General features: G+C 41.4%; 2 protein-coding genes across 2 annotated transcripts; both read left to right on the forward strand.

Moving 5' to 3' along the window:
* Positions 1–54,820: 54,820 nt before the first annotated feature.
* Positions 54,821–203,371, forward strand: RAPGEF5 (Rap guanine nucleotide exchange factor 5; the record flags this gene model as incomplete). Its single annotated transcript, XM_079538593.1, has 26 exons — positions 54,821–55,009; positions 87,683–87,733; positions 88,782–88,888; positions 89,881–90,002; positions 91,509–91,677; positions 97,492–97,558; positions 104,008–104,056; positions 118,037–118,113; positions 123,152–123,277; positions 146,814–146,920; positions 147,249–147,337; positions 171,827–171,917; positions 172,900–173,044; positions 174,260–174,357; positions 175,036–175,066; positions 175,988–176,066; positions 178,988–179,137; positions 181,742–181,839; positions 183,540–183,662; positions 184,827–185,005; positions 188,173–188,263; positions 190,450–190,500; positions 191,614–191,701; positions 194,799–194,863; positions 200,685–200,743; positions 203,257–203,371. The coding sequence occupies 26 exons, from the start codon at positions 54,821–54,823 to the stop codon at positions 203,369–203,371; spliced, it is 2,616 nt and encodes an 871-aa protein (XP_079394719.1).
* A 61,942-nt stretch (positions 203,372–265,313) lies between these two features.
* CDCA7L (cell division cycle associated 7 like) lies at positions 265,314–274,082 on the forward strand (the record flags this gene model as incomplete). The annotated part of the gene is made up of 8 exons (XM_079538343.1): positions 265,314–265,427; positions 265,866–266,225; positions 267,060–267,134; positions 268,571–268,756; positions 270,049–270,180; positions 271,023–271,172; positions 273,282–273,418; positions 274,052–274,082. Exons 2-8 carry the CDS (start codon positions 265,869–265,871, stop codon positions 274,080–274,082), a joined length of 1,068 nt encoding a protein of 355 aa, XP_079394469.1. The 5' UTR covers positions 265,314–265,427; positions 265,866–265,868.
* Between the last annotated feature and the right edge of the window lie 14,276 nt (positions 274,083–288,358).

The raw sequence follows: 288,358 nt of genomic DNA on the forward strand, positions 1-288,358 counted from the left end.
ATCTTACTATCCATGTCCTGGCTGAATTAAGAATATGATTTAAGAGGCATCTGACTGCTGCTTCCTAATTTTAATTTAAGCAAATATTACTGCAAGCCAACTGGCTGTGCTCAGTGCCTTGAGGATAATTTATTTTATTATTTAGAGGTCAAAAAGGGGTTAGATGTGAGAAGAAGAGAAAATTCCTTTATTCATTATTTGAGCCAGTGTAGTAGATGGTTAGTCTGGGAATTTAGGAATTGGTCAGTTTAAGATAGACATGACGATGGTGAATTGGGTGCTTCTTACCTACGTTCTTACTCTAGGGTATGTGTTATTCATCTTGTTCATCAGCTTGGAAAATTAATAGCTTGCACAATCCGTGCAATTTGTTCTTCAAATTCCTTCCCTTTAAGTCTTGGTGATAATGTGTTCCGGTAAATTAACAGCAAAGATTTTTTTTTTTTTTTTCCTTTCTGGCATTCGTCTGAAGCTTCAAATAATGTTGTTTTAGCCCTTACGAACTGAGATCAACCAATAGTGGTTGGACACATCTCTCATTTCAAAGTTGGCAGACAACCCCGAGCAATCCCACATGCAGACCTCAGCCAAGAGGAGAGGGAATGCAACATGAGGGAAGGAGATCCAGTGCCGCACTGGACAGTGAGTTGCAGGGAGGCGTGTCAGTGCAATGACTATGGCTTGACGTAGTCAAATAGGAGGCTGTGGGGGGTGCATACTAATAATTAAGGTTATTTCTCCTCAGGGCTTTATTCAGTGATGGAAATGAAACGTAAAACGGATGAAGAAGATTAGGAATGAGGTCTGAGGGGAGGTTGTTTAACAGTGTAGTTTGTACCATAACCACCTTCACTGTAAGAGAGTTCCCTAGTGGTTGATTTGCTTTTGTGGTCTTTGTCCTTTCAAAGACAGTGATACAATGTTGGAAACTTTTTTTTTCTTGGTACTTCTTGTTTCTGGTTTAAAACTTCACCTTCCCTGAAGTGTTTTATAATCATTTATACAAAATATGACTCTATATCTAGGTGGAGGCTAGTCATGAGTGGTGTCCCCCAGGGGTCTGTCTTGAGACCAGTGCTCTTCAACATCTTTATCAATGACATAGACAGTGGGATTCAACAAGTTTGTTGATGATACTAATCTGAGTGGTTTGATTGATATAATAAGCAAGGGATGGCATCCAGAGGGACCAGGACAGGCTTGAAAAGTGAGCCCACAAGACTCCAGTGTGGTTCAACAAGGCTGAATGCAAGCTTTTGAGCTTGAGTTAGGGCAACCTGTGTACAGATTGGCAGAAGAACTCACTGAGAGCAGCCCTGCAGAGAAGGACTTGGGGGTTCTCTGGTGGAGAAACTTGACCAGAGCAAGCAGCGTGCAGAAGGACAGCAATATCCTGGCCTGTATCAAAAGAGGGATAGCCAGCAGGGCTAGGGTGGTGATTGTAGGGTGGTGATTGGGTGGTGATTGGGGGGTTGGACTCGATGATCTCTGGAGGTCCCTTCCAACCCCTACAATTCTGTGATTCTGTGATTGTCCTCCTCTGTTCTGCCCTCATGGAACCTCACCTACAGTATCACATCTAGGCCTGGAGCTCCCAGCACAAGAAAGACGTGGAGCTGTTGGAGAGAGTCTAGAGGAGGGCCACAAAGATAATCAGACGACTGGAGCAAGTTCATGTCTTTGAAATGTTAGATGTCTTTGGAGAAATCCTGTTGAGGTTAACACCTCTCTACCACTGCTAGGGCAGAAAAAGAAAGACTTGCATTGAAGTAGGTGGAAGAGTGATCATCTGTTGAACAAATATTGAAAGTGCTGAGTAGGTGTCTCCTCCCCTGAGCAACACAGCCTGCGCACCCCAAGAGGTGAGAATCCCTCAGAGAAAACAGGTCATGTTCCTGAAGTCTTACTGTCTTGCAGTCTGTACCCTGGAGCAATCAGTGTGACCTTCGTTTACTAATTTGCCTCTAAGTATGCAATTTCCTCCTTGCCCACTTTTCTCTAAGCAGTATGTAATATTCATCAGGGAGAGTGGCCATGGACTTAGAGTGGATGGATTTTATAGCATCTCTGTAAAGCACTTTCTAAAGGGCATATATGATGTAATTTCACTTGAAGAATTGAAGTCCCTTTTCAAGCAGAGGAAGTGATTTAAAAACAGCTGGAAGCGTCCTCCTTCCTTCCTCCTTTCCTTCCTTCCTTTTTTCTTTCCTTCCATCTGCCCACCCTTCCCTCCCTCCTCCTTTCTTTCCGTATTGGTTTCCATCTCTTTTATTTTATGTATATGTAAAAAATGATAGATCTACAAATACTTCCACTTTTATCTACTTTCTTACTTTGACTATACAGAGTAGGTAAGGTACAGTTTTCCCCATTTTGTGTGGGATCGTTTGGATGTCTCTGAAATCTGCCTTTGCAAACTCTCATGCCTCAGCTGAAGGGACAGAGATGTGGACTCACTAGCCAAGATCTTTCTGTTTTATTCCAGGCTGGCAATCTTGTGAAGTTGAAAAGCTGGTAAAATGAAAATTATAAAAAGAGGAACAAAACAGCTTAAAAAGCCTTAGTTGCTCAACTTTCACTTTTCAGCTTCAGAATTTAGTTCTCTATTTTTGTTCTTATCACAGTGGATTTTTCTAGAGAAACGGACTTCTAAAATTCTACTCTGAGCACTCCCTTCCTTCCAAAATAAAACTAAAATATTGGATAGAAGATTGTTAAGAAACTATTTTACTAATTTTGTCATTGTAAGCCTGAAACATCTCTGAACAAACAATAGCTTATTTTTCAGACTCTCTCCATGTTTTTTTTACCCATTTTTGTTACCAATGCAAACCCATCATAAACATTTATCTGTGAGCATTTTCTTTAGAAAATAAAATCACTGTATATCACTAATAGAGTAAAGGCAGCTTTCATACCCTTTGCATGGATGATACTGGGGTAATCTGCCCCATGGCATGAGAGTAGGAGCACTCATAGCACATTTACAAGCTTGTTAAATTGGCTGTCATTAAAGCTGAGTGTCATGGCAATGAATAGTGAAATAGTCATTATTTCTGCTGCCCTTCATTTAAACTTGTACGTATGACATCAAAGTAAGGGGAAACAGGAAATGTCCCACATTAGTCAATCCTGTAGCTCAAGAAAACCTTTATCCTCTTGTAATATGAAAGCTGCAAACTTCCTTTGACCACAATGTAATTTGCTAAATGCTTATGATTTTACAGCATACAAATGAATGGTATTGCAAAAGGTAGGACAGAAATTCTGAAAGACAGATATTCTGTTTTACTTGGGGCAAGAAAAAGCTTGCTCATATAATAAAATGAAAGCAAGCTATGTGGCAATTAATCCAACAATTAGTTCAAGAAAGCAATAAGAAATTAAAACCATGTCCACCTAAAGAAATTCTCTGCATGGTGGTTGTAAGATGCCCTTTTCTAAAAGATTGTTTATTTGTTTGTTTGTTTTATGCACAGTATCTTGTCATAAACTTGATGGCTGCTCAGTACTTACACTTACCTGACAGAACGCGTAGACTGCTTCTAAGACACTTCTAAACAAAGCTGGGTTTTTTTCCAGAATTTTTGTTGTACCACTCCTTATGCTGTTTGAAACTTTCACTGTGAAACTTTGCTTTAAAGTGTTCTCCTCTTTTTTGGACAAAGGCGTGATCCCTTGAAATAAAATTTCTAATCCTGTGAAAATACTTTTTCAATTGCCCTTCTGAGACATAATTCTGGTGGATCAGCCTTTGTTACTGCTGCAGATACTTTCTGCTTCAGTATAAAAACAGTACAAAATATGAGTATGTGGACTTATGTGCAGGTACTGGAGGTGGATTTCTTTCTATGGCAGCCACCATGCTGTGCCTCACAGCCCTCTGCTGCACTGTCTCTGATGTCAGAGCTACATCACAAGCCTACGCTTATGCACAGAGTTTAGCAGAATCTGTTTCTGGTGCCTTCAAGCTTTGCTGTTACAGGACCACAGCACCAGGAGAGCTGCAGTGGTTACCAAATGCAAACCAAAGGGGAGTACAGCCCTGCAACAAGGTACAGACCACACGGTCACTGCAGTCTTCCCTTGGTGTGCTCTGAGCAGCAATGCTGATGCGCATGAGGTTCTGCAGAAAACCTTTAGCATCCAACAGGTCTCACATGTCTTAGTGGGTTTGCTCTAAATCCTTCTGGCATGACCAGAATGAAAGGTGCTTAAATGGCATTTAAGAACAGATCAAACGTACAACCACAATTCTCTGATACAGTCTCTCAGATTCCAATGATCTTTGGCTCAGGGTCGTAGGGAACCTCCATTTTTATCACTGTAACAGACAGCCCTTGACGATCAAATTAATGAAAACAGATATTCAATTACTTTTTGCGTCCATCTAAGCTTTTATCTGCCACAGCATCCTGTGGAAAGAAGAATCATAGCCTCAGTATTTATTGTTTATTTTGAACTTTCTTCTTGCTATTTTCCTTTTAAAACCTCCTTCCTTCTGAATTTGTACTCAGTGTTTCACTTTTTCTGCACTATTACATGGATTTATAGACCTTTGAAATATCCCTTCTCAACCATTCCTTTCCCAGAATGAAGTGTCCTAGCCGTTTGGGACATATCTTATTTAAAAGCTATTCCATATTTTGATTGCCCCAGTAATCTTTGCAGTATTCTTTTTTGGTTTCATGTCCTTTTAAAGATGGAGGGTTAGAGAAGTACTGAGAATGCAGATACTCTAAATTTAAATGAAAATTCCTTTACTTTTATCCCATCAAAGGTTTATTCCTTTAAAAGACCATGTTAAGTGTCCTTTGGAAATCTAAGTAGACAGTACCACCTGGATATGCCTCATTAATCTACATGATCATAGACTTCTCCAAAGAACTCCAGTAGATTTGTGAAGCATAACTTTCCATTTGGAAAACCTTTGCTGTGTCTCTTTTTTTGGCACAGCATACACATCTGCATTTGTTTTCACACATTTATTTGACTGCTTTTTTTTTTTTTTTTCCCCTGCCGGTTTCCCCAGAATGTGAATGCTATGCCTTCATTTGATATCACTCCAAGAATTTTGGCTTCAAAGGTGCAGTGATAAACTGTACCATATATAAATACACACACAAGAATATACACATGTGCATGCTAAATTGTATACATTTTCATATAATTATATATACAAAATGTATAACAAAATATATGCTGCATTATTATATTAGTATAGTAAAATAGATGATGTAATAATTCCATATTTGTATAAATATATATATTTAACAGGGCATTTCCCCTTTCCTACTGTAACCACATATCAAGCAATTGCAATAATGATTTTAGAGAATGGCATGAATGGCTATTTTATGAATCTTTTCATGGAATTGGTAGTGGAATAATTTTCACTGGGGGATTTCCCTAGGAAACATCAGCTCCTAGTGAAACACAATGAATAATTTGCATACAGTTGTAGAGGAAGGAATAGTACCATGCAACGAGCATGACTCCAATGGCATTTCCCTCATCACAATTTCCTTCTTTCCGCGACTCATAAAAAACCCCACAAAAACAACAACAACAACCCCCCCCCCCCCAAAAAAAAGAAAGAAAGAAAGAAAAAAAAAAAAAAAAACAAAGACCAACAAAGGGCCCCTTTAAAATGAAACTGTTTTAATACATCCATGATGTTGAAGCAGACGGTCACTCACAGACAATGGCAAGAAATGGGCTTGCATGCAATGCGTGGTGAGGGGCACAGGTGGACTATTCCTCCCCAGCTCATGCTACAAGAAGTGTGGCCAGAGTCCGTCAGACCACAGAGACCTCTGTTTTTTGCTGAACATAATGCTAGCCCAGAACCTGTCCCATATCACAGCAGGAACGGTGGCAGTCACTATATGCAGTCGTTCCCTAATACTAAGTATGTGCACAACTCTCAGCAGGATCTAAGGTCACAACCTTTGAGACAGAACTTTGGTTGCTAACACTGCTTATCACTCAATCTTACCTGAACGTGCTGGCACTTCAAAGGGGATGATAAGCATATCTTCAGTTTTGGATAGAGTCTGGTTACATTTTTTCTATAAACCACAGTATGCAGGAAACATTTTTCTTTGATAAATTTCTCATTTACAAAATTAATCACAACTGTTCCCAATCCATTGCATTTTCCCTTTTTTGTCATGTAAATTATTTGCCATTTTGATGTATTTTGTCTCTCACGTTTATTACCTGAATGCAAAAGAAAAGTCATGTTTTGAAATACTAATCACAGGAACTAATCTTTTCTCTGTTTTAGAGGATGTTGAAGCCTTTACAGCAGAAGCTGTAGCCTTTATATTTTGAAAAGCATTGTGGTTTGTGAAAGAAAAGATTTAGTCGCATTGAAGGAGTTGAGAAAGGTCAGTATGAGAATAAGAAAAGAAGTGCTTAGGTATTACTTCTTTTTTCAGTGTAGTTATTCCATTACCATAGTTAAGTTGTATTTTATTTAATGAATGCATGACAACGGAGAGCTCTGGTCTTGGGGTTCCAGTTGGGCTCACATCCATGAGGCAGTGAACCTCCTTTGCTCAGCAGTCGACCTGGACAAACTGATGGGAACATATTTAGTACAACTGTCTGGAATAGTGCATGAAAACTTAAAACATGTCATTGTCATGCAAATGAAACGTGTCCCTTGAAAAAAGTTCTTGAGACCTAGATCTTGGGAGCTTGCCCCTCCCTTACGCACCAGATCCACACAATCTCATCAGAGGAGGCTATCAGGTTAGTCAGCTATGACCAGCCTTTAACCAATCTATAAGGACCTTGTTGTCACCTTGTTGACATAAATGTAGCTGAAATGACTTCCAGGAGGATTTGCTCCATTACTTCCCTGAACCTGAAATGCAGCTTGCTGGTCTTCATTTCCCTAGGTTGTCCTTATTATCGTTCCTGAGGGATGGCTGTGATGTTTGTGTTTTCCCAAACATTACACATCTCCTCCCGTCATCATGACCCTTTCAGTGATGCCACAGAGCAACCTTTCAGTAACTCCCCCAGGACTTCCAGGCACATCTATGGATAGTCCTATGGACTCATATATATGCAATTGACTTTAGCATGCCTTAGCTGTGCCCTTGTCTACTGCAGGTAACAAGCCACTCTGCCAGGGCCCTGAGGGCACCAATAGGCAGGAATTGCCTTGATCACTCTCAGCTGGAACCTCCGCCCATGCACCCACTTCCCATCGTCTTAGGAGCACTATTTAAGCTCATGCCCAGGTTATCAATTCCACTCTTGAGTTATGTTGTAATTTTAGGCTATGTTTTTAATTCTGTTTTGTTCTGATTATGAAGAAATATTTGAATTCATTGGTTTGACTTCAGATGTGACTTGTTTGCTTTGCCTGATGGTCACTGATGGGACTTCAGGTAAGTTCCCTGCCTATTCTGTCCTTACCCTTGGCTCCTAGTCTCTGGTGGAGTGCTCTTTTTGTTGCTCCCTGACATGCTCCCACAGATTACCCTAGCGGGCTAAAGGAAATGAGAAACCAGATGGCAGACCGTATTGGTGAAAGAAAAGAAAGAATTTAAAAAAAAAAACACCAAAAACATAGATTACTTACTTCAAACCGCTTCATGTCTCCTGTGGCTATCTTTCCCATCTCACTATACAGCAGAGCTGTTTTCCCTAGATTTTATCTTGTAACAATGGGGAAAAGAAGTTCTTACCGATTTGTATACCACCTGCAAGTTTCAACCAGAAGAACTTCGGCCTTTCTATCTTTGCTCCTGTGAATTCAAGTGGTGTCTCCATACATCTTCTGGGTAGCCTATTTTTGCTTTGCCCTTCTGTGTGCTTTCATTTTGTTTGAGCTCAGCCAGGAAATGAATGACCCTACCATAGGGCCCTTCTCACACACTTACTTCCTGCATGTCAGAATGGGCTGTGCTTGTGCTTCGAGGAGGTTTATTATCAAAGACCATCCATTTGTACTATGAAACTGGGCTTGGGTTCATGGCTCTGCATGCTCACGTAACTCTCTTAAGATGCTACTGATCTCCTGCTGATCCATCCTGATGCTGCGTGGGCTATTTACCTCTTTCATCTGGCAACCTATCGCCTCATTCAGGGTGACCAGTCTATGGGTCTCTGGTCCCTCCCAAGCCCTCCCTGCCACCAAGAATAGCATCTTTCTGCAGCAGTTCTTCCTGAGCTGAGCTCTCTGCTGGGTGCCATGTGCTGCTCTGCAGATGTCAGATGTTGTCCCCAGTGGTACATTAGCACCATTGCTGCACTGTCCTGACTGGGGGTCTGAGCCCTTTCACAACTCTGCTGTGACAGCTCTCAGTGCCAAGGTGACCAGAAGTCCACAAATAGTTGTGGGTTGCTTCCTGTCTGGGAAGCCCCCAGGAAGCCTGGCTGCTGGAGCTGGTCTGCAAGCAGAGCTATGGTTTGGTTTTGTATGCAGGAAATATTACAGGTTTTCTTAGTTTTGGTCCACTCATCTTCTCTAATGCAAAACCAAATGGCCCTTAGCTACTGTCCTTCTTGGACACAGAAGCATCTTTGCCCTAGAGCTCAATCCACTTTCTGTTGTGCTTCTGCGAGCCGTGGTTTGCTGGGTCACATCTCAGATGTCAATTATGTTGGGCTGGGAATGCAAAGAAGCTGTACTGAGTAAAACTTGCACACAGAACATAGATGATGAAGCAGATGGGAATAAGGACAAAATAGCCCTAATTCCAGAAGTTGTAGCAAAAAGATGCTGCAGCTTGCTTGTGGTGAATTCCATGCAAAAATGCATTGTCTTTCATTGGGTATTATCCTGATCTGTGTGAATAACAGCTAATTGAAGAAAAAAAAAAAGATTAAAGAAGCCCCCTTAAACTCTATTTTAAAATCCATACAACTCTCAGGGGATTTGAAGTGCTAATATGTACTTAAAGAGAGGCTAAAAATGTAGCCGCGCGTAATTACGGCAGGGAAAAAAAAAAAGTCCCCAAGCAGAGCTGCAGAGCTTCCCTGAAGTGTGGCAGTCAGCGCGGTGCGGTGCGGAGGAAGGAGGAGAGCAGGCTTTGAGCCGCGCAGCCCCAGCCGTGCAGGTTCAGCGGGCAGCCTCCGAGCCGAGCAGCTGGCGGGGCGGAGCCGGGCCTGCTCGGGCTGCGGCGGGCGCTAGGTGGTGCCAGCGGCCCGCGATGCTGCGGGGCCCCTAGGGCAAGGGCTCGTCTCTTCTTTGCCTTTTCCCTTCTTTATTTGTCCTTATCTGTTCCAGTGAATAGGGTATAAGCAATGGAGAAAATATGAAAATTGTCTTGCCGAAAATGCAAAGTAGACTGTACGAGTGGAGACCAGTAGAAAAACGTTGAAAGTAAATTAAATAAAGCAGAGAGAAAGGTGAAGTTTCGCTTTCAGTCACGCCCTTTGGTCAAATGCAGAATCGTTTCTGACTGGAACTTGTGTCCTACTATGTGGAGCACCCTGCGATGCTGGGCTCCTCACTTCACCCTCAGGAGAAGTTGTTGGAATTGCTAAAGGAGAAGAAGGATGTGGAGCTCTTGGAGCGAGTCTGAAGGAGGGTCTCTAAGATGATCAGTGGGCTGGAGCACCTCTCCTGTGAAGAAAGGTTGAGGGAACTGGGCTTATTTAGCCTGGAGAAGAGAAGGCTCCAGGAATACCTCATTGTGGCCCTCCAGTACTTGAAAGGAGCATATAAGGGGGAATGGCTGTTTACAAGGGTGTATAGTGATAGGACAAGGGCGAATGGTCTTAAACTGAGACAGGGGAGATTTAGGTTAGATATTAAGAGGAAGTTTTTGACACGGAGGGTGGTGACGCACTGGAACAGGTTGCCCAAGGAGGCTGTGGATGCCCCATCCCTGGAGGCATTCAAGGCCAGGCTGGATGTGGGCAGCCTGGTCTGGTGGTTGGTGACCCTGCACACAGCAAGGGTTTGAAACTAGATGAGCATTGTGGTCCTTTTCAACTCAGGCCATCCTATGATTCTGTGAAGAAAAGGCTTTTGGATAGAAGACCATTGAAAATCTGTATGAAACACTATTTCTTGTTAAAATGGAAATGCATCTGGCTTGTTCTTTGCGTGGCTGTGGATGGTATCTGGTAATTCTGTGATTCTGTATCACCCATCTTGTCTGGCTCAGGCGCACACTGGCTGTGCCTGACAGCAAGAGCAGTCTTGTGGCAACTTCTAACTCAGAAGTCTTTCAGCCATCCAAACTACAAGTGCTACTTGATATTGCAGGAAAGATTAAACAATTTATGTTTATCTCTGGGATTTGCTTACTTGGCCAGGAGTGTGCAGTGCAGACAGTAAGGCTGAAACGAAGGCTGTGGATCCATGGACAACCCAGGGCAAGAGTGCATCGCCATCACAGCTCATAGAGTGATAATGTGACTGTTACAGACTGTAGCTGATCCATTGGTTCCAGATACACTCAACAATTAGTAACTAGACATGCTGATTTGCGATAAATCACTTAAACTAAAGGATGTTTCTATATTTCACTCATAGTTCCAAGAGAGTATTATTTTCTAGTTAGCTTCTCCACTACTATTTAGCTTTTCTTCTTTTTCTTTTCCTCCCTTTATTTTTCTGTAGTTCTGTGATTGTTCTACAACAATTCTGCATTAACTTGAAATGGTTTAAAATCTGTCAGGCCAAGGTCTGAGTAACCACATGTGCCAAGGAAAAATTATTGTGGTGGAGCCCAAGCCAGTGATGAAGGCTGTGCAAGATGTGAAGAAATGAAATTAAAGTAGGTTGGCAATCTGAAGTGAGCTGTGGGTAGGAATTTAAGTAAATGCTCTAACTGGTAACTTGAAGTTGAAGCATGGGAAATGCCAGAATACATTATAACATGGTATTGCATATAATACACAAACTAATTTGTATACTATTCGTATGATAATTATGCAACATTGATTCCAATTTTATGTAGTGTAATATGTGATATGGCTGTAATTCTATAATTGTGGCAAATTGTAATATTCCATATGTTAATATACAAGTCATTCAGATTCTAAAGCACATGGAGCAACAAATCTAGTTTTCCTTTCCAACGTCCTTCTTGGAATATTTGGATGATCCCCATTTATTAGGACCAAAATCCAAAAAATAAATGCTTGTCTCTTCACCATCTCAGAATTCTCATTTGTTTTCCATCAGCTTCTATCTGTGGCACCATTCAGCAGTAGTTAATACATCACAGTATGACCTGCTGCTGTGGCTGCCATCTAATGCTGCTTGTAAGATGTTCACACATCTCACACATCATTTACAGTCCTGAGCTCCAGCTACAAGGCTGGCTGTAGACAGGCTGAAATGGCAGAGGAACCAGAAGTGTTTTGTTTCTATGTCTCTGTTCTTACTCAGAGCTGGTAAACTCTTGGCTGTGTGCTCCCAGTAAGGGAGGTACGCTTTGCTCCAGGCACTTCAGTTGCATGACTCATTTCTGCTGTATGCCTTACATGTAAAAATATCTTTAAATTTAAGATGGCTTATTAGTATAATTGTTCAATAAACAATGCTGCATAATTCACTGCATACACAGGGAGCTTTAAAGTCTAATGTGCAACATAATGTACTGTGTGCCTTCAGTGGAATACAAATGCAGGCATATGTTCTTGACTTCATTAGCATTGGCCAAGTCTTTAAAACATCAGTTACTGCTGTCCCAAGTTCTCTGCTCTCTGTCAGTGGTAGTTACCCATTTGCAGTCCCCTGCTGGTCTCTCAAAACAGTGGATAATATTTAGGTGAAAGCTGTAGCCACCAGAAATGCTTCCTCTGTGATTGATGATGAGCATGAAGTCTTTAGCTGGATCCTGCTCATGTGTTTATTGTAAGGGTGTTTGTCATTGACATCATCACTGACATCCGTAAGTGTTCCTAGGGTTGTATGTTGAGCTGTTTCAGGAAAGTGTTCAATTTCTATTCCTTATACAAGTTGGGAGCTCCCCAACCCCAGTAAATAAATTGGAAATTGTTTATGTTGGGAAAGCAGATGTTTCTGCTTTACCTACAATTTGCTTTGTCTTTCAGATCAGTCTTAAAAGTCAGAAGTTCCAATGAGAGACGATTGTGCTAGAGCTTATTTTGATGTTGAGATAAAAATACTGAGTAAGTAAGGATTAATATCAGCAGTGTTACTGATGGTCACAGAAACATAACAGAAAGTTGCCATGTATGATCTTTTTAAATATGTTTTAGAGATGGAGAAAATACATATAATGTATATACGTGTGTGTGTGTGTGTGTGTGTGTGTATGTATATATTTCCAATGTCCAAACTGGCATATCTTGACCTTCCCAGATTGGATTACTCATCATTTGCTTTTTGTGGCTGCCCATCTTTGTGCAAGATCCAGGAAGAAGACTGACTTGATACTCACTAGTCTGTAGAAATGAGGAGTTCAATTACCAGTAGCACTGATTAATAACGCTCCTGCAGAGTTCCTTGATTCTTTGCCTTGCTAAGCATCTGCATAGCCTGTACCTTAGAGCTTCACAGCTTAATCATACATTGCTTTATACCCATTATCTGTTCTTTGGGAGGTCCCTTGTTCTTGAATTGGAAGAGGCTGTGAATGCTCATTCACTTTCTTTACGCTACTTACAATCCTGTAGGGTTTATCTCATTGCTTATGAGTCTGCTCCTTTCCAGGCTGAGGAGTTTTAATTTACTCAGATCTCAGACATGTTTTTCTAATCTACGCGCCCGTAACTTTCAGCTGTGTGAGGCAAGCAATGAAGAGAACTGACTGTTTCAAGACAGCTCAAAAAAGCCAAACTATAAACAGCGTTGGAAAAAAACATCTTTAGATTATTAAGGTTTTGCAGTTAAGTTTATAAATCTGATCTTGGATAACCAAGATTTAACTTTGTTCAGAATTAAACAAGCAATTTCATGCTGATGGGATACGCAATGATTATAATGATTATTAACTATCCATTTGATCCATTTCAGAGTGCTTTGATACTTGCAGCAGCAAAGCAGTTTAGGTGCTGCATATTTATGATGTTCTGTGCTGTTGAATAGTTATGTTGGACTGCTTAATACTGATTTCTTAGGTGCATTGCCACTAGAGAGCTAGATTGCAGTTTTTTGTTTTTGTTTCAATTTCCTTGATTTTCTCTCTTCACCTTTGGAAGAGTAATGCTTTGGCTGAATGATTTGTATTTGAAATCTGTCTTTATTATTTTGTTGCTAATGAACCTGAGCTGCTGCTGTGCAGAAACCTGTCAGTCTTACATTAGGCAGCAGCAAAAGCCAGAGCGCAATCCAGCGGTTCCTACAGCCTCATCCAAAATGTGTGGTTTAACACATATGAAAGCAGACTGGTGTAGGACTGCACATTCATCACAGCTGTGGTGGAGCGGGGTTAAAACAAACAAACAAACAAAGCACCTCCTGATAAATGAAAAAGGTTTCTTAGAATCCAAGTAACTCAAAAGAAGCTGAAATCGGATCAAGGCAATGCTCCAGTGAAGACTGGAGGCATTGTTGAGATTTTTTATCATCTTTATTTTTTTAAGTTATATCCCTCTATTTCAGGGAAGAAATCAAGATGACTGACAGGAACATTAGTAATTTATACAAAGGAACTATTATCTGTACAGGAATCATCAATGTCCTTCAGAGGAAGGAGAGATGAGGGTGGCAACAGACAGTAAAATTGAAGCCTACAGTGGAAAGAGCCACTGCCCTCTTCAATGATTGGAATGGGATGAGATGCACCAAAAGCAAAAAGTCTGATTCGAGTGATGTACAACTGCTGTCATATTTTATGGCATTAGGAGCAGCTTATGGATGCCTCTTGCTCTGCTTCCAGCTGGTCTCTGCCTGGCTCACTCATCATTGGCAACTCTTATAGTTCTGCTGGGGAACCTGGATGCACAGCTGGTTCCCAACTGGAGCCAGGGTAGCAAATCTGGCCATGCCCTTTCAGAGCTGCTCCAGTGAAACATCCAGCTGTGTCTAGCTGTATTCTCCCACTGTCATAATATGAAAACCTGACATCATTTCTGCAATCTCTGCCTGATGTGAGCAAAAGGCACTTGTGTGGTCATGCTGGAAGGGGGAACTGGTTTCTGAGCTGACTGCTATAGCTGGCTTTCAGCCGGGTCAGTTTTCCAGCCTGACCCTCCACAAAGAGCAGAGAAGTGATGGTGTGGGCAAAGAATCGTGCCCTGGTGCAGGAGAGTCTGACTTTCATTTTATAGAGAAGAAAGTTATGTTGGCATATAGAGTTGTGTGCCTGCAACGGTGTACCCCTCTGGTCATAAACAAGTTAACCATGCATTGCAAACATTGCATACACCATGCCGACTTATTGTAGCATCTGACAGTATATATTGACCCTGTATCTAATTACAGCAGCAAAACTATAAGTTTGGAAATTGAAATAGGCCATGGCAAGCATTTTTAACCACTTTATGAATTTCTTATTCGAATGTTGGCACTCTGTATTTTCATAATCAATTCAGGCTGATCAACAACAGTCTGTTTTATTTCTTTTTTTTTGTTGTTAGAGTTTTTTTTAAACCCAATTTTGATATAATTCATTATTCAGGTGAGATTACATTAGAATAAATTAATATTAAAATATTTAAATGTAGAATAAAGAGTTTGAAAAGTTACAAAGATTGATCACCTGAGATGCAACATTGATGCTTCATTAGTCATAGATCTCCATGTTGCTAGGCTGAGGTGCCTCTGTTTTGCCTCATTAGCATTCTTTTTCTTTAATGCTGACTGGACTGTATTTAGGCTGCACTGTATACAATTTAATAATGGCTCCTGTCAACAGCTTCAGTTGCACGTGCAAACTGGAATATCCTTCACTTCCTACCATAGCAATGTAGGCTTCCTAGCAAGATGATTGATGCCCTGAAACTGTCAACGTTTAAAAGCTTTTTAGATAATGCTTTTACTAATATGCTTTACCTTTTGCTTAGCCCTGAAGTGTTCAGTTGGTTGGACTTTATTTTTCTTGGTTCTTTCCAATTGGATCTATTTTATTCTGGAACTTTATAAAAATAGCCATAAGATCTTTGTATGGCTTGATTTTTCTCCTTGCTAAAGTAAATTATAAAGTGTGTTGCTGATGTTGTTCGTTCCAAAACAAATTCCAAGTCTGATTTCGTAATCAGATTAAGATTTGGGAACAGGGACTCTAATGGAGTGAGAGAGGAATAGTTTTTTGTGCAAAGTGTGACCCGAGCGATAGCATTTGTACTAAAAAGGCCAGATTTTTTAGCATTCTCTGGTGTTGACTTTGGCCCACGTGCAGAGAGAGGAGGCTTCTAAACCCCCTTAAGATCCTGTCCAATCCTGAACAAATAAATGGCTGCACTGCTAGTTCACCTTGCTCGCAGCCCTGAGGGATGAGGTGGAAAAATCTGTTTGCAACCAGGGATGTGCCCTGCTCCAGCCTACAGTGACTGGGCTGGGGTAGGTAGGGACAGGAAGGGAACAGGTGCAGATAGCCCAGCAGATGGCTGGAAGTCCTTAATCTGAGCAATAATGCTAACGTAGCCATATGGTAAAGAGCTGTAGGAGAAGCCATTTTTCTAATAGCAGGCAATACCCAGAGTTTAGCTGAGGAGAGAAAAAGGCAAGCTGTCCAGCGATTAAGCCCTTTGACATCTGCAGTGTAGAAGAAGAGTGGGGGAGCTACTCTGGACCATTCACAGGTTGACAGTTCACCGGCTCCATTACAGGCAGTAGCACTTTGTGTGCAGGAGCCTTCCCTCCAACTGAAGGAGGCAGTGTTTGTCCTGTAGATGGTTGTCAAAATAGGATCTTGTTCTGTGTGGATCAGGCAGGGAAGTGTTCAGCCCCTAGGTTGTGCAAACTGGACAGGTATCTCAGTATTGTTGTGAGAGAGTTCTTGAGGGGATGATGGTCCTGATGCTTCAGGAGTGGTGTCTCCTGAATCTGCCAGACGTCAGCAGAAAGTGATAAAAGAGAACCAAAACCCTTTGGTGGGCTGAGAACTGCAGAGGGCAGGGGCTGTTGGAGGGGATGAAGTGTGAAGTGATGCGTGTTGGCTCAGCTAACTCAGCCAATGTCACTCTTAAACTGCCTGGAGTTTCCCTTTGTTTTTAAGACAATAGATACAAATCTGAGCCTGTCTTCCTTCCTCAAAAGCTGTTTCCAATGGCTTTGCTCTGGAAAAATCTTATGTTTCCCCTGGCTAATCATCCCTGGCCTGGGGCCTGGAGATGTGATGCAGCTTGTCCCTCTGGAGAGCTTAGCCCAACCTGCCAGGCCTGCAGGTGTGCTTTGAGTGCAAACCCAAAGGCAGGCACATGAAGCACCAGCAAACGGAGGAGGACAGTGCCTGGCCCTGCCTCTGGTTACTGTCTGGGCCTGACTGTTTGTACTTGCCTGTCTCTGGCCCAAGGGCAAATGCAGAGGCAGCAGTGGTACCTTTGCCCTGGGGCAGATATCAGGCAAAGCCAGCATGCAGAGGCACAACTTTCCATTCCTCTGACTTGGATTTGATGGTTTTTGTTTTTGTACTTGTGTGTGGTGCCAACCTGATCTTTGTTCCTTAACTGTTCTTAAAAAATGAGTCTCAAGAATACGCTTACGGTTATATATGTTATATTTGTTTTCTGTTTTTTTGCCCTCCTTAAATCCTCAGCAGAGAAGCTTATGGTTTTGCATTTGCAGCTGTGTCATGTTAATGAAAAGACAGCTTTAAAATGGATTAAAAGCAGGCAGAAGATTGAACGACCTCTGCACAGACACCAATGGGATGTAAATTTCAGTCAGAGGGCCTGATTTTGCTGATGTGTGCCCTGTGGGATTTGTATTATGGCAGTGTGCTGTGCATGCTACAAGCCCATTGCAGCTCCTGCCTGTGTTGGAGGCGTTCAAATCCATCAGTAGAGCAGCACAATATGTGCCCTTCTGATTTACAGAATACTCCCACGGCCTCTTCAGCATTCTGGAAAGTGCAGCTGGGACAAACACACTGGGCTGGCAGGTTGATGATCTGCATCGTTCTGAGGGACAAGGTGGACAAAGGCACCTTTCTGGGCTTCTGCACATATGGTCTCAGATCTTGGGCAGTAAGGAAATAAACCTTCCCAGGAAGTGGGGTCTCATGGGAAAAGTTCCACAGAGCTCCCTGCTCTAAGGAGAATAGAGCCGAGGCTTTGGTACTAGCTACTGCACAAGAAACAGTTTGATGCTGTCCCAGTGGATTCCATCACTCAGACATTAAAAGCACATCTTAAAATAAACTCTAACATTTTTTCTCTCTCTTTTTTTTTTTTTTTTCCTTCTTTTTTTCTTTTCTTGCCCTTGTCCCTCCTGGGGAAAGCTTCCGATTCCCAGCTATCAGTTCAGCCAGTGCAGAACTATCTGGGGGATTAATGAATGCAGAGGGAGCAGCAGGATTTAGAGAAGATGCAGGTGGGTGGAAGAGGACTGCTGAGATGAATGTTTCCAGGGGAAAACTATGTAAAACTTTCTGCTTGCACAAGGGAAAACTCCTACTAGTTGCACAGTCACCGCGGTAGAGATCACAGGAGAAGTGGGAGTAACCCAGGCTCAAACTGTGAAGCCAAAAGAAAGCTTGCTTGTGGTGGGGAGGGGGTCTTCAGATCCTCCCAGCACCACAATGTCTTCACACGTGTTCTCTATCAGCTCCATGCATGAGCAGTAGGTGGTCAGTATGCTCTGCATGCTTGCACTTGTTTTTCTTAGGTACCCAGCAGGCTAATCTGATTCAGATACTCTGCTTTTCCACACTCCTGAGAACAGAGCAAAGGCATTTTATGCTTCATGTGTGACAATAAACTTCAGAGTTCTCCTGTAGACCCTCCCTTGTGACTGTTTTGTGCCACGGTCTTATCAGAGGCTCATGGGTAATAGTTGTTTGGGAGGCACAATAAGAAAAACTTGGCGGCATGTTACTGACTAATTGCTTAATTTAAACCAGTGAAAGAAAAGTTCAAATTCAAAGCTGTTGGTTTCTCAAAGAGCTGCAGGTGTTTTCCTCTAACAGACTGGTTTGTTTTTCCTTAGAATTTATGCTTCTTGGCAGATATAATATATATAGACTTAAAATCTAGTTGGTCCCTATCTCTTTTGCCCCCTGTTCGCTGCACTCTATTATTTCACGATTTCACTGTACTGCACTTTGTTTCCTGAGGTGGTAACCAATGTCCTGAAGGGCAGAACATCTTGCTAGAGTCAAAGAAGACCGGCAGAAGCTGCACCTGCATATGCTTTAGCCTCTTTTTGAGAAGTGGGTCTAAAGCATGTTTATATTCCCCTCCTATCTTTAACTTAAAAACACTGAAAATGTTTGGGATTTTTTCTTGCAATGTCAATTTAAAAGGAAAGATAACTTGTTCCACAGCTTTTGTTGGCAGCTGTGAGAGGGTTTTCCTATTCCTCAAAAGGGGGGGTTGTATCCTGCCAGCATCTCTAAGGAGTGTGGCAGGAGAGCCAAGTGTGCTGTTGAACATGGAGAAGCTACAAAATTTGGGTTGTTGCACAAAGTTTACAACTAGGCTGCAGGGGGGCTGAAAAACAGCAGGCTTCATGTGCTGTAGCCCTAGCTGGGCTATGAAGTAGAGAAGGAGAAAGTCATTACAGTCATCTTTTCGCGTTGCTGGATAAAGGCCAAGATGGTATTTGCTGGGGGTAGCAGCTGGAGGAGAGATGTGGAGAAGGGGGCTGGGAGGGTGCAGCTTGAAATCAAATTGCTGTGCTGCTCCCCCTCACCCAGAGCACTGAGCATAATCAGGTGCTTTTTAGTGGGATTATCTTCTCTGAGGTGTCAGAGCAGTTGAAACAGCTTATTGGTTGGAGGTAAGGATATAGCTGCTCTGAGTATAGTGTGTCCTTCTGCCTGCAGAGAGCACCTGCTCCATCACTATCTTGCCTGTTCAGAGAAGTTTGCTTTCTACCATAAAGATTATATAATGTTGGGCTAAATGGTAATATTAAATACTTGCTTTCTGAGTTACAAAACCAAGAGTTTGGCATAACGGAATGTTAACTCCTTAAGCAACAAGAAAGCATCAGAATGTTTTGTTTGTCTTACACTGATGATGTGGATTTAATGCTTTCTTCCTGCCAGGGGTGGGTCCTTCTGCTTAGGGATAGAGTAAACATAATGGTGTCCTCAAAGAAGCTGCTGTTTGGCAGATGGGTGTTTATCTGGGACAAAACTGGTGCTTTATAGCTGGGGAAGGCTTGAGCCAAATGGAAGCAAGCGCTTCTGTGGAGACATAGGCATAAGGGTGCAAGAGGACAGTGATGGAAAAGCCTAAGGCTGGGGCTGAGAAGCATTCTACACAGCAGCTTGTCCAAAATACATGATTTGCTTTGCCAAATTTGAGATGAAAGTCTTGGTAAAACTATTTTTTCTTAATCAAATGAATCTTTCTTTAAAAAAGCAAAGCTCACAAAATTAAAACACAGCAACAGAAAACAACAAAGCCAATACAACAACAAACATTAGTGAAAAGAAATAAACCATGCTTTTCTTTCCCCATCTTTTCTAGTTCTGGGCAATTTTTATTGTTTCTAAGACTAATCTTATCCAAACAACTTGAGCACAGATGGTGAGGCTGTTTTTTTTTTTCTCTCTAAATTTCTCACGAGTTTTCTGTGTGCTTTATTGTTGCTTGTTTCATTATAGATCTACTTCTTAAAACCCTACTGAAGGAAAATAATTGCTTTGATCGCTTGGTGAATATCTGACATTGTGAGATCTTCATCTAGCTGGAGTAAGTCCTGAAGGATCCTGTTTGTACACTGTAAGCACTTTGGATCAAACAGTAGTTCACAGGGTTTATGCTTTTTGTTGTAAGTTTAAGATTTTGCTTTTTTTTCTTAATTGCAGACCTGACCTGGTTTTTAGAGATCTCCAACTTTGAGGGCTGCTTCCACCTGAATCTCTGCTCCAGGAAATGCCTCTGTAACCATTGTTCTATCACAGACACGGATCCACCTGTCAGCCTCATGTTTACAGGGATTACTTCATCGTTGCACTGGCACTGCTGGAGAGCTATCTGCTCCTCATCAGGACATCTGGCTGTGGGAAAGATCGTGCTCTGTTCCTCCACTGTAAGCAGATTAATGTGCTTAGTTTAACAACCTGTTTGAGATTCAACTATTAATAATTTTTGTTTCCTACTGCTACTTTCTCAGTTTGGATACACTTTTACAAGCAAAGCCTGGGTGTTGCTCAGAAGCATTCAGGAGGTGTATAAACAAGGTCATAAGGTCTTTGCATGTGGCTTTAGAGGAATTAAAACTGAATTGAGTCGCACAAGTGGAAAGCAAAACTGAAAATGTGTATACTTCAGTGTGCTTTTCTAAGAACAGGATCTTCTTAACAGCAGACAACAAAAGCTACAGAAGTAGCAATGTTGCTCTGCAGAGAGGATGTGACACTGCTATTTTCTCATTGTGCAAACCAAACAATGCCTGCTTCATATCAGGCCCTCTGGTGCAGCCCCATTATTTGCTGCTATTCCTGGTGTCCCTCGGTCACCTCTGCCTTGTACAGATTCTTCCTCTGTCTGGGACTTAGCACAGAGAAAGCCCTGCAGCTGACAAGGGCAGCTCTGCCCCTGGCTCTTGCCATAGGGTAGGTCAGTGTGCGAGAAGATGGTTGGCTTTTTCACTGCGGAGGTGCTCATGGGCTGGGATTTTGGTGGCCAGTCCAGCCATCTTCATACAAGATGTATATTAGTAACTACAGCTAGCTCTTCTCATCTGATGCCATGGAAACATTACAATGTTTTGATGGTTTTCTTTATTACCTTATTGAAGAGAAGTGTCCCAAATGTATGTGGTGACATCCACAGTAATTTCTTTCTTCTTGTCCTTGATTATTTTTTAGCAATGTCTGAGTGGGAAGAAAAAACTGCAGGAGATCAAGCTGTACAGTAATTAAACCCATGCTAAATATTAAATGAAGCTTTTTAACCCCATTTTAATGCAGTATGCTGAATTTTATGTGACTACTCATTTGGGATGCAAACTCACTGAGTTTTGTTGAAGCTAATGATAATCTTTTTCTAGACTTCTTGACTGCATAAGAATAGCAGTGACATGGTTCCAGGATCAGATAGAGCAAATAAATCTAGGAAAACATTTTCACTGTCACTAGGCTTATTTTGTTAAACCGTATTTTAAAAATGCATTTATCATGGCTTGCTTATCAAGATGCATTTCACATGCTTCATCATGGTGATTAGCCTGAAATGGAGGAGTTTCTCAGCTGATAATCTGCTGTGCCACAGGAATGGCAGGTTAGAAGTCAGGACTCTGGGGACTAAATCATGGTCCCTTTGAAACCGATAGGCATCTTGCCAGTCATGTTGGATTCTGTGCTGTTTTGCTGTTTCACATGGATTTTGTTCTTGATTCTTATCAGCAACTTGCTCTGAGACCTCAGAAAGTTATTTAACTGTTCTGGCCTTCTACTTTCTGCAGCAGTATTTTACAACCCTTTGTATTATTTATAATATAGTGAGATATAAATCTCTAATTTTTCTCTAATGTATAATACTTAAACACAGAGATGATAAAACATCCCTCTGTGATTGCTCTTTCAAGACCAAGAGTAGGAAAACTTGAAGATATTTCCTGTATTGAGAAATAAAATTTGTGTAAAGAATGTTTTTCCTTCCATGGGTAACTTTCTGATCTCCTCCCTCTGTATGTCCTTTGAGCAAAACTCCTTTTGAGGTCAGTGGCAGTGGCTGTGTGAGCAGAGCTGAAGGGTTTAATGTGATACTCACTGCACGTGTAGGCAAGATGCTGATGGAGAAAGTCTGCAGATGAAGCTCTATAGTGGCAAGTTTTCTCCAACACTGTAGGACACAGCAAGCAACACTGGTGCAGAGGAAGAGAAGTAGCCATGTGCTTCCTTGCTAATCTCACTTATTTCTCCAGTTTAAATTCTTACATCTAAAAGCCGCTACCTGCTGCAGGAAAAGAGCATCCCATTTCTGGATGCATGCCACATTTCTTCCCTTGCTGGGTCCCTGGTGATTGTGCTTTTGCTTGGTAAGTTGATTGTCATGATAGAAAAACCAAGCCACTGAACAAATGGAGGGTGGGATGCGGTGCAGAGCAGGACCAATATGGCCTGGGTTGAAAAGGACCACAACAATCATCCAGTTTCAACCCCCCTGCTATGTGCAGGGTTGCCAACAACGAGAACAGGCTGCCCAGGGCTACATCCAGCCTGGCCTTGAATGCCTCCAGGGATGGGGCCTCCACAGCCTCCTTGGGCAACCTGCTCCAATGCGTCACCGCCCTCTGAGTGAAAAACTTCCTCCTCAGTTTGCTCTAAGCTGTGTGGGGTGACCCTGATGAGCAAGTCAAATGGTCAGGTCCTGGCTATCCCAAGGGGATGCTGCACAGCTGATGTCTATGGATAAGCTCTCTTTCTCTCTAGAGCAAGATAGTCTTGGCCACGTTCTCTGGTAAGAACAATTGCTAGCTCATGGTGTTCCCTGAATTGCCTCATTGCCTAAGAGGTGAAATCAGGTCAGGCAGCCTGTTGGAAATTCAGCAGTAGGGGCAGCACTCAAATTGGTGTCCTGGCTTCAATTAGCATGCTAGTAGATGTGTTTTCTTCATTAACCAAGATACCAGTATTTTGCATAACCTTTGCAGTTGTCTGAGTGAACACTGGGTCACATCCTGCCAGATTGTGCACCTGGAGCAAGGCAACCCTTGATGTGTGTACAGACTGGAGGGGCTAAAGGTTGGAGAGTAGCACCAGGGAAAGAGATCTGGGAGTTCTGGCTGACAGCAAGTTAAACATTAGCCAGAAGTGTGCCCTGGCAGCCCAAAGGGCCAGCTGTACCCTGGAGTACCCCTGGCCCAGCACTGCCACCCAGCGATGGAGGGTTGTCCCACTCTGCTCTGTGCTGTGTGGCTTTAGCTTAAGCACTGTGTGTGGTCTGGGTGTCACATTATAGGAAGGACATAAAACTATTAGAATGTCCAAAAGAGGGCTATGAAGGTGATGGGAGTCTGGAGGGCAAGGTGTATGAGGAGCAGCTGGTGTGCCTTGGATTGCTCAGCCCAGAGCAGAAGAGCTGAGGGGAGGCTTCATGGCAGCTGCAACTCTCACAGGGAATGGAGGGGAAGTGCTGAGCTGTGCTCTCTGTGACAGCAACAGGGCCAGAGACAATGGCATGGAGCTGTGTCAGGGGAGGGTCAGGTTGGGGTTTAGGAAAAGCTTCTTCACCAGAGGGCGATTGGGTGCTGAAATCGACTGCTCAGAGCAATGGTCACAGCCCCAAGCCAGAGTTCAAGAGGCATTTGGACAGTGCTGTCAGAAATGCGGTTTAAATTTTGGGTGATCCTGTTTGGAGCCAGGAGTTGGACTTGATGATCCTTGTGGGTCCCTTCCAACTCTGGATACTCTATGATTTTGGATATTTTTCTAGTACAACACTAGGCTACATTACAAGGCTTCAGCTGGGTGTCTTCAGATTGCAAAATCTGCTAAGGTAGTTTTGAAAGATTGAAATAGTTGGAAAGAGACGTAGTAGTGATGGTCTCTTATCCTTTCAGTAGGGAGCAGATTATGGGCTGATTGTCAGCTGGACTGAGGCAGATTTTGATGCATTTATGTGGTGATCAGGGAGATTGAGGGAGCAAGCCAGAAAATCACATTACTTGTAGCACAGGTGCTGTGGGCCTTGGGTGCTTTGGGGGTCTCAAGTGAGTGGAGAGAGCTCTGTAAGGGCAAGGCACTGTGGGGCAAGGAAACAGGATCACTTGGAAAGTGGGAGCGCCTGCACAGCCGTAAGGTCATGGGGCTGCCTGTGGCCATCTGCTCACTTGCCTGACCTATTTGGCTCCCTTTGTTCAAAGTGAGCGCGAGTAGCAGCCATGCCCTGCTCTCTGCCAGGCCATGCAGGTGCTGCTCCTCTATAACCTTGACTGGAGAAAGAATTATGCATTTACGGAAAGTCTTCTTCCCTCCCTTTCCTTTCCCTTTTAAGGCTCTCGGCCAAGCTATGTGATTCTTATCTGGACTCTGCAGGGCCTTTGAATGAGGTCATTCAGGAAGTTTAATTAATCCTGTGCAATTGTCGCTACATCCTTGGCTGTTCATTGTACTAGGGCACAGCCCACTACTACAATACATTTTGCGACAGCTGAACATCTGCTTAAAAATACTGCCAAGAAGTGCATGCTAAGACTGGTTTTCCCTCTGGCTGCATGTGTGCATCTCAACACAATATTGTGTAACAGTATTAAGAGAACAAACAGAATTTCCCTCTGCTCTTGGGATCAACTGGTGAAGCAAACTAAAATTATCTGGGAAATGATGATTCTGAAATACCTGTGACAAAAAGACAGGCTGGCTTACGTGTCCCATTCAGCTCATTTCTAAGGCTGATACCACTTGGGGCTTTGGCACATGACTGGGCACAGCGTGATGTGTTTTTTTGGGGGGGAAATTGGAGCAGATTTGCTGGGGGGTAGATTTGCTGCTGTCCCCACACAGAGTCCCTCTTTGTTTACTACTATCCTTCTCTGAGTTTGCTCCAAATGTCAAGAATAGAAGTTTAGGAGAAAATCCTGCAAGGAGTTGCTATTTGTAGTGGTGGACAAGTACTGGGTCTGTGTGATTGAGACATTGCTGATCTGGGATAACTGCTGGTTTGAAAAAGATGCAGCCCCTTGTCTCCAGCAAAAATCAGAGCTGTGCTAGCCATGCTGTCCCCTGGCTGCTGCATCTTTCCTGGGAGTGGTCTGCTGCCAAAATTGGCTAGTTTGGTATTTGTGATGAGTAATGGATGGGAAGAGCTAGTATAGTAAAAGAGACTCTTTGAGTGTTTCAAGGTAATAACCTGTGCTTCCAGTTTCCTGAATGGTGCTGCGTTTTGGTTCAGTAATGAAATCCATTTTTCATACTTTGGCCTTTTCTGAATTGTCTGATTGGTTTAACTCTTTGCATTTAAAAGCAAGAAAGTGGCTTTTGCTTTCTTTGAGGTTTTTGCAGAGCGATTACACAGTTGGATGAACAGCAAGGTGTATTTCTGTTCATGCAGCACTCCCAGGATTATGAATCCAGGCATACTCAGATCTAGTTCTATATGGGGCCAGTCATTTATTCACAAGTCAGCATAACGGTTTATTTTAATGTCCTCATTGTCCAATATTAGGCTGTCCTTTCTTGGTGTTACTGAATAACAGAATTTAAAATTTGCGACTTTTCCTCATTAATTTTCTTATGTACATGTACTGTAAATATAGGCAAGTTGTAAGTGATAAATGGTTGAAGTAACCTGCAGTATATAAACCTATTGCTCATAATTACGGTACTTCTGCTACCTCAGAAGAAATGAGATCTGTACTGAGTTCACTCACAGTGGCATACAGTGCAAAAAGGTCAGGGAGCTGAGCTTTCAGAACACTGTCTGTCTGCATGTGCTAAGTGGATGCCTGAGGATGTGTTCTCAGATGAATTGCACAGCTGGTCTCTGCAGTGTAGAGGCACAATTGTAGGAGCAGGGTCTGCTGATGGGGACACCGTGTTTACAGGCAGGAGGAATCTGTTTGTACTCTCACAGCACCTCTCTGGGGGACAAAAGCAAGTGCATCATCCCTCTTAGGATGCTTTACTTATTTTGGGCTTCAGACATCCTACTGTATGGACAGTTCCACGCAATTTCTTGGCTAAGAAACATGTGAAAGCAAACTTGAATGAGAACATAATTACTAAGAAGGACTAGAGGTGATATGCAACATTGTCTTTCAAGGAGGATTTATTGATAGCTTTCTAGCCAGTATTGTTCTGCCTTGGTAAAATCCTCTCAAGTACACTTATGAGACTGTATGGGTTACATTTCAGGGTTTTCCTCTGTCTTATTTTTGACATTGGCACACATGTGACTAACTCTGATTTTTGTGAAGAACTAGAGCTGATGCAGTTGGTTATGCTTTTTTCATAGAGTAATAGCTCCCCTGTTGTCCATACCTCAGCTATGTAGCACTTCTGCCATTTTCATGTTCTGTGCTTCTTGGAGCTGCTAAGCTTTCCTCTTTCCGAGTATATTGTATTGTTTTATGGCCTGTGAGAAAATAGTAAACAAGGGAGGACTGCTTTTTGTGGATGTGATACACCTCTTATTTGTATCAGAAAATTTTATTTTGTCTGGCAAGGGATAGAATTTGATGTCTGAGGCAGATGGTAAAAGCAGTGTTTTTAAAGTTTAGGAATCAAATTCTGTTCTGATCTTGCACCTCTCCTTTATTCAGATCTCATGATTCAAGCCAAAGCAGATTGTAATGGCACAGTCAAATGCAGAATATACCCCACTACCTCTGAAATAAATAACAGCTGGCACTGATACACACAGTACCATATTACTTCAGAGAGCTTAGCAGACATTAACTAATTAATCCAGTAGTGCTTTTACTTAATGAGGTCTAAGTACCAGCATGCTCACAGAAGATGTCTGTTCTCAAAGCTGTTCTCAAAAGAATACTGCATTTTGTTTTGAGCACCTCATATAGTAGCGCTTTATTGATTACTGTTTTTTCTCCTACAGTGCCGTAGGGTTTGCTTGTAACAACATGCTAGAGAACCAGCTTTGTGCTGTACAGTGTTAAATGGCAAAATACAGTATGCCAGCAGCGGAAATTTACATTTAAATGGAGTTGAAAATTCTGTGAATCCTTACAGAAATGAGGAGGAGAAAAAAAAAAAAAAAAAAAAAAAAAAAAAAAAAAGGATAGGATGCTACTGAGAAAAACATTGGTCCTGTGAAAAGTTATGGTGCTTCTGGTCAGATCAGTTAGTTGCAGTATGTCAGGTATGTCAGCTTGGCATCTTGGCTGCTTGAAATTTGGCTTGATTTAGCCTAGCTTTTGTTCCAGGCTGGGTTTTTGTCCCTGTTTGGTGCTGCCCAGGCTTGAAGTGTTTGCTCTTTCCTGCACACAGTTCTGCTCAGCTCTGAAAATCCCCATCCGTGCCTTCCTGCTTTGGAGAGAGCTTTTTTCTGTCTGTAGCTGCAGTTATCAGCAGTCTCCTTCAAGCTACTTGAGAGCAAGATGGATGGGAAGTTTTCACCAGACAAGTTAAATGGCACATCAGATCAGCTGGGATCCTGTTCATTTAGCAGTTGAGTGTTGGTTTTTAAGGTTGAAGTGCCACTGACACACCTCATGATTTATAGTTATAAAGGAAAATTTTTTTTCATCGTGGAACTGCTAAGCCTTTTAGAGGCTTAATAAATGTGTAATATGAGGGAGATTGATTAGAAGTGTTTCTGGATGCAAGCAGTGTCACATCTTCTAAAAGCTTATTAGCTGATCACTGTTTATGCTTATTTCCCCTGGCCTCTCACGTAATGAAATCTCTAGAACAATTCTCTGATACACAAAACGTATTGTCAGGTCTTGTTTTGACTTGAACAGTTGTGCTTTTATTTCATGGTTTTAGCGTTTGCCCTCAGTGACTTAGCGCCCAGGTTTACAGGATGCAGCAGGTCTTAATTTCTCTCCCTAATCCCTACTCCTTTTTGCTTGTTTAACAATGAATTTTTGCTGACTAAATGTCAGCTAACAGTCATGTGCACCAGAATGTTTTGCTTACTGTATCATACATTTGGCTTTTAACTGCTCCACTGCCAAGTTCCCCAAGATGGTCTGTTATATGCTTTCAAGGCAGTAAAAAAGTAGAGGCAAAGAGGGAAAGATGTGTCCAGTTTAGGGTGTGTGTGAGGTAGGAGTGAATCCACAGATCAAATACATTCATACTAGGGCCCCTATACCTCTGCTGTATGCAATTCCCCATTTTACTTCAAAACAGAGTTAGTATAGCTCTTCTGTGTGCTGGTTTTGTGTCTGGGGCTGGGCTGCTTGGTGGGAAAGAGCCACTGCCACATTGGTGCAGGGCAGGCAGCATTACTGGCTGTGCCAGGCTGCATGCAGCCTGCGAGGTGTAGGTTGGACATGCCTAAAGCCACCTACCCATTTCTGCTGGCCTAACCTCCATACCTGCTAGTCCAACTAGCTGCCATTTATTCTGCCATAAATGCTTCTTGCTTAAGGTGTGTTAGGAATGAGATTTCTACATGAATATTTGAAAGACACTGCTTCGTTTCCGTGTACTGGAGAGCTGTGCCTCCTGCTCCTTCAAACCACAGCCACAGACCAGAGGGCAGTGTTTCCCTGATGAGCACACCCTTCTCTTTTTTGCAGGGTTGCATTGTGGGCATGAAAATTGCCTAAACTGCTTAGCAGAAACATAAGTAGCTACTCCACTGTGAGAGCTGCGGGTCCTTCCTCATCTCTATGCCAAAGGCCTTGAAAAGTCTTAAGGCAGCCCCCAGTCTTGCACTCCGTGACAGGGAGCTGACCTGCCTTGGGAAGGAAGTGAACTCCTGCCTGCTCTGCCCTCATCCGGTTTGGAGCCAAAGATGTCACTTCATCACAAAAGGAGAAAGGAAGGAGGAAGGGGGAATGACCTCACTGGGCTGCAGCATAGAGCACAAAGGATGCGAGAGCAGTTGGGAGCGAGCTCATGCTCTGGGAACTTCCCCAGCATTTCTGAAGGCGTCATCGCTATCTGCAAATGCCCAGGCAACCTCCTGCCTGACACTTGTCTGCATCCACTTACCCGCCTGTCACATCTGGTCTGACCTGAACAATACTTCTCCCAGGCTTCCTCCCACGGCTCCTCTTCCATGGACTAGTACCAGCTGCCTTTTCTGCCTCCTCTACATACAGCAGCCTTTGCTGTTCCTGCTGATGCTCTGCCCAGGTGCCACTCAGGGTCTTTGGGTGCAGTTTGGGATGTGACTAAGTCCTGGGATAGTCCCAGGTCCGTCCACCTTGACTACTAAGAAATGAATGAAAGCTAGACTTAAAACATTTAATTTTTTAGAACTTTCAATCTACTTTTAATGTAGAAAAAAGAAAAGAAAGGCTTGGTTTGGAAAGAACAATAGATTCTACATCCAAAGTAATTGGAATCAAACAGCTAATCGGTGAGCTACAGGCATGTGTATGTGCTTTAGATGTAAAGGAGAATCATCCCTTTGGATGCTTGCTGCCTATTTCACACCTATGGATCTCCCCATTTCCGTGATTCTGTTAAACTTCCCTGGGGGTGTGAATGTTGGCAGGCTACAGGGTGTGCAAACACCAAGAGATGATCTTAGTTTGAACTGGGGGAACAAGGAGATGGGAACAAAATTACCTTTTTTTCTTTTTCGCTACAGCAGTGAACAGGTTTGGGTTGTATTTTACCGGAACTAATTAACTAGGCTAATTGGAGGCTGATTTGAGGTTGTCCTGCTTGTTCATTAGTCAGCTGATGGGAATAAGAGCAGAGAGCCCAGGGAGCAGAAAGTCTTATCAAATTCATTTGTAACATCTCAATTGGCCTGTCTCTAGCAGCGTGCCACAAAGTACAATGACAGTAAGTATGAAGAAATATAGTTGGTGATTTAAGACTCATCTGTAGTCATTTGCAAATTGCAGTTACTAAACTTTTGAGAGTAGAAGGTCTGGCTTCTGTAAATACTTAGATAAATTCAAGCACAGATTCCAAGCAATTTTTATACTGTGAGATTGGATACCTTAACTTGCGACACTACAGCTATCTTTTTTCTTCCTCTATACCAATCCTTCCTTACTGCAGAGGAAAATTCTTTTTGAAGTCTCAGGACATTGGGCTTCAAAGAAAAATTATAACCTTAAACATAAGTTCCTGTATCTTGAATAGTCCTGTGTCTTCTCAAGGTGATGAATTCTAATGCTATTATCGCTAAAAGGATGATAAAAAATAATAATGAGCTGTCACTCTCATCAGCCCTTTTAGGGGAATGATGAAATAAATTGCAGAGTGAAGCAGTTAAAAAGTGAAGTAAGAATACATTTATTAGCTTTTTAAAATCAAGGCATGCTCCAAAAACGAGCAGCAATAGGTAACGTACTTTGAACAGAGAGCTCTTCTGACAGATTTCTGACCCTACTGAATTGGAATTTAAATGTGAACATGTCTGTGTCAAGCTCCAATAGGTGCTGGCTGCAACTGGAGAGGAGTTGTTAATGCTCATCTTCAGACATCAGAAAAAATATTTGGTATTTTCCTAAACACTGATGCAGATTCTCTGTGGTTTGATCCGATGTCTATTGAGGCTTCTCTGAAGTAGTGATGGAGAAAGTCAAAACAAATGCTTGAAGGCATTCATTCATCAGCAAAAATATTTGGAGCATAAGAACCTTTTTCTAAGCTACATCTATTGTTATCAATAAGTGCTTTGAGGTTGCTCTTTTGCTATTTCAATCTCTGTACCAGATTTTCCATTTAGATTACGTTAAAAGATGAACCTCTATATGGCCTTTCTCCTACTCATGTTACTCTCTCCTTCATCTTGTCTGACTCAAATGTAAGGTTGTATACACTGGGAACCAGAAAGCTTGTATTTTGCTTCCAATTTTGTTTAAACCTCTGTTTAGTCATGTTGAAAATTCACAGAACCTCTAGAGAACTCTTGTGTTCCGGACTCTGTGTTTACATTTGAATGAAGGTAAAATTGCATGGGAAATACTCAGGAAAATATGGCATTTTCTATGGCAGAGAAAATGCCTCTGTCTGCTAGCTGCAGAATCCCTGATTATTCTGTACTTCCTATCTTTTTTTTAGAGATACTATCTCTGCTTATGTAGCATATCTATAGCAAGCTCCAGTCGGTGATTTATTCCCCACCAGCTATCAAAGAGAAAAGATTATAACAAGGTGCTGATTGCTGAACTGTCCTGATTACTTCATAACTGTGGTTTTGTAGAGAGCTGGAAGAGAAAGCCGGGGTGTGGGTGGCCTTGGGATTGGTGCTCTAAAAACATCCTGAAATGGATAAAGGAGAGAGAAGGACTTTCTCCCAGCACAATGGGAATTGGGCACATCCCCTGGCAGTAAGCTGTTGGTGCAGATGGGTTTGCTGGGCTGTAGCACCTGCAGGACATGCTTTCTTCAGCCTGAGAGGCCAGCATGTGCTCCCAGCTCTCTCCTTGGAGCAAGCCACGTGATGCTAGCAAAAGGCTTGGAGGGGGTGCAAAGGAGAAAGCTCTTCTACAAGTTCTGCTATCTGGCTGACTGCATGTATGCCTGTTTTATCCAACCAGGTGACTGCTTAGGAGCAGGCATAAAGCTATAACTTGAGACCACAGTTGAAAGCTCAACTGCAGTAGTCTGTGTGGTGTTTCACACTGAAGATGCTTAATATTACTGAGAAACATTTGTAGAAGTTGTAGGGTCTTGATTACCTAGGAAAAGGAGAGTGCTGGTGTCTTTCATCAGATGACAAAGTGTGAGGAAATGGTTTCAAGTTGTGCCAGATGAGGTTTAGGTTGGACATTAGGAAGAATATCTTCACAAAGAGGGCTGTCAAGCACTTGACTGGTCTGCCCAGGAAGTGGTAGAATCCTCTTCTCTGGAGATATTTAAGACATGGATGTGGAAATAAAGGATGTGGTTTAGTGAAGGGATTTGGTAGGTTAGGTGATGGCTGGACTTGATAATTCTGAAGGTCTTTTCTGGCCTAGATGACTCTGATTCTATGTACATGGGACATGGTTTAAACCCTGCTGAGCTACTGAAAGTGGAGAGAGGGAGTACGTTTGTGGAGGACTATGTCAACACAAACTGTGTCCACTGAAGGATGAGGAGAGCCTCTGTTTATTGCCAGACTGGGTGAATGCAGGAGCTTTTCAGCTGCCATCTGCTGAAGGTGGAAATCTCAATTCTATTACATCCTTGCTCACACACCAGTGGTTCAAAAACTGCTTCCCTATGTAGACCTGAGTTTCTCCTCAGCGTGCAATGGCCTGGAAATAAAAAAGCAGCCAATGTTATTTCTTATTTCTATGCAAATTAACTACCTGATTTTGCAGATGCTCTCCAAGGCTAAATTCTGATGTTAAACTAGGGAATGTGGGAGCAGAAGGCAAGGTCTCCTCTCTGGGTCTGGGGAGGTGGGAGAAGTGCTGTGTAATGAGCTGATGGAACAGTTCCCACAGTGTGGGTAGCCATGGAGGGAAGAGGAGCCTGCTGAGTTTTTGACATCTATTTTGGGAACTGGCTGTAATTTTAGCTGCCTTTAGCACAGCCTAGCCTCTTGTCTTGAACGATCTGTTCCTTCACAACAGAAGGAGGAAGGGATTGCACTGCCTGATATGAAAAATATATTTGATACTAAGCTTTTTGGAAGTTATATTTTGAATAGGGAAAACTACAGTGTATAAATCGGTTTAAAATTAAAACTGTGGTTTTAGGCGTAATTAATTCTCCCTTTTCTTTGACATGAAGATAATTAAATGTACGTGTCATCCAACTAGAACTGACCTGGAGTTGATCAGAGAAGAGTTATGACTGTTGTGCTGGCTAGCTGATGCCTAGCAATGCCTATAGCAACACAACCATGTCTCAGCATCAACATTCCCTCTCTAAACATGCCTGTTTTCAGACATTTATGTAACTGCTGCTGGAATTTCCTCCAGACTGGTTGTCACTTGTCAGGTCTATTGAAACCATGTCAGTAAATCAGGAGAAAAATGTTTTGTGCTGCCTAAAACGTGAAAGATTTTCTTTGAGTAATTCTTTTTTTCTTAAGAGGAAAACTGAAGACATTTATAGCTGAAGATGTGAATTGCAGTTGAATCTGTGCCTTTGAAAGTTTTCAGGATCTGATGGGGCAAAAGTACGAGAAACCTCAGCAGGATGTTGTCTAGGGGCCTCCTGAAGTTCAGTCCAACCTCCACAGTTCTGTGTGTCTATGAACTGTGAACATTGACAGTGTGATGGCAATGGAATTTTGAAAAAATGTTTTAAAAATACAGCACTGGGGATAACATAACTCTTCAAGAGTGGCAGTATGTCAAATGCTGCAAGTGAGATGGGTTATTTATTTTCAGCGACCACAGCATGTTGGAAGGAGATTTTCTTTTGATGCTACTGCAGTTCTTCTGTCAAAGAAATCTAACCATGTTCTTTATTAAATGTGCATCGCAATACACCTGTAAAATATATTTTTATCATCTTAATAATGTTCTGTTAAGCTGTGGCTTTACCTCTACCCACTCCCTCCTTGCAGAGCCTGCAAGGTGCAATATAGATGTCAAAGGAAATATTTTCAATGGATAAAGTTCTACGTTTCAGAAGAATTACATCTGTGTTTGCCAGGATTTCATTAGCCAAAAGCTGTAGTACGTACTGAAAAATGTGCACAGAGTGAGATAGTAAAGCAGTGCATACACAATGATAGGGCTGTTTTCTGAGTCAATACATGGCAACAAATGTCAGTTCTTGTCAGCGAACTATGTGGGTTGGTTCTGTGGGCTGTCAGATTTCAGCTACCTCACCTCTTTCTCAAACACCTTCTTTCTGGAATGGAGTTCGTCCTGAGTTGAGTGGAAGAAATATCCAAGTTCCTCTGTGCCCATATTCTCGTTGTGAGATATGTTGTTGGGTTCTTGGCTCCTGCATCTTTGGAAAGGTATTGTCTTTCCAATAACGGTGTCTCTTGTTAGTGATTGCTGCTGGAACAGTTGCACTCCAATCTCTGCAATGAAGATTTTAATTTTTGTGCGTGCTCCTGACTTGTCTGCCTGTAATTAAAACTGAGCTAGCAGAACATCAGCGTAAGTCTATGAATGCCAGCGCTGCACTATTCATTTCCCTCTGTGAGGTAAAACAATAGTTTTGAATATGTGAATCTTCTCCTGTGATTTACTTGACACAGTATCAGCTCAGCTTTTCTGTTCTCTTCCAACATGATTCTGTTGCATGTGAAGCTATGGGTTCTGATTTGAAGAGTATGGTCCCAGCAGCAGGAATTTGCAAGACCAGGTAAGGAATAGACCCCCCAAATTCTCTTCCTTCTCTTCCTCTTTCATGAGGCCTTCCCACTATCTCTTGCCTGCCCTCACTAAGATGAACAACATGCTATTCCATATTGTGCTGTTCTAATTCTTCTTTAGCTCTTACATCACCCACATCACTATGGTGTCTATCAGATGCCATTTTGTGGGGAGAAGGTTAAAAAAATGTAAAATAGAAAAACAGCCCTTCTACTTGATACTCCTCTAGTGATGGGAGATAAGTTGTTCTGTTAGCGTTTAATTTTTAAGAAGCAGTCAGTGTAAGGATTTTGGGAAAAATTTTCTAAATACTTTACTTAATAAAGCAGCAATTATGTGAAGATGAGAACAGACCATGATTGCAGAGACAACAGAATGTGATTTCTGACTAAGAAAGCCCACTTAGCAAGCTTGAGTCTTCTAACATTAAAAAGAGAATGGAATCAAAGAAGGATCAAAAAACATCACTTGGAAGGGTAGGTACTTGGTATTGCCCATCTGCCAGATTAGAAGATACATTTTGTTGTCTTGGAATTAGAACAGAAAAGTGTTTTACTGAACAAGGGGATAGGAAAAGACATTCCAGATAGTGAGCCCTTAATCTGATAGATAAGGAAATCCAAAGATATGTGGGAGAGCTACTCATCTGTCGGTTTGTATATACAGCAGTCACTACTCGGCTGTGCAGACAGAGTTTGGGGTAAATCAGCATGAGAAAATAAGAATGGTTGTGGCGTGAAGCCTCCAAAATTGGTGTGGAGGTTCTTTGTTATTTTTCAGAGAAGGAAGTGAGATTTCAGCAATTTGGCAGTGACTAGGTAACAAGATTAAAACAGATGTAATTCAAGATACTCAGTGCCATTCCCAAGGGCTTTTCTTGTTATAGTATTCCAAACAATATAGACTGAGAAAGAAAACATCTTTTCTGGCATTACAAAACTCCTGATACTATCAGTAGCAAAACTAATACTTCATTTCAGGAGCACCTAGAAAGCATGAATGAACTTTGTTCTTAGCTGTGTACTTATGTGCAAGTCTTCACAAGAACATCTAGTCCTGATATAATGCACCAATTGCTTCTGGACTCAGAGAAGCAGGCTGAAATAAAATAGGATACAGAATGTACCAACGCAGCACAGGAAGAAATGTAGCAAACTGTAACATGATATTGAAAATGCTTTTATCATTGTTCGTACATCTAGTTCTCTTTTCCTAAACTTGTAGTTAAAAAACTGATTAAATACAATGACTTCTGATTTAGACTGAAGGCACTGCAAGGGGAAAGCAACATACATGAAAAGAAAGGTGGTATTAATTTTTCAAGTTTTAATAAACTTACTGGCAGATAGATGCAAAAAGCAATGATGAAGAATTACTATAAGCTCAATTTATATCTCATATCTGATGCCAAATAAAAACAAAGCAATAGCCAAAACACTAAACTATCATGGGTTAGAGTGTAAGGAAATTAGGGTTTTTCTCTACCCCGCCCACAATTTGTAATTGGAGTTTGTACCTGAACAGCAAGTAGAAGGCAGTATTTGAGGTAGTATACGTATTTATAAAACTGAAAAACCTGTAAGGAAAGATTTCACACTGGAAGTGTACAGGAAAGCAAGAGCTGACTGTTGAACAGTGTCAGATTTGCCTGCACATGGATAAAAACAAATATTTGGATGATGGTACTGCAGCTTCTATGTTATTAAACATGCCTACTATTAAGAAAAAAAATCTCTTTTCCATGGTAAAAGAAACTGCTCTTCCTAGGGAATCCAGCTGAGTTTACTTCAAGGTCTTCCTTGAATCTTGTTAGGGCAGATTTTTCTCTTACCATTGTTTATAGTGAGCATGGGACATTATGTTGTGGAGGGGGTAGACAGCTCCTTTGAAGCCTTCTTTTTAGTTGTTTTTGGGCTTGAGGGGGTTGCTTTGAAGACTGGTGCTGAGTACGTTTGAGAGCACGTACCCTTGTGAGCTGCATTGATCTGAGTTAGTCTTGCCTGGTCTGTATGAATGTCAACAACTTAAGAAAAGAATGAATCAATTATTTCAGCCCTCAGTTGTTTGCACAAGGGCAAGGAACTGCAGGGGTGTCTCCTATGGGATAGAGGATACTGTGCAAGAGGGAGGATTTGGGGAAAAAACGTAGTGCTTGTATGTCCTCTGCCTTGTGGTTAGTGGGGAGCTTTTGTGCAGATGGCAAATGGCAAGAGGGCTGAGTAACAGGAAAGAACATAGCTGATGTCCATCTGCTTGTCCATGGCTGGGGAAATTTATACGTGTCCATAGGGTACCTCGTGTCAAATTCCCCGCATGTCCTTGAGCCATGAGAGCACACCAGTGGATTGAGGGCACTCTAGGAGATACTCATCCAAGGATGATGGTCATGCCTTCCCAGGGGCACTTGTGCTCACTCTCTGGGGGAGTTTTGGCACACAGCTGGGCCCCTGAGCAGCCTGACAATGCTGACCTTGGCCACACTTGCTGGGTCACTTCCCACCATGACTAGAGACCTCCAGGTCTCATAGTCCATAAGAATATAGCAGAAAGGGCACTAAAACCATTTCTTTTAACCTTCCATAACTTCTATAATTCATCTGTCCCACATTCAGCCCAAATACCAGGTGTGGCAGGAAGAACAGAACTGTAATTGTAGAATTATTTCCTTCTGCCATTAAAAGAAATTTTAATGCACAGCAAGCTCCATTGAAGTGCAAGTGAAGGGCCCATTTCATAAAAGATTTAGGAACCATCTCAGTGCGTACTTTTGATTTGTACAGCAGGGAGCTTGCACTTGGGAGGAAAAAGGAGAGGGGGAGAGAAGGAATTCGCTTTAAATTACAGCTTTTTTTCTTACTCATTTTGCATTCAAAAGCCCAAATATATTTTCCCTCTCTCTAGCCTTGATTTATGACCTTATAAAAATGAGATAAAATCAAACTAGAAAAAAAACAAAGGTTAGGTCTTCCCTGAGCCTGAAGCCTTTGTATAAGTCCCTGAAGAACAGCTGTGCAAATTACATTTGCTGCTATCAGACAAAGTGGAGACAGAGAGCAGTTTCTTTCGCAGGAGCTGGACAAGATTCCATTTTATTCTGTCATTTTGAATGCAGGTTTGATTTTGTTTGCTGGTAATCACAGCCTTTAATGTTACCTTGCTAAAAATGGCTATTGCAGGAGAACTCACATCAATGTGATATCAGTACAGGCAGAAAGAGAAACATCCTGTTTATGTGAATGTCCCTAACAAAAGGAGTCAAGATCTAAGCAGATAGAAGAGAATGCCAGTAACCATGAAACAAACTACACGCCAGATGTTATGCTGCTCAGAGCAGCACTACGAGGATCTGATCAGATACCATGTTGATAAGCGTAGCTTATGAACTGTATAGAAGGAAAGCACAGTTGACATTTGCATGATTAAAGACTTGTGTAATACTTCTACATTAAATCATAAATGATTTCATTTAACTTGATTGTATGAATTAAAAGGTTACATCTTAAGACTTTCATTTTCCTTTCTTTATACATTCATGTGAAGCATGTCAGAGTAGAATTTAGTTTTACTTTATAAATGAAGAGTCACAGAGATGTTGAAAGGGACTTCTGAAAGTTTCCTGGTCTGATCTCCTGCTCAGAACAGGGCTAGCTTCAAAGTTACATCAGGTTGTTTACAGCATTCTCTAATTCTGAATGTCTCCATGGAGATAGCTTTTTATTTTTTCCTGTACAACCTTATCCATTGCTTAACCATCTTTACAGTGAAGTTGTTTTTCTTTCATTGAGTCAAAATTTCCCTCACCAAAGCTCATGCCTGTTGCTCTTGTCCCTTCACTGTGCACCTCTGAAAAGAAGTTACCTCATTTTCTATATAATCCCCCAGAGACCCTGGCAGATTGCTGTTAGATCTACATGAAGCCAGATTACCTCTGGGCCGAATGAGCCCAGCTCCCTTTCCTTGTTGAGCAAGTACTCCAATCCCCAACATCCTCAGTGTCTTTCCTTTGAATTCCCTTCAGTTTTTGAGCTCATTCCTGTACTGGGGGATGTTAAAGCGTGTATAGCGGCATCACAAGCACCAAGAAGAAAAAATGTTTCCTTCAATGTGTTAACAATATTGTTTTGATCTGTGTGCTTCTTGGGTGTGTTTCATCCCACCATCCAGACTGCTGATGAAGATGCTTAATGATGCCAGCATTCATATTGCTATTCATAACCAGATGCCAGTTAGATTGGCTGTTGACTGCTGTCTTTTGAACCCAACGGTCCAGCTTCACATCCATCATTTGTATTCTACCTTGCCAGCTTGTAACTTCTCAGTTTGGATACAAGGATACTGTGGGAATCCATGTCAAAACTCAATCTGAACAACTTCCACATATGCACAGAGTGTTCAAACATCTGTCGTACTTGTTTGGTTTTTTTTTCAGTCAGCACGGTCTGATGTTTTCATCATTGTCAGAGGTGAGATTTCCCTTTCGTTTCTGCAAATTCAGAACTATGAGTAAATTCTACTACTGCTCTTTTCCTCTGTGATGGAGATAACTTGGAGCGGAATATTCAGGACTTGCAGGTGGTAACCAGCTCTCTGAGTAATGATCAAATTCTGATTATTCAGAATTTTGAGTCTCCTTGGAAAATAGCTGTTTTTTAAAGAGTAATGGAAGTTTATTTTTTTTGTTTAAATCTCCTTTGGGTTGCAGAACAACGCTGAGGAAGTGGAGTGTGAGAAAGAATAAGACCTAAAGAGAAGGAACTGAAGCCAAGACCAGTAAAAGTACACCACTGGGGATTCCTACAGGGATAAGACCTGTATTGTTATATGTGTGTTTGTAGCTATTAACTGCTATAAACACTGTTACTGCTCACTATATATAGCTTCACTGTTTGGCTAAGGAAGGAGACATTTCCCCTGCTGCAGTACATCCTTTTTTCAAATCAGATTTTTTCATAGGATCCTTTTGATTTTGCTGCTTTTGACTAGGTTGAAAACCATCACCTGACTGCTTGTTTCATCAAAATTGGATAGCTTTTCTCATTAGTGTAAAATAAATCTGTTCGCTAAATGAATAAATAAATATTGTTTAGGTTTATAATAATGAAGGCTAGGAAAAACAATAGTAGCAGCATTACTGTAATATAAAATCACAACCTGTCTGTTTGATAAACAGTATCTGTAGCCAACATGAAATAACTTTACACTGTAAAAGCAAAAAGTGAAAAACAGTGTTTCATTGAGATCTTCTGAAATGTTAATTTCCTGTTTCAGGCTGCATTAAAATTCTAGGAATGTGCTGAGATCTGAGGTGGACTACATGCTCCTAAGACTCACGATCCATGACAGGGTGAAATTTCACCATTTGGACCAGCCCAGGGTGGTGGCGGAGATATGTCACACCCTGCTGCTTGAAGTAACACTGAGAAGCAGTTCTTGATTCCTGCTCTTTCTCTTTTGCTTAATTTCAGTTTTGAACAGTGTCTCGTTATGGCCTGGCATGTACTGGTGGAAGATTCCAAGTTACACCTATGGAACAGGTAAGGCTGCCCTGAGATGTGGTGAGTACTGCAATAGCCACATTGCAGCCTATTGACTATTGGAGAGTGCGGGCACCTTCATGGTGGTTTAAACTAACACACTTTACCCTGCAATTGGGGCATGCTAAGAACATGCTCGTGGTCAATTATTGTGATTCAGCTGATGGGCTGCCTGTGCCATGGGAGTTCAGCTCTTTTTAACTTAGTACCTCTCTTCTTACTATTTTGTATAAAGTTTTGAAATGGAGAGTCTGTTAAAAAAAGTTGCTTATGATGGAAGGTTAATTGGACACAGTAACATAATCCAGCTTAATGCATGTATAAAAGGCAGTGTCTTTAAATATTCTGTAGACACTTCAAAGGGGCAGTAATGGATAGTCTGCTGAACGATTTAGAGACATCGCTGAGAAAGATCTGTGATGGCACTGCAAACACATATAGAGTTACACAGAGTAAGCTCACATAAACAAACATGCCAAGAAGAGCCAAGTGAGAGTGAATAAAATTTAACACACTTCCATGTACATTAAGTTCTGTGAGTGCATCTGTGCATTGTGAACGTGTACATTACCCATTTTTCGCAGAAGCTTCAGCCTTACAAGCAAAGGAAAGGTGATACTGTAGTATGGCATGCTTTTCTAAATGCCTGTCAATGAGGCTTAAGTTTTAACTCTTTTCCTCGTCAAGACTTGGATACAAAATATTTTCTGGCTCAGCTGCTTAAAAGATTCATAAGGGAAATCAGATTTTTGTTGGCAATTCACTTATAAAGCTTCAGGTGAGGGGGAAAAAACAACAGCATGTGAAGTGTATGTGAATGGGTTAGAAAACTTTCCAGTGTTGACCAAAGACTTTTGCATGGATGAGTGTGAAAACTGCAGCAGGCACACTGTGCTGATTGGTCTGGTGTTTTCCTGCTGATCCTATAATCAGTGGAGCAGGTAAGAGGAGAAGAATATGAATTTCTTTTTGGAAAATGAGAATGTAGAATTAAATTTTTCAGAAAGAAAACATCATCATCAAAAGGTGATGATTGTGTTTCACACCACCTGGGAGCTGAGTGCATGCTCAGACACTCAGAAAAGCAAAGCAGCTCCACACTGTTCTGCTCCTAATTTTGTCAGTGGGATGTAAAACTGAAAGAGTTGTGCTATCTTTGGTACAAAGTAAAACCAGGCCTCTGATATCAGTCTGTCCAGTCTGTAGCTTATTATGCTGAAGCTTGTGCTGGAATAAAACAGGGTAATTACAAAAGTAGGGGAAGGGAGGACAGAGCCATTGCAGCAGGAATAAAGTAGGAATCTCAGCAGCTTTCGGATGCCTCCTGGTCTGCCTGTTCACACCATCATGATCCAGTGCTGTGCTACAAAGAGAAAACAACAGCTTTCTGCCTCTGGAGAGCAGCCTTTAGGGCTGCCCTGAAGTTGGGCAGCATTGGATATGATGGAAAACAGCTGGAAGAGTAGCTGAAAGAGTAGACACTGAAGTCAGTAAAGGGTGAACATGAAGCAGATATTTTCTAGCACTAACTTTTGTCATTGGGCAGCAGACAGAAAATAAATGATAGAGGTTTTTTTTGGTTGGTTGATTGGTTGGCTGGTTTTAAATCCCATATGTCTGACTGAGAGAAATGCTGGAAAAAGTGAATCAAACAGAGCCACCTGAACTCTTTGCCCTGTAAGACAGGTTGGCAGAGAAATGGAAAATATTTTGTGACCCTTCCAAATGTTCCAGGAAATGAGGAATATTCTGAGGAAATCTGAGAAGCTGGAATTCCTCACATGGATGTGTGCCAGAGTCAAAACCATTGTTAAAACAGCTGAGATCTGTTCCTACAGGCCCTGTTGAGCAGGACGTAAGTGCGTACTTAAGCCTATCTCAAGCTAGTAAAGTGCAGAAGCGTGGGCTGAACTTCCAGCCGTGCTACTGATTGCACGTTGCAGCCTTAGGATCCTCAATACATTCACAAGCAGGTTTGCTCTGCCTTAATGTTTCTCTGCTATATCAAAAGTAAGTATGTGAAGGCGATAAACCTGAACTAGAGCATGGCTTTAGGTTATCTTAACCTAATAAAGGCCAAGACAGACATTCACACTGTCTGTCTGATTCTATGTGTCTATTCAGGTTTTCCGAGCCATGTGCTTGTATTTGTATCTTTCCCTTTGGACATGCGGGGAACTTGGGCTCCCAAGCTTGTGTATTCTGAATCACAGTTTAATTGGGTGACTAAAACACTTGTCATAAATATCATTCTAAAGAGCAAAGTTTTAACTGCGAGTATAATTAACTGAATCAATTTTAAAAGTAATTTCTATTTGTTATTGCTTGCAGTCTTTCAGCTGAGTGTGGATGTTCACAAATACATATGGCTCGCTACCTACACGGGGCTCTGATGGGGCAACTGCACTGCACTTGTAAAATGCTGAGGAAAAACAGGTCTGTGTTGTGCTTTCAGTGTGTGTTCTTCCAGAGGGGAGAGCTGTGTACAGAAGAGCAGCTTGTGGTAGGAAGGTTTGGCACGTCTGTGTTTCTGAGAAGATAACCAGCAGTATGCTACAGTAATTGCAGTTTCCTGCCAAGACATGCTGCACACTATAATCAGACAACAAATGATCAAGGCATGACTTACTAAAATCAATTATCATCTACCGGGGACGAGTTCCCTAGCCAGCAGGATGACTGTTAGATGATATTATGTGAGACCTTGGTTTCAGCAAGGTAACACAAGAGACATTCCAAGTAGCAGGTTTGCACTGACCATGTGTACGTGCACCTCCAGCTACAACCACTGAGTTGTTGCTGCAGTCTCTCTAAATGCATTCCCCTGTCATCTCTGCCTCACTGCAGGTAGTTTTCACGAGTCATTCGTTTGTGAACTGATCTTGTACAAGTATTGGTGGCTTCGTTTGTGATAAAGGTGCAAATTTCTGTCATTAATCGTGAAAGTACTGCTCCTGAGGGAGATCAGAGTATTTCAGACTGTCACCCTGGGCCAGGCCTTTCTCTCTCAGGGAAAGAGGCTGAGTATCTGAGACATCAATTGCAGTCCCAGGAGTGTGAGAAAGTACTGTCTATCTACTGACTAGTGGACATTTTACATCTACAAAAATGGTTTCACGTCCATGTTATGGCACTAAATACAGCCAGAAAGCTTCAGTTATAAAAAGCTACATTTGATCTTTCATTATTTTCTCTTTGAGCTCAGAAACAGAGTGGAGATCAGTTGGCCACAGCCAATAGCAGGCCATTACCCACACACCTGGGACATTTTGCATGCCAAATCAGGCCTTTGAAGAAGAGTTTTTTCATATGGTTTCCAGCTCGGCTATTTTGGTCAAGTGACACCTGCTTGTCATGGCAGGGGAAAAGCAGCTGTCGTATTCACTGTTTTTGGCTCATGCCCTCTCCTGAGCACGTAAAACTTGATGCTGGTTGAAAGTACCAGGCCCTTGGAGTCTTACTGGGTTGCTGGGAATGCTTGGTACCCTTTGTAACAGTGCCTTGCATTTCAAATGCTCATTCAATCTCACGATCTAACTGTTCAGAACTGATTAAACCATCTGTGAATCACGGGGAGGCTTGAGGAGAGATTTGGCAGCATCAGTGGTGAGAGGTGGGCAGAAAGGTTTCATGGGAGGATAGGACAGCTTCAGCTTTTATTTTCAGCCATTTGGCACTCACATTGCATGCCTCTGACAGGGAAACACGCGCAGTGCCAGAAGGCTATGGAGGCGTATGTAGCTGGTAGGAAGACAGAGTCTTATGATAGTCAGTGTGCTGGCTGTCAGTGGTGTTCCTGGTAATGTCCCATAGAGACTGAGAAAGAGGGTGTGCATTTTAGCAAACCTTGGTGCCTGTTGAAGCCTTAGTGGTAAAGACAGAGGCTCTGGACTTAGGCTGAATGTCCTAATGAAATGATGGTCTGTAGGTATTGTGGTTGTGATGCTGTGATGTTGATTACATTGGCAAGTGGGATCTAACAAGTTACACTGGCCACAGATGATCTGTAACTGTCCTAAAGAAGAAAGAGGGAAGCACTTGGTGGCTTTACTTCAGCAGTCTCACCACAGTATTATCTAAACTGGATGAAATGTCAGAATTAGTTCACTGTGAATTTGCTTGCCGACTTCTTTCATATACTCTGGAGTCTGCAGCAGCATGCAAATGCGTGACTTATCCCCCCCTTCCTCTGCTCCCTGCTGTGTGGCCAATGCAGCAAGTCAGGGCAGCATCCTCAGACTGCAGGCTGTTTGCTCATCCACAGAAATACAGCCACCAGGGAATGGGTTAAACATCACATGACCCACTTATATATGGCTTTCCTGAAACTTACTGTTTTCCTGTAACTTAGGTAGGACAGGGGTATTCAGGTCTGAGCCTGTCATGTGGATCCTACGAAATAGTTTTACAGGTAGACATGTATCATTTTCTTGTGATGTAATAAAAGATAAAGCCTGTTTATTTAATTAAGGCATGCAATTGTTATTCAAGATGATGAACAAGTAGGTTGTGCATAACTTATATTAACCTGAGAGGTTTGCTTGCTTTGGCTTTTCCAATGCTTTATTTTGCATAGACAGTTGATATGCTGATAACTACCAATCGCAGTTCATGTGCAATTTATATGAAATCAATATGGTCCTTATTAGAAATAATAAATGTATTTGCCTATGGATTTGTATCGTGGAACACTCAGTGGTGGGGAATTTGGGACTTGGTAAAGAAAAGAAACAATAAAATGAAAGAGCAATACAATTGGGTTATGCTCTTTACACATTTGTGCAGTTTCAGGGAGGAACAGAATGACTGTGGAACAGCCTGTAATGCCCATTTCTTGATTTCTGTGCACTGCACATGGTCAATCTGTATTGCCAGGGGTAAAGTGTTCCTGCCTACCTTAGTTACTTTTTATGCCCGTTTGCAGAAGTGCGAATGAAAACCTGGAGTGTCTGCAGCACAGCTGTCTAGGTTTAAGTTGCTTGCCCTGGTTTGCTCTATAATGAGTGGAGAAAGATTATTTGTAAGATGTACTTCATCCAAACTACAAACACCTGTCTCTCTTCGTTGACAGTCAAGGGAGCCTGGCTAATCACTTCGCATGCAGATTCGCTGTAGATAAACTAAATCTTAAGATGGAAAATCAATATGAGGAAAGTGGGAGATCTCTGAAAATCAGATATTGGACTGCAGGTGCTCACTGTGGATCAGAGGAGCTCTCTGTGGTTATGTGACCTCGTTGTGTCGTGAAGATACCATACTCCCCTTTAAAAACCTTCCTTCTTCCTTCTCCCAGTAGTGTTGATAGGAAGATTTCTCCTGAGACCCTCACCTGTAATGTTTATCTCCGGAGTTGAATTAATGATTTCCTGCTCAAGATGTAAGCCTCTGGTGCTTACATCTCTGGATGCTTTGGATGGTGAAGAAGCTCTGAATGATTGCCTCGTGCTGAATGGTGCTTAGTGCTACTCTTTTGCCATAATTAACTGAACCGATCCAGGATAGACATAATCCACAATTAAAAAAAAATAAAAATAAAAAATGGTGAGGGAGGCTGTTCCTGACTGTATGACACACTGAGCTGTGTCATATAGAATTGGGAATAAATGGATGGATACATAACCTCTTACACTGACTTAGGAAGTGAAGACATATCCAGTACAATCACAAAAGCCTCACAGAAGAAAAAGGATGATACCAGCCACCACCAGACCCTTTAGCCTCTACAGTCATTGCATCTGCACCGTGCTGCTCTGGCTGTAGCACTGACAGCAAGCACTGAGTTCACTTTAGCCTCCAGATCTTTTAGAAAGAGTACTTTTGTAAAATGTTTAGAGTCAGCATAAAGTCAGCATCGAGTCACCTAGTAAGATGAGCAAAAGAAAGAACCAAATACTTGTATAGTAAGAAGCTGTAGAAGTGTTCCACCAGGAAACTAAGCTCTGAAAGATTTTGTCCATTAGTTGTAAATAGGAGCAATGTGAATGACAAACAGTTCTGTTTCATTTTCTGTCACTTTTGAAATGATTTTTTTTTTTCTTTATGAGATCTGATGTGCTTAGGAGCTCTGCTAAAGTGAGAAGTTCTCAGACATTCTCAAAGCTGGCTCAGCTTTGTCTGAGCTCACAGGCCAAGTTTTATGATTTTGCACGATCCACTTATTTGTAGTAATTTTACATTCAGACAGCATTCTAGCTTGCCAAAATAGCATTTTCCATGAATTACTTAATGAGTAATCAGTACTTACTGGAAGCACGAATAAAAGCTAATAGGAAGATTTTCTTGGTTTGCAATAGAGACCTAATATAATCTTAGAAGGAGTCACTGTATTTCAACCTATTTTTATCAACTTGCACTAACCACTTACATTCTTCTTTTTTTCACTTTTAAAAATGTTGCTGCAGAAGGTGCCTTGTACCAGCTTTTGAAATAGCATGGGGAGACACACAAACCACTTATTTACTCTCTTCATTTCTAGGAGGCTGGAAGAACAAAACAATGCAAGAAACAGAACTACTGCAAGCCAGTAAGAGTAATTTACTGCTGTCATTACCAGAAAGCTACTTACATATATTAACAATACAGCAAGTCAGTCTTTCTGAAACAAAAAACAGTTTTGCAAGAATTGGGAAGCAGAAACTCAAATATCTGATCAAATATTTTTTTTTTCTTTTTTTTTTTCTTTTTTTTTTTTTCCATGTCTGTTAGGGTTTTTTTAGGAGTGCTGCTGAGGACAATGTATAGAGATAAGTGTTTGGTTGTAAACATCTGACTGTGTTGATGAGGTCACATATATGTTTGGGAAATAATTTATTTCTCTTAATAATTATCTTAAAGGTTTGAGTGCTATTTGTGATGTGCCTTGCTGGGCTAGCTTTCAAGTCATATTCTTCACAAACAGTGTTGCAAATGAGTAAAAATACTAGAAGAAAAGGGAAGAATTACTATTGTCTAACCACAACAGTCTAGGCAGACTGCCATAAGATTATTGAAGCTCTAATTCAAAAATTAGTCTCAGCTACAAATGTATTGGTTTAGCCAAGTCCTCTTGCTGGCAGAATGTCTGTCTTAAATTTGCTTTGATACACGCTGTTGTTTGTGTGGTTAGCTAAATACACCATTAGATAGCCCAGGAATTGCTTGTCCATAAGTTAATAAGTTTAGCATCAACTTAGTCAATTAGACTAATTTGGTTTAGTGCACTGTTAGAAATAGCTTAACCTTTATATGACTTCATAATTTTATTTCATTACAGTTACAGATACAACACTGTTTACAATTGCAGTGTATCCAAGGCTCAGAAAACACCGCAAATGTTTCACAGTCAGAGCACAAAAAAGGTCTTTTTCCAGGGCTTCAGTTAGAAACAGTTTTTTCTCATGGGCAAAGAAAATTCACCTTATGTCTTTCTTGTGCATAGGTCCAGAAGAAGGTTATGTGTTTACTGCTCTCGCTGGTTTTGTATGACTGCAGATGTGGTTTGTCAGGGACCTGGCCTGTAGGTGTCCTGTCATATGGTTCTGGGTGCTCCCTGTTGACCTTTGCACATTCCAGGCAGCTAAATACATGCATGCCCCAGAGCTAGTACTGTTCTGGCATAGAAGCACACCTGGCAAGATCAAAAAGCATAAACATCTTCAGCCTCTGCAGCTGATGCTCTCAGAGACACCCACTCCTCTGTACAAGTAAACATCCATAACCTTCGTGGACGGTCCCTCTCCACTGGGTCAAGCAGTTCATGTCCTAGAGCTGGTTTGCCTTTCTTTAACTCTGACTCATACTGCCTTTCAGATACATCCAGGGTGTCTGTAAACTGAAGAGGCTGAAAAGCAGGAGATTGAGGTAGGGAGGACAATTTCTTTTTTTCTCTGGATACTCTGGATATCTCAGCAATGAGAGAGCTGTTCTGATCACTCACCCATCTTTCTCCACCCCTACTGTCTACTACTTCCTTGATCGGGTCATTGCAAAAATAACGGAAGGTCTCCTTTGAACGTGTTTTCTAATAAGGAAATGTTATCCCTTAGGGGTAGATGAACAGTTTATGGGGGAATCCTAGGAGGACTATTGGTTTGAGATTTGAGTGCTCATCAGAGCAGAACTCTGGATGCAAAGTTCAAAGTGCCCTTGTGTGGGTCCATGCAAAAGCCACTCAGCAGACCACAGGCACTTACCTTGTGAGTGCTTGGTCTCCTGGAGGTCGTGTTGCCCCTGGATGATTGCTACTAGCTCCTGTGCAGCAGCACTGCCAGATGTGGGGATGCACAGTCTGTTCCTGACCTTTTGCTGCAGACAGATGCAAAACCAGGACTGTTCCTACCTTGGCTCTGACTCCTGGTTGTCACACATGTGACCTCAAAGTTACTGCACACCATCATGGACCTGCAGATTCACTGGAGCAAAGCCTCCAAATGGTAAATGGAAAAGTCATTTGGACTTGTCCATGGCCCTGTTAACTCTGATGGTGCTACCCTGGCTGTACTTAACTCTACCTCCACTGGGAGGATATGTTATCTTTAACAAAGCCACAGAAGCTTATTAAGTCACTGAGCAAACCTACAGCATCCCTTGTACAGGCAGAGATTCTTCTGAAGCCCCATCAGAATTTCTGGTCCAGTCATCTGCCTCACTCTCTCTGTTCAACAGCTGTGGTGCTCTTATTCAGCAGGAAAAAGCAAAGATGTTTAAAAGAAAACAAGAAACAGAACACGATGCAAACAAACCAAATTAAAGAAAATGTTTTAAAGGATTTCATTACTCACAAGATGTGAGGTGGTCATGTGTTTGAAACTACAATATTATTTCTGGCAACCGGTCTCGTGATGTCCTTTTGTTGATTTTTCCAACCTCTCAAAAAACTGGAGTGAAAATATTTTAGTGATGTTACCATCCCTGGGAACAGTTTGTCAACACTGACCCAGGTTAATGCTGCAAACTCAAAATATTTGGCATGTGCTTTTGTATTTTTCCTTCATCAAAGAGATTATATGGAGTGAAGATCTGTTCACATGAAGGCAGTGAGAGATACTGACAGTGTGCTTAAAACAAGAGGGGCCCCTTTATAAATATACGTGCACATATGCAAATATCCTTTTGCAGATGATAATATAATCATGAAAAAGACATTACTGTCACATTAAGGTAGCTGGTTGATGGGAAAGCTGCATGGATATTGTGGGAAAATATATACTGTAGAAACAAGGACATATGCATCACAGTTCTGTAGCAGTTCTGTGACGGGGGGAATCAATGGAGCTTGATTTTCTATGGATTTGTGCCCTGCTTTTATGACCTTATCCAGATTTTCCAATGTCTCATATGAGATGCTGCACTTTTTACCTCATAACCACTGCTCTTAGCTGACTGCCTAGTTTCAAAATGCTTTTAAGGATGTAAGAGGGTTGTTTTTTTTTGGATTTTCATACCTTTGTCAAATGTGCTTGATATAGGCCTCAGCGTTTGAAGATTGATAGAGAGGTCTCAGGTGTACAAAGAGACAGCACGGTGTCCTAACCCCAATTTCTGTAAAATCCAGTTAAGCATCCTCACACTTATAGCTATGGAGAAGAAAAACAAATGTGAATTAGAACAGAAAACATGATTTTAAATATAAATATGGAATGTAATGGCTAAGGAAAAGAAGATAAATACGCAGATTAAGAATCAGTCAGTCGGGGGAGGTCTTCCACTGACTTGCAATGAGAATTTCACACCTAATTGCAATCTGTGTCTTTTAAAATCACACAATCTCTGCTGTAAAAGTACACAAAACTTCTCACATATGACATTATTTAAAAAAACTCATGCATATGCTCTGGTTCCTGGGAATAAACAAACCTGACTGTTGGTTGCAGATTGCAGAAAAAAGTCCAGATTTCATGGGTTCATCTGTTACCTTCTATTTTTTTTTTTAAATTTTAATTAACAGATACTGATTTGTTTTGAGATTTGTGTTTAGGTAAACAAACAAAAGAAAAGAAATACTGAATAATTCCACTGAGAATCTTACTGGCTTTGGAGTTTAATTTTGGCCGGTAAGAGCAATAGCTCAATGACATTGCTTTGACAGAAAAGGCCAACACGAGAGCTTTAAGGGTTTTAATTTCCCGGAGGGGTCATAAGGTCCCCTGCTTCCAAGTATGTTAAAAAGACAAATCAAACTGAAGAGCCAAGTCAGGTTCATTAGCTCGGGCAATCACAATTACCAAAGCAAACACGCTGCTCCTTTTCTTTGTATGGAGCCACAAGTTTTGCTAGGTACCAAACAATGCTTTGGGCTGTGTTTATATTAGCGTACCCCCTGTCACCAGGGCCCAATGATCCTTGAAAAGGATCAAACAATAAAAGGAAATGCAAGAAGATATCTCTTTAGGATGACAAACACCCCCGCTGCAGCTGCCCCCACCCCATGTCCACTGACTCTGGGTTCAGCTGCAGCAGTGACAGGCCCTGAGGCTCAGGGTGCTCAGGAGCTCTTTCATTTCTGACCATCAAAGGGCCACAAGTAGGGAGCGAGGCCTGATTCTCTGCATGAGAGACTGGCACGGCATGGACTAAGCTGTCCTCTGAAGATGCATCAGGCTCTGAAGCCTGAAGTGGACACAGGGATATAGACCTATGGGGTGCTGCAGAGCGGGCTGGACACTGTGCTGAGGGAATTCATGGGCTGTCAGGAGAAAGCTGGAGGTTGTGTAAATACCAGCAGCCTCAGCCCTTCCAGCTGTGAGTCACACGAATCATTAAACTACTCATATATCTCCTTATCTTTCACCTCTTCCCTCTTTTTATTGGAGTTATTCTCCAGTTCTGTTGTCTTTCAAGTCACACCCTGTTTTCTCCAGTTTAGGATCTTTCCATAGCTGAGCTTATGTTATGATTTGCAGGCCTTTCACATCTTTGAAATGCTGTAAGCAGGGGTTCTGAACTGAATTCACCACATATTTGATCTAGGCAATGACATGGTGCTAAGCCAACTGGAAATGTTGCTTAAAAAAGCCCACAAACAAATAAGCCAAAATTTGAGAAACAAAATCAAAGACTTACACACAAATGTATAGATGACTGGAATCACAGAATCTTTTGAGTTGGAAGGGACCCTTAAAGGTCACCTAGTCCAACTCCCCTGAAATGAACAGAGACATTTACAGCTCAACCTGCTCCTTGAAGTTTATGGCATATCCACAGTAAGTTAGTAATAACTAAGATTAAAAACATAATTGGGATCCCACCGACCAGGTGAAAGGGAACTGAAAACTCAGAAGTCTGCAGTAAGCTGTTCAGCCAAAGCGGTACTCCTAGCAACTCTCAGAGAGATTAGCAGCTTGGTTTTGAAGTTGGAAGAAGACTTTCCAAAACAGAGCATGTTGCAGGGAGAGGTGCCAGCATCCTGCTGTGTGTGCCTGCAGCCATGGTGCTTGGCTGTCACCTGCCCTTGTGTGAGGGGTGAGGGAGTGTTATGGGGAACAGCCTGCTCGCTTGCTTTCTGAAGAGATGGGAAGAACGCAGCTGACTCTTTCTCTGAACGGGTAGGAAAGCATTGCCTCTTTCTCCAGTCCAGCAGGACCGATCATCCGGGGAAGAGGAAGCAATGTATGGCTCGTTGTACGATGGGTGGTGTTGTATGATGATTGTTGTTGCTTTGGAAAAGTTTGCTTTCTTTTCACTTTCTCCTGCCAGGTCAGAACAGGTATATCAAAAAGGCCTGCTGCAAGCAGCTGGCTCAGGATCACAGTCTGTCATCTGGCCCCTGCACTCCTATACGTCACAGTTCTTCTCCTGCATCATCTATCTGCACTTAGTGCAAGTGAAAACCAAAGCGATATCTAGTGTTAGTTGTGACCGAGCCAGGAACTCATGATATTTACAGTCCAAAATAAATGTTTATTATGTTTTGCAACAAATTCTCTGATTCTGTGTAATTCTTTTTGTAATCATCTATGAAGAACTGATATTAAGCACACACAGGCATGAAATGGCTTGTATTGTTTTCACAGGATTTCTTTTGATTGTGTTATCTGAAAGAAAAACAAACATTAAGAAAAAATCAGACACTGTCAGGCCCCACATCTGTTAAGCTTCAGTAGATTTGCTTAGGTCTCCAGAGTCCATCCTGTATTGATTTAAACATACGTGTTCCTATATTTATATGAAGTCTTTCGAAAGTGAGAGAACAAAAAACTCTGGGCCCTACTCTAGGAGGTACACCCAAGCCTAGACTTCCAATAGAAGCACTGTAGGGCTTAAGTCCTTGATTTCAGTATATGTTCCACCAAATTAAGTGTTTAAAATTTCTGGAGAACTGGAATTTCCAGTGTGCCTGCAGATGGAACTGAAATTCCTTTTGTGCTACTGCTGATGTTTGCGAGGGGCTGGAAATCTGTAGTTATCTGGGACCAAGCCTGCTGAGGATGGAGGCCAGCTCCCCCAATGACCTGCTCCATATTCAGCAAAAGTTCACCGAAATCAAGGTACTTTGAGAACAACATTTTGGGTACAACATACTGGTTTTGTTTTTCTTATTTTTTTTTCAAATGAAACTCTATTTTGTCAAATACTTCCTGACCAGACCTAGTTTTGATCTCCTCTCCCCTTTTCCTGTAAGGAAAAAGGACAGGGATTCATTTTCACTTACCACGCTAGATCTTTTATGACTTAACAGCAACAGCAACAACAACAACAAACCAATATCAGATTTAATTCTAGACAATTCCTATCACGATCTTCCAAAGAATTGAGATAATCCGAACTAGAAATAGAAGGACTAACTGCTACCTACTCAATCTTTGTGATCACTATTTGTCCAAATTATAATATCAAGCACCCGATTATTTTCAAATATTCTGAAGAGCATATTTACTTCTCTTTAGATACTGCTCTCAAGGTACACTTACCTTGCTTGGACCTTGCTTAGCTTAAAAAAAAACAAAACAAAAAAGCATTGGTACAATTTTATCCTTTGTTAACATAATCAAATTACTTCTGCTAGTACCTCAGTCTGTCACATTAAGACATGCTTTACTGAGTTATGTTATCGTTATTTGCAATGCAGCAGTGTGTGAAGACTCAGCCAAAGACCATGGGCCTTTCGTAAACCCTACACACGAAGGATCCATTATTCTTTTGGGTGCAGATACATCTCTCTTCGTAATTACATCCTGAGCTGTGACAAAGTGGCTGCCAGGCAACACAGCTGTCAAAAACACACTGCAGGGCAGTTGGAGAGCACAAGTCGAAGGAAATAATAGAAATGTTTGGGACACGAGGCATTGCACAGAACAGCTCTTCGTGTTCCTCATATCTGATTGTGCAGCACAGCCTCAGCTAAAACAGCATAATCCCACGAGGCTTGCGGTGTCCATGGAAAACCTCATCCAAGTTAGGCCTGACACTGAGGAGTACATTCCTACCCTGTTCCTGTCTGTTAAATCAGCAATAGGTCTCATGTGATGGGCCATAGCAGGCAGGTAAAATGGCTGAAAATGTTTTACAGTTACCTTTCAGATGGATTAGTTCCCTGCTTCAGCTCATGCTATGGCCAGTGCCTGTTGGCACTAGCAGGAAAGAGGTGGCAGCAGCATGTGGCTGCACAGACCCTGCCCTTTCAGCAGGACCTGGCTCAGCGCTTTGCGCTGCTTGCGAAGTCGCACGCACAGGATGCAACAGAGCTCTTTAATGACAGATGGCTGCTGAAAGGAGTACTTCTGCTTTCCCTCACTTGCAGGTTGCTGCTTGCCTCGATCCTGCAGCTGTGTGGTCACAAGGTGGATCAATTCAGCTCTGGACGATGGAAAACTCATTATTTTTTCTGAAGTGTAATTTTTCCAGCAGATTGACCAGCTGGCTGGAGTCAGATGGGTACCAGGTTCAGCACAAGCTGACGGGCTGCAGGCAGGATCATATTTTTGCAGTGGTCTGCTGTCAGGTCCGTGAAGGTGAAAAGGAGGGATGCCATTGATTGACTGATTGATTAGATGAGAGTTAATGGCCTCAGATTGCACCAGAGGAGATTCAGGTTGGATATTAGTAATTGTTTTTTTCCCCTGAAAGAGTGGCGATGACTGCCCCAGCAAAGTGATGGGCTCATCGTCCGCAGATGTGTTCAAGAACTCTGTAGATGTGGCACTGAGGGATGCTGTTTAGTGAGCATGGTGGGGACGGGTTGCATGGTTGGACTGGATAATCTTAGAGGTCTTTTTGAACCTTAATATTTCTATCATTCTATAATTCCAAGAAAGTCCAGACTACTGCTGCTGTATCCATGCAACGCACAACTCCGTGTCACACTGCTTTTAAAAGGGGCCATTCTGTGCCTCTGCCCAGACATATCTGCCACTCCCCTTCCAGTATGGATACCTCCTGAGATCCCAGCTGAGTTGGCTTAGGAAGAACAAGTGACAAAAAATATTCTATATTCTAAAACACAGAAAAATATTCTATTCTATTCTATTCTGTTCTATTCCATCCCATCCCATCCCATCTTTTCATCTTTTTTTTTTTTTTTTTTTGGTGGCCAGCTCCCTGTGGGGTTGGTTGGCTGGTGGTGCTGGTCCCTGAGACTCTGTCCTCATGGTTGGGTCAGGAAGACAGCTTTCCACAATTTTTCTGTGAGATTGCCTTGACTATAATTTCACTTACTGAGACATTTAGAAACTGGTGAATCTAACCTGGAGGAACAGGTCAGCCTTATTTGTGGCTGCGTGGCAGATGATGTACGTAAGGAGAATCCCATCTCACATTAGTGTCTCTGAACTGCGAGGTAAGACTGGAGCCCAGCAGAAAGGAAGGAAACACCTGTGCCACTGAGATGGTCGATGCAGACTCCGAAGGTGAAATAAAGCCCCCGGAATGCAAGGTACCATGTTCCAGATAAATGCCTTAGGCAGAAGAACGCTTCTTTTCGCTCTACTCAAGCAGTAAATCAATCAGTTTCTGGCAGCGAGGGCTCCCTGCTCAGCTCCTCTAGGAAGCACCAGGATGCCTGGGAGCCGGCCGCCCACCTGAGACGAGCCGCCCGGCTCCTCCGGCAGCGCGCTGAGCCCGGGACACGGCGGGGCAGAGCCTCACCTCTCGCAGCCCTCCCTCCGACCCCCGGCAGCCTCCAGCCGCGGCCGGCCCCGAGCGCAAAGGAGTTAACCGGACTTTCTGCCGCTTCCCGCCCGCGCCTCCTCCGCCCTGCCATTACCTGCGCACCGCCGCTGCCGGAGCGGCGGCGCGGGGCGGGGGCAGCTCGGCGGCGGGCGGGCAAGGTGGCGGGCGGCGGGGCTTCCTGCGCCTGCCGGGGCCGCCCGCCCGGCGGGGCCTCGGTGCGCGGGGGCCGTGGGTGGGCGCGGGGCCGGGGCGCCGCGGGGGGAAGGCGGGCGGAGCGGGCGGGCGGGCGTGCGCGCGCGGCGGAGCGCGGCCGGGATGCGGCATGGCTGTGGGCTCCGCGAAGATGCCGCCGCCGTGTGAGGGCGCGGAGCCGGCCCGCAGCTGGAGCCCCGGCGGCGGAGCCCACGAACCGCCGCCGGTGCAGCTGCGGCAGAAGCTGCGAGAGCTGCCGGCGCTGCTGCGGAGCGGGCTGACGCTGCGGAGGAAGAGCGCGGCCGCCGCCGGGCAGCGGGTGAGTGCGCTGGCAGCCCGCGGGCAGCGGCCGCCGCGGCGGGGATCGGGCGGGCGGGCGGGCGGGGCGGTGCCCGGAGCGGGGCAGCGGGGAGGCGGGCGGCCCCCGGGAGGAGGTGCCCGCGGGGCGACCCTCGGCGAGCATCGAGCAGCGCCGTGGGTGGGCGCCGGCCGTGCCCTGGGCTCCGTGCTCGGCCCTCCTCGTCCTCTCTGCGGGCACGCTTGGGGACCGGAGCCGTGAAGTTCAGCGCGGCCTCGAGCTCTTGAAGCCGGAGCGAGCGGCTTCGTGGCGCCGTCCGCGTCTCCGACGGAGAGTGAGGCTGTGGGGCGGGGAAGCCTGCAGAGATCCCTGCCGTGACACTCTGGGCTCGGGGATGGCTCATAGCACGGCCTCAGTAGACCGGCTTGGCGCGTTCAGCGCCCTGGCAGTGCACGGCGTGGCCTCCACGTCTGGGAGCCGCCACGAGAAGCTCTCACTCCTTCTTGGAGCTGTGTGTGGGGGGCACTGCTGCCAAGTCACAGAAAATTCACTGACAGGCCAAACCTGGCCTCAGCCCCGTCATCCCACAGCCAAAATGAGGGGGCTGGCTTCGTCCGTGCAGGAAATGGGGTGAGCTGCTGTGTGGCTGCGATGCGTTGACCCACAGCTCTGTGCTCAGTGTGTGTCTGTACCCAGGTCAGTGTTGTGGTGCTCTACCCATGTGAGTACACACACGAGGATATTGTGAGATATAGCAGAGTGAATTTCAAGGGAAACTTCCTGCTTTGTTGTTAGAAGATACACACGTGAGGAAGATAAGTAGGGTTAAGATAGCACACAGTTTATGGCAAAATGGCTATTTGTGAGTGGTGTTTTGATTCAGAGCCCTGTTTGAGAGTAAGGTTTTTTCTGAAGTGAGTCTGACATGCAGAATAAAGACCAGTCTGTGTGGAGGTTACCGATGATTTTTATTGCTGAGGTTAAATTGTAATCCACCTAGCAACTGCCCATCCAAGGCAGGGCTAAGGGGATTTAGTCCGTTGTCAATGGCCAAGCCTCCTTTGCCTTAGCAGAGTGTTCATGACAGGTATCCATCTTCTAGTGAAGATAAGACATTTTCTGGATTCTGAAATGAATTTGATTTATTCCACCTCTAAAGCACACTGGAGGAAGAGCGGGCTGAGCCTCCTGTGAGGAGGCAAAGAGCATCTCAGGACAGCTGTCTGGCTCATTTGGAGTATGTCTAAATGCAGTTTTGGTATAGGTGATTCACGGCACTTCAGCGACGTGCTGTGCAAAGCAGGCTCAGGTCCATCATTGTGGTTGTTCTTCATTGGTATTGAAAGCATTTAATAAACATAATAAGGGCAGATGTGGCTCAATGTGCTCGATGGTGATCAGCTGACGGCTGGACAAGGTGACCTTAGAGGTCTTTTCCAACCCTAATGATTGTATGATTCTACTGTGAGTACTTACTATGTAAATATTTGGAGTTGGCGAGTTCACGCCCTGGTGAGAACGCAGGGTGGCTTCTAGGTCACACAGTTCCTTGATAGTCTTTGCTGAAGTCTTGGTCCTATCTTGCTTCCTGACAGCTGAGGCTCTGCCCATACGAGCAGATGTGCCGTGTTTTGCACAGAGAGAGAAAAAGATTCAGTGCTGTTTTCATCTGTGGTCTTGCATCATGGTGGTATACTCTGTGCTTTGTCTTGCAGAGTTATTCTTGACCTGTCCACCTAGGCAGGGAGATGGCTGGAGAGAGGCTATGAGCTGGTCAGGAGCCAACCCAGCAGCTCTAGGGCCAGTGGCAATGCTATGTGGAGATGCCGTGCCAGTGACTTAGCGCTGTGTGAGGAGGGGACTGCCTGCTCTGCCACCTCCTGGTCTGCAGGGTTCTGCCTTTCCCCACGATCCAGCTGGAATTCCTGCAGCTGTCTGCTGAGGTGTCCTAGTGTATACTTTTAAACATGGCTATCACATTGAAAAAGCCTTAAAATATGATTATGGAAAGGTTGGTTAAAACAAATATGAAACAAAGATCTCTCAATTCCAGCTTAACAATGTATTTCAGGTGAATCCAAATTCAGTGTTTGGTGCCATTTGCTTATGAAATCACCATTTCCCCCTCCTTCAAAATTTCAGTCTGAACTTAGTCTCCAGTGACTTTTTCTTTGTGCTTTTTTGTTTGTTCAAACACCAAGCTGGGAGCTTTATTTGTCCAGCTGGTTTCACCAGGAATGTTGCTCACAGAGGTGCACTGTTTTCAAGTAAGTGCTGACCAGCTGAAATTCCAGTTTGTTTAATTTCCTATAAAAATATGATGACCCCCTGAGCAGGAGGTTCTGCCTCTCATGCTGACTTGCTGAGGGACAGCCTGTGGTGCAGTTTGCTTCCTCATCTATAAAACAAGGATAATCTATGTGCGCATGCTTAGAGGGTATGGATAATAAAATATAATGGAAATATTAAGGGATGCTATAATTATTGTAAGGATGCACGTCACTGCATGCTGTTAGAATACTTCCTGTGGTGTAGGAAAGCATTGAGTAGTATACAAAAAATGGAATAAATTTTGCAAACCAATGTGGGGTGGAATGCGTTTTTTTAAATCAGTTTGGGCCATGACCCTTGACATCAGACTGTTTGACAGTTTGTGTCCAGAGATGGAGATAATTGGAAAACGTAATAAAAAACGGAGATGAAATAAGTTGAGCATACTGCTTTCTGTCCAGTGAACCCAAAGACCAGGATACCAGTGGGAATTTTGGCTTTCTGTATAAGGGCACAGCTGATTTTTAATACATGTGAAGAACACAGAGATGCAAAAGCACCTTGTCAGAAGGTTGCAGCAATCACCCTGCTTGCACTTTCCTGTTTGGTGGGTCCAGGTAAATAGCAATACACTGCACTACTCCCATCATTTAGATAAGGCTCTAATCCCTCTGCTGGGAGGCCCAATGCTTTTTTAGAGCTCCTGAACTTTGAACTGGATGTTGGCGTTGTCGCTGACGGTGGATTTCCTTCTGTTTGGTCTAAGGGCAGGTCTAGCACAGATGTCTGCGGTGGCTGTGGAGGTTTGGCTGCAGAGTTGAGGGATGGATGGGCTTTATTCCTCTTCCTCTGCTTGGTGCTTTGTTCCTGCCAGATAAAACAGTGGAAAATGATCCAGCCTTTTGCGGTGCTGGTTTTATTTTATTTACTTACTTATTTATTTATTGTCTTTAGGAGGGTGGGTGGATTTAGCTTGGTTCCTTGATGGGGGCAGTATGCATGTCGCAGCCCAGTAGGGCTCATGCAGGAGCAGAGGAGGGATGCATTTCATTGGCTCAGTGTGCCTTGTGCAGCTGTTCCCCTTGTGCGTGCTTTCTCACAACCTTTGCAGAGTAGGAGCCTTCTGTTTTTCCAGTTTGCCTCCTTGAAGCTTGTGTTAGGTATACAGTCAATAGGCATGAGTATTTAAGCTATTAACTAGTTTTGCTGTCCTCTCTGGCTATAGTGTTAACTATTTGTGAGGATAGTCGTTGCTCCTGGTCGCAATAGTGTTGTTGGAAAATATTTTGAGGGTCAACAGAGCTACTTGGATACTCTGTTGCTCTGATGTTGTAGATACGTAGAAATCTTCACCATGGTTCAGGCCTTCAACCTTGCTTGGTTGATGAGATACCATGACTGTCTTCTCTTCTGAGATTCTGTAATGACTTCTGTGAGGTTCCCAATGGTCTTCAGCCAGTCAGATGTTTTCAGATGCTCTTACACCAAGAGAACCTGTCTCTGTTTGGGTGATAACTGCTGTGCGTAAATCAGAACGTCAACTGATGGTAAGGTTACAGGTTGAAAATAGGAGTTAGGTTATGAAGGCTGGGAGTTTATATGAGTTCAGAGGAGACTGGGGAAATTCATGGAAGGGAAATTTATTGAACACAGATAATAGATAATCCTCATCAGGCTGGAAAGTTCCTGAGCTGAAAATAATTGGAGGGTTGGAGGGTATTAGAGAGATCTGTCATATATTCTGGCACTGGCAGCTGTTGTGCTATTGCAGAGAACTCGTCTTTGGCAGGGAGAAAAGTCAAATAATATGCAATCTGTTTTAATTAAATGAAGCATCCTAACCCCTCTTAGCCTACATTTTGGTAAACTTTTATCCATCTCTCATAAGAAGCTTTCAGTTGCTTACCTCATTCAAGTTACTTTCCTCGAATCAGTTCGTGCCAGGACTGGAGGAGCCATTAGTGTTGTAAATGAGGTTTCTCCAGGACACTAGAAATTTCCTGTTGGAAATACTCAGAATTTCCCATACTTCTTTTCATGGCTAAAGTACGTTGGTGGTTCATAGATACCTTTTGATTGAGCCAGGCATATAGGTCTGCCTCATACCCAGTCTGACAACTGACATTTACAGCAGTCTATATTCTTCTTCATCTTGCTGCTGCTGGAGTGACCTTGTATCTCAGGCTGCTGCTTTACATCCTTCTCCTTATATTCCAGTCCTCAGAGTCACCACATCTTCCAGTATGCCATTCTGTTTACATTTGTTTCAACATCTCCTGTTTTGCATCGTCAACACATTTCACTAGCACATTTATTCTTGTTTGATGGATGTTAATGAGAGGAGTAGAAAAAAAAAATTAGGAGAACAATTACTCTGATACCTATATTTGTATGTGCTACAGAGGATTTACCTTTGGAGTTTTTCCTGCGTTAAACAGATGTGGTGTTGTTGCGCATGTACACTATACTGATTGAAATCAGGGCACAGGAAGACTGGATTGTGTCAGTGAATCGAAAGTTTTACTGTCACAGCTATTATTGAAGTGGGCTGATTGATATTGGTGACATTTTACTTTAAAGCCTGCCACTGGGGCTCTACTTAGAACTTAATACCTTGATCATTTTGGCAATTATTATGGGACTAAAAATAGGTTTGGTAAGTAGTCTTGAATTTTTCCTATTGTAATCAGGCTTATTATTCCTGCTAAATGTATTTGATTAAGATAATTGTCTTTAACAGTATCTTTAGCTTGTCAGGGCTGTGAGTGGTGACACATGAAATGTTGAGTAATGAGTAAAATAACTTAGCGACAGTGACCATGGTAGCTGACAGGGAATTGCAGTGTCTCTTGTGTTTTTTTTTGCATAATGATTTGTTTCATAGTCAGTGTTCAGTGAATTACTAAGTTGAGAATACTTCTTAATTAGCCCATGTGTTACTACATCTGAGGAATTATGCCTGCGTTTGATTAATTACAGCTGAAGGGGGCCTAAGGCAAACCCACCCCTCTGCCCCTCCAAGTGACTCGGGAAGCTCTGCAGAACCCCCAGTCATTGTTGTGCCCAAGGCTGGAGTTAGTCTGCTTGCCAAATGGTGCCCACAGCCTGTGGCTACTCTAGTACTGTAGGAGCAGCTGGCAGTGCCTGGGCTGGCATCTCTGCTGCTTTCTGGTGCTCCTGGGTAGGTGCAAGTGCTGCAGTCTGTGCACAGGGAAGAGGTGCCATCGTGTGGCTTCCATTCATGGGAGAACACACAACATGTCTTCTTGTTGCAGAAAATGCATGAGCTTGCTCCAGGCTATAAGGTAGGTTCTGAGTTTCCTTTTTTTTTTTTTTTTTTTTTTTTTTTTTTTGGCTGGAGCATATCCTGATAAGTCCCTCTCTCATCCATAATCAACTGCTAGAAGTCATCTTTAACCCCTGTGCTTTGCTGCAAATTGAGCTCGGATTTGAACTCATGAGCTTGAGATTTTACCCATTTTTTAAAGTGCTTTAAGTGCTGCTTTTTGTGTATTTTTGCATTAAGAATAGAATTATCAGTTAGAGACTGATTAAAATATGAGTCAGTCCTGCATGTTTTTTTATTTCTGGCTTAACAAAGGTATCCCTACTTTCACTTTTGGTTCTGCTCCTGTTTCTGTAGGACACGGCCTTCAGAACCTTGGGTGGGGTGCTGTGGTGTGTGGCTTGGAAATCCATCAAGGAAATCTATGTATCAAATAAGATCAGCTCCACCGAAGTTAAAAGGAAATACTTGCAACCTAAATACTTGTATCTAAATACTCGCAAATGCACCTTGAGGAGAAGGCTTGATTTACTTGTGAGCTGATGGTGTTTCCTTAGTCAGAACTAAACCACTTTGAAGAGTGGTATTCTTTAATTTCCTTGGTTGCAAACCTGCATCATTGGTTAATTCACACTAGATTTCCCAGATGCTGAGGTGAATGAACAAGCACTGCGCTGTACAATTATGACAAACTGTGTTAAGGTTTGTATTCAACTGCTGCTACTCATACAGCCCTAGTGGTTTGAATGCCTTTCTGTACTGAGAGGAAATAACAAAACAAGCTGTGCATTTTTATGCTAATGAAAATGCTGAAAATAAGAGGTGATAGCTTTTTAAAAGGAAAAAAATAGGAAAGCAGAATATGGTATCTTTTTAACATAACTCACGGAAAGCCATTGCAATAGGACAGACGTTTTATCCTTAATATATAATTAAAGTAATATTTCACATACTGGAAAGGAAGTTGCTTGTTATTTATGAAATCTGTGAGCCTTAGACTAAAGATTCTGTGTCTTTAAGATGGTTTATGTTTTCCTTTTGTGTTCATTACAGGTTTCTCTGTGAGAACTAGGTTTAAACCTGGCCACTAAAAAGTGGAATATTTACTTCTGCAGAGAGGAGAGCAGCCCCACAGAAAGAGATCTGGGCAGAGATTCTGCCTGATGGCAAGTTGAACATGAGCCAGCAGTGTGCCCTGGCAGTCCGAAGGGCAAACTGTAACCTGGGGTGCCCCAGGCCCAGCACTGCCACCTGACGAGGGGAGGGATTGTCCTGCTCTGCTCTGTGCTGTGTGGCCTTACATCCAGCACTGGGTGCAATCTAGGAAGGACACAAAACTATTAGAGCGGGTCTAAAGGGGGATATGGGGATGGTGAAGGTTCTTGAGGGCCAGATGTATGAAGAGGGGCTCATACGTCGTAGGGGCTTGCATTCATGTTTGGATAATGACCCCTAGCACTGGTCAAGGCTCAGTTTGGAGCTGCAGTACAGCACAGAAAACAGTATGCCTTCTAACCTTGGGCAGTGTGAGAGTGCCCTGCTCTGTAGCCCCCATGCTGTCTTAGGTCACTCACAGCATTGCTCTGATGAAGGTGGCAGGCTGCAATTCTTTGTGCACAAATTCAGAAACCTCACTTTCCCTGAGTCTTGCATGTCACTTAGGGATCATATGTATGGATCAATTTCAGTGGAGTATTTCGTGTTTTTAGTATTGGCTGCATAAATATTATATATGTGACACCTTTTGATTTAAACTTTTCCATTGCAGCTGTGGTTTTGCCAAGAGTTTAAGGATACAAATGAAGTCACTGAAGCTCTCAAGTTAAAAGCCATGGGGGCAGGTTCTGAATATTTTCTTCCTTAAGTTCCCAATGTAAAGGGCAGTGTTTATTCATAATTGTCACTGTATCTTTTATCTCAGTTAACTTACGATTTGACTTGGGTTAGGCTGACCTTCAAGATGATCTATTTCCGGCTATTGTATTAAGCTGGGGTCAATTATTAATATTAAAATTCTACAGTATAATTTCTGTTTTAATGAATTCCTCTTCACAAGATGTTGTCCTGGAGAGAAGATGGCTTGCTAGCATACTAAAAGTCAGTATAGTTTCTGTAGTGTGAAAATAGTTTGCTAACTTAGGAGAAAACTCTTCAGTCTATATAAATATGTCCCAGTAGAGCTGTATTCAGAGCTCTTGAGGAGAGGCTGTCCTGTTTTGAGAGTGCTCTTTGTCTTCCTTTCATCAAAGGGAGCTGCCTTTCTATTCTTGCTTCCTGAACCTCATACCAAAGCCCATGCTTCATTGAGAGATGTGGACTGGAGAAGTAAGAAAACAAAAATTTCAGAGGCCAGTGGTCTTGTTGCTTCATTATAGAATCAGTTCTGATCTGACTATGTGTGCTCTTCATCTGCTGGGAGCTCTTCCTGCTGCTGGTCCTTTTCAGCATCTTTGCAGATTGCTTGTTAAAGTCATTACTAAGACCATGGAACAAGCAGCACCAAAGAGAAAGGTGGTTGTCTGCAAAGATGACACTGCCCAAGATGTACATGGCAAACCAGGCCCTTCCACTGGATGGATTATAGTGTGCAGATCAGTCCTGAGGAGCAGTCAACAAGTGGAAGTACTGCATTTTTTGAATTAAAAACAAACAACAGAAAATTGAGGTCCAGACCACTTGTGAGCCTCAATAATTTATTATGTATTTGTGGGAGGTTAGGGAGAGAGGGCAGGTGGTTGAGCTTTACTTGTTTATTTTTTTTAAGATGATAAGCATTTAACTGTGGTTTTCCGGGCCAAGTTCTGACTTAGATAGTTACTAAATGATTCCAAAACACTTTGTGATTTCAGTTGGATGTGCTAATCACTTACTGTCATGGACTGCTACTATATGCTGTTAAGCAGATGCTCCGCTTCATCCCAAAGGTGAATGTACTTCACTGATGCATAAATTGATTTTTTAAATATGGAAAGTAGGGAGAAAAACAATATGCATGCATGGCTGGCTACGCAATTTGCAGAGCTGTTGTTTGTGTACTGGCTTACTGAAGGAATGAGCTAGAGAAATCTGTTAAATCTGATCTGGATCCCTGCTCATGCACAGCCCAGCATTTCATTGCATTTCTGCACTGCCTGAAGCCCTTGTCAGTGACAGCAAATCTGGGGAGTGTGGGTTGCCAGTCTGTTGCTGAATCTGTCCTCTGGGATGAACCGAGGCTCACAGCGTCTGTGAAGGAAGGCCAAGTACATGGGACATGCCAGTCTGAAGTGAACAAAAGCAGAGTCCAGCTGTTAGCTGCCAAAGTATAAAGGTATGGGCACAGCATACCCCCTGCTTTCCAGTATGTTTCAGCTAGATCCTGCTAGATGTATCATAAAAACTTATAAAATGTAAGCAGAATTTGACTTCTGTTCAAAGAGAAAGAATGAAACTATCAGGTCCAGAAATGAAACTCAGATACTTTGAAAAACTTACAGCATACAAACATTTGTAAAGATGCTTTTCTCATCTCAAAGATTTTTTACAGGTGATGAAAAGACCCTCTTTCTTTCTAACTTGGTATCCAGTGAGTGGGTAGAACTGGTCGGCCTGTTAGAGCATAGTCATTTGTAAGCATTATCTTTGACAGCAATTGCTGGAACAAAACACATAAAATGCACAAATAATAGTGGCAATTAAATGAGTACATCTATTTATATTTTTATTACATTCAGCAGATATTTAATTTCTTGTTTTATCTCGTTAAACGGACAGTTCCCAAACAAATGAATTTCAGATTTGTTTTACCAAAGCTATTTATTTAATTTTGCCTTTTACTTCACTTGAGTGAAAGGTTGCAAATCAATAGGTCTCTTAGGTTGCCAGGATATGCATTAGGACTGGTGAGCCACCAAGCTCAGTAGCAGCAATGTGATGCTTTTGTTTTTTTTTTTTTTTCATTGAGATATCTGTTTTCACTTAATACAATGTGTGAATAAACTAAGAATTTATCTGAAATCCTGCTAAGAAGTCCCTATGAGTTGATTATTTGCAATTCAGTGTGGCAATAAATATTTACATTACACTGGTAGAAGTTTTATGTTTAAAAAAAAAAATAATAATCTGATTATTTCAAAGGAAGCAGTGCAGACAGAAAACATTGTAGTGGATTAAGATGTTGGTTCATCTGGTCACATATGTCCACAGATTTTAAGGTTAATTTGACAGATAACGATAACTGCAAATAAAAGTTTCTTATTCTCTCAAGAAAACTGATAACATTGGGCAAATGCTATGTAGTCTGCCTTATACACGGTCTTTTTCTAGATTCAAATAGCTGGACATACCTTATATTCTGACGCTTACAGGTAGTTACGGCTGTTCATGCTTTTCATACAGAAATCCAGCCTTTCAATGAACTGTCTGGTATTTTGGCTTCAGGCTTATGTTGGAACTTGCACTTGTGGATCTTTGTTATGACGTTTGATGATAGTGACATTACAGTGGAAGGAACAGTGTTTTGTTTTCCTGTGTTTATGAAAACGTTTATTTTTTATCAGTTTCAAATATTCTACCTTTCATTTCAGTGACTGTTTCGTCCATTTATTCCTATCAGGAAACTCCTGTCTTCTGTACAGTCTATTCTTAAGTATTCTTTTTTACAGAAATCATTTAAAGCAATAAGTCTCTCTATATGACTCTTTCCATCTGTGGAAAGTCCCTTTCTCAGGGCTGTTTTTGTTACCTGGTGTATTGGAAATGCTGACTCACAGCTTGAGCCAGTGACTGAGCACCTAGTAGGAAGGCAGGGCCAACTCAGGAGAGCTCAGGTGCAAGCAATGCACCTAAGTGACTGGAAGCTCTGGAGCCAGGATCCATCCCTTCCCAGACCTCATTTAAGGGTTGGCAGTGGAGGTGAGGATCTCATCTGGAGATCCTTGCCTACTTGAGGACCGTACAGGCCTTCTGAAGGTAAACAGCTTCTTTATTTTTGTGCCTACTGCTGTTGTGTTTGAGCTCATCCCTGCTTCCTGCAGCTTTAGTCTTGCTGCCCTGCTGTCACTGTTGCACTTGCCTTTGCGTTACACCTAGTTTTGAGCTTTGTCTGCTTTGGCAATGTCCCTTTAAGCACGGAATGGCTTGTGCTGAATGTAATCCAGATGAGACTACACTGCTGAGTTCTACACATCATACACTTTCCTCCCTTTCTCCATTGTGTGCTTTTCATCTAAACCATTTGCTATCTTTTTAGAGGTTTTGGTGGCATAGATTAGTTTTTGCCGATCTTTAGGTTTTCACAGGTGTTCACATTGCTTTCTTTATATTAAAAGAGTTGATTTTAAACCAGATAAGATGTCAGCATTCTGTTCCTTCTGCTGGTCATTGCTTTGTATTTCATGTTGAAGATAATTTAATATGGAGCTATCTACACATACCTTGACTAGATCCATCTGAACTTGTTTATAGACTTCTGATTTTTGACTGACTAAAATAAGCAAAACTTGCTTATCATGCTACTATGTTATATTAAACAGCATTCAGCTGAAGATGTAATACTGAGGTGCCTTCACATTTTTCTATTCAGAAAGAAAACAGATTGCTTAATCCTGTACTTGTCCTTCATTAGTTAGCTATTGCTTGATCAGTTACAGTATTTGTCTCATCAGAAAAGACTGCTGTTGTTTCTTCAGGGGAATGTTACACACCAAGATGAGCCTACGATCTCTACTGGAGGTATAGCGATGAAGTATATATTGCAGTGTAGATGGTCTCTGAGCGTGCAAGAAAACCAGCTAATTTCATGCCAGTCTTTACCAATATACCAATATATGTCAAAGATTCTGTTGTTCTTGTAAACAAAAAACAGAAAATAATCCCATTCTCTCCCCAGTCCTTTAACCTCTCCCAAAAAGAGTGGTAATGGGTGGTGAAACTCCTGTGAAATGTGCTCACAACTGATTGGAAGGCACTGTGAAGAGTGGTAACTAGCAACTTTGTCCAATAATCATTGAGCAATATCCTACAAGTGTGTTTTGATTCTGCTAACATCAGTATTTTCTTTAAAAGCTACAGTGATGGAATAGAGAGTATGCTTATTAAGAGTTAGATGCCCATCTAATGAACAAAGAATGAATGGGGAGGAGAGGAAGAAAGTGTTTTGTTCTTCGTTTTTTATCCTTGGCAACTCTGGGGCAAAACTGTTGTTCTGAGCAAAGCTATCTAACTGAAATCAGTGACAAAGACTTCTGAAGAACATTGCATTACAGACTGTTCTCTAAACTTGTAAACTTATCTAATAAGATTGTAGGTACAAAGTGTTTCAGCAGTAGACTGTTGCATTTAAGCATAAAATATAGCTAGCAGAGCTATATTGGTGTTAAATAAAAGTTGTGTTCTTAGTAAACTCTTTAAAAACCCATTTATTGCGGTTGTAGAAAAGGACTTATTCAGTTGCTAATTAACAGCAAAATGTGTTACAGGAAAATTTATGGCAAGAGAATGGGAGTGGATAAGGAAACATAAAACTAATTTCAGAGAAGCTGCCTAGAGGCAATAATAAGTGCTCTTCAGAGACTGGAGGCAAAAAACCACCTTGTGGCACTGAAAGAGCTAGGGGTACAGTTTATGAGACTTCCAAAACTAGAAATTTGTTTCATTTTTTAAAATTATTTATCTTGAATTAAGGATAAAAACAGACTGGCTCTTTGTCCATTATTGTAGCATTTTCTGATGTTATCTGACTTTTAGGAACAAAGCTAAATGCTGAGGGTCTGTGAGTCATTTTCTCTTCAGCCTGGGCCAACTAACTCCAGTTTCAGTATGTGTATGCTTCTTTCTATGTAACATGACTTTTTCCCTCCCAAGTTAGTCATTTTTATCTCTTGGCACAAGCATAGCAGTTGAAAACATCAACAAGCGTGAGGTATGTGAAAAACATGCAATTGGGCCTCCCATGTAATCTTCCAAACCCAGAGCCCTGTTGCCATTACTTTGTTGTTGATGAACCCACCTGATCTTTTGATTGTATCTTGTTTGATGGAGTAGGGACGTGAATTCCAAAGCAAAATTTTGCTAATCAGAAATGATGTCTGAGACCCTCTGCAGCTGTCTTCTCTGGTGCCTTGAAAAGACTGACAAAACATACTAGATTAAGCGTAGCAAATTCATACTGAAGTCACACCAGAGACGTATTAGTCTTGTCTTTTGAAAATAGGGTGAGAGGGAGAGTGTCCTGATGAGGTGCACACAGCATGAGGATGATGATAACATCTGGTCTGTAGGGTTAACCATATGCTTCCCAAATAACTGTATTTCTCATCCCTGTTCTCTTCGTTCTTCCTGTGTCTCCACATCAGAATTGTCTGTCTCTGTACTCAGGTATCAAGAAGGTGCTTAAACTGTTTCACTAGTTTAATTTAATAATTGAATGGTGACTAAAAAGATACGCTACTGGCTTGCTTCAAACTGGTGAAGCCCTTGTTGATACTGAGACAACAACTGATTTGAAGCCATGTCTAAAAAGGTAGTGTGTGAAAGGATAGAGAAGTGAGCAAACTGATTGGGGTGAAAATTACACTGTTTTGTGAACTGTTTTTGAGAAACGGATATCTCAAAATCTTCCAGCAAGTCTTTCGCGGAGCATCCAGGCTGGCCCAAGCTGGTTTGTTGAAGTGATTCTGGAAGATAGCTAGGATGTCACTGGCATCTTGGTTTTTGTTAGTGTTTGTAGAAACTTTGGTGGAGTATCTCTGCTAGTGTCTGATAGATCAATAGCTGTAGTGGGGAAAGCATCAGTGTATAACTGTTTTGGATCATTCTGCTTCCTCAATTTTAGTCTAAATTCTCTAATAAGCTAGCATTTTTTGTGAACACATTGCTTGGAGCAACTTGTAAATATAGCTCCGCAGCATCTTCCTTCTCTCCCACCTCCTATTTTGCATAGGTTGGAAAATGTTTTCTGTCTTGAAATGATATTAGTTAATAGCTTTTCAGTGTGGGTGGGCTGGTAACCAGGTTACAGTGGGCAACTGGAAGGAGGATAACAGCATATTGAAGTGATCAGTGTTGCAAGCATTGGCTATGATGCAGAATATTAAAGATGAGGAAGGTTAATTCTTGTTGCCTCAACACCTAAAAGGTGTGGTCAGCCTTTTAGCTCAGACTTTAATTTCTAGTGGACAATGCATCTCTTTAGGGATTTTACAATTTTAAGATTCTGATTTGTTTCTTTATCCAACTATCTGAAAGGGGATTGAAGCAAAGATGGCATTGGTCTCTTCTCTCTGATGTCAAGTGATAGGATGTGAAGAAATGGTCTTAATTTGTGCTGGGGAGGTTTACAGCAGGTATCAGGAAGAATTTCTCAGAGAGTGTAGTCATGCACCAGAACAGGCTGCCCAGGGAAGTGGTGGAGTCTCCATACTTGGAAATAATTAAGAGACGCATAGATGTGGCACTGAGGGATGTGGTTTAGTGGTGAGACTCAGTAGGTCAGGTTGATGGCTGGACTTGATGATATTAAGATTCATTTCCAATGTAAATGATTCCATGATTTTCTGACTCAGTCCGGTGAAGCAGAAGAAGGTGGCTCAGTTTGGAGTTGCTGTTTCATGTGTGTATGTATACGGGGGTCCGGAAAGGAACAGTGATGAGTGTGGTAGGGCATGGTGGATGCTGGACCAAGTAGCACAGGGAATGATTGAGCTACTGCTTAGGCTGATGGTCAGAAGCTCTTCAGATATGCTTTTCCTTGCACTGTCTGCCAGGACTGTCTTTCCTCCGGTGGTGGAAATGTGATTCTGTAGAAAGGTGTTAATGTGTGCATTCCTTCCTCTGATAGTGCTACAGTGCCAGCAGACTGGTGTGCTGGCTCTTTGAGGTTGTACTGTTCAGGATATGTTCAGCTACTCTGGCTATGAGTAACGCAGAGCTTATTCCACTTTTGTTTCATACGTAATGGTTTACACAATTAATAAACGTGCTTAAATCCAGGTTATGTTTCACTTCTCTCTTATGTATTCTAATAAGTAGAATTGCTTTAAAAATAGATGTACTGCTACCACTGGTAACTTTACTGGAAGGATGGGATATTTCTCTGAGCTGTTATTTCAGGTTCTGCATATGTAGGCTCTGGTTACTACCTCATGTCTGTTTTGAAACAGCCTTAAATTGGTGATCCGCAGCTTTCAAGGCAAGAGGCTTCTGTTTAAAAACAAGAGCATATCATCAATTGAGCAGGAAGGTTGCTTAATAAAGTTTCGTTGGACTATGCCAGGTACCATTAAGTTTTATCATAATCTTCTGGTACGTACTTTCTGGATTGTCCCCATATCTGGCTGTTATCTGGTGTGTTCCATGGTGAGATATGTAACTCCCAAACAGTTTTTCCACAAAAGCAATCTTTGCCACTCCTGGTATAGTGAGATTGTATTGAAATTATAGGGAATGCAACCTCTGTGTCAAGACACATCTGATGCCAGTATGTATGCTCAAATTCATGACATACAATTCACCTCAAGTTCCTGCACCAATATCATATTCTGGACTTTTTTGCCCCGCTACATAGATGTTATTTAATGCTAATTTAGACTGTAGTACATTTTTTTACTTTTTTTTCCATATGCATTGGAATATGGGAATAAGATTGACTAGGACATACACGTCATATGGTGGAACTTCTGTTGGGATGCAGAACTAGATAATAGTTGCAAATGCAGTTAAAGGTTAATTAATTCAGATCATTTAATCAGATTTAAAAATAGAAACATCTTTTAATCCACTATCTTTCAGACTGTTTTTTTCCTAATTAAGAAACAGTCTTTCTTTGTAAAGGAAAAACAAAGGTGCCTTTATATACGTTTAAAGGATTCCTAATATATATAAGAAATGAACTAAAGAGAAAGAAACTCTGCTCATAACAGGTCTTGTTTTGCCAGAGTTGTTGTAGGAGCTTGGGAATCATCAGATTTAATAACCTAATGTGGAAAGAGAGACTCTTTCCAGAGTGGGACCAGGAAGGAAGACTGGAAGGAAAGAAGATCTAATTTATTTATTTATTTGAGAGTAGGCTTTGTGAAATAATTCATATGTACTGTCTCCTGAATGGGTTTCGTGCAGTGCAGTTGAATACTTCCTTTTCCTTTGAGTGTGACTTCATTACAGAAAGCGTTAATTTTTATAAGCTACTATGTTGAGTTGCGACTTTTTTTTAGCTTGGTTGAACGCCTGTGTTCTGTAAGCCTAATATGAGGTGCAGGATCACCTGCCCAGGTGTTGTCTGTCTGGCCCATGCTGTGTAGGAAGTAAACAGTGAATGCAGTGTACTTACAGTGTTCTTCATTGAAGAGCCCTTGTAAGTCTGTAAGCCTTGTATTTTCAAATGTCTCTTGTTGGAGTGAGGCCTTGCCCTTCAATAGTGAACACTGAACAGGAAAATCTTCATGGTGCTGACTCCCTGTTACCAGCTGGAAAATGTGAGATGATAAAGAAAACACTAGCCCTCACACAGAGTGGGCTGACTTACACAGCAGGACTTTTATTTTGAGACTTAGTTGGGCATTACAGAGAATAAATTCAGAATAACAAAACAAAAAGTAGGTCACTCTGAAACCAATGCCTCCTATTTATTTCCATGGAAACAACAACAGATACAAAGAGCACAGTAACACGGTTTGGTAGAGCAAATTCTCAGCTACAAAACATCATTTTTTTTCAAGGGTCATCATTATTAGCTATGCATTTTCACCAGTGATGACCAAGACAGCCTCCACACTGCTCTTGTTTTTTTTTTTTTAAAAAAAAATCTGCACCAGTGGAGGTGACCCACTATTCCACAGCTGCTAAAATGGCACTGTTGCAAGGAAAAGGTTGCCCACACAGTCCATCTTTTGTTGTCCTGAAGAGATGGAAATCAGAAAGCACCAAATCTGGAATATACAGTGGATGTGGTGGGAAGTCCAGCCAAGATTTTCAATGTGCCCCTTGGTTTTCAAACTGGTAAGGGGCCTGGTGGTATGGTGTTGCAAGAGAAAGGTTGTTTTTTCTGGCAGTTCGAGCCTTCAGCTCAGTCAGTGTCAAGAGGCAGAGGTCAGAGTTGATGGTTTGTCTGGGTTCCAGGAAATCCAGAAGTGTTGCTCCTTTCCTATCCCAAAAGATAGCGCACATCGCTTTACTTGAACTACTTCTTTGATGGGGAATTTGCAGGTTGCCACTCCATGGACTGATAATTTGACTTCAGCTCATAGTGGTGGCAACCTGTCTAGTCACCACTGATAATTTGATCCAGGAAACTGTCTTCTGCCTCATCTTGGTTCAGTTGGTCCCAACAATCTTGTAGACAGTGTTCTTTCTGTTCCTGTGAGAGACTTACCTGGCACAAACTGCAGTTTTCCAGTGTTGACGCAGTTGTTTCCAATACACTGAAGCTGATATTCGTCTCCTTACAGAGTTTTCTGGTCATAATCTACCAACATGCCTGGATGAGCTGATCGAGATGCTTGTCTTTTTCATGGTGTGACAACTGTGCGTGGCTGTCTGGAATATGGATTGCCTTTCACATTGCTGTCACCACTGCCGAAATGCAGCACCTATTGCCTCACTGTGCTCACATCCACTGATTAGTCACCATAAATGTTCAGCAAGCATCTATGAATGTCAATAGGTGCCACTGTGCTTTTCGTTTTTTTTTTTTCCTGAGGAATTCAGTTGCATGTGCTTCTGATGCATTTCCATGTCAGACACCATTTTATCAGACTGCTTCTCTGCTACCATCTGTTGTATGCAACAAAATGTAACAAAATATTAGTGGGAAGGTTCAACCTCTACTGCCATAACACTAGCATCCTTCTCTGATGTCGTGGGCCAACATAATGAAATGGGAGGCATTACTTTTGGAGCAGCACTTGTATAATGTGACATATTTCTGTCCTTCATTAATATCAGTTGTGTGTAAGCAAATGTTCTATGAATAAAGAACGAACAGAAGATGTCAGAAGAAGGGTAGATAATTAAAATTAGGGACAGAGAGTACCAGCAGGGAAATTTGCCTCTTTGGAACAGAAATCTTGCCTGAATTGAGACAGTGTGTTTTTCTGTGCTTGGACTTGTATTCTTGAAGGAAATCCCCATCTAAAAGTTCCTGAAATGGTTGTATAACCTTACAGGGGTGTTGATCACATCTGTTTGTTTATTAATATCTTAATCTGCGCGAGATATGTCATTTTTGTTATTTGGATATGATCTTATCATACTCAATTAAAACTTGTGTCTACTAAGTAATTGGTGGTCGAGCTATTTTTCCATGCATAAAAGTTTACAAGGGTCTGTGTCTTGCATCTGCAGTTTTATGATTCTGCAACATCTCAGTGTATTGAAAGCGAAATTTATGTAAGCCACTTTTAGTGTATGTTCATGTATGTTAGACTCCTATTCAAGTTCTAGTCCTAAATCTAATGGTTATTGCACTCTTCATGTTACTCTAGATGCTAAATGTTGAGGATTAAATAGTAGGTGAACTGCCTTTATTTTTCAAGTCTCACAGTATCTTAGTGGTAACAGGTCTCCTTTTGGAGATGGCATGCACTTGAATTTTCATCTATTTCTGCATCAACACCCAGAGCAAAGGTTTCCAAGAACAAGAAGATGTTATCTAGGTTAGGTTCTGCAAGGTGTTTGAAAGTGTTGTGCAAAGCTGCAATGGAGTTGCACCTGCTGAGGGCAGGTGGGGAATTCTTGGAGCTACTTTGCCTAGAAATTGAGTTGGTGACTCAAGGGAGCAATTCCTGATTTTTTTTTTTTTTTTTTTTTTTTTTCCTCTTGAGAATTGAGTGCTTCTTAAGCTTCTCGCACAGTGAAGCCTTGACTGCCTTGTGGAACTAAAATAGTTAAACTTCAGTAGTTCTTCTACAAACAAGTAAATTACAGCTGTTCTTATGGAAGTGGTTAAGAACTCCCACTATTCAGTCCATAGCTGGTTGGCACAGGCTTGCGCCAAGAGCTACTGTCAGTGAAATTCATATTGTTCCCACGAGGTCATGTGGTGGAGTGCTGCCAATACAAACCACATGCCTCCAGATTCTCAAACTGTTAAGACTGCAGTGTGAGCTTATTTCCTTGTAGCTTGTTCATACGGCTTGGAGGCTTCTCCCACTCCTTGAAAATCTTAGCAGTAAGAAAAGCAGAAGTTAATAGTTTAATTCAAGCCATGAGCACAGCCAGTCTTGACAATCATCCCTTGAGATGTCCAAGGGTAGGTTGGATAGGGCCCTGGGTAACCTGAGCTAGTTGCCTCATCTAGGAGCTGGGAACCCTTCTTGTGGTGGGGGATTTGGAACTGGATGATCACTTGATCACTGGATGGTCCCTTCCAACCCAAGCCATTCTATGATCAGGTCTTACAGTGCTTCACAGAACAGAGTACCGTCCTTTCCACAGAAAGTCATTTGCCTTCCTGTGCAGAAGATTGGTACCAAACCAGTGAGAGATGCAGGAGTGAAGCGGAGATGCCCCCGGAGCACTGAGACCTCTAGGTTGGACACTGCAAAATCAGACTGTCATTTCTTAGGAACAAAGAACTTGAACGTTTTGTTCAGGTATCTCATCAAAAGTGAAGCATCCGTTGTGTACCTGAAAGGAATAGTTGCACACTTTTCAAAAAAGAGGGTTTGGGAAATTACAGTGTGATTGATGTATGCAGGCAGTGGTAAAAATGGAACTCCCTGAAATAGTAAATAACATTAAAACATACCTTTTTACACTTGTAAAATAATTTCTGGAACATCAACGTGCAGCTCGTGCAGGAAAAAATAAATCTCAAATATAGTCATTTTTCAAATAAGCTAAACTGATGCAATTTACTGAAAGATATTTTCATAAATCATAATGAAAGCACTGAATTTTAACTGTCTTTTTGTATGTGATGAATTAAATGAGCTGCTGTTATTGAAATCTATAAAACTGTTTCTTTATTTGTAAATTGCTTTTGAATAAATTAAGATTTTAATGGATTTTCTTATTCAATAATATATACTTTGTATTGACATTGTAAGCTATTTATTCTGTCGGGCTTGTTCACAGTTATTTGCATAGTATTTGCCGGTGTTTGAAGACTTATTCCTCTGTCTGTGGACAGGTTTTCTCTAAAACAGTGGCAGCGGTTTTAGATATTTTTGCCTTTCAGCTGCTTGTCACATCTCGTGCAGCAGAGGTGAGTGTTGTAGGCGACTGCAATATAGGCGAGGCAATGCAACAGGTGAGTCTCCTTGCAGCAGTGCCATCAGGGTAATTTGTGGGAATGCTCATAGGTCTGTACAGAGGAAAACCAGCTTGCTTGCTGGAGGGCCTCACACAGCAGGAGGATTGGTAGAACTCCCTGGCTGTGCAGTGAGTGGCTGTTAGTAATGTGTGAGATGAATCACCTGATTAATTGATTATCTACTCTAAAAGTTTCATTATATTTAATCCCTAATAAATGTGGGTTACTGAAGGCCAAATTCTGGCACCAGTAGTGCCTGCAGTAACACTGATGGCAGAGTTAGGCCTTTTTTTTTTTTTATAGTCATCTCAGCATACTCAGTGGCTGAGATCTGGCACTTTATGTGGTATGTTCTAGTTGTGAGTTGTGTTTCCCATGGGTGGGTATTGGAGGCTATCCTGTTCAATATTTTTATTGGTGACCTGGATAAGGGGATTGAATGTACCCTCAGTAAATTTGCAGATGACGCTGAACTGGAAGAAAATGTTAATCTACATGTGGATAGGAAAGCCCTACAAGAGGGATCTGGACAGGCTGGATTCCTGTGCTGAGGCTAATAGGATGAACTTCAATGAGACGAAGTTCCATTTAAATGTTGTACTAAGGGACATGGTTTAGTGGGGAAATGGTGGTGGTAGTTGGACTGGAGGTCTTTTCCAACCTTGTTGATTCTATGATTCTTTGTTGGGAGAGACTTTGATGAAAGGCTGATAAGATTTTCAGAGCCTTTTATTAAACAATGGCTGTGTCTACAGAAGCATCTGCAATTGCTCTGCATCTCTATGAACTTTATCCCATGCTTGATGAAGCTGATTCAAGGAGGAAAATTAAGCTGACCAGCTGAATTGAGGAGTGATGGGATAGGAGATTATACAGTTTTTTGAGTTGGAAGAGAAGCATTCTTGTCCAGCCCCTGCGCTAGAGTGGTTGTGTATGATCTTATCCAGTCAAGTAATGAAAGCTCCAGGAAGGAGCTTTGGCAGCTGCTGGTCTCCCTGTAGGTCCTGGCTCTGCACAACCAGCCTCTGCCAGCCTCAGAGCCAGCGGCTTCCCAGCTGCTCCAAGAACTAGTAGAAATCGTAATAGTTTACTTGATTTGATAGGTTAGGCGAGGGAGCTATGCATAGCCATCCTGATGACTGTATGAAACGTTATCCCTCTCTGAACCTGAAATTCAATTCCATGGAGAAAGGGGCATAAAGATTAGTAAGGTTTTTTCTTTCTCTTCCCTCTTTCCATAACATTTAAATAATGAGCCTGAAAATTTATTTGCAGGACCCCCTGTGCTATGATGCAGCTGCTGACGTGCGTTACAATAGTCTGACTACTACCAGCATGATGATAGTAATGATCTAGCATGGTAACTTTGACTTTAGCCCTTTCACCTTGGTTTTGGTTTGTTTCTTCCTTCCTTCCTTCCTTCCTTCCTTCCTTCCTTCCTTCCTTCCTTCCTTCCTTCCTTCCTTCCTTCCTTCCTTCCTTCCTTCCTTCCTTCCTTCCTTCCTTCCTTCCTTCCTTCCTTCCTTCCTTCCTTCCTTCCTTCCTTCCTTCCTTCCTTCCTTCCTTCCTTCCTTCCTTCCTTCCTTCCTTCCTTCCTTCCTTCCTTCCTTCCTTCCTTCCTTCCTTCCTTCCTTCCTTCCTTCCTTCCTTCCTTCCTTCCTTCCTTCCTTCCTTCCTTCCTTCCTTCCTTCCTTCCTTCCTTCCTTCCTTCCTTCCTTCCTTCCTTCCTTCCTTCCTTCCTTCCTTCCTTCCTTCCTTCCTTCCTTCCTTCCTTCCTTCCTTCCTTCCTTCCTTCCTTCCTTCCTTCCTTCCTTCCTTCCTTCCTTCCTTCCTTCCTTCCTTCCTTCCTTCCTTCCTTCCTTCCTTCCTTCCTTCCTTCCTTCCTTCCTTCCTTCCTTCCTTCCTTCCTTCCTTCCTTCCTTCCTTCCTTCCTTCCTTCCTTCCTTCCTTCCTTCCTTCCTTCCTTCCTTCCTTCCTTCCTTCCTTCCTTCCTTCCTTCCTTCCTTCCTTCCTTCCTTCCTTCCTTCCTTCCTTCCTTCCTTCCTTCCTTCCTTCCTTCCTTCCTTCCTTCCTTCCTTCCTTCCTTCTTCTTTTTTTTTTTTTTTTTTTTTTAAACAAAAACAACTACCTCAAATTTTCTGAGGCTTTTGAGTCAGAGAATTGCACTCTCCATTCACTGGGAATTGTGATGACCAATTGCTCGCGCAATCTTTAACCTTTAAAGAAGTGGTGTTAATTAAATATGAAGATATTAGAGAAATAGGTATTGAGGAAATAGATATATTTGACAGCGGGATCCTGTTTGAGGAGTGACATCTGGTAGAGGGTGGTAAGTTTTTCCTTACTAAAAGGGGTGTGTGTGTCTTTGACAACAGGTTGGCCAGCCTGGTAAGGAGGGCTTTAAAATAGGTAAGATGAGTTAAGGGGAGTTGCAGTGCCCCCGGTGGATGAGATCAGCTGGGACGTGCACACAGAACATGGTCATAATTGTAAGTTACACATTTTGGTGAGAACTTTGTCCTTCTCCTCTTTCCCTGCTAATTTGAGAATGTAATAAATTCAACACTTTTCCTTTATGACTTGCTTATAATTGAGTAGTGTCCAAGAAAGAACAAATCAGATACTTGTATCTAAATGAGGTGCTGTCTGTGGTAGTTTGATTGAAAATAAGATCTGTACAGAGATAGCATACCTCTACAAGAGTGGAAGCCATACTATATTTTTGGGGAACAATCTTTATGTGGTATTTTTCTTCCATGATGTCACTTTGCCATACTAATGATGACATTCTTCACCTTGTTTTTCCTAAATTTACTTTTTACTAGTAGATGCTTGTGAGTCAGACTGCCTGCTTCACAGTATTTCTTTACTAAGTTGATGTGCCATCCTTTTTTTTCCTTTTTTCCTTTCTTTTTTCCTTTCTTTTTTTCCTTTCTTTTTTTCCTTTCTTTTTTTCCTTTCTTTTTTTCCTTTCTTTTTTTCCTTTCTTTTTTTCCTTTCTTTTTTTCCTTTCTTTTTTTCCTTTCTTTTTTTCCTTTCTTTTTTTCCTTTCTTTTTTTCCTTTCTTTTTTTCCTTTCTTTTTTTCCTTTCTTTTTTTCCTTTCTTTTTTTTCCTGTCATGAGAAAGTATTTGGCTGGCAGCCCAAGAGATGTGCCAGTGGAGAGATTTTGAAAAGCTCTGCATATGCAGACAATTCATGTTTTCCCACTCCTCATCTCTCTTCACTGTTTTGTTGACATCTTCATTTGGATTTATGTGAAAAGAAGTTGTAACCTGTTGCTCAGAACGTTGTTTATTTGTTGTGCGTGTTCTGTTGGAAGTTCCCAATAATCTATTATCAAATTATAGCATATTATGCAACAATCAATATTTCTAACGGTGTGTTTTCATAGTCATGAGAAGATACCCACCTTTTGTGGGTACTTTTGTATGCTCTTTCGTGGTACCCTCCAAATTGAAACCAAACCAAATGCTGACGGTCAGAAACATGATGGTAGATTAAAAACAACATCTACTAAACTTAAGTGCTGAGGTTTAAAGAAAAATAAATACAGCAATATTGCTAATTTTTTACTGTACGGTGCCTGTTTTGTACTGAAAAAAGGGAGTATGCTGCTTGGTTATGATATGTTGGCAGCAAGGAAGAGTGAAATGCATTGGGAAGCTTTTTGGTAACTTCAGGAAAGGTGTGACTGAAACTGCAAACTAGTTAGCTTAATGGAGGAAGGCAAATAGTCTAAACATGCTCTGCATATTTTCACATTGTGTAAAATATGATAAAAGCAGTAAAATTCTGATTATTTCTGCTTTTCATATTTAAAAGCCATTCTAATTGTAAGTATCAGTATATGAGTTTAGAATATTCATAATGTTGTTATAAGAAAGAACGGCAAACGCGTTTAAGCTCTTTTTCTAAGTTGTAAGCTATGCTTCTAGCCTGCTTAGTTTACAGTTGGTCTGTGGAATTAAATGAGGTGGGATTTCTGTTTTTCTTAAGTTGACGTGTTCACGTGAATTTGTGGGTGGGAGGTCACGTTCCCTATTATTAGCACTCCAACACCTGTGAATTTTGTCTTGTTTTTTGTTGGTATAGTTAACTTCCTTTTTGCATTAACAGAGCAAAGACACTAAGGATTTATTAGACATAGTTCCTTGAACAGTTTAACGTGGTGTAAACAAGTGCATCCTCTGAGCTCAGCTGTCCCTTCCTGCCTCCCTCCTCATCCCACTGCTTCAGCCTGTGCCCCTCTCACCCATCTTGCTAGCATCAGCAGTGGGAAATAATCTAGGTTCAAGTCAATCATTTCTCATTAAACCAGTTTTAAGCTATTAGTGTTTTGGTTTGGTTGAGCATGTGGTTTCATTAACGCGGTGGCTTAAGGCAGAGGAGTGGCAGGGGGAGGAGGTGGCCTAAGGCAGAGGATTGAGAAGGAGCAGCTGGAGATGTAGGAGAGGCATGACCTGCTTGTCAGCAACCTTGTTCAGTTGTACTTTAATCTGGCTGTGGAAATGCATCATTAGCACAAGAGTGGTCATCTCCTTTTTTTAGGGATTATGAAGCTTGTCCAACCCAGCCGCTCCCTTCCAGCAGTTCACTGATCCTCCATTTCTCTAGAACTGATCTGGTTTCAGAGTCAGCATCCTGCAATGCATTGGAGGCACTCATTGCAGACATCAGAGAGTCCTGGATGTGTAGATTCTTTCTGAAGCTGGATTTATTTTAGGTTTTTCTCCTGTGCTATGACTGGCAAGAGGGTAGAGAACGGCTGACCCATCGTTCTGTACTATCTTCTTCTATAGCTCTTTTCCCTTCCTTCCCTATTCTTAAATTGTTTAGGGTAGAGAGAAAGGCATTGCAGACAAAACTGTCTTTGATGCACTGTATTACTCTCTTTGCTAGAATATGAAGGCTTTAAAAGTTTTAAAGGGCCTTATGCAATATTAACTAAAAAAGTCTTGTCTGAAGCATAAAGACATTCACCTGTGTTTAGCTTGGTGTATCCTGGAAAATATAAAGATGCTTCTAAACATAGAATCATAGAATCACCAAGGTTGGAAAAGACCTAAAAGATTGGTCTACCTAAAAAGGTTGGACCCAGTCCAACCGTTCACCTATTCCCAATAGCTCCCACTAAACCATGTCCCTCAGCACAACATCCAGCCTTTCCTTGAACACCCCCAGGGTCGGTGACTCCACCACCTCCCTTGGCAGTCCATTCCAGTGCCTGACCACCCTTTCTGAAAAGTAATACTTCATGTCCAGCCTGAATCTCCCCTGCCGTAGCTTGAAGCCATTCCCTCTGGTCCTATCACTAATGACACGAGAGAAGAGGCTGGCCCCCAGCTCACTACAGCCTCCCTTCAGGAAGTTATAGAGAGCAATGAGGTCTCCCCTGAGCCTCCTCTTCTCCAGGCTGAACATTCCCAGCTCCTTCAGCCTCTCCTCATATGGCCTGGCCAGACCCCTCACCAGCTTTGTTGCCCTCCTTTGAACACGTTCCAACATGTTACCTTAATGACTGTTGTCTCAGATATAAGCGTAAACCTGAAGAGCGTTCCTTGCATTTAGAAATGTCAGCCATTTTCTCAGTTGTCTTCCTGTTTTGGGGGAGGCAAGAACGAGCTGTGATTAGTAGGCATCCCTTCTGTGAAATAACTCATTCAGCTTCATTGCAAGTTCTTTTTATACAGAAAAGGTGAGAGCAAATTCCTCAGTTTTCTTTCCTAATGGCCTGTTGTGGTGCCTCCAAAGAGCTCTTTGGTCTCACCTGGGAACTCTAAATTCCAAGCTCTGCTGAATGCAGATTTTTCATGTTATATCTTTCTGACCTTCTGCTACACCCCAGTATATGAGATTTAAGATCAAAATGATTTCCTTTATAAAAAGTTTTATATTGAATCTAACATAAATATTAATGTGGGGAGCTATGCTGTTGGTTGTTCTTTATTATCCATATGGATTTTGACGGTGGGTTTTCAGAAGAACAGTGGGGGAATGTTGCTTGCTATGAATATCATTTGGCAGAAAGTCAGATGTATTCTACATTTCATATGAACACTATCTGCTGAAAGTCAGCTAGCTGCAGAACCAACTCTGCTTGCTGTGCCTTAGCAACCATGAGCAAAAATCTGCTGTCACATGGAAACAGATTGGGATTCGTGACAATACTCCCTAAATGCAGCCACTGCCAAACAGCAGTAGCAACTCATCTGTTAAACACAGCACTTCTATAGGATTTTTATGCAGAAATAAGATATGTGTCCAATGTCAAATGCAAAAATTTGAAGGTGGCCAATCACAGAATCACAGAATGTCCAGGGTTGGAAGGGACCTCAAGGATCATGAATCTCCAACCCCCCTGCCACAGGCAGGGCCACCAACCTCCCCATTTAATACTACACCAGGCTGCACAGGGCCCCATCCAATCTGGCCTTGAACACCTCCAGGGACAGGGCATCCACAACCTCTCTGGGCAGCCTGTTCCAGCGTCTCACCACTCTCTCTGTAAAGAACTTCCCCCTGACATCTAACCTAAATCTTCCCTCCCCCAACTTAAAACCATTTCCCTAGTACTGCCAAGCCATTTCCCCTTGTCCTGCCAAGCAGTAATCCAAACTGTGCACTGATTTTCTTTCCCTTCCTCCACTTCTTGCCTGGAATGACATAGAACTTGGAATAAATGAGTATTTACTCGTGCAGAGATTGTTGCCTTCTTACCTTGCACAGTGGGCAGAGTATGTCAGGAAGGTGCAGTCCTGCTTTGTGCCAGAATTCATTTTTGGACCAGGACTGGAAATGGAAACTCGCTAATTGTTTTAGCTGTTTGCTTGTAGCAAATCAAGTAAATTTTTATCTAAGACAAAAACTTGCTGACTTTCATCAGTTGTAATGTTTTCAGTCATTTCTATCGTTATTAGGGCATTATCAGTTTTAGGGTTCATAATGAAAGAAATCTGTCTAGGAAAAAAAAAAAATAATTACTTTTTCATTTGTGTGGAGTGGGAGAGAAGCCTGAGGGAAATCAAGTAAATATCCCTGGTGGATTTTTTTTTTTTTTTAATTTTTTTCTGAGCAACTGTGTTGTTAGATTTGAATGATTAGTGGAGGGAGAAAAGAACAAACATCTGACTGCATTTGAATGTGAACTTGGATTCAGCTTTGCTTCTGATCTTTTAATGTATGTTTTCTCTCGTGGCTGGAAGGTGAGAACTCTCCAGCATGCATACCTGTGAAAGTATATCTAAGGCTTGGATGCTTAAATGCTTTTTGGGAATCCATCAGAATGCGTGATTTCCCTGGTGGTCACATTAGGCAATTTAGGATTCAGGTGCTGAGCAGTTGCAGAAATCCCCCAGTCAGGGAATTGTGATGGGCTCATTACTAGGTAGCCTGTGCTGCACCGCGTGCATTTCAAAATGTGATGATTTTCTTGCAGGCTATTTATATTTGGGGAAATAAGCCCTGATAGAGCATAGCGCTGAAACAGTTATTTAATTTTAAGCATACCAAGTAATCCGATTTGGAATGCATGAAGTACTGTACAAAATTCTTCAGGGATATAGTGGTAGTGCCCTGAAACTGTAAGCATTTATTTTCTTATATTCATACATAAAAATGTACTGAGAGCTACTTATCAGTGTTAAAATGATAATGGCTGTGTTTGCAAATTATGCCCTGATCAAATAGGCAAATATATACAAATGTGTTGTAACAGGTGAAGTTTGATTGTACGTTGGAAGCTCTTGACATAGCATTATGCACCATTTTGGTAACACAGCCAGTTAAGAAACTAATTGAAAAACTTGGAGTGGAAGCTTAAGAACTTTGCTGGAAGGGGAGATCTCTGATTCTGCCTGCCCTTATTTCTTTGAGATTTAAAACAAATCCCCTTATTCCTTCCTTTAAATATTTTACAATCTTAGTTTAAAAACAAACAATTCTTCCCTATTTTTGCCAAAGCTTTCTTTTCTTGCTAGCTACACAGAGATACTTGAAGCTCTTAGAAGAAAAACAAAACACTTGAATATTGTAGCTGAAGTTATTATTTCCCTATTATTTTTAAGGCCTCTTCTGTGGTGTTGCAGTGTGACTTCTAGTGCAGACAGGTTGCTGGCTGCTGCCACCGTACTAAATCCCCATGGGGGGAAAGCACTTAAATTGGAGCTCCAAGCACTGTTGCTCTGTGTCTTTGTGAGCATGATGAAGATTAAATTGCTAGCAGATGTATGGAGCATCACTGATGCTATGCAACTGCACTGCTGGCAGTGGCAGAAATATCAGCAGTTGTTGGAACAGCTTGGGCAGGGAGAGCACAAGCAACCTGGAGGCAACATTATCTGAAGCAGAGATGAAGCCAAATCAGAATCCAAGATCTGAAAACTAGGAGAAAATATAAATGCATCTCCAGAAAGCATGTCTGAGAACACCCTCTATAGTGTACTTATCCCTTGGTTAGAATGTTAACCACTTTCTAGTAAATTGAACTAGTAATTGAACTGCTTTAGTAAAGACAAATCAATGCTCTGTTAAGTGAAAAACTAACTCAGATCTCGCTTGATCTTTCAAATGAAGACCAAAGCGCTCGCGTTAGTATACCTTGCATGTTGCCTGGTATGTTGTGGGTAACTTTGTTTTTGAACCTTTCAGAAATCAGACTGTGCTCTCATATTAAAATATTATCACAAGTAGTTTTGCGTGCTAAGTAATGGGAGAGGTTCCCAAGATTTTTAAAAATAACTGTCCTGTTGATGCAGTACTTACTTAAATCCAGATAAAGACCTTGCTCGAAAGTATCAGTCATTAAATTAGCTACTGCTTTTAAAAGGCTAGCTTGGAGTGTTTGAAATGATCCTGTGAATTGGAAAGAAGGGTGTTCTGTTTGTTTTTTCTTAAATTAATCTCTGGTCACTTTACTTGAATCCATATGTTCTGCTAACACCACTGCTCTATTCCCTGTGTTTCTAGATGTTTTAAATATTGCTGTAAAATCCTTTGTAGTCCTTCCCAATTTTGGACTGTGTTATCTGTGGTGTACACAGATTTGAATTCTAGCAGCGCTGTTCCAGAACCTCTTCCTGGGCCCTGTCCCTGCTGTCCTCTCCTGTCTCATGCAGGCATGTCCTGTGTCATAGCAGAGCCCTCCCAGTGCCCTGGGGGAGCTCCTTTCCCATCCTGAGGTTGAATGGGAGTGCCCACTCTCTGCCCACCTCTTGGCTTAGCACAGCCCCTCTTCAGACTGGCACAGAGGCATGGGAGAAGCCGGGCCTGGAACGTGGGCTGTGGTGTGGGCTGCAGCGGCTGTTCCAAAGTGGTTTTCAGTACAGATGAGTTGTTTGCTTGATGACACGAATTTGCTTTAAAAGCATGTTATGACTCATTCCAGGAGTTATTTACAAATGTATTTTGAATTTGTTTGTGGTAGAAGTGGGAAGAACAGCTTGTATTTACCAAATACCTTCAGAAAGGAGTGGCACATCCCCCTCAGCATCAATAAGAAAGATCTTTTTTTTTTCTGTTCTATTCCAGAATACCGCTTCTACTTTTTGGGGGGGGCTTGTGGCTCTCATGTGCAATTTCACAGAATCACAGAATTGTAGGGGTTGGAAGGGACCTCCAGAGATCATAGAGTCCAACCCCCCTGCCAAAGCAGGTTCCCTACAGCAGGTCGCACAGGTAGGCATCCAGGCAGGTCTTGAGCTCTCCAGAGAAGGAGACTCCACAACCTCCCTGGCAGCCTGTTCCAGTGCTCCGTCACCCTCACTGTAAAGAAGTTCCTTCACACATTTGTGCAGAACTTCCTATGCTGCAGTTTCCGGCCGTTACCCCTTGTCCTGTTCCATTTTCTTGTATTTGCAGAAATGTTCTGTCGGTAGATACCTACTTGGCATGCATAAGCATGTTCTCTTAGGCTGTGATTAATGCTTGCTCTGAGCTTATCTGAGTTCCAGATACCACCAAAAGAAGCTGTTATGCTGTCCTGCCCTCCCATCCTTCAGGACTGCGAATACTTCTCTCTGCCGGGCACCTGAGCTCTGTGTGATTTGAAGGATAAACTGGAAACATTTTATACATTACTTCTTTTCAGCCTGAACGGCTTTTTACACATTCCTTGGAAGTAATTTGTAGCTTTAGCTATCATCTAACAGCTGAGTATGTGCCAAAGTGGGCACTGTGAGTTCAATTTTCCTTATGTCTCTGATCCTCTGTGGTCTGGAGAAAAAGAGATGCTGCCATTAAACCTACTTCTTTTTCACTTTATGTGTGTACAGTTATGTGTGGGGTTTAGTTAAGTGCAGCCCAAAGGAATGTTTCACTATAAGTTGAAAGAGTTTTGCAGCCTCATGCTTTTTCACTTCACAGCATGCAATTAGTGTCCCCTGGGGTGTGCTGCCTTAGCAAGACCTTGGTGGCTAAGGCAGCAAACACTGGAAGGTGGGGAAATCTGTGTCTTATTCTTGCTCTCTGTCTGTTTTGAGATGCTGAAATGCAAGTGTACCAGCTCCATCCGAAATTAGCCTTCAGAGGGCTGCAGCAGGCCCCTGTGGGGCATCGCTGGACAAACGTGTGTCTCTGTGTTGGTGCCTGTACAGATTTGTCTTTGAACTGATCAGGCTTCTGGTGCCAGGCTGAGGACATTGTGCTGCTCTTCTCTGTCCTCCTCCTCATCTCTACTGACTCTCCTATCAAGCCTTACACTGGCTTTGGAGCTCACCCAACCTTCTGAGATCCATCTTAACACTGTGACTTTATTTCCAGTCTCTGTTTTTCTCTGAGTTTGTTGCTCCTCCCTCATTAGTGAGCTGGGCTGGAGTCTAACAGGGTAGATGAGTGGCACAGATGGCATGAGGCCAGCAGTGGAAGCCTGGTGGAGGACTTTACTCACTTCACCTCATGAAACTAGAGTTTGCCCCTACAGCTCTTATGTTCCCATTTCAACCCAGTACTTCTAGTCTTCTGTTCTTGTCCTTCCCTTTTGCTTTCACATTTGTCCTTAACTCTCCCAGTGCCACTATTTCCCTCACAGAACCATCCAGTTTGAGGAGCCAAGCTAACTCCAAATTCATCCTGCCAAAAGAGGAATGCTGGTCTCCCTGGAATTAGGCGAGTTATCTCCCACCAACATCACTGGAATTGGCTTTCTGATGATGCTGGCATTAACGTCATCCTGGGGACTGAGTGGGAAGGGGCACAGCGATGTCTAAACTTGGGCTGTGCTGCAGTAGTAAGGGAGGTTTGTTGAATGAAACACTTGGACACAAGTCAATTGAACTGTTGGTATGTAAGGCTGTTGCAGCATCGAGGTGTTAATGACATGCCTGCTAGAAAGGTTAAGTGGGACTGGAGGCAATGTTGTGGTCTTACAACATATTTGTTGTGTATAGGCAAGGGAAATGAAGCTCTTATGTTGTAGTATTTCTGTATGGAGCTGCTGTTATGCATGGAACTACGCTAACATTTGTGATGGGCGTGGAATTGTAAACAGATACTTCTGTCATTCCTTGTTGCTTCCCTTCCCTTTGTAAGAATACATTTCCAGAAATATGAGGTGAGAAAGCAGATGGTAGTACTGAAATATGGATTCTGTAATTCTTACAGTGTGAGAAGGATTATTTTCTTGTGCTTACAGCATCCCACATGTGAATTGGATCCTTCTCAAAGTGAAGAACTGATTACCTGGTCTGCAAGTTGGACTAATGCAAGCAAGCACTGCACAGTCCTATTATTGTTCTGCCAGTGCACCTGCACAGTTTCTTTTGCTCCAGCTTCTTCTAGGCAGTGTTTGCTCGTGTGTTGTATAGCTTGTAGTGAGATAGAAATTGCTAGTGAATAGCGGAGTAGGCAATATCTTGTCTTTTAACACTGGCAAGATGTGGAAGTAATGTGGCAACTATGGATGAGATAACCTGACTCTAGTATAGATGCTTATCCCTATTTGCCTCCTAAAAATCTACTTTTAATTTTGTAACTTTCAATCCACAATCCTTATTAAACAGCAGTAAGGTTTTGGCAATTGCATTTTCTTACAGAGTTAATTTTCTATTTCCTTTCTGTATTTGCAAATATGAAACCTTTCTAATTTCACTGTATGAGTTGTTATTCTCACACTATATGTATCACATTAATAAAGAGAACAGGAATTCTATCTTTTCTCTGCGCTGTTTCATCATTTTGCATAGTGGCATCTCTCCTGTAATCTTTCCCTTGCAAGGTCATAGTCTTTTCTTTTTCATCTCATCTCATAACGTATCCAAGTCCTTCATTATTCCTATCATTGTTAGAATCTCCTCTTTGGAGCATCTTCTTCTGAGATGCTGTTACCAGTGCAGCATGTGGCACAGCAGAGATAATGCTGGTGTGTATTACAGCAGTGCTTCTTCCTAGTTAGTCACCATTTGATTCCCCGTTTATCCTTATACAAGGCAGTGTTTTCATGTAATTAAGAGTTTAATTTAAGAAGAGTGATATTCCTTGAAGTTCTGTGACCCTGAGGTGTTGTTACTGAATTGATAAAGTTTGTTTGAAGATATGTTAGGGCAAACATAATTACACTTTCCCTCTTCCGGTACATACTGCTTTCATGACGGTCTTTTCACCCTAGAGATTTTTAGGTTTGTCTTGTAACACTTCCTTGTCATTTCTGGCCATTTCTGACCCAAATAATAGGATCTTTTCTACAGAATTTTTTATTGCTCATTTTCTTTTCCAGATCCAGAAGAAATGTAGCTAAAAATACAGAAGTGACTTTACCTACCCATTTCCCTAACATCAAACATCTTAGTTTGAAACTTCAGTTAGATTATTCAAATGATTTGATAAATTCTTATTCAGATTTCAGCAGCTAAAATATGTATATTAAAAAAAAATATATATATATTGAACTAAAGTTCTACCAAACTGTTTTACAGACACTGTCCAGAAGAATTTCAAATCCATACCTGGAAACTCCTTCAAACAAGGTACGTGTCAAGCTTCGTTGTGATTCCACTTCATAAAACAGTGTACTAGGAATATCTTGGCTTTGTTTCAACCCCTTCACCATAGCTTTGAAGACGCTTGCGGATGTAGCCTGCTGTTAAATCCAGTTAATATATTGTAATCTGGATGTTTTAGAAATTGTTTATTTCTATTACTGAGTTTTCCAGCCAAGCTGTGAAGTCTGGTGTGCACTTGCTTCCTAGCCATTTAAGCTACTCCCATGACTTAACTTAGTTTTGCAGTATTTCAGAGTGAGAACTTTATTTTTACATCTCACAATACTTTAATGCCAAAGGATTGTTTTATCTTCTTTGAAAGATCCAAGAACACATGAACCGAAAGAAGTGAAACTGTGATATTGATTTTCTTTCAAGTTAGTTATTTTTATTACCACTGTGGTTTGTGGGACTGGGAAGAAATGTGACCACGTATGCCTAAGTTAAATTTATCAGCAAGGAGTAGTATGTAGAACCCAAGTAAAACGTGCTTTCATGGAAGATGGAATTAAGTCCTATTTTGATAGACCCATCTACAGCCTTAAGGTGTAAAGTAAAAATCAGGCACGGGAAACCCAAACTTGCATCCATTCTTGTATCAAGGTACAGAGGAACTGACCTGTAGCTGTTACACTGTGCCTTGAAAGTTTCTATACAAAAAGAAAAAAAAACCCAACAACAATGCATGAAATGACATTTTAATTTGTATTAAATTATTTAATACAAATACATCTGGAATAACTATGATTGTGTTTGTGATTTTTCAAAAGTTAATAGTCATTCTGACTCTCTAGAATAACACTTGTTTTAATCTGAACATATCTGCAGCTCATGGGGGCATCTGCAGCTAGTAATAAGACTGGATATGGTAGAAGTTGGGGTGCATTTCCTATGAAGCTTTGATAGTTTGTTTGTCGTTTACCGAGAGAGAAGGCATTGCTCAGAAGGAGGGAGCAGGCCGTGGCAAAAGGACTTTGCTACAATGGGAATAAATCCCTATTTGTCACACTTTCCAATTTCTCTTTTCATTCAGATTTATGGAGAAAGTTCCTCCTGCGCTGGGAGAGCCCTCAGGAATATTTTTACACTACAAGCTTCTGATCTGATTAAAGACAGGGTGTACCTTACTGGAATTTGCAGGTAACTTGAAGTCATTCATTTTAACCTACTGGATTGGCTTTTACTTATATTTGTCCATGTCCTGATTTGATAAGAAATTAAATTCTGAGTGTAAGGTCTTGTGTGATTTACCAAGAAGTTACAAATATATATGTATATTTAATTGTTAAAAAATGTATTTTTACATTTTTTCCTCATGTTACATTTTCAGGTGTTAGAAAGCAGCAGTGGCCTGACTTGTCTATGAATTTATTGCTTATAGATTCATATACAACCCTGTTTGTTACTTGCTGAAAAGAATGCTAGATTCAACCCTGATCTGATGTTGTAGAAGCGGTTAATTGGGTTCCGTACACAGTGATTTTTGCATATAATTTATGGAATATTTCTGTAGTGCAGTGATTTTTCAGTTTGTGTTACACTACAGAATAATTGCTTCCTCCTATTTTCAATTATACTAAAATATGTGTTGCTATTATAACGCCGTTTGTATATATATATTTAAGAAAAAGCCATGATTTTTTTTTCAAAATGAATTAAAAAGAGAATTTTCCCAATCATATGGAAGATGAAGCACTTCCTAGAGCAACACTCAAGGTCTTACACAGATATTGTTTGGTTGTATTGCTTATGACTGCTCTGAAATATAATAGCCTCAGGATCTTATGCAGCTCTTACACATTTCCAGATGACTATCTGTATGTAGCACAAATTGATAAAAAATATTCTATATTTTGAAGGTTGCCACATGATTTAGGTATGATTTAGGTACGTAAGGGAACTTACTAATCTGACACGAGTTTTATCATTGTAACTGGGGGCATTCTGCTGAGACATGCCAGAATAATTTCATTCCTTGAGGTGAACAGGGTTGCAAAAAGCAGTAATTGAGACAAAGGGCTTGCTCTGCTGAGCAAGAGGATTACCTCTATGAAACTAAAGAAACCTCTGTATTATAGAACAGCATTTGAACATTGACTCTTATACTACATTAATGCTTTGTCTGTTTTCAGGAGAAGCTGTGTTGGATCAGAACTGGTGGACTGGCTGTTGGAGCACTGCCCTTTTGTTAAGTGCAGATCTACTGCAGTTGGAGTGTGGCAGCTGCTTCTGGATATGGGCATTATATTATCAGGTCAGTGTGACGATATTTGTAAGTAAGGAATATTATTGATTCTTTTTCTGCACAGAGTAATAATCACATTTTTTATGGGAGCAGAAGAAGGGGGAAAAAAAGCAGGTCAATTTTTAATTACTAAACTTGCTTATTTTACTACCTGCTTGGTAGGCCTGCCTCCGTGAACCTTTTATTTCATAAATACCAAAGATGGATCTCTCTTTTCAGGCAAGTTCCTTACTTATCCTTTTGTAAACATAATTGCCTATTGCCAAGTTGCAATTAGTGTGCGTGTCTCTTCTGGTTTATTTATTTATTTTTTCATCCTCATCCTTTCTGGTTTTTCATAAGATAGCAGCTGTTTATTCTCTGCAGATCACCAGTTCACCAGATGACTTATCTGGCAGTTAGTGATTTCCCCTTTCACTCTGTATTCTAATCTATGAAAAACAACAGGTTGTGAGAAGATTCAGCTCCTGGAGAAAATTGTGGTTCCAGGTTCTACCCACTTGCTTCTCCTTCCCCTCCAAATTTAGGGGTCTGGTCCAGATTATGTGGTTTGTGACAATAGCACTGGTAAGCAGCCTCTGGAAACCTGACAGACTCCACTCCTGATGGCACCACTTGGGTAGCTTGGTGCATTCTCAGCTTGGTGCATTCAGGGATTTGTGCTAGACACTTCCCTTTCCTCCGTGCAAGGGGACGAGGTTGTTGTTGAAGACTTCTCCATATGTAAGCTGACACTCAGTGTATGCTTAAAGGCTTTATCCTACTGCAGTTACACTGACAGTATATCTGATAATGCAGCCTTGGCAAGAGTTGAGTGACACTCTCAGTAGGAACTCCCTCTTTTGGCTGTGGAACCTGTCATTTGAGCCCAGTTTAATTGCAGATATGCCAGAGAAGATGACAGCTGTTTGTATTGCTACATTATCCTACTCAAGACTATTCTACAGAACCAGTACCCTTGAGTTCTAGCAGGGACTGGGATAATGATAGACTAAGCATTAGGTTATTACCATTAAAAGCTGTGAGTTTATGAATGTGCTGTGAAGATGTTCATCATGAAATCATTTCAACTCTTTTTTTTTAAACTTAGAATTTTTTATTGTTGCTTTTTAGCCTGGTGTATTCTTTTCATTTGCTTTATTGAACTTTGTTCACAAGTGCCTAGCCATTAGCAAGAACATATTAGAAGCTAATGGAAATTGAGGCTTAAAAATTTGACAAATGAAATGTTGCCATATCTCCTCATTCCAAACTGATTCCGAAATTGATTAATCAGCAATCTTAAAGTTTCAATATCAGGAGCCTGAAAATCGACATGCTAAGATTTTAGAATTGTTTTGTTTGGATACTAACTTAATGCTAGAAGAAAGGATTGCTACTATGCTGTTTGTGATCCTTTTGGACCTGTGTGGTGTTGCAACTCAGGATTAAAGCCACGTGCAATATAGTATAAGTTGGGAACACGGAACCTTTATGTGGTAAAAGTTTAATCTAATGTTATTTTTTTTTTAACAGTGGACCGAGAACTCTATTTTCGAGACACTTATACTTTCTACCAGTTCTCAGCGGATGAATGTACCTACCTTTTCTGTGAATTTGAGAAAGAAGGAGGTTGGAAGAACGCTGTAAAGCTCCTACTTCAACTACTGCCATTGTCTCCTCCCAGGATCGACATGTGCAATCTGTAAGTAGATATCTACATCTGTTTTAAACTTAAGACTGTTTTGTAAACAGCTGACTTGTCAATGACACTATTTACTATCAGGCCACTGTGCAAATGAGCCAGCTTTCTATTACTCAGGCTTGGGAAGCTTTGTAGAGATGGGCTTCTCTGTGATCTGCACTGTGATTAGCATCTGAGAAAATCAGTGGTGCTGGATAAACGGCAGTACTTCTCTTAGGTGTTGTTTAGATACTGTGGTTCTTATATATTACCTTGCTGACTGTTGCTTGCTATACTACCTACACAAGCTGCTTTATTTTTTGGGGGTGTTTCCTCCTGCATTTGAAAGTATGGCACTAATTTGTCAGCAAGCATGCTGTGAAGCGGATTGACTGGCAGCTCAGATGCCCTTGTCCTGGATCAGGCTCAGCTAGCAGGTGGATAGAGTGGATGAGTAGGAATATGGTAGCTTCAGTCATCTGTTTTTAGTTTGCTATTGCATGTTTGTCAGAGCTCTGTTGTCTCACGTTTTTATCTCTTATATATTTAATTTAAGAGTTTCCCTTCCTGTTTCTTCTCTTTCACCTGACTCGTGGATATGTATGTGGTTACATGGCAGGGATTTGGTAGTGGAAGAGACACAGGGATGGCCTCTGAGCAGAGCCCAGAAATTCCCGTGTCAGCTCAGATCCAGTTCCAGTTGCTGCAAAAAAGGGACCTGCTGCTAGATAGGGCTGAGCCATGAGCAATGCTGGTTGCACATATTTAAGAAAGAGTGAACGCTGCACCGTAGCTGTAGGAATGTAGTAAGAAATGTGGGAGAAACCAGGTTCAGTACAGAAGGAGGGCAGGAGGTGCTTCAGGCACAGAGCAGAAGTTCCCTGCAGCCCAACGAGAGACCTCCTCTATGCATGTTGCAGCAGTGGATACGGCTGAAGGAGCTGCAGCCCTGGGTACCCCTGTAGGAGCAGCAGAAATGAAGTATTCTTGACTGAGTGCAGCCTCCATTCCCCATTCTCCTGTGCTGCCAGGGTGAGGAAGTAGAAGGGAGTGGATGAAGGGGAGGTGGTTTTGATTTGCATTTAGTTCTCACTGCTCTAGCCTATTATTAATAGGCAATAATTTTTATTAATCTCCTTGTGCTAAGTCTGTTTTGCCTTTGATGGTAACTGATGAATGATATCCTGGTCCATGTCTCAATCCTCAAGACCTTTTCCACGTTATTTTCTCTCTCTCTTCCTTTGAGGAGGAGTAGTGGAAGTTCAGCAACCCTTGAATTCACCATGGGATGTTAACATACCTTCTGTACTAAAATAGCTGCATACTAAATATTGTCTATTTACAGCAGCTAGAAAGAACCATATTTATTTGTGTCCCAGTGAGAGGCCAAAATGCAGAAAAAGGCGTCAGTGAGAGGTCTGGAGGCTCATGACCCCTCATGCCTTGGCAGAGCTGCAGGAGCTGGCCAGAGTAGATGAGTGGGGTTAAATTCTTTCATTGTCCCTAGTGTGATGAAGCCTCAAACATGATACTTAAGCTGTGGAGAATTCTTACTTTGGCAGCAGAATGATTTTCTTTTCTCTTTAATGCCAGATACAAAACTTTTTTTTTTTTTTTTTTTTTTTTTTTGGTAACAAAATGTTCCTTCTCTGTGTAGTAGATACTAAAAATGGACTTTCTCAAACAAATATCTAACAGAAATAATTTAAAAGACCAGTAAGTGCAAAGTGTCTGGAAATGTCTCAAGCCCAGTTTCTTAAATTCAGGCATTCTGTCTGTGTCTTAAATGCTGTGAGCTGATTGCAAAAGAACTCAGTAACTTCTGTATGTGGCTCAAGGCAAAATCTTGATCACTGCTCCTGTTGCTGACTGCCCTCATGACCAGAAACTGACAGTTCTAGAGTAAGGCTTCCTCTGAAAATGAATTTATTTGGTCAGCTTGAGTGAGCTCTGACAAGGGACAAAACCCATAAATTGGCAAAAGCCCCTGCTTGAGTGTGATCTTCTAAGCAGGTGAGTCATGTGAATCAAAACCTTTGAATAGTTTTGGAAACAGAAATTCTTGTGATCCAGTCTATTGAGTAGTAAACAATTTGGCTATTCCTTAAATAATCAGGGCTATTTCATCTTGATTTCAGTGGGGATTATGGGTTTCCTCATTATCACTGCAAATGAGGCCACTTGTCATGGTTCATGACTACTTGTAGAAAGGCTTTGACTCAAAAAGGCAAATCAGATAGTTCGTACTGACATGTTACCTAAAGGATACTGGGTAAAAGAATGGATTCGAGACTTTTCAGGTTCAAGTTAAAAATGTGCCAGGCATGCTGACCTTGGCCAGAGTTCCTCCATTTTAATGCCAACTTTGCTCTTTCATCATTTCAGCGTAACAGGCATTTCTTGTGGAGGATGCTCCCTGTCACGTAAATTGAACAATTATTCTTTAATGTACCTTTCCAGCTCCTTCCAGCTCGCATTATTCAAATTTTAGTCAAAGCTGGGTTCCTTTTGGGAATGTTGTCACTGAAGAGTTATTTTCTGGAGATTTTACCTGTCAGATTGAAGAGGTGCTTTTTTTAAAGTACATATTGAAGGAACTGAATGTTAAGTAGTGTTACAGTCTCTAGGGAAGGTGATACTAAAAGGGAAAGGTGGGTTTTCCAGTTTCAAAATTCTCTATGTCTCATGCACATAATGAACTGCTAGAACACAACCTGGAAGTGAATAGATGTGATGAGATCTGTGTTAAAGTCATCCCACCAAGTTAAATAAACTGATGTGTTTCTTTTAATGAAGGCAATTCTAAAAACCTTTTCTTGCAGTGAGTTTTTATCTTACGAAATACACATATGGTTGTTATTGATACCTTTAGCACTGTCTTTTTCTACCTTAATTTTTTGTATTCATTTTTCTGTTAGTCTGTATTGTTGGCTTCCCCTGTGTTTATAGGGAGAGGGCCATTATTACTGTGTTAATTGCATTCCTTGCTTTTGATGAAATGAGCAGTGACCTCCTGCTTGTGCACCAGGATACAGCGCTGAGCTTCTTGCATTGTGCCCAGGTGCTCAACAAGCTCTATCTCTGCAGATGCTGATGGGCAGCAAAGGTACTGTGCTTGCCTGGGCTGACAGGTACACTGGTGAATCCCAGGAGCACCATGGGTCTGCTCACCCAGGAGCATGCTGTTGCATGTGTTCTCAGTGTTGAGCCACTGTAGATGTTGCCAGATGAGGTGAGACTGATGTTGAAGCCTCTTGGGGTCATTAAACACACAATGTTAATCATGGCCAAAATCAGCTTGAATAGAAAATAAGTGAATGTTGGCTTAACCTGGGAACAAAAGATTTGTATTCAGAGCTCTGCCATGGACTTCCTTGCAGCCTTGAGCAGTCACCTAGGCTCTCATTCAGTGCCTCCTGAATTCTTTCCCAGTGACTGCAGTGGCATTGTATCAGACATTTAATCTTTATGTGCTTCTACTTCCTTCTTTGCAAATGGAGATGTTTATAACGACACCTAATTCCTGGTGCCAGAACAGATTGGATGCCTTGGACTATTGGAACGAACAGTACTTTTGTAGTTATCTGAAGGAAAGATTAGAAATGGGATTTTTCCCCTTTACATTGTTTTTTATTTTATTTTCATAAATTTTACACTATGTTCTGTATCTGCTGTCCAAAAATAATATATGTTTTATTAACTTTGGAAAAGCAGCCCCTTTTATGGGTAGGTTGGTTTTAATACAGATACCCATGATGGAATATCCATTTAGTGAGTGCCCTTGGGGTTCCTGGAAAGCTTTTGCTGAATGGAGACAACTCTTAGGTATCCCTGGGTCTTTAATTTGCATTGTAGGTGGATTGTACACCCAGCATACAGCATAGGTTGTGGCTCTACATTGGATATTTGAGGTACTGTCCAGGCATGGGATCATGAGCACAGCTGTATCACTTCCTCTGTCAGCAGCTTGGGAAGCAATGCATTTGCTTCCATGTGGTGCATGATAGTGATTGTGCAGATCTGACCTGCCTGTTTGCAGATTTAGGGCAAGCATTCCTGTGTGTTGCTTTGTCCAAGTATGCCAAGACTGAGCAGTGTAGTCATTAGACTTGTTTACATGGGCTTTTTGTCTCTGTTCAGTACCAGCCCTACTATATTTTCATTAGCTTGGATATCAAAATACAATCTTCCTCTCAAACCCTGGAAAGTTGGCTACAATTTTCAGTGCATTAGTGTTTTCATAAGAATTTGAAGCTTATATGTGGATGAGTATGGGGAACATTTTAACATAGAAGATGAAGAGATAAAAAAAAAACCCAAGATAAAAATAGCTGTGTTATGTGCTTTTCTGGTGAACTGTATCTGTGGCTGTGTATAGAGCTGCTGTCTTTTGCCACCCATTTAGAAAAACCTCATCCCGTCCTGGTTCTGGGGGGATCAGAAGAGATCAGATGTGCAGGGAAATGTAGGTATAGACAGTGGTCAACTATTCTCATTCCAAATTAGGAAGAGAGAAACTGAATAAATCAGTGAATGCAAACTTTTATTTATTTATTTTGGGCTTTTTATAACACTTAAATCATTAAATCACATTTTTTCTTTCAATGGGGAGGGTAGTTGTGATAATGATGGTGCTTTCTAATTCAGATTACCTTTTTGATTTGAATATGCTTGCCAGAGGATGAATGCATGTGTCATCCAATGCTTTCTGACCTTAATTTTTTTAATTAGGGAAAGAAATTTTTGGACATGGGTTGTAAGAACGACAAATGCTCCAGCTGTGTATTCCAGACATCTTGTCAGTAATCTCTCTAAACACATCAAGGCATATGAGCAATTAAATAATTGAGCCAAAGACAGAAGGAACTGCTAATACCAGTGATTTACGTGTAGTACAGCAGCTGCAGTTATGCATATCTGCTCAATTTGCTGGCATGCCATGCTTCTTGAAAACTGTCAAAAGTAAAAGATATCCTTTTCTTCTTTCCCCAGTTATAACCCTATTGTACTTGTATCCTTGGTTGACAATATTCTGATTGTCTGTAAGTCTTATGAAAGGCTCACAGGTAGTTTACTGGTGAGAATTAGGCTGTTTTAAAGACAAAATGTAAAGACAAAATACAAAATAAAGACAAAATCCCACAGCAGTGTCAGTGTGGCTTCTTCCACACGTGCAAGTTCTGTGACAGCCTCTAAAAGGGTTGATCATGCACTGCCCCATTTTTGTGAAGACACATCAAGTCTTAATGTTTTGTGAACTACTGTCATTGCAACCTAACAGTGTTCTCAGCTGTTACTTTAGTTTGCTAATTTATGGCTTCTTATCTTTATTCTTTTCAATTTTACTTTTTCATCAATATCAAACTGCACCTGCCCCATAGTAATTTTGATGCTGCCTGCTTTTATCTGTGCAAGTGTGTGTACCATTAAAGGTGCTTCTCCACACTTGAGGAAAGCTGATTGGTGGGCAGATGCAAGACTTTGCTCTGCTGATGGCATGTTTTTAGCACAGCAAAATATGCATTCACATAAGCAACTTTGAGTTAAGAATGTCCTGTGTTCTTCAGTTTTTCATCTGTTTTTATAGCTGAAGAATTCTCTCATTGATTTACGTCAATCCAATCACAAAAGTTCTTGACAGCAAGGTACAAAGGCTGTGCTCTGTAGTTACTGACACAATTAATTATTGTCACGTTGCAGTCATCTTTTTGATGTAGAATCTCAAAAGCCCTTTTACATTAGTGCCTCTGGCCACATAGCTCTGTGCTTTTCAGAAATCAAAAGATGTTGAAACAGAATGAAAGAAATAATATAATCTTATTTTTGTTTTTTAAGGCCTGATCAAAAAATAGAAGATACAGCAGAAACCAATGCTGAAATTCTTGCTCGTCTCACTTCTGCGGTAAGGTCACTGCATCAAAGTTTGTACTGATCGTGTTTGAAATACTGTCATGTTTTGGATCTTTTCAAATTAAAGAAGCAAGTCTTAGTGAAGAGATGTTTGTAATGCAAACTCTTTTTTTTTTTTTTTTTTTTTTTTTTTTTTTTTTTCCCTAAAAGGAGGAAGCTCCATTAGAGTCTTAGTGTGTTAGACAGCTGTTAAAATCAGTCCAAGGAAGGACTGCAGTTCTGCTCTTTTATAATCCATGCTATTCATGGCCCAGGAAATATCAGTTTGGAGAATCACACTGATTTTTCTGCCAGCTAGTTTGCACTCAGATCTTCTTGATCAAATGGAACACAGCAATAGTCTAGGGGAAAGCAAGGAAGAGAAAAATGACTCAAGTGGGTGTGTTGAAAACTCTGAAAAATTGAAAGGAAAGAAAATTTGTGCTGAGCTTTTTAAAGACAAATGTCTTCACAAAAGATATTTACAAAAATGTGGAAAGACAGCAATTCTCTTTGCTCAACACCTTGTGCAAAATTATGAGGTTAGAAGATTCTGTTTGTAAATTGTACTTTATTTTTTATTGTCCCTATATTCAAATTTCTTGGTTTTTTTTCTGACACTAAAAATGAAAGAATCAGAAACTTGATTTCCTCCATTTTTACTTTTACGTGGAGTAAAAAAATAGGAAAACATACTTACTGCAAAGTCATCTATAAAAAAAAAGGAAGAAAAATACAAAAGAAGCAACAACACAACAATAAATAAAGCAAACAAAACCCCAAAACACTTTCTTGATTGAATGTTTCCAGTACCCATCAAAAGATTCCTCTCTCAAAACTAAAAGAATGTGTTTTCCCTCAGCAAAACATGTTGAGAGCAATGGATCGAACTGTTGATGGACACGTTGGAGGAGAATGCACATCTCTAAACATTTGAGTAATCGACACTGAGTTCAGAGTGCTTCTCATCTATCTTGCAAGGGCAAACCTTTGAACTACGTCCTTGGTGATTCCAACAATAAGACGTATGTTCAATATTGTTTTATTTTAATGAGCTGTTTTACCACTGCAGCTAACTAACTGAAAAAAAATTAGGCAATTGCATTTCCAGATGGCCTGAGGCCCATTCACTGGCATGGTGTGGTGTCAAAAACAACTGATTTTTTTTTTTTTTTCCTGCTTTTTTTTTTGTTTGTACAGGCTCTCTGTATCAATTTTCTAGTCAAATTCTGGACAAAAAGCCTGAGAACAGAGCAGAATACCTCAAATGACCTTAAGACTGGATGTTGTATTGAGGGACATGGTTTAGTGGGAGCTATTGGTGATAGGTGAACGGTTGGACTGGATGATCTTTTAGGTCTTTTCCAACCTTGGTGATTCTATGATTCTATGAAATGTTAACATTTACATATTGACTTCTCCCTCTAAGGGAAGCTGGAATACAATCTGTAGTATTGCTTTACTCCATTTCCTCTATCCAGTAGTCTGGAATCTAATATTCTTCTTAAGGCTTCATCGTGAGCCTTCATGTACTTCAAGGGGAATTGAACCCTCAGCTTTCACTGTTCAGCAAGATGCTGTCCTCATCAGGATATAGGTTCTCTATGTTTTTTTCTTGGAAAAGAGCCCTGTGAGCTGGAGAAGGAAGCCAACCATGAGGGTCATGACTGGAAATTTGCTTGCAATGTATTCTTTTTTGGTTCACTGAATATTCTTGTATTCTGTACAGAATTAAACCGCTCTTACTTGAAGAATCCGTACTTCAGAATCTGCTCACAGTATTTTTCAGATTAGTGTTCCAGAAGTAAAGAATATTGCCTCCAGCCCAGCACTAAAGCAGCTGGAGATTAAATTTTACTTTTTCACCCGTTTCTAGGTACAGTGATTCAAATCCCATCGGGCAATAGGGGAAAACAGCCTGCAAATACTACTGCTGTCTCCTCTGCTTTCTCTTTGTCTTTTCTGTAACAGATTAAAAACATTCTGTGTCAGGTCAGAAGGATGTTCCTATGCCAGGTTTTTTTTTTTTTTTTTTTTTTTTTTTTTTTTTTTTTTTTTAGAGATTGAATTTCCAAATTTAAGTATATGAACTGATTGGGAAGATCTCCCCAACCAAGGGGTCTCTGTGCCTAACGTATAAATCACTGGTTTAGTGTTGGAAAGTGCAAAGAGAACTTGTAGGCGTGGATGCACTTAAGGTCTAGTTGTGTACTTTTCTATCCATGCTAAAGCTTTTTTGTTGCAAAGGATAGAATGCACCTCACCTAAATACAAGTGGCCATGTGGCAAGCATCTACCCCTGGGCCAGTTTGCCCAGGCATTCCATAGAGCCAGGGAGGAGAAATAGGCATTTTTAGGCTGCTGAATGTGTGATTTATTTTGGAAGTCTGCTTTTACAAAAAGCAATCATGCCTTAAGCTGTAATGGTGATTCATTCACTCTCTATAAAGGGAATAGTGACTGGCACAGAAACCTGCACAAGGTTGGTGAATTCCTCATTTCACCTTTTTCATTTTACTGCAGTCTGGCTTTTTTTGTTGGCCTTTCTCTTATTACTCCCTAATATTCTTTGTTACCAGGTGTTGTTTCTTTTGCATAACTCTGCTTCTCGAATTCACTGCACAATTTGTGTGTTTTAGGATGACTCACCCAGTTGAAATGGTTAGGCAAGGAAATGCACTCTTAGTTTTAAACAATGACTAGGGAGATCATAGAAGATAAGAGTGGTTGTGGTGAATGATACAAATCAGAAGGGCAATTGGAGAAAACTGCAGAGGTTTTTTTTCTCATCTTTGTACATAATCCATGGAATACATCTCTTTTAAGAGCAGAGTCAGGTACAAAATACAAGAAACTAACTTGGTCGTGTATTGTTTTTTCTTTGCAAGTTACTCTACAGTGGAGGAAGCAGAGTCAGTGAAGGTAACTGAATAGAACCTATTGAGCTTCATGCTCTTGCTTTATACTCCACTGCAATAAGTATTTAGGAAAAATGTAAAGATCACTCCTGGGTTTAAAGAAGCGTTCCAGAGCTGCAGTGCATTCTATGTCATGTCCCAAAGAAGGAGCTGCATCTAAAAGGCCTTGTAGCACTGTCTGTTAAAACCAGAGCACTTTGAGATGTTTCTGAGTGTTTTTGTTGCATCACCCTGTGATAAGGTGAAAGAGCACACTGAGATGTTAATGCAGTGCATCTGGGAAATACAGTTTCCTGGTACCTTAAGAAGAAGACATCCAGGTACTGCATTTATTTGGAGTCCATCATACTGTCATTACTTGAGGTACAAAAATGTGAATTAAACTCTACATTTTTTTTTAGCCATCTTCTGTCTTTTGAGGATGAGAAGATTAACCATATAAATTTACTGCTTGTATTTGAGGAAGCAGGCATACACGTGGGTACCACTCCATGTGAATACTCTTGCTCTTTCTTATTGCAAAAGGAAAACTGAATAAGATGTGGCAAGGTGCATGCACAGGACATTCTCTTTTGACTGTAATAATAATATTTCTGTAAATACAATGTGGTGAGCTAGTCTTTAAGACTGAATTGGTCTTGACATCTGCATCGCTACTCAAATTGGGATAGTATTTAGATAGTGCTCACTTCGTAGTGACAAGCTACATGTATAAACAATTTTTTTTTTGTATTTAATATCTCCATTTATTACGGTAGGCATAGCTCTTGTTTGAATATATATTTTACTTTGAGTCTAGATTATTATCTGCAGTGTGATTTGGGACTTGATTTTGTCAAACAGGCGGTAACTGAAATCCTATTAGGAAGAAGTATGATAATATGTGGCATATGTGCAGTGAGGATTGAATGTTGTACACTGATTTCCTTTGGTGTAATGATGCATAGGAATTGCATGTCCAGCAGAGATGTCAAATGCATTTACGCTAAAGTAGACAAAAGCATGTAGATTATGAAATCTAGGGACACCAGACAAATCTAGAAGGATGCTTAGCAGTACCAATTCTTATTGACTGAAGTGAATCCTATGAGAGGGAGCTCAGACTGACAGGATGAAACCCTTTGAGGAAGGAGTGTTTGCTTAATACTAAGACTAAAGGGACATTTCCCCCCCTATTTTAGGTTAAAGATTTTGTTCAGATTAAGTTCAATGCCAGCTACATTCTTGGCACATACCAACCAGCAAGATATTTTGCTTAATATAGAGAAAATTCAGAAAAGTGGTGCTGTTATTGCCTGTGATGATAACACTGTTGTTCAAATTTATAAAGTTCTACCTTGTAACAGAAAGTAATACTGTGCATAGAATAGCAGGATACTTCAGTGCTGCTTTTTCTCCTGTTTCTAGGAAGGTGGTGTTTGGGTTTTGTTTTTTTTTTTAATGTTCACAAAGAGATTTGCATTTTTCCAATTCTGTTTGATTGGATTAATTGGTATGTTTACAACTGTTGAAGATTGTTATGTCTCCTAAGGCTTATCTTGAGATAATGTGTTTTTTAAACACTAAAAGATAAAGATGAGTCATCATGCACTATTTCATATTGTCTGCACCTGGGGCACTGACACTGGTACCTCCTGTTGAGGTTAACAAAGAGCACGAGGTCTGAGCAGTTTATCCAAGACAAGTGCTGGTGGGGTTATTGGTTATTCTGAAAAGGCTTGGGCTTTTATGTAAAATCTCTCTGGATAGCTTGTGTGTTATTACTTGTGTATATTAAATGTTGCAAGTAAGCATGCAAGTTGTTTTGCAAAAAAAAAAAAAAAAAAAGTTCTTTCCTATCATGCTTGCAGTTTGTGCTTATATTAAATGTGATTAATAGTTCTCCAGACGTGGGAATGAGTATACAGGAAGGAAGGAAGGGAAGGTGATATTGCCAGCTTGCACTATTGTGCTGGAAACAGGACAGTGTTTAAGAGATCTGTGGCACTGCCTTCATACTTTCCTGCTTGGAGCGGCAGAAAAGTAGGTCCCTTTCCATGGGGCAGCAGCAAGGAGTAGAAAAGATCCATGTACCTTGCAAAGACAGCAAAAAATCTGTCACTTCCTTTGCTATAAGGGAAGGAAGGATGTGGCCTCTGGTATGACTGCTTTCTGCCCCACATGGAGCAGGCTGCTGGGTGGCAGCTGTGTGATCAGCGGATGCAGGGTTACCATTGTCCTGACATGTCCCATGCAATTTTGTCTTCTCATGGTAACCACTGCAGTCTGTCTTTCTGCTCAGAGCAATATAGCATGGATTATTTTGGTTTTACAGTTTTAAACTTTTCTTCAGTGTTGTGAATGGGATGTAGACCGTTGTTACTGACTGTGCTACTACAGGGGCTCTTCATGGGCATAGTTCTGGTCATACACCATGTCTTGCAAATGATGTTTTAAATTTTGCATCCTTTTAGAAATCATATTCCAAAACTCCCACTTCAGAATAGCCTGAGCTGTGCACAGGTCTGTTAGACAAAACAGCTAGCGTGCCATGCAAGGCGCTTTGTGCACAGAGATAAGACAATCCCCAGAAAAACTGTTGGAGCATCCCACCGTTCTTTTGTTATTCTCAGGACAGGCTGCTTTGGGAAACAAGGGGAGCTGGGAGAATTGGATGCGGCAGAGGGAGGGATGGTGTATGCAGGAGAGCACCTGGGGTTCTGTGTGTCCTCAAGGTACTCGAGGCAGCTGCAGGGAGATAGGTGATGGTAGTGAGAAGTATACAGAATAAAAGAAATATGCATAATGTGGAAATTTACTAGTTTTTTATTATATTTTTTTTTAAAGGAAAAGATTTTAGGGTTGAGGTGGCTAAAGAAAACTGTGTCTGGTAGCATAGAGATTATATGGAAAGTAGAGGGAATGCAGAAAAGCGGAGACAAGAAGCTGAGAGAAGGACTTGGCTGGTGTGGCAGTCATTTCATCACATCCTGGTAAGATAGCTTGAAAACGAGATAGCTGCAGGTGAACGTGCAGAAATAGGAGCTAAATTTTGGTCCTGAAATGGTCAGTTGTGCAGATAGGAGGGTTGTTCCCTCCTTGAGGCTGCAAAAGTGAATGTCAGTTATATCCACGAATCTTAGCCAAACCCCAGCATGGACAATGTGCCTGTGCTGCAGTCATGCAGAAGTCCAAGGCTACAAGGGTGCTCAGTAGAGCAAATGAACATTTGAGAAGGAAAGGAAGAAGCTTTAAGTGTGTGCTTGTGAAGGAGATATGCTGCACAAATAAATTGCATGTCAAGCTACTGAATTAGCCATTCCCTAAGAAAGGTGCAATATTTACATTAAATTAAGATTGAAACAAAATCATTGTCACAGGATTCCCAGCTGAAAAAAAAGAAATTGGTTTCCTAGAAAAGTGACTGCAGTTTTGAGACTTTCTGCGTAATCCCACCTGTAGTTTACTGCTCCAAAATACTGATACTCTGTATCCTACCAAGGTTGCTTTTTTTGTTTGTTCTACTGCATATCAGTAACCATCGCTTCCTATCCTGGTATTTTAGGTTCAGAGGGAGCTGGCTGCTGTCATTGCCTTGAAAGCCAGGAAGTCAGGTGAGTCAGACTGGACTTTGGAGAGGTTTGTATAACATTGCTCCCTTTTGTTGTTAAAGTATTTATATTTTTGTTGCTGTCCTATTAAGATTGGGAAGCAAAGATGGAGCTCATTCCCCTCTCACTGGAGAATCTGCATACAGGACACTGTGCAATTCTTCACTGTGTGAAGTTTAGCTTTTTTTCCCACACATCTAATGGCCTTGCTGGTAAAAAATACAAGTGCTATGCTTGAATTGAATGCAGATCTCTTGCTAGCTAATGTAGTTGTTACCTCTGGCTTTGCACTTTATAGCAGACAAATAAGTTGATAAATTCCCTGTGTTTGTTGTATGGCCTGGCATCTCATGCCATTTTTGCTGTGTTTTACTTGCCTGATCAGGTGCACTTCCTTATCTTAAGCAAAAGGCCAACTTTGTGCATGAGGGCTTTCTTTCCTGAGGACTTACCTGATGCACCCAAATGACTATAGCAGCAATTCTGTTATGAAGCCAGAAAGGGGAAATGTAACTGAAAATTTGAGAATATGAGCATTACAGCATGTGCTCTTGATAGAGTGTAAAGGTACTGAAATCTGTGGTCATTCACCTCTGTCAGTATTCATTAGAACAGCCACTTCCCTGGCTTTGCATAGTAACTAACCAAACCTATGTGAGCAGACCTGCTCCTCTACAGGGTTAACTCTCAGGTGTCTTTGCCTGTTAATGTGCAGTCAGGGCAAACTGCCTTTGGCAAAGGGAGAGATGAATGTATTGCCAGAGCAAAACAGAAATGGAGTTGACTTAAATTACTGGCATGTTCCCAAAGCCTTAGAGGTCCTTGGGAGTAATTTCACTGAGCATTTCTTGTGACTTCAGTGATTTTGCTAGAAATTGAGGTAATAGATCTTGCACTTTGAGCTATTTTCTGACTTGCTAATGATATGGTGTCATAGGATCTGTATCCGTCTGTCTATCTGCTATTTGCAAGTACAGCAAAAACTTATTATATGCAACACACCACTGTGGACAAAATGGCACTGTAAACTCAAGGCACCAGAAGATGTGGCTGGTATATCTGCAAATACTTCCATATTGAAAGAAGATTTCAGACAGTGTGATGCATCTTTGGCCAGAAATAGAAATACTCATAGGTTGCATCCTTGGTCACCTGTAAATCCACAGAAAACAATTACATGTAAATGTGAATTCAGAGCTGCATAATTCTCTGAGTATCATCACTTGGCTTCTGAAGCTGCTGTGGTAGTTAGCAATGTCAGCAGCCCTCTGTCCTCCGCTGTCCTCACTTGGTGCCAGCCCAGTCCCACCTGAATTATGATGGCTGAACGTGGAAATGCTTCTGCTCTGGTTCAGTGCAGGAAAAAAAACAGGGTATTTTAAGGGGAGATTGAAAGATTCCTTTTGTTTTGCTGTAAAATGGGTCAAGTGTATGGTTCCGCAAAGCTTTTACTTAGCAGTTATACAGCTCCAAGAAATCTCTGTCTCTACATCTCATCTTTAGTTCTTTTGGCAAATGTTATTACAGCAACTGTTTGTGAATACAAGCTCCTTTCCCTAAAAGAGTTTGTTTTAACCTGAATTAGCATCTGTTTTCTGTTTGGTGGATGGCTCCGTAAACTTGTGTCCCTGCGATGTGGGACTGGAGCAAATGGATTGGGAATGGACTGCAGGGTATAAAATGGGAAAGGGGAAGGGCAGTTCTTGGAGTCTCCCTTGTGCTGGTAGAATGGCAGCCCATGTTGAGCAGACAGAAATGGTTTAGTTAAAAATTTCAGCCTTAAATAAACAAAGCTCCCTGCAGAGCTCTGAAGTGCTGATCGGCCCTTCCTAATATGTTAATGGAAACATGAGCAAAATCAGTTTCAATCTGAATGAAAGACAGCTCTTTAAACAGTCTTAGCCCAAACCAGGCACACTTGTTTTTGACATGTGCGTTTCTTTGTGCCTCATCTTGGACAACTGTTAAAAAGATAAACGGCTACATGAACAGGCTTAACTGTAAGGTCTAATTTGTGCTAATGACTTTACTTCAGTAGGAACAGAGTAAATTAGAGTGGTTGATTATGACGCTTATTTATTTTATTGCTGATGGTTAAGTTCACAGCATAGCAGTTACTGCAAACAATCAGGCTGTGGTATGCTGTGCCTGCTGAAGTGAAGCGTATTTCACAGAAAGTGCTTCTGGAGCTAAAAGCCACAGGATCTTTCTAAGATATTGTTCTTGTAACCTTGTCCAAGACTCTATATAATGCCAGGAAATAAACCTCAGACAAAGAGTTTATTTTGGCTTTAAAACTGTGGCACATGGCTATTGGGCCGGAGACCATGGTTTGGTCCAGGCTGAGCGTGGGCTGCAGCCCTTGTCCTGCTGCTGGGTGGGTCTGGGTGCAGGGTGGGGCCTGCCTTCACTGAGACTTTTCCTTGAGGTCTGCACTGCAAACCCCAAAGCTGTTATGCAGACGTTTATGTGCTGCTTTTGAAGGCTTGGTGGTTTTTAAATTACAGTGTTTTGAAATATTTCCTCCAGACCGCTGGCTAGCACTACCAGGAAGAGCAAAACTCGAATTTTTTTTTTTTTTAATTAAAATAGAGACTGTGCGGTTTGTTCCTGAATTACCTTATTCCTGGATATACCTCTGCCTTTAGAGAGATGCTTTCCAGTGATTTAATTGTACTAGGAAAACTGGCTGTTAAAACCTATAATACTACTTATCTAGAGCTATTGTGACAATCACTGTGTTACGTTGCATAAAAGTGTTGCATAAAAGTTGCAAGCACGTGAGAACTGCAGCCTCCTCTGTGAGAGCCAAATAGACTCCAGTCTCTGAGGTCTGCTGTGCTTGGATAGGGGAAGCATTGCCTTTGGTTATCAGGGTGAAACAAGCAGTGAAATAAAACTTGGGTTGCTATATAGCAGTTGAAGAAATTCAGTGTATGAGAAGCAGTAATTACGGCTATTTCAGTTCTTGGGCTGGAACAGCTGTTTCAGATCAGAGATCTAGACACTGTCTGTATCTGCTGACAAAATGCTCTGTGAATGAAGACAGACACATGAGCCTGATGTAGGGTAGGGCAGAGCATCAGATTCTTACTGGGTGGGCAGCATCAGCAGAAAGTGAAGTCTGCAAGATGTGGGCGAGAGTGCTTTTCTTCCAGAGGTGTTCTTTGTTTTTTTTTTGTGGAGTGGAAGAGTATGAAAACAAGCATAAAACTGTCAGATGGCTGAAGGAAAAATGCAGGATCTGAGAAATAAAAAACCTGTATGCTGTGGAGATCTGCCCGTTCATATTTAAAATGTATGCTGCATCCATAACACTCAGCAACACATAGCAAGGGGGAGGCAAGTAGGTGGGTGCTTGAGAGCCCTCATGCAGGTGGAACTTAACATTGGTAGTTTTTTTGCAAATGAAACTAAACAATGAAAAAGGAGTAAAATTAATGCCTGTAATCCTGAAGTTTTGATGGTCTTCAGTTGTGCTGTTGTCTACAAAGCATATTTGTATTTCACGAGAATAAAGCTCTCACAATAAAGTTGACCTAAGAAGAAAAAACGAGCCTGTGCACTTCTCTATGGCATATAAAAATGCATTAAAATTATTCTTGCTTAACATCAGAAATAAATAGATTAAATGCTGGCATTCTTGATTTGGTAACAGGTCTTGGGAAGCAAGTAACTGGAGCAGAAGATAACTTTGTTTTTAATTGTAGGCACTTGGAAATTAGAATTGTGGTATTTATTTATACCTTGCTGGTTTGTGATCACTACCACAAGTGTGCTGGAGCAGAACAGAGAGGCAGCCTCTGTTCTGAAGCTTTACAAGGGCTGGCATTTACCTCAATTGCTTGTCATGGCTCGTGACATGTTCCTTATGTGTTAGAGAAGGCAGCTAAAGCAGGGAGAAAATGCAGCAAATAGCCTAAGGCTGGAGGTTTAGCCAGTGGCAGAGATACATGGGTATATCACATCTGATCAAAGTCTGTCAGGTGGATGCTCTGTGCTCATGCTAATCCTGTCTAGAAGCAAGAAGTCGGGCATCTCTGAGCATGAGCTGCACACTATGGCATGGGGAACAAACAGGGCAGGGGGTTTTCTTCTCTTTCCTGTGAAGAACAGTGCAGGCGATTTGGTGTGAGCTCACACTAGTGGGGCTTGAGCCTTACAGGCTGTGAGCAGCTCTCCCTCCCAGCAGCAGCTGTGCCACATCCTGAGTGCCACTGGAGCTGCGGCATGGCTGTGCTTGAGCACACCTGAAGCAACATCACCAGGTTAGAAATACAGCAGCAGTCAGGCCTGATGGAGTTAAAAGTGCATCCAGTTCTGATCCCACTGCAAGTGATGAGCAGAGAATGCTTAGGGCAGGAAAACAGAACAAGTAGAGACAGTCCCAATGTGCTCACTCAGCATCCACCCAAAAGAGGGATTTTGCTGTGCTCGTTCTGCTGCGGTAGGTAGCCCCTGGTGAACTTTCTTACCACTGGTTTATCAGATTGCTTTTTGAACCCTTTGGTACTTCAGACCATCTTGTGGCACTGAGTCCTATGGTTAGAGGAGTGTGAAAGCATTTTTTGTTTGTTTGTTTGTTTTAAACACAATCCCTATGATGGTAGGCGTTGTGATACTGCTCTTCAGTTATGCAAGTGGTGAACAACCCATCCCCAGTCCATCTTTGTACTGTTTTGTGCCCTTCTGTCATATCACCAGTGAGCTGTCTCATTTTCAGGCTAAAACACTACTTACTCCTCATTCTAAATCTCTTCCATTAAAACTGATCATCTTTGCTTCATCTTCTATTATGTTATTTTGGGATGAGGGAACCGGAACAGCATGAAGTATTTAAAACATGGAAACACACCAGCTTATGCAGGAGTATTATGGTATTTTCTGTGTTCTGTTTGGTAACGTATCAATTAATTACTAATCCTCTTCCTTTTCTTTCTGTGTGTGTTTTTCTTTTTGATCCCTATCGAGCATTAAGTTTAGAAAATGAAAGTGCACAGAGCTGTAGCGGAGGCTTGCTTGTTGCCTGCATACAGCTACATATAATTTTTCCTGTGGGAATGAGTTTGCAATTACCAGTATTGGATTTTATATGCAACTTTTCCTCCCAGGTACTCAATATCTTTAGATCCTTCCTCTCAGGGCTGAGAGGTGCTGGAACCAGTGCAAAGCGAGGATGGCAGCTCTAGCGGATGGGTGGGGAGTGGTGTGGGAAGGAGCCCAGGAGACCCGTCTGGCAGCGGTCAGCTGCTTTATTGGCTTTGTTAGCTTAGGAAGTTGTATCTTTCCCATTCAGCCCTTTTCCTCAAGTAGCACAGATCCACGTGAGACTTTCTGGTGACGTTCCTTTATAATAATTAGAAATACTATTTGAATTGTTCTAATAATAACTTAGAATAATTAATCAGTCCATGCTATGTGAATGTCCTATGTTATGTTGTTACTCACCTGTAGTAGAGTTGTTACATTGACTCTGAAATCCTTAAGAATTTGTGTCAGATTTATACACGTGGTTGAAAAATGAGGTTGCAAATATGTGATGAAGGTCACTGAAGAATGGAGAAGCTCAGCACTGTGTTTGAGTTGGGAACACATTAAGTACCCTTTGAATGCACACGTCTTGTAAACAGGGAATATACAATATCTCTGGTGTGAAATGGACACGTTTTATTATCACTAGTTCTCTGCCATTGAAAATCCTTAGGAACTGGAATAACTTGTTTTCATTTACAGAATGAAATGGCAATTGTGCCAGAGAGGTGTGCATTTTTCCTTGTGGAAAAATTGAGAGTTTGAAAGGTGGGAAAAGGCTAGCATACAACACTGATATCAGCAAGCATGCTGCTCTTTTGTGTCCCTTTGTGTTTCTTTGCAGTGGGTTCCTTTATGTAAGACCATATTTCATTACAGCATTTCTTCCAAGCACCCTTGTCATGGAAGCAAGGGTCAAACTTAGTGAAATGTGTGGAAAAAGATGGAGATCTTCTGCAAGTGTATATAAGTCATACTGGAGTAGTGTCCACTACTAGGTGCAGGAGAGTCATGCTTGGTCTCAGTAACTTATCTTTTCTCAGTACTTTTCTGAGTACTCAGTAACTCAGTAACTTATCTTTTCCCATTGAAATGGGGTTAAAAAGCATAAAAGTTATACCTGAAAACAGCAATATATTAAAAATTACATTGTATTTTAAAGATATGATGCCTTAAACTAAGGGAGGTCATTTGTTTGGCTTCTTTAAATGATCCTTTCCAAAAGTTTCATGCTTTATTGAAGGCAATGTCCACCCAAATAGCCCAGTGCATCCTATGGGTTTCTCTCACTGCCCTTGAGCTCAGGCATACCAAGGAGGAGGGCTCAGGCTGCCTATGGCACTAAGAAGCACTATTCTTAGTGCTGTGCAGCCTGGACATGCTCTACTATGCTCTGCTGTGCTGTGGCTGGTGTGGTGTCCATCTGGATTGTGCCATCCTGTGATTTGGCAAGGAGATGGCAGTTCTTCTGTAGTTGTTTCAGAATTTGAGTGGTGTTATTTCTGCATGATTTATAAAGCGCTTGCATGTAAAAATGAGCAATAAAAAGTAGCTGCGTAGATGACAGATGTTTTGCAAATATGCAGAAAGGGATTGCACAGTAAGGTCAAAAAGACAAGAACTATGTGAAAATGCAGTCCCTGGGTGAATGCTTTGTTTCCAGTCCATTGGGAGAGGCGTTTGTAGAGCTTACAGAATGTATTTGTTCAGAGTCCTCTTTGTTTCCTGTTCCTTTCCTGGTCTTGCACATAGGATATATCCATGGAGCAGAGAGCGGTGTTTCATTTTGCACCAGCCAGTTCTGCCACTGTCCCTTGTGCATGCCACTTTCCATCTGAACAACTTGCCCCCAGCTTCTCTTCATGCATGCTCATCATGTGTTGGGATCTCCTCCACTTTTTTTAGCACTTTGTTTCAAGCAGTACTGTTAGAGATCCATTCATTACTGCTTGATTCTTATTATTTTTATTTAAATATGTTGGTGAGAATAAATGTTTAAATGCACTGGGTAAAATATAAAGTTTTGTGCACTCAGCCATTGAATGGTTTCCCTTGAACTCCTGTTTCTATAAAGAATATCAGTTTTATCTATTTTTGTAGTAATCCTGTATTGTTTGCTCCTTGTTCTGCACTTCTTTTCTCCTTGATTAAAAATAATAATAATAATAATGATGTGAGCTCATACGTTCACAAAGCATGTTTAAAATGTGACTTCTCCTTTGTATGTATCATGGTGTGTCCGGCAATGAAAACCAAACCTCCCCTGGCCAGGCTATCTGGTAGGAAGCTCCCCCCTTGTTTAGCCAGAGATTTCAAATCCCTTTCTTGCAATGCACTGCCCTTTTGGATGAAATATGGGCCTTCAAAACCAAATGAAAGGGTCAGTTAAAATAAACAGAACTTTCTAGCAGAAGCGTTGTACTAGAATGTGGAAAGAACCACAGAAAGAAGCAGCCAAGGCTTCTGGCTATGAGCCAGAAATTGGAAGATTGGGAAATATTGGTTGCTTTACGCATTCTTTAATTTACAATGGCTATATAACGCAGGCGGGCCTGAGTCTCATTCAGGATGAGGTTTGCCCTTCCTGTAGTTGTTCAGATGCAGTGAAAAGGAACGGTGCTTTAATGATGTGTGGATCAGACAGACCAAATCTACATCTGTCAGCCTCCTTTCTTACCGGCCTGGCTTTGCTCTGTTTAGATTTCAGATTCCTACCCTTTCTGTTATCTGTTCCTTTTGATAAATTCTGCAATGAGAGGAAATGTTTTTTGCATAATTTTAAGGAGTCCTGTTTCCTATTTGAGTTCTGAGAAATGGCTTGTAGCACTAAGACCCTTGGGAACTTATTTCTTCTGGATGGAAGCTAGACAAGCATAATGAGGACCCTCTGTGCAAATTCAATATTAGTTCTACACCTAAGGTCAAGGAGAAGTTAATGACCATTTTTTACATATTGAAATCAGTTGTGGAACTGACATTACTGCTTGTGTTTTGTCCATTTAAAACAAAATGCTGAAATAATTTATATTAAGTTGATTTAAACTACAAAGCATAAGTAAGAACGAAAACCATTGAATTCCAGATTAATGCTTGAATGAAACTGGCATCATTGTCATTTTGGCAGTAGTTCGTTCCCAAATTTACAAGCACCTTTATTCCATCCTCTGCTTGCTGTGCTTTTTTAGATACAGAGGTGCTGAACAACACTGTAAACTGGCATCTCTTTAATAATTTTTGCATTCTCTTTGTTTCTTTAATTAGCTGATTTACTCAGCTGATTGCACAGCTGTCTGGGCGACATCCCCCAAGGGCCTGCCAACTGTTTCAGAGATATGTGGTATACTCAGAGAAGGGAAATCTGCACAATAATTTGCATATATATATATGCAGACATAGTGGGAAGGAATGAGAAAGCTCAAAGGCAAATTTTGTATTGCTAATAAAAGGAATCATGTTAAGGATGAGCTTAAAAAGCTTTCTCTTTTCAGTAATTTCCAGCAAAGGATCACAGTTTCATGGTAAATAAAGGACCAGTTCTCAGTTGGAGGGTTTTATTTCTGGGATTATCACAGTGCTGTACATGCAGCTTTTGGTGATTTCAGAGTTGTTCACTGCTTGTTGTTTTTTCTTTCTATCTGGAAATAAGACTTGGAAAATACAGCAGTATGTACGTGTGAGGACCTGCTCTGCCTTAACACAGTCCCCCAGTTCTGGGGTTTGCGTAAGCATTTACTTGAGCTCAGCTCCTTTCCACCACTCAGACTAGTGCCTTATGTAAGGTAGAGGGTGTGGCTTTTATTTTCCCCAATAGAATCAATACAAGCCATTCTTTTTTTTTTTTTTTTTTTTTTTTTTTTTTTTTTTTTTTTTTTTTTTTCCCCACCCTAATAAATTAATAAGCATCAGCAAACATTTTGACATTGTCAAACAGCTCAGAGCTGCCATAGTAACAAACCTCTCCGGATCCCTGTCTACCCCCTCCATGAAGAACAACAAACTCTGTTGTTCAAATAAGAAAGTTTTCAAAAAACATGAAATGGGCTTAGAATTATGTGCTCTTTGGGGAAAAACAAAACAAAAAAAAAACCAAAAAGAACAAAAAAAAAACCAACCAAACACCAAAAAAACACTTTTTTTCTACTTCTGGAAAGCTTCATGCTACAAACTTCCTTAGGGCAGGGAAAAAAGAGAGAAACATGCTTATAAAAAAAAATTTGGGGTTATAAGAAGAATGCTAGAAGTTGTGAACTTCCCAGGAGCAGATGATAAATCAAGTGGTGCAGGCTGTTGGCAGTTCAGAGCATTGAATGCTTCCCCCAGGGAGTTTTCTTGGAGATTCCCTAGGTCTTTTCAGCAGTGAACAGGAACAGAAAAACAGCCTATAACCATTCAGGAGGGATAGGAGAGTGAAAATCTGTTGGCTTGTCAAATAGACAACATTCCATCTACAGAGGGCATGTTGGTGTCTTATTGGCTAGAAGAAATTATAGATATGAATGATGAATGTGTACAGAATCATTAAGATTGGAGAAAGCCTCTAAGATCACCTGGTCCAACTGCATGTGTTTACATATGCATGTACATGTATACTTATGCATATATGTATCCATCTTACATATACACATAAAAAGTTTAATCACATAGTAGGATTGAAATCTTACAAAGGACGAAGTAGTTTGATGTTGGAGGATATTAGCAGATTAAAGAACAACAGTAAGTAATAAATGAGCATTCTTATTTGAAATGAAGGTGCACTGCTGAAGTATGAAAGGCATGGACTAAGGAGTGACCAAGCTAAGTTCAGAGGCAGAGCTGTCACAGAACGCAACCGTGGGACATCTCTGTCCTAACTGACAGGTGCTGCCAGGCTGTGCCTGGAGGCTCGCAGTGTCCAGTTTACTCAGTCTTGAGAGCAGCCTAGGGCAGTGCAATGTAAGCAGTGTACCTGCCAAAGGCAAGGTTTATGAGCTCCATTCTCAACCAGGACATCAAACGCAGAGCTTACAGCAATCAACTACCAGCTGAACAAACCCCAAACGTATTACAGCTGGAAGGACAGCCTGTTTTGTGGGGAGCTGAGGTGGCTTTGGAGTGGCTGTGCGTGGAGGACAGATGTCCATGCCTGCCATGCTGCTCTGTCCTGCAGCAACATGGTTAGTGGAGGTGCGGGGTCCCCACTGAATCATTTAGATAATTAGCTTTTGGAGTTCACACCCTGTGGAGCCAAAGGGAGGAAGTTCACACCTCTGCTGGTGTTATTGTTCAGGCGGGCTGGCTGCAGAGCTCATGCGATAGCACAGTGGTTTTCTCAGGGAGGTTATCTTGGCAGCCAGAAGGGGCAGAAAGAAGAAACTTCATTTATAGCAGAGGAAGAATGCTGGGCTGCTGCACAATAGAGCAAAGCCTCTGGGAAGATTGGAATTCTTTGGGTTCCAGGAGTTGCTTTATGGGTGGATTTTTCTTTTCTTTTCTTTTTTTTTTTTTTAACTGTCTTTTCCAATTTCACTTAGGTGAAAGATGCTGCTATTTGAATAGCACAAAATGCAATAGTGTGAATTGTAAGATGTGACTTTTAAAAGTCAAACACAGTTTACCTTCAGGTCTGGGGCCGTGAAGAGCAGCCCACCTAGGAGCAGAGTGCCATGCAGCCTCAGAGCCAGGTGGGGTGCTGAGAGGACACTGCTGCACACTGGGTCCAGCTGCAAAGAGCCCTTTGGTGTTCTGTAGTGCTGTTGAGGGAGGCAATTCTCTTCCTATGTCTTAAATCTACTTTAAACTTTGAAGTGAGGCTGAGAAAGTGGGGAGAGCAGCAGTCAGTACTGTTGACTCAAAGGTTGTGCTCATTTCCCATGTCAGTCGTGGTCATGTTCCCTCTCCCTTCTAACCCCTTTGCAATGATTGATCTTGCTGATACACTATACAGCATGATTTACTTCTTTGCTATTTTTTCTGTTGGTTTAATGAGCTGAAGTCAAATTGTTAAAGGACAAAGCTTCCTTCTTCAAGTGCTCTCAATTCCAGTGTTGATTTTACAGAAGAATCCTCTAGATAGAGCTCAGTTACAGTCCATATGGACACAAGGGACTTGGATCAGAAAATGGCCCTTGTGATCCTTAAGTGATCATAAAAAATCAACATCTGAAATTCCCTGGGCTAATTTGCAAATGGACACATTTGAACTGCACATTAACAAGCTAATGCTCATTTAATATCTTTTTATTTTATTCCTGGTGACCTCTGTTATTGACCAAAGGAGGAGAAGTGCTGCAGATAGAAAAAAGAACTGGCCACTGCACATTCATTTGCATTTTTTTGTCTGAACACAAACATAACATTAAGCAGACACTAACATATCAGGGTAGACTACCTTTGCCTTTCTCTGGAACTGCTGCTTTGTCAGATGTGCTGGGATACTGATGTGGCAAAGACAGTAGCAGGTTTTATCCTGGCAGTGAAGGCAGTGGCCCAGCTTCAAAATTCACAACTTCTTTGTGTTACATGCTACAGTTTTAGGGAACTATTCCAGAATCAACACTTGCCTGGAAAATGCTTTCCCTTCCCACCCTAGCCTTCCTGTTGCTTTTCCTATGACTGAATTTGCAACGTCAAGCGTTTTTATTAAAAAATGTAAGGCCAGCTGTCCGTAAATGGAAAATTGTCCTTGAATTTTTACATTTTATGGCTGAATGTGTATTGCATGCACAACAGCCTGCTGGAGCAGTATCAAGACCACTGCCATAGACTGGTTTCCTGGGTGGGAATCGAGGGGCTGTCTGTAAGATGGCACTGGGTGAGGAAATACAACAGTTTGTTTTTTGCTGCATCTGATGACCCATGTGAACATGTGTTTTTTAACTACATAGGAATATTTAAAAGATTTATGTTGTTTTATTTTTTCTTTGTTTTGTATACAAAATATGTAGTAACCTTTTTTGTACTGGAACCATCAAAATAGAATTAAGGATTGTTATTCACCGGTGTGGCCACTTCAGCCTTCAAGGAGCTATATTATTGTAGTGGAAAAATTATACTGATGGTGTGATTTCTTAAGTATCACCCTCTGAGTGTAGCTGAAGGGCTCAAGCCATGGCTGATCCTTACGTGTTTGAATGAGAGACAGAGAAGATGCAACAATTGAGTTTGTGATGGAAACTTCATGAAAAAGAGGCTGACTGCTCCCTCTCTCCCAAGAGAGCCAGGAGCACGTCAGTGTGAGGTCTGGGACTTTCTTTTTTTTTCCTATAAGAAAATATTTACTGGTTGTTTCCTACATTCCTTAAACAGTCTAAACAACACTGCAGCCAAGGAGAGCTGGGATTGGATTATCAACTTTTTCAGCTTTTTTAGAGTTGAGCTGTGAAATTGCTGACAAAATACTTAAATACTTTTTTTTTTTTAAATGGATTTGTTTAGCATATGTCCGAACCAAGGCCGTTTTCTCATCAGCTTTAAAATTTCTCACACTAAAATTGTTCAACATCCAAGCATATTACTGCTGTGCAGGCTGGGAGTGTGCACCCTCCTCCTCTGTGCCTGCTGAAAGATGCAGTTCCCTGCAGCCCTCCAAGCCTGCTGTTGTCAGTAGTTCCTCTGCTGTCCCTTTGCTGTTCTGACAGCCAAAGTAGCAATGGCATGTGCCTTCCTCTATAGTTGGCTAACTTGTTTTGGTCAGAGTAGGCCTAGGGGCTGATGCTGGGCAGGGGACACCTGTAATGGTGACAAGAAATTGACGGTGGGCTGCTTGTCATTTCCTCATCACAGCTGTTTGCAGCATGCCTAGGAGAAGCTGCCTGGACCCACGGATTTACTTTGAGCTGGTTCCTGGAAATACCATGATTAGCCATCAACATCTGAAGAGATGTTTTGACCGTTTGTGAGTAGGAGAAATCAGGAAAGTGAGAGTTGAGGAAATGCTCTATTTCTGCTTATGCAGACTTGAGAAATTTTCAACCGTTTGTTATTATTTTATTAATATTTTTTATTCATTAGCACCTTATGGCATTGAAACACTCCTGCCTCTTACCTGCTGTTCCAAGCAGTGTTTGGCATATCACTTCCCCGAACACTTTATGCCCTGTGCTGTTACAGCTCTGGGAAGAGGAAGGCTGGAAGATAGGTCACAAAAGAAGGGGCTGCACAGATCCCTGACGTGGTGGAATGGTGTAGACCCTCTTGAGAAATCTGGGACAGGAAAGCAGGAGCTTCACAGAGCTTTTGGGGCCGTAATTCTGGTTGTGACTTTGTTGGGTTGTTGATTTCCCAGCGTAGATCATGGATACATTGCAATGGTACAGTCACATTTTGGTTTTCTCTGTCTTTAAATTCTACTGCAGTTTAACCTGCTGGTTTGTTCAGCAGTCAGATCCCAGGCAGCTTCACTTTACAGATGTAAGTTTAAGGCAAAGCAAGATTGGTGATGCTTGCTTTCAAACAAGCGGTGGCAGATCAGGTGCAGACTGATGACTGGTTCAGATATCTTAGGATGGAGTAGGTGACTTTTATGAGTAACGGTTGTGTTTGTTGAGATTAAGATCAATTTGCTTACAAAGAATTTTCCAAGGCTGAGATGAAGGAGAAATCTACTTATTTTGTTTAGTCTGAGTTGACCTTCTGCAATTAAATGAAAATAAAGGGATTTCTGTTTTTCATTCTTTGTGAGTCACTGGATCTTGTTATAATATATAGAAAAGTTATTAAATTCCACTGCTTCATCAGGAATAACTTAGTAGCAGAAATATAACTATTCAGTACTGCATTTTACTGCCTAGATTAAAAAAAAAGTCCATACAGGAGTTTTTCCAAAACTACTCAATGACTTGATTAGAAAACTAAACTTGGAACCATGTTGTTTTAATGGCCATCCTGTTTGATCTAAAATGGACCATGTGCTGCTTTGGTGCTGCTTGTGATTTGAACATGCTTGCTTCCAACACATTCTCTTTCTTATTTTAGCAATTCATCAAAATGAAGAACACAGTGGTCAAGAAATAAGAAGGCTGGAAGAGCTGAAGAGTGCCTCTGATGCTCAGGTAAATGTGTAAGATTAATGGCATCGTGGAAACTTTTTCAGGTCTACCAGCTGACGGATCTGCTTTTGATAGCACTGGAAAATGGATTTCCCCCAATGATCTGAGCAGGGATATATGGGAAGTAGAAGTCTGCTGGATATTGTCTTATAAGGCTATTTAGAATAAAACTGATGGTCACCCTGGGAATTAATTCCATGATGTTGAAATCAGACAGCATTTTTAAACTCTCTCTGCTCTTTCTGGATGATACACATAGCACATACCAGATGTGAAAATAAAATTAGTTGTGTTTTAAGAGGCAAGAGTATATGACATTTTGATTGAATTTTAATCACTGTAAGTAGACATGCAATGAAATGAAGATACTTAAGAGTCACTTGAGTGTAAGCAACAACCTCTTTCTTTCCTTCTTTAACTGCCCCCATTTACAACCAAAGCATACTTCTAGATATTACTCAGAAGAAATAAAACTACATTCTTCAGTAATTTATTGCGGGATTTCTTGTCCCTGTTGATTCTGTGAATCTTTTTTTGATTAATCTTTAGCTCATTCAATCATTCAGTTCACATATTTGAACTGTGCATGATTATATTGCGCATTATATTGGTACTGATTATTGTTTTTAATTTAAAATTGGTTTCTCCCAGTCTTGACTGTTTTTTTTTCTTTTTTCTTTTTTTTTTTATTTCTTCTGTTCCTCTTGAGAATCTTTTGCTTCCCACCAGTTGTCACCATTTCTTCTGATGAATACAAACTGTAGCTCTTTTCTCTGGATTTCTCTCTGGATTTTGCCAGCTAAAAAGCTGTGTGTGAGAGGGATGGGATATGTAATGATGTCTGTGAGGAACCCTGTTCTATGCAGCCATGTTAGCAGTACCTGAACCCTTCTAGAGATGCAGGCTCTCTAAAGCACAGGAGGGTCTGCTGGAAGCTTCGGTAGGCAGCTTGGGTCATGGCAGACATCACAGGCAGAATGGAGACCATGTGTATGTGCCTCTTATGTCAGCTTTTTACTGGGTATTTACCACACTCGTTACAGTAATACTTGAGCAAGGTGTTCTGAAACAACCTGCTCTTTTCTGTTCTTAATTATTTTCGGGTATACACTGTTTTGCTTGATTGTTGTACTGATGTTATCGTCAAAGTAATGCCTCCTGCTTATTTTCATGGAAATTACAGCAGATACAAAGAGCATAGTAACACTCTTTGATAGAGCTACAAAACACGATTTTTCAACAGTCACCACCATTAGCTGTACATTTTCACCAGTGTTAAACTAGAGCCTGCGTGCTGCACTAGTAAAAATCTGGATCAGTGGAGATGACCGCTGTTGCCACTGCTGAAATGCACACCCCACTGCCTCACTGTGCTCACATCCACCGTTCGATCTCCATTCAGCAAGCATCAATGAATGTCAGTGGGTGCCCTTTTTCACACTTCCATGTCAAATGCCATTCTGTCAGATTACCACTGCTGCCATCTGTCACACAGCAACAATGTGTAACAGAATATTGTTAGAATATTGTTATTCAACATCTACTGTCATACCACCAACATCTGCCTCTGAGGCTGTGGGCCAACATAATAAAATAGGAGGTATTACTTTTGGAACATCCCATGTAGTTGCTATTTTGGGGAAGTGCTTGTTTACGTTTATATAAGAGATATAAAAGGAAAGATTACATTGGTTGCTCAAAGCTTGTAAGTAGACAGCTAGTAGGATTACATGGGCAGATAATAATGAAAAAAAGTGGTTAATACTGATTTATTCATCTCTCATTCGGCTGCAAATCAGCTTCTGAAGTTTGAAAGAATTTGAAATGCATTTAAAATTAATTATTAACTGAGCAGTTAAGGAAAGTGTTGAAGGACTCAACTGGGAATAGAACAGTGGCATTATCAAAGCAGCTGTTGCTCTAATTTGTTTGTCAGTCCCATAAAAACGGCATTCTGCAAACATTGGGTACAGTTTGGGTGAAGGGTTTGAATGTTCTTTTCAGTTTAGTGAGACTGCAAGTGACTGGAGCAAAGTAAAAGATCTGTTGAGGCAGTGACATATCGTTATTTAGTTTTCAGGCTGATCAAAGCGGAAGCTTGCAATAATTATGTTTTCAACAGATGCAAAGGGCATAGTTGCACAGTTCAAACAACACAAATCTCTTCTGTTAGCAAAGTTTAAACGTGTGGTGCCTGCTCTAAACACTGCTCTGCTTGACACAGAATTGACTTACCTTGGTAATGCACAAAGCTGGTGGAAGTCTGGAAAAAAATCTGAGATTTTTGAACAGATTGTTTCTTAAACAACGTGCCGTAGGGATGCCTTAAGTCACTACCATGTCACCCCTGGCATATTTATTTAAGGATTTTGCAGAGGGAACATTTTCCAGTGGATGTGCTGAGAAACAAAAAGGCATTGTCAGCGTCTTTTCTTTTCCAGCCTCAGTAGTGACTAGTTCATTTTTCTTCCCATTAAACTTTCTTATTCCATTTCAAATATTCTAGAAACACTTGCAATTACAGTAATTTTGCACTGTAAATATTAATGAAGTCTTCCTGTAAGTCTCCTACATGTTTTTTTTTTTTTATCATTCATTAAACTAATGTCTGTTAAAATATACAACTTCATAATTTTTACCTTCAAATAAGTTGGTACTTGCAACTTGGTTGGTGTATGTGAATTGGAGGATTAAGCAGAAATATTTGGGCATGCAGGATTTTGGAGGCTGTGTGCCTGCACAGAAGACAAATCAAGACTGCTCTGTTCAAGTAGTGTGGCCGGTATTTACCCTTTTCCTTAACAGCTTTAAAGGTATTTCTTGGAAATTAGATTTATATTGACGAATGAAAATGACTGGTTGTATAAGACTCTAACAATATCTCCCCTACCAGCTTTTAGAAGTTGTCATTGATTACTTAATTAGCTGATCTGGATGCTTTCTCATATTACTTGGCAGAAAGATTTATAGTGGAAAATTGGTATAATTGCAAAAATCAGAATAAAAAGTGAAGGGCTGATAGTTTTGTCCTTAGTTATAAAACAACAAGTTTAGCATTTTGCTTTTTGAGTGTATAATTTACTCCTAGAGCCTAGCATGTACATTTAACTTGATAGAACTCTTGTCTTTCTCAGGAATTTTTTAGTTGGCCTTTTACCATCCAGAAGACTGCTGGAGGAAGGGAATGTTTAAAAATACTCTTTCTTCTTGGTGGTTATTTGAAACAGGATGATAGGATTCCCTAAAGAAGTTTGCCATTTGAATACAGGCAGTATTAGCGGCAGAGAGTTTTTTTTTTTTGCTGGGTGCTCATCCACATAGAAAGCAACAGTACCTTCTATCTGAACGTACAAAGAAAAGCAAGGACCATGTATTCAGAAAGTTGCCTTTCTCCACAGTGTTCCTTCCAGTTGAACTTGCTGAAGCCAGTTGTTTCTCCCAGAACAGAAATCCCTCTTCCTCAGCTTAAAATAAGAGTTTTAACCTTTGGGCTTTGCTTCGTATGCTGGGAATCAATACATATTTGTTCAGCAGAGTGAACAGGGCATTTCTGCTCGTTGTCCATCTGACATTTGATGTGCAGGGACTTGTAACTGTCTCTGCTTCTCATAGATCATGGCCTGACTTGTCTGGGCGGAGGTGTGAAAAGTGCCTCCCCAGTAGTTATAGCCCAGATCTAGAGAGTCTGTAAATCTTCATGGATTTGATAGGCTGTAAAACTTTGAGTTGTTCTTAGCCTGCAGGGATTACAGCACACAGATATTACACTCTGCTAGAAGCATCCCTCAGCCATGAAATAAGCAGGTTTGGCTTTAGCTGGTGTCCTCACAAAACCAAAGCTCTGTGTAGTGCAGATGTCTGATCTCAGCCAGTCTGTGATAATGGCCCAAACTCCCTGTGTGTATTACTGGACAAAAATGTGAATTTTAGCAAACAATTCATCTGACTATTTAAAATGCCTACTGTAGAGTACAAAAAAGGCATGTGACATTCTTTATTTCAAATAATTCAGTAGGGATGGCTCTTTGGATTCAGGAAGGGAGCATCCTAGGGCTTTGGCTTTGACTTGCAAGATGTTTTATGGACTTTTGAGCAAATACCGATTTAGTAAAACTCAGGGTGAGCAGTAAAGAGCGGAGGAAAAAGGTTTATTTGCAGGCTGCTTCTGAAGTCATGTAGCAGTAATGTAGCCATGCCACACGCCTGGCCCTTGCAAGGCATGCATTCTTCCAGCAGGAAACATCTGGGCAAATAAAGCCATGCAGCTCTCAGTGCAAAAGCTGTGTCAGCCATCAGCTCTGCTGTGAGCAATTCAGCCCTTGTCAGCTAACTTTGAAGGATGGGTCCGGCGTACCTGTATGCAAGCATGAATCTGTCTTTATATATATAGCATTTTTGTAAAACAACCGGTGCTGGATGTTATGGTGGTATGCTATCAGCATAGCTTGAATAACTGAGAGAATATTAGAGGGAAAAAAAACTGTTATGTAATGTTTTTTAAAAGAAAACCTGATTTTCTTCCTTAAACAGAATTGAACTGTATAATTTGTTACATGGAGATTAAATAAATGTTGTCCAACTTTAACTCCTACAGCTTGAATGTATGAAACATTGTTGGAGGCAGAGCTGGGAGTTGCAGCATGTTATTTTTAGGAGTGACTGCGTTGCTCTTCCTTCTTTTTCCAGGGCTGTTCCTGGCTAACTTTCCCATGAGTTTTTAACCTCTTGCTCTTGTTCTCTGATGTAACAGGAAACAGGCTGACAGGAACAAACAAAACACAGCATATCAGTCACACATAGTAGCACTTGATTTAGTTAGCCCTGCCTTGTTCCTCCAGAGTAGATACATTTGGAGAGTCAGATGTGCCCCAGATCTTGATTTGTTTCCCCAGCAGCAGTTAGTCTGTGCTCAGCAAGCGGCTCAGAGTTCAGCAAATATGATCAAACAGATGCATTTCTTTTAAGGCTGAAATCCTGTGGCAGTGCCATGTCCTGGGACTGTGGATTTAAGTATCTGTTTGCTCTTTCTCCCACCCTTAAGGCAGGGGTTTTGTGCAAGCTTCAGGAGAGAGATGACATTGGACGAATTGAGCTGGTCCAGAAGCTGGCGAGAGAAAACTGTCAGTTTTTGCAGGCGGATAGAAAACAACCAGAGAAGACTGAACAAGTAAGATGTTTCTTGTTTGGGTTTTCTTGTTTGTTTCTGGTTTCTTGTTAGGTTAGGAAGCTGAAACAGTGAAGCTTGATGGTCAGTTTCCAGGACACGCATTAGTCATGGAACTACAGCAGTTCTCTTCTGTCGTTTACATATCTCTGAATTGCATTGAATTCAATAATTGCCTACACATTTAAATTATTATGTTGTTTCTAAGTCTGTTATGATTATAAATATCTTATGCATGATGAAATAGCAGGTTATTTCAGGATGCTTTCCATCAAATTGCTGCTAGTGAATACGAAGCGTTTGCCTTTTTTTTTTTTTTTTTTTTTTTTAAGGATATTGTAACATAATGTGTGAGGTATACAAGTGCTTGAAGTCCTCAATTTAAATTGTCTTAAAGAAAATGACTTTGCTGCTTTAGAAGGAAGTATTGAGTGGTACTTTTCGGTGTGAATTAAAAAGGGTAGGGAATTCAGAAGTTTCATAAAAATATGTGCTTTCAACCAAAAGTCACACTGAGGTAAGTACTTCTTTGTTTAATGCTTCCGAAAGCACTTATTCAGATGTTTATAACTGGATTGGAAAATGCACTAAAATATGACTGCTCTGCTTATAGCACAGTGTATTCTATTTTTATTCTCCTGATAAAGATTTCTGTTCTGATTGCATGTTCAATTAGAGAATCCCAGGCAAATAACTTCAAGAAACAACAAAAATCCTACCTTGTCCTCATGTATCTTGCTGTAATATGTATGTAATTTCTTCCATTTACTACTCACTGGACAGCAGAAGAAAGACCTATGCTGTAGAAAATAATTACTTTCATCTCATCTGCAAGCTCCTTCCTATTGTAGTAAGACTGTACAAAGGAAAAGAGAAGAATCAAATCTTAATTCAGAGCTTCGAACCATTCTGTTCAGCAGCATAGGAGTTCTAATCCTGTGTAGTTAAAAATGTAGTTGTATCAGTAGGTGTGCACAAAGGAGAAGAGTACTTAGGCTCAGATCCCTGAGATTGAATTGCTCCTCATGATCCACTAGCTGTGGACAGCTGGCAGAATTTCCATGTATCTACAAAACATATCAGCAAAGTGCAGTTAAAAGGTTAGAAGCTTAAGTAAAGAAGATTTTAATCCAGGAAAGATTTCTAATTGTGTTTTGGGATTTTGAAGCAAGATTACAGGCTCTGAGGTATAGAAGAGAGGTGGACTGGTACTCCAAAAGCACAGTGGTGTTTTTGCTGCTTGCTCCAGTCACTGCAGAGGGTGTCAGTTGCAGTTCTGCAGCTATGCAGATTACAGCACAGCTCTATAAATGGAAAGGAAAGAAGCGCTCAGCTTTTCTTCTCATTTGAAAAGTATGATACTTTGCAATTGCTGCTATTTAGGGGACGAGCGGCTCCAGTTCAGCAGGACCTCAGTCAAGCTGGCTGAGTGGTATAATGCAGAAGTTACTGCTCTCGAACAGGGGTGTGCCGTTAGACCTAGGAAGTGCCAGGAGATATGAAAGTTGTTTGAGATCCTTTATGGGCAAAACATAGGTTATTCCTCATGCGCCCTTTATTTCTTGTGTGAGTTATTTGCTAAGCTCGCTGCTTTCTTTGGGCATGGGCACCAAGAAGGCACAGCTGCAAGTGGGCAAGGTGTGCCACAGGCTTCTCAGTTTAGCTTACTCAAGTACTTTGCTTTCAATAGAAAAAAAAAAAAACCTAGGGAGCCCTGGTCATAAACGTTCAGGAAGATGTGAGGCTCCATCCCTTCCTCTCCCTCCCTTCCTCCCTTCCCATCTGAGACTGCTCTGGCGTGTGTGTGCTGGCAGCAGTCAGCTCTGGGCAGCCTTCTCCTGCCTGCAGCTGTTCCCACTCCTTTCTGAGGAGCAATGTGGCAGGCTACTGCAGGGCAGGCTGTGCAGTGAGTGCTGTCTCTATGTGGGCTTTCAGCCTTCCCCCCATCCTACTGCTGCAGAAGTGATGGCAGATTCATTGGCATCGGCTTAGTGCCCAGTCCCTTGTGTTCTGCTGAAATGTTAGAAGAAGAACGTGTTCAGTTTGGGATGTGGTGTTCTTGTAGAGTGATTTGTAGCATGCTCATCACACCTCACAGATGAAGTGTGGAGCTGCTTAGGGAAATTTCTCTTGTCTTATCTCTAGCACTCTTGAGTGCTGTGGGCATCTTGTCTGTAGGGTAGGATACCTTGGTCTAATGACCAGCCTCACCTGACCCTGAGGACAGATCTTCTTGACTTGGGAGAGTGGAGAGTCAAAAGAGTCTGGTCTTCCTTTATTGCAGAGGTCTGGGAGCAGATGAAATACCTGTCTGCTTTTTTCAAGACATAATGTTGGGGACTGTGGTCTATGGCCTACAACTGGCAAGTGAAGCATGGATTAATTTGGGTTGCTGGTTCAGAAAGAAGTGAAGTAGAATTATTTTTTTTCTGAGAAAGAGGTCTGGGAGAGAGGTCGTGTCAGCTGGGTAGTTCACAGGCGGATACTGCTCATTTAGGAGCTTAGGTGTCAACAAGAATGGCTTCCTTGGGTTTGGATGTGGTTTGAAGGGCATAAAATCGGGCTATACATATGCTGATTTTATGTGTGCATACATTTTTAATTCATCCTTGAAGCACCCAAGTCAGAAAGACTATACTTCTTTGGTTCAAAGTTTCCTGAATGCTATCCTTTTTTTTTTCTTTTTTTTTTTTTTTCTTTCAGATTTATGCTTTGCTTAAAAAAAGAAGATCTTAAAAAATCCTATAATTTATAAAGTTTTGTTCACAAGCTGCACATTTGACCTGCTTATTTGTTTCTGGCACCGCAAGCTTGCTGTGAACAGGTTAGAGTCATATTGGAATTCAAGGCAGTTTTTGCAGCACAGTGCCAGACTTCTCTCTGGTGGATATAGTGTTTGCAAAATGCTCCAACAGTAATAATGCTTATAGACTTGTTGAGGGGAAAAAGAAACAACACTGAATTATAGTGTTTTTTTTCCCATTCTCACTTGTAAATGTGTTGCAATAAAGTTCTTAATTAAGGCACTGAACCTGCCATATGTGTTAGTCTTCCTAAACTTCAGTTTTGCTAATGAGTAAATGGTAGTAAATAAGCTTTTAAATAGGCAGCTTGGCTTCTATCTAAGCTGTCTCATTCCTACAAGGTGAAAACACACTGACAATTAAATAAAAGAAAATGGTTATCTAAGGTGCACAGAAATTATTTTATTTTCAAATATGGGATAGATTAAAATAACTTTAAAAATATAATTACAAGCAAGTTGTGCTTATAAGCCTAGGGAAATGTAAAATGGAGTATTTGTATTTTTACGTTATTTAACTACTTCAGTCATTTAAAACAATTTATTTGACAGAAAATAGATTAAAAATCTGAATTGAAATGTTTGGCTATAGAAAGAGTGTCTACCTTTTTGAAAATTTTGCTTAGCATCAGTTACAGAAAGCAAGCTCTGTACGTAAAGCTACTTGAAGTAATTTGCTACTGTTCTTTTTGCTCAAACACATTTGAGATGCATTTGAGGCATATTTGCACTGCACAGTATTTTCGGAATGTCTTTTAAGCATTAAATAACATCTGTATGAAGAGACTTGATGCTGTTTGCGCAGTATTTGCAGTGAAATTTTGTTTCAGGGAAATGTTGCACCTATTAAAAAATCCCACATGTTTATAAAGTCACTGTTTTATAAAATTGTAAAAGAACTCAAATGTATTTCAGTCTCAGCAATAGGGAAAAGACATTCTCTTATTTTATGCTGTTTTTATAATCAGATGGACTGAAAAAGTTTTCTGCAAATTACTGCTAATATTCGAAAGAAGCTTGAGATTCTGTGATGTGTAGAGACTGACTGAAGGATGCAAATTCATTTATTCAGCTGCATAAATGATATTTTAGTCTGGGGCTATTTCAACACGTCAGTGCATCAGTAGGGAAATGTTTCCCAAATCCACCTTGTAATCCCTTTACAGATTAATTTATGTATTAATAAGAGTTACATACTGTTTAAAAGCATGAACATGTCTGGAGCTTGAAAGCACTGATGCTGTGATTTAGCTAACTCAAGATGAAAGAGCTATATCATAGCAGGGCAGGTACTCTTTCTGAAGGACAAGAGGTATTTGAGAGCAGTTTTCTTAATTTACTGGCTACTAACTTTTGTAATAAGCGTTCTCATTAAGGAGACGAATGGTTTGCTCATTGAAGCAGGGTAGTGGTGGGGCTGAGGCTGTGAAAAGGCTTACAAAAGGAGATTAACGATTTAAAGCCTGGGGTTGAATAGATTACTCACAACTGAAGAATTTCTTGAGGAAATTCCTGCCCTGAGACATCAAGACTATTTTGGGGTGCACATATCTAATGGAGTGGACACTTGTACACAGAGACAAGAACAAGTGTCAGGACGTGCCCAGAGCTGTGGTATTTGTTACCCTGACAAACAGCCTCACACTGATTTATTGCTGAGGTTGTCAGTAATTGGGGTACTGATGGAAAAATATACTTTCAAACAAATGATGTCCAATCTGAGGTCTGTGCTTCACTTCTTAAAAAACTCATTTGTGCTCTCTGCTCTGGCTGGGATGAATCTACCCAGGGCCTTGAGAGCTGATATACTGCTTTTAGCTCCCTCCTATTATATCAGAGGCTGCTTTGTATCTGCAGCATAACTGCTGATCAGACACGTAACAGCAATAGCACAGACAGCATCCGCGGGAACTTTTGTGGCTTGGATTGACATGAGATGGTGCAGGTCATTGGAGCAGAAGAAATTAAGCTGTTTCCTTTTGTCTGTTAGGTCCTGTAGTATTAGCCAGGCAGCTATACCAGGGCAAGATGATTGCAATTTTGACTTAATAGTTTTCAACTACAAGCCAAGAAAAAATGAGTCTATTAGCGAGTTTGTCAGTTTATCACTCTGCGTTTCAAGCATAAGCGGCATGCATGCGTGCTGCAGAGGTAAGCTGAAGTTCAAGTTTCTGGTCTGAATGAGGAGCAGCAGGGACTGGGATTAGTTCTGTCATGTTCCAGAGAGTGCCATGTTCCTGAAGGTTGATCTTTCATGTACTGGAATGAATACGTAGCCCTAGGTGATCAGCTGCTCTGGGTAAGTCAACCTCTTTATCTTTTGAGAAGGAAAGGATTCTGCAGGTCCTAGGATTTTTTCAGTGAGGTACAGGCATAGGCATCTTTTTGAAATGGAAGAAGTTGAACAGAGATAAGGAAATAGTCTCCGGCTCAGCTGTAGAATTGGGATTGTTGGCTGCTAGGAAAAGCTGTTTAAACCCCTTGAAACACTTATAGTAAAGGAAAATACTTTTTTCCTTTTAATGATTTTTTAAGAGGGCTTACATTCTTTTTGTTGAATCTTTTAAATGTGGCCCAAGGTTTGGAGAAGAATGCTCTATTACCAGCTGTGCAAAATGGCAGTGAGATGGTAAAGTCTTTATTCCTGTAAAAATACAATTGAGGTGAGTCATGCCTGTGCTCACAACACGTGCTGTGACTGCAGTATAGAAGCATGTGCAGGATACTGCAACACTTGCTCTTTTCCTTTGAGTCAAGTTCTATATTCCCATAATACTTTCTTTCCTCCAGATGCTTGGTCTAGTGTTTAAAAGAAAAGAAAGCCCAGTTTGCTACTCTTTGATTTATTCTGTAGCATTAAACGGCTTTGTATAGAAGGAAATTCCACATGCACATTTTGCCTGCCGGGCTTTCTTTGGTGTGGGGCAGTGACTCATTCCTGTATGCAACAGTAGCTTAGTTAATAGAGTGGAGGGGGTAAAAAAGGCAAGTGATAACAGTTTAGGGCAGGTTTAGCAACAGTCTAAAAGTGAATGCTGGGAGCCCTGGTGCCTAGATTTTATTTTTGACCCATTGGTTATTTAATATGTAATTTTCTCCAAGTCCCATCACTTCTCTGTGGCTTTGTTTACCCAGGTATAAAATGGGCTTTTGAGCAGTAGAACCTTGAAGGAGTGCTGTAAAACCTGTGGTAGTTAATGAGTGTTGATGAATTGCTTTGGGATCCTTGAGAAATGGTTTGGGCATTCCAGCAGGATGGAAGCAGCTAGACTTTGAGCCAGTCCTGCTCCTGCACCTTGTTGCCAGCCCTTTTGGTGCTGCCTTGTGAACAGAAGGGATAATCCAGCTGAAAAATAAAACAAGTACACCCTTTTGGTGGGGCTGTTTTCCAGTTGGGTTAGTTTTCTACGTGGTAGAAGGATGCGGGCATGAGGTGGGAATGAGATATGGTGACAGAGCTGACCCTCACAATGACAGCGTGCTACCTCTTCATAATGTAGAGCTCAGATACTTCCAATTCTGTTCAGGTTTAAGCCCTCTAGTTAGGGGCACCAAAACTTCATTTTACAAATTGTTCTGAAGTTTTGTCCATCTGCATAATTCATATAATTCTTGAGAATTTGCTCAATCAAGTGGTGTTATTGTGTTACTTGCATATGTTGTTTCTGTGGAAATAAATAAGAGTGATTACTTTTGGGGTAGCTTACATAGTTTGACCTTCACCTGTCAGCGATGGAGAACATTTGAATCATTCCTTACTTTACTCTCTTTTCTCTGGGAATTGAAACCAATCAAAGACATCTGGCTATGGCTCACAGCGTGGGCTTGGCTGAGATGAAACAGTGAAGGTATCTAGAAAGATGTTGCCAAGCTAGAAATTGATGCCTGTATACCACATCGTCCTCTCCAGAGGGTGTCTGAGATTTGGTAGCCTGCCCACAGATCACAGTCATTTAGAAGGACTCGGGGTTTCTAACCATCTTTTCTTTTTTTTTTTTTTTCTTTTCTCTTTTATTCCTTTTTTCTTTTCTTTTTTTTTTTCTTCATATTCTCAATATGAGAAGAGGAGGCTCACGGGAGACCTTACTGATGTCATAAGTCCTGAAGGGAGGTTGTAGTGAGCTGGGGGTCAGCCTCTTTTCTTGTGTAACTGGTGATAGGACTAGAGGGAATGGCTTCAAGCTGCGCCAGGGGAGATTTAGGCTGGACATTAGGAAATACTACTCTGAAAGATGGTCAGGCAGTGGAATGGGCTGCGCAGGGTGGTGGTGGAGTCACTGACCCTGGAGATGTTCAAGGAGCGTTTGGACATTGTGTTGAGGGATGTGGTTTAAAGAAGACAATTGGTGATAGGTGGGTGGTTGGACTGGATGATCTTGTAGGTCTTTTCCAACCTTGGTGTTTCTGTGATTCTGTGAAATATATTTAAGAAGAACTTGCTGCTTCATTGCAGTGTAGATTTAGGCCAGTAATGCAGGAGACATATATTAAACAGATAACCATGTTTCCTGAAAATTGAAAATGTCTGCACAACTCAGTTTGCTCCTGTTTTGAGCACATTCTGTGATAAGAGCTGCTCTTGCAGTAGGCGGTGTGGTTCCTGTGGCAGGATGCTCTGCACCAGCTGGGATCTCCTTTGATTGCTGACATCACAACCCTTCCCAGCTGCTGGGGCAACCTACCTTTCTGCTGACATCTGGCAGCCTGTGACAGGTCCTCACTGGAATAAATGCCAGCAGCATTTGTCAGTATTTGCTCCTGCAGGCAAGGTCACCTGGAGTGTGGGGTGTGAAGAGTCTGCCTTTCCCTTTTATTCAGCTGCCTCCACTCTGCCAGAGTCAGTCAATTTGCAATGAGGGCCTTTTGGAAAAAAGTGTGTAAAGTGTGAAGAAGGGCAGCTGTAAAGTATATGGCATTGCCTATGTTGTTGGAGCCTCTGCCACAGCAAGCAAAGAAAGATAACTCGACCTTGCATTTCTGCTAAGACCGTTCTGTCACTCACTGTGCCTGCCTGCATGTTAAAGCTTAGTTCAGCTCCTGCTGATGTTAATAGGTATTTTTCAGTGAGAGCAGAGTATAGCCCTTGGGGTCTAACGCTTCTGTCGTGCTGTAGCCTTGGAAGGTGGTGGCATTTTGCAAGATGAGCTTGGCACACAGCCACCTGTGGAGAATGCTGATTTGGTAGCAGTTAATACACCACTTGCATTCATTTTTTTTTTGGTTGCATGTGGCAGCTCAAAAAGCAAAGGAATGAAAACCCAGGCAATGAGGGGATTTTTGCTGACTGTCCTCCTCTAAATCAAAGCAGGTATTCCCCTTTCATTCCTCGATTAGCGTTCCTACTGCTGTGTGCAGCACCTTCTATATTCTAATTCACAGCATGTGAAAATAACGTTTTAAGTGCATATGCATGAATTTCATCTTAACTACTGGGTGAAAAGTTTTAATTAGATGTTTCACGTGGAAACATGAAAAAGGATTGGAAATTAGCAATGACCTCGCAGCCTCAAATATGCTTTCTGATAGCATGTGGCAAATGCTAAAAAAAAAAGCCATTCTCAGCTTTTTTTCACTCTGTGGAACAGGGAACACTGATGTGTGGGAGCAGCAGGTGGTGCTGGTTGAAGGAAAAAGCCTCATTTGGTGCCTTGGAAAATAATAGTGACCTAACTCAGGAAGATCACGAATAGTGTGTGGTATTTCCTTGAGCAGCTTGCTGAAAAGCAAATCTCAGATGGATTTCCAAGCTCTGTATTGTGGTGAGTCCTGAGCAGGGGACAGTGCTGAATTACACAGCCTTGTTTGGTCAAGGGAAAGGCATACAGCCCAAATTCTGTTTTGGCTGTGTTAATGCATCAGCTCTGTCCCCTGTCTGACACTGCATCACCTGCAGCAGCAGACTGAGAGCACCAGCCCTTAATTCACCATTTTCTCTGGTAGATGATGGGAGCAGACCTGGGCAGGCTCTACTTGGAGCAGCACTTCTGCTTAACCCAGTGCTGGGAAGAACCAAGAACCTGCTCTTCTTTAATTTGAGACATTAGCACCAAATTCAGATATGCATTGCCTTCTTGATGTGGTTGAAATATTGCAGTATCTCTTGCGTTTTTAGATTAACGTAATGTAAGTCTAAGTCTTTTTATCAAACAATTTTGATACTGCAAATAGGGGATCTTTCTCCACAGAAACATTAAAAATATTTTTACCTGTGGGTACAACTACAACAGTTGAATGAAGTGCTTGCAAAATATGCTGTTTGGCCATATTTAGCAAGCTAATAGAATTGATGTGGTTATGGTGAAGGGAAGGCAACTCAGAGCTTGCTGGAACAAAAGGGTCGGGATTTTTTCAATTCTCACATGCAAGGCCTTGTTGTTTAGGTTTGGAGCTAAAAACCAACCACATTCAGGCCTGGATTTCCTTGTGTGAATGGCACAAAGCTGAAACCTATACTGACTCTCTGTCTTTTTTTCCCCATGCGTAAGTTGAATCAACACACTGAGTCTGTCTAAATAGTCAGTCCATACATGGTGCCTATAGAGAGATATATTGATCCTTTTTTTTTTTTTTTTTCCTTCCTGAATTTAATGAACCTGTGAAAAAGAAATATGTAGATTCTAACTGAAACTCCATGTGCAGTAAGTCAGTAAGTCCTTTACTGCCATTCCCCACAGAGGTAGAAGTCCATCAGGTCTGGGTTAGGTGAGGACTGTTCTGCCTGCTTTATCACTGCCATCAGAAGGTTTTCCAGAGGAGTTTGAGCAATGTGAGCAATGCCCTACTGGGAACCCAGGTGATGATGTCTTATATATGGGGTCTTTCCCAGGGTTTCATTAAGGATACGGCAGGCTTCCTCCACCAACAAGCTCAGGGTGCTCGTGGTCCCCCAGTTCTCTCTTCTGGAGAGATAAGTGCCAATGTGTGTTCATGCTGTTCATGTATTCATAAAGTAGATTGTAAAGCCTGCTGAAAGCAGAGCTTATCTCCTACACGATGTACTTATGGAACCTTTTTTCATGTTGGAGAAATAACCAGCCATTTGCACACAGCCTCAGCTGGTAACATAAAGAAGCTGCTTTCTGCTGATGATCCATCTGTGGCAACACCTCTCTCCTTTACATCTCTTCAGACTGTACCAATTGTTCCTCTAGTAGTTTCTGAAAAATTTGAATCTCTTTTTCAGTACTTCAAAGCAGAGCCTGAATCTCAGGGATGGCGTCTGAGCCCTGTACAAACTTCTGTGCCCCTCTCTCCGAGATGTTGGTGCTGTGCGTTTTGCCTTTCCTGCACTCCATCTGGTGCCTGCTGATGGAGAGAATGAGACATGAAGGCTGTAGCAAGCTCCCCAAAGAGCAGAGCTGGTGCTGGAGCCTGGGCATTACGCAGGGACCCCTAGATCAGGTGCAGTCTTAAAAGTGACCTTTGTTATTTTTTTCAGAGGGACAGCCTTCATTGCAGGATACCTCTCAAAATCAACCTTTTTTAATTTCATTTTGGGCATTTCCTTGCAGGAAGCTATGCTGGCACAGAATGCTCCAATTGTACAGCGGAGCAGTGGGCATCTGTACTAAGTTGTGTGGGATCCATAGCCATCTGCAGGAGGGAATTGCGCTGTTCTTGCGCTGGGTGGCTGTATGCTTCCAGGAACTCCTCTGTTCCCACTCCCACCCTCAGCTGTTACAGGCACGCTGATGTATTCATGCTGATATGGCTATATTTTCCCTGTTACAAAAGTTACATTTCTGTTGTGCGGGGAAGAAGGGTACAGCTTGTCTTTCTTATTTTCCCTGTCTGCTGCTATTGTAATGATATCACAATGCTTGCTGGCTAATATTTACCTATTAATCAATTGATATCTACTGTTTTCATTGCAGTGACATGAAAATAGTAAATATTTGCACTAGACAAAGGCTATGCAGTAAATTGTACGTATATCTGTTGTTCTAAGACGCTATTAGTTTTTAATTTGTCTGATGTTCACTCTGTTGTGAATATCTCATAGGAGTGGAAAAAAAAAAAGGCAATTTAGTAATTTAATTATAGTGGAATGGTAGAAAAGATTGCCTTACCTGCAGTAAGAAGAGATGAGGGTTTTGCAGTCCAGCAGATATAGCAACAAAGCTGTAAGATCTGCCTTACCATGATACTGTGTAAATTAACTATAATCTTTTAAGCATTTGCAGTTTTTCTTGTAACTTGTTAATGCTGAGGTTTCCTGTGTTCCAATGCTCTTGTGCATGGAGAAGATCTGTGTCAAATAGCTGGATGCCCAGCCTGCTTAAAAAAAAAAAATCCTATTGATTAATATGCTAATAATTCTTCCCATGGTATGGAGTCTTCATGTTGGCCATTTTGCTAATGCAGCACAACACGTAATATCAAAATGCTCGTACCACTTTTGCTTTTATAGCAAATAATTTGTTCCAATCCTTTTTATGTTCCTGTTTTTTTTTTTTTCCTCTCTGCTTCTCCACGTGCATGCTAAGTGCTTCCTATAGCAAAACTTCCCTTTGCTACCTTAGACAGTATGTTTAATGAACTTCATCTGTATTGCATTGTTAAGGGCAAGGAGTTAACTCTAGATCAACTGGGGCTTTTATAAAAATTAAAGCCACAGGAAGTTGCTTTGTCAGGGGAAATCGCTGCCAAATATCATAGGAGCTCTCACTTTCCTGGCACACTCAGGACAGGAAAACATTTTCATTTTCAGGCCCTAGCAGTTTGACATTCAGCATCTTGACTTCTTTTGCTTTACCTCTTTTTAGTACATGAATGTTGTCCATCAAAATGAATTGTTATGAATTTGCTTATATTTAAATAAGAATTGAGATAATATAGAGATACCAGATAATTAGAGGCTTAGCTCGTGCTGTACAGAAACATTTTAATCAGATCAAATAAAAAATTGCATTTTTCTTTAAGCATAGTCTAATTTTTAATGAGACAAAGCTTAAACCTGATGAATTGGCACTGATTTTGTGATGTGATATTCAGAAAAAATGCATCCTGAATACCAAATGAGTGAAAGTTACTATCATTGCTGTGTTTTTTATTGTGACCTTGGAAATTAGCTTCGTGTTCTCCACATTGCTAACCTTGAGGCACAGCAGTTGGCAAAATAGCACTGGAGGTTAGCCATGCTTTTGCTACAGTGATCGTGGGGGCACAGTTTATGGGGGCAAAGGGGAATTGCCTTCAAGGTCTGCAAACAGCCTGAAAGTTCTAGTGATGACTGCATTTTCAATTTTCATTATCCTAGCAACGTCCTTCTATGCCATTAGAGCCTTATGCAGCTAAAAGTAAAGGGACGAGAGGCTGGGTCCCCCAAAGGGACCTCTACATAGGGTCATTCAGCATGGAGATTTGTCCTCACAAAATATTCTTTAGCACAGCATTTCCTTGGGAAGGCAAGTGGGCAGCTATGTGCAAGGTTGTAACTGTATGTCATACAACAACCCAGGAGCCTATGACTGTGCTGTGCCAGCACAAATCCAGTGGTGGAGAAGGATTGAGCTTTGAAGAGAAAGATTTTCCTCTGGGATAGATGGAGGCGTAAGACAGGGAGAAAAGCTTTTCTTTCCTTTTTTGCCTTTCCTGGGTAGTTACATGAGTGGATAGTTACACGTTTGTTACTAACACTGGAACATAAATCCTAATGGATCTTTAATAACATTAGATTGTGATCACTTGCATTTCAAGGGAGCAGAGGAAAATGTAAGCCACTTCTGTTTCAAATTACCTGAAAATATGATTCATTTTATTAAAAACCTAACAGAAGCCTTAATATTTCTGATACTAGAGATTTATAGACTTCTTTTTTCCCCAGTTGAACTACTGTGGTCTTTCAGATTGCATTCTCTGAATCCTCCTATGGCTGTGTTAAAATTCAAGGCATCCATAAGGCACAAGTCCTCCTGACCTAGTGCTGTAGTTAGGATAACGCATAAAATAAATCATCGCAATTACAGAGGCAGTCTCAAGCACTTAGTAACTCAGGCGATTGCTTCTTGAAACATGACTGAACTGAAGAAAGGATCATTAATTATTTCCCTAGAGTACTTGGATATTGTAACCCTCTCCACAGGGTTCTATTAGGGAGGTAAGACCTGGTCATTTGTTCACACATCTCATTTTCTCTTTCCTTTGCTCAAATCTCTCTGACAGCTGATGAATTCCGGAACATGTCTCTTCTTCAGCTGTGACATCTCTTTACCTGTCAAGGTTCAGGTCAAACAGCAAATGGCCAGTGGGATGGGAATGGCAAAGAAAACAGGTTTAAGAAGTTATTGCTGGAATGAGTTAGGGTAACTGAGAGATACAGCTGTAAAAACGCTTTCCTGAGTAAGGAGGAAGGGGTTGGTTAGGTGAGAACTCGAGTTTGCACACAAAAAGAATACAAATCTAAATAAAGCTCTTACATAAAGCTATGATAGTCGGGAAGGAGTCTGAGCTGGGAATGAGGGAAGAGAGGTGAGGATCAGAGATATGGAAGGGCTTTGTTGTTTCTTGGGCACAACCATAGGTGTTGGTAGTGTCCAGGGAGTCAGTGGTCTGCTGTGAAGTGGTGGTGATGGAATGTGGGATGGGATAGAGAACAGGGTCAGAAGGGAATCTGCACCGGTGGCCAGAGAAATCCCTCTGTGTCTGGTGTGATATTAGATACCGGCATGTAGTATTGCACTGTTGCTCTCTGTCATTTCCTGTAGGTGACGCTGTGTCGGGTTGCTTGGGTGTCCAAGAAGGAGAAGACATTTTGGGGGAGGAGAAAGATGGTGATCCAAGGAAGATTGCTGGGGAATCATGTGTTGATGCTGCTCTTGGAAGTGAACTAAAAGGATGGGGAGGGAGCCATGTGTGGACATGATAGTGGTTGAATGAAAGCTAGAAAAGAGCAGCAGCCCAGAGACTGATGGAAATTTTAGTGTTCTGTGGATGTGACTGGCAGGAAAGGAATATAGTCTGGGGAGATTTTTCTGGAAGAGCTGTCTTTGTAGAAAGTTGGGAAGAGGGGAGGCCTCTGAGGGAGAGTCTGAATTTTGGCTGCTGATAAGATCAGAGCCTGCAAAAGCATGCAGCAGCATGGTTTGGGACTGAGGCAAGGGCAGATCGGATGTCCTTGCTTCATGGGAACGGACATCCATCTAATGGGTGGGGCAGGTGGCTGGGGACAGGAGCAGCTCCATCTGCCCACAGTGTGCTGCTGCACATCCAACAGCTCCTCATCCAACAGGAGCACTCCTCTAGCACTGCTGTGAGCAGTCTTCTGGTGCCAGGTCCAATGTGACCTTGAGAGGCACGTTGTCAGTGTTAAATGTTAAGTTTTGACTGAGGTGAATCATAACAAAGCATTCAATTGCTTATTATTATTCTTATTATTTTAGTAGTCCTTTCTTTTCTAATGATGGGTCCAGTTAAAAGATCCCGTACGAAAATAACATTTTGAATCACTTGTACCAACTTTTTGTGGAGGAGACAGTGCAGTCTGGACTATGGCACTCCTGTGCACATTCCTCAACAAAGGAGCATTCTGTGCAGAGGACACACAAGCATACGTATGAGTGTTTACTCAAGATGCCTTGCATCTCATTGCAGAAACCATGTGATTTACCAGTTGCCATGGTAACTATGCATTTTTTCTATTCCATAACTTGTATAAATGTTGAGATTGCCCTTGGTGTAACTAACTTACCTTCCTCCTAAAGTTGGACACGATTGTATTACCAAAAAGAAGCAGAGAGGAGACTGCCAGCATTCATACTGAAATGTTTTTTTAGACCGTATAGTCAGTCAAGCAGCAGATATTTTCACCTCTCTGGAAAAAACTGAAGTATCTCAACATGTGATTATTTAAATTCATAAAACAGGAGAAATATAAAATGTTACCACATCTAGCTGGCATTGTATATTTTTTGTGATTATTACTGTTTGCGACATTTTGGTTTCCTCAATACCTGAAATTTTAATTTTATAAAGTATTATTCTTTACATAAGTATACAAGAAATCCCTTCTTTTTTTCTATTGTAATCTTGCAATGAAATTTCTTTCTTGCATGTTGTAACCTCCGCTTTGGGGTAGATTACTGCCAATAAATAACTGGTTAATTGTTAACCTCCTCTTCCCCTCCTTTTCTCTCTTTTCTTTCATATTCTTGCTAAATGTAGACAACAAATCTACCAAAATATTTCTGTTATATACTATTGGAGTTAGTAGGCATTTTACCCTGCTTAAGAAATGCAGAATACTATTAAATGGAAAGAGTGGGCTTTATTTTTCCTTCTACCCCTTTTTTCCTTTTTTTTTTTTTTTTTGGCAGCTTCATTATCTCCTTAGGATACATTATCAAGTCTGTATGTGATTAGTAGCTTACCTATTTTCAAGTGATTTAGATGCATTAATTAATTAGCAAAAGAACCATTAGGAAGGTTTAGAAAAAGACTGGTAATTTCAGGCTATTTTGGAGGTAGTTAAAACTGTCATCTAAACCCAAAGACATGATATTCAGTGTGATAATAATTTTTTTTTCTTCTCAGAAGAAATCGCAGCATTATATCCAACTCAGAAAAAAAACAAACACAGGGTAGACTCTAGTTTGTGACTGTTTCTGTTCGATTAGCAGATAAGTACCTTGGTCTTATTTTAAATGTTGGTTTGGAATATATGTTTTACTGCCTTATTCAGTGCTTGTTCACACTTTCTCTTGGAAGCTCTGTTAAATGTCAGTGTGTTTGAGAAATTTTGGTTTTGGAGTTCTCTGGAGTGAGCATGAGCTTCATATAGTAATCTGGTTTCTGGAGTTCATTTTAAGCCTTTTGTGAAGCCAGAACCAGACAGGCTTTTTTGCTCGATGTTTGATTGTGAACAATCGGTTCCTTCTTTCTGTGAGCGTAGGGGCTTTAGGAAAAGATAGGTGCTTTTCAGGGATAAATGCAAACGGCACCTCAGTTTGGTAGCTAAGTTTTAATCCTCCATGCTTGCATTTATGGCTTATAATATGGATAGCATACATGCTTGTATTTCCCCATTTCCTTTTTTTTTTGTACTAGAGTGGCAGTGTCAGCATTCAGTGGTGCTACAGACCTAGGGCAGGAGACAAAGGTTTCCCTGGCAGACAGTGACAGGATAAATCAGTTTTTACAAATAATGTTTTATTTCACACTGTGCATAAGTTGGAAAAAAAAGAGACTAACAGCCATGTCTGTTTGACTAAGAAGCTGTAGGTGCCCAACGTAGGTAATTAGAACAGTGTAAGGCTGACAGTGTCATATATTTACTGCCGTCTCTCTTCCTTTCATTCAGGAGACTTTATTTATTGCTATGTCCATTATAGAGGCTGTAAAGCCTTTGCACATGTGTCCTTACCAAGGTGAATATTTGTCTATGTTAATAAATTAAACCAACTAATGTTATTGAGTTATGTTCTGCAGTTTTCATGGCTGTGGGAGAGCTGCGTGCATGCTGCCGTGGAAGCTGAGTTCCAGCTCTTTCAGATGTTAATCAATTTGTTATTTAGTTCCTCTTGTATTCCAGTAATTTCTAGAATTTAACATCTATGTTGTCAAGATTATTCTCAAGTAGAGCTTCTGTGTATAAATCACCCTTGTTTTTATTTTCCCTTACACATATGGCAGTAGTAGTTAGTGTTGGCAGTCTTGGGGTATCTGGGTGAAGTCTGAAGTCTTCCCCACTTCATAACTAAGAAGTCCTGTAGTCATCCTGTTATTTCCTTCATGAATTTCACTGAACTAAGGCTTGATCCTCTGTCACTATATCACTGAAACACGCTTCTGTCAGCAACTGCTGGGTTGAACTGGTGCTTTATGTGCAAGACAGATACTTGCACCTGACTATAGGCTTTTTGTCCTGTAGAAAGTCTTAATTCTTCAGAGGAGAAAGTTCTGATTCAGGTGAAAACAATACAGTTGAAAATGAGAGTAGAAGTACAGACTTAGTTCTCCAGCCACCTATTCTGAAGGCTCAGGGACTTGGATGCCCAGGCAAGGGACTGGGACCCTGAGGCCCTGGCAGCATGGGGAGTGCAGAGAGCCTGACAGCTTGGCTTTCCTTTGGCAGAAGGCAGAGGGTCAGTTCTCAGGAATCCACGTATTTTCAAAAGGAAAAAGAAGTTGTGTTGAAAAATCTCCATCCAGCTCCACACTGCTGCGCTAATCCCATGGCAACTGAAAGAGATAGTTAGCACCTGCCCCTTTGCTTCTACACTCACATTAATTTATCCTGCCTTGTTTCAGGTTTGGGTTTTTTATTTTTATTTCTTTTTTCAAGTACACGTGCTCTAGGCCTTCAGTTCTTCCATATCCTTGTGTTTTTGAAATAAGTGCTGCCCTGCCAGCTGTGAGAGAATGATAACAATATTAATATTGTCCTCATGTCTTTTGTCTCTCACAATCCCCCCTCCTTTTCTCCTCAGCTTTTGTGTGGTTTCAGAGGGAAGGACTCCTGGGTTGTCCTTGCCAAGGTGGCAGCACTCTGTCAGGCTGTCAGACTTATCTCCAAAGAGCTGTGAAGAATGAGTGCTCAAAGACAGGGGAAAACGAAACGCACAGCCTTCAGTTGTCTCAAAAAGACATTTGTCATTATACAACAAGGAGTTGTGGAGGGCTGAGGCTATGAAGTCATTACTTTGGTGATTGTGACACCAGTAATGCTTTCTTTCATGTTATTTTAGCAACTGTGCTTTTTTCCCCATGTTAGACATTTTGCTTCCTTTCATTGACCTCCGATCCATAAAGATGCTTTTAAATGGCAATAGTTGGAGGTAATGGGGGCTCAGTCAGGGGCCTGGCCTTGGTCCATTCCTTGTCACTAACCTGCTGTGGAACACAGTGGAAGGCTCTCCTCTTTTTCCTTTGGCTTTCCTGAACTGTACAGATTTTTACTTTTTTAAGTGATCTGCACAATGAAGCCCCAGTTTTGCCTGCAGTGGGATCACTGCTGTAGCTCAGGAAGATATGTGACTGAGGTTTCTTTTGCCTTCTACTCACACGAGGACTGTGTTTAGCAGAGGCCTGTTCCCGTGAGTGGTTTCTTTCTTCTTAGTAATAGGGAAAGCAGAAATAATCCTACTCTCAGCAGTTTTGGGATTACAGGCAAAAATTGAGTTCCTTGATGTATGACTGTGTAGGGATATTAATCTTTTCCCTGATGCCTGTTGTCTGTCATCTCTGTCTTACCAGCACTATCCGTTTGACCCCTCTACAAGGGTAGCTTATTATTAACGTTGCCTTTGCAGCAGCCACTCAGTATGCAGATGACAGCACCAACAATTTTTGCGAAAGGGCCTTTTTCTCTGCATTGCTAGACGTGATATTCCAAAAGATTTTGATTTTTTTGGCCAAGATGTGGCTCGTGCTTGTTTTAGCACCATGTGCAAAGTGAACTTACTCAGAGCAGGTTCTGATCAGCATAACTGGGGTTCTTTGCTGTGCATCACTGAGACAGGGAGCACGGTGTGAGACACAGGGAAGTTTTGGTGTGGTCCCTGCGTTCCCTTTGGAGGTGGCAGTTGAATAATTCCAAGTGTTTTGTAGTTTTATAGACTAGTCAGAAGTCACTCACAGACAAAATGAAATTACTGCATAAGCCATTTGAATTTTTCATTAGTGGATATCTGTTTTTCTCAGTATTCTCTGGATTAGCACATAGCTATACAAGTAGATTTAAATGGTAGACAGAGAAATAGAAATATCTGAGTACCGAGAAGAATTGGAGAAAAGTTCACGCAATGAGAAAAATAATAAAATGTTCTACAGGCTGTGCTTTGTGGTGAAATAAAATAGCATAACCTTTTGAGAGTATTTTTTAATTCTTATTATTCTTAAAAATTGCCACAAGAAAAGCTGCTTTTGATCATCCTGCTGTTCAGTAGAGTAATTTTTCCCTTGAAATTTGGAAAAAGTGGTAGACATGCAACTGGCTACAAAATAGGCAGTCCCATTTAAAATGTTTTGTGCTACAATTGTAAGTTGAGGTAGAATAGTAACATTTTTTTTTATTTCTGTCTTTCTAGAATAAAAGAATATTTACCAGTCTCCTTCCGTAGCTCAGGTCAGTTGTGCTGGTGACTTTGAAATGCTTTTTTCCTGCTGCAGTTGAAAGTGACTCGAGCCTCTTAATGTAGATATTGGGCTCTCTCAAAACTCAGTGAAATATGGCAACACATTCTGAGATGTATTATCCACAGAGATCAGAGGTACTGCAGTCAGTCTCCACTTTAATTGTGATGTGTTCATTTCCAGTTTCTAGTCAGAAAACGAGAGATATCCTGTAAAGAACAGTGCCATTTTTTGGTATGGGTATGTCTACGTAGGTGACTTGAAATCTAAATCTGCTTACAGATTCCAAGTAAAAACATAGCAAGGTATAAGCAAGTAATCATCTTTAATCTTTGATAGATGTTGGTCGCTTATAGGGGAAGCTGCTAATAGGATGCTTTACTTTTCCTGCTTTCTGCCACATGTGTAATACAAATATGTATTTTATAGCTAGAACTAATCTCATTGTCTACTACTAGCATTTGTAAACACCTCACATTGTGAACATCCATTTTTGGTTGTGTGTGAGCCTGTCAAATCTTATCTGCTTGTTCCAAAAGGTGTCTGCCTCAGTTTTTAATGAAAAATAGAGCTAATGTGGTTGAGAGGCTGCTAAGAATAAGGTTAGATGTAAACTCTGTTTTGCTATGTTAAAAAATACCTGACAGTGGTTTCTCTAAAAAGCTCCTGTACCCTTCTACTTCTGAAGTGGGATTTAAAATCCCTCTGGGATCAGTCTTTGTGGCTTTCTTTCTTTCTTTTTTTTTTTTTTTTTTTTTTTTCATCTTCATAAAAATCCATGCAACATCCGAACAAAAATATATCTGTTCAAGAAAACTATCAGACTTCTGCAATGAGGATCTTTTTACTTGGTGTCTCTTGTCCTGCTTTTCCACCTATTGGAGCAGCTTCCCTGTACGTCAGTGGGCCCTCCTTTACCCTTACGTTTCCAAGTGCCTTCCAGCCTCCAGCTTTGAATTTCACACTTCTCACAGAGAAATATTTCCTTGTACCCCCAGATTTGGATGCAGGGATGTTCCATGGGTTCCCTGAGCAGGGCAGGGGTCCCACTGTTTGGGACACGAATGGTCCTGGGAATCCTCTGTCTGTTTTCCCCATTGCTCAAGGATGACAACACAAAACACAACACAAAACAGAGGCAGATGTGATCAGCATTGTCTGATTGTGTTGAGTCAGTTATACCAAACTGTCTATGAAAACAAAATGTTCTTGCACTCTATAGCTCCTAGAGAAGGCAATTTCCTTGTTATTTAATGTGATTTTGAAGTAGATAGCCTCTATAAGATTTGCTTTGTTGTGTGTTGCTCAAGGATTCTCCTTTTTGCCTTTGCTCAATTGTTTGGCAGCAAGAAAATGGTATGTGAGCTGGCTTTTTGGTGCTCTGTAGATGCCTTTATTCAGCTTCTCTCTTAATTTCTGTTACTTTACCCATTGAGATCAGTAATGTGAGAGCCTGTCTATAACAAGGTAGCTCTAGCTCCCTTTTTTGAAAAGAAAGTGTAGAGAAAAGTTCTGTCATTGGGAAGAGCATTGCTAGCTAGTGGTGTTTCCACGCTACAGGTGCTTCACTGATGTCTATAGCAATGTACAGATAACCTGTCCTGGGAAAGATACAGTATTACATGTCCTTTGCAGAGCACTGTTCTTTTTAGGAAGAAATGGGCTGCCAAGAGTTCTGGGTCACACAGAGCTTTTCAGCTCCGTTTCCAGCTGTGGATGTTTCCAGCAGCTAGCAGGCAGCACGTTCTGTGTGCAGTTTCCATTTCAATTTGTTCAGTTAGGTCCAAACCGAGGAATTCGAGTGACATGGAAATGTCCCTAGCTGATATCAGATTTATTGGCTGCTTTGACTGGAAGGTGAGTTCTTCCATGCCAATTGCAGAAAGTGCAGAAACCAAGTGCAACAGGACAGGGTCAGGTTGGGGGTTAGGAAAAGGTTCTGCACCAGAGGGCAGTAGGCATGGAACAGGTTGCCCAGGGGAGTGGGCATAGCCGCAAGCCAACGGTGTTCAAGGAGCATCTGGACAATGTCCTCAGACATATAGTTTGAGTTTTGGGTGGTGCTGTGTGGAGCCTGGACCTGGACTTGATCCTTATGAGTTCCTTCCAACTCGGGGTATTCTGTGATTGCAGCTGTCCTCTGTAACAAAGCTGCTGACACACCGGGGCTGTGCGCAGCACTAGCACAGATTCCTCTTCCTTCTGCTCCAGCAATAACTCAGATGGGCATATTCCTGCTCATGCGAAGCGTAACCTACACAAGTTAAGGCCCGCTAAGCAAGGAGCTCCATGTTTTGTTCCAGTAAGCATATAAATATTTATACCACCCCAGGCCTACTTTCACACTGAAAAAAAAAGACAGTGCTTGTCTGCTGTTAAAATATATTGCTTGGGAGATAAATAGCTTATCTCAGTAGGAGAAAGATAGATGGGAGTGGTGGAAACTTGACCATAATATTGGCCAAAAGGCTGCCAAGTACCGAGGGCCATGCTGCTGGCTTGGAACGCCTGCTGGGAAATGGCATAGAGGTTGATAGTGTCGTGATCAGCTATCAGGAGATGAGAGGATTCATTAAAAGCCGTAATAAATGTGGAAAAAACATTCCTAGCACTTGTGTAGCGTGGGAGTGAGCGGTGCTTTTGAAGAGGCAGCTGAGGCATGAAGAGTCTGGGCAAGTGGTTTGCTCGAGGCCACATATGGGTATTGTCGTGCCCCTACAAGTGCACAAATCCAAAGGAAAGGGTCAAGCAGGCAGCACAGGAGGCTGCAGGCTGAGGGGCAACGTCACCCACCTGAGCGTAAGATACTGTTCTGTTGATGTGGTGGGAGCAGTGGCAGCGCTGAGCCGTGTGTGGTTTGTGCAGGGTACCCTAGTGAGGGCTGTGTAATGGTCTGAACAAGTGCTGGGAGGTCTAGTTCATTGTCAGCATTGTGGAAATGTCACTGGAGTCAGCATGCTGGCTTGTAAGGCTCAGCTGGGGGCTACCCTGCTCCTCAGCACATGCTGCTGTCACCTGGAGGCCCTGTCCTCATCCACCGCTGGATAGAGTGCACTGAGAGCAGCCCGACTGGCTGCCAGGGAGATTAATTATTTCACAGACTGTTCAGGATTCCAAGAAATGGAGCGTGGCTTTGTGTCATTTTAGAATAATATCTATCGTGAAATCAGAACTTGTGAACAGTGGGAGAATCCACAACACTTGTCTCTGGGTTTTCCTTTGTGCAGGTTAATTGTTGTTGCTTGTGGTGTGATTAAAGGGTCTGGCTGAACACAGAGTTATGTTGCATATAAGTGGGATTGTAATGAAGCAATAATTGCTCTCCTCGAGTGAAATTATTTACAACAGAAGAGATCAAAATGAAGAAATTCTCTGCTCCTCCTCACGACTTTGTGGAAATAATGATTCCTGATACAATAGGTTGCTTGTTATTCTTCCCTGACAATTGATGAAAAGGGCAAGGACAAAAAGAAGTGCTGTGTGAGAATCTCCCCACTGGGGTGCTGCACACAGTGAATTTGCATACAGTTATCCAAAGGCTTTTTGGGCGTGATACTGCCTGTGGGATGCTGTAGCAGGAGCGCTGCCCTCTGGAACAGACACTGCTCAGTGCAGCAGAGCCTTCTCTCTCATGGTGCTCTATGCTCACTCACTGCTCACGTGTGTCATGTCTGTTGTTGAGCTTAAAGGCCATTTCCATCTGTGTGAAATAGATGTGTAAGCACACGCACGCCCCATTCATGCTGCAGATCACAGTGTTAGTGAGCACAGGGAATGAGTATCAGGGCTCAAAGGATGCCAGAGACAGAAGTGGATGCATGTGTATAAACTTCCCTGCTACTGAGCAGTGGTAATGCTGTGCCTGGTTCTTGCTCATGGGTTCTTTCTCTTCTGCTGCTTCTCTCAGCGCAGCTTTCTGTACATGCAGGCAGCACCAACCCGTGGCTGTGAGACAGAAGATTGCAGTTATGCTTCAGTATTCTTGCAGTGTGGCTCCTCACTAATGTCCTTTGGGAGCCTTACAGTGAGGATTTGATGTTAAGTGGTGTGGTACCTGCATGCCTGCCCTTGCAGATATTTCACAGATCAATCCTACATGTTGTTTGCAGAGAGAAAAAACTTGTCCAGGGCAGGGCTGCGTCTTGGAGCATGCCAGCAGTTAGACCGACCGCTCTTAGCAGAAATCAAAGAATCGGAATGTTTGTCTGACACGCTGAACGCTCAGACTAAAGCAGGGCAGAGCCGGGACTCAGACACAGCCTGTCCCGGAGCTCGGCTCCTGCGCTGCGGCAGCGTTCGGGTTGCGGGATGTGCCGGCACGGCCGTACTCCGCAGCGCAGCTCGGGCTCTGCCGGAGGCTGCCGCCGCGCTCCGCTCTCTGTGCCGGCGTGCTGCCCGAGTTCAAAAGTTGTTGCAAGGGAAGGGAAATCTACGCACAAAACATTTCCACAGATGCTTTCATTGAGTGCCTACCCCAACGGCTTACTGCCTTTGTTTAACTGCGGAAGCGGAGCTCTATAGAACGCACATCAGCCGTAAGCTATCGGCGGAGATCTGGGGAGCGCTGGCCACGTTCACACTTAACGTTGAGCGTTACCCTGGGCTGGGGGCCGGGAACTGCTCGCAGAGCGGCTACTGACGACTGTCTGTCTGTCTGTCTAGCAGCAAGCGGACGATGGAGGCGGCCGCCGGCGGCCGCGGGAGGAGGCCGGCCCCGCACTGGTGCTGCGGAAGGTGTGGTCACGCAGCCCGGCCCCCGAGCGGCGCGGGAGGTAAGGCACCGCGGCTCGGGGCTGCGCGGGGCCGGGCCGGGCGCTGTGCGAGGCGGCGGCGGCGGCGGCGGCGGCTCCCGGGCGGGGCTGCGGCCCCGGCAGGGCGATGGCCCCCGGGGGGCGCGCGTAGGGGCGGCAGCGCTGAGCCGGGAGCCATGGGGAGCGGCCGGGCGCGGGTGCCCGAGACGCTGGCTGCGGAGCGGCCGCTGCCCACCTTCGACGTGCCGTACTTCAAGTACATCGACGAGGAGGACGAGGAAGACGAGTGGAGCAGCCGCTCGCAGTCGTCCACGGAGGATGACTCCGGGGATTCTCTGCTTTCCGACAGGTACGTGGTGGTGTCGGGGACGCCGGAGAAGATTTTAGAGCATCTTCTGAGCGACCTGCACCTGGAAGCCGCGCAGGACAAAGAGACGGGTAAGAAGCGCGCCCGGCAGCGGGGTCCCGGGCGGCCGAGAGGGGGCGGGGGGCGATGCGGGTACACCGACTGGAAGCCGGCCGCTTCCCGACGCTGGCACGGGGCGAGCAAAACAAGAACGTGCGGCACGCGGCCTCGGGGCGCAGGCAGCCGGGAGGCAACTTCGTGCGGAGTGGAGCGGGTGCCGTCCCCGGGCCTGAAGCCTCCGTCACAGCCCGGCACTCGGCTTCAGCCTTCGCGCTGCCGCTCGATTTGCCACCGCTTCGGCGCACTCTTCAAGTGCGGCTTATAAATTTCCTCCTAACGCTGTGGAGCTGATGCTGTACTTATGTGTCTTCAACCAGACATTGCAATTTGTTCCAGCCCGGAGCAATGATTATATTGATCGGGCTACTTGACATGCAGTTTAATTTTCAGTGGGATCTCCTGGCTCCATGCATGGCTCGCTGTCACAGGAGCTCCTGTAGTAGTTCATCAGGAGTGCCTGCAATTCCCATAGAGCTTAATGAAAGTGGAAGGGCTACCGAGAGCTCCCCAGGTCCCACATCCCAAGGAGCCGAGAGAGGCACTGACTGTGCATGGAGCCTGGCGTTCCATTGCTCCCCAACAGGGTTCACGTGCGTGCTCCTCGTGGCTGCATATGTCTCTCTCTACAAATGAGATTACTGAGAATAAACAGACTTTAATCCTTTTAAGTGACTGCAAATATAAATAACATCTGTGATTCCCAGAGGAATGCCAGGATTGGGTTCTTGGAACAAGTCATTAGTTTAACGTGGGACAATGGGCATCTTCCTAGCGAAGATGCATGAATGCCCTGAAGAAATATATGGAGTGTCTGGTAGTGGTATTATGATGGTATTCGTGGTGCTGCTTTTGTCTGCCTAGACATTAATATTTAGTGCAGAGGGAGGCTGTGATTGTTTTGCTTCTGTGGATGATGTCAGCCTGGTTCTATAGGCAGTGTGGGGAGGGTCCTTAGCTGGCCCTTAAGATCAAATGTTAGATCCAGAATAAGTTTCTCCATGAATGTTTATTGCCTGCAGACTGAGAAACATCAGTGACCCGCCCTTAGAGACTGCCTCAGCTATTTTTTATAAGCTCATAATCTTGCTGAAAAACAGTGAGACTTTCACTAGCGTTATGCATTGTATTTCAGTGTTTTTAAGTACAAAGGGCTCCTTATACAAAGCATTAGGTGCTAAATACATTCTCACCTGTATTATCTTTTCTGTTCTTCCCCTGTTTGGTCTCTTCCTGTCAGCAGGAGGCAGTTTGTAAGCCTGTTCTTATTGTTACAGAGAGGGGCTGGTAAACTGCCATCAAAACCAGTGCTAAAGCCACTGCTTGACTAGTTTTTTAAATACTTAGTTTTAAGTATTTAGAGGTAGATTGGAGTCTCCTCACCTATCTTGCCTTACTGCATCTCCTCTGAGAAAGAAACAATTTGCTCTGCTTTGTGACCAGGGCTCACTGGGTTCCAGGGCTCAAACAAAGTAGCTGTGGTTAAAGTAGCTCATTCTGGACCATCATAGAGGATGGTAGAGTTGGAAGGCCCCACAGGTTTGTGTCTTTGCAGACATAGCTTAGTGGAACAGAAAAGGAAAATGATGTACCCAGCTGCTGCTGCTCCTGCTGCTGGTTTTTCAGTTCCAGGATGACTTCTTCAGCCTCCTGTTTTCCCTGCAGCCCCCACCTGGTTTGCTTATTTGAAATGTATTTTGGAAAGAGTATTTGTTAAATATCCTCATGCACAGGAGCTGTTGTTCTGTTTGATCCTTGGCATGGATTCGCAGTCAGGGACATTTCACATGTTTTCTTGCCTTTTCTATAACAAATCATAATTACAGCCCTCAGTGGTCGTTACAGAGAACATCTGCATTCTCTTGGGGCTAGAGTGGCCATGGAGTACCACTTCCTAACCATTGACATGGCTGAATGGTGTCAGTAGATCCAGACATTCTCTAGTCCCAGACAGAAGAGTTTGTAGCTCTGAGAATAAAGGAGGGCCCTGGGGCTCTTCAGTAAGTCAACTAGTGCCTAGCCCAGGCCACACAGCACTCTGCATTTGCTGCTAATCCCATAGTAAGATACCTGAAGCATTCTGCTCTCAGAGCATCTGCTATGATAGAGAGTTGGGGACACTTCCAGCCATCCTGAGGAGTCCCAGTGTCTCTGATATGGCTGAGCGCTGTTACAGCAGCTAAGGATGCTAAAGGAGATATTACCATGTGCATACCTGAATTATCCTGTAGTTCAGATGTCTTTTGTGGCAAAGATGTCTTGAAAGTCTGAGTTTTGCAATACTCTTCAAGCTGCCATACTTAATAACTGTTTAATTACAGGAGTTTTTGGTAATGACTTTATTAGTAATACATGTGAGCTCTCATGGCAGCATTGTAAATGGGGACTTGCTACTAACAATCCTTACAGCCTTCTATCTCAAAAGGAGGGTTTTTTTTGTTAGGTTGCTGTGGCCTGTCACATACCACCTCCCAAGAAAGCCATTCCTTTTGTTTCCTGCTGTGACATGGTTGGAAATTCTTCCATTTCTATAACTGTCAACTTTTTTGAATAATCTCTATGATTGTTGGAGTCACTGGGGTGCCTGCTGCTTGCACAGTTTAAGAATTGAACAGTGAGGCCCCTGAAATAAGTCAATAACTAGGCAGAAAATGCTAGGCATGCCTCCTGGCTAATCCTCATTGAGGATCAGGATTTGAATGAGTAATCTCCAAGAAGCCAAATCTTAGCGTCTCAGGATCTTGAAAGCCATCCCATTGACTGCAGTATTTCTTTCAGGTAAGTTTTTCTCTTCTGCAAAAGCTTTTCTAACCTGGATGTGAGAAACATTTCCTTCCTTGGATGCTATTTTTGGTCTGTTCTTTGAGTATCCTCTGGCTGGTTGCTGTTTGAGCATACCTCTTGCCTCACAGTGACAGCATTCAGTGTTTGACCACCTCTGGAATGACACAATGGTCATCACACCCACAGGCTTCCACGGAAATTAGGATGGCAGATCACCCTTGTGGGTCTCCTCCAATTTAGGATATTTCACAATTCTGTGATGAATGCTTGAATAACGATTGATGGGACAGAAAAAGAAGATGAATTCTCATGACCTGTCTAAAATAGATGTGTAAAGGTGTAGATGCGGTCTGTATATCTTTAAAATTGGAAAATGAAGGACTAGCGACATTTGTTCCATGCTGTGTCATTGTATCTGGGACTGTGAATGAATGGTTCTGGGATTAGTGAGAATTCTCCCCTCATACATGCAGGTAGTTTTAGCTTTTGGATCATACCCTTGCGTCAGGGAAGGAGGTACCCTCAGACCATGTCTATTTGGACTGTAAGTGCTATTTAAGTAGAGGTTACTTTTGTTTAATTCCTTCTCTTCCTGCACTTGCACCAAAGATAGGGCTTTGGTGTGAGGTGGTGGCACCCACTGAGAAGCTGTGTATACCTCTGAGAGGAGAGCTGTGCTGTCCTGTGTGAGCAGATGCAGTCAAAGAGAGCTGCTGAATGGTGATGCCAGAAAAGGATATACTTCTGCTTCTCCTAGGCATTGAATTTTGTTTAATAATCCAAGAAAAAAGAAGAAAGAAAAAAAAAGATCTGATTACTTTTTGATGTTGTTTCTTTGTTGCAAAGAATGCTGTTAGGATTCTTGCTCACTGTGCTTTATTCCCAATGAATAAAACGTGTTAAAAGCATGCTCTGGTGATGGCCACAAAGTGAACATGGTTATGTCTGATTCATAGAGACTGATATCAAGGGGAGCAAATATTTACCTAACACTTTGCGGTCCTATTTTCCAGCCTTTAGAATGGAGAGAGTCAATACCTGCTAGTCCTATCTTCTACTGCTTGTCCATACTGAAATGCTTTTTGTCATCATTCTGACCAACACTGTAAACACAAAGTCCTGGGAAAAGTTGATGAACTAAGTAGACTAAGTGCATGTTGGTGCCATGCCCCACACTGAGGAATAAGGCTTTAGCAGAGTTTGTATGCATGGAGCAACGCTGGTGTGACAATAGCAGAAAAGCTAAAATAATCATTTGTCTCAGTGCTCACTGTGCAGGGACATGAGGAGTTTTTTGCACAGGTCTGTTTCTTCATGCGCAATGAGTCTAAGCTTTCTCATATTGAAGTGTCAGTAGAAGTAGGTTTAGAATAAATCAATAAAATGAATAGTTACAAATCACCAGGATCAGATGTTACTCCCCAAAGACTTCTAAAGGAACTGAGATATGAAATTGCTGAACTCCTAATAGTGCCATATAGTCTATCATATAAATCAGCTTCCGTGGTAGAGGAAGGTTGAAAATGTGATGCCAATTAAAAGAAATGATTCTATTTGGGGAGCGTCTAGGCAGTAAGATTGTCATTTTATGGATGCATTATTCTAGCGTAAGCTGGCACTGAGATTGAAGGCGGCTGCTCAGCTTTCCCCAGCCCATTACTGTGGTTGCACTGGTCCTGCTGTGCTGGTCCGGACTGCTGTGTCATTTTGTGCTTGCTCTGAGCAGGGAACTGGTCTTGGTTGGCAGTGGCCCAAGAAATACTAAATTTTTGTTAGTGTTAAGACTGATCAGTTTACTTAAGCACAAACTTTGTCCCTGTCCCAGGGGAGACAGGGTAGCACAGGGTGGGAAATGGGGGGACAGCAGGACAGAGGACAGAGGGACCAATTCCTCTAGCAGCCATGATTGCTTGCAAGAGTTGGAATAGCGTGCAAAACTGCATCCTCAAATTTTGACTTTGTGCTGGGAGATTCATAGCATTACAGTAAAAGCAGTAGGAAGAAAGGCACACAGGAATATAGTGCCAAGAGAAAGGAAAATTATAGTGAATTGTCAACAGTCAAAATGGAGAGAAGCTGCCAGAGAAGACTGGGATGCTGCTGAGTGTGGGTTGAGACAGAGGTAACAGAATGTGCTGATAATACTGTTTGAAAATTTCATGATAAGTGAAGCCATTGCTTCATCTCCAGTGGCCATGCAAGGTTCTTATACACCCTGTTATCTCTGCCTCTGTGTGGTCTCGTCCTGCCATCCTGCTGACTGGAATTGCTGGGGGTCTGCGCAAGGTAGGTCAGATCAGGAAGCTGGTCTAACACAAAAATAGCCTTGTGAAAGGAATAAAAGTTTGGCAGTTGGGACTGGGAATATGAGCTGGAAGCAGGCCCCCTCAAGCCAACCTTGTGGCTGAAGAAAGATAAAAGGAGCAAAAATCTGCACAACTGGGTGATGAATTTGCAGATGAGATCCAAGTTTGGTAAATGCAAAGTAATGAATTCTCTAACATGGAGAAAAATGGATCCTTGTTATACATATTCAGTGGAGATGCTGAATTAGCAAATATCGTGCAGAAATTAGGTCTTTGGAGACGGTGTAAATAGTTCTTGGAAAATTTTGTTCAGCACTGATTAAAAAGGAAAATTATATTTGGGACAGTTAGGAAAGAAGATGAGCAAGAACCATAGTTACACCATTATATAACTGTGTAATATAGATATATAATATGGCTCCTTTTTCTGTGTGGCTCAGAAAGGTTATAAATGAACTAGAAGAAGCATGGAAAGGGCAACAGGGTTGATTACAAGTATAGATTAAATAGATCTGAGACTAAATAGTCTAGGGCTGTTCAGCATAGGAAAGCAACATCTGTGAAGAAGGGATGTGGTGCAGTCTGTAAGATCGTGAATTATCTGGGGAAGGTGTATATGGAAAGATTATTCATTATTTGTTATATGTAGGAAGTGCTTTGTAACATAGTGACATTATTGGTTTTAGAACTAGAAAATATGTTCTAGAAAATATAATATTATATACAATGTACAGCTAAACAGTGAGACTCAATTTTGTGAGCATTTTGTGGAAACCAAAGTTTGGAAGGATTTAAAGACAAATTGGCTGTAATCCTGGCAAAAATTCCATCACTGCAGTGACGTGGGTGTAACTTCCAGTTTGGGAAGTCTACACTGCCGATTATTGGAAGTTAGTATGGTATAAAGGAGGGAGAAGGTCATCTTGGTGTTTGTCTGTTTTGTTTTTCTTCCTCTGGGCATCCTCTGTTGGACGTTGACCAAGACCTGATTCTGTTTTGTGAGGATCCTTGATCTGACAATGCATTGTATGCAGCATGCTGCAGTTTGCAAACAGTTAATCAGGTTCTAAATTGCATGTGTGATAAGGCTCTGTTTTCTTCAACTGGGGCAACTGCACAAGTTAGCTGCTCAGCTGGTAGCAGTATGCTGAATGGCTTTGCCAACGGCCCCGTGGTGCCTAGAGCAGGGACGAGAAGAGTGGGAGCCTGGGGTTAGGATGAGATCAGGCGCTGGCTTCTGCTGAGATGGCAACAGCCTCCATTGGTTGTCCTGTTCAGCGCCATGTAGCCCTTCTCCCCGATATACTTGGTTTGACCTTGTGCCAAGTAGATCTATCTTTCTTAGTAGGAAGCTGTTTTTCTCCTTTGCTGGTATTATTTTCTGTCACATTAGTGAGCTGAATCAGCCTGCAGAAGGAGTGCCACGTCTGGGATTCACTACAGACAGCATGTCACACGCTGTGGTGCCTAAGCTAATAGGAAATGCCAGCAAGCGGAATGTGTCTGTGATACTGTCTCCTGGCAGGAGCTCAGACAGTTATTTCTGCGAAATGAGGATGCAAAGCCTGAGAAGGTTTTGTGGGTGTTTTTGCACTCATGCACTAGTTTAGGGCAATTTCTTGGAAAGGCAGAGAATGATAAATGCTGCTCCTGGATGCTGCACCATTGAACCCAGTGACTGGGGAGCTCTACAAGTCAGTTCCCTGCTCCTCCAGGAATATGTCCTGTCCATGGTACTGTGGGCAGGCGCTGCTGTGTTCTCATGAACCCAGTGTTCCTGCTGCAGGTTTCCTGATGTCAGCACAGGAACCACGAGTGTCCTGTTGTGTCAGTGCTCAGGGCTCTCTCCAAAGATACTGGTGGTATTTTTTCAGTTCATCACCTCAAACACTTCTCACTAGGTGAGCTCACCCCATGGCATGAGCCACTAGGTTTCAGTTTGCTTAGGAGCAAGTAGGTACATCTTGGCACCCTGACATCTCAGGCACCATAAATAAACATTTTATGTCTTGTGCAAGAGTAACTTTGACAGGAAGGTATTTTTCACGCTTTGAGTCAGATTTGCAGAGGAAAAAGCTACCCACCAAATATTAGTCAATTAGATCATAACATTCTTAGTGACTAGTTGTCACGTCTTGCTGTGTGCAAAAGTGATAAGGAGACATTATGAAAGAATAGTGTGAAATTACTTGCTATGAAGATGTGCTTTATAGATAATGTGATTTGTTTTGATAACCTTTTTTCATCTTAGAAGTATGCCAGCCACTTGGGTTGGGTCCCTGTCTGCCTTAAATGCTGTACGGGAGGTCTACCCAGTTTGACAGCTACAAATTTGGGGACGAAGTGTACCAGATCCCTTCCATTGCAGTCGGTGTTGCATCTTGCAGATGCAGAGTGGAGTTCAGCTCTGTTGAGCACACAGTGAGCAGTGAGCATAAAGCAACATTGTCCTCCTTTCTCTGTGGCATGCTCATATACACATGTAGGCTGCATTTCCTACTCAGCAAAGAGCAGAAAGTTAGGTTAAATTCGTTCCTTTCTATGATGTGGAGTGCCAGCAGCTTGCTGAAACCCTGTCAGCTGAAGGGGATTGGAGCCTCATCCTCTGGGCAAAACAGAAGCAGAAGAGATGGTGTCATGACGTAGTCAGTAGTAAGATTATCAAAGCCAAGAAAGTCAACGTTGATGTTGGTATAATGCAGAAAGGTACCCAGATGCTGAAATGAGTCTGAACTGTGCTTGTGTTGGCTTCCTGTCAGCTTGGACTCCATTTCCATATAGCAGTGGATTTAAACATCGAAATGTGAAATATATGAAGAGATAGGACAGCCATGCTGTGAAGGTGACACAACTTTCTAGATGATCTCAACCTCACATATGGCCTTGCATACACATGGTGCCCTTCACATCTTTTCTCAGTATTTACTCATCCTCACACTTAGTGTTGTCCTCCTTTCCTTCCTTCTTCAAACTTTCCACTATTAAACCCTGATCTGTAGCCTCTTGCTGCTGTAGACTGCTAAAAAAACTGAACTCTAGTCTGCAATACTCTCTTTTTTTCATTTGTCTTCCACAGCGCAGCAGTTCACCACCTGCTGCCCTAAGTGGGGCTGTTTGTTGTTAATGACTCCTGTCACACTGTTAGCACTCTGCTGTGGCTGCTAAGGAGTGAACTTGTTTGCAGAATAGAGCAAAGCACTCCTTCCCAAAAGCTGCCTGTCTGTTATGTTGTGAATCGTGGGTATGGTTCTCAGAACGATTTCTGGGGAAAGAAGTTTGCACAGTGGGAGAGTTTACATGTAGCAACGCTGAAAACATAAAACTATCTTGAAATAATTGCTACATCATTGAGTCCAAGAACACAGATCGTGCACTGTCTTCAGGGCCTGAATTGCAGTGTTTCCAGTGCTCAGTGTTGCTACAATACAATGATTTTTTTGTGAGATTCACAATTTCTGAGGAATATAAAGAGCGTGTTCATTCCTCGCCCACAGGGTGGGAGCTGGAGCCACTGTAGATGCAGGACCTGTGCTTTGAGGTTCTAGATGAAAAATCTGAAGGAAATCTGTTCTTCAAAGCTGCTTTCTCCCCCCGTGAACTAAATTTACTCTCACGCTATTAATTCCTCCTTCCCCCACAATGCTCCTTTGCACGCCCTCCTCTCAGACAGTCTCATGGTGTTACAGAAGTAGCAGCCTCAGTCTTTTAATGAGCATGGGCAGGGCTGCTTTTGACTGCAGCCAAACTGTGATTATAGTTACCTTACTAAGCTACCCGTCATGCCCTCTGTTACTAACATTTGCAGCATGCTCTGGGTTATTGTGCAGTGGAGCTTGGCTGTACCTCTGGATGCTGCTTTCTCTACCATGTCTGACTTTAAGAAAAGAGAAGAACAGCTGTGGCAACAGCAACTCAGCCACATTTGCACTTTGCTGGCTGTGGTTAGCTGGGATTCTGTTGTGGTTAACGTGGTCTTGCTGGATTTTGGTTTCAGTGGGCAAGTCAGAAGCTCAGCTATTGGATATAGGAATAGATGATTGCAGTGGGAATAGTTTTGCAAGAGCTCAGGTGCCTGTCTAAAAAGTAAATATTCAACTGGAATGCCCTTTGTATAAATCCAAAAACATTATGAGCTTACGGATTTCACTTGATGGACAGACAGGCTTTAAATGGCAATATTTTTTTCAGAAAAGAGGGCTTGATACAGTTGGGTATCTGTTGGGTTGTGTATCACCTTTTGGGAGAGTCAGCATGGTTGGCATTGGAGGCAATCCTTCATGTTTTTTAAGTCAGTTTTAAGTGTTTCACAGATTGAAATAGGAATAGAATTACATTGCTGACAGCCCAAGGTTTCTTATGGCACGTCAGTAGCCCTCATGGACTATAGCTGATGCTGGCAGAAAGCTTTTTGGAATAGCATCAGTTACTGCAGTGAAGTAAATTGCTTGTCCCATCTCACAGACAAAATGAAAAATACCTGTGTGAGTGGTGGCTGTGGCAGCAGCTCATGCAGTCTCCTGAGCTGAACTGAGATCAGGAGATGACCTTGTCTCAGCTCAGAAACAGCATGGGATCTTCCCCAAGTAGTGCTCTGCCTCTGAAGTGAAAATGTTCTGCCTTGTTTTCAAGGACACGTTGACAGAGACATTGGAGGATGGCAGGATGGGAGAAATGGATCAATGTAAATAAAGTAGCAGTTCTGATGGATCTCATTTTGATGGAAGCTAATAATGTAAATCTTACACTTGCTCATGACAACACTTGGGATCAACTGTGACTTTATTCCTTTGCTTGAACTTGAGTTTTGATGCAAATACAAATTGGCAGAAATTAGAGGTGTAATTATGGAGAAATCATGCTGTCTGACCCAGGATGGCTGGAGGCTAGTATACCTCAAATTCTAATTGCTTTTTCAGTTTCTTTCTTTTTTATCTGTTCCCTGCATCCTTCCATGCCATTCCCCCCCCCCCCCCCCTTCCTCCTCCTGTTCCTCAGTGATCCAACAGCCCTCCTTCCCATAACCTCTACCCACTCCTCAGGATTTAGGGCTGTGTGAGCGGTCTCTAGGAAATGTTGCAGCTACAAACAGAAATGCAGATACTGTTTTTGCTCTTTCCCAGCCATGACATCAGAGCACCAGCATCAATACAATAATGAGGCCTCTGTTGGATTTGTTTCCCATCCCAATGCAAGCCTTGTCTATGGGATTTTTTTTGTTGTTGCGGTTGGTACAGCATACGGGGTGCACAGCCACAAGCTGGAAGCAGCAAGCAAACAAACAACAGCAAAAAGAACCAGCCACAAACAAACAGCATTTATCAGAATTCTGTTGTCATGGGATTTTCTTTCAAACTCTTGCAGCAGCAGTAAGAGTGCAGTGATGTTTTGCATATCCCAAAGCATGTAAACCCCCAGTTATAGTAAATAAAAATATTTAGCCTCTCAAGATGACCACAGCTTCTCCTTGTGCTCCTCCATCTCCTCGCCATCCTGCTGTGTGCTGCAGGCTCCTAATTGCCTTCCCTGCCCTCTTCCCACCTGAAGCTTGAGGTATATGCAGAACGTATATGCAGTTGTTGGGTTGTGGGCCGTAGTCCTGGGATGGTTAAGGAGGAAAGGCCACTTTGCATGGAGACTCCCCAGGTGTTCCCCAAAACTTCAGTGCTCCCCCAAATACTTCTTCTGTTGCAAAGCTGCAAAAATGCATTTTCCTGAGATCTGTGTGGTGTCTCTGGTTGAAAACCAAATTTTGTTACAGTCTTCAGTCTAGTGACCCATCTCCCTAGGCAAAACTTCTGGCACATCTTATGAGTTGCTTATGGAGTTTATGCAAATATTTCGAACAGTTTTGTGTTTTTTTCTTTGATGTGTGCATGCAGATTCAGCTGGTGTTAATGAGTCTGATCTTCATATTCAGTTGAGGGTTTTGACATGCGGATGGGCCGTAGGGCATTTGATTTAACATCTCAGTATAAAGGACTGCAAATCTGTTCAGGGAATCCAGGTTAGTAAGATGCAATTTGGGAAGTTAGAACTATATACTTGATTACAAAGAGCAATAAATATTTAATAACAGTTTTCTAAAAGCTTTGAAAAGCATGAAAGTGCCATTAGCTTTGCAGGAAACTGCTGTATTGGGTTTTCCTGACAAATTGTAAGAATTCAGTTCCTCCTGGAAAGTACTGTCATGTAAGTATGGGATGAGGGAGCTGTTGCCCAAAGTCCTGTTATTTGTGGAGCTAGCAGGAGAGCCTGCTTCTCTTCCAAAGCTCTGTGCCTTAAGGGAGTGCCGGGCATCGATCAGGGCAGAGAGGCTGGGGAAGACCTTTATTAGGTCATGTACAAGCTCAATTGAGGTCAACGTTTGTCAACGTATGGCTTGTGGATTTCTAGTATCTGTGAAAAGAGTTAGTGTGAAGCGAGCCCATTTGTGTGCTGTAGAGGTACTTCAGGTTATCAAAATAAAGCAGAACTTGTAGCTTAGAACAATCATGAAGTTATTTCATCTAGGGCTAACGTTTTCAGAGGCAGAGAGGCAATTGGTGTGCCTACAGTTACAGATCAGCAGATTGTCTGTGTCTCAAAGTGAAGAACATTTTGAGATTGTTCAACCAGCATAGTATACTGGTAGTGAAATACATCACGTGGAAGACTTCCAGTGTGTTTATCTGACTGCAGAGAATGTCAATCTGTGCTTTCAAGCCTCAAACTGAACAAAAAAATGACAGCTTTTGTATTTATCTTAAAATAATTAGGTAGCTTTGGTGGTTTTGGGGTATTTTCATTTCAAATGGGAAGTAAATGCCCCACTTCCCCTGCTAATCTGTGAACCCAGAGGCTCGCAGCTTTCACTGTGACTATTCATGATTTATTTACTTTTTAAAATTCAGACGTAGGCATGTGTGCGATGATTTATTCCTACATGTAATTGGATACAGTGATTAAATGAGCTTGCATATTGTACTTCATTGTCCTTTTGGGATGTGGGCTGCTTTGTCTTTGAAACAGCCGCTCCTAGTAGAATTGATTCCGACTCCTATATATTTGCTGTAGTTGCTGATGTGTTTCTAAAAGCCGATTTGGAAAAGTGCTTTTAAATATATGCTCTTATATAGGAGGTACTTAGCCAGCTGAAGAGTTATATGTAATCCTCAGAGCCTTCCTTTAAGATGCCTTGCTACCTTCTCCTAGAGGGACTCTTATTAAAATTAAATGCACACTCACTGGTATGTGAGCTGAAAGAAGCTATAGGCTACCAGCCTGTGCCCATGGGCCAGTGAATGTAGGAGGTAGTCATCACATAATTGCTGATTTTCTCTAGAATAGTTAGGAATGATATGAGGAAAAATTACAACAAGATTTTTATAATTGGCCTCAATGAACAGCTGAATAATCAAAGCAGTTTAATGAACAGAAAGAAATGCAGAAAGACATTTTGAGTTGTCATTTTCCGTGTTATGGGCATTCAGCAGCCTCAGAGCCCTTGGTTGGTGCTGTGCAAGCATAAAGTAATAGGCAGTGCTCTGCCCAGAAAATCCCTGTGCTCTGCCAGGACGCTGCACAGCAGTGTGGTGCAGCAGAGATGAGAACAGCAGCAGCAAGACTCCTTGTTAGAGGAACTGGTTGTGGATACAGTTTGCAGAATTTTAAGCACAGAATATATCTTGGTGATGCTGCTAGTCCTAATGTTGGAGATGGTATATTTTGGTCTAAGGAACAGTCCTGCCAAGAGCAGCTCGAGGTGATCTGGCTTTGTCTCTTCTGGCTGAGCTGGTTTATGTCTGAAAACATATCTTTGCATATGTGCAGCTTTTTCTTGAATGAGAGAGTAATGTGTCTCTGCAAATTACTGCACATGCACTTACTTTCATTACTTGTAGAAGCACAGTATATTTGAGAATTTGCAGCCTCTGCCTCAAATTTGTTTGAAATTTGTCAACAGATTTGAAAATTCCAGGGGCAAAGGAAAGCAAGGCTGCCAGGCAGTTGGGCAGACAGCCCAGTTCTGTGAATGGTATTCCCATAATGAACAGGAGAAAACAAGGAATTCTGAAGGAAAAGATGATAACTTTATTATATTGATAATAGTAAAGTTGTTGTAGAAACTGCGCCACTGTTGGCCTGTTTGATTTGAAAATGGTTTAGAATTTTGAAAGCAAAAGAGACTTTACACTGGGTTTGCTATCTAACTTGATAAATTTGATGGCTTTGGCTCTCTGGCAGGAAGCCAAATGCTCTGGTGTCCCATGCATGATACCTTGGATTGACAAGCTGTAGTAATGGGAGATGGCACTGAGCGCTAATCACTGCCAGGTGTGTGCTGGTGAAATACAGACCCTGAGCCCAGGAAGGCACAGTTTTCATCTAAGCCAAAGAAATTCCTTTGTGCCCCATGGAAGTCCATAGAGCAGCTGGCAGGGTGGATGAAGCAGGATACTGACCAAATGATTTCTACAGGGTAGACTGTATCTCTTGTTAGATGTTTCACAGGTTATGCGTGAAAGATACAGGGCCTAGTTTAGACTGGTAAGTACAGCTCTTTTTTTTTCTTTTCCAAGTGCAAAGTTGTATTTATCCCAGAATTGTTTTCTTAGTGTAGTTTTTGTAATTAAATAATGCACCAGCACATAAACAAATTCTAAAATAATGACAAAATTGAGTAGTTACCTTTAGAAAATGATCCTACTAGGCTTTCATCCGGTAATTGCTTAATATCCCAGATTTATTTCACTGAAATAAGCAAAGCCATCAAATAAAATCCCTGAGTAATTATGGTACAGCTGAGTCAAAGACCTAATGCTGAACTCCCCAATGAGACAAAGTATTTGAAATTTATGGAAATAAAGATGTTCTTTTTTATAAGTGCAACACTCAATGACCATATTTGCAAACAGCCAGAGGTTACTGCACAGCAGCACCTTTTTTGCTTCTGGGAATAAAACAGCCATGAAAGTATTATGATGCTCACAAGCAGCTGAATGATGGATAACATCTGTTTGGCTTTTGTCTCAGCCCTGTATGATCTTTAAGGAGTGCAGGCAGGAACCTTTTCTTTCTTTTTCATTCTGCTGTCAGGACAAGGTTGTACTGACAAACCTTTTGGTTTGAAGTTGTTAGATATTGAAAAACATGCTTTCTTGTATTGTAATTGTCAGTGATCAAAGGAGAAATGCTGTCTTTAATTACATGTTAACCAGTCACTGGAATGATTTGGGTGTCTCAGCATACTAAGTGCAATTTCAGGTTCGTGATTTAGGCACATATATGTAGTGTATGTAAGTCTACAATTAATGCAGCGTGTTTCACCACCACCACCATGACATGTATGAGTTTTTTTTGGAGCCCATTTACCACATGGGGAGACAAACCACAGCTCCCCTCTGGGTGCTATGATACTCGTCTGTGGGGTTTCATCCCATGGGAACATACTGGGGAGAGGAAGGAAGGCAGGCAGCAGCAATGTGCACTGTTTGCAGCACATGCTCTAGTGCCACATGTTGTGGAGCTCACTGCTTAGCATATTTATGATAATTCGGGTCCCAGGGGCAAACAAGATTCTTCTTATATCTCCTTCCTCAGGCTGAAGCACAAAGAAATTTCCCGTTGCTTCTTTGTAGGGGAAAAATAATGGATCAAAGTTTCTTGCTAAACACTTTTCAAAATACACAGAGCAGATCTGTACATTTCTGTCCCTCCAGGGACCTAGTGCTCCAGTTGGTATGGAAAGCAGCTAACAGTGGTTATGAGAATAATTCTGCACACTGAATCCAAGGCATTGCACTGACCTGCAGAGCTTGAGATGTGGCATTTCTAAGTGTCATTTGGCCTTTATCCTATGGTTACTATATTGTGCTTGTCACTCCAATCCACTGGACTAGATATTGTCCAAATGCTGTGTACCTTTGAGCTGTCGTTAGGCACTACTTTAAAGATTTAAGTGGCAGTATCTCAAGTTGGAGATCAAAAATAAAGAATCGGCAAGAAGAGATGACAGTTTATGTATTTATATAGAATATGAGATCTGAAGGTTACTGTTCCCCAAGAGAAGGTCCTCCAGCTCAGCAAAGAGAAGGACATGTTGAACTTGAAACCTGGTTCTTTCTCAACACAATGAGTTTTAGACAGCACGGATGAAAAGTACATACTAGATTAAGTACACATTACTTTCTATTAACTTTCTGAAAGTCAAATGTCTCATCTAATTTTAGCATTCCCTTTAAACTCAAGTGCATACTGAGCCAGTGAACCTTGGGAGAAGGCACAGGAGCCTTACCGCACCCATTGGCATGATGGGGCTTGCAGGGGCAGGTGGTGCAGCCCTTATAGTGCATTGCTGGTGAGTGCTGCCTGCGATGGGCAATGATGCTTACAGGCAGTGAAAGGTTCCTGCAGAGCAATGACAGCTCTCAGTGTCGCCTGGGCGTGGTGGCATAGAGGATCTGGACTGGAGGGTACTGCATCCCTTTGGGTGCCTGGAGGTGGAGGTGATGACAGGGATACAAAAAAGTCCAGGTGAAAGAAGAGAAAAAGAAGAAAATTGCACTGTGTTTGCTTGTCTGACTTTTGGGATCAGGGTGATGGGCTGTGTGCCTGCTGGAGGTGAGGCACAAGTGAGGGCTGTGCGGGCACGCTGTGCTGTTACTGCTGCATGCCTATCTTCTCTGCCCCACAGGCAGCTGGCTGCGGGCGGAAGGATGAAAGAGAACCATTATATCTTTTATCTTCCATCATGTTGCTGCAGGCACTCCTAGCCTGGCTGGCTTATTATAAACAATCGATGGAAAGAGAAGATGGTGTTGGTTTTTTTTACCCTGAAGTACTTCAGGAGATTCCTGATGTGAACAAGGACTGGCTGCTTTCTGCTGCTAGGCTGCCCTGAGTACTTCGCACATACCTTTAAATATCTCAGTTTTCTGCAACTGAAGATTCACTGCAAGGAAAGCTTGGGTGTTTTACTTGCAGTAGTCAAGGGATTTTTTTTTTTTAACAACAAAAAGCAGCAATGTCTTAGGCTGACAGCTATGGGCACTGCTTCTAATACTTTTAAATGTATAAGGCACTGTAGATTTGTCCAATAACTTCAAATAACCCAGACCATTATAGCTGCACATTAATCACTGCTCCATCCTATCTGGAAAAAAAAAAAAAAAAAAAAAGAAGAAGAAGAAAAAAGCTTCAGATGTCTATATGAAAAAATTAGTGCCTCATTAAAGCTAGACAAGTCTGACATTTGCTCTCTGCCTGTGGTTTCAGGTCTTTTTGTCCTTCTAACAAAATATGAAGCTGCTTCAATATGTGTGATGGCAGCAACTGGAATGCAACTTTAGGAGGATCTTTGACCTTACCAGACAGAATATGTTTGATTCATTCTGCAGATGTTAAAACGCTGCCAGACAAAACACTGGGAGATGACCTTAGAAATTATTCCTACTTCTGATTTTTGTGCTCTAATAAAAATTCTGGTTGTACAGGTTAAATATCTTGCCTTTCTATATTTTCTTTTCCTAACCTGGTGCAAGAAATAAATGTCTTGCTCTTTATTCCTTTGTGCATTGATTTCTCAGTGCTTCAGTGGCTAGATGACATAACTACTATAATTGTTTTAATACATTAGCAGCAAATTATATATTGATGTTCCTTTTTCTATTGACCTTTCTTCTTCAGCATAATTTTTGGTTTCTGCTTCATGCTGTGTCCGTGGTGGCATAGCATTTTCAGAGTGTCTGATTTTGGATTAAGGGCTAATCCTGTGAGGTTCTGAGTGTCAGTGCCATCTGCTGAATGAATGCAAGGGGGGGGATTTGGGACCACTCAACGCCCTCTCTGAAACAAGTGGTATCTTGCTGGATCAGTAATGATAGCAGTTTGCATTTACTGTTGGTACTCAGAGATGTCCTGACATTTTTAGTAAATTGCTGTGGAATTACAGATTATTGAGAAACTTCTGTCTTTGAAAGGAGTTGCCCTCAAAACGCTTTTCCATTTCTGCAGAACAAGCAATTTTCTGATTACTACCTACAACTACTGGACGGGCATTTGCATTGCTGAAAGGTTTCAGAGCGTTGCATAGTATTGTGTGAACCAAAAAGACTCTGTGAAGCAGCCTTGAGGTGTGATTATAATTTTTCACGTTTTATGGAAAGGAGTAGGAAGAACGACAAAGAATTTATCAAGCTTAAGAGCTTTCAGCGGTGAGAGGCAGGAAAACTTGCAAATGCATTGCTATAGCTCTCATCTAGTTTAATTTGAAGTCAGTAAGTGCATATTCAAAATAGCAAAAAAGTGTCTATTCCCTACAGAACAGTAAGCAATCAGCATCCATTTCACTCAAGCACAGGGATCTCATCTGTCTGTTTGCCCAGCTGTAACCCTATCTCATAGGGCTGCTTTTATGCTTAATGAAATGCAAGTTTTAACTGTTTCTGAGCATTATGGTATTGCTAACTCTATCTAGTATTATTTTCTTTAAAGAATTAACAATAACAAAAATCCCACAACTTGCTGATGTGTGCCTTGAATTCACAAGCTACATCAGCATTATTAAGTCCAACTTTTTAATGTTTTTCAAATATACTCCTGGGGATGAGCCTCACTAAAATGCTAAAGGAACGTGGCTGGTTCTACAAAGTAAGGATGACACCGTGAATGCAAATAAGAGCCAAGTTTGAAGTTGTTGGCAATTTTTAAATTCACAGTGCTGGCTTACACTGATTAATCCATTAACATAAAGAGATGACTGGAGCCAACCATATGTTCATACCATTGTCTTTGCCATAACTGCAGATAGGAATTGTCATGGCTGAAGGATTATAGTTTCGGGGGTTTTTTTGTATGTTGTCTAAAGCACATCTTTCTCACTCCCTGCTTCCTCCCCCTCCTACCCCCCCCAGAGCACCAAAGAAATTAATTCCTGCACAAAACCAGAGTTTGTGTTGATGTCTGAGAAATGTGTGTGTAACCCCCATTCACAGTTGTGCTGCTGGAGCTCCCACACACCAAATACTTCATACTCAGGTTTGAACGTGCTTCAGGGCAAAGGAGATTTTATGATCTTCTCTTATATCATACATTTATTAGAATGAGAGGTAAACTGAGAGTAAGGGCATTTAGTGATTCCATTGGTTTGGAGGGAAAATAGTTTGAAGAGTAAAATTTTTAGTTCAACAAATGAGTTCTTCACCTTTTTACTTTGTCAAATCCTATATATGTATCAATATATATATATTCAATATGAATACATGACAACTGCTTTTTTTTTTTTTTTTTTTTTTTGCCTTCTTCATCCAGATTTGGCCTCCCCTGGCAAATCCTCAGAGAAAGCTGAACATCTACTTTGCATAAAGTGGAAAAAGGCTTTATCTATATTTTCTTGTAATCCGATTTAATACAAGCCTAAAAAAACCTCAAATCTTTCTGTCATTCTTGCACAACCATTCATTCATACCGGATTTGTAGAGTGCAAAGTGTCAGAGGTTTGGATTCAGAATGATAATAAATTTTCTAAGGAACTAGATTAGTAGTTTTTCTTTACAGTTTAACAGATTTCACTATTATTGTCCTCTTCTCAACTAACAGTGTGTGATGTAGACAATCAGCAGCTAAAGGGATACAGTCATATGCACAGACCTTGTATTCTTATGCTCCTCTATACAAAGGAAGCTACATTTTATAAATCACGTAAGAAAAAAATTATGCATTGAATATTGAAATCCTGTTGGCCAGATTGTTTTGCATGAATTTATTTTTTCTTAATACTTAAATAAACATTTAATGCAAAAAAAAAAAAAAAAAAAAGAAAAAAAAAAAGAAAAAAAAAATGAAAACAGAAACACCACAGAGTGAGAAGAATAGGATGCAAAACATTGCTTTTGTCAGATATGAGGGGAAAATAAGTGTTTCTTGTCATCTGAGCAATTGGTTGATGATGGAAGTGGGAAGACTGATTTGGCTTAGTTTTGACCTTTATATTTTTGCTGTTAGCCTTTGAGAAGCATCAAGACAAAAACTATTTTGAGTGATTCAGTGTGATCAGAAATCCAGGACAAACTGGATTTTGTCTTCAAGTTATCTCTTCTTGTGGGTATAAAGGGATTAATGACTCAGTGCTGGTATTAGGAGCAGTTATGCCTGGCTAAGCTGGATGGGGTGTCTAATATTAGCAATTGAGCAATAGGTGTACTCTGAACAGTTTGATCTATTGAACGTGTAATGCAAATATGTTTACATCATTGTTCTAGCTTTGATGGTCTAAAGAGAATGATGCACGTGCATACTAGTAAGTAATACATGGACGTACAGTTTGATAAGTAGTTAAGTGTAAATATTTCTAGCACTGGAATATTTCTCTGCTCATTTTCCTTCTTTACTCATTCTATGTGCTGGCCAAACTGCATGTTTACTTCTAAAAATTTCTCAAATTAATTTAATAAAAATAATTTAACTTTTGTTTCATTTAACAAAGGCATTTTCTTTGGCTTAAGTCTCTTTCCATACTTCTGTAACAAATTATTAATGTCAGAGTGCTTCCCTGATGCCTTGTACCAATGTGCTAGTTTAAGTGAATGTCCATATTTGAGAATAGCTCACAGGTCTTAGACACAGTGATGACATAAAGTATACTTACTGCCAATCCTGGTTAGTTAAATATGTACAACGGAAGGTGTCAGGCTACAGCTGTTTATTAATTTGTTTTCTAAGCCTTGGTAATTAATACCTTGCCTAGAGAAGACTGTGAAGAAGAGAGTAGATTAACCACTGAGAAGTAAAATTTAATGTGTTAGCCCCTGTGACAATCCCATTCTATACTCCTGCCATTTAAAATTGTGCATATGTAAAGATATACCCTCATGTCGAGGACAAACTCCAAAATATTTAAAGTTACCCCTTCAGAGAAAAGAGGTGTGATCTGGTTAGGAAAGTGGGTGCATGGAGAGTAGCGGGAAATTCTCTGGATTTTGGAAGTACATGGTAATATGCAGTTTGGTGTTCATCTAAATATATGATTATTTATTGTTTCTGGTACTCCAAATCTGTGTTCCCAGTCAAACACACCATTGTTGCCATTGTCTCCCATCACCCTGCCCATGCGATTCAGCTACAGCTTCCCTTGGAGATGCATTGCTGATTCCTCCAGTTGCTGACTGAAAGCAGATGTTCCTTGGGAAGTGCAAATATTCCCTGGGAAATCCTCATGCACTGGAACATCCCATGTCTACATACTGCTCTTTCCATTCCTCACCCACCCTGCATGCGTGTTGCAGAAGGACCTGTATACTACAGAAAGATTGGAAATGTGGTGCTAACAGCTGCCAGTGAAATTGGTGTCTATGCTACTTTATTTGACCTGGGTGAAGGGTGAGCCCATGAGAAACTGTCTCAGCAGAAGCTGACGTGAATTGATTTTTTAATAATGAGGAAGCACAACGCTTTCTTTTTTGTTATTTTTATGCCTGTGATGTGATACCAAGGGCACACATTCAGTGCTGAGATTACTGCCCAAGGCTGCCCCTAAAGAGCTGCAGGAGCAGTAGTCCATTGAATTCATGCTGTTTCCGTTGCACGTCTTAATGAAGTTTAGAATGCTTGAAATTGTCTTTGGAATGAAATATTCCATAGCTGCAAGCTGACTGTGTACTTCATAATAATTGCTTAACCAAATAAAGGAAAACTGTGTGGAGTATAGAAAAATTAGATTGATGGCTAAGAGAAAATGATTACATGAAAAATTCATGAAGAAGAGAAATTAAAAAAATAACATCACAGTCTTCTGCATGAAGAAATACTTTTCCTCCATAGGAAGCATTTTTTCTTTGTCAACCGTTACTGTGTTTTTACTCTCCTTGAATGCTATAAACACCAGAAAAACTTTTTCTATAGGAAAAATGGGGAAGGTGCCACAAATGTATGCAGAAACAGACATAGAACAATAAAATTTAAAAGCTGAGGTACTTCATCCGCATTCTGTATGGCAATGTGGTGCACAGTAAATAATCAATGATAACTGGAATTGCCCTTTTTTTTCCTCTTTTTTTTTTCTTCTTTCCAATTCTTTTTCTTTTTTTCTTTTCCTTCCTTCCTCCCTCCCTGCTCCATTCCTTCCTTCTTTTTTTTCTTTAACTCTTAAATCAACCAAATCTAAACAGGAAAACCCTGAGACAACTGCTATGCTTAAAGCTCTACCTCATTGAAGTTTACTGTTGTAAGTGTCCATTAGTAGCCAGAATGAATAAAATGCTGTGAATAAATTGTCTCGTGTAGTCTTTCTCTGTGTTTACACATTGAGACCAGGAAACAGTTCATTGTAAGCACATCTTCAAAAGCATTTGAGAAGTGTGCATCTGTTTATGTTGGACAAATTATTTTTTAAGAATTAGTTCATACTTAGTTTTTGTCCCCTTGTTGTAGCATATAAAGCCATTCAGGAATTATGTAACTTATGGTGCATTTGAGAAGAAAATACACAGTGAACTACAGTGATAAGTAGTACTTTGGGGAAGTACATACAAGTTGGTAGAGAGATTTTAAAATATGAGTATTACCATAGAGTCTTTAGATGATTTTTGGCAATAGATATTTAATCTAGTAAAAGCACTTTCATTGCTTACTTGTTAAAGCAATTTAACAGATGACTGATGCTATTAATGGTCTACATGTACAATCTAGACCTTTTTTCTTCAAAACATTCCTTTAGGGTATACATTTCTAAACAAGTTTAAAGACAATTTGTAGAGATCCAGCCCTACGCAAGCTACGTGAATCAGTATTTAAGGACTTTTCTTTTTAGCCTTTCCATTTAAGAGGAAAATAATTACAATTTTAATCTTCACTGTTTTTTTTTGTTTGTTTGTTTTTGTTTTTTCTTTTTTTTAAAGAATTGCATTAGTGATATTTGTAGCACAGTTACTGCAAAAAATGTTTAAGGAAAAAAATAAAGTCATAGCAAACCCAGTCCTTCTTGCTACTCCAACACTTTGGTGTCCTGGAAGCATTTTAAATAGGCGTCTGATGATCAAGTGTCTATGATGGGTAAAGATGATCAGGTATTAAAAATAAGCTTTAATACTGATATTTTAACACCAGCTAGTATGATGAAGTCACAGTATTTTGAACAATTGCAAAAGTTTGTTGAGAAGCCTTACAGTTTTCTCTCAGCAAGTACTTCATCTCTTTTCTGAATGAATGGCTATCTATTGCTGAAACTAAGGTATCACCTAAAAAGAATAGAAAGTTTCTGTGGAAATAATCTGTTATAACTGTATCTTTGACTTGATGAGCGCCACTGCATATAGTTTGGTCAAGAACTAGAATAGCAGGTTAGATGTGGTTATTGTCTCCAAGAACTGGAGCTTCCAAATAAATATTTGTGAAACCTCCGACTTTAATAGCTGCATTGTAGCTAACAAAAGATGTGCAACAGAATGAACTGCTGACCTTTTGGATACAGAACAAGCTGTTCACAAGATCTTTTCATTTATGGAGACAAAATGTCCCTTTTATACAAAGATAATACTTTCCACAGTTTTAAAACAATGTCGGTGAAATATAAAGAATTTAATTGTCTTATTTGTGAATGCAAGAGGCTTCAGTTGTGCCCCTTCAGATCAGGAGTCTTTCTAGATTAACTATGCTAAAGGCATTGATTCTCAGCTGCTTTTCTTTTGTTAATGACAGTGGAAGTATTTTTAGTCCCATGCTGACAGGATGGGTTATCATTAGCTATCCATCCATGTGATATTCACATGGCATCTGGCTTTGAATGATAGGTGGATGAATTTATTGCCATTCTACACCTTATCTTTGAAGTCAGTTTACAGACAGAAAGGTAGCTGTGACTGAAATGGGCCTAAATTGTTGTGAAATTACGCTCTTGGTCTGAAGAGCTTCTGGGAAGCTCTCAGTTGCACACGCATACACAGGCACTAGCTGGTTGAGATCAGGGACAGTGAGGAGACCCAGATAGGGAAATTAGGGCACAACCTTGTTTTTCTCCTGTAAGGAGCAGTTCGTCCTTCAGTCTTAGCAGCTGTAAATCCACCCATGAATCACTACTTCACTTGTAACAGTTACTAGTAACAGCTAACTAGTAACAAGTAGTAATACTGCTAAGGTGTTTATGCTCTACAGTGCTTCAAAGAAATACTTATATGTTAGTATATATTACCAGAATTACTACAGTTATCTGTTTTGCTGTTCTTACTTGGTAAAACAGAGTAATTGCATCCTAAAGATTGTTTTGTTTGTGAATGAAGTATTAATTCATTCCTACATCATACATAATTTATGAGTAATTAAAATTGGAAGCACAGTTGTGTGAGTTACAAACCAATGTGGGTTGGCAGTGCTCAGAGTGGGCTCAGTAAGACAGGCAGCTCAGGTCCTGGCCAGGTGGGCTCTGAATAACCCTGGTCCTGGAGCTTCTGCAGCCTAGCCAGGCAACCTGTCCTCACAGGGGAAAAAAAGTCTCTTTTAACTAGATAAATTTTCCCTTGTTGCAATCTCTGATGTTTGCCTTTGTCATTGTGTTGCATGCCTCTGGGAAAAGTCTGGCTTGGTCTTGTTTCTCTGTGCCATTGGGTTGTGGGATGCCGTCACAAGACTTCCCCTGAGCGCTCTCATCTTGTAAAAAACCTTTTTGTTTCAGCTTTCCTCCTTGCATCTGGTGTGCATGGTGAAGGTTTGGATAAACCCTAAAATTAGCCTGGCATGGGAATGAGGAATGTGAAAACTACGCTGAGGTCTGAGTTGGCAATGCCTCTTGTCCTGACAGCCTGAGGTGTTATGGCTGCAGGAGAGGTGGTCTGTTGGCAGGTGCCTTTAGTTATACTGATAGAAACCAAGTGCAGGAATGTCAGGAGCAGAAAATAACTTTGAATAATGTAATTAAGTAAACCAGAGAGAAAGTATCCCAGCAATTAGCGATGCACACAAGTCTTAACTAGCTGAACATTTAAGTATGCTTGTTTTTGCTTCTCAAATACTGTGCCTAGATGTTCACCAGAGTGCATGGCAATCTCAGTTTTCTATTACAAAAATTTGTCTTCTGAAATTCTGAAACAACTTACTGGTGGAAATGTTGAATAGCTGGAACCACTCAGAAGAGCCAACTGGAATGTGGTGTTTGTGATAAGGACTCATATTCATTCCTGAACTGTGGCTTATTCTGTGTATTCTGCTTGTTTATTCATTGAGAACTGAGGATGTGCTTGTTAATAAGGATCTCATCTCTGCAGTGTGAATGTATTGTTAACTGTGTGACAGATCAGTGATATACTCTTTAGGCTTTTTTCTTGCTATGCACATTAACAATAGGTACTGTCTTCCTCTTCTCAAAAATATATTGTACCTTTGACTTTTTTTTTTTGTCTTTCTGTGCAGAAACTCTCCTGGATGACTTCCTTCTCACATACACAGTCTTCATGACAACAGATGACTTGTGCCAGGCACTTCTGAGGCAATATCCTTTTAAGTGTTGTGTTAGCACTCATCACACAGTGACACCTAGGTTAGTATATTGTCAAGCTTAACTCATACCAACAACGCAAACCTTATAAATGTTTGGTTTTTTTTTTTGTTTAAAGCTATATGAATCTTTTCACCTTTTACAAAACAGTGTTTAAAATCAGCTAAAACCTATCCGGAACATAAGTGTTAATTGTTAAGTACCTGTGTAATATACTGCAAAGTATGTAAAGAATAGGTATTTTACCATGTCTGCACCTTTTGTTGTGTGATACAGTATAGAACTTTCTTTGTATTTCCGATTATTTCTATAAGCTATAGAATGTTGCTTGAATGAACTTGGAGCTATGAATTGAAATAACTTTTTTTTTTCTTTTCTTTTTGTTGTGAAAGTCATTTCACCTACTGAAAAAAAGAATAGCGAAGGGACAGGAATGATGTATAATGTGAATATCTTCTGTCATTTGCTGTTTCTGCTTTGTGAATAGAGGACAATAGTGGAAATTGATTCTTTTTTTCTTAATAGTGTTATTTCGGCTTACAGCGTAATTTGTACAGGGAAAAAGAAACTGACTTCCTCTGCTCAATATTTTTCTTGTTGTAATGATGCGTTGTCCTCTTTCATGCAAGCATTCATGTTGGTGTCTGTGTGCAGGCAAAGCTTTGTTCCAGCTTCTACAGGAAAGTTATAACTCAACATTGTATAATTTCTTTTAAATGGATTTTACTTTTCGTAGACTTTTCTTTCTAATCTAGGAAGGAAAAAAGTTTTATTGACATAGAGAATGAACATTTATATTACTGAGCATTTCATTCCAAAAAGTTGATGAAACTCCCAAAGCTTCAAACAGGATAGGTATACGTTCAGAACTGGACAGTGTAGTGAAACATAGTCTTTCATTGCCAAACAACATGGAAGGTGATTATGCATTGCTGAATTTCAAAGTTTCAATGAGTTCTTAGTTTTTATTTTCCTTAACTTACTGCACCTATTGTGCAAAGAACCATCAAGGGAAAGAAGATGACTCTGATGTATCCTGCAGGAAACGGAAGGTCTTGCATTTGGTTTCTCAGTGGACTTCTCTCTACAAAGACTGGTTACATGAAGATGAGCATTTAAAACAATTTTTAAAGGTATTGAATCACTTCCTGATGCATTTCAATGCTGTTTAATTAGTATACAGTGTTTCAGAAGCTGCAACAGGAAAAAGTATAAAACATCGTTTTTCATATTTAAATTTTGTCCTTGATATCTATAATATAAAGTGTATAGTATAAAGTTTTTGGAAGAGGACATTCTGCATATGAGAGCAGAGACCTTAGGATTTTTGCTCTTTGGTACTAGGCTGTGTAGTACTGTATTGGAAGATGGGCATCATTCCAGCCACCAGCCAGGTTATACTGCTGCATGTACCTTGGTGCAGTGCCTTTCTGTCTCTAAGGGTGTGTGGCTGTCCAGTTTTTGTACACCCAATATTTCTGCTTGAGGATTTGGTGTGATACAAAACAGTAGTAACGTAAGTGATGGTTGAAGTTATATGTGTAAAAGCAATATACAGGTTTATAATTCAGAATTATTTATGCTGAGATTCTTAGATGTAGGAGTATTAATTGGGCTAAAACAACTTGATGACTCAGCCAATACGTATGATCTCCATATTTTTAGAAGGAAAAGAGTAGCATTTGTGTGCAGATTCTGAAAAGGCATAGAAAAAATGTTTACCTCAATTTCAACCAGCTAAGCCAATTCATTTGACTTACCTCTTACCTGTGGTGGTGTCTCCCAAAGTTAACTGAGGCTCCTAGTTGAGGGTAGTCAGAAAACACTTCCTCCAGAAAGAAAAAGTAAGGTTTATTTATTTATTGGCTTAAAATTAAGAGTACGTTTTTGTTTGTGAGAGAGATTACTCAATTTAAGTGTACGCAAATATGAGGAAAACTGGAGTAGAGCATTCATTTTAAAAGTCTAAGTCACATAAATCTGTTTTTACCATTTTGGATGTCGAATGTTGGTGTGTTATGTTCTCAAGCTTCAGAATGGATTCTCCTGAATTAACTTAGATTTTGTGTAACAACCATGAGTGCCATTTTGTCTGTAGACTAATGAGCATCAACATTTTGCTCATTCACTTGGTGTTGATACAGAGTGTTTCTTCTTAGCCAAACTGAGCACTGACTAGCCTGTAAAAATAAGCAAGGACATTCCCTGATCACGGATCTTGCAAAAGAATTATGATGAAATTTGTTGCAGTATGCTTCCGCCTGATTGATTTAGACCATTGCTGGGATACTTCAGATTTATTTTTGAGTTATCAGATGATTGCATAAAGTATTTATTTTACTTTGTAGACAATATACCGGAATGTGTTAGATGATGTGTATGAATATCCCATTCTTGAGAAGGAGCTGAAAGAATTTCAGAAAATACTTGGGATGCATCGTCGTCAGTAAGTATTGATTATCCTTGTTATCAGATCTCATGTTCCTTAGTGTAATTTATTTTTGTTGTCATCTTGCTGTAATTCAGTAAAGATAGAGGGACGAGTGATACAAGTACTGTATTCATTTTCACAATTAATCTTTAAAATAGAGCCAGATTATTCCATTTTATCTGACGTTTGTTGGGTGGTGTGGAACTTTGTGGAAAAACTGTCAAAATGTCACTCAGCAGTCTCTGATTTCAGATGATGCATCTTATCTCTCCTTCTCTCTCATGCAATATTGAGAAGCAGATCTATTTCTCAATGGTAGTGTCAGGGTTATTATTTTATTAATCTGATGGTATTTTTAAAAGATGTTCCCTTGGCACATTTCTCCAGCAAGTGGAAATTATTTCTGTGGTTTCTCCATTTGAGAACTGGAAGGACATTGGCTGCCACTGGTATTGGCATTCTCCAGGAGCTCCCAGACTGGCAGCATTTCTTTTTTCTGTACTGACTTTGTGACTGCCATGAAAGTTTTGTAGTTGAGCCAAGTGACCTCAGCTTTCACTAAAGGATCTCTACAGCCGTTTTGTGGAGACTGTAATTAAAAAAAAATAATATATATATATATATATTTTTAGATTGCTGAAACTTTCTAAAGTTTGGATTGAAAGATAATTAGAATTTTCCTTTTTGTTTCAGCACTGTGGATGAATATTCACCACATCGAAAGGTAACACAAACCTTGTTTTGCTCATTGCTAGCTAACTTACAACCTTTCTTTCTTTCCCTCCCTCCACTTTCACTCTTTTCTTGGCAGTTCAATTGAAAGTGACAGGTGACCAAAAACATGACAGGATACATCAGTGAGGCTAGACCTGCAACATTGCTTAAGGAAATTTTTTTTTCTTGCAGTGTCACCCGTATATCACTTGTGTGAACTAACCTGCAGTGGCTGTGACAGTATTATCATTTTAACAGCATGTCCTGAGATGTCACTGTTGAATATTTTGAGTTGGGCGCTTGTCCCGCCTGGCTGGATAGATGCAGAAAACCTGGGCAAACCAGTCTGAGCACAGGCATCAACTGCAGGTGTCAAGCAGCCAAAGCAAAGGGGAATTTGTTGTGATAGGGCAGAGAAAGAGAGAAAGAAAGAGGAACATGGATTTGTCTATTTAAGCAGAAGGAAAAGGTGCTACTGGAGACATATGAATTGTGCAGGGCTGAACTGCTGACCTACTGAAGTGCCTGGGCTGAAGCATGTAAAGGGCTTGAAATGTTACAGTGGAAATACAGGAAGCAGAACATGATATTGTAATGAAATTGCTAAATAGGCCAATTGGTACAAAGGAAATATGTATGAGAAAAGTACGTAAGAAGTGACCTCTGCACATAACTACAGAGAACCTTGAGGTGTGGCTGCTGTTTGGTATAGGCATGTCTCACTTCCTCAGAAATTCCCACCTTTACCATTATTAAGTTAGGCAACTTCCAGCTTACTGATGCAGGAAGGGTGGGTGAATTTCCTATACTGCAACCTTTTTGGCCAGATGTATGCATTGAATGCTGTATTTTATCAATTGCTGCATGGTAAAGGGAAGGAATGCAGACAGTCATTGTTGTGTCTTTTTTTTCCTCTCCCACTCCCTTGCAGAACAAAACCTTTTTCCACCAGTTCAGTCTAAAGGAGAACTGGCTGCAGCACAGAGGAACCATGAATGAAGCAGAAGAAAGTAAGTATGACTTAAGAATGGGAAAAAACCTTGCACAGTACTTTTAAATGTCAGGGTAACCTTTTTAGTAAGAGCTGCCTGTTAAGGTACAGTCTTCTTCCAGGCGTACAGCTTCTGAACTGAGCCCTGGGGCCCCGAAAGAAGAGAGATTTGCCTGTGTGAAGATTACTTGTCTGCCTCCTGCTTTGCAGGCGCTCAGCAGTGGAGTGAGATCTCAGGCTTTCCACCTGCCCGGTTCCTCTGTGGCCCTGTGACAGAGCTGTGCGGCTCACAGCCTATCCATCAGAGTTGGAAACTGTAACACAGGGCAGGAATAGTCTCCTGACCTAGATCCTGGGTGTGAGAGGTGAATGCACCTGTCAGGTTAAGTGGGGCAGGATCTGCTAACTCTGAGAACCTACGTAGGTGCTCTCCACAAAAACATTTCCATGTAGCGGGTGAGACGCCACTATGCTTTAACGTCAACTATTTCATTTTTCCCTTCATTGCTGCTAAAGCAATGGTAAAGTGAAGCTCTCATCCTGCTGTAAGGCCTGCGAGAGGAAGGAGGCAGAGAGGAGAATAACATGCACAGAAGCAGAGAATAGGCAGAATTACGCAGTATTATCTTCCTTTCTTGGTGAAGAACTCCAGAAGTTCAGGCTGAGACAGGGTATTTTTAGCACTCATTTTAGTGCCACACGGTAAGAACTGAGCTCCTGTAGTGACAAGTCTCCCTTTACATTATGTACCGCTGGTAGATAGATAGCCTCTTTTGTGCCTGAAATTTATTTGAGGTTTAGGCTGACCAGGCTGCTTCTAAAATGTCATTTCTGGATGAAAACCCCCACACTCATTTTTCTTCTTAAAAAAGTTTGACACAGCTCATGAAAAGCATAGAAGAGAGGGCACAGACTGAATGGCCATGGGGACAGGAAAGGCTGGACTCAGCAAGGCCATAAATTTCTGTTCTCTCTCTTCTTGCGAGCATGAGCCATGGAATGTGCTGGGACTGAGGGAATGAAATAGAAGGTGCAAGACTAGGGGGAAAGAGGCAGGTGCCTGGGCACGATGGAGGGAAATGGGATGGGCTGTGGAGTGCTGCCGCATGATGGTACTTGTGAAGGATGGGTTTGTCCAATGGCTCCTGCCCTCAGTGGCAGAGATCAGACCATGAGCATTCTACCCTCCTTTTCAGGGTGGTTTACAGTCCATGCTCGTGCCCTCCTGTTAGTGTTCCCTGCTGCGTTTCACTGAGGAGCAGTGTGGGCTCCTGGAAGGGATGACATGGCCCATGCCCATAGATACCACAGACAGAACATTTAAAAGATGTGTTGTGGGGGGAGTTTTGTGATAATTGCTGTGATGATTGTTTTCAAGAACCTGACCTGTAGATTGGGTTAGTTTGGTGCTAAACAGAAGATACATCAATAGCTCAAGTATAAGTTAATATTTTGCTGTCATTTTCCTCTCCCAAATGACAGAGGTTGAGGCTTCAAACAAAATCACTGCAGGCAAGTTGTGTTGCACTTTGCATATGGAGGGCAAATATTTGTGTCAGATTTACTTATTTTCGTATTTAGAGTGCAGTTGATGTATCTGTCTATTCATGAGTTATATGTATTCTGAAGAAAGATTCTGACACATGCTGAGCACCTGATTTACTGTCTGTCAGCACAGACAGGTTAAGAAAAAAATTATAAAATCAAATTGCTTTTCTTCCCCAAGGTTAAATGTCGAGTTCCTCCTTCCTTCTTATCTTCATTTTTCTCTTCTACAACACACACAAAAAAGATGTTCAGTAAGATAGAGTTGTTAACCATTTCTGGCATGGTCTCAGTTAATGGTACTGCCCTGAAGCCATGAATATTCATAGGACAGACAAGGAGCTATTGCTGCATACATCTGTCAATAAAAATACAGCATTTCTGGAGAAGCAAAATATTGTATTATACTGCCATGGTAGCAGCCTATCTGCAATAAGAAGTAGAAAAGTAGAAGAAAATTGAAAGTTTAAGCACAGAAGTGAGTATGAAATCCAGAGTTGTGGTGATTCTCATTAGCAGGTGTCATTTTTAAAATATTTTTGCAAGTCTACAGCTCTTTCTTCCCTTTTTAAGTACAGCAGCTGTATTTCAAATGACCGGCTACAGCAAACTCAGCAAAAAAGACTGCAAACCTAAAATTCTGGGAAGCAGAGGGAGTATACCTCGCTTCTGAAGGAGCAACAAAGTATTACATGAGCTTCCTGCAGCATTACTGATGGGAATCGTTTCCAGAGCCTAATTGGTTCTAGGACTTCAGTGGAAGTGATGAGCCCAGGGTTTGTCCATTTTCTCCAAATAAGTCCCTTTTACGTGTATTGCAAGTGACTCGGGATGGATTTGTCAGAATTAATTGCACTGCTGTTCAGGCAGCCTCTGCTGGTGCAAAAATGCCCTGGCAATGCACATCACTAAATGTCCAGACAGATAAGCTAGCGAGAGTAGTTACAGAGCAGGGAGCTTCTCGAGAAGCATGCTGTTCCAGGTGAAAGTGGAGGAGCAAAACAGTTTCTGCAGCAGGTATGAGACACACCGAAAGAATGCTAATTTATCTGGGCCTAGAAGGTAAGGACAAAAGATGATAACTGCTAAGGTTGCAGTGGTTGCAGAAGGTGCACAGCAAGGGAATTTGTCTACATTGAGTCCTCAGGGTAGGAACTCTTAAATAGGCTTCCCTGAAATGAATCCACGGAGATGCATTTGCTTGTCCCTGTCATTTCCTAGAGGGAAGAGGTAGGAAGTGGGGAAATGGTGAGGTTTGTGCTCAGTTTCATGCCCCTGTTGGGCAGAGTGCAGGAGTGGCCTGTCTTGCAGCTGGGACTGGGGCTGCTATGCTTTCCCCTGTTCCTTCAGGGTGCCTTTGGCTGCCACTGAGCCTGCCTTTCTTGCTTTGTGCAGTTTTCTGCCGCGTGTACATCACGGAGCACTCCTACGTCAGTGTGAAAGCTCAAGTAACCACTTCAGCGCAGGAGATACTGAAGATTGTTGCAGAAAAGATCCAGTACCCGGAGGAGGAATTGGCACTGGTGATCATCACGTTCTCTGGTGGTAAATAATCTTACTTCATCCGACCACTCACCTCTTAGTGCAGCATGTAAGGGAGGATTGGGATTCTCTGGTGCAGGATACAGCTGTGGCCCACAGCTGGATGACTATGGAACAATGAGAGCTGCTTCCCAGAGCCGTTCCCATGGAAACAGCTCATTCCTGAGTAACACTGGATGAGGCATTCCCTTGCTGGAAATGGACTGCAAAAGACTCTCCTTATTCAACAGTATTACAAGATTTTTTTTTTGCCCACACATAAATCTTCAACTTTCAGATCTAAATTAGTTTAGAAGGTGTTGAGGAAAGGTTTTCCTTTAAAATATGAAAGGGAATAACAGCTTCTGAATGTGTGGCTGTTTCTTTACAGGATGGGTAGTGAATATTCTCCATTAGAGAGAAGGGAGGCATATATTTGCACAGATGAGATACTGAGCATGACCTAGCAGTACTTCGTAGACAAACTTGCTTATGACTGATGTTTTTTGCCTGTTAATGTTTCTTGTTTAACAGAGGAGGCTTACTGTCTTTTTCTGAGGAGGATCAGACTGAGGGTAGGCTGATAGTAGGGAACTGCCAAGCTATCAGGTCTTAAGATCTTTTGTTCAGGTTTGCTCACTGTGATACCTTATTGGGCTGTTATTGAAAATAAAGCAATGTAACTGGGTATGTAGCATGAACAAGTGGACCCACAAAGTAGGATTAAGCCTTTACAACACCTGGGTCATCTTCTCAGCCAGCATTGCTGGATGTCAGTCCCCTAAGGCAAAGGATGAGCCCTTAAATATACTTCACTCATACTTATTTCTTTGGCAGTGTAGTTGAATGAAATATAGACAAATGCTGACTTGTCCCACTTACGTATCCAGTTCAGAATTGGAAGCCCACATTTTCCTCCCCCACACTAAGCACAGTTAAATAATTCTGTGGGTCTCTGGTGTGAGTGGCAGGAGCTGGAGCCTTAACCAACAGTCAAGAGCTTGGGCACCATAGGCAAAGGGTGGCCATATGGGAGCTTCACATGTTGGCATCTTGACCAGCTGGGTTGCATCTCTTGCAGACACATTTACCCTTGTGCGTGCCCTTCCAGCCCTACAAGATCAGGCTGCTGCGGTTGTTCTTCAGATCTCGTGCTCCTGTTCAGGAGCAGGGCAAGCTTTGCTCCGCTAGCAATGAATCTGGCACTAACTGCCTACTTGCTTATGTAAAGAAAACCGACAATTCACAAGTAATGAAAAACAATATCATTTCTTAACTGCATTGTTTACTGAAAAAGCCATAGAATAGAAATAATTGCCATTTGGCTGTTCAGTAAGAAATAATAATTAAAAAGCTGGTACAACAGACTGTCGTCTGTACATGACTATTGTAATTCCTAAAATGCTCTTTGGTATTGACTGAATTAATTGGAGATAGAACAAGGGTACTGAATTTGTGCTTATGCATTGTCACTTGTGCACTGTGTGCAATAGTCAGCAGCCTGCCATGATTTCTTCATTTTTTCTTTGTTTTTCTTTTTTGTGTGACTCAGAACTGTCATCTGCCATCCGCTTGGAGGGCAGCAGGATGAGCATTGAAGAACACATCATTATTATACTCCTAAAATGAACAAGCAAGGTCTTTTTGTTCAAAATTACCTTGGAAAGACATACTGATAGTTCAGCATGAATGTATCTGGTGTCAGTGTGAGCAAGGGAAATGGCAAAAATGAGTAGCATTTTTTGATACTTCGCCCTTGAATGCCTGTTCCTACTCCTCCTTCATGGGCCATGAAGAGTCTGAGGTGGCTGTCAGCATGCTTGTAGTTCTTTTTGGTCTACGTTAATACAGCGACTGTAATCAAATATCACGTCAGCTCGCCAGAAAATTACTTGAATCCCGTAGGAAAAGACAGTTTTCTTAGGGCATGGATGTTTAAACTTTGTTCTGGGTTTTTGGTTAGTTTTTCTTCCACTTTTCTCTGGTACCTCTAAGCTTGCCCACTGGAGAAAAAAAAGTCCTTTCTCCTCACTGCTTGTCTGGAGAGTCCTGCTCTTTCACTCAACTGGTTACTAAACAAATTGCTATAGGTCTAGAGGAATTTCTCTGTGTAAATTAATTAGCAAGGGGTTGGTTTTTATTTTTTTTTCCACCCAGTGCTCTTGTCTGTGGGGTGAATGGCTATTGATGACATCTCCTCGTTCTTTTCTGCCTGAGACACACAACAGCTCTGTCTCTTGAGGCTGAGACACATTGCTCTAACTAAAGTCACTGTACTTGTGGTAGATACATTGGGTTGAAATGAAATGTTCAATAATGCATACGAGGTTAGGCTAGAAAATTTAAGAGTTTATCCTATATTAAGTTGAAGTTGAAAGCATATATTTTTGGTTGTGCTGTAGTCCAGCATCAGATACATCTTGCTTTTATTGTTCTGAATAGTGTGGAAATGATGAACCCATGCCTGGAATTGCATAGGGATTGTGTTTGATGCTAAGTTACGTTCTAAAAAGCTGATGTGACTTTTCAAATATAACTGTAATATTCTTCTCATATTTATACTCCTTTTCTTAAGAAAGCTTATACTACTTTTCTGAAGCTTCTGCATTTTGTTTTCCATTTTCAAAGAAAAACATGAACTACAACCAAATGACTTGGCCATCTCAAAATCTTATGAGTCATCCAGTCGTATGTTTGTCTACCGAAGAGACCTGACTGATTCTTTGGTAAGCATATGTATTTTGTATTCCCCTTCTTGATATGTCTGATTCAAGATCAAGGGCTTAGTGTTCCTTTAAGAGAGTTTTTTCAATATGTAATTTATTTTTTAGTTCCTCAGTGGAGCTTACTGAGCTGTTCTATACCTGGAAAAAAAAATCTTGCATTAACAGCAGTTATTTGACTGAGCAGTAATGGAATTTGTTCATCAATTTCAAATAGACCAAAGCTTCTATAGAGCTTAAATCTTTCAATCTACGTCAGCCCAGAAAAGCTGGCTTGTGCTTGTACAGGACTGACTGGGATGAGGATTACTTCAGAGCTCTCATAGCTTTTTTTTTTTTTTTTTTTTTTTTTTTTTTGCCTTGTGTGCCTGTACAATACTTAAAATGGCTGATGCAGAATTGTAGGAAGTGATAAACTCTGCATAACATATGAACACAGAATTACTACATGTAGATATATATAGAGTGAGTTATATGAAAATTACTGAGCATCAGCATGGCTATGGTGTTGTGGTATCCATATGGTTATATTGCTGCTGCCGTCACCCCTCCCCTTCCTTCTGTCTCTCTGGTGCCAGAGAGTGGGTTGGAGGGCTGCAGTTCTCTCATTCCTGCTCTCCTCCAAAACTGAGATCGCAAAATCTCTCTCCCTGCTGATTTCCTGAAACCTCAATGAGGCAGGAACTCCAGTAATTAGTCTTTTCTGCTAATTATTCATGTGCTTTGAGGAAAGTGTGGGGACAGTATTGCAGATGACTTTCACGTGTTGTCAGCACTAGCATTTGTGCATTCACCCTAGCTATGAGAAATGTCTATTTACATTTTGTTGGATCAATGTGCCCTGAAGAGCTGACATGCTGATATCATTGTAATCTGTCATCCCCATTATCTCCAGCATTTTAGCTTCCTCTAAAAACGCTGGCATTAAGGAAAGGTTTGCAGTGTGGTCAGGTGACAACCAATCTAGTTTCATTAGTTGCATAATAAAAACGGCAAAACTTGCTGTAACTGTCAAAAATAAAGTGCCAGAGCAATGACTTAACTGATAAGAATGATCTTTCATCTTGACAGATTGTTCATGTGCCAAGATTCAGACTGATGAGGTAAAAAACCCAAGAGAAATACAAACCTTTGAAAATCAGAGCTAATAATGGCTATGTCAAGTGACCATTAATACCAGCAGTGCCTGTGAACTCCACAGTAATAACCTAAGTAACGTTTACGAATCAGAATGCGCAGTGTTTGTTGGCATTTAGAGTAAATTAATCATAAAACAGGTGGATTTACGTTTTTTGTAAGCATATGTTGAATGGTGGCAAGTTTTGTGAATTTTTTCTAAATCTGGTATGTTCGCAGAAATTTCCTGGTGTCTTAATTAAAAAACTGCTTTCTGATCATTTCAGGGATCATATTTTCATTACGTTCATTACTTGTTTGGTCATTTTTTCAAACTCAAAGCTTAGAGAGAGAGAGAGAAGTCCTAACCCAATAGGCCATAGTCAATCCTATTGACCCATTTCTTGTTTCAAGCTATTTATTAAATTTGCTATCACTCACCAATTTTAATTAATGTGGGGAAAAAAAAGCCCTCAGTGCACTTAGAGAACATTACTTACTCAGCTTTTTACCTTGGTCTAGAATCTGTTTCATTGTGAGTCTTTTGGCACTTGCTCAGGATTTTTTGTTCTTGTCTATTAATTCAGAGCCCATTTGCTGAAAATGAAGAGTTGCAGCAACGGTCTGTGAGAATTTTGGGAATCAACACCTGGGATCTTGCCTTAGAACTAACCAACTTTGATTGGAGCCTCTTCAATGCAATTCATGAGGTGAACAGCATCATGTCCACTTCCAAATATATTACCATCGTAAAATATTATGTTGCTATGGGGTTCTGAAGTTGCACTAGTGTTTTGGTACATCAGCATTCCTTGGATTGTAGTTCATCACCATGACAGTGTAATTTCTCTATAGTGATGTTAATTGAATCAGGTCCGAGAGCTGTGCAGTAATCCTTGATACTGAAAAAGTTTGCTAAAGTTTTGTAGCTTCCCTATGGTGATGCATCTCATGTCCCCTGTATATCTCATGGGTTTTACTGAGATTTACCTGAAGAAAATAAAAGATCATGGTTATTCTCAAAAATTCCCTGTATTCACATGTTGTCTATGCAAGTTGTACTTTGCATTCAACATTATTCCAGCAAATATGGAACTCCACAAATAGGTATCCTTGGTATGGCTATAATCGCAACAGCATACACTATTTCAGAAACTTCAGATGTTCATAATACTGCTCTGGTTTGGCTTCAGTGGGATAAAAAAATATCAGACAGGATATAGAAAGGGGCATAATTGCCCACTTCTGTGTCCATTGGATTATTTCAACAACTTTGATAGGTTCTGGTGTGAGCTGCTGAGTAAAACACACAGCTCACACTGCAAAATGTCACTTGAAAATATCACTTACTGAAAAGTGTGATGGCTTTTTGAGAAAACAACACGGAAATTCTCTTACCTCCCATCAGATTTTCTTGATCTTTCATTTCATGTTCTTTTATTCAGGTTAAACACAAAAACTAGAGCTAGTCAAGGCTTTTTGCACAGAAGGCAAGAGCAGCTCTTCTGTTCGTGAAAACTCAGTCATTTTTAGAAAGAAATTGGAATGGAAAGCTTTCAGATTCTGCAGTGCTCTGATAGGGTTGCTTTTTCACACTAGAGTAGGAGTGATGAAATACAGAGACAGGTTGGTATAACCACATGTGGAACCGCAAGAAATCTCACAAGGAATCTTGCAGGACTTTCAGTCTATCTACGTACTGAAATACACCTCTAGAGTTTGCTAAACCAGATTTGAAACTTGAATCATTTGTGATTGGCCCGTGAACAATAAAAAATAGCCATTTGTTACTAAATCTTGTTTCAAAACCAGTATTTTAAATAATTTATACCTCATTTATATTTGAACTGTATTTCTTTGTTCATGTCTTCCAGCAAGAGCTGATATACTTCACATTCAGCAGACAGGGCAGTGCTGAAAACACTGAGAATCTCAGTCTTCTACTTCAGAGATGCAACGAAGTCCAGCTTTGGGTTGCCACCGAGATTCTTCTCTGCAGTCAGCTCTGCAAACGTGTACAGCTAGTCAAAAAGTTCATCAAGATTGCTGCCCAGTAAGTTTCTAAAATTACAATACAAATCCTTGAGTATGTGTGCCTTACATAAATATTTATTGGGAAAGAAGAGTTAGGTGCAAGAGCAAAGACAAAAAGCAGTTTACTGTGTAGTAAACATACATAAGTAAAAATAGCCCATTACAATAACAGCATACACTTGCTGAAACTAAATGTGGAATATACAGTGTACAATTCTTTTCCAGCAGTTCAGTTAACATATTTGCAGTATCAAATGGAAAATCCCTGATGCTGCAGAAATACCTCCTTCATAGTAGGGATAGTTCTTTTCTTTGCAGAGATAACCTGAAGGACTCCGATATAAAGCTATTTGACTAGCAGCACTGTTATTCGCCAAAGACTATAAGAAAAACAGAACATTCTCTTTTAAACCTGAGAGGTCTAACTGGAGAGGAAAACGGCTGCAGTAATATGTTGCCCCATACAATCTTGTCTGGAGTACTCTCTGATTTGTTGGAGCAGGACGTTTCCTCACTAATCAGATTTGACCATCTATTCTTGCACTATTAGTAAGTAGTACTGGTATTTATTTTGTGCCTTGGACCAGCGTACATATGTATACTGTACACAGAGAGCTTTTTTCTCTGAAATCACTTTTGTTTTGGTAACCAAGGGAGTGGAGCAGTTTAAATATGTACAGCCATTCTCCTTGCCTCTTTCTCCTCTTGCTGGTCTTTTGCAATATTTGAATATGCATATTCATGGAAAATGTTTAATTTGTTCCCCTCATCGACTGGATTGATTTAATTTGCAAGGCAGTTACATACAAAAGCATGTTGTCTGCTGAAGCAGTGCCTTTGGCAAAATTAATTCTCCTAATCTAATCTTGTGTAACTCATAAATGTGATCTGATTTAGTTTGCAAGTTCTATGGTATATGGTAATATGTTCATTTTCTGCCTTATCAATGGCCATGTTTGGTCCAATTACATCAAAAGTGAATGGTTCTGTCCCATATGAATGTAGATATATTTGTCTCCAGACTAGAATGTTGCTCTGTCTCAATTCATGTCTGTGAAGTGAATAGTCCAAGTTGTGGAAACTAAATACAGTTGTAAGTAAATGATAGACAGGCTCTCCCAGTGCATTGGAGAAGCACGCCATCACCCAGCATGTTTCCAAGTGAAAATATGATTGTATCTCATAAATTCTGGAAGAGTTGAAGGGGAAGCGGGTAAGGTGCAGGGATAGTGTTCCAAGCAGAGACATGATCCAAGCAGCCCTGCTGTTTGGTTTATGAGGGAGGGAGGCAGGGAGCTCTGAGCTGCTCTGGCTGCTTCCTGCTCCTTCAGAATCAGCAAGGAGTTTCACCCTGATTTCCACTTTGTCAGCAAAATAACAGAACTAAGATCTTACGGTGTGTGTGTGTGTGCTTCATTATTGAGGGAACTCCACCTGCAGAAGATGGGAGGCTTTTACACAAGTATGTCAATACTTAAGGAGAGACAGTTATTGACACACAGATGTCTATTCTTCTGTTGATGAGTTAGTCTAAAATAGAAAACAAGTGATTTGAGAGAGAAAATAAGTTAGCATTGCTAGAAATGAGCATCTAGAAGAGTCAGAGAAGCAAGTCAGCATGGTGTTAGAATAAATGGATTGTAACAGATGCCTTCATGTTGCTCAAGGGGTGGCTGACTGAAATACATACCTTCTCTCTGCAGTTGCTTGAGAGAATTGGATCCTCCAATAGGAGTTTACCCAGGTTGTGTTGGACTCCTTTCTTGCTTCACAGAGGATTACCTCTGAGAGCTGCCTTACTTTAATGATAAAAGAACTCAAACAACAGAGTCAGGATTAATTTTAAGATAACTGAAATTAAGTGAAAGGCGCCATCTAAAAGTGGTATGCAGTGATGAGTGTGAGCTTTATGCAAACTTGTAACAAGTGCTGGAGAGTTTTCAGTTTAAAGCATTGGCACATACTTTTCCCTGATGATTAATCCCATTGATGACAGTGGATTCGCTCATACTTAAAATCATCTTAGGATTCTGTCTTTCTCATACTCACAAAAGTATACATCTGTTTGTTGTAGTCTTCAGGAATCTATAGGAGTGGAACCTTCTTTGGGTCTTTATTTCGGGATTTCATATTCTCTAATTGATTAGAAATAAGCAGGGACTGACTGTATGTAGAGAAATGTCAAAGAATAGAGGTATCAAGTGAATTCTGTAGAGACCAGTACTAGAACTAGTGCAAACTACAACTAATTTATAGGGATATGTAAAAAGAACATTAATCAGATTTTCAGACAATAAAAATGATGAGGGATTGTAAATGCATTGGAGGATAAAAAAAAAAAAAAGAATGATCTAAGGAGTCTAGTGGCATGTGCAAACAACAGTGGGATAAGATTTAATTTAGATAGATGCAAAGTAATTCAGCTAGGGAATTCTAATACCGAGCTGAAGAAATAAATGCATGATTGTAAAGAACGGTACTGTGACAAAGGTCTTTGGGTGATAATAGATGACAAATTAAAGACAAGGACAAAGTGTGATGCTGTTCCAAGTAGATATATTTTATGTTTATTTTATACTCGCACAGGAGAAAGATGTAAGAACTTAGAGGGAAAGCAGTAATTGTGCTCCTCCTTCCTTCCCCACTGTCTCATTACTTCTCCTTGGTAAGAAAGAGAGAGGGAAGAGAAGTTAAAATGAAATACAAAGAATTCAATGAAAGATAATAGCAGTATGAAGAAATAGATTGCAATCCATGGCCACAAGGATAAATTGAAGGAACCAGTGATGTACAATTTGCAGAAGAAATGAAAAAGGGGATGAAAATATTTACAATGCAAGAGAATAGAGGTCAAGGATTTATTCTGTATGGTAAAGGACAGCAGAGAGTAACTTGAACACTGAAAAGGGAAAATTACTTCCGACAGCAAAGGAAGAAAAATAACCTGCCAACTACAGGCTTGATGAAAGATGGAATACTTGCTAAAAAACTTCTTTGAGACCACATCACCTAGACTGCAGGTGGCCATGGTAGGATGTTTAATGAGTTCATTACGTGGAAGATGATTGTATGTTAGTGCTGAGAGCTGAAATTGGACTCAGTAACCTAGGATACCTGTGCTTTCCATTTATCTCTTATTCCGAGGACAAAAAATCAGAATACAACATTCATATTTTTATTCCACAGCTGTAAAGCCCAAAGAAATCTGAATTCATTTTTTGCCATTGTTATGGGTCTCAACACTGCGTCTGTCAGCCGGCTGTCTCAGACCTGGGAGGTAAGATGCATCTTTGTATTTTTTAGATTCTGTCAACACCAATTCTCACGTATGTTGTGTACTAGTGAATTACCTTTTCTTCCTAATTATTTGTTTTTTCATGCTGAAATCAAATGGAGAACAAATGTCAGTAGAGAAACTGTACTGTGACCTGAAGCCTTAGATATGTACCTATTCAAATAAATGTGTCCTTCCAGAGCTTTTGAATAAGAGCAAAGCAAGGAGTTCTCAGCCTTTTAGAAAAAGTCAGGTACATTATCCTAGCATTGTAAGTATATGTCAGAAAAGAACGTCTTATAAGGTTGGTTCTAAACAAGGCATTTCATTTATAAAATGAAAAACAAAACTTTTTAACTTCTCCTTGATTAAGTCCCTCACAGTTGCCATGAATTTACATACTAGAGAACAGAGATTGACTGTTAAAGAAGCTATCAGTTGCCAGTCAGAGCATGTTTAGAGGAGGGTTCCACTGAGACTTGTGTTTATATTGTTCCTTGTTTGTTTGTTGTTCCATCTCATAGATTACTGAGTAGTAGTTATCTGCAAGTTTACTGTATTTGCTGGTGAACCTAAAACTGAGAAAGGAGTAATTTGATGTTATATGGGGAGAAACATCATCCCTTGCCACTGCCCTAGCACCACAAGCAGGCAGGATTCAACAAATGTGAACCTATAACACAAAGTGACAAAGAATGGAATCTTTGGAGATGCTTTTGAGTACTAGTGGCTATTGAAGGGTTACCAAGCTATCTAACACATGAAATCATGCATATGTAAATGGCACTGCATATGCCAGTGACTTTGGCATGCAGAGAAATGAGGACAATGACTGTTACTTTGGGGTTGAGTTTGCAGGGACTCAGTCAAAGCTACCTTTAAATAACAGATAAAACAAACAGTATAGGGAAAAAACACATACATTATGGAATCCCCTTGTGTCTTTTGATTCTAAAACACTTTGCCCCACTCTATGTGTTATCTTCATCCCTTTTATGTGGACTGTAGTGGAAGACTGTAAGAGACTAAGTATTGTTGGCAACAGTGTATGATTCTCTTGCCCATACAACAGGGAACTCTCCTGCATGGTGAGACCCCTCTGAGGATCATGTGCCTCTGGCAAACTTCTCTAGAAAGAACAAACTGTGTTGTCTGTCTGAACAAGGAGTGTCTCTGCACTTGTATCGCTGTAAATATGTCAAGTTCCTGTGTGTAAAATATTTATGAAGTCATAGGCATTTTTAAAAAAAACTTCTCTGCACTGCAAATTTCAAAAGCAGAAGGTTATTTGCATTAGTAATGTGACTTCTAGAAAGTAGAGCAATGTTTATAAATTAATTATAATTACTTACACATGTAAATGAAGCCACCTAAATTTAAGCAACCATTTACACACTAAATTATGTTGGTTCTGCACTCGAATTCTTAAACAAGCAGTGCGCTCCCAAGCATATTCTACATTTTTTTCTACAGTATGCAGTATTTTAATGACCCTAACTTTCGCTGATTAAAGATATTAAAAATGTGCAATTGCAAATCCATATCCAGTTATTTTAGCATTTTAATCATATCACACATCCACTTAATCTTAATTGTTCTGAATTTCTGTTCCCTGATAGTATCATTGTGGCTCTCGGGGTCTAAGTACACGAGGGAGACAGGATTTGTAGTAAGGGGGATAACTTCTACTGAACTATCCAGTACAGCTGGAAAGAAAATACAAGTTCCCACAAACCCTTCTGAAATACCAACAGCAAAATTCATAGTAAGGAAAAATTGCTTTGACTATAATGACGTAAATCCATTAAAGCATCTTAGAGATACAGGCAGCAGATGCTTATGGAATAGAGTAGGCGTTAGCATACAAAGGATGAAGGAAGAAGCTATTTGTGCTTAGGCTCTCATGGAATCCTTCCCTGTCAGATTAGAATGAGATATCAGAGATGAGGTACTCATTTTTTACGAAAGTTCTCTGACACCAGCATGGGAGGTAAATAAAACGGCTGTTAATATGCTGTTTTTATAAAAGAACACATAGGTGTGGAGGCTGCAGGATGTAGTGCAGCTCTTGCCAGCAGGCACTTCACAGATCAGTTCTGTAGGAAAAAAATTCAGCATTTTTCTTTTTTTGTTTGTTTTTATTTTTAACCAACTCTACTTATTTTTTTTCTCTGCATTCCCCACTTCAGAAAATTCCCGGAAAGTTCAAGAAACTTTTCACAGAATTGGAAAGCTTGACAGTAAGTACAGCATTGGCAGCAAAACAGAGTTGCTCATCTTTACCTACCACCCTTCTTTCTAATTTATGTCGAGCCTGCCTGTCACTGGAGCTAGAACCTGGTTGTGTCAGATCAGAGATTTGCTGCAGACCGTGCAGCCCTCCAGAGCTCAGAGGTGGTCTTGAAAAAACAAAAAAGAAACAGGCTGTGCTCCTGACAGCTGGAGGAAGGGCAGAGTGAGGCGAATGTGTCACCCGTTCACCAGTATCATCAGTTTGAAAACTGTTCTATTGCTCTGCTGGTTAATCATCCTCTGTCTGAGGAAACGTGCTGCAGATCTCAGAAAAGGAGGACAGCTGACATTCAAAAAAAATAAAAATAAAAATAAAATAAAAAGTAAGAACCTAAAGGTCTTTGTTCTCCATTATCAAAGCTGAGTAAACAAGTGTTTCCTCTGGCTGTCAGGGAGCTGGGTGAGATCGCTGCCTAGTGCAGGGAGCATGAAATCCAGCCTTTAACCATTGTCATGCTGCTGCACTATGAGTCCTTTATTAATTAATGTGTTTTCAAGATTGTCTGTAGGCTGGTGTACAAAACTACTTGTTTAGAGAGGAAATTGAGATGAGTTTTTGAATTGCACAATGCCACTGAATCATGCTCTCTTATTTTCTTTGAAAATGTTTGTTTCATTGATCTGAGAATAGGTGTTTGTTTGGTTGTTGTTTTGCTTTTGTGAGGGAGGGTGAGTGGAGGTGTGGGTATTGTTTGCAAGAGGAAATTTATCAGCAATATGCTCTAGGGGTACATTTTGTGCTAGAAAGTAAGCTGAAGGAATTTAGCTAATAGAAAATCATGGGGAAATTACAGAGTTGTTGAGGTGTATCAGTTCTGCAACTTAGTCCAGTTTTAGAACTGCTTCATCTAGAGGAGCATAATTACTTTTGTTCTTCTCATTGTTTACATTTCCTTTTCAGTTTAGTAAGCCACTCAGTTTGAAAACCTTTATCTACCTCATTTCCTGAAGAAGCATTCTTATATCTAAGTCGTGTTCGGATCATAAGCCGATAATGGATTTAGAATTGCTCTTTTTATAGCCTATTGATTTTTCTCTCTATTACCCAAATGGTATTGTAGGACCCTTCGCTGAATCATAAAGCTTACAGAGATGCATTCAAGAAAATGAAATCTCCGAAGATTCCCTTCATGCCCTTACTTCTGAAAGGTAATGTTAAAGCTTGTCTGCTTTTCTTTGTCATGTGAGTGCAAAATGTGCAAAATTTTGTGGAGGTTAGTTAAAATACTCATAAGGAGATTATTCTTTCACATGGAGTTTAGGCAAATATGTGGCAGATACAGTGAAATCCACAAGAAAAACGTTCTGTCTAGATAATAATAAACACAGCTGCTTTTCAAGTCAGGAGGAAAGTAGGAATTTTCACAGCTTTTTCCTGGGCAGAGCCATGCCCCACTGCTTCACCAGGGTAGAGCAAGCTGATGTTACTCATTTTGTAAAGCTGAGTGAATGGGATGCACCCATCTGTCCTCCAGCAGGCTGAAAGGCGTGACAGAGCTACTTGCTAGCAGTGACTTGGGCAGCCAGCTCAGTAGCAGGTATCTCGGTTATTCCATTATCTCAATGTCATTAATTATTAATCACCTTGTCTAGAACATGACAAATTCATTTGATTATTCCTGTGTTCCGAAAGTGTTCTCCTTAGGCTGTTTGTGCTAACTTGCTACTGCTGCAAGTTTAACACGTTTGGAGACAGTTTTCCAAATAAGCTGGTGACAGTTTGGTAGCCACAAGATGCTTCTCTTGGCAGGCTTCAAAGGCATTTGCATTAATTCAGCTGGATATAATTACCAAGGCTTCAAAGGAAGGCAAACCTAAACAAGTAACTTGTAACAATGATGTTTGCACTGCTCTGCTATGAGGGATGTAAAAGCATGCACCTAAGAAGCATTCATGCAATGCAATCTCATGCCTCTAAAGTGTGCTGGATAGCAGAGACATTGCAGAATAACACAGCAAGCTTCTTCAGTATGGTCATCCAGAAGGAAATGTTGCCAAGGCTGGCGATTCCCAATGTGTTGCACAGCACGTATGATGTAGGAGGAAATTCTTTACTCAGAGGGGGGTGAGGCACTGGCATAAGCTGCCCATAGAAGCTGTGGATGCCCCATCCCTGGAGGTGTTCGGGACCAGGTTGGGTATGGCTCTGGGCTGAGCTGGTGGGTAGCAGCCCTGCCCATGGTTGAGTTGGAAGTAGATGATCCTTAAGGTCCCTTCCAACCCAAGCTGTTCTATGACTTCATTCTACATCAAGCATGTTTATATTAAAATTATTTGCACTATGATGTTAGCACAGAAATCATTAATGAATCAACAAATTCCTATATTTTATATTTTAGCACAAGAGGAACAAAAGTAGTTTCAAGTAAATGAAATAAGAACCTTGCTCTGATTATGAGAAATAACTTCAGAGTGTCCCTTTAAAGTTAATTAAATTTAAATGTGAAGTGCAGACACAGCATTAGAAAGTCAGGCAAATTTTTCAAATATGCAATAAATGCTGTGTTATATCCGTACAACCTAGCTCAAATGCAATTTTCTGCTCCATTGAATTTATCTAGACTCTTCTTGTTGGCCACAAAGCAAATTTCTGTTTCTTCCACCCTCAGAGATATTCACTGCAGTCATAGACTTGAAAAGCTGTCTGGAAATTTCTGCTTCCTGTAGAAGTTCTTCATTAGAAGTGACATTTTTTAACTGCGCTGATAACAGAGACAAGCAGTGCCTGGCTGCCTGCAGTAGAGTCTCGAAGCCTTGTCCTTTCCCTGTCCCTGTCCCTGGAGAAGGTGCAGTTGGTCCTGTGCCCTTCTTCCCCTTGATGCTCAGAGTGCTGCCCAGAAGCAGGAGGTGGTGGAGGCATGCCCAGTGTGTCCCCGTGCTCAACCCACTTACTCAGGAGTGCCGGAGCAGATCCCAGCTTTTCAACACCCCTCAGGCAGAGCTCTGCCTAATGAGTCCCAGCCCTGGGTTTCCAGGCTAGTATTAAGCCATTAACATTTCCATTCTAAGCAATTACAAAAATCCCCCTCAGGCACAGAGCTAATCTTTAAAACAAAAGGAAATAAATCAGGTTGGCTGTTTTGAGGTAGGATGACAGAGATGATAAAGCAGCCCACAGTGTCAGCTGCAGGTTCCGAGATCTAAAATCCCCCAAATCTAGGGGACCAAGTTGATGTGAGAGGAAGCCCAGAGATATCCTGAGATGTGCAGTTACACAGCTGTCCTGGGGGCTGGCACGTCAGCAGGGAGAGCTGTGGCTTTTACCGAGGAATGGTGTCAATGCCATCTTGTTAGATCAGTGCTCTCTCATCCCAGTCCTCGCAGGCATGCGCACATCCATGCGGTGCATGGCCGAAGTGGGAGATGAGGGGTATGTGGTTGTGCTGCTTTGTGTCATCCAGAGGATGCACTGCTAAAGTCTGCCTGTGACCTCAGTATCTCACATTCCAGACAGGTCTTGCTTTGTGTCTTAGCATGCACTAGAAAAACAGAGAAAATGACCTCCAGTTCCAGTTTTAATCATAATCTTAGCAGTGCTTCTTTCGCCTGATTTCTTTTATTATTATTTTTCCCCTTCCTCTCATTACAGTGTGTTCAGTTCCCTTCCTGGAGCTAAATATAGACCTTTGCTGTTTCCTCTCACTGACCTTTTTTTGTCTTTGCAAATCCTCCCCAGCAAAGCTGTGTAAGGCTGTTTTGATTCCCTAAGGTTTCCCTGGACATAATGCTTACCTCACGCAAGACTTTGAACTCCAATTTGGTGGCTCTCACTTAATCTCACCGGTGTCCCTGAGGGTACTTCAGGCAGTCGCAATGGAGAAGGAGAAAGGAGGTGTCAGAACTGCCCCCAAGCCTCGTGTTGTGCCCCTTGTGGAGCTCACAGCACGGGGGCTCAGTCCCAGCCTGGCCACAGTCCCAGGCTGGATCTAGGCTGCAAGCATGTGGAGCAGGTGTGCCAAGCTGGGTATCTCTGTTACACCCAGTCATTCTCTGCACCACATGCACTTCATAGGTAACTCAGATTCAGTAAGAATCTGCTCTGACTTGAAAATCCTCTCGTTTTGATGCCTATGTAGTGCATATCGTTATGCTAAGCTTTTTTCACCTTTTGTAAGCTATTTTGATAATCATTAATGGGATGTTTTCCTCTTGTTTTCTTTTAGTTGCTGTTTAGAAATATCATTTCTTTGTACAGAACAACAAAGTCCTGCAAAATAATTATTTTCCTTTTTTTTTTTTTTTTCAGATGTAACATTCATTCATGAAGGAAATAAAACATTTCTGGATAACCTTGTTAATTTTGAAAAGCTGGTAAGCTTTATTTTATCATTTCTGTTTCTCACAGAAATTCCTATTCTCTTCTTTCCTTTCCCCTCCTTATATGACTAAAAAGGGTTTCTTCTGAGTAAATCAGGAGGAAGTAAACAGAGGTTAACTTTGCTTCAAAGAGCAAACAGGATAAAGCAGCTGACAGTTGAACTCTCCCCTGCCCCTTCCTCTGCTCCTCTTCTCACTCATTCCTCTCCACTTCTCTGTAAAATGGTTAAACCAGAGTTACCCAGAATCAGTGCTGTACAGTCGCCTCAGTTTATTCCCAGGGGAATCTGTTCCTTTGCACCATCTTGTACATTTTTTCTCTTCAGTTACGTTCTCCAGTTTTCTCTGATTTCTGTCGTCTCAAGGCACTAAAGAAAAGGTATCTCTAGTTTAACCACTCACGACTGAAGTAAAATTTATGATCTAGGTTAGATGATGAATAAATGAATGTCTGAAATGTAACTCGAACTGAAGGTACACACCACTCTACTAACTCTCGTGTAGAATGACACTTAATATCTTTGGGCTCTTCTGCCAGTCATGATGTCACCTCTATGCTATGATGATTCCCAATGAATGTTTGATTTGTCTAATTTGCACTAAATCTTTGCTGATAACGTTTTTGTAGTGCTCAAAGCCATAGCTTGTATATTTGAACTGTGCTGGCAGGGAGAAATGTTGGTTTTGTTGGGCTGATGTATTTGATCAAGAAACCAAAATGTTCTTTCTGATTGCTCTGGATGTGCCATGAGACTGTGAGTCCAGATGGCTGTTGCTGGGGAGTTGTTTTTGACTATTTTCTCCATGTGTTTACACTTGTTTGAGAATGATCGTGCAAACTGGGAGTTATTCATGAACCAGATGTTGAGCTTTTTTTTTCCACATCCCATTGCCCTTCAACTTATAAGCAGATGTGGACTTTGACTTTTGAACCTGAGACCATCTTTTTGTGTTTTCTATTTGATTTCTGCACCTTATCTTGTTGCAGAATTGGAGAACACTGATTTGCATTTAATGAAAGGTTTTCTTGTCCCAAGTCCATTAACTGTTTGACCTTTAGGTGTTTGCATAAAACTCATTAGCATGTTCTTCTTCATTGCCTCTTGGAAGTTCATCCAATTAACATGTAAATTAAACTAGCCCTTGATGCACAGTAATTGTTACTAAAATCCCCCCACTGGCCCATATATTAATTCAGTGAATACGAAAGATCTGATTCTTTTTTGAGTCTTAGCCAGACCTTGTTTGTTTGTTGTTTAATCATGTATACATTTAATATGTGCTGGGCTTGCTTGGTAAGATTTCCTATCCTTGCTGTCACCATTGTATCTCCAGGGGTGGTGGGATCTTTACTAATTGACTTCAGTGAGCCAGGATTTCACCATTTCCATGCAAAAAGATAAATGGGCATTTTAAATGGGGGAGAGCCTCTGTGATGCATATGGGGTGAGTGTTGCTGACACTGATGTTTCCTCTGAATTGTTAGTCAGATCACACCCTGAGGAACCTGCTGTCTCACAGCTGCCTGTATCCATACGAATGCAAGCAACTGAAGTGAAGGCTTAGAAAACATTACACATTATGGGTGTAATTGTAACTCAGATAGTATATGTATCCTGGTGGTTCACTTGTTAAGTTCTATGGGCATGAGGTTACTTAACAAGATACATTACACATCTCCATGTATATGCCCATGTTTTTTTCCAATTTGTAAGGGTTTTGTCCCAAGGAAGTCTTCCTGGGTGTTTTACATTATACTGAGCTCTTTCTGGCCTCTGAGAAAAATAAGGATTGACATTGGCTCCTGCTTAGTTTGGATCAAGCCACTGAACCTCACCTGCAAATTTACTGTTGCAGAAAAAGAAGAAAAGAATTATTCTACCATAGCAGATTACTGCTTTGGGGAAGAAACTTACTCACTGTCATAAACGCGTAGAGTTTCTACTTAGGAATTTTAAAGCGAGGATGGTTTATTATGTCTTCATTTGAGTAGGTATTTTTGAAATACTTCAGACCTGCGTTAAACACCTGACTAGAAGGAAGATTTGTTTGTCTGAACTATTGTTTTTTTCTCCCAATAATATCAATTGGCTTAATAAAATATATACTCTTTTACTGCAATCCCTGCTTATTTTATATTCTTAGACCATCATGGCCACAACAATCCTACCGTGACTGAACTTGATTTGACATGACATAATTGCAGTGAAGACAAAGCTAATTCAAAATATAAAGAAGAGAATTTGCAAAGAGAAGAAAAAGAGATGATCTTTTGTCTCTGGAATGTTTTGCAGTAATAGCAAAAGTTGAAGGGATTGCAGTGGTTTATTTAACTCCTTGCTGGTTAAACTCTAGTTTACAATAGATCGATATTTAGTTTCATACCCTCTTCCTATACTAAATCTGAAGGAATAAATGAAAGGACGGTCTTTTACTGTTTCATCACAAGATATTTCCATTATTGAGCTGCTTCAGTGAAATGTAGCTTCATTTTTTTTTTCAGTGGGTAGCCATCACCCATATCTTAACAATGGCATGTCTTAGCCACACTCCAGCAAACTCTAATATAGGTCAATGGCCATTACTGGTTTAGATAATGACATCTTACATAGTACCTTCAGTACTGAGCTGAAGATTTTCTTCATCATAAAATCTTTCTGATTCACACCCCAAATATCTGTGCAACTCCCAAGCCTGTTCTTTTCTGCTTTCATCAGTTGAAGAAGTGCTAATCATCTCAAGATAGATGGTAGGCTGAAAACCACAAGAAAGGTGTTGTTTATCACACTAATGGAGTGCAAGCAAACAGTCAGGAAATATTAGTTGAATATGTGGATTTTTTGTATTACAGTTGCATCCCAGAGAGCTGGTAACGGACAGACAGTATAATTAGACTAGTAAAGAAGGGAGATTTGGAATTCTGCTTTAGGAGAGTGTTACACAGATAGATTCTTTGCTGCCAGACCATCACATCCAGAGGCTGTCTTGAGATGGACCCCACAGTGACCACCAAAAGTGAAACAGGAAAGAATGACAGTTTGTGAGATAATGGGATCTCTTACTTCTAAAAGCCAAATTCAAAGGGTAGCAGCTGGAAAATGTTATAGCAGCAGTATCAGTAAAAGTTATAGCTCTGCCAGTACTCACACTATTGACAGTGAAGTCTAGGACATCACGATGGTACATCACTATAATCAGTGCAAGGACATCAGCACAATAGCTACCCATGATTGCAGGGAAGAATGAAACACAAAAGATAGGGAAAACAAACAAACAAAACAAAACAAAACAAACAAACAAAAAAAAAACGAAAAAAAACCCACCTTTGGTTCATTGATAGAAGGAATATGAAGAAGATTCCAAGAAAGATGTGCTGTTTTTCTTGAGATAAGCTCTCTCCTTTGGAGAGGTCCTGTAGGTGCTACTCTGTGGGTGGTGAGAGTTGAGCTGTTATGTGTCATTCTGATCTTAAAGATAATCTGCTGAAGGCAACTAATTCATTCCACCTCTGCTTATTTTTGAGGGAGATGTGAGAAGAACACAAGCAGTTCACGCGAGCTGTTACATTATCACTGCTAGCTGCAATTTGTTTAAATTAGTTACCAGGTTTGGTAGTTACTGGCTAAATTTTATTTTTTCACTTTTAGGTCACTGAAGCAGTCAAATAAATAAAAAGATCAATGCTTCAACACATTTATAGGTGACATCTAGTCAAAATGAGCATACTTCACTGATTTTTAGTGAACAATTCCAGTTTTCATAAGTTGAAGACCTGAGCCTGAAAGAAACCAACCTTAAACCTTTTTATTTCATCTGCGTTGTCTTTGTTTTAGCTGGGACTGGATTGTTTTCTTCAGAGTGTCTGGTATGATGCTGTTTTTTGGGTCTAGGAGAAAAAGCTGATAACACTTTCGATGTTATAGTTGCTGCTAAACAGTGTTGTACAGAGACAAGGCCATTTGCAGCAAAGGGTCCAAGGACTAGGAGAGAAAGGAATTAGGACAGCTGTCTTTAGCTGGCTGGAGGGATATTCCATACCGTATGACGTTATGCAAAAGGAGTTCTGAAGGGAATAAGAGTTCGTCTTGCTCTCTTCTGCTGCTTGGGGGGCTAACTGGGCATCAATCAAGGGGTGGTGAGCAATTGCTTGTGCATCACTTGCTATATACTTTCGTACATATATATATATATAATATAATCATAACTATTATCTTTTTCCTTTTCCCTTAGTAAGTAGTTTTAACTCAACCAATGAGTTCTACTTTTTTTTTCCTTCTGATTTTCTCCCTCTTCCTATTGGGAAGGGGGGGAGTGAGTGAATGACAGTGTGATCCTGAGCCACTTACTGGGTTAAACAACAGCATGCATAATCTAAGGGAACATCCAAAACTTACTGTACCTCAGAAGAACAGAAAAATAAAACTGTTTCAGATGAATGCTTCATCAAAGCAAATAACGTATCATTAGTTATGTCTTGTTAGAACAATAGAAATGGACAGACATTTGTAACTCAGAGGAGAAGTATTTGCAGATATATGTTGTGAAGTACCAAAGAGAAATCTCCTATGTAGCATCAAGTTTCACTACCTCTACTATTGTTTCAGTGAATATTCAAGGCAGGTCTCTCTCTCATCTCCTCCCCCACTATATTTGTGGCATTACTATATGGCAGTTGCAGTGGTCTTCCAGATCAATAATGATTCTGTTAACAGTGATCCATAGATGGCTTTCATTATTCTACCTCAGGGGAATGTGAGCATCAGTAGCTGCTGAAACCACGTACATTGTTACCACAATAAACTGGGAGAAGCTGACAACTAAGAACAAATCTTCAAGATCTTCCTTATTTATATTTGCATTGGAAAGAAGAATCAAAGATCAAGTTTAGGGATTTTTTTTAAATTCCAGCATCAATTGTGGGTGAATTCTTGAGGCAAATCTTGAATAACCATGGAAAGCCATAATTAATGCTTTGCTAAGACCTGAAGTCAGATTTTTTTCTAGTGGTAGTCTGAATTTACATTCATTTTTTCCAAGGCTTTGTTTTCTCAGAACTTTAAAATCTTTCCTCTGTGGTTGGAAAGCCCAGCAAAATGAAAAGTACATCGTTCTTAGAGCCACAAGGATCTATCACCATCATTTCTTCTGCAATGCAGTGTGCTGTTCCAATTACCTAGGACTGTCTTTTGTTCCATGTTCTGCAGGTAGTCATCTTGTGAGTGTAGAAAGTACCTAGTGTTTTGCTGTGTTTATACTTTGACCTGTCAAAATGGGACAAAATTCTGTGTTTTGGACAAGAGAGTTATGTATCCCTGTTAGCTGATATCCTGATACTGGGACCTGATTGTAGTAGGCAGCATGCAGATGTACAAAGAGGGGTTATCTGTGCCACAAAAGGCTTACAGCCTGGTTAGAAAACTTGTGGAGACAGGAGAGATTGTAGACTACTGGAAACCCTGGATAATGAACAAGAAGCATGAGATAGACCAGAAGCATCTAGCCAACCTGCAAGACTTTCCTCCTGTAGGCTTTCAGTTTAATAGAAGTCGCAGGAACAAAAATAAGTAATTGTATGGCTGTTTTTCATTACTGCTTTCCATGGGCTCTGAGGAAGTTGTTCTCATTTAATCTGTGCAATATCAATAAGGACCTGTTCTCCCACTGCCCTCATTTTCTACTTTACTACAGTTGATTTTTTATTTTTATTTTTATTTTTTTGCTTTACAGTGTAAGCCAGGGAGTTTTTTTCAGAATTTTCTAATGACAGAATCCCTCTCAGACTTTTGCACTGATGTTTTATGTCTTGTCTTTGCAGCACATGATTGCAGATACTGTTCGATCATTGAGACATTGCAGGAATAACCAGTTTGGTGAGTAGCCAGAATTTGTTACTTGTTTTGCCTTTTTACAGCCTTAACGCTGGTTGTTGGCTATTGAATTACCTCAGTATTTTCCATGAATCTATGAGGTGTCCTGGCTTCCAGATGCTGAAAGATGTTACTCATTGCCATGGCTTTTCACTTGGTTTCCGCCATCAGTATTTGTTTGTTTTTTTTAATGAACATTTCATGCAGTGGCTGAAGTCTTGAAGACACTGAGATCCTCTGGGTTTCATTGACTAGGTGGAAAGGAGTTGGCTGTGTTTGTGCCCCTGACAGGGAAAATCTGCAAGTTGAGCTCTGCTTGTTTTGGATACTGGAGAACTTATGCAGAAAAGGCTTCTCTTTTCCACTTTCCACCCTGTTAGAAACCAGAGAATCTGACCCTAAGGACCCATGCCGGAAGACCCTAGCTTGCTTTGTTCTTTGCTAACAGAGCGAAAACCTTGTTTTTCTCCTCTTCAGCATTTCTCATTCTCTGCGGAGAGGTTAAACGCAGGAAGGGGACAAACACAGCACTGCTTGAGGAAGTGGTTATCGTTTCTAAGCCAGAAATACTAAACATGTAATGACTAAAACTAAGGCTGCTAAAAACTCTTATTCCAAAGAGCTTCAGAACTTTGCTGTAGCCTGAATGCAGGATTTTAGTGGTTGGAGAAAAAGAACTTGAATCTTTTTTTTTAGCTGTATTTTCAGCAGCTGTCAGCACAAAGCACAGACCCTGACGAAAAGAATATTAAAAATTTGTAGTATTAATAATGTATCATGGAGAATGATAGCTACTATTAAGAGCTCTGCTGAACACTTTGTTCTACAAAATTACCGTACGTATGCACAATCTTTATTAAACAAAGGTGGCGTACCATTATGGTTTTTGTGTTATTTAGATATATATTAAGAGAAAGAATGGGAAAGGGAGAAGGGCATACCTTTTCTGTTTTTATTCTGTTAAACCAGGTGCTGAAGGAATATGTCTCTTATTTGCCATTATAAAGTTATAGTATTGATTCCTTTAATGATGCAGGGTTTTTCTGCAGCTTCTCTGCAAATCTTTTGTTTGTTTGTTTGTTTTTTTAAGTGGTTTTGTAAACACCACAACATAAATCTGAGGTTAATACCCAAGATTTATCATGTAATCTGGTAGTTTGAAGTGCATGATTGTTATTTTATTTTACTGCAGACTTGATTTATTGTGAAGCTGGCATTTAGGAAGCAGCTTTTACAGATATCCCTGCAGGCATTTTATTTTTTGCTATATTCGTTTAGGCATGAAATGAATTCTCTGAATATTTATTGAGACTTTATGGACAGTTTTCCTTTCTAGTGGGCATATTTTGCTCTCAGGATTGTGAATCTTTCTACTGCATCAACTCCCAGATTGGCCCGAGAGTGGCAGGCATCTTACTGTAGGAAAAAAAAAAAATCAAACAAAAGCAAGCAAAGCACATTATGATTGCTTATGAACTGTATCAAGTGCATTAAGCATGCAGGCCAAAGTGTTTCTGGATAAGAAGCTGATTAGGTTCCAAGCAAGACTGAAATGCCTTTTTAATGGAAATAATATTTTATTTTTACATACTAAATCCTGAAAACAAATAATTGTGTTTCCAAAATCAAGCAAAGCAGCCTGAACAAATAACATAGTTCAAGCTTTTGTAATTTCAGGTGTTAATGAGAAATACAAATGTTCCTTCGTGTCTGCAGCACAGCTGCTGCGAGCCTATTCCCCGAGAACAGAAAGGTCACCAATGTGTTCTGACACAGATTTATCACATTCTCATGTTCTCTCCCACATTTCTGAAGTCAGAGAGTTGCTTGGCTATAGCTCCTGAAAATAGCTGCCCAGGAGCACCATTAGCAGCTGTATGTGGAAGCTGCTGCTTTGACATCCAGTGTTACTTACACTGCCTCAAATGGTGCTCATTAGAGTTAAGGAGGATGGCCGGTTCCTGGAAAGCTGTTGGTGTAGCTGGAGAGCATGGGAAAAAGGATGATAATGAAACAAAAGAGAGGGTGGGAGTGTGTGGGTTAAGCTGATTGGTTCTGGGAGTCTTGAGCATTTTCTTCTTTAATTGATGGTAATACTATTAATGGACTAGAGCAGAGCTCTTCAACCTTTGGCAGCCTGTCAGCAGTCGGCAGCAGAGGGCAATGTATCTCATCGTTTCGTTTGCCTGGCTCAGTGGGTCTCAGCAGTGGATGTAGCTCTTCCTGCTCCGTTTCTGCTGGTCACCAGCACTGCTGGAGGGTTTCACAGGCAGAGAGTTCCCCAGGCTAGTGCTGGGCACAATAACTGTAGCAGAAAGTATCTGCTATTCAAGCCACCCTTCAAGTGTGAGTTGTACAGCCAACTCCTCTTGCCTTTCAAGCATCCATAAAAGAACAGCTGTCTTCTGAGCCACTGTGGTGGCACGCTGGGGGCTTGGAGGTGCTATGGTGGCTCACAGAAATGAAAAACAGGCAAGGGTCGGCTTTCTGACCCATTCTCTTTCTCTGTTTTGTAGGCAGTGAAGTTCCTTCGAAAGAACATCATGAACTGAAGCCATACATCCACCACCTGCATGTCATCGACAACCAGCAAGCTCTCTTCGAGCTTTCTCACAGGATAGAGCCGCGAGCGTGAGCGTACACAGCTTCGTATACCTTGTAACTGCAGCACTTTGAATTAAGTGAATGTTTATGCTAAGCATGTTGCTTCCCTATATGAGAACAGTTTACTGAGTTTTATCAGTAGCTCACACAACATGCACAGGAAAATCAGGCAGAGCAAGCAAAGGAGCTGCTCGCAGAGCTGCAGGGCAAGCTTGGTGCCATCCCCACTTGTCACCAAACGGAGCAGCATTCTTTTGAGCTCAGGAGCTTGGTTTCTGTGAAAATACTGTTTGGTCCAGTGTAGCTTTCAGTGCAGATTCTGCCAGTATTAGAAAGAAAGGAAGCGTCGTGTCACAGCAGCAAAACATTTCCACAAGCAACATACAGCAAGGGGATTCTCAGTTCACCACAGTACGTACCTTGCTAATTCAAGGTTGCCAAAAATACTGTGCAATCCATGCAGCTCCCCTGAGTCCACCGGAGCAGCTTGTTTGAGATAAGTACAGACAACCAGGAATAGAAACACAAAAAGGCAGTGCGCCAGGTGAAACTCAAGAGCCTGTCATGATCTGGAGGCCAGAACTAAAGAGTTGATACTGTTCTGGCCCCTCAAGCATCTACGTTGTAGGATACACTATCAGAGCCAATCCACTTCTGTTGCAGTTCCTGGACACAATTGTTTGTACACCAAAAATACATTCATTTCTTCCTTTTCAGTTATCTCAGAGTTAGTATCAGCTCCTGCAAACAATGTGTAATAAACTGTCATAGCAGGAGCTTTTTTTATCAGCTTGGATTACAGCCTCTTCTATATCTATTCCAAGGCAATGCCTAGGCTCACCACATTCCTAACAAATCTTCCAGAAATATTCTATTCCAGCAGGCAAAATGTCACCTCACTTGCACACACTTCCAGTTTCTAAAGAGCAGCTGGGTACCCCTTACAGGATACTAGGGAACCACCTGCATACACAGCAGGCTCTCAGTATTAGGGTCCTTTTCGATTTCACGTAGCTAAAAGTAGTTCTAAGCACATACTGAGATGGCATTTGTAATGTCCTATCTATGACTGACCTAAGCCTAAGCACCACTATCACCACAGCTCTGTTTTTTAGTGAGAAGAAGTTACCCCAAAATAATCTGGTGTATGCCACAGGCAATAGGCAGCGTGCTACTCTGGCACTGGTTTGTACACAGACTTGTAGTAACAGTCCCTTTGCAAAGCAGGGAGTTGGATGCATTGCACTGCTTTGCCTTTCATTATTGCATGTGTTCCACACGAGGAAGACTTCCAAGAAGATGCTGCTTTACTGAAATGTGGGTCTACTGAAGTAGCACGCTCTTCATCGTAGTTTTATCTCTGGTTTAAAGGGATTAAAGAACAGCTTTAATAGGTAGTCTGTGGGGGAATCTGTAGAATGCATTCAGTTTTCCCATCTGTGAAATATTGTATAGATCTATTGTAAAGGAAACAGATGTTTCAGAAATGTATTTGCTTGTACTTTGTTATTATCAAATCCTATATGATTTTTTGTTTTTAGAAAAAATATCTTCTTTTTACCCAGTGAAAAGAACAAAAGAAATAAACTCTTGCTGGCCATGGAGTAAAAATTTGCTATGTTCTTCTGTAGATGTGACTGCAGATACTGTAAATAACTCTTTTGTGCAAACAGACCAAAACTGTTCAGATGAGGACACTAGCTGCACTGGGCTCCTTTTGCAGTGTAAGAACACAAACCATGGGTTGTGTTTGCTTCTTGTTTTGTTGCAATTCTTCCTCTGGCTACAGCACTCCCTGAATCCCCACCCTAATGTATTACTTGCTTTGTTTGCTGGTTTTTGAGCTCCCCCTTGTGAAAACTCATTATGTGGCATTATTTTTAAGAGCTTGGACCTGACTGCATGCACTAGCTCATACAGTACTCTTCTCCACAAATTGTTTTATTGAAACATGTGGAAGAGGGAGCATAAGAAAGTACCATGGTTCACTGCATTCAGCTCTGTGATAGCTGCGGTGGTTACTGCTGATGAAGCAGCAGAGTGCCAGAGGTAAATGAAGGAAATTAAAGAAGAGGGAAAGAAAAAAAAAAAAGATGACTGCTCAGGCATTGATTGGAAGGTGTGCTGAAGCCAACCTGAAGGCACCTCACTGGCTGAAGTAAGTGGCTGGGTAATGCTGCACCACTGGGCTATAGGCCAGGTTGGGTATTTGCTTTCTGCACACTGCAACTCTACACTGAATTGGGATGCTGTCAGCCCAACAAACTGGCAGAAAACCTGTTTGAAGTCACACAGCCTGCACTGAATGGCTATCTGGGCTATTTAAAACTTGATGAACTAATTTTCATAGTGGCCTTTCTTATTTGAATATGATGTTGTGGTCTGAAGGCCCAACTTTGGTGCATCAATCTCACAATGAAAAGATGGATCTTCCGACTGTTACCTTAAAAAGAAAGGCAAATAACCTAAGTCTAGAGATAATCTGCAACAGAGTCTTCCTTCAGCAACTGAAGTATCGCAGAGCTGAGCTGCAGTCAGGCAGGCACTTTGAAGGGTGGTTGGCAAATGAGGAGTAAACCCTGTGAATGAGATGGGGGCCCCACAGTCTCTGCCAGGGCCCAGCACAGGTAATACTGTGAGTTTTAAGTCATTCTTCCCTCTCCAATAACACATTTATGTTACGTGGATAAAATTCAGGAATGTTCTGAGACACTTGTGGTTAGGTACTCGGCCTATTTGCATCAGTAGCTAGGAGGAATAATTAGACAAAACAAAGGAAAAAGCTTCCATGACACATTTAATTCTAGCCCCATCTGAGACAGAAGTTAACTCCATTTGCATGACACTGGTTTAAAAAAAAAAAAGAAAAAAAGAAAAAGGAGGGTATTGGAAACAATAAGATGTGGCTGTAAACTGATACAGAAAGATGTAAATAGTAAACATTTTAGCAGAGTAATATTTATTTGCATAGCCTATTTATTGTCATTGTGTTACACCGTTAAGAAGTACTGGGATGAAGTCAGTGGGCTGAGGAAGAACACCTGCTTGTTACGTTCTCTCTGAGTGCCATAATGCTGTCAGCTTGCATTAAGAGTAATAAAATAGAAAATCCCAAACCATGGTGTTTACCTAACTTCTCAGGGACTACAGCTAGTAGTTATCCACCGCTATGAGACTCGGTATGTATGAAATAATCTGATTTACCAGAATCAACGTCGTCAATGTTTTCCTTTTCATCTTACATGCTTGTCTGCCTCTGTACATATTAATTGTATTGTGTATTTATGAGAGCTAGTAAGCAATAATTTATATGTCAAAATGGCCAAGCAATACAAGGTTAAAACTTGTAAAAGCAACTGTTACGTTTATCTTGCATTTTCCAGTGTTTTTTAATATTGCTTTTCAAAATATAAAGACTAATGAAGCTGGGCTCTGTGCCTTCCTGCCTCTCACTCACCCTTATTGTTCGTCACTGATGTATTTCATACTCACACTTTCCGTCATGCAATCCTGAAACCCCTCATGACATTTGCAAGGGGAATGCAGCACATATCAGGAGCCTGATCCCACTCAAAGCACTGCTCCAATGGGTGGGACTTGCTAATGCTGATACATTCTAGGTAGTTTCAGAAGCAGATGATGTTAATGGGGTCTCAGCTGTGCCTTATCATCACTGCACTGAGAAGGGCCTGGAGCTACTGTGAGAAGTCCCTGTGGGAGAAGGAGGAGTAAACCTGTCTTCCAATCCCCCAGAGTCTGCTTATCAGCACTCAATCCTCTTAGTGAGGACAGGAAATGCTTTCCCCTTGCTTCAGCTGTCCTTGCTGGTGCTGCTGCATTTTCCCCTGTCTTCTCTCAGCTGTCTGCAGCAGGAAGGATGAATTTTAACTGGAATAATTAAGACAGTGCAAGCTCAGAATGTTGACACAACTCTATAATGTTGTCTAATGATACTTTATGGCCAGGCATCCTTTTCCAGGATGTGGATCCTTTTCCGGCTGTGCTGAAGACTTTGTGCTCCCAGCTGTTGATCGCAGTCCCTCCCATGAGATCATTTCTCCCTTTGAATCACTTCAGGAGGCCTAGGGAGTATTTCCTAACCTCAGTTAGGAGTTACTTCAAGCCCTGTGTAGCTGCACGCAAACAGGTAACTTTGCACAAAGGGCTCTTCTTCCACCCCATTGGAACCATGGAAATGTGTAGGGCTGAGGATGGGTGCTTACAGCTGTGGGAAGGCACAAGGAAGTGAGTGGGGAATTTGCTGGGGCACTGCACAGCCCTCTGTGCAAAGCAGGGCTGACTTCCACGAGGCAATTGCTCTGTCCTATGCAGAAGTGATTCCTTCCTCTCCATATAAGAGAGAGCTCAGCCTGAGAAAATCCTCCTCGATATTTGCTGTTCCATATCTCAGCAAGTTTTCCTGCCACACTGGGCACATGCCCTGGGTCATGCTCTCCTCTGCCACGGGAAGGGCAGCTGAGTACATGCAAAGCCAAGCTCAAGAAAGCAGGAGGAACAAGTAAGGGGCATCATCTTGAAAGCCTTGGCAAGCAGATCTGAAGGGTGCTGCTGACCCTTTCCAAGTCCCACTTCCCCAGTGGGAATCTCAGGGTAAAGACAATCCTTGTCCTTACCTGCCTACTTAAAAAATAAAAACAAAACAAAAAAAACCAAACACAACAACAACAAAAACCCACAACAGAGAGGAAATATGTAAGATCCTCAAAAAAAAAAGTGGGGGAAGGAGAAATTGGGAAAGAGGAGAACTGTCACATAAATCCAGCAGCTGAGGGGGGGGGGGGGGGGGGGGGGGTGAAACTCTTCCTTTATGTGCTCTCCTTGGGTCTGATTGGTTGTAGCTGCATATATATAGTGTTGGGCTCACATGTAAGTAGGAGCTGTTGTCCTTTTTTTGTGTGGGCTGGCTGTACTCCTGGTGTCTACAGTGTCTTCCAGTGAAGTTTCAGCTATCATCTCTGGTAAGTAATGAGAGCAGTTCTGGGGTGCTAAAAATGCTGGATCAATTTAGTTCAGATTACAATTTGGTAGCATAAGCCAAACTTACTCTTCCTTCTATGTTTTAAAGAAGTATGTGTCTAAAATAAGCAAGGTATGAAGATTTCTTTTAGCAGAACCAAATGACTTACAGAATACCCAAGGACAATTGTTCAGAACCTCCCTTGGTAGGTTTAAATGATGGCTCTGGAAGGAGATAGGATATCTTCACTGCACAATGTTTAGAACAATGTTTTCTTTTTGTCTTGTACCAAAAGCTGTGTGGAGTTTTCAGGGCTTCTAAAATGTAAGCAACTTGGGGTTTTTCTCCTGTTCTCCTGCAGTTGCTCTTTCCTAAAGTGCAAGTCCTTCCCTGTCTAGAGTGATGGGAAGAGCTGCCTCTGCAGGGAAATCATTTTGGTAGCATTACTGAGCTTGAGGAAGTGACGCTGGCACAGCTCATCCATTTAACCTAAGTGGTAAAGTGCCTCTTGAGAGAAGCACCACCAGCTGTGACAGATGGCTTGAAAGCACAGAGCTGTGCTTTGCTGGAGGGGAATTTACCAGGAAACCTAAGTAGGGGTGATTCAGATCTAGAAAAAATTGTTGTCCAAATGCACCTTGAACTCTAGCAGCTCAGTGCCATGGGCACTGCTCCCTGGTGACAAACCTTTTTCTAAACCCCCACCTGATTCACAGCTCCATTCTGTTCCCTTGGGTCCTGTTGATATCATAGAGTAGAGCTCAGTGCTGCCTGTGAGAGCTGCAGCTGCCATGAGGCCTCCCCTCAGCTCCTCTGCCCTGGGCTGAACAGATCAAAGCACCTCAGCTGCTCCTTCCTCATGCACATTAACCTCGTGACAATCATCTTCATCATCTTTGTCTCCTTCAGACGCTCTCTAATAGTTTTAGGTCCTTCCTGTATCGTGGCACCCAACCTGCATGCAGTGCTGGAGGTGAGGCATGCAGAGCAGGGCCATTCTTCCCCTCGCCTGGTGGCAGTGCTGGCCCTGGGCACCCCAGGATATGGTTGGCCCTTTGGGCTGCCAGGGCACACTGCTGGATCATGTTCAACTTGCTGACAGCTGGAACCCCCCAGTTTCCTTCTGCAAAACTTCACTGAGGGATTTGGCTCAGTGCTTCGAGGTGGTGGTTCTTCAGTCATAAATCTCTTGGAAGTTTCAAGTCTTCAGGTTATGTCAGGCACCTTGGGAAAACTGTCAAAACAAATCCAGCTACTGTTGCTAAGAGCGTCTCCCCCTCTTTCATTCAGGAAGACGATGTAAAGTTGTGTTGCCTACTGACTGTTGGTTGGAGACCAACTGTGAGTTGATGATGTGTTGGTAGGAACTGCCAGAGAGTCATAGAGCTCAACTGGGAATGATTTGAACGAGTCTAAAATAGTCTACAGTTCACTTTCATACTCTTATCTCAGTGTTTATTGGATGAGATTTACTTCATTTTAAGTGAAGTAATTAATTTTAAATAGTTTCTGCTGAAGAATGTAAGGCAGTTTACTTAATTAAATTTAATTTTGTGCTTTTTTGTAAATGTGGATTTTGTAAATGTGGACTCAGTGCTCTGAGTGACTCCAGAAGACTCTGGCTTCGTGCAAGAGCAAATGACAGAAATCCAGGGCCAGATGCTAAGGTTTTCTGAGGGTGCTGAGTAATACCAGCATGGCAAAGGTGGCTATCATTTTCCAACAAGAACTGGACAAGAAGCTGCCACTGCTGTCTTTTTATGAAGACAGACAGGATTCTTGAAGGAAGCATCTCTGCAAGGAGCAGATCAGCATTTTGATCAAGCAGAGGGCTTAGTTGGCATGGTTGCTTCCAGTAAAGCTGCTGCCAGCTGGAACAAGCTTTTCCTGCAGCTAAACTGCTCCTAGCAGTAGCTTCCCTTTCAGAAATTCAGATACCATTGACATCTAGTGGTGAAGTCATGTGTCAGTTTATTGCATCGAGACTTCCAGTGCAACCTCAAGAGACTGTGGGGTATAATGCAGCCAGGAGAGGCTCCTCTGTCATCTGTGTGGTCCACTGACCGCAGTTTATTAGATTTGTTGACTCAGATTCCCATTTAAGTCGACTGATGGGTTTACCTGTTCAGCCTTTTTGTATACATTTCCCCCTGGATTTAGTTTCCAGCTTTTATGATGAGAGGGCAGATTCACTTAGGACAGATGCTGATGGGAATAAAGACCGCTGCCTCCTCAGCTGTCAGTAGTCACCAGAGTCAGCGTCTCATCCAAAGCTGCTGGCTGCAGCGTGAGCATTTGGCCCAGGGCAGCTTCTCCAAAAATGCCACAGAGTTATCTGTGAGCATTTGACAAAAGCAAGCAAATTCCCTGCCTGCTGGGCTAATAGTGTGATGCTGAATTCGGTGTTTCATCTAAGTAGTGGTTTTGTGGGGAAGAGTGGCAGTTTTTCTCCAGGAGGTGCTGTTGAACACATGCACCTTGTTCTCTTGGTGGTGGTTTGCAGCTGTATTCACCTGACCTTTGAACAAGAGGAGGTTAAACTGTCCTGTGTAGCAGTGCTAAGCATTGATCCCAAATACAATGTGCAGCAAATAAATCACGCTATGAAAGGAAAATGGGTTGCTGCAGGTTGAGATCTTTCAGGTGTCACTGCCGCTGTGGCAGAATGCACAGCTCTGCTGGACTGTGTCCTCTAGAGCATGCACACTTCTGCACCTGTGGTAGGTGCTGTGGGGCAGATCTGCAATCCCTGTGCCATTGTGTGTCACCTCTTCAAGCCTGGGCATGATGCACTGAATTCCACATATCTTTAGTACCTCTATGTACCCAGCTGGGTGAGGGACTGAGCATAGCTGGGGCCAACATTCTGAAGCTAGCATGTGGCATCACAGGGAAGCTGCAGATATATAAAACAGTGGAGCATTTGGAAATCACTTGTGTTATAAGCTGCTGGCTGAAAGCCAGCGAGTACTAAAAGAAGTGAGATTTGGAAAGGACAGCCATCTCTGCTGTTGATTGTGATAGTTGCAGGTTGTAGGGACCCTGGGAAAATCTGAATTCCTCCACCCTTCCAGCATATTAATCAGATTTTGGGGGAACTTGGGTACTAGGAGTGCCGTGGTTTTATCGTGTGTGTATCTTGCAACTACAAAGAAGTGTGATGCACTGGTACTGAGTTTGCATGATCAGCCAGATCACAAACCTGGGAGAGGTTGTCATCCAGGGCGAAACTATTCTGTGTAATAACCCTTTCATTTCAAACACATACACAGCTCACTAACTCTGCTTTACCCTACCACTTAAGGCATTCAGCTCATTATGGGGTCTCCCCAAAGTTCAATTTGGGGACACAAATCACTGTGCTATTGTGACTGTGGTCACTGTGATACTCACTGTTCAGCCTGGGATAGCAACTGGGACTGTTAATGCTCCTCTCTGGACTCAGGAAGAACAGCACTTATGAACAGCAGTTAAAAGAAATGTCAATAACTCTTGTTCATTTAGTGGACCCATAAGCAAGGAAAAATGCTAACTGGAAAAGACCCTTAAGATTGTCAAATCCAACCATTCACTGAACGCTTCCAAGTTCGACTCTGAACCATGTCACTTAAGTGCCCTGTCAGCACATCTCTTAAATACTCTCAGGGATGGCATAGATCTTCCCCTCAGACATCTACATTGTCTGGCCTGGCTGATGAGCTCTCCACAACTGCTCCTTCTCCAAACCCACTTCCATGTCCCATGGTTGCTTAAGCAATGCTCCTTGGCAGACAAGGAGTCCCCTCTTTCTGGGGCCTGTTTCTGCACACTGTAGACATGGTCCCAGTCTGAGCCTCAGCATCTGTCTTAGTGGCCTGCCATTAGCAACACTTTGCTCCCTGGGTCTCCTGTTCTGCAGAAACGGTAGATCTTACTGGTTTGGCTTTTATTAGCATATAGTGCAATGGTTTTATTTTCTTCTGTGAATACCTTTGTTGGAAGAGGTTGAAAAGAGGGTTACTTTTGTATCCTTAGCTTGTAATATCTCAGGCTGGGTGCAAGCAAGAGCACACTGTGACTGAAAGGCAGATAACTGGGCCTAGAAAATCATGTCCTGTCTTGTGCACAGGATTGTGCCATCAGATGATTGGCAGAAGAGGGAACCATGAGACTTAATCCTGCTTTTGAGCTTTATTCTCCCTTATGAAGCAGTCACATCTGGAGTAACCCGTAGTGCTTGTGGGAGTAAGAATTTGCTGCTCGTACAATTGAGGGAGAAGAGGAAGCATTTTAAGCATAGTTTCTAAAGAAAAAATGTCTCACATGCTTGCCCTGTCTTATCCCTTGTTAACTTTCTAGTACTGGAGACTCATTCAACCAAATCTGAAAGTGTAATGAAAGCCTCAGAAATAATTATATGCCTGTGGAGAGATGAGAAGGAGTCACACAGCAGCACTGCTCCTCAGCCCCCTATGGTGGCATGGAGCCAGCTCCTGTCCAACACTGTGTTTGCTCGTATCTGGTGGAAGAGTTGCAGGTCATAGGAACCAGTGTGGGGGCACGCTGGAGCAAGGCACTGTTAGCACAACTTGCCTTTCATGCTGGAGGTTTAATGGCTCGTGGAGACATGGCATGGATTCAGGGTCATGATCTAGTTCCTGCTTTCAGCTCTGCAGGCAAGTCATTACTGCTGATGTTCTTTTGTTTCACATTATAATGCTTTCCTCCTGCCTTTTTTCAGCCTTGCCTTTTGCACCCTGCAAAGAGGATGAATCATCTCTTGTTATCTCAGGTTATCTTGTTGACCATTTGTGAGCGCTGTGTGTTATATATAATATATAATAGCTCAAATGCTATTGTTGCCCCACTCCTACCTGATGAATACCAGTAGAACACCAGTGTCATATTAGATGTGTAACTGGGTTGTGTGCATCTTTTTTGATTCCTTCCATGCTTTCTATGTCCTGGAAAAGAGAGCAGCTCAGGGGACAAGAAGTTGAACATCAGTCCTGTTTCTCTGCTGGATATTTTGCAGTGCAGAGACCAATGCTGGACTACCTTACAGCATCTTTTCTGAAGCTCACTTAAGGAGTGTAAGCAAAGTGTTTTAAGGGCTCCCAAAAGCCCTAAATCTTGTCTGTCCAAAGAAGACAATATAATTTGATTGTATCAGAAAGGCTCCAATCTGAGGGAGGACTGCTATTACACAAAGCTGATAGCAGTGCAGATGTGTTTCAGTACAAAGACATTTTGGACTTGCTTTTAACCAATAAAAAGACATTTCTAGCTGGAGCAAATTGGATAAGAATCAGATAGTTTCCTGCCTTGATTTCAAGTAGTAAAACGAAACAGATCTGAAATAATGTGAACTGATGTCTGGGTAGAGCATGGTTTTGTTTGCTTTTCTTTTCCTTTTCGTCTTGTCTTCCCTCTCTGTCGTGTAAAAAACAAACAAACAAACAAACAAACAAACGAAAGAAGAACCTATAAGAACCTATCTCTTTTCAATTAGCACTTAGTGCTGCCGAGTGGAAGAAAATCCTGCAGTGCCATCTAGGGGCTTCTGTGTTTAGAAGAGGACTTTGGATGCTTTGGATGTTGAAGTTCGCACTCGTTGGGAGTTGGCAGTACATTTTAGCTGCTTCTACTGTTCCAAAAGTAGACCCCCAAAATAGATGATACTTGTTTATTACTCGCCCCCTCTCATATGGAGGAGAGCATAACATACAACAAAGGTGCACTGCCAAAAGAAACAGGCACTCACTCACCTCTGATTCTTAAGAGGTCCCATGTAAGCACCACATCTGAAAACCATGTGGATCATTATTTACTGTTTCCCTAATTCAAGTGCAAACGAGCACAAATATTCTTAGTTCTGGCAGACAACTTGATCAGGCTTTTCTCCTTCTCCACTCAGTAGTGGAGTGTTGGTGTAGAATGATATATTTCTCTCTAAGGAAAGGTAGTCTTTGCATCACTTTTCTCTTTTTTTTTTTTTTTTTTTTTTTTTTTTTTTCCCCCCCTATGTCCTGGCTTTTCAATTAGTTTTCTGAGCACATAGAGTCAAGAAATGATTTATGTATGAGCTGAGTGACCATGGCAGAATTTGATTTGGGGAAGTGGCATTGTCATACTTGTAGTTCATCTGAAGCACACATGCTGGAACAAAAGTACAGCCTCACATTGTTACTGCAACAGTGGTGGCAAAGACGACTCTAGGGCATTATGACTGAAACGGGAGCATATAGCATCACTGTAAGACAAAGGCATTTGGCTTCCCATGCCCTTCCCTTCAACTGCAGTAGCTATTTTAGGCTCTTGTTAGTTTTATACATTAACAGTGTTTCCTACTCTCATACTATGAGCAGAAAGTAGGGCATTCTTGAGAGAGGAATGATATTTGGGGTATCTTTGTTAACTGGTGTGATGTCTCTGAATAGAGGTGGCCAGGTTCCTGGCAGCTGCTAAAGGTGTTCCACATTTGTTTTCAATAGCCTCTGTACTCCCTGCACCTGTGCTGTGATAAAAGCTCTCCTGAGCACTGTGTGTCGGACATGGCAAAAGACTGCAGGTACTTGCTGTAATGAGGGTCATGCTGGCTCCAATGTTCTTTTTAAAGCAGATTTGCTTTTATTACAGAAATGTAAGGTTACATTTTGTAGGATTACACATGCTTGATGAATCTTCTTTGCAAGGAAACAGAAGTAGTCTGCAGAGTTTGTCTATACGTATACTTAAATCCTACAGAAGGAAATATTTAATCTTGAGCTTAATATGGGACAGCCTGTGCCTGAATGAGAAGGAGAAAGGCTTATTTTCGGAAGAGTCTTGCTGAGTGTTGTAGTAGTCAGATGGAGTTCGTCAAATGGAGCTGCACAACAATGACACCTTCTGTAAAACACCAGAAATGCCATGTCCTGCCATTTCAGGCTTCTGCCTCGGAAATTCCTGACCTGGTTGCTGGCAGAGAGCTGCTGGTGTATCCTCTGAAGCAGCTGTCTCTACAGAGAAGTGGCTTTGCTACCAGGCAATACAAATGTGCCCCACGTACAGGTTGCTAGCTGCAGCTCAGTGAAAAAGGGAAGGCTTTTGTAAAAATGTTAGAAATGTTAGAACCTTTTCAGCATTCTTATTCAAATTCTTTCTGTCTTTATTTTTTCTATCTAAAAGCATGCTTATCCAAATGAATGGGAAGCTGAGTTTCTTATCTGAAGTGTTTCAAGCTCACAGTATGTATGAGGGCCCCAATCCTATGCTAGAGGTGCTGACAGACCACTGGCTAAAAATACTCCTCTGCTTCATATTTCCCAAATTAATTCATTAAAAGGATGGAGCACAAGAGGGAGCCAGACTCTGCATCGTGATAAGCTCTTGGCTGTGTGCTGGGCAGAGGCAAGAGGAGCCGGGGCTCTTGCCCCTCTACTCCGAGCTCCTTCTGTGTTTATGTGACAACTTCAGCCCAAGGTACACAAAGTCCTGTAGACTGGAGGTGGCCAAGGGGACAGGAGTGTAGGACAATTAGGAGTTGAGCTTGTGCATCCTGAGCCTCAGTCCAGCATCTTTGCCACCAGTCAGCCTTCAGCTGCACTGAGCATGTGGGCTCAGTAGGGAGAGATGCAGAGACCACCATGTTCCTCTAATGTCACTTCTGCCATGCACTTGTCAGAATGCTTAGCCCATAGTTGCTATATCACTTTCTGAAATTTCCCTGATATATTCTATGTTTGTGCTGAGATGTATGTCTCTCCTCTCCTGATCCAGTGCACAGGCACTTGCACATCTCTTATCTTAGTAAAGAAAGGATGTTCTATTCATAGAAGCCAGCATGGTTAGATGCTGGGGCTTTTTGTTTGTGCGCTGTGGGGGTCCTGATCACTCAGCAGGGGTCGGCATCCACTCCTGCACACAACACATTGTGTGCAGTGTCACCAAAAAAGAGCATTAATTAAAGGATGTCAGGAGAGGGGAAAAAAAAAGAGAGGGCATTTCTAGGGGAGGGGAAAGCATGGATAAGACATTTTCTAAATAGGAGGAAATAGAAAGATATTTTACAGTCTTTTCTAATTTTGAAGGCAATTTTCCTTGCTTACCCTATCTTCTGCCCATTTCCACAAAACTTGCCCAGGCAAATTTCTTGTGATTTATTTTCTATATTTAATACAGTACCAATACTGTTACATGCTTTTGGATCCAACCTGCTACTCTGCAAATGATGGGCATCAGTAGTAGGAAGATGCAGCAATATTTTGGTTATTACTGTTTTCACTAGATATATCTGATTTTTCTTAATCAGATACTGAGATATGAATAATATGATACTTGAATTTCACTGCAGTATATAAATTGTCTACATCTTCAAGGGATAAAGAATCAAACTAAACAAGTATCTGCTCCTTGTAATGTACCATGATTCATTTTTAATGCACCAGAGTAAATTTGCTAAAGAAAAGTATCATCAATCTCCTTTCTTTAGAAAACTAGGCTAAAATGTCTTGGGAAACCCAAGTCCAGAGCAGACATCAGCATACAGAGAGCATTTCAAGAATGACGCGCTGAGTGAAGAGAACAGATGAGTAAATTGGAGTGTTGGCAATATGAGATATTGGTAACAAGAGGAAAACTTAAGGGAAGTTGTTGTCCATTATCCTGAGGAGATTGATAAGTGGCATAAAGGATGGAAAAAAGAACTTGGTCATATTAATGAATTCATTTCTTTTCATCGGTTTCTAAATGGCCTTTCCAAATTCATGTTGTGCTGCACAAGGAACTTGGAAACACTGGAGCTCCTCACCACCCTCATGGTGATGCCACACTCTTTCACCCTGCTGCTGTTTGGGGAGAAGAGCAGCTCCAGAATGTATCTCTCTTGGGCACAGTGCTGAGCTGCTCATTAGTGGTTTAGAAATGTGATGATGATGAGACCTTTGGTATGGCGTGGGAGTGAAATAAAGGTGAGCTGTGCATCAGACAGAGATGGAGTCTTCCTGGGATTTAAGTCTGTGCCAGAACTTTCTGCTTTTCCTTTATGTTGTTTCCTCTGTGAGGTACCTGAGCCTGAGGGGCTCCTTGGGCAAGAATGTGGGCTGTGACTGGTGGCTGAGTTGTACTGACACAAGCAGCTGGCAATTGTGGTACTAAAAATAAATAAATAAATAATATCTTTCTGGTAATTTTTTTGGTGAACTCTCCCACCCTCTAATGTGAGCAGAGCAGAACGCATTGCCCTTTCATGATGGGAAATGTTAAAAGAAGTGGGGCTGTGTTCGGTGGTTACAGACTTGCATTTGGGGACTGCTGGCATTGAAATCTCTTTCCTTTGTGCAGAATCAGATTGTGTCCCGAGCAGCCTGTGATCAAAGTGGGCAAATGATTAGAAAGAACAAGAGTTTTTCATCTCTATTCCCACTGAGGGGATTCTTTATAAAATCTTTCTGACGATTGCTTCAAATCCTCGTTATTATCATGTTGAGGAAGGCACCTTTTCATCCAAACATATTTCTGGCTGGCTGGATGAGGCCAAAGCCAACCTTCCCGATGAAATTGCCATGGGAGAAGAACCTTTCTTGAGTCAGACAGGCTAATTTTCACCCTTAAGCCTCCTCGTGTAGGAAGAGAGCATGGAGTACGAGAGGTCTGTCAACCCATGGGCTTTCCCCACTCTCGCTTTTGTACAGAATTAGACCATTAGTAACTTCATGACAAAGCGTGCAACAGCAGATCTGTGTTCCTCCTAAAAACCTCTGTGAGTGTTGCAGGCTTTGTAACAGTTAGGAAGTAAGTGATGTGACACCCCTCATCCCAGGTTTACAGTCTGTATTCTTCCTTTTTCACCTTCTTGCTTATAACCTCGGCGTTTTACAGAGTGCTTCAAGGATGCCAGTGCAAAGTGAGTAATAAGTGGTGACAGTTACGTATCTTATTAAAGTAGGTGGAAGGGCAGAAAGAATAATGCCAAACAGGCATGAAGGGTGAGACAAGAAAGGCTGAAAGCTTTACTGTTAAAACTGCAATTCATTATTTGCTAAGACAATGTGATTTTGGTAGGGCTTTCCCAGAAAATATTTGTTTGAACCCTAAAAACCCAAAGTGTATCCAATTTTATGTGCTTGTTAGTAAGAGCAAAACAAAAATGTGGAAGACTTCTTTATGCACTTAATTATGTAGCTGATGCAAGTTGCCTTAATTTCCACATCTAATCTGCATAGATACAAAGATCATGGAACAATCTGGAGACTTGTTCTGTAACGGAGAGGAAAAGAACAACAAAGGGAGTAATTAAATCTCAAAAAAAGCCATATACAAATAAGATAGTATCTGACAGAAAGCCACAGGGGGCGTCTTCCTTTGTTATTTTTATTTTATTTATTTATTTTTTAATGGCAGTATTTAAAAGAAATCAGAGAAGGAAACAAAAGTCGCTAGGAAATATGTGAGTATTGGTTTTCAGTTTGCAATAACTAGGAAGATTTTTTTCATTTGTATGTTGTGCTGTCCCACACTTTATCATTTACTGTTCTTTAGCTGTACTTATTCATGAATTAAAAGACTCTTCAGAGCTGCAGGATATGGAAAAATGTCCTGGAGTAGGTAACAATAAACACACATTTATCTAGACATTTAGGTAAGCACTGAACTATATTGAATGGTATGTGGCTCCCTGTGAAATCCCATGTGTTGTAAATTGGGGTATGAATGCCTTTATTTTCTCCAAAGACAAAAAAATCTGAGTGAAACATCCTGTGAAAGGAGCTCCTGGATTATGGCATGGGAAGGAAGAAGATACAGTAGGGATAGGCTGTGTATTTATTTCTCATTATTTCAATTACTTAAACAACAAACAGTGCCCCTGGGGGGGAAAAAAACCAAAAACTTTCAAAAATGTTTGATTCCTAAAAGGCATCTTTGCAAACTGTATCATGTGGATATTCTAGTGCTGGAGTGATGTTAATGAACAGAACCAAATCAGTAGGTTTTTAGCTCATGTTGATGCTGTGGATGCTGTTATAAACCAGTAACTGTGATACAACATATACAAAGGTCCTTGGCTACTCTTAGGCATGTGATAATGCATGTCATTGATGCCATAGTATTTTAAATTCCTGTGGAAGACTGACAGTCACATATCTCCCAATAGTGTTTTTTTTTTAAAACAAAAAACAAAAAACAAAAAACAAAAAAACAAAAAACAAAAACAAACAAACAAAAAAACCAACACAAAAATAAGTAATGGCTGGACTTTTTTTGATGTTAGATTTGTCTTATGTCAGGCCTCCAGTGCAGTCCCCCACAGTCCTTGTTAAATCATTCCAAATATCCCAACTGCGAAAACCAGTCACTCTCTATACTCTAAATGATCTTCCACTTCAGATCCCACTAATGTCTTTGACTGCTTGTTTATTATCACCATCCCATACAGGCACATTCATGAGAGCGAAATTGATTATGTTAAATGCATAGAAACAGGATGAGTGCCCCCCAAAGTCCCTGAACTAAAAATGCCTTGGGAGAAGAAGAATTTTAGAAGGAAGCATCATAAATTTGACCTGTCATGATGCCCTCATCTACTTCAGGTCCTATTAAAGAGGAAAGTATTGGGCTACTTTTCTTCCTTGATCAATTCTAGCTGCTCTTATCTTTTCTTGTTGGTATTTACAGGTTTATGTTGTTGTTTGTTTTAATGTATCACACTAGGTTTTGTCTGATCTGTTCTTCGGATATTTATGAGGAGCCCAATGGCAGATTTGACAACAGGGCATCTCTTTGGCTCATATGAATATAACACTGCAGGTCTTGAATTGGGGAAAGCAAGATTGTGGATGGTGTTTCAGTAAGAAAAAACAAAATATAACTTCTCTAGAGCTTTGTGACTGCCCTTTCTTGGCAAACACAAAGGTCACGCTACCTTCCCACTATAACTAGTGGGTTTGCTTAGATGTGCACAAAATACGCATCTTAAGGGAACTTATTTAAAGAGCTATGTTCTCTCTTGATAAGCATTTTGTATGTTATGCATGTTTTGGGGTTGGTAATACAGTAGTTTTTTCTGTGATCCATACAAACAAAATGCCCAAACCAATAAGACAACTAAACCTTTAATTACTGTAATGTATGTGCCGAGCATTTCTCCTCCTCCCTACTTCCCTTTGCCCAAACCATCCTTAGTTCCCCTGGGCATCATCTACATGCTAAAGCATCGAATCTATCACAGCACACTTAAACGGCTGCAGGAAATTTGTTTTACAAGGCTGGTTTTAACTGAACTACCTGCTGTGCACCACATTGCTACTGTTTGTGAAATGAATGATGGGAAAAGCAAGTCTGTGATTTCATTTGTTCAGACCGATTAGTCACACGTTGCATATGGTATCATTTGCTTGTCACTTAATGACTGACCAGCCTGCCTGAATCATTAGTGCGGCAGTGCAATGAAAGGAAGACATAAACATAATGATGAGCTCAAGGAAGTGGAGTGCTGTTTTACCTAAAAGAAATGGTGCGCAGAAATCCAGCACAGCTGCAGGTGCTCCGACGACAATGTGGGAAGCAGTTAGCTTCCAATTTAGCAGAAAATTAAGAGCGAAAAAACTGTTATTTGTGAGAGAAGATACTCATGGCAAGCAATCATCCATGCTCTATATCCACAAGATGAGCATTCAGCTGTCTTTGTCGTGACTTAAAACAATTGGTATCTTGGGCTGCATTCAACACCAGATTGGTGCTTATTATCTGCAGTTTATTCTTTCTTGGGATATTTTGTACCCCCCCTCCTTTATTTTATGGTTAATTTGCTTGCTTGAATGTAAAGCCATTTAAGCTGAAAAATCTGGATTGTGGTTCATCATTGTGCCAGTGCTCTGAGCTGTGTGATGCAACATAATTGGCAATTTTCAAATTCATAATCCATTTTGTTTCATGCATACACACATGCGCTGCCACACCATCTCTTCAAATCAGTAAAAAAGCAAGATAAGGACATGTGGATTCCTACAGTGAAATAATATGAATCAGCAAGAGGAGTGTTTTTTATAAAGTTAAATAGTTAAATCTCAGGAGCCAAGAGAACATCTCTCCCAAAGAATTAACTTTCTCTTCCAAAACCTCCAACAAATTTATCAGTCTGAAGCTTTCTAATCCTGCACCAAGCAAGGCTTCCACCAGCTTCAGCAGGGCATTGCATTGCACAAAAATACCAAGTTTTAAATTATGTTGTTTTTAATGATTTTTTGTTAGCAGGCTGCAGAGCTTTCTAGGAAACAAAAACATCTTGGAAGGAAGGACTGGAACTTTCAATTGAAGAGGAAAATGCAATAATTTCTGAAGTGCATGGTAGTTTATGCTGATGCACATTGCTATTTGTTCAGCAGAAAGTTAAATTCACTTTTATGTAACAGATAATAAAATGCACAACAGATAGAATTCAGGCCCAGAGGTCTTCTGTAAATGCATTTTTTTTCTTATGTTTCATGTTTCTCCTTTGTTACTAGAGAAGCTTTCACTTCTCATGCTTACATAATATGGAGGCTATGGGAGTTTCTTTGTCTCACCGTCTTAGTGACAATACACAGTATTGGCAGGCTTGGTTTTCTTTTGTTTTTCTGTTTGTTTGTTTTGTTTTGTTCTTTAATTCTGAATGTAACTTCTTCAAGAGCTACTTGGTTTTCTCCAATACACTCTGTCCTGCCTGAGTTTTTCATTTTTACTACTTCCTTGTGCTCTCTTTCTGTTCTCACCAGCTGGCCACAGCGAATGCTCAGCTACACTCTATTTCCCTCTGCCTAATAGCCAGCCACCTCTTCTGCCAATTCTGCCTGTGATTGCTCTGGTTTCCCTCTATCCCTTTCCAACAACTCATGTCAGCTTGCAGCATCTACTTCATTAAGCTTCGTATTCTGTTTACCAGCACTGAAGGGGTCTTTATGGCACAGGGGCAGAAGCGCACAGTCCACTGACCATTTGCACACAGTGTGGCATGTGCCTGATCTCCAGGGTTTCCAAGTCATCTGACAGGCAGGACATCACACAAACTGCTTTAATATGAGATATGTTTGTTCATCCCAGTATGCAAACCTTAGTATCTGTGGTTGGTTCACCTAAAATTGTTAACATTGTTATATGCAAGTCAAATTTTTTCAGTGGGTTTCATAGGTCTACACTTCTGTTGTTGCAAGACTTACAGGATTGCTGCTAGCTTCACATTCACTGGGTCTACATACTCAAAATTTCCCTGTTTTCTGGCAACCTGCCAATCTGTTCTTCAGTGTGAAAATGCTGCAGCATTAAGGCAAATGATCTCAGGTAAAAGACAAGCACGGTAATCAATCCATGTGTTTCAGTAGATGAGAACTCAGCAAGCAGAGAGCTAGCAACTGCTAGGAAAGGAGTGGAGCACAAGGTGGAAACCATCATTTTGTTGCTTTGTGAATTGCCGATGTCCTTGTGTCTTGGGTACTGTCTGTTGTCCCACTCAGTCCACCATATACAGGGCAATAGCATGTGTCAACAAATATCCAAAACTTGAGACCAGGATTTTTCACCTGGGAAAAGAAAAAAAAAAACAAAAAAAAAAAAAAACAAAACAAAAAAAAAAAAAAAAAACAAACAAACAAAACAAAAAACAAAACAAAAAAAAAAAAACAGGGTGGAAAACAAGGGAGCATTTACAGAAAGGATAGCCAAAGAATCAATGTTTTATCATTATATGTTCATTTTGATTTGGAGGGCATAAGGGAATCGTGTGTAATCATGGTTTCCCTAGTGAATTTCAGCTTATTGCTTTAAGAAATGTTGAATGTTCTGGATATGCTTGCAATTATTTATATCTCTGCTTGGGAGCAGAGCAGCATCTCACCAGAGCTGTGTTCAGACAGGAAAAGGAGTGAAGCACTGAATTCAGAAATAGCTCCTAAAACTGTTCAGCCATCCAAATTTAAGGAAAAAATGTAACAATGTTGACAGTCTGTCTTTGTGATGGGCATTTGTAAGTATGGCAAGGTGAATTCTATTAAAATCTGGCTAACTGAATGGCTGTTTAGCCCAAATGTTATAATTTGAAAGTTGTAAAAAATTTAATCGAAGTTGGCTCATGTTGAGTTTGTGAGCTTCATGTATTCAGATGGTGAGGTGCAGTCCCTGCATCCTAATTGACAGCAACAAACTCTCACACTGGCAGCTGCCTGTGTATAATGACTCATATTAAGAAATGTTTTTGCAGTTGATTTATTTACCCGTTGAATTGAGAATATCTCCAGTGGAAGAGTTCCTTTTTAAAAGCAAGCAATGATCTAAGCAAAAAAAATACAAAACACAAACATCAGTATCCACAGAGCATCTTCAAAATCTTCAGGAGAGACCATTCCATCTTCGCTCCTACTATTTATGGTCATCAAAATTCAGATAGGAGGCAACAAAAGCTATCTGTAAACTTTCCTCAAAATAATTAAATGGAGTCAAAAGAGAGAAAGAAAAGTTTAAGGTGTGAAGGGTTGGGGGAAAACTATTTTGATACTTTAGCTCCAAATTTTTTTCAGAAGTAATTCTGAATTGAATTCAAAATATGTTAGTGCACTCTGTCCCTTTCAATTTAATAGTACAAATACATAGCAGATATCAAAACAATTCTTGTTTGTTCTTTGTTCACTTAGAACTGCCCACTAGTCAGGGCTCTTTTTCTTTTTGAATATTTCTGTATTAATCTCTGGTTCAGTCTTCAAAGTCCAAATCTGTATCTTCACTAGGATTTTTTTGACTAACACATGAGAAACTATTTTCCTGTTTCCAAGTGCTCAGGCTCTGGCTTTCCAGGAGTACTGGACTCAAAATCAAAAACCTGGTGTGCCACACAGTTCCACACAAACACAAAAAGTAGCCAGAAGTCAAGTCCTAATAATGAAAATTGCTTGGTCAGATCTGTTCATATTCCAGTCAAGCAAACAGCAACTTGTGTTTTGTTTCCTGTAAGCAAAGATACCTTGGAAATTCATCCCTGATTCCTATCTCCATTCCTATGACTGTGGTGGAGGGGCAGCCAGCAGAAGAAAGTGACCATGTGTAGGACAGATCTACGTCTGATGAACTGATGTTCTAGAGAACTTTGCAGTCATAATTTTTCTCCAAAGGAATGCTATGTTAATTACCTGTAAGTCTTCTGCTTTTAAGAAAAAATAATTAACATTTATCAATAACATTTCAGAGAAAGTGTAAAGGCGAGTAAATTGTTGGTGTTAAAAATGTTACTTGCTGGTTAAGTAAGTTGTAAAGTTCGGAGATGAATTTCTGGGTCTTGATTAAAGCTTGATTCCTCTGATACTGAGGAATATTCACATACATACAGCCAGCCATTCACTGACTTGTTAATTTTCAGCCTTGGTTTCTCAAAAGCCGTGAAGAAGAGAAAAACCCTCTGAATGTGAAAATTAAACTCATAAAAATAATAAATTAGATTTTGAGGTTACTGTAAAATAGAAAGACATGAAAAAAAAGGCTTTGGAAAAAAAATGAAAAACGAGGTGGGGATGAAGAAATAGAATGCAAGACATGCCTAAGGCTGTTAATGCAGCATGCACCTACTTCTGTACCAAACTATGTAGTGAGATGAGTGGAGTCACTGTCCCTGGAGGTGTTCAAGAAGTGTTTAGATGCTCTACTAAGGGACATAGTTTAATGGGGAAATACTGATGATAGCTGGACAGTTGGACTGGATGATCTTGGAGGTCTTTTCCAACCTTGCTGATTCTATGGTTCTATGATATATGTTCTCTTGATTTCAATTGCTGTGAATTAAACAACGAAAGGGCTTTCTCTGTTTATCACAATGAAAAGGATAGCATTCAGTAATATTTGGGCTATTTGGTGGGTGAAAGAAATGTTTTCTTCTATTATGATTGTTGTTATTCTTTCCTAATCAGGAAATGGTGGCATTCTATTCTTTTACCAGCAAGTAGTAGCAAAACAGCTTTGGATCAACTTTCAGCATATTACACATTCCTATAGCCCATCCTCCTCTCACAATTAGACAAAGAAACGAGTAAAATCACTGAGTACATCTAGAGCCTTGTTTTTTTTCTGTTATTTACTTGAATTCAGAAAAAAAAAGTCATATGGAGATTAACTCTGCAAGCCAGTATGGAGACCAAAAAAACCTAGAAAAACAATTATACTGCTGCTGCAAGCATTCCTGTACAATGCTCAAATTGCATGGTTGTTAATGCTTCCTGCCACGTATCTTTTATAAGCCACTTTTGTCTTCAGCTAAAAGCATTAGTATATTTTGCATCTATTCCATATTCTGTACCATTGTAATTGAAATCTTTTGAAAAATAAAAATTAGACATTTGAATAAACCTCTCAAGTACTGAATGTATTATACATGATGAAGTCATTATACATATGTATTTCTATATCCAGTCTAATTCTATAGCTGTGTGGATATATCCTACTGAGTACCTCAGGGATGTCTGAGTCCATCTGACACTGAAGGGCACTGAAGATATTCACCCCACAATGTGTGAGAGTCTTGTACATAACATAGGAAAGTCCTGAGTAACTGTGCAGTCTAGTCAGCAAGCAAACCACTGGAAAACCTGCACAGCTTAAACTGCTCATGATCAAGATGCCTGAAGGAAAGAGTCATCTTGCCCTTGAATTGTGGTGTTTATACAGTACTGTCTGGATGTACAAGGTAATCTGTGCACCTGTAGTGCTCATTAGTAGTGGCATTTTGTATTAGCTCAGAAGTGTGAATAAAAAAAATTTAAAAATGCTCCGAGGTACAGAAGGATTGGCAGCAGGGTAGAGTTGTCCACACTTATGACTGGAAGTAGAGTACAATGAATGCCAGATTTATCTGGGATGCTGAGAAATATTGTTAGATAGTAGTGAGCGTCTGCTGATTCTATTACAACACCCCTTACTGACATTTCCACTTTACTTACATCATGAAGATTGTAGCTTTCACTCATTTCCCAGGACTGGCTTAAGCACTGGTTTACAGTTTCAGAGCCGTTCTGCTGTGCATTCAGCATTCATTAAACATCAGAGGAGAAGTGTGGTGCTCTACCCTAGTGAGTAAAGACCTCTTCTGAGATGAGATAAACATATCTCAGGGTTTGCACTCCAGCAGGTAAGTGGCAAGAAAGACCTCTATAGTAGGTCATACTGGCACATACCTAGAATTTCCTGATATTAATATGAGACAAATGCTTCCTCCAAAACCAAAACAGAACAAAACCAAACAAAGCACAGAACCCAAACCAACCATCTAAACCCACAAAAACAATTACATTACTCCTTCTAACTACTAAGCTTTGGGCCAGATGTAATGGAGCTTGAAGCCAAACCAACATTTTTCATTGTTTTATTCATACAAATATTTATATTTCTATGAAGTACAAAATTTAAATAAAGTTTGCATGCTATAGTAATATCTTACAAAATAGTGGCTAAAGCATAAGGATAAGTGCAGGGAAAATCCCAGACAGAGGAGAAGGAATAGATTTGAATTTCCCTTATTATGGGGCTACTGTACAAACACCTGAGCTACTGAGAAAATGGGAGATACGTTTTTCCTCCACTTCTGTGAATCCAGCACTCCTGATTAGCTGCAAGGAATGTTTTTAGCCAGGTGAATTTCTTTTTGTCTCAATGAAAGAAAATATAAAAAAAAAATTGATGCAAATAACCTACTTACGCAGCCAGCTGAATTGGTTTACCTGCTCTCTTAAACATCTCTAGGAGTCAGCCTATAAATGCATCACTGCGAAAATTAAATTGGTCTCATGGAAGAAAAGATAGTTCAATCAGCAAGGGAACCTTTCTGTGTGATGCAGTGATAGCATCCATTTCCCCTTCCCCAGCCACATTCTCCCGATCTTCACAGGCAGAGCTTCAGCGAAGTAATTGAGAGGGTAAAGTTACCCCTGCTGTGGCAAAGAAAAGTAAAACAAGGCTCCGGGAAAGAATAGCAGTTATGGGATTGGGATTTTCCCACAGAGTAAATTGGTTGTAGGAATCACATGGCTCCATTGTAACTGTCCCTGCAGCAGCACCTTTCGTGGTGCCTTGCTGTTCTGAGTCAGCCTAGCAGGAAAGTGAGCTCTGCACGAGAGGTTGGCTAAGTAGTCATTATCCTCTTTAACTCTCGCTCATTAGTTGGAACTGTGGGAATTTAACAAGACCTTCTTCTGTAGCTGCCTGAATTCTCAACTTTAAGAATTAGTCCAAAGAAAAATCTCCCTCCTTCCTCCCTTCTGAAGATAATTTTAACGTTGTCAAAATCAGTTAAAAATCTTTATTCTGCTCTAATGTAGCTGCATTCTCAGCTGCATCCTCAGTATTGATTTTGATACTGGACAGTCTTCAGTCCCTCTTGGTCCCTGTTGAGAATCAGCAGGAGTTAAATTCTACCTGCACTTTGTGCCAACGTACATTCAAGCTGGCTTTTCCATCACAGAAGCTACTCTGGACTTCAAGTAGGGCCTTTTAAAAGACCAGAACAGATCTTTCGCTCATTGCTGTGGATCCTACATGATGAGCTGCAGAGTTTGTGGGGTGTAAGGTGTCCCAGTGAACATGGCTGGGACTCAGAAAACCTCACAGCTCTGCCACCAGTCTTCTGGGAGTCTCCTTGTTGCATGCTGTGTAGGTGCTTGGAAAAGAAACAATTATTCCTCTTCTATGAGGAGTTCTAGTCTAGAGATAAAACAGTGTTATGTAGGTGCTACTAGGAATATATGAATTTAGGTGGGTAATGTGAATACTACTAGTGACCTTCAGTGTAAATGCAAGTTTATCTGATTTCTCTCTCTTTCTACGCCTTCATGTCAGAAGCAAGAGAAGAGGAAGAAAAGCAAATGAACTAAACTATCACATGAAATTAGTTTAGTTTGGCTACTTATTTAGTTATATAGCTATGTATCAATTACATATAAATATATGTCTGTCTGTCTATCTATCTATCTATCTATCTATCTATCTATCTATCTATCTATCTATCTATCTTTTAGTTGTATTCTATACTTACCTTTTAACTACCTTAGTGGTAGAGGTCTGTAATAGCAATAGGATTGTTTTAGGAAGCTATTGACAGATACACTGCATGCTTTTCTGTAGAAAATCATATCTGATAGCAATTACATTAAAAAAATGTATTTTGTGCGAAGTCTTTAAGTTAGATAATATGTCAAATACATGTAAAATATATGTCAAATATTAGCATGAGAGGTAATGGCCCTAAATTGCACCAGGGGAGGTTCAGGTTGGATATTAGGAAAAGTTTCTTCTCGGGAGGAGTGGTGCTGCAGTGTCACAGGCTGCCCAGAGAGGTGGTGGGGTCACTGTCCCTGGAGGTGTTTGAGAACTGTGTGGATGTGGCACTGAGGGATGAGGTCAGCGGGCATAGTGTGGTTGATAGTTGGACAAGGTGATCTTAGAGGTTTTTTCCAACCTTTATGATTTCATGATTCTATGTGATGCAGTAGAAATACAGAGAGCTAGACATGACTGGTGAATTAAAATTTACTTATAAAAAAAAACTTGAAAGTGAGTTGTCTTCCATATGACTAGACCAAAACTAGATCTAGATATTGCACAGAATTAAAGGAAGAACTAATTAGTGAAGTTGGTAACGCTACTATTGAGGACAACAAAGGGTGAAGACACCTCTTAAGCAATAGTGCAAGTGGTCATCTGAAATACATCAAATGCTATGTGTGTTGTAACAGATGGCACACCAAGTGCATTTGATGTGAATGTAGGGTTAATTACAGTATTTGAAAAAGCATTTGGACACCCATTTTTGGCATTTCATTACAATGTGCATCAACAAGCACTGAGAATGAAAATAATTGAGCAAAGCTTGAAGAAATGAGTAAATTGCAACAAAAATAGTAAACTTTAGTATCTCATTTGCACTAAGCAATCACCAGTTCCAAATACATTGGAAATAATCAAATTACTGTATTTAGGATTGGTGAAGCATAGCATTATACGGTGGTTTAGCCGCTGGTGTGCAGCTCAATATGCCTTTTATTGTTTGGAGAGAGATTGCACACGGCCTCTGAAGATCAGAATAATTCACAACTGCCTCATCAGCAAAGGCTCAGAACCTAATAGTTTTGTTTACTTGAATTTGCATTTGAAACACATTCTAAACTTTTGAAGGAAATATGGATTTCTGGGTACTGAAATAATTTCAAGTCACAAAGCTGAATTTGTAAAGCATGGAGTATTTCAGGACAGTGTTGATTCTAACCGAATATTGTGAAGGATAATAATTTCTTAAATTCAATCTCTCTCAGTTTATTAATTTTGACAGCAAATAATCTAGTTTACCACAAATCTAATCACAATTGATTCAAAGCATTTCACAACTCCTTTATCTCAAACACCTATAAGATGAAGGTGGCTAAATTCAGTTTGGAAAACAAAATAATCCAACACAATAAATAAAAATGAGTGATCTGAGGACTTATTTAGGAATTCCTGAATAGGATGCACCAGTGGTGAATGGTCAATCATGAAAATAAAATTCAGAGCCTGAATTAACAACTTGCTTTAAGACAATGAGATGTTTATAACTAGTTTTGTCATTACTTGCAGAGAAATAGTCTTGAAAAGTTATTTTTTACTTACACGGTGTAGGAGATTTGATACAAGACACTTTTAAAGCTGGAATGTGAATGGCATGTACTGCACTGAAAACAGTTAAATCAAGCCAATAATGATGCTTCTCATAGAAATGAAAAATGGAAAAATGTTCTCAGCCAGGCAGTGTGTACTGGTCTTAACAGCATTGCTGGATGTGTGCACAAACTGAGAGAGCAAAATGATTGCCATCTGGCAGGGGCAAAACCACTTGCACTGGTAGTATTTGTAGGTGAATCTGTGCTTCAAAGGGATGAAGAGCAGTGACACGATCTGTTGACCTACAAGTGCCACATGTTCCCCTGCCACATGTTCTCTCAGCTGGCAAAGGCTGGGTTGTGCTCTCAGACAACTGGTGATTCCCACATGGCGCCAGCTCACCACCCAACTCCCACCCGGTGGAGCCATAATGGAGAAAGACCTTTCTTTCAATTGGAGTTATGTTAATGGAATTTCTCTGAGTTAATCATCTTTCCTGGGAAGGGTTTCCAGATTCTGACCTACAAAACAACAGAGAAAACAGAAGCTGCAGAAAACAGATATGGGGAAGGCAAAGTCTATTCATCTGCTTTGTTTGGCTGAGCATGGTAGTCACAGACAAGGTGTCCAGCATGCTTGTTCATTTGCTTCTTTGTATCATACATTGTAAATAGCCTGCAGGAATCCATTCTGCCTGATTCACACTTATTTAAAATTATGCCTTTACCTCGGTAAACTGCCAAAAAGGGTGAGAAAGTTGGGTGGAATGAACAAACACATTAAGCCACTGCCTCAATCAGTATCGATCAAACTTCTCATATACCTACAGTGTCTCAGTGTCAGTGATAGAAAATGGACATTAGTAGAATTTAGCTCTGTTTATAACATTGGAACACTCTCATTCCAGTGCTCAAGGCAACTGAACAAGGTAGGCAAAACATATGTATGCACAGATCTTTTGGTGCATTATGGCCAAACCTGGCTACAAGCATAAGTTTGTCCATTCAAAAAACCTTCCCATTTTGAGTTGTATCTTTTTGCTATTAATTGAGCTGATTGGGAATTCTCATCAGAAAATACCAGACAAGATCACTGCACTACTGTCCCTGCAAAGTATCCCTGTATGCAAGAATCATCTGGGGGGAAAATAGACGCTTTGAAACATCAAATAACTCTGTGGCTATGGGACACCCAGATGAGATTTCTATCTGTATAATTCACTTTGTTACCTGACCTGATATATTTCAGATGCTCTGTTCTTACATTCTTATGCCCATCTTACTTGATTAATAATGACTTCTCAGTGTAGATAAAGACACTGTGGGAGAGAGCTGGTCTACTGAGTGGTCAAGAATAATTCCATAGCACCATCACACAGCATGTGGGAAAAAAATGGAACCACCTCTTTGGACTGATCATTGTATGCATATATAAACTGGGATATATCTGCTTTCATCACTCTGGGCTTCATTTTTTGGGCACAGCACAGAATAGGACTATCAATTTTTCCACTTACGGAAAGAAATAAGTTAAGAGGGTTAACAATCACAAAATCTTTCTTTGCTCTAATCCTGCTGCCTTTTGACTCCTGAGAAGGATTTTCTCTCCCCAGTCTGTTTCTTATAGATTTTGTCATGTTTGTTTCTTTTTCAGTTATTATTGCTTTAGATCAGACAGCAAGTGGATTTATTGCAAAAAGCTATAGCATCCTTCTTGTAAAGAAGGATGATTCTAAGATGCTGAACACATCTGCTGGTCTTTATTTCTGGTAGGTGATGATGAATAAAGAAGGTAAACCGTCCAGATTTTAGACTCACAAATTGAAGTGATCTCAAACAGCAAGTCCATTTATGGCCATGAACTTACCCCAGTCTATCTGATGTTAGCTTCTGTTACTAGATGTTAAAAATGTATCAAAATGATATAGTTGCTTAAAGGAAAACAAACAAACAAAAAACTTAGGTCTTTTTAAGCCTCATCAATGTCTCTTGCATTCAAAAGAAGAAAAAAACTACCAAAAAAAGCAGTACAACTAATACAAATCTGTTATATCATTCTTTGTACAGCACAGGCTCTTCTGTATCTGAGGGGTTGTTTGGCTTCCAGGGGAGCAAATGTAGTAAGCAAACACTCATTTCAGCTCAATGGGAAAAGAAGAAAGATGTTTCAAAGAGACATTTGACTCTAGATTTTTTGGGGAATAGTGAATAATAATTATTATTATTTTATCTCCAAGTCCGTACTTCACTAGGAGTGATAATAAAGAAAGACATATCAGCTTATTTTTACAGATAGTAGAACATGTTGCATCACAGAAGAAGTATCAAATTATGCATTACTTTGCTCTTTTCTGTGGCTCTTGGCACAGTAGTGTAGTTCCAGTCATAGCTATGAGACTACTCAGCTTTGCCCTGACTTGTGACCATATAGTCAATGCACATGGCATTGTGACTGTAGCTAATGCTGGGGCCAGGAGTGCTTTTGGCCCTCTGCATAATTCTGATGATGGAAACCTACATGAAGCAAGAGATCTTGGGAAAGTCTTTATCTCCAGGTATTTTGCTTTTCCGGTGGTGTTTGTCTTATTTCCTTTATGCTTTTGTTTCCATTCCATAGTGACAATCAGAGGCACATAACCTGTCATTATTTTTTATGGCCATTAAAGCATTTTCAGCAGTATTAGGCAAACCTGCCTATGAACAATGACTTTATTTACCAGACAAATGGTTTCTAGGGAAACCACTTTTCAAAAGAATGAGAAAAAAAAAAACATGCTGTTTATTACAATGGCTTCCTGCAGACCTGCCACAGGTGAGGGTGTCCTGTGCATTTCCATTACAACTTTCCTTCTCCAGGGGTGAAGATGGAGTTATTCTCAACACTGTGCATGGTTTGGGGTGCCACTACCCAGCAGAGGTGTTTTTTTTGTGATGGATATTTAAAGAAGTGCCAGCCTGAGCACAATGCGTTTTTTAATACAATTCTTTTCAACAGTGATGAAAAGAGAGAAAAAATAAGACAAGAAAAGCAGATAGCAGCACACAGCCCTTTTATAAAGAAGCTAACAATGAACTCATGAAATACCTTTAGGCTTTAAGTGGTTTCTATTTTGACAACTAAACAGCTTTTCAAAACAAGAAGACAACATGTTGTCCTTCCTACTTCCTTGTGTTCCTTCTCACCCTTTTCCCCAGTCAGACAGCTTTCTCTGCCTGTTGATGTGTCAAGGGAATGCACAGAATGGTAGAAGGTGTGTTGTGCCAATTCTCCATTGGACTTGAGCACACAGCAGGCTTAGCCTAATACCCTGTGCTTCTGGGTGTATGCCAGCATGGCAGAATCCACAAGATCTTCATGCCATGTCTTTGCAGAGAGTCTGTGCTAGACTCTCTGGAGGCACTGGCTTTAGTAGCCTTGAGTTACCAGCAGCTGTAATTCCTAGTTGCAAGCTCCACACAAGGTCCATCACCTGGGCCTCATTTGCTTCTGTGGGCCATGCAGATCAGGGGAATAAGCACAAAACATCTTTGCTTTTCAGGCCCTGGACGTGTTGAACAAACCCACGGTCCTTGTCTGGACACAGGATTTTGTATTTTTTAGGCAGTCATGACAAGAGGAATCTGCCTAAATCTCTGAAAAGTAAGCTGAAAGTAAGCACAGCATCTTCTTCCCACTGCAATCAACTGTCTTGACTGGGGACAAAAGAAAGGTATGTGTGGCAAACAGCCACTGAGTTCTCCACATCTCCTTGCACAGCACTGGGCTCTCCCCAGTGAGAAGCAGAGGCAGCAGGGACAGCTTCACTCAGCAGAGAGATGACCATAATGTTTACTGTCTTCTGCATTTCACACCTCCTTGGCCTCTCCTATCTCATGGCTGCCTTGAACACAAAGAAGATCTTTAGGAGAGCAGCGAGGCTCTAGGACAGCCACCCCAGGGACCATGGGGCTGTACAGTCAGACCTGTGTAGGGGCAAGGCTTGAGAACGTTAAAGCAGGAAGGTTTCCTGGAGAGTGGCAGAAATCAGAATCCACAAAGTCCTTCCCAGACCCACTGTCTCCCCAGAGACCTCAGAGCTGTGGGGCTCTTCAGCCAGGCTGAAATGAGTGAGTTGCGGACTGCTAAGCAATCCCATCTCTATTTAGTTTGGGAGAGATTAAATTATGTTTCTCACTTTATTTTAATGTATTTAATGTTTATTTCTATACGTGCATGAGTACTTAATTTAGCATAATTATTGAGATGAATTGCAGCTAACATTACAAGAAAATTGTAACTTGTCATAAAACAAGTGGGCCATATTGTAACAGAGCTGTTACCACACATAAACGCTCTGCTAGAATAGCTTAATAACACAAATAAATCCACACTCCCCAACATGATACTTCTTTGGGGATTTGATTAATTATTAGGAAGCAAAATGGCTAACAAAGTAGTATATATAAAAATATCTTCTCACATCAATAAGATTGTAAATTTTAACTCTGTTGCATGACAGCAAGTGTAAGCAAGAATTACACACAATACAGCTAGCTGAATGAATTAATGTGCTTAGGTCCTTTGTTGCTAGAAATACTTTGCTCTGTATTATAATCAGCCATTGTAACTGCGCTCAGCTGCAATTTAGGTTTCTCCTCACAGTTTAGTAAATGACATGCGAATGTTTGAGCTCCCAGCAACATGCTTCTCTGCAGCTTTCCTGTGTATGCGGGCCTGGCCCTCAGGACTGAGCATCTTCTCTCAGTAGGCAGCTCTGAATCCAGTGGCCACTTTCACTTCTTTTCCAGCTCTGATGCCTGCAGCCTTGTCCCTTTAGTCTTTAAGCCCCTTTGGTGCTTCCAAGTATGACTGTGTGGCCCAGCTCACCTCTTTGGGGGACCAAGATCTGAGCCACAAGTTCTGACCAGACTGTTGTGATTTAGGGAAGAATTTCCTACACGGATTTCCCTAGGGTTAGGCAGGAAGCCTGAAGCATACTCCAGAAATTCAGCCTAATTTCAGTGCCAGCCAAGTGCATGAACCAGAAAGCCCATTTTCCCCCCCCTACCCTAGCATGAATGTGATGGGGGAGTCACACTGCTGCCTTTGCTCTTTGATCAAGATGTGCTGGAACATCACACTGATGTTAAATTTCTGCGATAAGACATGAACTGTGTCTTACCAGATGGATTATGGCAGGGCATCAGTGACAAAGGTCGCTATCAAATGGTTGGTTACTCAGAGCCTCATGAGGCTTCACACTATGGAGATAACCAAAACCTGCACGCGGAAGGGTTATCTTTTAGCAATATGTTAATTTCCCTTAATGCTAGAGTTTTGTCACCCAACGTTCATAAACGACTTCTCAACCACAAAGGCTCCTCATGAAATTGGCTTAAAAGCCAAGACTTTAGAAGCAAAATATCCTTTGAGCTTCTGTATTTCCTTTCCACTTTGAAAAATGTAGATCCAATTTAGTTACAGTTTCAATCTTCTCAGAAGAAAAAGCTGAAAGTTTACTTTTTCTATTTATATAAGTGGTTCGCATTAAGCAATCACATTAAGCTGCTAACTACTATGTGAAGCAAATTGTGGGATGGAGTAAACAACGAAATTCTCAAAATGATGAAATTATGAAGCTGGCACCAACCAGATTGTATAACTTCTTTGCTGTTACCAGTATGACAGCAGGCATATGGTTGTTTTAAAAAATTATTTTATTTTGGTATAATTCACCCCATTAGTGAAAAGGGGGGAATAGAAAAACACTGGTTTTGGTTTCTTTGCAGATACACACGCAAAAAGACCCCAACGCTTTTGACAAAGTAACAACTGGATAAAAGCCAGCAGAGCACCAGCCTTGCAACCTGAGGGTTTGCTGCTAGGTTCAGTTCTCCACAGGCCATGATCATAGTCCTGAAACTTCTGCAGAGGAGGTTGTCAGAGAGTCATTCGACTCAGACATTTTTCCAAGCCATGGAGGATGCCAGCACTTTCCTTTGGCATTCTATTGCATGGGCATCTGGTCTTAGTGTTGCTAAGTGGCTGATTTCACCAAGCCAGTCATGTGTCTCCACATCACTCATTTAGTCCAGAAGTAGAGAAGGATAAAAAGAGCAGATAATAGCAAAAAAAATTACTATTACGGGAAACAAAATCTCCCCTTTCAGAAGCCTTTGTATTCACATAGGAAAGCCAACAATGTGATTAAAAAGGTATTTTAAATTTGCTACATTTTATTTCCTGCACTGCTACTGCTAGATTTTCATCTCCATATGTCTATCCAAAGTTCCTGGAAATTAGGATTCACAGGTGCTACTCCTGCTTCATCTCACATGTGCTTTATTTTGTATGCAGTCTAAAAAAACACTCTGACATCTATACTGAATTTCACCTTTAGGTGCTGTAGTGGAAATGCTAGATCACAGCTTGAACCAGTGATTGAGCACCTGGTGAAAAGGCAGGGCCAAAACCCAGGGGAGTTCAGGTGCATGCAATGCACCTGAGTGACTGGAAAGGCTGGAGCTGGGATCTACCCCTTTCCAGACCACACTTAAGGGTTGGCAGTGGAGGTGAGGGTATCTTGCTGGAGATCCCTATCTACCTGAGAATCTTATAGGCTTTCTAAGGTTAAGTAGCTTCTTTCTCTTATTTCTGTGCCTGATGCTTTTGTGTTTGAGTGGCTCATTGCTTACTACGGCCTGAGATTTTGCTGCTCTATTTTCTTGTTTCACTTTATATTGTATTACAGGTGAATGTATAACAGGCCCTGGAATGGCCTGCCCAGAGAGGTCATGGAGTCGCTGTCCCTGGCAGTTTTGGAGAGGTATCTGGATGAGGAGCTACAAGATATGGTTTAGTGGCTTGTGGCAGTAATGGTGATGGGAGGACGGTTGGACTAGATGATCTTGTAAGTCCTTTTCAGCCTTGCTGATTCTATGATTCTATATGCTGACTTCTTAACATGGCATGTGTCGTTCCTCAGAAAGACTGACTGTAATGGCTGTTCAAGCTGATTATTCTTACCCCAGCTATATTTTCTACTCTAACTAGGTTTGGGGCACACCAATGTGCAGTAAATCACTATTTGCCAAAAGTGTCTTCAAGCTTGATAGATAAAACAGGGAAGAAGTAATATGATCCCTGCTTTCAGCATTAGTCCCAGGACTAATTTTCATTAGACAGAACTGAAGCTTAAACTCATGTCTTCTACCTCCTAGGCTGGATTTCTGATTTTGTACTCTAGTTCCCACAATACAAATAGTTACTACAGATGTGCAGACTGGTGGAAGATAAGCTCCTTACTAGCTTGAAAGATACAGGCTTTTGTAGATTACTCCCACTGACTCCACAGCACTACCAATTTGCATCTTGCAGAAATTACATCATATGTCTATGAATGCCCAAGCAGGCATTACTGCTAGAATTCCAAAGCATCTCTTTTACAATGAAGAGAGACTAGGACAAATCTTTCTTGGTAATGACCACGTTAAGGGCCTTCTAAGGAGCATCCCAGAATGTACTACAAGCAAAAGAAAGAATCAAGTAAAATCCAGACAAATGAATTGTGAAAGCATTGAAATAAAATTATTTTGGTCATGTTCTCTGATCTAGAAGGAGGTCCAACCAAAGTCTATCAAATCAGCAAGTGCTTCTGTGTTAATGGCTGCCACTGAGCAGTCTTACGCCAAAAGGAAGCGTGTGGAGATGTGATCTGATGCATTCACGCTGTATCTTGCAGAGCATATCATACCCTTAAGGCAAATTCTTTAAAACAACAGTGAACTAACAATTGCCCCCCTGTTAAGATTTCAACATCCAGTTAGCATGATCATGCCTTGGTAAAAACAAATAGCCAATTTCTAATGCAAGAGCATTAGGCAGTTGGTGAGATGAGATACCCAAATGTATCTGCAGCTTTGCTGGTGCAGTGCCAAAATTAGCACCCAAAGTTTCAGTAATATAGAACAGTGTGCAAATCAGGCCAGAATTAACCTCCTACCTACTGTTTTTTTTGCTGCTTCAATGATCCTCAAAAACAAAACTTGAGCCTTAAAAGGTAGCTTTTGCCTTTGGCTCTCTGTACTATGTTTTTTCTCTCTGCTATTAAACTGAGTTGCCTTTCCCTGGTTTGCTGTCTGCATCGAGAAGAGCTCCAAGCAAAAACAGGTTGGCACTTCCCTGAGTTCTCTTTGCTGTAGGTTTCTGCTAGTCAGCATGCTGGGACTGCAAATGAGTGGGGTGAAGAGGCCCCAGGTGTAATGAAAGAAGCAGAGCCCCTTTGAAGCTCTCTTAGAAGCAGTTAGACCATAACAGGATGTCTGTCTAGACTCAGGGCACGCAGGCAGTAACTCTGAAACTAGGCTGAGGTGAGCTCAATTGGGGTGAGAAAAAGAGAGCCCTAGCAATGACAAACTGGAGGGGCAAAAGAGAGTGAGAAGGAAACATCAAAAGTGATGAGTAGAGAAAGATGAAAGAAACCTTTTAACAAGATTTTAAAGATGTTCTGACTACTGGAAGAACTAGCAGTGAATATAAGTTACATTCCAAGCATATAGTGATGAGATGTTACTTAGTTTTAGTCTTGGTTTGCCGCAGTCCTCCTGCCCTTCCTTTTTCTCCTTTTGCATACTGGTTGCTCTAAGAAAGGAGCCTTTGCCGAAGCCAGCTTTGAAATCTTGAGTCACCACCACTGACTGTGTTTAAAACTGTTTGGATGTAGCACTCAGGGCCATGATCTATTGGAGGGTTGTTAGAGTTAGGGTAATATGGTTAGGTTGCGTTTGGACTTGGTGATCTTTAAGGTCCTTTCCAACCTGAGCAATTCTATGATTCTATGTAGTGCCAACCTGGTTTTGCTTGGAGCCTCAATGAGTAATATGGTTACACATGACTGGCAGGGTGCCATCAATCACACACGGCGGCACTGTTGCCTGGCACTTAGTAGAACTGGCAGTGGTGGCTGGAAAAATAATTAGGACATTTATATTTTTATTATAGAGAGATCGACTGAATAACATCCTAGCGATGTACTATAATGCTTTAGCCTTACAGAATCAGCTGTCAAGGGAACTCAAGAAGGTCGAGAGTTAATTAAAGCACATTAGTATTCAGCATCCAGGACAACACTGAAGCAAACAAACTATAAAGGCTATATGGCCTTTAATATATGATCCTTTCTCTCCCTCTTTCTTTTTTGAGTATTATTTTTTTCCTTGCTTGCAGCAATGTTCCTGACACAAAATGTAGTATTCCTGGTTTTACTTCAGCCATTTCCTGTGAACTCTTCAGTATATACACTATGTTCACTTTCATTGTGTCATGCAAAGCATGACAGTTCAGAGTCATGTCATTCAAATCCAAGATACTGAAGAGCATGAAGATATTCTGGCTGTTTTTTAAAAAACAAATCTTATTTGAGGTGTTAAAAAACAGAAAACAACAAAAAACGAACTTACAAATGCTCTGATACTTCTTGGTGTAGGAATGATATGAGGCCATAGCTGAACTGTCATTGCCCTTTGCAGAGCTGGAAGTGAGATGCGTGATTCCTTCATCAGTGAGTCACCTGCACATTCAGGCTCAAGGATCAGGGGTTTAGCTTGCTGATTCCCTAGGCAGCCCTGAACCTGTCTGATATTGGTGTTTTACTGCCTCTTCTCTCCTTTCTCTAAAGACAGAGTGAGGGTGACAGAGGCATCTTCCTCTTTTTGCTGCTCATGCGTTTTCCAGCAGTTGCAAAATGGGGGCAAAACTCCACTCCTAAGCAAAGACAGAAGGGAGCTGCTGCTTGGGTATGTCTGCCTCAGGCGATGTATCCTATGCTGCACCTTCCTTCTGAAAGCTTTTACCTTAATGTATTCCTCAGTGTACATAGATCAACAGCCTGGGCAGCGTGTGGGCTGAGGGCATTCACCTGCCTAAATCTAATCATCCTCTTGATGACATGGATGTAAAGAAACTCCTGAGATACAAGGTGGTGCAGAGGGAACAAAATAGAGAGGAGAGAATGGTACCCACAAGTTTTGTGTTTCTATTACATTGTAAAGCTGTTCTTTGTCTTTCTAATGTTGTTGATCTGCCTTTGTTCTCTTAAGTGGTAAACTTTTCAAAGCATGGTATTCTTCATTCTACATGCGTAAAGTTGGGGCACTACTGCATCCAAATAACATTTATAAGATAGAGGAATACAAGAATCCTTGCTTTGAGGTTATCCCCATTTCCAAAACAGAATAATCTCAGTTTTTTATAGACTGTAGGCTTGTCCTACACATCTTGCTCCAGGATTGCTCAGACATTAATGCATTTTACACACAAACATCTTGCAAATTACAAAACATCCATCCATCTCTGCTGTTCTAAAATCACACATGGGAAGAGAAGCTTTCTGGTGCTATGTGTGGTTGGGTCCTCCAAAAAGTAGAAATGGGCTTGATATATAAAAGCTGAGAAGTGCTAAAGGGATTCTAAGTGAGAACAGAAAGGAAGAAAGAGTTAATTGCTATGAAGACCAGCATAATCCTGACCTGCATGGATTGTGCAGGTTTTCATTAGCAAACAATTAACAACACCTACACCAAATAAAATGAATTTCTAAACAACAGGTAGTAATAACAAAATACACTCTTTAGCCAAGAGTCGTTAGAAGGTATAGAAGGGCTATCCATAAAGAGAGGATTAGAAAAAGGAGAAACCCCTGATGTAGCAAAGGGAGCCCCAGCAGGCCAGCTGGCTAGATTGAGGTAATAGTCCTGCATTTCTTCAAAGAAATAATAAAAGAAAAAAGAAAGATCAAAGCCAATAAAAGAACCCCTTCACATGATATGGTGTACTATGGATAAATGCATGTGCCTTTTTAACAATCTAACAGGCAGACAAAGAAGGATCAGCAGTAGGGTTCAGTAATATTTAAAGAGACCTAGGAGATGATAATGCTGGTTTTATACCTGTGTAATTCCCTTGCCTTCTTGCTTTTATACCACTGTAAGTAGGAGAAAAAATTGGAGCCATACTGTACAGTACAGTGTGCTGTAAGACAAGTTGTTTTTTGCTGTTTCTGACTGCCAAGGAGTGGACGGAATGAAATAAGTCTCTTAGGTGTTTTTTTCTTTTTTTCTGTTTTCTTTTTTTTTTAAAGTATTTTATTTTTTCTTAGAGATGTTTCAGATCTTGGTTATTTCCTTGCCTCAGCAGTGATCGATCGTAGTTCCATCTGCTTCATGCTCTGCGGAAGAGTTGACCTTTTTTACCTAGTTTCACTGTTACATCGAGGCCTACCCTCCTTTGCTGCAGCATTACTACGGCCAGGCAGCTCCATGGAGGGAGGAAGGAGTGGTCCAGGGACCAGAGGCCGGCTGCGGCAGAGCCTTCTCTCTCGGGGCACAAAGCCTCGGGCACCAGCAGCCAAGCAGGTGTCAGGACGGCCCACCCGCCCCAACACTGGAGAGCACTGCGATCGCGCTCCAGCAGATGGCGCCCTTGCAGCACGGAACGGCGGCGGGCTCCTGAGGAAGCGCGGTGGGGGCCGGAAGATTCGCCCGGTGTGCTGAGTTTATCTGGATGTACGTGAGAGAGAGGTTTAGCAGGGGGCAGTTTTATAGGAAAAGTATTTATGGAATCTTAGTGGAAAAATTAGTTGAATCGTGTGCGCCTGCAATTAGGAAAGTGGCTCCTGGGTTGCTTTGGCTTCTACCAAGCCACAAAGGCTTCTACCAAAACCACTGTGAGCTTCATCTGTTCTTATAGCTCTTATTCTTAACAAGGGACCAAATGAACAAAACGTAATCGCAGGAACATCTGGGCACACCGATCTGCTGGTTGGTGTGGAGAGCCAGGGCACTGCGCTCTGGAAACGCACAGGTTGCTAATGGTAGTGAAGTCAGAACAAAGTCCCTGCGCACAGCCTGGCCACAGCACTGTGCTGAGAGGAAGCAGTGTGAGCCATTACTCTGTAAAGTACAGCTGCTGCTGCAGCAATGCCAGAGAATCTGTAAGGTTGGAAAAGACTCCTAAGATCATGAAGTCGGACCATCAGCCCATCCCCACCATGCCTGCTAATCTATGCCCTTCATTGCCACATCTCCTCAGTGCTTGATCACCATGAGGGATGGTGGCTCCGCCATTTCCCTCAAGCCTGTCCTTTCTGCGTACCCAGAGAACTGCAAGCACAGCAGCGTGCAAAGAGCAACACACCTTTCCTCTGTCAACCTGCCTAAGACCCTCAGCAGCATCTCCTCCAGGTAGGACACCTTTTTTCAGTCCCATTCACATGCATGTGAGAAGGCAGTGCAGGGAGGAGAAAAGCTCAAGCACAGTCTCAACAAGGACAAGCTCCCTGGAGATTTCCTCCCACTCTGCTCCCTCCTGTGGGTTCTCCTGGAGGAGGGGGCAACCAGGTCTGCTATTTACTTAATGTCAGTTTGTTCAGAAAGAGGCTCGAGCTGACTGTACAAAGAAAAGTAGGTTTCATTACCTATAGCGCTTCACATTTCAGAGGAGATTGTATTGTTATGCAGTTTGAATTCTTTGACAATATAATTATTATTATTAGTCCATAATGTACACTAACAGGCCTGGTGGTGAAAGGCTGTATATTAATGCACAGTAACTATGTTTCTCTAGAGGGGGTTAAACAAAACTGTAACTAGGGTCAAAGCTATGCCTTTACCTCCATCTGCTAGAAACCAGACGTAGTCACTTAAATTTTAATCGCAAATTAATTAAACATAAATATGGCACATATTGCATTGGAGAGGGGAATGCTAATTGTGCAACAAACCAAAAGATATCTAATATGGGAATGGTCTAATGACAAAGGTTACTGTAGCTACCTTTTGAAAATGTACCTGATAAGATCCTTGAATTTGAATGAAATGCTAAAAACCTGGAAAGAATGGCATAGTCCAGTAAACTGATTTTTACACCTTCTCTCTTTCTGAAGGTTCAGATAATTTCCTGGCAAATGCAGTTAAACCAATATTTTTTTTTCTTAGTAAAGACTGACAAGTTTCTGGAGCTCTTCTATAGCTGCAGTAGTTTCTGTGAAGGAGAGATAAGCCCTTTCCTATTTGCCAAACAATGATGGCAAACAAAGCAGCATTCTACAGGAAGCAAAAGGCTTTTTAAAAAATGTGCTTTATTTATTTGGCTCAAGGTAGTTGCCTGCTAGACCGAACAAGCTCTCATTATGCTCTCATTTCTCTGTAACCAAGTACAGACATCAAAGTATTGGTACGGAACTGGCTACAGGGTGATTGGTCTGGTTATTTTCATAGTAAAAGATTTTGGGGGGATAATAATGCTGGAGATACAGCATACTGGTATGAGCCTTGAAGGTGTTTCTCATACCTAGCTCTTTGCCAGGGCTGTACCTTACAAACTGTTCATCTCTTGGAAGATTTAACAGCTGCTTGTAGAGACCACAAAGCGTTGTTTCTTCTTCAGGGTTATCAAAAGAACAAAAATGTGATGCCTACTGAAAATAAATGGTACCCACTGATAAACTAGCGAAACCCATCATAGAATCATAGAATCACCAAGGTTGGAAAAGACCTAAGAGATCATCCAGTCCAACCGTTCACCTATTCCCAATAGCTCCCACTAAACCATGTCCCTCAACACAACATCCAGCCTTTCCTTGAACACCCCCAGGCTCGGTGACTCCACCACCTCCCTGGGCAGTCCATTCCAGTGCCTGACCACCCTTTCTGAAAAGTAATACTTCCTAATGTCCAGCCTGAATCTCCCCTGCCGTAGCTTGAAGCCATTCCCTCTGGTCCTATCACTAATGACACGAGAGAAGAGGCCGACCCCCAGCTCACTACAACCTCCCTTCAGGAAGTTATAGAGATCCTGACATAGGCGGGAGGCAGAAGGTGGGAGTGCTGGCTAGATGTGAGCCTGACAGATGGATTGCCAAGCTCCTGAAAGATCTCTATCAAAACACTAAGGAAGCTGTACTTTTAGTAACACCCTTACGTTTAAGCCAATACAAACCTTAACATCCCCTAATCTATACAATATCCTGTTTAAAGATATGCCCTCCTGCATTAGGCAAGTTGCACAGAACTCTGTTCAGCTCTGGCAGAGCTGGAACTCATGCTGCTTTGGGCTGTGCTGAACTCTTTAGGCAGACATGGGCATAGATTTGCCACTGGGGACCACCTTGCATCCTCACTGTTTAACAAGATTGACTGAAAGTGTATCCTAGCACTGCGATGACTGGAGGGAAAATGTATGCGCTAGAGATGCTGCCTCATCAACTGGTTATCATGAAGGAATCTTCCTTCCTGTCAGGTTCTCTTCTGAGCTAGCACAACATCTCTGACTAATTTGACAAACTTGAGTTTCCTTAAATCACTGTTTTGCAGGTGAGAAACAATTCTGAAATGTATTACTTCTGCTGCAGCTATCACCACCTCCTCTTCACTGCACTGTGAGAACTCATCTTGGCCTGCCACTTCTCCAGTCCAGCCTATCAGTTACCCTCTGAATGATGGAAAAAAAAACTTCTACCAAGAACCCATGGGAGAAGGACAGAAGGGGTACAGAGCTGATACAGTGCTGCAGGGAGGGGTGATCAGTGAGAAAAGGAAAAGCCAGCTACCAGGCCAGCTTGTTTCTTTCGTGTCCTGCCAATGGAGAGAGCTAGTGCCCTGCCAGCTGTAGGGAGGTAAGTCAAGTTTGAACTGGACCAGTGCTGCATGAGGGTGAGGCAGAGAGCTTGTGCTTACACAAACCTGCTCTGTCCTTGCCTTTTCTATATGACTACTCTATCTTTTGTGTTTCTGCATGCTCACAAGAGAGGTAATGCTTGAGAATAAATATTTGGTATCAGCTAAGTATTTGGGTTCCACAGAGATGTTTGTTCTCGCTTTCTTTGAGCATAGTAGGTGCACATCCTGTCCTGGAGATTGGCCATGCTAGGCATTACCATCCTTTCTGTGGCTCCCTCACAGAGAAAAAAAGAAAAAGAAGACTCCTTTTGCTGTTCACTGTGGCTTGTTAGTAAGGGGCTCATCTGTCCTGAGCAATGCAGTGGATTCAGTGACTGATGTGCCACTTCTGTAACGGGAACTTCCTGAGAGAAGTGTAAGCAGTATCTGTCTCACCAATTTCTGTCAATCAACCTGGATATATGTTTTTTTATTGTGCTGCCAGAGTGCCCTGAAGCCTTATCTTGTTAGGCTCTTGTTTAAATGCGTAGGAGGTGCTGTCCCTGCCATAAGAAGTGCTCTGACTAACTCAACATATGTAGTGCTGTAACATGTAGGTAAAGCATGAGCCAAACACCAAGGATACATAACTGTTCTCTTCAGGTTTTTGCTTGTGTTTGAGTTTCCCTCAAACCATTCCCTTTCATATCTACTCCTCTGTGCTCTCGGCTTAGCCAGCACCAGCTGCCTAATAAATTGCTCAAAAAATCTGTGTGGTATTGTGTGTGTGCATAGGAGAGGGACCACTGAGAACAACCGAGCACTGTTAATATTGGGAAAAGGTTGGTGGTATGAAAAGGCTTCCCTGGCACTGCATCTGTCCTATGCTCCTACAGGGAAAAACTTTAGGATTTGAAAACATACATGAGATTGTGACCTCCCTTGAATTGTCAGATCTTTCTTGTTCTTACTGCATTTCTTATGGCGTCTCCTTGGGAACAGAGCATGTTTTCTTTTTTCAAACTGTGGGTGACAGATACGTAACTGGAATTTCTGGGAAGGATGGAACACCTTAGTATGTCCTCGAGCCCAGGTCTGGCCCTCAAGCAGAGCGCAGGAGATTCTGTTTGTTAGGGGAAGCAGCCTTTCCCTCACCAGAGCTCTTAATTACACCTTTAGTAAGGGCAGGTGAGAGGTGTGCGCAGTTCCTTTAATTACTACTTTGCCCTCCTCAGAAATGTGGAACAAGATTTATTTGTAATGAGTTCATTCCTACAACAACCGACAAAAAAAACTGTTCTTAACAAATGACAGAAAGACTCTTAAATACAGAGTACTCTCCTAATTGTATGTTGCTATAAACGTGTATCTCTGCAGTAGATACGCCCATGAGTCTTGCAACTAATGGTTTATCTGTTTACATTTGCTAAAGATAGGGTCTGATCCAGAGATCTTGCACTGATACAATGAGAAGGATGATTTCGGTAATTGATACATAGAAATAAAAAGAAAGGAGAAGGACTATTCCTACACTAGACTTGAATTTTACATTCTTGACTTCCATGAGCCACAGTGCTTATACTGTGTTGGGAAGGAAAAGATTTTAGAAGTGCAACAAATTTTGGTGAGTGTGGTTTTGTGCTTAATGAAACAAGGTGGAGAATCCCCCTGCACTCCCTTGTTTTAGTCAAAGAAAGCACCCACTCTTTTTCCCCCAGGATCTGCCCATCATTTGTGTCAGTGGTGTGCAGAGCAGTTATATTCCAGGGTTGCTACATCTTGATTTGGAAAGAAAATCAAGTGTTGCTAATGTTGCAGTGTGATAGAAGATATCAAAAGATTTCCCTTGCTCCAGTCATCATTTCCTTGCCTCTAAAAGAGAAATCGCAGTGGTATGAGAGCACAAACGCAACCAGGACATCTCTTGAATCTGTGACTCTTCCTCTCATTCCCAGTTACTGATCTACATATTCTGTTTCTTGGGCTGCAAGCAAAAAAATTAGTCCCTAGCACCAAACACCAGCTACTGATTAGGTATTGAACTCCTGCAGGATTTTTGGCTTCTTGCATTCAACACCATGAACGCTTTCTAGAATTTAGTACTAAAACAACAAAGAACTTTATAATGTTTTTGTAAGAGTCATGGTTTGGTTTATTTTTTAAATGATTTGGTCACTGGAGACGCTTACAGCTACGTGAGTATAAATTAGATTTAAATAAATTTGTTCAGCAGTCAGCATTTTCCAGGTTTTCTGTAGTAAAATATAAATTTCCTTGATCTATGCAACTTCCAAATGCAAAAGATAAAGTTTCTTAACACGTATTTTGTAAGCAGGTGTTTCTACCATTACAGCTATGAGATTTTGAAATAAGATTCTAGGAAGACGCTGTTAAAAATCCTTTTGCAGTGTATTTCAACCCAGTAGATTTCAGCTTTATTTAAGCAGGGAGTATGACATAGTTGGCAACAGAAGCAGGGAACTGGACATCTGCTTCCTCAAGACCACATTTCTAATGGTGACATAATGCAAATCCAGTACAGGCAGCTGTGCCTACAAGACACTGAGGCTGCACGAGTCTTGCTCTCTTTGGTGATAAGGCATAGGAAGTGGTGGAAAATGCTTTTTTTGGTGCTGTGGCTCTAGCCAGCTCTTGGGGGGTTTAGGGCTTCTTGAGCTGGAGAATTAGGCAGTGATACTTGCTGAGGAAATGCCCAGCAGGATATAGCCATAATTTACATCTTCACCAACACAGGCTATAGGGCAAAGAGCTAGATGTTTTGCATGAGTAGATGATACTTCTAGAGGTGAACGATGTTTTGGCCCACGTGGTTGTAACAAATTCAGGTGGACAGGGCCAGAAGTGGAGAGAGCCTGGCCAGCTTGTACCATTTCCTGCTAATTGGTTTGCAACTAGCAAGTCATTCCTAAACCCATAGTTATGAGTTCTTGCTGGGGTGATTTATTGCTTTGGTTCATTTGCAGGTGCAAAAAGAAGAGTAATATTCCCAAAATACTGCAGGGTTTCAGAAATCTGCAAAAGGGTCATGGAGGCACACATGAGCCCATTATCCACATTTCTGTGGAGAATGCCAGCAGGAAAGAACGTCACTCAGATGCTGTAAAGGTGGAAAGTTTAGAGAGGTTTATGGATACATACCCATTGGCAGCTTCAACGTGCCATGAAATAATATTTGAGATACAGCTTTTTTGCATGCTGGTAGTTTTTTATCATTTGATTCTTTGGGGCATGTTGAGCAGCTTTGAATTTCAGACATCCAGTTAAAGTTTTATGATGCCCTGAGCAGATGTGTAGCGCTGGCAGAATGTCACTTGACGATCCTGCCCAACCTATGAGAGAAAAAGTGTCAGCTATGCTGCTTTGAGAGGCTGGATCCTGCAAGCTGTGCATGCACCTCAAGAATTTAGTCTATATTCAGGAGAAATAGGGAAACAAGACTGTTTCCACAAGACAGAGCTAGGAGGAGAAGGTGTACTGGCATGACTATGGTTTCTATGCTCAAAATTAGAGAAGCTGGGTGCTGGCTAGTGTTTCTTTCTACTGCACACAGCCAACTTAATTCCAGTTGCTAGAATTAAATGTGAGCCATTAATAAAATTATTTTGCTAAGATAGTTTATTGAGGAGTAGACGAGAAAATAAAGCATTGAAATAGGCAGAAGCAATGTGTTCCCTAAGCAACTGGAGACTTGGAACAGCAGTGTGCTGTGGCCCACGTCTGCAGTATGGCCCTGGTCTGTATGTTGGCCCCATTTGACAGAGGAAGGTGGGTGGCTGGGGTGAGCTCACGCAGTCCCCTCTGAGGGCATGCACCCTCCAATGTGAGTTTTCAGCTGGCTGCTGTATCAAGTAGGAAGGCCTTGGCATGATCTGGACCAGGCTTAAATTCTCTTAGAGGTCCAGGGGACGTGACATGTCAGCTGCTAGAGAGCAAGAGAGGCAAAGGAGATGAGAACCTGTACTCTGCTTCTGTATTTTCATCTCCCACTTCACTCCAACCTCCAGGATGAGTGCTCTGATTCTTTTTGTTTTTGCTGCATAGATTTAGTGAATGATGAGATGTTCGTACTTCCTGGAGATAAATTAATCTCCATATTCAGTTTAATGGCTCCGAAAAGAAAATGACATTACTTAATTTGGATTTTTTGGGGAATCCAGGTGGTACTGCACTCGGTGTCTCGCAAAAGGCAAAACTTTCACCTAAGTGTGCGTTACTCCTTACCTTTGCATCTTCTACTATCTTCAGACATGGATGATATACCTGTTTATTATGTATTATTTAGTGTGTACTACAATTTGCAATTTTTCACTACTGCTTTCACTTTCCTGTCTGACATGCAAGAGAGAAAAGGCCAGGAGAAGGAAAGGGGAAGATTTCAGAATAGAGAAACTGCCTCCTTCAGCTGAAATGTAAACATCCTGGGCAACAAAAAAAAATCCTTCCTTTCTCCTTTCACTGTATTCTCAGCAGTAATGTGGAGATGGGATATTCGTAGGCAAATTCACAGAGTAAGTGGCACAGTATGTGATGCTGAAAAATACAAGTGTGTCCAATATGGGCTGAAGCTGATTGGTCCACTAGACAGAGCTTCCAGAGAAAAGAGAGGTTTTCCCAGGAGTGCCAGTAGAAACATAGGACCAAGATCTCGGTTTCAGATGTAGAAAGCAATAAGGACAAAGCTTGAATGGAAGCTACAAGATAGGAATTGAAATCTAGTTTTGAGCAGACAACTAGGTGAAATGGAGGAACTGAGCAGTGCAGAATAAAATGTCCATTTTCTTGCTTTTTTTAAAAAAATTTAATTTATTAAAGAAACAGGTCTCCAAGTACATGGTAATTAAATGCAACAAAGAAATGCCTTAGTACATACATGCTTTCATTTTCTGCATCTAAATGAAGCAAGCTGTAATTGCCTACGCTTTCACTTGTTCAATCATGCAGATGATTTCCAAACAAGATCCAGAAGCTGAAAGAGAAAAACTCGTTGAGTCAAGATGGAATTACATTGAGATCTCTCAATTGTCAGATTGTAGAAGTATTTTCAAAACTCAAAAAATTGACTCATATTTAGTAAAGCTGAAACAGAGTTTGCCAAAAGTAACAATTCATATTAATAATTCATATGAGAAAAAAGCGCTGACACAAAGACTTCATTGGGTGTAAGAAGTCAGAGCAGATTGCTCTCCCAGTTTCAAATATTGAAGTGGACTGATGATTGATAGAGACAGAGCAGATTCTTGGGGGAAATCTATGTTACCAACAACAGTGATCTCTAGCAGGATTTACAGAACTGACAAATCAGCCTCCAAAAGAAATTAGAAGGATGAGAGATCATAGGGGATAGAATCAGGAAGAGAACTCCCTAGAGAACGTGGACGGTATGGGATGTTACCATATGTTCCTGGCCTTTTTTAATCTATGGAAAGAAGGAGGGGAAAGGTCAGATGATCCCAGCTTACACCATACAAAACAACACGTCCTCTGAAGAGAGAATTCAAAGTTCATTTCTCTCAAACAATAAGGCTCATTTGTCCCAGATGAATAGCTGGGAAGGTAGGGAAGAGATGGGCATTTCCCATATCCAGCTGAAATGACCACCTCTGCTGATGCTGTGGAATTCACCAAGAAAGAATTAGGTAGTATTAACCAACCCTGCCATGGGTAGTTTGGAAGAAGTCATCAGTCAGATTGGGCTGAAATACAGCCAAAAATTACTAAAAACACGACACACCCAAATATCAACAAGTAATTTTAGGATCAATGGACTAATACTACCAAGGACTGATACACTGACTGCTTGTCTTGACCGAAGACTTGTAGAATTAGATCAAGACAAGAATGCTAAGGATGGTTCCACAAAGTTGGAGCATGGATTTTTTTACTTTTTATTTATTTTTTTGTTGTAGCAGTAATGTGCTGAAAAGGGCAATACTTCTTGTGTGGAATGTGGATGCTGGAATTCATCAGCCCTGTGAGTATAACTTGCTGTCCAAGTGTAATGGAAAGGCGGGGAATGTGGTACTGATCCTGGTTCATCAACTTATGAATCACTGGAAAAAAAATATTAGTTTGCAATTTGAAACAATGAAATAACATTTTCAGTAATGAAAATGTTATTGGCAGCATCTCTCCCTTGAACCCTCAAACCACTGTGCAGCTCTTTTAAGGGAACTGAGAGAGCATGTGGAAGACTCTAGTTGTCAGTATTCAGGTTGCTATTGTAATGGAATAGCCTGAGGCTTCAGATTCAGATGGCACAGTGAGATCACCCAAATTTTATCCTCAGCTTCACCCACAAACCAATTTGTTGAACAACCACTAGGTGTGAGGAAATGTTTTGGGATGGGTGGGTGGAAATCAAAGTAGTAGGAACATTTGTGCTCATGTTCCTGCATCAGCTACTCTCAGATTATGAGCCTTCACCTCCACCAGCATCTTCCATGTTGGCTTTTGAAAATACTATACAAGCTGATATCAAGCGGTTTGGAAAACTGCTAGTTTTTGTACATGAACTAAAAGTATGTGCCTTGCTAAGAGAATGCAGCTTATTAAAAACTGTGTTTGCATTAAGGCAATTCAGCATCCATTGCACTTTGTAGACAACTCTGAGAGACTTGTTTTGTCCTGAGCACCATTCATGTAGCAATTGTTCATGCATTCATATAGCTATTAGAAACTAGGACAGAAAATATCGAAGCACCAAAAATAGTGATGAAAGATGCCAATGAGTTAATACATAGGCACACAGCTCCTGGACAAGCGTGACCACAAGTAAATCTTAGATTTGTTGTTTTCTTCTATACCTTCTGGGATGGTGATTTGCCCTGCACAGCAGAACAGATCTTGGCCTTTCTTTTTCACTTACTAGAGGATTTGCAGAGCAGGAAAAGAGGATTACAATTCCTCACAGCAGAAAGTAATCCTTTTAAGTTAGGTATGTCAGCATTCATTGAGAAGTGTGGGAAAGTGCATGCTACTTAAAATGCTTGACAGGTCTTGGGGAAATGTGGTGGCAGGAAGATAGGAGCAAAACCCCCAGCCATGACTACAATGGCCCCCAAATCAGAGATTGTTGGAGGGAGCAGTGAAAACAGAGCTCAGGAATGACGACTGATTTTTGCTTTTATCCAGCTTGGTGAATTTACAGCACGAAAGTCCAGAATTATAACCTAGAATGGTACCCTTTCATTTGAAACTAACAGCAAACAAATTTTTCATTTACAAGGCCACTTTGGAAAAATGGCAGTCCTGTCCTGTAATTTTACTGTGCATCAGGATGGTAGTGAGGCAGTCGACATAAATTGATGTGCTGTTCTGGATGCACATAGCTAGAGCTGCTAGTAATTCCTTCAGTCCACATTTGTTCTGTTTGGAAAGTTACAGTCTGGTTGTAATGGTATCGCTGAAATAGAACTTATTGTTATGAGTTTCATTATCCAGTTTAAGAGTCCGAAGTCCTGGACTGAGGCATTATCAGCAACGCTCTCACAGGATGATGAGCAAGGTCAGAAGCTATTCTGGACCCAGTCGTTGTGAAATAGTTCAGGCTTAATATATTAAGGCTGAAGTTGAAGAGTACCTGGAATCTGGCTGAACCTCATCTGAGCGGCTGATGAGATTCCACTGGCAGGGCAATAACATGAAAGCTATTGGGGTTAGAAAGACAAACTTTGAAGTAATGTGAAAAGAAGTAATGAAAATGGGCAGGAATTCAGTGACAGAAAATGCGTGTTGCTAAGTGCTTCAGGTAGAACTGAAGACAAATTAAACTAAGGGAATTTTTGAAATTCCACTTCTAAAAGAAGAAAATAAAGAGCACTAGATAGCATAAAGGGCTGGAAAATGCTGTGAATGGTTGTGCAAGTATAAAACAAAGTGGAAAGTTAACAGAAAAAGAGAAACAAAGAAACAAATTGCATAAAATAGCAGAAGATCTTACCAGGCGATTCATAATGTATTTGTAACAGCATAATAGCTGCACATCTCTATTGTAACAGAACGCAATTTTATTCACTCTAATTCAGCACAGGACAGTCAACACAATCATCTCAAATCTGCTGTTCACAATCCAAGGTAGCATCTTGACAGCTTTTAACAAATGAAGTGCTTCATAATGTAGACTGTTGGGGACAAGCGACAAAACTGAATTCAGGGTCAGCAACCGAATACATAAAACACGTCATTTGGGAATGCGTGAGCTCCACATTGCACGAGAGATTTTTATTCTGTCATATTTTAAAAAGTCTGCATTTCAGTTTGGCAGATATTATACGTAATTCCCGCTTTTCTTCTGCTGCTGAATCCACTCCTCCCCACCTTATCCACAAAGCTCCTTCTTTCTGCACTCTGAGTGACAACTGCAGGTGCCTCTGTAGTGGATACTGCAATGCATACCAGCATTTAAATGGCCTGCTTTGGCTAACAGGTCTTTGTGCGCTTGTAACTACTTTATTCACATTCACTGCTAACAAATACTCTCCCCTTGGCTGGAATATAAAAGCTTGGAGGTACTTCAATGGGAAGTCCACCTTGGGAATCTATCCATGTTGGTTATTCTGAGGATCAGATACTATATTGCACAGAGGAGCATTTCGTCCACTTATTTGACTGTTCAGAGTGGGGTAGAAAAAGATCGTTTCTCATCTGTCCTTCACTTTTCAGCAAGAAAATATTTTTTATCTGACTTTTACTGTAAGTCAGGATTTACAGTACAATATTTAAAATCCCCTATCAGGATTGGGAATCCGTGATAGTGACAAACTACACAATGTATTTTGAAGCTGTGCCCCAAATTAAAATGTGTTTAACATAATTCTTTGATGTTCAGATAGTATTAAAATAATCAAAATGACCAATTTTTAGTGTGGTAATTCCTCACTGGGTTGGAAGGTAAGCTGTAAGGGGAAGTACAGTTGGTTCATATGATTTGGTTTTATCAGCGCAAACCTCTAAAGACACTTATCATGGGTTTATTTCAGCTAGACTGCAGGGCAGTTTCTGGTTTTATTATATGCCACCCTTTGGGACGTCTGGAATTTGAACTGCTGACTTGCTGTTGGAAGAAAATAGCTCTGCCTCACAGTGGTCTCATCTTTTCAGCTTGGATGTTAGGAAAAATATCTTTTCAGAAAGAGTGGTGCTTCAGTGGCACAGGCTGCCCAGGGAGGTGGTGGGGTCACTGTCCCTGGAGCTGTTCAAGAGCTGCGTGGATGTGGCACTGAGGGATGTGGTCAGTGGGCATGGTGTGGATGGGCTGGTGATCGGGTTGAATGATCGTAGAGGTCTTTTCTAGCATTACTGATTCTACAAGCTTTACAGATCACTTGTATAAGAACTGCAAGTTATGAGTGCTTGACTTAGGAAGCTTGGGAATGCTTCTAGTCTGACTTTTTGGGTGGTCCTGCATGGATCCAGGAGTCGATGACCCTCATGGGTCATCCTTTCCAACTCGGGGTATACTATGATTCTATGCTTACCCAAGGTTTTGTAGTCACATCACGTCCGTTGTGCTTTTTTGGGTTAAGGCTCTCACTTCACACCTGTACCACGCAACCGGCTAAATCCCGAGGAGGCGCGGAGCCATGCTAGGCCATTCCTGGCAGGTTCCGCCTCCCCAGCGCCCGCGATTCACTCGGCGAAACCAGAGCGCGCATCCCCTCCCCTCGCTCGCAGACACACCCCCGCCGCAGCAGGGCGGAGAGGACGGCCCCGGCCCAGCGCCTCCCTCCGCCCGCGAGCCGCCCCTCCGTGCCGGGTCCACCCCCGCCTTTCCCGCCGCCGCGGGCCGGCTCCTCCTCGCCGCCGCCCGTCCGCCTCCCGCTGCTCGCGCTGCCGGCGGCGGCGGCGGCGCCCCCCGCGCTCCTCCCTTCCCTCCTCCTCGTCGTCCTCCTCCTCCGCTCCGCTCCCCGCGGCGGACTCCTGCAGCGATGGCGCGGCGTGGGCGGCGGCGGCGGGGCCGGCCGACCGGCCGGGGACGAGCGGCGGCGGGCTCAGTGAGGCGGGTGGCGGCGGGCCCGGTGAGGCGGGGGCGAGCGGCGGCGGCGGCGGCTGGCCCGGTAACGCGGGCGACGGCGGCTGGCCCGGTAACGCGGGCGGCGGCGGCTGGCCCGGTAACGCGGGCGGCGGCGGCTCGCGGCAAGGTGAGAGCCCTCGCAGGCCGAGACGGGCGAGCGGGCGGGCGGGGAGGTGCTTCCCGCCTCGGCAGCGGCCTTTGTCCGCGGGGCTGGGGGGCGCCTGCCGTGCTGCGCCAAAACAGTCCGTGAAGCGCGGCCCCTCCACGTGGCGCGGCACCCCCCGCGCCCTGCCCCGGCTCCTCCTACAGGGCGGCCCGGTGTCGCGGTTGAACCGCGCCGCGTTGGGCGCCGCGTTGGGCGCAGAGGCGACGGCGTGGCTTTGGGCTGCTTTGTGGCGTCCCCTTTGTGTAACGAGGGGCAGAGCCTTAAGGAGCGTCTGTCTGTCTAATTCTGCCCTTTTTAGTCTGGAAGCGAGTCCCTGCCGTGGTGCTGCAGACACACGGCTGAACCACGTGAACGCAGTGGGTGTTGGAGGCGGTGGAACGGTCGCAGGTGTGATCAGTGCCCCGAAGCGAGCTCTGGTCCCTGCCAGCTGAGTGCGTGAGGCTGCTCTGCAGCTCGGGGCCTCAGGTCTGCCAGTGTGTAGAAGGCATCGGGCTGCTTGCGTGGTGCTGCAAAGTCTGTCTGCGTGCTTGTGATCCTTGTGGGAGCTCGTTTCTGACACAGCGAGGCCTGTGGCTTTCCATGGTTCCCGCTCCTTGTGGCATACTGACCTGTGGGTTTGTCGGAGCCAAGAGGTAGCGGTCAAGGTTTCCCTGTCTCTGAGATGATGTGGCCTATGCAGGCTGCTGAGTTAGTACAGTAAGTACTGAATGTGAGTAAATGCATGCCCCTGTTGTAAGTAGTTGCCAAGTCAGTCAGTCAGTGCGTTGTGTTGAGTTGTGATGCACTGTTGGATCTGTTCCCTGTCCCAGAGGCTGATTGGAAAAGTTTGGGCACAGCAGCTTTTGTTCCTGGAGCTGGTTACAGGAGTGCTGATGGATGGAGCACCCACAGGGCCTTGGGCCTGGCAGCCCAGACATGAGGAGCATGCTGAGCACCCTGGTTCTCTGAAGAAGCAGAGATCATCTGGTCCCTCCCTCATCTTCTGATACTTCACTGGGGCAAGGATTGTTTTCACTTACGTTAGACTGATCAGATGGTGTTCACAGTCCTTTTGACTGTGTGATTCTCCTGCATACAGGACTAGAGCTTCCATTGCTTTTGCATGATGTTTAAAATGAAGCGCCTGTACAATGCTGTTTGCCATTATGGTTCCAGTAAGAAGATCAGGCTTTTGTAAATAGCTTTGGGGTTTGGTTTGGCACCCAACAGCATTCTGGCTGGAGGCCTCCATTCCTGTGATGATGGTGGTAAATGTCAGATTTGAAGCGCTTCTCTCTTCAGTTGTTATTTGGGGATGCAGCATCTCAGCCCTTGGGTGGCATTTTTAGGTCTGTGTGTTCAGCTCAGAGCAAATTGAGGTTATCCAGCAGGAAGTGGAGGTGCGAGTTTGTACATGTTTAGACTCTGTTAACATTCATTTGATATTAAACTGGGATTACTTCAGTTTGACTAAAATGAGTAAACAAAACTGAGCATTACTGAATTAGCCACCTGCTTCAAACAGGAAAACAACCTAATTAATTGGTTGGATTTTTGTTGTTGTTGTTGTTTTGTTTTTGCCTAGTAGAAGCAAAGATCGCTCCCTGCTCTCTCAGCCATGATGTTCTCCTGATCCCTTGTTGTTACAGAAGAATGTGTAAGTGTGGGACCAAAACTAATATTTAAACCTGTTACAGGGCAGACAGTGGCATACAGGTATCCACCAGAAGTCGAAGTGTGCATGCAGGTGTGTTCTCCTTTTGACCTGACTGGGAAAACCTGGCTGGTTGCCTTGCAGAATGAGAAGATGCATCTGCTTTTGGAATCAGTATGGTTGACTTTCAAATGGGGACATCAGAATTCTTGCTGTTGATGTGGAAAGTAAAACATCTTGCCTCAGGCTTTTCTTCTTGTTTTTGCCTAACACAGGAGGAATTTGTGGGGACAGCAGTTAGAGAAACCTTGGGACTGTAGGAGACCTCAGGTGCCTTTCTTTCCATCAGTTGTGTGGGGAGTGCCAGCAGCAGATCTGACATTCCTCTCAGCCTTGCTTTCCTTCCTTGTGCATTGCCTCTGGTGACAGCTCTGTCACTAATGAACTATGTGCTCTCAGTTCCCAGTAGTACCTCTCATGGCAAGCTGCCTGATTCGACAGTATTCTGTGTGCACCTGTGATCTTTCTGCAGATCTAAAGAAGGGGAATGCGAGGGATGGGAATAGCTTGAACTTTCATCTCCTGCTGAGTAAAAATGTACTCACGTGTGGTAATTCTGAAAATAGTTGGATTGCATGCTGTTGGTAGCGGGTAGTATTCTGCTTTTGAGAAGTGCTTTGTGGGTGCTTGAAAGGAGTAATGGTATTTTAAGTGCTAAAATAACTGGGCTCAATAGACATAACATTTCTTATCAAGGATGATACTTTTTCTGTATATTTTCTTCAGATTTCATTTGAATTTTAGTACTTTATGTAACTGTTATCTGTAAAAGACAGTATTTCTAAAATCATAGAATCATAGAATCACCAAGGTTGGAAAAGACCTTCAAGATCATCCAGTCCAACCGTTCACCTATTCCCAATAGCTCCTACTAAACCATGTCCCTCAACACAACATCCAGCCTTTCCTTGAACTCCCCCAGGCTCAGTGACTCCACCACCTCCCTTGGCAGTCCATTCCAGTGCCTGACCACCCTTTCTGAAAAGTAATACTTCCTAATGTCCAGCCTGAATCTCCCCTGCCGTAGCTTGAAGCCGTTCCCTCTGGTCCTATCACTAATGACACGAGAGAAGAGGCCGACCCCCAGCTCACTACAACCTCCCTTCAGGAAGTTATAGAGAGCAATGAGGTCTCCCCTGAGCCTCCTCTTCTCCAGGCTGAACATTCCCAGCTCCTTCAGCCTCTCCTCATATGGCCTGTGTTCCAGACCCCTCACCAGCTTTGTTGCCCTCCTCTGAACACGTTCCAGGGCCTCAATATCTTTCTTGCAGTGAGGGGCCCAAAACTGGACACTGTACTCGAGGTGCGGCCTCACTAGTGCTGAATATAGGGGAACAATCACCTCTCTGCTCCTGCTTGCAACACTGTTTTTGATGCAAGCATCAAAAAAAATCTGCATCATCAAAAATCTGCAACATTATAGCAGACTTCCATTTGCTCTGTGGGCTTTTGCACATTTGCTCTGTAGGCTTTTTCATGTTGAAATATTTTCTGAGTGAGCTTGAATTGTTCATCACCTCTGAGTCTTCCTGTCTTTTTTTTTTGAGGTTTGGTAGCAAAAAAAAAATCTGTCTTAAAGAGCCTGCATCCATCAAGTGCTTAGAGTACTATTTTAACATCTTTGTTTAGGCATGTCTGTATTTTCTTTCTTCGTACATGACACTTTGTTGACAAAGTTAAAATGATAGGCTCGGATGCTGATTATGAATCGGTTTCTGAACATGCTTTAGTTGAAAGTTAATAATAACTAAGCAAGTGGCTTCGAGGACAAGAAATAGAGAACTCATTGTGGCAGAGGTTTCCAGAGCTAGCTCATCTTTGATATCTGTTTGCTTATGTTGGCCATAACGTTGACTTGAGAGGTGTAGTTTCATGTAAAGGAAGGTGCAGAGGTGTGTGTAGATGAGTCTCTGCCTAGCTTTGGTCTGCTGTGGGTGAGCAAACCTGCAGTCTGGACTTTAAGGTTAATAAAGGCCTGTTTGGAGGCACTGCTTTTTCATAGTGAATTAGAAATTACACCTGAAGCCTGTACCCATGTTAAGGAACAGAAATACTCTTTAATTCACATCCCAATTACTTATAAGAGCTGTTTGATATCAGATTTGTGCTGATGGAGTTACCGACTTTGCGTAGAGATGTGGTTCTATAGGGATGGATGCAAGCCTTAATTCGGTAAGTTTTTAAACTCCTGGATTAAGTCCATTTTAGGTGTACTTGGTATTCTGCCATTAATCTAAGCCATTATGTAAAAACGGGGCTCACTGATGACTTAATGGGATTCTTCATTGACAGACTGCAGAGAGCAACACACCAAAAAGCTGTTGAAGTTCTGCAGTAGGCTACTTAAATCAGTACCTTGGTATTTGAGAACACACAAACTTTTTCAATAGAAGATTTTTTTTCCTTTGTTTAAAATTGGTAATTGTACTTCCATAACGGCTTCTCTGGTGAAGATGCAGAAGTAATAGACAAAGAAGGAATTAAGCACACAGCTATTGCAGCAGTGGCTAACTCAGTTGTACACTAGCACAGGAACGTTGTGGCTCCTGGAAGCAATTTACAACAAGAAGCTCACAGCTCCTTGTGTGTTTTGCCATTAAAATACACAGTGCTTCATTTTTAAGGTTGTGCTGTATTGTCTGAATTCTGTCATAGCAGTGGAACTAAATTCTGGCAGCTTGCTTTAAGAGATGGGGGTGAGAAAATAACCAAGAGAGTTCAAATACAGACAGTATGACTTCTGTGGCAGCTGTTCAGTTGTGCTGTTTTGTGCCTGCAAGGGTCACTGGTTTAGAGATGAATTCTGCTCTTGCTCAAACAATAGTAAATCCATTTTGAAGTCTACATTGATTATAGAAAAGCAGAGTAAGAGTGAATTTAAGCCCACGTATGCCTGTAACTGTGTTTATTTCAGAGAGCAAAGCTATGGTCAAGTGTACAAGATCATGGGTAAGGAACTCCTTGCTAGCTGGCTGCTTATCTCACTTGTGTTCTGAGGTCTACCCAGAGCAATGGCTGTCGAGCACTGCAAACAACAAAAAGGCTTGTTGTAATGAAAAATAGTGTGCATAAGATGCAGACCTTGCTCTGGGGATGTAGGAAATGAATGTCTGGGTGTTGGTTAGCAATTTGGACTTGCCTCCTCAAGCACTTCTATGCATGGCAAACTGGTAGTGGTGTGTGTGAAAACTGCATTCTGAAACTCAGTGGAGGAAGGAGTAGGAGGTTAGCGAGTGCAAAATGCCCTCTGCCTTGTTTTATAAGGCTGTGCCTTCTCACTCTGTCCTTCCACTCACAAACCCTAACGTAGCCTAGGTGAGAGCTGGCTGAAGGCTTCCTTAGTAACCTGTGATGAAAAGAGGCTTACCTGAAATGGTTGATGAAGTACATGATGGTAGGAAATGTTCAGCTCTGGTGATACAAGTTTCTTTTGGTGCTTGGGCCGAAGTTGAACTCTTGCATAGTGACTTTTGTCACCTCGGGAAGTGCCTTTGGCAGTGCTTCTTGGTGACTAAGTCTGGAGCTTCTAGCAAACAAGCATTCTTGATTAGTCCACATTTTCCCTTTCTTACCAAGTATCTCAGAAAAAACTCCAGATAAATAATGACGAAGGAACAGGAGTTGCATTGGTTTTATTTTGGAGTTATCTAAGTGATGGCTAAAATGCGTAATGGCGCTGTTACCAGGTAAAATGGTAAGGTTTTTCTGTACTTCTTCAGTGTTTCATTGCATCTGAATGCATGATCATCGGTTCTCTTATCACAGGGCAACAAAAGCTCACGAGTAACAGTAGGTTTCGCTACAAGTAAAGGCCGCACCTCAGCACTTGCAAGATGTGGGCGTGTTTTGTGTGTATATTTGTGTCTGAGAAGCACTGTTGTGGAGTTTAACAGTCTCCGTATTACATCCCCTTCCCTCCAAAATCTGAAGTCTGTATTTAAACAGCCTGCACCAAATTTTCTGGAGTTTAGTTAAATGAGATGCAGTTTTGCTACGCGTGGTTTATTTTGTAATGTATGTTTGCACTTGAATAGGAATGTAAAAATAAGTTGTGCTGCTGCCAGTTTGAGTTTTTCTATTAAATTGGCATGTCTGATTCATATCTTCTGTCTTGTTTTGAATTGGAAACAGATATCCAAAGGAGTAACTGGTAGTTTAAATGCCCTCAGTGACACTGAAGATTTTCTGGGGGTTCCAAAACGATGCTTCCAGGCAGAGATTGTAGTTTTGATGCCCTTTTTTTCTTTTTTTTTTTTTTTTTTTTCCCCCCTCCTGAATCATAGAATTGTAGAATGGCCTGGGTTGAACTGGGTTGAAAAGGACCACAGTGCTCATCTAGTTTCAACCCCCCTGCTATGTGCAGGGTACCAACCACCAGACCAGGCTGCCAGAGCTACATCCAGCCTGGCCTTGAATGTCTCCAGGGATGGGGCATCCACGATCTCTCTGAATCTAGGGTAGGAATGGATTGCTGTGGCCCAGATGTGCTCTCCTGGTGCAGTTGTAATCTGAGCCTGTATCCAGGCTGCATGAGCCATAACTCCCAGCAAAACAAGGAATCTGAGTTTGTCATATTAAAGGAAAGAACAAATTTAGATAAACTTCCTATCCTTTCCAAGTTTTGATGGTAGCTTTTAAAAAGTGCTTCATAGTATTAGCAAGAAAATGCGTTTCACTAGAAGGAGAGCCCAAACGGAATAGGCAAGTGTAATAGGAGAGAAATAGGAAAGAATATGACCATCCTAGGATCATTGCTCTGGATAAATAGGACAAGTGGAAATACATGGGAATAGATTGGTTTTGTGAGTATCCTTGCAGATTTCAAAGTACGCGTTCCAGATATTAATATCCCTCTGTTACTGTTTCTGCACTGAAATTACTGTTGTAGTGGTACTGGCCCAGAGAGGTTGTCTGTGAGATTTGCTAGTTCTCTTCTGTCTTAGTTATAGCTTGGATAATCCTGATTATTTGATGTTTTGCTTTCTCTTATTTGGTGTCTGGAAGTACCTGCTCTGTTCGCAAGGAATTACTGATCTGCTGTCTTGGCTGCCAGAAGATTCAGTTTTCAATCTTTTAGAAGCTTAAATACTTGATAGATGTGGCCTGATGTTCTGCAAGAGAGTGTTTACTGAAGTACAGTCTGTTTTGTTTTGAAGCCTGTCATGTTAAACATTGCTAGCACTAGTCATCTTCCTTGTCTTCAGCAAAGGGAACAAACAGAGTGAGTCTTGCTGATGTATGTACTGTGTGTACTATTTCTGAGCAAATACTGTCAGGAGAGATTTGTACGAAATGTGGAAGCTGTTTGGAAGTAGAACTGTAGTCTACACTACGGGGATATATGGTATCTTAAGAAGTGAAATATGCTGAGCTCTGAGTTGCTTTGTGATCTTGTTGCTCAGTGGGTGTTCTGTTGGCTTGAAACAGCCAGGTGATGGCTTGCTGTTACATTTGTGGCTTCATGCTGGGTGTGCAGAATGATTAATGAAGAAGTGGTGGCAGGTTCTTGTGTGGGATCCTGTGCTTCTCTGCCTGCTTGGTGACTGCAGGCACCTTCATTCTGCCTTGGTTTCTCAGTGTATGAGAAGGAGGTTATGATAATGATCTCTGCTGCAAAGGGTTTTAAAATCCTATGATAGAAAGCGTTGTGTAAGTGCTAAGTACTGTTACCGTGTGCTTCTAGGAATGCCACAGTATTCCCTGCTCCAAGTGAGATGTGTTCAGAATTTATAGCTGGCACTGCAGGCTCTCACCAGAATCCCCTGATCCCTTTCCGTGGGGCTGCTCCCCAGTCTGTTGTCACCCACCTTGTACGAGTAGCTGGGGATGTCCCATTCCAGGTGCAGAATTCAGTGCTTTCTCTTGTTAAATTTCATATGGTTTCTGATTGCTCAGCCCTTTAATTTGTCAGGATCTCTCTGCAATGCCTTTCTACCCTTCCTTAAGGGAGTCAACAGCTCCTCTGTTTATTGTCATCCACAAACTTAGTATACCTTCAAGTCTTGTGTCATAGTCATTGATGACAATAATAAAGAGAATTGGCCCTAAAACTGAGTTCTGCATGACTTCTGACATTTTGGAATTGTCTGTTCCTGTGCTTTTAAGAGGTGATATTAAAGAGATCAGCACTGTTGAACCTCATTGCAGTTCCCTGGGAACCTTGTTAGCTAGTTCTGTGAGCAGCCTGAAGCTGCTCTCCCCATAGCCAGGGTTGAAGTTTTGGTCAGCTCCCTTTGTACCTCTACCAGGAAGCTATCTGTAAAGTGTTTTAGGAGACTCCTGAACCTGTTTTTATAAGCTGTGTGATATTTCCAGTTAATGTCTGTCAAGTTAAACTCGCCCATAAGGACAAGGGTGGCTGATCTGGAGGTATCTGTTAGTTATAGAACAAGTTATTGATGTTGTCATCTAGGCTGGGTGTCCTAAAGCAGGCTCCTACAAGGACATACATTTCATTTGCTTATCTCTTAATCCTTATCCAGGCTCTCAATTGCATCATTTTCAGCTGTGTGCTCAGCCCTTTCTTTAAGTGCCACCCCACCTCTGCTGGCTTTCCTGTCTAGCCAGATTTTGGTGTGCCATTCTGTAGTTTATCACTGTTGAGACTGATTTTTATCCCTTTCCCTCTTCGGTCTTGTTTAAAGCCCTGCAGAAAAATCCTTTTTGTCTTCTAAGAAAGGTGCATCCCATCAGGCATCAAGAAGGCCTGATGTTGTGTTGATAACTCCAAACAAAGCTCAAAATTTGGCCATGATGCCAGCCTTCTAGCCATATGTTGATCAGTTGGGGTTGCCTGAGCCTCTCAGTAGTGTTCTCTGCTGCTGAGAGGATAAAGGAGAACACTGCCTGCGTGATGATTCTTCACTGAGATGAAAGCTCATTAATGGGTAATAATCAGAGGTCTGTAGTAGGTTAATGAGTTTTCTAGTAACATCTCTTACCCATGCCCCAGAGAGGCAGAAGGCTTCCCTTTAGGTTCCTTGACTAAAAATAAAAAATTCAAGAATTTGGTGTGAAGAGCGAAAATGGTGAGGTCAGAAAAAATGCAGTGGCTGGGAGGAGGTGAGGCAGCTGCCTTGCAGATGTGGAGTGGGATCTTCCTGCATCAGGCAATCCCTTGGTTGTCAGTGAACAATTGCATTCATAAATATTGACCAATGTCTCTGTCTTTCCTCTGAGATTTCTGCACTCCAGCTCCCGTAATCTCTGCGCTTCTGATGAGTTTCAGCAGTTTCTGCAGTAGATATCCCTGATGCTTATTTCACTGTGTGCAGACCATTATTCACATGGCATAGCTTTAGGTGCATTATTTTCAGCCACTTTGGCTAACAAACTAATTAAGATTCTCCCCCCTTTCCCCCCAGCCACTCTTTATCCTTCGTTGTGGAATTTCAAGGAGACACAGAATACATACAAACTTCTTTTTGCCTCTGAGAAACGCAATTTCACTTTAACTTCCCTATTGTGTTTGTTCCTTTCTCAAACAGCTGCACTGCAGCTATCAACAAAAGAGTTAAGCAGTTTTGCTCACAGAAAACTCATTCTAATTATCCATAATAACTCGAGGGAGATGTTTAAATGTAAAGAAACAGTGTATGTTGTAGCTCCCCCCTCTTATTCCCCTGTAAGTATTTTCGCTGAATGTACTGTATCTGTTTTTCACCAGATATTATCTTAATGTAAAGTAGCATGTAATTAAAGTCAGGAATAGGAGGGAATTGAAGAGAACAATAAAGATATTCAGCAATTGCATCATATGAAAGGTCATTTTTGTATCTTGGGTGGGAGGAAGTCACAGCAGAGGAAAACTGGGGAAAGAAACTTAAATGAATGTTGTAGACTCTCAAAAAGCAGGTGTGGTGTGAACATGCGTGTTCCTACTATGAACAAGTATTTCAATGGACTCTCAGAGATGAATTGACAAATGGTCTGCTGATTCTGATTAGAAGTATGGAAATACAATTCTGATTTAGTAAATGCACTGTGTTTAAAGATGTCAAAATAAGCACTAGATTTGTCCTGTATTTGGTATGTGAATATACATGTACTGGGAAGCATTCTAATGAGATTTTATTCTTTCATGGACTGGCATTTCATTTCCTAGTCTGTGGGTAGAATCTGGGGTCAGTCTAGAACTCATTTGAACAGTAAAAGTGAACTGCACTGCTAAAGGGAAGCTGAGCAGTTGGAAGGTGGAGGGATTTTAGTTAGACTACTGAGTGCTTTTTTTTTTTTTTTTTTTTTTTTTTTTTTTTAAGATATCTGTTGCTTCAGTAATGGTGTAAGAGCGTAAGAAGGAACAGACTCCATCTTCGGGAGCCTTTAGCACTTCTGTGGCAAGCCCAGAAATGAGTTCTGTTTCTCCTGTGAAGTGAAAAAGGAGAGCTCTTTCTTCCTGTGCTTGTGGCTCAGTTTTCTTTTCTTTTTCTTTAATATTTTCAATACAAAGCCATTTAAGGCCTGTTGGTTTTTTCTTTGTTTGTTTGTTTGGTTTTTTTTGCACCCAGAAGAGACAAACACAACAAACTCATAATTTATAAACAAGAAAACTGGTAGTTTATTTTAACTGGGTAGTAGTAGAGGACAAAGTAATCAAGTTTCTGCCTTGAGACCAAGCTCAGTTAGTCTTGTGCTCAAAATGACCAAAAAACCCAACTCAATAAGTTAAAATAACTCGGAGCTGAAACTCTGAATGTTCTCTACTTATTTTCTTCTTTTGACAAGCTTTGCTTGCAATGTGTCTTCACGGTATATATCATCTAGTTGGTACTTGATTAAGCCTTTGAACATGTTCATTCTAACTAGTCACTATTTTGTGTATGACGGTTTCTTATAGCTGGCTGGTATTTTTACAGGGCATTCGATACCAGTCCAGATACCTTACTGAAGAGCTGAAGAAGATTTTCACTGAAGACACTGATTCTGAAACTGATGCATTTGAAGGCTTTGCTTCTAGTGGGGAGGATGTGAAGAGGAAAGTAGTTCCAGTAAAGGCAGTATGTATATGTTGATGTTTTTTTCCTTTTTTTCTCTGTGTAAATTTCTATCTTATAGTCAGTGTTAGTGATGCACCGTGATGTTCATTATACAGACTGAAGAATATTGTAATATACGTATTATATTGAAAAAGGGGAAAAAACCCCACCTTCATTGAGTGCAGTATCTCATATTAGAAATGAGAACTCCCCCTCCTTGTATGCTGACTGCTAGGCAATACTGTTCCTGATAGCCTTGTTTGTAATATCTGTGCATTAATGTGCAGACTTTGTGTTGGGGGAAGTTGAATGCTGCTAGCTTTGTAAAACCTGTTGATTTGGGTGAATTTCTGTAGCACTTGGATGGTGAAACTGCTGCCTAGAATTAGTGATTAAAAATAACATTTTGTGTCATAGCAGCAAATATAACATGGTTCTTCCTGCCCGTAGGCGATGGTGTCAGACTTGAGTGATGAAGAACGTGGTAATTTATTGGGTACTGAAGGAGAAGAGGAGGAAGAGGCAAAGAAGAAAGTATCTCCCAAAAGAAGAAGCTTTGGTCTTCGTGTTGCCTTTCAGTTTCCAACCAGGAAGTCTTCTGAGAAAAAAGTGCCTGACCAAGCTTTTCCTAAGCTACCATTAAAGGACAGTAAACCCTCCACTGCTCTTTCAAAAGAAAGAAATTGCAAGCGATGGGACAAACTAGAGGGCTCTGCTTCAGAATCTGAAGAAGACATGAAAGAAACACAAGAAGAAAATTCCAGTGCTCTGCTTAAAAGAGCTATGAATATTAAAGAAAATAAAGCCATGGTAAGACTAAAGGGCACTGTAGCAGTACTGTGAACACTGTTACAGGTATCCATGTTACAGGCTTATGTTTGGAACCTGTCAGCAAACCATCGGGTTCCTTCAGGTCATTCTTATTGTTTATTCAATAGAGTTTCTACTTTCCTGTTGTATCTGTGGGGTCTTCTGTACTCACTGGTTGGAAAGCCTGCCCAAAACTGCTAAGGATTATAAATATAACTTTTCAATTATGTGGAATGTGGGTTTAATTATACTTTACTGCTACTACTGAAAGTGTGTATATAGATAAGGGAGAAGTGAGACTGATAATTGCCAATTGCTTTTCCCCCTGTCTAAGATTCCACTAGATCTCTTAATTTTCACGGTGGTGTGCAAATCCAGCACTGTAGTGTGTTGATTTTGAGTCTTTTGTGAATCCTCCAGTTTTGCATTGTTCCAGGATGTGTTGTAGCCTCCAGGCAGTCTTTGTACAAATCTTGGGTCTGCTTCCACCCTTCCTTTTAATTCCAATTTTACCACTGTAAACTTGATTAGTTTTGAGGACACTCTTTTTCAGTGCTGTTTTGACAAGATTGAATGTAATATTAGCTACCGTATTCCAGTAAGAATTAATGGAAGCTGTGAAGTTGCAAAACTGTGGTATTTTTTTTTCACTTGTACATGAATGAGCCCCTTTTTTTGAGCCCCACCTTATTTAAGTGCCTATTGAAATGTTTCATGCGCTGAAATTTAATACGTTCAAGTATTTCTCAGAGTGCATACAAAGACTGGATGATGCGTGTCAAAAATATGCAAGTTTGTATTGACTTTTCAATATGATATTACTATTTCTTTCAGCTTGCCCAGTTACTAGCAGAACTGAATTCCATACCTGACTTATTCCCAGTGAAGACACCTGCCTCAACTCCTTCGGTAAGACTCTGTGCACTGGTTAGAGGTGATGGATATTTATGCTAGCCTTTTGATTAATATGCTTCTTGATAAAACACTTTCACCAACTTCTGTTTGGGTTTTCCTTGGTTCTGGTTACTTTGTTTTGGATTTGCTCTTGGTATTGTTCAAATACTGAAGCTTATGTCAGGAAATGGTGTTTTATAAGATAATTGTATGAAGAACTGTGGAGACCAGGATTAGATGCTACTTTATAATTTTTGTCACGGAAATTCTTTTGAGATACTAGACAGATACCTGCATTTGTGCAAATTAGGAAAATTGCTTTCCTTTGTGTTTAGATCCTTTACATTTCCCAGCTAATTTTTCTTTTACTTTTCTCTTAAAATCCACACTTCCCAATGCTGATAAAATTCAACCACTTCAACATGAAACTAGGATAGTGATACTGTAGCTTTTCTTAGCCAGAAGTAGATTACTGTCTGTAATGTTTTTTCACATTACAAACTGAAGAGATGTAAAGTAAAATTGAAGAGCCATGTCTTCAGAAAACCAGCATGTAAATGCTGCTGTGTGACAGTGGTAATGTGAATCGGAATTACGAAGTCTGTGCAAATCTTGAATTTAGCTGTGGCTAAATGTGTGTCTGTGTATTCAAGGAATGGTTGTATTTCTATAGCATGTTACTTTCATTTATTGTCCTTATTTGAGGGATCGAAAAGGCATCAGGAACGTTCTAGTTTCCTTTCTGCTTGTTTTTTGACTTCCAACCTCTCTTCTTGTAAAGTGTCATTCACTTCTTGCTAAGGAAATATGATGGCAAGCAGATATAACTTCTTTCATCTTGTTGAAGCTGTCAGATGTAGTAGAGTGACACTTTTATGGATAATTTTATGGTAGGTGGCCCATGCAGGACTCCTGTTGCATGAATTCAGTTATTCCATAATTATTAAGTCTGATAATATCAAGAGATTGTTGCCATTCATTGGAATGTAGAAGAGGAGATTTATTCATGCTCTTTCCGTGACCCTTTAAGATGAAAAATATGGAAGAAAGCCTGGATTTTGGTTTATTCATTAAAGGTTTGTTCGTACTGTGGGAGCTTCCGAACCTTCAGCTGCCGAAGAGCAGTGAGAACTAGCTTTAAGTTAATATGCCATCCATAGAGTTTTGGTACAGTTCTGTGATGTTAATTGAAATATAATCTGACTGTGAAAACTGGTCTTTTAAAAGGAGCAAAAAGGTACAGCATGTAGGGAAAATTTTCTATCTGCTAGAAATTGTCGGCTTAACCGACATAATAAATGTGGCTTAACAGATAAGGAGTGGAAGAAGAATGAATTCATAAAAGCACTAGTGCAACAGACTTTGAAATCTGTCCGGTGTTTAACACTACAAACGAAACTGAAAAATACTAGAAATTACAATCACTAGATTTTTTTTTTTCCTGATTCTAGAAACAGAAGAAAATACCAAGGAGGACGTTTTCTGAAGGCCAGATAACACGTCGCATGAACCCAACCAGAAATGCTCGTCCACCTGAGAAATTTGCCTTGGAAAAATTTACCATGTCGGCTGTCAGATTTGCAGAACACTTGCAAAGCTATAAACAAGAAAACCTCTTGAAGAGGAGCCTGAGCGTGGTATTTGCTAGACTTTGATATTTTCCGTAGTGAGGAACATTCATATAGATTGTTGGCCAGTGCTTAGGGTAGACATCACTTCCTGGAGGAAGTTAACGAGAACCTTTGGTTTGTTATTAGCAATAGAAATTGTCTTCAGGCATTCCTGCCTCAACTTTCATCCATTTGCTGGCTCTAGTTGTGACTTATCTTGTCCAAGCATAACAAGACAGTTTACTTAGGTTCTAGTGTTTGTTTGTTGTCTGAAAGTTGTTAGAACTCAAATGTATAAGGCATTTGAGTGGCAAGACAGTGGAGTGGTAAGGCAAATCTTCTGAATCTTCAGACTCAGGAAAAAATAGCAAGAGCTCCTCTCTGGAAATACCAGAGGGAGGTTAGGAATTGCATAATTAAACTGAGAGTGAAGGGAATCTGCACCAACAAACCATCTGCATTTGTCTTGGCTTTATTTACCACATAGTCTTTATGAAAAAGACTTATTTTGTATCTCGATATACTGGGGACTGGATTCCCAGTTCTCAGAGCGCTGTCCATAGATGAACAATTATAGCAGGAACTTGGCCACTAAAAAACATGGAATAAAAATTGCTCTGTTCTGGAAAAAGCAGATCTGACTTAGGATGAAAGACAAAGATGGGGTAGGGGGGAGGCTCAGGATTAGGTGAGACACATACATGATTGAAATCTCCTGATGGGTATAATGATGATCCATGATTCAGGATTATAGAGAATCTATGAAAGACAAAAAGAGCATTTAGTGAGTAGAGGACTCTTTTCCACATAACTAGCAAGATAATAATGAAAGGCTGGACTAAACTAAAACTTAAGTAAAGATTTTTAGTGGAATATTAGATTGTCTGTGGTGAAAGCAATATGAGAACATGCTAGGAAACCAAATGAACAAAGCTTGGGGAAGGCAAGTGGCTATAATTTAATTTTGTGAGGAAAGTAGTATGAAATTAGTAGAGGTGTGCAGGGAATGCAAAGAAAAGCAGCAGAAAAATGGGCTTTGTGGAAGCAGAAGTAACAAGGAGATAACCATAAGAAGGGATAACTAAACAGACTAAATAATAAGTGGAGTAGAGAAGTGACTGGGGAGTAGGGGAGAGAAAACAGGCCAGTGGGTTTGGATAGTTGCTCAAATCTACTCCCGGTTCTTTCAATGATCCATGAGCCTGTAGATTGTACCCACTAAGTTACATGTGCATTATAAATGACATAATTTGTCATCACGTGTGGTGACAGTCTTCATGCCACCAGACAAAAGGTGTTGAGATTAGTTTGTTTAACAGGGGAATTGTGGCGTGCGCAAAAGGAGGAGATCATCAAAGTATTCATCTTACCGTCCAGTGGAGGATATTACTGAGGATGACTTGGACAACATTGCAATCACTGTTAAAGACAAAATCTATGACAAAGTTCTAGTAAGTGGCTAATATTTTCTGTACGGTGTCCATTAACGGTCTTCTAACAGCATATCAGATGCTTGCTGAAAGGTGCTTTCCTGAAGTTCTGGAGGGCGTAGCTCTTGCTACTGTATTGCACAAGCACGACCTGAAAGTGTTGACAGTCTTCTGTGGACTTGCTCACGCTGATTAATACTGTCCTGACAAATTTTTGCCTCTGCAAATAGATGCTTCCTTGCCATAGAATGAAATGGAAGTTGCTACAGCTATGGCTTTTCAGTGATAAGAGTTGAAAACCTATTATCTTTCATTCTTATTTAATTGTTGCTGTTGTGGTTGTACAGCTAAATGCCATTGATCCTTGCTGTCCTTTATACCTTCAAGAAACTACATTTCTGTAAGGGTTGGCTAGTTTCCAGCTAGGTTGCTGGAACCCTTTTTTTCCTTTATCTGATTTAGCTATTATTAATAGTCATCAAAAGCTGGCAGATCATCTTACTGTGTGTTTTATTCTTCACTGCTGTATTAGCAGAGATAGTCATTTTCTAAGTATGCAATAACCATAAATAAGCTCACTGCCAAATTGGGGTGGGGAATAAGAATTGTAGCATGAGCTGCATGGAGTGTGAGACTCTAAAGCTAAGGACAGGCACTGTTTCTGTAAAATCTCCAGCATCTGAGATACTGTGTAATTTATAATAATGACAAAACCTATAGTTCTTACTAAGATGTTCATTGCTGAATTTTAGTTTGGTTTGAAGTCTGTGCTTTTCTATCAGCGGATGTATTAGGATTGTTAACGAATTAAGCATTTAAGGTGCCTTTCACACATGCTTATTTTTCCTCCTCAACTTTTTTAGGGCAGTACTTGCCACCAGTGTCGACAAAAGACAATTGATACAAAGACCATCTGTCGCAACAAGGGCTGTGGAGGTGTAAGGGGGCAATTTTGTGGACCTTGTCTTCGAAACAGATATGGGGAAGATGTGAAATCAGCACTGCTTGATCCAGTAAGTATTGTTTCAGGTTTGGGAACAAAGTATAAGTAATATGATTTAGTATTAAGCTGTGCTGAATGTATGCTTGTGGTAATGTTGTGGTTTAAAGCCTTTTACTCTAAGGTCTGCAGTACCATTGGGACTGATGCTGATTTTTGTTGGAGTGCAAGGGGGAAGTACTGGACCTATGTTACAGCTTATCTGTCCTAGTGCTTCCAAGCTCCAGTTGCTTACCAGACAGCAGAGAGAGAAAGCATGAGAATTTTTGAGAAAAGAAATCTGTCCCCTTATGGAAAAAGATCAAAAAGTGCTTTCTTTTTATGCTTTTAGTAATGTGGCCTGCAAAGCAAGCAGGTTCTAGATGGTAAAAATTTAAGTGTGACAAAAAAGGAGGAGGGTACCTAAATGTCTTAGAGTTGGTTTTTTTGACTCCCCTGATATGCTGAGCAAGGAGTATGCATATACGACAGCCAGAAAATGGGACTCATGGGCACATAAAGGTATCTGGCAGAATCAATCTTTTTGTACTTAGCTTAACTTCTGAAAAGGAGCTCTGCAGAGAAGGACCTAGGTGTCCTGGTGGGCAACAGGTTGTCCACAAGCCAGCCGTGTGCGTTTGTGACCAAGAAGGCCAATGGTATCCTGCAGTGCATTAGGAAGAGGTGATCCTTCTTTTCTGCTCTTTGTGAGGCCACATATGGAGTAGCGTGTCCAGTTCTTAGCTCCTCATTTCAAGAAAAGCAGGAGAGTTCTAGAAAGAGTCCAGTGTAGTGCCATTAAGGTGATTAAGAGCCTAGAGTATCTCTCTTACGAATAAAGACTTAAGAGACCTAGGACTCTTCAGCCTGGAGAAGACTGAGAAGGGGGTCTTATCAATGCTTATAAATAAAGAGTGGGAGTCAAGTGAATGAGGCCAGGCTCTTTTCAGTGATAACCAGTGACAATTAGAGATAATGAGAACAAACTGGAGCACAGGATGTTCCATATGAACATAAGGAAAAAAACTTATTTACTTTGAGGATGGCAGAGCACTGAACAAGCTTCCCAAGTAGGTTGTAGAGTCTCCTTCTCTGGAGATATTCAACAGCTGCCCGGATACTTTCCTATGTAGCATGCTCTAGAAAACCTTTAGCAGGGAGGTTGGACTGTGTGATCTCGGAGGTCTCTTTCAGTGCTAATGATTCTGTGATTCTTGTAGCTGAAGCAGGAAGGCCTCTCCACGAGCTCCCATTGGTCAAGTGTCCTGTAGGTAGACTGTAGCCAGATGTCCTTTCTTGGTCTGGTCCCTAATTTTAGCCCAAAGCTCTCAACGTGATCATGGCTGTTTCTCAGAGGCAGCTCTTCAGAGACTGTCCACTTCTTAACATAGAGGGCAAGTCCCTCAGCCCTCTTCCAGTGTCTATCCCTTCTACAATACATGTAGCTTTCAATCATGGTATTCCAGTTTTGTGATAAATCCCACCATGTTTCCCTGGTAGCAATTAGTTCGTAATTTTATAATTGCACCATGGTTTCCATCTCCTCCTGCTTATTCCCTGTGCTGTGTGCATTGCTGTAGAGGCACTTCAGCTGGGCAGTTGGCCATGTTACCTTCTTGGAGGAGCTCTCCCACATTTCTCTGTGGCAAATCTGAGGTTTTTTTTTTGCTGCCGCTTCCTGTAATGACAATGTTTACTGGCTCTTCTCTGCCACTTAAAAGTACGTCGTCTTTCCCCATTGAATTTAGCTTAAAGTTCTGCTAATTGGTCCACCCAGCTTGCTGCCCTTTCTGGTCCTGTCTAACATCATCATGCTCAGTCTCTCAAAGATGCATCCAAAGACATCCAAAACCCTGAGAGTGATAGGCAATATTACAGGTGCTTTTTTCTGTTCTGAATTAATGAGTAAATCATTCAGAGAGCTTGAGCTTGCAGACTAAGACCTATTGAAGCAAACATAGTAGCATTGATCTTATTTTAATCCTGCAGTATGTGGAAAGTGTAACAAGTTTGGCTGACTTGTTGATTACCCTGAATAACAAGGCAAAAAGGAAGCCATACTCCTGTCTGTTAGAGCAGTGCAGAGGATGGTACAACCCTACCTACAGCTGGCCTTTAATGACACCCCCATTCTTCCTTGCAGGACTGGATCTGTCCTCCTTGTCGCGGTGTGTGTAACTGCAGTTACTGCCGCAAGCGTGATGGTCGCTGTGCCACAGGGATGCTCATCCATTTGGCCAAGTTCTATGGCTATGACAACGTGAAAGAATACCTGGAAAGGTGAGGGTTGTGCCCAGTGGTCCCTTCAGCTCAGGTCTGCAACACTGCTGCCTAAGCTTGAGTTGAGCACTTTTAAAATGTCTTCATTATAGATCTAGTGGGCACAAATGTCTCTTCACTTTCGGAATTTGCCATTTCAAAATAGCTTTACAAATCCTTATTACTGTGTGACCTTAAATTTAGTATGAAATTTGGTCTCTGAGACAGCAAATAACTGCAGTGTATTTCTTTATTTTGGATTCTCAATGGAGACTTCTTAAGCATGGGTAATTTTGCTTTAATAACAACTGTTCAATTTCTGGGCTTTAAACCAAGTTGCAGCTTCTTTTGCTAGTTGGCCTTTTAGAAATGCTGAAGCCCTTCAGTACTTGACTTCTGCCAGGGATAGATCCTTCTTCTTTCAAAAAAAATCTCTTCAGAATTTTCCTAGGATGAGATCGGCTTTGTTGAAGCAAGACATAGCCCTGCATAAACAACTAATTTGCTTTTCCCTGTTTTGAAATCCGTATGAGCTGCTTCTAGCATTCAGAGTTGTTGTTTTGGAAACTATCATCTTCAGAAATTGAAATAATGTGTTATTGGGGAATCTGAGTTTCCTAAAATGCACTAACACTGTTTTCTTATGTCTTCTAGTTTACAAAAACAACTGGTGGAAGGCAATTGAGAGCACTGAACTCAAGCTGTGCCTGCAACTGTTTAATATGTTGACAAGTTTGACAAGTTGACTTCAAAAGTTTATTACTGTGTTTTATATAAGATAGAATTTTAGAGTTTAGTGTATACATTTCAATGTGTGAAATTTTTTAATTAATGTGGTCTTATGCAAAACATCTCTCAGGAAAATGTTTTGGTAGAGAAATCTACATGCACAGACCTATACATTAAGTGGAATGGCACTCTTCAACCTTAGAGTGGTTAATTTCTAACAGGACTAGACAACTACATGATGGAGAACTTTGTTAATTTGAGCAATATTTTTACTTATGCAATTGTGTGAAGTTTCAAAAAGAGTGTTTAACAACTACCTGTAAAGGTTACTCTGTTTACAAACAAAATCCAACAAGTATACAACACCCCAAGAAATGCTTGTGTTTCAATTTGACCATAAAGATTGCATTTTCCAACCTTTGCTTTCTGAACGTGTTCTTCCATCTGAATGCCATTATATTCCAGCCAAAGCTGATATAAACCTGCCAGTGGGAGGATGAAAATTTTATTTTTTTAATCCAAAGTGCAATTAACCACTGAAACATGAAAGTGGAAGTGTTTTGTAAAAATAAAAAAAAAATAAAAAAAACAAAATAGAGAAAAGAACAAAAAACATCACACCCTAGTAAAGAAAATGAAATGCCTAGTAGCAGTTGTGTGTGAAATACTTGCTACCTGACCCAGCCACCTTATAGATATTGTTACTAGTTAACTGGTTTAAACCATGGAGTTGAGGATTTTTTTGAAATACAGGTCGTAGTTGGATTTTTTCTTATACACACAACTAAGCTTTCAAACAACTTTAAGCAATGCTTCTGTATTGTTGTATGATTATGTTCAAATTAATGTAAGATATGTATTTCATTTTATGTAGAGATAATAAAGAATAATCGAGAAGAAGATTTTATGAGTCAAACTGCAGTCAGCCAGTGTGATATTTCCCATTTACTTTTCCATAATCAATGTAATGAAGGAATTATAACAGTAATAAATATATGGAAAAACACATGAACACAACACTGAAGGATGAGTAAATAACATATAATACCTTATTGTTATGCTTAGGAATGTTTTTTTGCAAGGCAAATCTGCTGCACATACTATGAAAGGTTACTACTAAACAGCCAAGAGAAAAGCTACGCCTGCCATTTTGTAGTCTTCCGTTTGCTTTTCAGATTAAAAGTCCAGAAGTAAGCTGGCCCTCTGATTTTGGTTTTATGAATTGGATATTCATAAGCATCCTTTGTTTCCCTCTGCTATACTGTAATAACATTTATTATTTTTGTATATAACGAAAATGACTGGCCTTGTTGGAGTCAGTTCCTCAGCTGTGTCGAAGTATTGAGCTTTAAACAGCTGCTTATTGTGATCTTCTAACACAAACCTGTGTAGAAATCATTGCTTATAGTGGACTTGAAGAGAGTTTATGTGGGATCTTAAGGAAAGCTTCTGTTTGCTAATGCCAACATGAAGAAACTGCAACTCATAAGAACAGGAGGATTAGGAGCATTGCTTTTTGAGTATTTTTAAAATATCCTCTGAAAAATTCAGGTTATCTTTTTAAAAGCAGCAGTCGAACTACATGCTTGTTATCACTCCAGATCCTCACCTTGGCTTACTTTCTGGAGAAGTAATTCTCTTCCAGAAGAGTTGCTGTGATTTGGTTTTATTCCAGTCTAGAGAAGAGTGTGAGTAATTGGTTACGTTTCCCGGAGTGCCTGTTGGAGTCGTGCACCTTCCCTATAATTAGTTGTGACTTAGCTGACAACCTTTTCAGGTTAAAACTAAAATCACCTTTTGACTGTAGGCCTTAATTGTCCTTCCTAAACTAGACACTTCACTGCCATGAAAATGCAGTTCCAAAAGTGCAAGGTACCATGTTTATGTATCTTCTGTAAATTAAGCAAAAGTGAACGTGGTTTCCATTCAGGGATATCTTGAGCCACGCTACATCTACTGCACTAATTGACTCCTTGGAGACACAGGTGAAAGCTGTACTTACTGCACAAATGTATCACACATGTGGGTGCACTATTATACCTTGTGCTAATTCAGGGATTCTCAAGAATTTCCTTGTTTTTTGTTGTTTCCTCAACAAGAAGTACTGCCTTTGGCAAACAAAAGAGAGTTGGTTAGATCAGCTTAGCTGAGTGGTAACTTTGTGCCCAGAGAGAAGAAAAAAGGGATGATTTTGCAATTAGCTTTTTCAAAAAAAATCCTCAAAACCTAAAACCACATCCAAGATAACATAGATAATCATTATATGATCCAACGTATCAGGTAAGAGCAGCAGTAAATTTGTCGGTGATCAATATCAGAAACTGAAATTTAAAGTCTTTGGACTAGTTCAGAACTGCTGCTTTTCTACAAGGTCAACCACATTTAGTCTCAGTTTACAATAGTGTAAATGTAAATGCAAGCACTTGAGTTCAGCTCCTGATGGAACTTACCTACTTAAATAAGGGACCTGCAGTCTCTGTAATAGCTTATCGAGGTCAAACAATTATTTATTTCTTCCATGAAAAGCCTGCTGATGTAGGCTCCTTTCTTTGGGAAGGCCAGTCTTCTTTGGTCTCTTTGGTACCTTCTACCAAAGTCAAGCATGTCTTGGGCAAAGGCAAGTTGTTCCTGTGTGCCGTGCTGTGCAGAACAGCTTTAAAAATAACAGTCACAGTAGTTCAATATTGGAGCAGTATTTTGATGTCAGAACTCCTAATGTGGTCCTCTCAGGCCTGTTGTTTACAAGCCTAAGACTGACTGACTTTTTTTTAATCAGTTCATTTTTTTTTCCCCTTTGGCCAATAAGGCAAAAAACAAACAAACAAACAACCCAGCATTGATGCAAGTGCTTAGAAACAAAAAGTTCTGCATGCTACAAAGCAAACCAACCTCCAGCTTGCCATCAAGGGAGCAAGACTGCATTGCTGTCTGCAGACAGTCATACTGCACCTCTCTAGTTGGGTCCCTATGCAAACAAGACAATAAATTAAAATACGTTCTAGCTTTCATATGGTCCTTACATCCTCCCATCTCTTGACAGGAATGTTTGGAGGGTGATGTGCCTGTGGCACAAAGCAAACACTGAGGACCTCAGTCCTGAGAGCAGCAGCTGCAGTCAGCCCACCAGCCCTCATGCCCACACCCTCTTCTGCCTCTGTGTATAAGGGGAGATTTTGCTGTTTGGCCTGTAACATGCCCCAGGCTCTCACTGCCCATCTCTGCAGAATGATGTCAGCCTGGTCACATTTCAGCTCAGAAAGCAAAGGGTTATCTGAGTGCTACTGAAGGCCATACACAATTTGAGGTGTGCTGTTAGCAGGTTCTCGTGTTCTTCAGAATATGTTCATATGTGTTGTGAGTAGGGCAAGAGATGAGACACCAATACACTGCTGCCTACTATGTTGCCTACAGTAGCAACAACTACACAGAGAGGCTGCTGGACTTCTACTTTTAGCCTGGTAGCACTGAATTAATAACAAGAAATAAAACAGAATAATAACATTGCATACACACTGAATTCATTAAATAATACTGTTGGGAAAACTTGTACTCAACCTTTTCAACCTGTGAAATTCAGCACTTACTTAATTCCATAGCTGCTTTGTCTTCTCACTAGTGCACAATCTGGAGGTGAGTTTGAATGAGTCCTACCCTGCTTATAAGAGACAATTATTCTGATACCAGTGAATTTATATATCTACAGGAAAAGAACTACAGGATTTTAAAAATGAGACAACTCTGCTAGGAGGTGACAAAGTCTTGCTTGAGCAAAGTGCTTAGCACATCCACAAAGGCTCACTTCAAAGTAAAACTAACTGGCATTAAGGCAAGTTCTAAACAACAAAATATGTTTAATGGGACCTTCATTCAACCATCTATCCAGCACACAGCTTGGCACAGTGCTGGGCTTTCGGGCAGAAGCATTTTATGTCTCTGCTTATGGTACCCAGAGTAATCTAGATTTGGTGGGGGCCAAGAAACCCAGAGCCACAGCCAGTTCCCCTTCAATCTTCAGTAAAAGATTCAGTTATATTATTGGTAGTGTTACCAGTTTTTTTAAACATTCTGCATCTGCAAACTTCCAGAAATGTGTCTGGAGTCTATAAAAATGGCACCTGTACATTCCAACACAGTGGAATAGGGTTATCAAACTCTCTAGCACAATTTCTGTTTGCCTGCACTTTCCTGACGTTTCCATTTTCTGTAGTATTGATATACCCAGTACAAGACCATAGAATGGCATGGGTTGGAAAGATCATCCAGTTCCAACTTAGTTGCTGTAGGCAAGGTTGCCGCCTACTAGATCAGGCACTAGATCTGGTTGCCCAGAGCTCTATCCAACTTGGTCTTGAACACCTCTGGGGACAGAGAATATACAACTTTTCTGGGCAGCCTGTTGCAGCACATCACCACTATCTCTGTAAAGAACTTTCCCCTGACAACCAATCTAAACCTTCCCTCAGTTTAAAACCATTACCCCTTGTCCTATCGCTATCTACCCAACTAAAAAGTTGATTCTCCTTCTTTTTATAATCCCCTTTTAAGTACTGGTAGGCTGCAATGAGATTTCCTTACAGACTTCTTCAGACTGAACAAGCCCAGTTCCCTCAGTCTGTCTTCATAGGAGATGTGCTCTAGATCTCTGATGATCATGTGGCCCTCCTCTGGGCCCTATCCAACAGCTCCACATCTTTCCTGTACTGGGGTCCCCACATCTGGATGCATTACTCCAGATGGAGCCTCACAAGGACAGAGTAAGGAGGGACAATCACTTCCCTGTCCCTTATGCCTACCTCTCTTCCGATGGAGCCCAGGATACCATGCAGGATCATGTTAAAGGCCCTGCAGAAGTCCGGATAGAGAACATCAGCCGCCTTCCCTCTGTCCATTGATGCTGTCACTCCATCACAGAAGGCAATCAGATTGATCAGGCATGACCTTCCCTTGGTAAAGCCATGCTGGCTGTTTCAGATCACTTGCTCATCTGTCATGTGCCATAGCATGTCTTCTAGGAGCATCTGCTCCATGATCTTCTCAGGTAGAGGTGAGGCTTACTGGCCTGCAGTTCCCCAGGTCCTCCTTCTTCCCTTTCTTGTAAATGGGAGTGATGTTTCCTTTTTTCCAGTCCCTGGGGACTTTGCCTGACAGCCACAACTTTTCAAATATGATGAGTAGCTGCTCAGCAACCACATCAGCCAGCTCCTTTAGGACCTGGGATGCGTGTCATCTGATCCCATAGACTTGTATATGTTTAGTCTCAAGGACCTCAGACTCGCTCAGCCCTTGCAGCAGAGCTGGGGGGAGATGGAGAAAAGGGGGAGGGAGGGGGGGGCTTTACTGTCCAGGCTCCCATCTAGAGGCCCACAGATGTGAGCTTCAGGGACGCAAGAAATATGAGAATCCTGGCTGCTAGTGAAGACTAAGGCAAAAAAATCATTTAGTACCTCAGCCTAAAACTCCCCACCAAGAAGCCTCCGAAAATTCCAAGATACTAGTGCTTGTTCCTCTCCATAGAAATCTTTGGTAAGGGACAAAAGATGTATGATCTGAAGAGAATCCAGAATATATGATATTTGATCAATTCTTGGCTTGTCAGAAGTAGTGATCCCAATCCATTTTGCATACAAATGTTCATCACATAAAGAAATGACCTAAAAGATGATGTCCCTCCCCTTCTTTTCTGCCTGGCTGTTGACACCCAAAAGCTGGACTAGAAAAATATGCAACTCCATTCCTTCTCTCCAAACGCGGGTGTCTTGCATGAAGTTTTGTCCTGATGTTTTCTCCTCCATGAGATAGACTCTGGTGATAACTTTCATAGTAGAAGATGAAGTTATCAACCAGCTCAATTCTCAACCAGTTACTATTAACTGGGCTGTTCTGATAGAACAGGCAGGTCCTCTGCAGGGTCCTGACCTCTGACTGATGATAGAACTGAGTAAAAACTGCAGCACTCATACTTGTTTTCCAGTCTCCCAGCTCCTGTGCTGTAAGGACTTCGGGATTCACACAATCACAGAATCAAAGAATCACAGAATCAAAGAATCACAGAATCGCAAGGTTGGAAACGACCTGTGAGATCATCATGTCCAACCTAAACCTCCTCTGGTATAACTTCTGGCCGTTTCCTCGGGTCCTACTATTTGCCTGGGAGAAGAGGCCAGACCCTTTTACACCACAACCTCCCTTCAGGAAGTTGTAAAGTGCATTGAGGTCTCCCCTGAGCCTCCTCTTCTCCAGACTGAACAATCCCAGCTCTCTCAGCCGCTCCTCATAAGACTTGTGCTACAGACCCCTCACCAGTTTCATTGCCCTTCTCTGGACACGTTCCAGGGCCTCAATGTCTTTCTTGTAGTGAGGGACCCAAAACTGAACACAGTACTTGAGGTGCGGCCTCACCAGTGCTGAGTACAGGGGGACAATTACCTCCCTGCTCCTGCTGGCCACACTATTTCTAATGCAGGCCAGGATGTCATTGGCCCTCTTGGCCACCTGGGCACACTGTCAGCTCATGTTCAGCCGAGCATCAACCAACAGCCCCAGGTCCCTTTCCTCTTCACAGTCATCCAAACACTCATCCCCAAGCCTGTAACACTGCATGGGGTTATTGTGGCCAAAGTGCAGGACCTGACACTTGGTCTTGTTAAACCTCATCCCATTCACCTCGGCCCAGCAATCCAGCTTATCTAGATCCCTCTGCAGGGCCCCCCTGCCCTCCGGCAGATCAACACCACCTCCCAACTTGGTGTCATCTGCAAACTTACTCAGGGTACACTCAATCCCTTCATCTAAGTCGTCAATGAAGATATTAAACAGGATGGGCCCCAGCACCGACCCCTGGGGGACATCACTTGAAACAGGTCTCCAGCTAGACTTCACTCCATTGACCACCACCCTTTGAGCACGGCCCTCCAGCCAGTTCCTTATCCAATGGAGGGTAAAACTGTCCAAGCCATGGGCAGCCAGTTTCTGCAGAAGGATACTGTGAGAGACCATGTTAAAGGCTTTGCTGAAGTCTAGGTAGACTACATCAACAGCCTTTCCCTCATCTACCAGTCTGGTCACCCAGTCATAGAAAGAGGTGAGGTTGGTCAAACACGACCTGCCTTTCATGAACCCATTCTGGCTGGGCCTGATCCCGTGGACGTCTCACACGAGCTGTGTGATCTCTCCCAGGAGGATTTGTTCCATGACCTTCCCTGGCACTGAGGTCAGGCTGACAGGCCTGTAGTTTCCCGGATCCTCCTTACAGCCCTTCTTGTGGATGGGAGTCACATCAGCAAGCCTCCAGTCCTCTGGAACCTCTCCAGTCAACCAGGAGCGCTGGTAGATAGCTGAGAGCGGCTTAGCAATCACCCCTGCCAACTCCCTCAGCACCCTAGGATGAAGCCCATCCGGTCCCATGGACCTGTGACTGTCCAGATGGAGGAGGAGCTCCCTAATGGCCTCCACCTCAATCTCCGGGGAGACATTCTGCGTATTAGCCCAGATATCCAGATCAGGGCACAAAGTGCCCTGAAGATAACTGGTCTGACTATTAAAGACAGATGTAAAGAAGGTGTTGAGGACCTCAGTCTTCTCCTTGTCATCTGTGGTTACATTCCCCGCTGCATCAATTAAAGGATAGAGATTATCCTTGTTTCTTCTCTTGCCATTGATGTATTTGTAAAAGGATTTCTTATTCTCCTTTACTGCAGTGGCCAATCTAAGTTCAAGATGGGCTTTCGCCTTCTGGACTTCCTCCCTGCATACCTTAGCAACTTCCTTGTAATCTCCCCTAGTAGCCTGTCCCTTCTTGCAGAGGACATAGACTCTCTTTTTCTTCCTGAGTCTTGACAGTAATTCCCGGCTCATCCACACCGGTCTTCTCCCCCTACGGCTCACCTTACGGTATTCAGGGACAGCCTGTTTTTGCGCCTTTAAGATTTCCACCTTGAGGAGCGTCCAGGCTTCCTGGACCCCTTTACCCTTAAGGAATGACTCCCAAGGGACCCGTGCTACAAGCGTCTTGAGCAGGTCAAAGTCCGCCCTCTTGAAGTTCAAGATAGCAGTTTTGGTAGTCACCCTTCTGACATCTCCAAGAATAGAGAACTCTACAATTTCATGGTCGCTCTGCACTAGACAGTCTCCAACCTTCACATCACCTACCAGTCCTTCTCTGTTAGCAAAGAGCAGGTCAAGCAGGGCATCACCCCTGGTAGGCTCTCATACCAGTTGTGTAAGTAAGCTATCTTCCACACACTCTAGAAACCTCTTGGACTGCTTCCTTTGAGCCATGTTATATTTCCAACATATATCAGGGAAGTTGAAATCCCCCACAAGAACGAGTGCTGGTGATCACACGACTTTCGCAAGCTGCTCGTAGAATGCTTCGTCCATTTCCTCATCCTGATTCGGCGGTCTATAACAGACCCCAACTACGATGCCTCCCCTACAGGCCTTCCCACTGATCCTCATCCATAGACACTCCACTTTATCATTGCAATCTCAAGCTCTTCAACATCAAAACAGTCATTGGAGCAGTCCCACCATGTTTCAGTAACAGCAGCTAGATCATAGTTAGCCTGGTGCACAATCGCTTCCAGTTCCTCCTGCTTGTTGCTCATGCTGCATGCATTGGTATAGATGCACTTGAGCAGAGTCATTTGCCTCACTCCCAGCTCTAAAATCGTTCCCCTAGGCTCTTCTTTTGTGAGGCCTGTACTGTCCCCTTCCCCCGTCATAATTAGTTTAAAGCTCTATCAATGAGCCCCGCTAGCTCCTGAGCTAAGATTCGTTGCCCCCTTTGAGATAGGTGGGTTCCATGGTTGGACAGCAAGCCAGGGGCCGAGTAAACTAACCCATGGTCGAAGAACCCAAAGTTTCTGGCTCGGCACCAGCCTCTGAGCCAGTTATTCATTGCTTGCACCTTCCGTGCAAGCTCTGAGTCCCACACTGCCCCTGATAGCACAGAACAAAAGACTACTTACTTGTACTCCTGCACCTTGAACTAAGCGCCCTAAACCCTTGAAATCCCTTTTCATTGCCCGTAGGCTTGTCTGAGCAATTTCTTCACTGCCCACCTGAACTATGAGCAACGGAAAGTAATCAGTGGGCCTCACCAGCTTTGGTATTTTCCTGCTTATGTCCCCGACCTGGGCCCCAGGAAGGCAGCACGTTTCTCGGCGGCTCGTGTCTGGTCTGCATATGGGGCCTTCCATTCCTCTGAGAAGGGAGTCACCCACTACGACCACCCTTGTTTCTTTCCTGACAGAGGCAGTCTGGAGGCATGGGGATAGCCGCCTTGCCTTAGACTCCCTCCTTGGCAGATCCTCCATCACCTCATTGCTCACCTGACCTTCCATTTCCAGCATGTGAAACCTGTTGCTAAGGGGGATCTGGGGAAGCGGGGTGGGCAGGCAGGGGGGGTTCCCATGATGTTGAGCAGGGACTCTCGTCCAACCCTCCTAATCAGTCAGGTCTGTCCTACTCTGATGGGGCTGGGGGTCCACCTCTTTTGTGAGAGTGTCTCCCTGGCACCTTTTCCTCTGACATGCCAGCCAGTCACCCCACCAGTCTATCTCCTGCTCACATTCCCTGATGGTCCTAAGTTTCTGTACCTCTTCCTTGAGCTCAGTCACCAGCTGGAGTATCTCATCCACTTGTTCACACCTCACGCTGGTGTAATCCCTGCCATCTTCCCCAGGTAGCAGCAGGCTCAAGCAGTCCCTGCAGCCAGAGACTTGAACAGCCACATTTCTGAGCAGCCCCTTCGTCTGGATTGCCACAGTCTTGGAATAAACTCATTGCCTGGTGGAAACCATGTTAGCCTCCCTGTTCTCAATAGGCTGAAACAGTGGTTCACACCTGCTCTGCTGTGCGGGTGGAAGATATCTTCTGCCCTCCCTGACGCTACTTAAGGATTATTAGAGGGTGTCAACTGCTTATCAGCATTCAGATTCAGAGCCTCTCTGAACTCAACACAGACCTGTCTGGGATTTAGGCTAGACTTGCAAGTTATTGCTGCTGTGAACTATTTCTGACTGTAAGTGGTGCTTTTCACAGAAGTCATTTTTTGCTAATGCAGGGTCCTATCCACAATATCACAATAAAATTTAAAGGCTTTTGGCATTTAGAACAGTCGACAACAAGCTACTGCTCAAAATAATACCAAGAAACACTTATTTCTGAAGTAATCTTGGTTCTGCAACCAGCCATTTATCTACACTGAAGCCAGCACAACTAACCTCATCCACAATAAGCTGTGCCTTAAGACGCCACTTCGAAGCAATGCCTGGGTGTTGAAAAGAGCCTTGTTATTCACCTTGAGTGAAAGATCAATGCCATCAGGCTGCGGCACTTACTGCTCTGTGCTGGCACTCCTGGAGCCTCGCGTGCAGCCAGAACTGCAGCCCACTGAGCTCTGTGCAAGGACCCACCACCATTGTGTCCCTATGTTGTACCCCAGATGAGGGACAGCAAAGCTGACTTGTGCTGCCTAATTCTAACACACCTTGCAAAAGGTATTACGGCTAAAGCAATTCAGCAGCAACATAGGTGAGTAAAAGACAAGGCAATCTCCCCAGCAAACGCAGAATGGAGATTCATGCACATCTGTCCTGTTTGCATTCATTTGACCATCAGCCAGTGCATACAAGTTTCTGTTTTCACCAGTGCTGTAACATTTTCCAATTACAGCAGGAAAGATATAATCTCGTTCTCTGAAACAGCAGCGGATCCCTGCTCGGGGTTGGGTCTCTAAACTTTCCAAAGGCCATACAAATAGCAGTGATTCTCCTCAGGTTTCACCACCTATACTTATTTTACAATTATTCGAATGAAAGTTCAGGCTTGTGAAGGTTAATGGACTGCCTAAACGGGAAGCAGTCATTCTTTACTCACCCAGGGGCTGGATGCAGAGCAGGGACAGGCAGAACCAGCTTCCCCGTGTGCCCCTGTGACCTCCGCTGTCATTTGGAGAAATCATCCTGGCGGAGGTCACAAGTACAGTAGTGTTTAGCCTCCTCATCTCCATGGCAACTTCCTCTTGGGCCTCTTCTTCAGAACAGTTCCTTCCAATTGCGTTAATCTGCGTGTGGCTCTTTGACATATGAAAACCCACTTGCTAGGGACAGGGAGATGTGAGCAAACTGATATTGCCCAGAACCTTATGGCAGAGTTAAGGGTGAAAAGTGCTCTTTCCCTAAGCTAGCCAGGCTCAGCAAATGACCTGTTCCAACACAACTTGCTATTTTTTTTCTCTTCCAAAAAAGCTTTTTACCTTTGGACAAAGAAAAATAACAAGTCTGGAAAGGGCACTAGAAAAAGCTCTCGGGTGATTTCCACAAATTGTATGCAGTAAATGCTCTGAAGTGGCTAGCTCAGCAGCAGAGGGGTATCAGCTAGGGTTGTTCTTATCTGTATATTCATCCATATTCATCCACATTTTATACAGATCTATGTGGATGTTCATATACGAAAACAGATTAAAGTATTTCCCATGCAAGAGTTTTAGAACTAAAAGTAGCATTTTCTTCTTGTACACTTAGAAGTTCTGCCCTTTGTTTCTGAACAGAAGCAGCTTTGGCAGTTTTGCACCTTAGGCTCTTAGCTGCTCTACATGCCATCCGGGACCAAAACTCAAAGGCAAAGTTCAGATCATGCAGTATACGTCAGCTGGTGGCAATTTGACAAAGCTGAAGCTACAGAAACAGATGTGTGAGAGAGCCGTGAAGAACTCTAATAAGCTGTTCTCCCTGTTTTGGGAGCATGAAAATGAAAGGAAACATATAATGTTTTCATGCTATTATCTATCCAGAGAAAAAGACATTTAAGCAATTAGATAGAAGTCTCGAGGGTTGTGCCACTCTGGACTGCTGTATCAGGGGAATCTATCAATTAAAGTGCAGCTTAATAAAAAGCATATCTTTATTTCTGCCCAGGCATTTCTAAATAGTAACCTCTTAAAACAAAATAATTAAAATAGGAAAATTGAGACCTAAATACACTGAATCAGAAAGTGACTAGGCTGGCTATATAAAGCAGTGTTACACAACACAGAATCCAAGTTGCCAAGTAAGTGCTTGCAAAAGTATTTAAAGAAGCAGTGTGCCAAGTCACAAACCTTTGCAGACAAAATCTTCTGGTGATGAATCATTGTGCTCATTTCAAGTCAGGTAATTTATTCCACAACAGACAGTCAAATTTCTGGTATGATGGGACCATAAAGACGAGAAAGCTTGTGGACTTCCCCAGAAGGCTCCAGTCCTGAAAAATGAATTTATCCTGAGTTTAACGAACTATGTATATACATTCAAGAGGTTTAGGTATGAAAGTTATTAACACAGACGAGGTGATGAATTCTGGCAAACGTATGAAGCAGAGCCTGCAGTCCCAGGCTTCAGTGGCGTGGACACCAAAGAGACAACCCAAATCTTCCTGTAGAATCTACCCAAGATCATTAGGTGAAACAACATCAGTTTTCAAAAGAATAAAATCAAAGCTGCTCATAATAAATACTGTTATGAGAAACAAACAAAAAAAAATATCCAGTATTTCCTTCCACAAAGCTTCATAGTTAAGTATTCTCACTGCTGTTTTTTTGTTGTTGTTTCGGACATAACTACACTGAAGTACAGATTTCCTGGCTTTCTTTCTATTATTATTAATTTTTTCAATCCAGCAATAGGTACCTATAAATACTTGAGTAATAATATCAAGTTTATGACTATAACTGTCTGACGGTGTAAAGCAGTCTCATCTGAGCCTAATGTCATATTTTCTAACTTATCCTTCCTAAAAATCTTTAAGGAGAAAAGTACATTTTCAAAACACTGCATGGTATAAGAGAAAATAACTCATTAGCAAGTGAATGTATTTTCCCATGCAGATGTTTAAAAACATAATCCTCACGAGTGACAGGAAGGTAACCTACTGTGCCTTTCTTAGAGGAGAAATAAAAAAAACTTGTATCTGATTGCAGCCTTTTATATTGCCTCACTAGGAAACACCAAGAAACTGAAATTCTACTTCATTTGAATTTGGGATTTATTCAAAAAATTCAGTAAAAATTGAATTAATGTTAATCCCATTGCTACCACATCACATAAGCATTATGTTTATTGTAGAACTCCAGCCATAATGTTGCTGTTACGCTTTGTGATTAGCAGAGGTAACACATTTTATTCAAGGAACTACTGTCTTTCTGCTTCATTTGGCTTCACAGAGTTTGAAGCTTCTTTTTGCTACCCTTTGGTTTGCAAAATATGACAGTTTATGATGAAGCCTTTCCAAACAGGAACCCTTACGCCCTTGGGGGCAGTATTTGCCTCCCAACAGTTGAAGTAAAAACTTAATTATAGGCTTTAAATATTACATGATATGACAGAACAGAACACGTAAAATAGCTGCTGCTATTCCAGTATGCTTGCTGCAACTTTATTTCAATTGGAATATGTGAGACTCGAATCCATCTTTCTTTTAAATTGAGTGGAAGAGAATGGAGGGGGAAAAAAAGGAAGAAAGGTAGAAAAAAAGGCCACCAGGACATAATGAGCAATGTCACACACTGGTGATGAGAAGCCTAAGCCTTGTGAAAAATACCAACAACTTTGGCTAAAAATGGGAGTTCTTTGCTGTCAGAATAAGCTTGCGCCTCTTGGTCAGCAATAGAAGCACACATAATGCTTTTTACATTTAAAATATATTTCTCTAAAGGAATGGTTGCTTCCCTTTGTATTTTGGAAAAGTGTGTCAGTATTCTAACTCTGTAAGGCTCATTCAGACACGTACCTTTAGAAACGTTGATTACATGGGAATAATCAAAGCTCATAAGAGGGAAATTTTCACTGCTGCAAGAAAAGTGAGGGCTTTGTATTAGAAATTATTTGGGCTGTCAGGTTTGCATAACTGCTGTTGTAATTATGAAAAATTGGTCTGTTTCTATTCAGAAAGGCCTAAACCATTGCTCACTGGGTGAATACAGAGAGTAGAGCTCACATCCCCCTCAACACCAAACAGCTCCATGTATGTGCATACATGGACAATGCAGTGGAGGGAAAAAGTGGGACACTGAGGTGAGGACACTTCACCTTAGTTGCCAGTGTTGAGTGTGGCAGAATTCATCTTTGCAGTGGGAAAAAGTGTTAAGTCTAACTGAGATGCAAGAATGTTAAGTATTAATTCACAGCACAAACTGATGCCAATGATGACAGGAGATGGGAAACTCTGCAGTAGCTGATGGGCTAGCTAATG

The sequence above is a fragment of the Tetrao urogallus genome, assembly GCF_951394365.1.
Source record: "Tetrao urogallus genome assembly, chromosome: 7".
Lineage (NCBI taxonomy): Eukaryota > Metazoa > Chordata > Aves > Galliformes > Phasianidae > Tetrao > Tetrao urogallus.